Source organism: Epinephelus fuscoguttatus, linkage group LG3, assembly GCF_011397635.1.
Source record: "Epinephelus fuscoguttatus linkage group LG3, E.fuscoguttatus.final_Chr_v1".
Taxonomy (NCBI): Eukaryota; Metazoa; Chordata; class Actinopteri; order Perciformes; family Serranidae; genus Epinephelus; species Epinephelus fuscoguttatus.
Window position 1 is genome coordinate 19,537,451 of NC_064754.1, and position 220,026 is coordinate 19,757,476.

Genomic DNA, 220,026 nt, shown 5'->3' on the forward strand with positions numbered 1-220,026 from the left:
ATGGGTAAGTTAAAAAGTATTAATGCGTTGTCACCAAAACAACCACCATGTCCTGCACTGATGATGTAGCCTAGTTCTTGTTAGGGATCCATCAGGACTCATTAGTGTTTATACTACAAATGATATGTGGTCAAATGTGTCTCAGACCACCTTGGCAAGTGGTTTGAGTGATTGGATCACAATGCATCTTGGTGCTTGTTTATATAAGCCCGGTCTCTAAAGTTGTTGAAATCCGGCGCTTAGGCATGATACGCCGCTGGTTGCTATTATAGTTTAACAGTGCCTGGCAGCATCAGGGGGGATATGCGACAGAACAAGGACAAAAGTTAAGGCAGCCAAACTCTAACTGGGGCAGCGGGAGGGGTGGTGGATGGGTCCAACAAGCACCAACTTTCATCTGAGAGGGCAATTTTCGCATCCCACAAGATTCTAAAGCCAAACCCTGTTCTTTCTTCCTAAACCTAACCACATATTTTTGTTGTCTAAACCCAACCATGCGTGTTTGTTGTACTGACGTGATGCATTTATTTTGAAAGAGACTATATGCATAATGTAAATTTCCCGTGAAAATGGAAGTGTATTTTGAAAGAGGCCTGGGAATGCCTCGGGGTTCCCAGGCCTCTTTCAAAATACACGACCCGGACCCGGATAAGCAGAGGATGTATTGAATGTAACAGGCCGAACTTGACACGGCGTCCCAGAACGTCAACAACCCACGCACCCAGGGTACCTTGCATGTTGTATGTGGACGTGGAAAGTCCATGACCAAACGTCAATATGTGACGAGGTCGGAGTGAGAATGTGTTGTTTACACTTGTATTTAGCGCTGTTCACTTGTGATTAGATTGCCCAAGACGCATGTAAATACCAGGTCCAAACAGGCTCTCTGACCATATCTTACTGTAAATATGTCAATGTGCATCATTCTTGGAACTGTATCACTGCATATTTTTGAAAATTAACCTTATGTCTGAAAAGAAATGTACCATAGTAATGTTGGCCGAGTCTTGTTTGTCATCTTGTTAACACAAAGCTGCTGTTGTCAGGTCCCTCTCAGTCTGTACAAAGATTAGCCTGTCTGTGAGGAGGTTCCCCTTTCAAGGAGATCTTAATATTATAAGTAGACAGATTAAACCCAGAAACAAAAGCCTGGAAGTCCCATACACGTACATGGACCCTGCATTAGTGAAAAATAGTGTGGCTATTTGAATATATCAATAAATGAAAGTGTGACCTCCATTCTGACTCCAACCATGGATAGTTTGCTGATTAAGCATCTCTTCCCCCCCCCCCCCTGTAGGGCTGGTATCCTCGTGAGGGAATCCTAATTAGCCTAATTAGTCTTTGAACTCTCCACTGATGACTTTTCATATTGCCCTTATACTGTGATTGTCTAAAGCTCATTTTAAATCTTCTCATTGCAACTTTGCCACTGGGTAAACTCAATAAATTTCAAACATGTGTATGCAAAACACAATTCTTCTCAACACAGCTGTGACAAAAAGTAAAGCACTGCATTACATAAACACTGCTGTGCTAGCTGTGAGCAAATGTAACAATCAAAGCATTTTAGAAACAGTTCCGCTAGCTCAGTGTCGTTACTAGTGATTGTTTTGTCAGAAAAGATACTTAAATAGATCAGCCACTAAAGTTAGAAATCTCAAACTATCCCACACTGGCTGACTCAACACCAGATCAGTCAGATAACTATACATGCTGATAAGATTCTGATGTTTTTCTTTTATGTACTCAAACCTGCACCATCATACAATGATAATGTAACTCTGTCAATAATAGAATCAGATTACAATGGATTATGTCTCTCTGGCACTTTGAGGCCTGTTCAAGTTGACTTTCATATTGTAGTTGAATGCACACGAGAGCTGCCTGGAGGGAAGAAAATACAAAACACATATATAATTTGTGCTATGCTTTAGGAAATGGTCAGCAGGGATGTAGAAAAGAGTGCATATTTTTGGTATATTGACTAAAAGCTGTAAAAACACTGGTCTAATAATGGGTTGTTTGTATTCAGGTATCTAATATCAAATCGAGTAACTCCTACAAAATAGCTGTCATCTTCGTTTTGCAGTGAGTTGGCCACTCGGATGCTAAATACATTCACACCAGAAATAGACTGAAATCGACTGTGTTGGTGGAAATGCCCTTTAACCTCTCATTTCCTACTTAGATTTGTTGATTTCTACTGTGTGGCACTCCCTCTGCAGCATAAATGCAAGTTAATGAGGAGAGACAGAAGAATGAAGTAAAGATAATATTTAATACAGAATATGAGTGCACAGATTAGCAGATGATTTGTGCTGATTAAGATTTAGCAGAAGTCTTTGGCACTTGGACACCAGAGGGAGATATTTTGTGATTTAGGGAAATCTGAGCGGCAGCAAGATAAATCCCCCCATGGAGTCCAGACACTGGTGGTGGTGGATGCTGACTCAGAGGCTGCTGACTCTGAGGCTGCTGAGGCGAATGAGGCTGATGAATCTGTAAGGACTAGGTGGTGATGGAGAGGTGGAGGGCGCGTACGACTGCAGCAAGAAAGAACTACGGCAGGGAAAGAGCCGTATTTAAAATGAGGAGCAGTAAGATGATAGGCAACCAACCCTCACCTATGGTCATGAACTCTGACCGAAAGAATGAGATCGCAGATACAAGCAGTGGAAATGAGTCTCCTCCATGGGGTGGCTGGGCTCAGCCTTAGAGATAAGGTGAGGAGCTCGGACATCCGGAGGGAGCTCGGAGTAGAGCCGCTGCTCCTTCGCGTTGAAAGGGGTCAGCTGAGGTGGTTCGGGCATCTGACTAGGATGCCTCTTGGGCGCCTCCCGCTGGAGGTGTCCCCAGCGCAGATCCAGAACACGCTGTAGGGATTACATATCTCATCTGGCCTGGGAACACCTTGGGGTCCCCTAGGAGGAGCTGGAGAGCGTTGCCTGAGAGAGGGATGTCTGGGGTGTTTTGCTCGGCCTGCTGCCCCCGCGACCCGGCCCCGGATAAGCAGATGAAAATGGATGGACGGATGGAAGATGATAGGCTGACAGAGATTGTCAGATTGATTGTCAATCAGCTGATGACTCAGTTGACCCAGACAATGGGTGTTGAGTTAAGCAAGGATCCTCAAACGGCCTAATTTGAAGGACGCTACGTCATCAACCTCCACTAAAGGACTGTTCCAATGTCAAGGATCATTCAATTAGTGTATTTTTTCAGGGGAATGGCAGTGAGAACGGCCAGAGTAGACACATGAGAATATCCTGCAGGTCAAAGCATCACTCATTTGTTTTGAGGTGAACTTACTTCAGTGGATTACTGCACAGGCAGCAGGTCAGCTGTTTCAGAGCAGCGTAGCTCATCAGATCAGATCTACTATTCATATTACTGTAGCAGAGTGTGTGGTGACACACACATAAAATCTGAAACACTTTCAAATAACAAAGTGATTATGTGTGTGAATCTATGTTCATACTGTAAATGATAATTTAGAATTTTTTTCAGCTGTTGTCTTTACTTCATTACGCCACAAGTATGATCCATAAATAAATTCTCCCTAAAAGTTGCATGACTCTGAAAATACTGCTACATCTGGTAAACTAGTACAACAACACTGGAGAGTGCCAAAATCATCACAGTACCCTGAAACTCCCTCAGTCTGCTGAGGGTTAATAACTCACACCTGGGGACACTTGTTAGCCTGTTCCAATGTGTGTTCACTGAATGCTAGGGAGGACTCTTGCCTTGCCTCTGCAGGAAGGATCCTTGACTTTGAGAAACACCCAGTGACACCTCGAGATAGTGAGTGAGCATACGTGCAAGGAGTGAATGGCAGGGTGAGAAAGAAACTTATAGCCTGAGCAGTAAAGATGCAGCATTAGTAAAATCATTAGCAGTACAGTTAGAGATGTTTGTAGTGCTACTGGTGAGGATTTATGTGAATCTTACTATATAATGATGAAAACTCTGTGTGTGTGTGTGTGTGTGTGTGTGTGTGTGTGTGTGTGTGTGTGTGTGTGTGTGTGTGTGTGTGTGTGTGTCTGTTCCACGTTTTTCTCCTCACTGACTTGGTCAATCCATGTGAAATTTGGCACAGTGGTAGAGGGTCATGGGATGCGAATGAAGCAATATTACATCAATTGACCAAAGGGGGGCGCAATAGCAACCGATTGAAATTGCAAAATTTGAATGGGCATATCTCATGTCCTGTATGTCGTAGAGACATGAAACTTTGCACAGAGATGCCTCTCTTCATGAGGAACAAATTTGACTCAAGAACCCATAACTTCCAGTTATATAGATTTTCCGCCATTCTGACTTTTTTGAAAAACACTTCAAATCGATCTCTTCCTAGGAAGTTTGACCGATCTGCATGAAACTCGGTGAACGTAATCTAGGGACCAATATCTAAAGTTCCCTCTTGGCAAAAGTTGGAAAACTTACTAAAACTGAGCTTCTATAAGGCAATGAATATTGCAGAGGGCGTGGCTCATCACATAAAGGTGTATAACATCTCAAGGGTTTCACCGATCACCACGCAACTTTGTAGGCATATGACCACACATAATCTGAGGGGACCCCTCCATTATTGACCCCATCAAACAAAATGGGGGCGCTAGAGAGGGACTTTCTTATCTAGACCTAACCACCATATCGTTTTTTTTACTAAACTTGGTAGATATGTAGAACAGGATGCCTCAAGGTGACTGGAGAAATTTAACTCTAATTGGCAACTGGGTGGCGCTATAACAACAGAAAAATGCTTAAAAATGGCTAAAATGCGACCGATCGCTGTGGCTCCCCCTGTGGCCCAATGTTGTTGTTTTTTTTATCCTAATTTTTGGTATGACTAAGTCATGGTATGGTATGCTGTACTCAATGGGTATGTACTAGTTTAAATAATTTTCAAGTCCTGCTTGTTTGTATTATTTTCAGAATACTCCAACTTTCTTTTGTCTTATCAAGCTGGAGTTGTGGTGGAAACAGAGCGGGCAGAATTGCCAAGGCAGGTTATACTCATGTACTGTTCGTGTGTTGACATGAAATAATACACCAAAATTTGTACATATTCCATGTGAATGTATCCTCATACAATGATTCATATGATATCCTATGTATTAGCACCCCACAAATGATGTTGCATACTTAACATAAGTTATGTATTTAACGTAAAGCAATAGAGGTTAGGTTTAGGCAAGGAAAGTCACTGTGGTTAAGTTAAAGGAAAGAAACATGGTGACAACATACCTTAAAATGACTCACACAGTTCTGAACACCAGTTTCCATTGGGAAAGTCCAGTGTTTTGTAACCCATCCACTACCCCACCTGCCTCCTTACGGGAACCACTCAGGCCTGTTTCCTGCTCTCTGCCATCAGCACACTGGTCATGTGATGTCAGCCTTCCAAAACAAGTGGGTTATACATGAATTACTGGCTTATGGTTATTATACATGCTGTTCCCATGCACTGTTCATAATTTTTCATATGAAAAGTAATGCACTGAAATTCACACATATCCCTCATAATCATGAGCAAGCAATACACTTACCCCAGGGAGTGTTCCCAGGAGACCTGTGCTCAGAACTATGTGAGCTCTGAGTAAACTTTGAGTCATTTTAATTTATGTTGTCCCCGTGTTACTTGTCTTAAACATAACCACAGTAAGTTTACTTGCCTAAACCTGCCCTCTGTAATTAGTTACGTAACTTCATGTTAAGTACGTAAAGTCATTCGTAGGGTGCCAATTTGTTGTATATCACACAAATTGTTGTGTGGACATCTTCATAGAATATCATATGAACCATTGCAGGAGGATACATAGGCCAGTGTGACCTGGATTGCATTTAGCCAATCAATGTCTGCTTCAATGCAGCATAGGAATCTCAGTTCTTGTTTACACCTGATGTAGTAAAATTTTACGGTTGTTACCCACAGCTTGTGACCATGACCTGAAACAATTTGTGCAGCACAGCCCATGCCCAAACCTGTTAACCTCATGCCCTTTAAGCAGTGACTTTGTAAATGAACACCTCCATTTAAGGTAACAGCTTCCCCCTCTCTGGATGGAGCAGAGACAACAGTGTCAGCAATGGCAGGTGTTGATTTCCAGAACTGTCAGCATTTCCCATCCAATCTCATTCACCCAGAGCATATTTCAACTAAGTGGCTTCCACAGCGATCTCTGCCAGTGAGAACCCTGACTCCCATCCAGAGGGCATGTCTAGGAAGTTCCTAAAGTGAAATCACCTTCAAACTTTATCCACAATCTTGGCATTTCCCCTCTGTGACAATGATCCGTGATCATCTGCTCTGACGTGCCAATGCTTCTGCTGCTGAGTCAGCATTACCAGCCTAATCTGGAAGACCTCCTCTTATGCTTGACAAATAACTGATAGCTCCTCGATAACTTGACAAGCCCTGACAAAGATTTCCGTTAGATCGAAGCGCTACGTTAAATGAAATTTATCGGGGGCTTTTCGTACCGTGTGCAGATCATTTGTTTGACTGAGGTGCAAAAACTATTTTTTCAGACAATACTGATGGATTAATCTCTGAGATAGACAGATTAATCTGTTAATCATTCATTTGATTCATCAGTGCATTTGCAGATAAATACCTCAACATCTATAACAGCAGCTGTCTTATCAGACAACTCTTGTATAACTGCAGTAATACAGACAGAAGGTCAGCACATCGACACTCAACGGGCGAGAAAAAAAGATTTATTGTGGTTGAACGTCCTTCACATGTCTCTGGGATGTGACACTGAGCAATCCAATAATGTGATAATATTCAAATAGCAATACAGCAGTAATTCAGTTACGATTTTGAAAAGCTCCACTGTTCGGTTATCCAGCAAATTGAGGTTTAATGGTTACCTTTGCCAGTCCTTCTTTGCCCTGTTCTTATGCATAATGAAGGACGTCACTAATGTTTATCTCTGTGAACGTTCCCTCATATTTAACTTTATCATTTGTCTCACTCATTAATGTCATTAGTGCTGATAGATTTCGTGTTTCCATGGAACAAGCGTGACAGAATGTGGGAAGGTCTTTCACCTTCATTTAGCCAGACGCTGCACACTTTATTCTACTTGAACCACAAAGGTGTTTTGTATTTCCCTCTCTTATTGTGTGCTCTGCCACTTTCTGTGTGTATGTGTTTGTGAGAAGAGAGAGAGGAGGTGCCTGAGTTTGCAACCCTTCAAGAGACAATTGGGAAACAGCACAGAGGAAAACAGACACACACAAATACAGAGATGCAGGCAAATACACACATTTCAGTTAGCCACTGCCTCTGCCCTCTGGATTTCTTTCTACTATGGTGGTTTATCCTAATAAAGGGACTGTTTGCTTACCCTTTTTTTTGGCCTAAATACGTCGCCCCAAGGGAAAATGAAGAATGATTTTTTTTCAAGGCATTTCATCACAGGTCAGTGACAGGACTTTGGAGAATCATCGTTTGGAGACAGATCTAATATTGAAAGCGCAGACCTTATTTGAACAAAATTTGGTTCATTTTTTGTGTTTGCTGTCCGTGTGTAAGAAAGAGAGAAAGATGAAAGAAATGCTATGAAAAAAAAGAACTTAAGGTTATGGATATAACTCCAGGTCTCTGACTCGCATACGTGAGTCTCTCACCTGACCACCTTCCTTGTTATGAAAGTGATAAAGATGTGAGCTTGTTTTGAATAACAGCTGATGCTAGGCTACTAGGACGCTATAGGTGTTGTTGAGGCTTTTGTCCATCTCTTTGTGAATGTAAGTAAGTTGGCGTCTTTGTATTTGGCCAGGGTCTTTTCAGTAAATCTAAAGAATACAGGCTGTGTGCCTCCTGGCCCTCTCCCTGCTCCTCTTTTTATACCACTTACCTCCACATAGGGTAGCGTTTTCTTGAGCATTTATCTTTGCTTACTTTGCCATGCTTGTACTGTTGTCTGAGTAGTCTCATGCCCATGCCATACTGCCTGCATGAGCAGTGCGTGACAGCTACCTTACTGAACTGCTCACACAAGGACAGCAAATACTGTACTTCCACAAACAAAATCTGGTACTCCACTCATTTATGTAGTTGTGCAAGCCACTGCATTGTCAACAATACGGTCATGAGAAAATTTCATAATGAAAAGTCTTGTGTTAACAAATAATGGGATTCTGTTGACAGTCCGTGTGACTGTGATGATCACATCTTTAGCAGTGGAAAAGCTAGTTTATCTAAATCAAAAGAACTTGCACTACCTTAAGACATCATTAGTTGCGTCATCTTGTGGTTTTGCAAGTGCAGTAAATGTTCAAACACGTCGAGTATTCCATCACCACATGGATATTGCAACTTACTGGACAGTCCCACAAAACCGCATGTATAAAAGGAGGAATCAGGGAGGAAAATGTTTATCAAAAGAGCAGTTCATCAAAGGAACTTCTTGGTCTCATTAACAGGTAAGAGAGATGCTTTATGAGATGTCTTTTTGTTAGCAGCAACTGGCCTGTAATAGTTATGTGAGAAAGGACAAATTTAACATTAGCTGTAAGAATACCTTTACCAATGCTATTTTAATTGTGATACTAGTATTTTAAAAAGGTTCATCTAATGACAGTTAACCTAATCAGTGCTGAGAATGCTTATTATTGTTCTCCCCTTTCCAGGATTCTTCTGCTTTCCAGAGTGAAAATGGTGGATTATAAAGTGACTGTGTCCACTGTTAATATTGCCACTGCTACCACTTTTAACAACGTCTACATTAAACTGGTGGGCACAGATGGGGAGAGCGATCGCACGTGGCTCGTAAGCGTAAAAGGGGCTCTATCCTTCGTCAGAGGAGCAGTAAGTCTTAAATATCCTTTTCTAAATGTGTTACAGTGTTCTTGTTAATTTCACCTATAGCCCACAGATTATAGGCCTGTAAATGTCACTTCAGAAAAGATGATGTAAACCCTTGCCAACTTAGATTCATATGGGCAGCAACAGGTTATGTGCTGCTCTGCAACTCTTCAACATATGGCCACAAAGGTGACCACAGCAACAGGAGATTCCCATAATGAGCTTCATGTAATTGGTATTTTATGCAGTGGTATTATATTGTTATGTGAGCTTTACTTTGTCCACCCCTCTGCATTTAGAAATTGTATGCTAACTATTGGCATGTGACAGCTCAGTTCTTAGTTATCAGATACACGTTCTCCTATTCCTTCTCTCATCGCTCCAGGTGTCTACGTTTACCGTGTCCTGCCCTACCTCCATTGGCAAGCTGGTCCTGATAGAGCTAAGCCTACAGCATATCCCACTGTTTGGGGAAGACTCTTGGTTCCCTGCTAAGGTGGAAGTGAAATCCCCTGAGGGAGACACCTACAACTTCCCCATCTACCGATGGATCACTGACAGTGAGGTGCACCGCTTCAGAGAGGGAACAGGTTTGTGGAAATCTGCTCTCTGCATCCTGTACATTGTTCTCTGGTTACAGAAGATATTAAAGAAAGACAAATTCTGCAAGCTAGACAGTAAGAAGGCTGGAGTACATTTATAACAATATTCAGTATATTTATGAATTTTAAACCCTGTTGTGGTTCTTTTTTTTTTCAGCTCTGAAAGTCTCTGAAGACAACCATCATCTTGGCAAGTACAGTCGGGAGCAAGAGCTGAAGCAACGGGAGGAAAATTACCGGTGAGAGTTCAGGGCTTATGCACACTTTAAATTTTTAACATTTTACCTTGTTTATACTCTACTCTAGTATCTCGACTGTCCATAGTTTCTCACCACTCTGCTCCTCTATTGTTCCTAGCTGGCATGTGTATGCAGAGGGAATACCCCACTGCATGAAGGCAGAAGACCCTACTGATCTTCCTGCTGAAGTCCGCTTCTCCTTCACAAAGGCTTCAGAGTTTCGCTTCACTGCACTCACTGGGTAAAGTCCAAAAGTTCAGTCAGATGTGTATCTTTCTATCTGTCTGTCTGTCTGTCTGTCTGTCTGTCTATATGATTATGTACCTGCCATCAAAGTAAAGTTACTCTTTGCTTTTATTTTCTAGGCTGGCTGAGCTGCGTCTGAAAGGACTGGCTGAATCCACGGAGAACTGGCCTGATATTGACTCTATAAATCGAGTGTTCTGCTGCAAACAGACTGACATATTGGGTACTAACACAGAGTTTAATGAAATACTTGATACTGTATCCATAATAGTGCTTTCAACTGTATTCATTTAGATATTCAACTGTATTACCTAAAAATACCATTGAGTTTGTTTTATCCTAATATGAGCAATTAAGGTTCCACTACATACTGAAAAGTGTTGCTCCTTTACTGGCTTCATTAAATGGAAATAAGGAATATTTAAACATGTTTGTGTATCTATAGATATAAAGTTGTCTAATTTTGGGCTTTGCTCATGAGAAAAGTTAAATTGAATTCTGTTCTTTTTCCAGACTATGTCCAGGAACACTGGAAGGAGGATGCTTTTTTTGCCTACCAGTATCTAAACGGTGTCAACCCCATCTTGATCCGTCGTTGTTCAGCTCTGCCTGATAACTTTCCTGTCACTGACGACATGGTCTTCCCCAGTGGTCAGTTCAGCTTGGAAAATGAAATGAAGGTATCCGTCTTGACCTTAATTAATCTGAGCATTAGAATGCATCATATTTTTCCCATGACATGTTAAATTTGGAATTGCATGTTGCACTACATGTTCACTAAGATTTTTCACCCTCACCACAACAGGAAGGCAACATATTCCTGTGTGACTACAAGCGTTTGGATGGACTGAAAGCAAACATCATCAATGGGAAGCAGCAGTACTTGATGGCTCCCCTCGTCCTGCTCCACAAAACACCTGATGATAAGCTGATGCCAGTTGCTATCCAGGTGAGAAGTAATCCCTCTTCTGCGACAGACATGCATCACAATAGATGTCTTTTATACAGAGTGGATAAAAATACCTTTAGTAAAATTACACTAATGGAGTGTGTGAAGAATACGGATCACAGCAAAAGCAACATATTGCCATTCTTAAACATTACTGACCAGTACTTGTAGAACTGGTAATGGTTGATGGTTGAATGGATAGAATGAACGACACCTCCTTCCTTCTCCTGCAGCTGAAGCAGACTCCAGCAGAAGACAACCCCATCTTCCTTCCTACTGATTCTGAGTACGACTGGTTGACGGCCAAGATTTTTGTGAGAAGTGCAGATTTCAACGAACATCAACTCAATGTCCACCTGCTGCGCACTCATCTGTTCGCTGAAGTGTTTGCAGTGTCACTGCTGCGCAACATGCCCATGGTGCATCCATTGTACAAGGTAACTGAGGGGAGAATACTGAAGTTCGTATAGTTGTAGGTTTTTGGACTTGCTGATTTTGTATCTTCCAAAGTTGACAAATCATATCTTTCGTATCTATCTCTGTTAAATGGTATAGAAGCAGTAAGTTTACTGACTTGGTTAACATGTAATAGTGTTACTAACACAGTTCCCTTTGTCTTTCAGCTCCTTGTACCTCACACCCGCTACACTCTGCAGATCAACTTCTTAGCTCGAGCTCGTCTCATATCTGAGACTGGATCTTTCACACTGGTACAAAAAGACCAACGCACTCAGTAGACCATCAGCTAAACATGTTTCTTGTTTCAATATCATGCACAGTATTTGTCTCTAACTATACTCCTTACATATCTGACTGTCCTCTAGTTTGCATCCTCCGGTGGAGAGGGTTTGATGACACTCCTGCAGAGATCACAGTCCTCAGTGACCTACAGCTCCCTCTGCATGCCAGAGGACATCGCTGAGCGTGGGGTGGAGGACGTGCCGAACTTCTACTACAGGGATGATGGACTCAAGATTTGGGATATCATCCACAGGTACCGATACACAAAAATCAGAGCCCAGATCCTCCCCTTTCTATTTGCTGCTATTGTTCTCTTACGTAACTCATGTGGTTTTCTCATTACTGATTTCTTTTAACAGTCAGATTGCAACGTATCTGTTTCTAAACAGTTTACCTTGCATCATTTCTTTCAGTTAGTCCATCTTAATGCAATCTCCTCTGAACAGCTAATGTTAAAACACATGCTCCTTTGTAGGTGTCACTGTAGCCAGAGGAGCTGCTTTAAGTTTTGGGGCTCCTATTAATGGTTTATAAGGTTTGTGAGAAGCTCAGTGCATGAAGTGTACCTACAGAAGCTAAAACCAATGTGGTCTAACACACATCCCTGCAATAACTCAAATCTTCACAGAGAGTTTAATGTTCTCTTTTTGTTGAATTTTGCAGGCTGTAGTTTGACGTTCTGTTGAAATGTATTTTGTTAAACTGAGATGTGTTTCTAATATTAACAGTAGTCTACCCTCACTGTCTCAAATGCCGTGGATGGAATTAAAAACACTTCACAGTGATAACACAGCAGGATGACAGGGGCATGGTTTTACATGCTTAAACTACAAAATTTCTCCCAAATAACACTGAAGGACTGAAGCATTTTAGAAAAGCAGGACAACCTATTCTGAAGCCATTAATAGCAACGCTGCAGTCGCTTAAACTTACAATTGATTTATTGTTGACTTGCCCTTTAAATATCAAGTGACCTACGTGTTAGATTAAGAATGCCTTGAAGAGATGGCAGTACAGTAAACGGGTGAACCAAACCTTAGCTACTGCTTCTTGATTGAGTAAAGTGGCAGATGGCTATGAAATGTTATAAATAGACCTATTACTGCCTGAGCTACTTTAATGGAGAACTTCAGCGATATTAAAGGGGCATCCCTTTATTTAGGCGTTGAGCGATGTGGTTGAGTCCTGTAACTCTGAAAGGTAATATTCAATTGAATTACAAACCAATTTTATTTACATAGCCCAATATGACAAATCATAATTTGCCTCAGAGGGCAGACAGATGTGCTATAGATGATGTGTGTTCAGACTAACATAATAAAATTATAGTATAGACAAAGAAGTGTTAACTAAGGGTAAAACTTATTTAAGTACCCTAGTTAGGATGGGATCTAAGAGACAAGGAGATTATTTGGATGAAGAAATGTTACTGTGTATGAAGATAGATAGATACCGGGTAATGGCAAGAGGTGATGAATTTTGTCAAGAAACTTATTAAGTCATTACTGCTGAGGGCTATAGGAATACAAGGCTCAATAGTGACTTTATTTGATATCCAATCATGATTATCAAGATGCCACTTAATCCTACATACTGGAACTTTAATGTACAAAAATGAGTTGTGTTCACATTTTACTTATCCACATTTCTCATAGGTTTGTGCAGGGAATGCTCAGCTTCTACTATAAGAGTGATGCTGAGGTCCAGCAGGACTCTGAACTGCAGAAGTGGATTTCAGACATTTTTGAACATGGATTCCTTTCCCAGGCATGCACAGGTGGGCATTAAATAAAATCTTGGTCTTAATCGTGAGAAATGTGCACATTTATAATTTTGTAATCTAGATGTCTTTAATTAATGCAGTTTATTTCCTCTAATTCTCAGGAATTCCACAAAGCTTTAAAACCGTCGATGAGATGGTCAAGTTTGTCACCATGGTGATCTTCACTTCCTCAGCACAACACTCGGCTGTGAACACTGGACAGGTGAAGCCTTTAAAATGACCTGTATTACCATTTATGATGTTATTTTTATTGTGAGATGGGTTGATGAGGTTCTGCAATTTGTTTCTGAATTGGAGAGAGATGGATGACATAAATAACATCATAGTTTAGTATGACGTCAAAAATCCCGAAAAACAATGTAGTATATTATGTAATCAAAAATCGTGAAAAAAAGTCATAGTATACTATGTCATTAAAGATCGCGAAAAAACTTAATAGTATAGTATGTCGTCAAAAATCATGAAAAAAAAGTCATAGTATAGTGTGTGGACAAATATCATGTATGTTGTCAAATATCATGAAAAAACGACATAGTATTGTATGATGTCAAAAATTGCAAAAAAAAAAAAAAAAAGTCACAGTAAAGTATGTCGTCAAAACTCATGAAAAAAAGGAGTGTCGGTAGCGTAGTGGATAGTACTAGTGCCCCATGTACAGAGCCAATTGCCATGCAATGGTCGTGGTTTCAATTCGGGCTGCAGCCCTTTTGCGGCAAAAAGCCCATGAAAATAATCTTTAAAAAAAAGAAAATCATGAAAAAATTATGTAGTATAGTCTTTCGTCAAAAATCCCGAAAAAATGTCATAGTATAGCATGTCGTTAAAAAACATGAAAAAACGTTGTGGTATAGTATATTGTCAAAAATTGTGAAAAACGAAGGGAATGTTGTCAAAAAATCATGAAAAAAATATCACAGTTTAGTATGTTATCAAAAATCATGAAAAAAGTCATAGTATAGTATGTCGTCAAAAATCATGAAAAAACGTCATAGTATAGTATGTTGTCAAAAATCATGAAAAAAGTCATAGTAGTATGTCGTCAAAAATCATGAAAAAAACTTAATAGTATAGTATGTCGTCAAAAATCATGAAAAAAGTCATAGTATAGTATGTTGTCAAAAATCATGAAAAAAGTCATAGTATAGTATGTTGTCAAAAATCGCAAGAAAACCATCATAGTATGGTATTTCGTCACAAATCCCCAAAAAATGTCATAGTATAATATGTCGTCAAAAATCACCAAAAAAAGTCATAGTATAGTATGTCATCAAAAATCATATTTTAAAAAAGTGATAGTGTAGTATGTCGACATATTATACTATGACATTTGTTCATAGCCAACAGATTGACATGATTGTAGGGACGGAGCCATGTATATTATATATAAGACAGTTTGAACAATAATTGAATCATTATAATCATAGTGCTATGCTTCAAATTGTATTAATCAGTTATTGGTCAATCATTCATAAATTGCAGTATGACTATGGCGGCTGGATGCCCAACACTCCCATCTCCCTGCAACTTCCTCCACCAACCACAAAGGGCACGACAAGCGAGGCCACGATGCTGCAGACATTTCCTGCTGTCAACACAACCGTTCAGGGAATGGCCACCATGTGGCTACTCAGCCAGCAGTCCTCTGACTTCGTAAGTGCCCAAGACTTTATGAAAAATTAATAGACATAAATCATGTTTACGTTCAAGTTGTGTAAAGTAGGTTATGTCATGAGAGCAAATATATGCTCTCACTATCACAGCCTCCTTATTTTTTACAACTGTACATTTTAATGCCAATAGTTTATGTTTGACAGGCCTAAACCTTTTTTTTTAATGCATCATTGATGTCACCAGGTCGCTCTCGGCCAGTACCCAGAGGAGCATTTCAGCGAGGAGATTCCCTGCAAGTTGATAAAGGATTTTCAGGGAGAGCTTGAAGTGTTGAGTGCAGTCATCAAAGCCAGAAACAAGAGTCTGGAGGTGCCATACACATACATGGATCCAACTAAGGTAGAAAATAGTGTGGCCATTTGAATATCAGAAGCGTGACCTCCTCAGCTGTTGGCCGAATTCAGCTTCATATCAAAGGAATACTTCACCCACAAAACGACTATATTTATATCAGTTAGTCATGCGGTGTTACCTTGAATTCATTAAGAAAATGTTATTTTTCTCATGCCACATTTAAAAACAGCAAAGCTATATCACAACATCTGTTTGTAAACTCTCACACAACTCGTGCAGTATAATCCGAGTCTCATAGATCTAGTCATATACTCAGTGTTTCCCAAACACATGCATTGAACTTCATAAAGGCACCTCTTCTGGATTAAATGGCACAAGTTGTGTAAGAGTTTGTAAACAGATGTTTTGATTTAGTTTTGCCCTTGAACGTTCTCCCCAGTCAATCAATAAATCAGTTTGTTAGCTAATTTCCATTGATGCAAGCGAGACAAATGAAATTTCTTCATGACTTGAAGGTTACACTGCATGACTGCGTGATTTAAAAATGATCATTTTGTAGGTGAAACATTCTTTTAACAAAGATGTGAAAGGGGAAAATCTACATGTTCTGTTTTACCTGATACTATGGTGGAAGGAAACTACTGCATGTGATTGTTTCATGCTGATCTTTGACTTCTATACAGACTGACTGATTTGACTGAGGTGAAATTTAATCTTTGAAACCTGAATTAACAAATTAAATCTTCATCTTAATTTGTCAGTGATGTCCAATAATTTAGCTACAGCTTGATCTGTGTGTGAGCCTGTTTGTGCCAGTTAGAATAGTACTACATATTTTTGTGAGAAACAATGACAAATGTTTTCTAAGTAATAACGAATAATAACTTGTTGTTATTTATTTATTGTTGTTATTTTCTTGACATGTTGCTGATGACAAAACTGTCTGTTAAACATTGTGCATATGAATATAAAATGAACGAGGCTGATTTCCCATCGCAGCAAGGTCTTACTGAAACAAGGTGCAAAATGCATTCGAGTTTACAAATTTAACTACTTCCTGATTTTTTATTTATATTCTACACATTCATCGTATTATATTAGCTCATTATGTTGTTGTGTTTGTGATTTTTTTTCATTTCATATCTCTCTGTGTGACCAAATTCCTTCACCAAAATAAAATATTGTTAAGTCTACACAGTGATGAGTGCCTGTAAGATCATTATTATTCTCACACCTACAAGATCTTCCACTGTTAGTATTATTCACTGGAGGGGGCATCCAAAAACAAAACTTTATGTATAAAATAAACCAGCCCAACAGTAGTAAAATGATTGCTGCTTGCTTCTGTGTTGGAGAGGTGGTGGGGCCCTTTGCATATCTGTGCCTATAGGGGCCCATTGTCTCATAATGTGCCCATGCATGTCAGCTGAACTTGCATAGAACAGAAAGGGGGCTAAATAACACTACAAAGTTTTTGCAAGGGAAATAGTGGCATGTTGATTTTCAAATAGGTCCCTTGAACTCTTACCTCAAGACATCTGAAGGAAAATGGGTTGTATTGGTACCCATGAGTCTCCCTTAATCTCGAGAAGGCTCGCTCCCAGTGAATGTTTTGTTCCTTAAAATCAATGTACTCCTTCAAAGTGAAGCTGTATATTTGTCTTTTTAAGGAAAAGGACAACCAGCCTAGTTGAAGAACAATGAATCGCTGTTTGCACATATTAAAACAGGACTGATGTGGAATTCAAAATGTTAACTGTACCAGTATTAGTCCAAGCACGTCAGATAAATAGTATTAAAATAAGAAACCAAAGTATATCAGTATGCCACTCCTTACCTCTCCACATTGACATTGTTTTCAATTAGTCTATATACTTGAGCAGGGTAATTGAATTTCTGAAATTCAGTTATTGCTTTTGGCTTTGATGTGCCACTCAAAGATTTTCAGTGGCCCCATCCGGTCACCCCTATGGAAATATTCTGGGGGCACCACTGCTGCTCTGACCTGCCAAATCTCCTCTGTTGAGTCAGCATTATCAGCCTAATCTGGAAGACTTCTTCTTCAGCGTGACAGATAACTGATTGCTCCCTGATAACCTGACAATGCCTGTCAAAACCTCCATTACAGTTAGAGGAAATCTACTGGGAGCTGTTGGTACAGTGTGCAGATCTTTTGTCTGACTTCAGCATTGTAAGGTGCAAACATTGGTTTTTTATTGCAAACCATAATGACTGATTAATCTCTGAGATAGACAGATGAATCTGTTAATCATTCACTTGATTCATCAGAGTATTTGCAGATAAATACCTCAACATCTATAAAAGCAGCTGTTTTATCAGACTGCTCTTGAATAACTGCAGTAATACAGACAGAAGGTCAGCAAATCTGCACTCAACAGGCGAGAAAAAAAGATTTATTGTGGTTGAACGTCCTTCACATGTCTCTGGGATGTGACACTGAGCACTTCTAATAATGAGATGATATTCAAATAGCAATACAGCAGTAATTCAGTTACAATTTTGAAAAGCTCCACTGTTCGGTTATCCAACAAATTGAGGTTTAATGGTTACCTTTGCCAGTCCTTCTTTGCCCTGTTCTTATGCATAATGAAGGACGTCACTAATGTTTATCTCTGCAAACATTCCCTCATATTTAACTTTATCATTTGTCTCACTCATTAATGTCATTAGTGCTGATAGATTTCGTGTTTCCATGGAACAAGCGTGACAGAATGTGGGAAGGTCTTTCACCTTCATTTAGCCAGACGCTGCACACTTTATTCTACTTGAACCACAAAGGTGTTTTGTATTTCCCTCTCTTATTGTGTGCTCTGCCACTTTCTGTGTGTATGTGTTTGTGAGGAGAGAGAGAGGAGGTGCCTGAGTTTGCAACCCTTCAAGAGACAATTGGGAAACGGCACAGAGGAAAACAGACACACACAAATACAGAGATGCAGGCAAATACACACATTTTAGTTAGCCACTGCCTCTGCCCTCTGGATTTCTTTCTACTATGGTGATTTATCTTAATAAAGGGACTGTTTGCTTACCCTTTTTTGGCCCCAAATATTTCGCCCCGAGGGAAAATGAAGAATGAATTTTTTAAAGGCATTTCATCACAGGTCAGTGACAGGACTTTGGAGAATCATCTGTTTGGAGACAGATCTAATATCAAAAGCGCAGACCTTATTTGAACAAATGTTGATTCATTTTCTGTGTTTGCTGTCCATGTACGTGTGTGTGTGTGTGTGTGTGTGTGTGTGTGTGTGTGTGTGTGTGTGTCAAAGAGAGGGAGAGAGATGTTATCCATGGTAACCGTCTCTTCAGAGGTCATCACACTCTACCCTACTGGCCAGTAGCATGAATTCACAGCACAAATTTCATGAAGCTGAGCTCACGAAAACCATATGCAAATTTAATATACTGTTGTTGGGATTCACAGGACCACAGATGATTTATCATTTGGTAAAATCTAAACTGGAGATTTAAAGGCTTTTTCCTCTGCATGCTCTTTGTTCTCCAAACAAAGAGAGCTATGTGACACCCATCTCCACAGGAGGTCTCACCTCACACCTCAGTGAGACTCAAGTCCCAAAACTTGATTGGACAGGACCTTTACAGTGACATGTGACTCTGATGTCACAGGCATCTGTAGATCTGTGCTCCCTTTCAACAGTTCTCTCTCTTGCTCTACAGCTGTGTAGCAGTGCACACCTCGTTCTGGCTGGGCCTGGACCAGCACAGAGGCCTAGACCCTTGCGCCATAGCCCAAACCACTAAAGGGAGGGCAACTGATCACAGACTCTCTTGCAAACACAAGGTTTACAACTAGCTTTCCAGCAAAAAGGAACTAAGTGAGTTAGCACCCAGCGTCTAACTCTGCTAAACCCTGAACGACCAGCTTCCTTGGAGTTTCACCCTTTGGAACAAAGGACCCAACAAAGACTGCACCTGGAACGATCTTCCCAACCTTCTTCTGCTGGCTAACAGCAGTACACCACCAAGTGACTCTTTCTCCCATCCACTCAAGGATCGGTAATGCTAATTTTTGAATAAATATAATTCTTTGGAATCATGCCTGCTGTCTGTTTAATGTTGCACAAGAGTGAATGAATAGTCAACCTCTGCTGCGTCAAGAACTCCGAAATCCTTCAGGCATTACCGTTAATTTTGGTTGTTGTCATTAATTTAATTATTAATCAAACTCCAAATTAATAGTTTAGCGTATTTTATGAGACTGATATCTTTAACTGGCTATCATTTTTCCCTTTACGGGAATGGTGCCCCACGAGGTGATTTAATGTTAATTAAGTCACATTATTTAACATAATTAATAATTATTAATAATTTTTAATTATTTCTGATAGCCAATTAAATCCCAACATAATTGGTCCCACTGTGTGAAGCCCGAATTTATGTTCCCAACATTTTGGTGCCTCCGTGAGAAGCCTAATGTGCTGACCCCAACACTGCTGCGAGCACATCCAGTGATTTAAACATTTCCACTTGTGTGACAACACATATGAGTGTGAAAGATATGTAACATGGTTGCTTGCAGTTCAGCATACTTTGCACACTCACTTATAATGGTGGTCGAATTATTGACTGGAATTGTGCTTGAGGCTTCCTTTTATTCAGTTTTATCGGATACCTGGCAGCCTTCAAACAGGTATGCTTCATGGCCGTCGTATAAATGAGGAGAATGTATCTTTGAATTTCTGTGAGTAATATTAAATATTCAATCAAAGCGTGCGTCCTTCTGCTTTGTGCCGGTCTGCAAAGTGATTTGAGCTCCGTCATCGGTTGTGCCTGTCATCTGCAAAGAACATCTTCTGTCTTTCTTTTATTTATTAAAAAATTTGTTATTCACTTTGAGAACCATTGTGCTCTTCGTGACATTTTTCAAATTCAGCTTCTCTCAAATGATTGCCAAATTAATTCAGCTGACCTGATCCTTTAATCTTTTAATTTACATAAAATTTAACAAGGTCTTCTTTTGCATATGTATACACTGTCTTGATTAAAGTTTTTTTTTAGGATTTGTCATAATAAATTCGTCTTGATAAAAGAAGCCTTGAATCTCAATGTTGACTGAAATAAATAAAGTGAAGCGGCCTGTAAAAGGTAAAGAAACTCACAGCAGTAATTGGATTTTGTTATGAAACTGGTACTGTATAAATCAAGCACAGTCATTCTATAATACTTTGATCATTTTACTCAGTCCCAGAGTGAAGAAAGTACTCTGAAGCATCATACTCAAGGGAACCTTTGGAGTTTTCACTTTACACAAACAGTTGTTTGATCCTCACCACTGAGTGCAACCTTAGGGTTTAACAAAAAATCATGACTGCATTAACATTATAAAACGTGCATTGTTACTGGAACTTAAAATGTCTGTCCTCTTCTTCTTCTCCTCTTTAGTTAAATGAATGCAATGGCAGATGTTCCTAGGTGACATGGGCCACCTCTAGTCCCGGCCTGTGCAGTTCACCTTAATGTGTTCATCAGTTAGTGTTTATCTCAGTCAGAACAAGCTAGACCATTGATGGGTATAGTGAAGTGGAGTGTATGTGGAGAGCATTCGAGTAAGAGAAAATGAAACTTATAAAGCTCTAAATGGTCAGGCTCTGTCATATCTTAGAGAGTTCATAGTGCCATATTATCCCACCAGAACACTGCGCTCTGAGAATGCAGGGTTACTCATGGTCACTAAAGTCTCCAAGTAGTAGATCAGGAGCCAGAGCCTTCAGCTATCAGGATCCTCTCCTGTGGAATCATCTTCCTGTTGTGGTCCGGGAGGCAGACACCGTCTCCACATTTAAGACTAGACTTAAGACTTTCCTCTTTGATAAAGCTTATAGTTAGGGCTGGCTCAGGCTTGGCTTGTACCAGCCCATAGTTAGGCTGACTTAGGCCTAGCCTGCTGGGGGACCTCCTATAAAACACCGGGCACCTTCTCTCCTTCTCTCTCTCTCTCTCTCTCTCTCTCTCTCATGTCCTGTTACTGCATGTCACTAACTCGGCCATACTGCATGTCACTAACTGGGCTTCTTCTCCGGAGCCTTTGTGCTCCACTGTCTCTCAGGTTAACTTGGTGCCTGGATAGTGTGATGTGTGTGGTTGTGCTGCTGCCGTGGTCCTGCCAGATGCCTCCTGCTGCTGCTGTTATCATTAGTCATACTTCTACTGTTATTATACATATATGATTATTGTCACATATATATACTATCAGATATTAATATATATTTTCAACATACTGTACCACAATAGCTAGAATTATAGTCATAATATTATTACTTTCATTAGTGTTGTTGTAAGCTATTATCATTACCGTCTGTCCTGCATCTCTCTCTGTCTCTCTCTCTCTCTCTCTCTCTCTCTCTCTCTGTCTCATTGTGTCATACAGATTACTGTTAATTTATTATGTTGATCTGTTCTGTACGACATCTATTGCCCGTTTTTTCCCCCTGTTAAAGGGTTTTTTTGGGGGAGTTTTTCCTTATCTGTTGCGAGGGTCCTAAGGACAGAGGGATGTCGTATGCTGTAAAGTCCTGTGAGGGAAATTGTGATATTGGGCTTTATAAATAAAACTGAAAAAAAAATGAAAAGGCAGAAGTCACCAAGGGCACTGAATAAAAAGAGAAAAGAAGAAATTTGCAAGTGTTTATTTGTGTGGCTTTCTCATTATCTCTTAACTCTTGTTGTTTGCAGAAAACTTCTTTTTTGGGAGTGGGAGAGGACCTAGAGAAGCTTGCCTTGGGTGCTGAACCTGCTAGGTCCAGCAATGAAGGAATGCCATCATTTATACCATTGTCGCTGTTGATATCCCTGTGCAGTATAATACACTGCAGGGTCCCAATGACCGACCTGCCAATTCTGGTGTTCTCTGGTGAATGCCAATTGAGCTGCATGGTGCTGTGAGCACAGGTCCCACTAGAGGACGTCGAGCCCTCATGCCACCCTCATGGAGTCTGTTTTTGACAGTCAGAAACATGCACACCAGTTGCCTGCTGGAGGTCATTTTGTAGGGCTCTGGAAGTGCTCCTCCTGTTCCTGCTAGGTTGATGCCCTTCTACGGCCCTGTCCAGCTCTCCTTGTATAACAGCCGGTCTCCTGGTATCTCCTCCATGCTCTTGAGACTGTGCTGGGAGACACAGCAAACCTTCTTGCGACTGCACATATGGATGTGCCATCCTGGAGGAGCTGGACTACCTGTGTAACCTGATTGGGCTGCAGGTACCACCTCATGCTACCAGCAGTGACAAGGACACTAGCAGAATGCAAAACTAGAGAAGAATCAGTCAGGAAGGATAAGGAGAGAGCAATTACCTGTGACCACTGCATGTAAAACCATTCCCTTTTGGGGGGTTGTCTTGCTTTTGCCTCTCCATTGCACCTGTTGTCACTCTCGCTTGCACCCAAGTAGGTGAAACTGATTCACAATCACTTGTGTTTCCTAAATGGACACATTGAAATCCCTATAGTTTAACTGACTTGGTGCTCCCTTTTTTTTTGAGCAGTATATGTCCTCACAATATGGGAACGTGCTCATCAAAACATCAAAACCTGGACCTCAACAATGCAACTGGTAGTTAAAAGCTCAAAAGGAAACCTTTAAACAACAAATTTTACTTCTCCTTCACACACTGTGTTGCTGACAGTGACTGGGATAAGAAAAGAAATCATGCTTTGTTTCATAACATATCAGTCAAATGTATTTTATTTACATACTGGTCTGGATAAATCTGAATTCGGTGAATGCACCCATGCATACAGAAAACCTTAAAATTCCAGCCGATGCCCTTCATTATCACAGCATACGATACGCAACTATGTGCTTTGCAAGTTACAGACAGAGCATTATACCATAACACATGGACATACACATCGTGTGCACGTTAAACACAGCCTTGCACTACACAAGGGTTCCAGCTGTATACATGTCCTTTAATCAAAAACTGAAATACCAACGATTTTGAAATCCAATTAATATCCATGTATGAATTTACATAACGTATAAACCACACAACATATGGGACTGAACTTTTAGAGTATGTACACACGACTACATTTACAATAATACATTTTGTGAAAGCCTAAAAAGTTGTCGGTATCGTCTTTTATAACAAACTGCACTTATAATAAGAAAGCACGTACTGTATAATAGAAAGTAAGTGTTGATTTGCAAGTGTCAGAAATCATACACTGATTCTGTTTGACACATTTCAAGTATCTGAAAAACAATGACCACAGAGAGTATGAACAACTTTAGGAGGCTTCAATAAAAGATCAGGGTAGGGAAGAGGCTAAATTTTTAAACCTCTCCTACCGAACAGATCTGAAATACTGTGACAACAAAAGAAAGCTGCGTCGTTTCAGTCCACACTGTGCTATAGAGCAGTTGCAATACAAAAAACTCAGATTAGACCAACAAAAGCAGAGCTAAACTGACTCTGTGGTTGATTTTATACTTTGGGTTTATATCACATTTGGAGTTCTGGATTAGAAATGATGACAAATACAATTTGTCTTTTACATACATTTTTTTTTTATACCTCTAACCCTCAAAGAAATGTATACCATGTCTGATGTTTTGCTGATTGAAACAGTCATAAAATGCACCCCTGGCCATGTGTTTTAACATCAAGCAAATAAAAAGCAATGGCTTGTGGTTAAAAGATCAAAGCAAGGCAAAAGCATACTCTCTCCAGGAAGAAATGAAGTGAACGTGGGCCTCTTAGCGTTGTGGCTGGAAGGGTGCCAGGGCTGTGTTAGGGTGAAGGACATTTCCATGGTAAGTAGATACATGCAGGTTTCATAGTAACAAGGTGATGGAGTGAGAGGGAGGCTGAGAAGACGCGGGGTGTGCTGCTGGGATCCGCCCATGACATTTCGATTCAGTCTTTTTATTCATGGACAGATGAAGGGGAGAGAGAGAGAGAGAGAGAGAAACCCACTGTTCTGGAGACGCACAAATTTTCGGATATCGTTCACAGAATGGCTGGGAGGGGTGGCGGTGCAGGGGGATGGGGATGAGGAAGGGAAGGGGGGGGGGGGGGGGGGGGGATAAGCGAGAGCCCGGGCAGAGTGAGGGGATGTCACAACAGAGTCAGTTCTCTTTGAGATGATTTTCCCTCTTGTTTTCTTTCTGCCTCTCTCTGTTCTGTCAGTCAGAGTCTCCTCAGATTGTGCTCCTCCGTGCAGGAGCCTTTCCTCAGGGTGATGTCGTCCACAGCCATCTCGCCGCTCCGGCCTCGCCCACGCTCCCCCTTCAGGATCACCTGGTGAACAGCAGCAACATGCACATTGAGGTACTACCTACGCTTTATGATGAAAGACTGCTGCTCTGATTTATTTTTCATAAACAGAAACAAGCATTTGACATACTGTCAAAAATGTCTGTAGAAATAATCATTTAAAATTCTCACTGTATGAGCAAAAACTCTTTGAAATGTTTACTGTGATACTTACACTTTCCAGGCCTGTGCCCCATAATGTGATTTGGGTGTGCCTCCAGCCATTTCCGCCTGTCCGGCCCCACACTGCTGGACTGTACTGCTTTCCTTTCTTCACAAACACTTGCAGCATGCCCACGTGGTGACCTGCCAGCTTGTGCCGGAATGACAGGCACAGATTGCCGTCGTTCCAGGGAGGGGTGAGTGGAAGGACCAGCCGTGCCCCTCGCCCTGTCCTCTTGTTGCCTACCTCAGGAATGGTGAGGTATCGTCCACCTGGGGAGGCAAGGAACGGATGTTAAGGTGGATGAATAAACCAAATATATTTTTGTAATCAAAATCAGCAACCCTAAATTGTGCTAGTTAGCTTGTCAGGGAGGAGGTTTAATAACACACTACTGTAGCGAGGGAAGAACTGGCATGACCACTTTCACATGGATCTTTTGACCTCTCACCTCAAAATGTTATGACAGTAGGCTCTATGGATATCCACGAATCACCCCTTTACAGGCATGCCCATTTTATGCTGGTCCCATGCAGCTTTTCTGCATGCAGCAGAAATGTTATTTTTTCCCATTGTATGTTAATATTTCTGCATAATGGGGTCCCTAAACAGTCTTGGAATCGCATAAATTGGGTATGACTGGAAAACTAACACTCTTGTGAATTCAATGAGCCCAATTTTATTCATGTGTGATCATGTTATTCCCCAAAGTAGCCATTTCATTGAAGCGAAACTGTATTTTTTAAAACATCACACATTAAAATGACCTATTGTGACCTCTAGGATAATCACAGCCTCATTAAACTTTACAACCAAAAACTAGAGACCTCGGGCATTCAGAGGATGTATGGCTTTTGTAAGAATATTGACAATAAGAGGGTTTCTTAGCATGGATTTTTCTATGCTGACTTAATGTGTTGTTTTGGGGGGATTTTTGACTTTTTTCTCATTTCTCAAGTGGACAAAATTGCTAAAATTTAGCACCAAATCTGTGTTGTGTGGCAGTAGCTCAGTCCACAGGGACTTGGGCCAGTTCAAGTCCCTGTATGGACCAAGTATGGAGCATGGACAGGTCACTGAAGAGGCGCCAGTTCACCACCTGGGCACTGCTAAGGTGCCTTTGAGCAAATCACCTGCAACTGCACAGGGTACCTGTCTATGGGCAGCCCCCTCACTCTGACATCTTTCCATTTAATGCATGTATAGGTCCTGTTTGTGCATGTGTGTGTATTTCGGGCCTGGGTGTATATGACAACAGAGTGAAAACATTGAATTTCCCCTCAGGGATTAATAAAGTATATCTTTTTCTTTTTCTTCTAGCAGATGGTATCAACTCAGATATTGCTGCAACAACTTATGAGACATAATTGAGCATGGGAATATCCATCATATACCCCCTTAAACCCTCTAAACTTTCAAAGTCTATACAGGCACCTAACCAAACCAAAATGTTTATTACATAGTTGTGACTAGAAAAACTTGACACACAGTGCTGAGGTGCATCTCAAATTAATTTTCAGGTCCCCAGCTTTCAGATGATGTATACCACTTCTATTGGGCGTTTACTGTTGACCTGCTGTCTCCCCCTAAATGTCCCCTGTACCTCCTAAAAAAGACAAAAATCACACTGTGGTGGGCCTCTGTGAATGTTAAACACTGGGCTGTAGCCTGCTGTGAGAGTGCTGCACCTTTGCTGCTTGCAGCACACTTATATTTTTTCTCTAAATTTAGTGTGATTTATCACTTATGCTCACCAGTGTGTCCTCAATGTGCATGATGTCTGCATATTAATAGGCTTCATGGACTACAAACCTTTGTAAAATGAACTGAAACTGAACCAAACAAACTAAACTAAACTGATTTGAAACTAAAACCGTCAAGAAAAGAAATGCCACCATCTCTAATAATTAAAGGGGATTGGTTTATCCAAACAAACAAACAAAACTAAACTGATTTGAAACTAAAACAGTCAAGAAAAGAAATGCCACCATCTCTAATAATTAAAGGGGATTGGTTTATCCAAACAAACAAACAAAACTATCTGCATGGCTCAATGCTGTTGGGTAAGTGAGGAAAATATGTTGTTTTTATTTATTTATTTGTTAAGTTTTTCTCCTTGTAAGATTTTTGCTGCCACCCCTGTAGAAGGTGCTGGACGGAGTTTAATTTGTGGTGCTTGCAACACTGAAAAATAACATTTGAAAAAATAAACAGAAACTTGGCTCTTACCATGAACAATATCCAATTTATTTACTGTTAGATAACTGACAGAGCTCAGCTTGAATTGTTTTTCATTGGATCTTTTTAACAGTCCCCACACACACTGTTGACAACAAGGTCTGTGGATTGTCCTGAGTCAGTGAAACATAATTTCTGGAAAGACAAGCTGCTGTTGAGTTTTCCGCACTGCAAACTCGCAAATGCTGTTCTTTTTTAATGCTTTAAGCAATTAAATCCGTCCATTCAACTTATTGTTTTTGGCGCCAACACAACTAGAAACGGAACCTAAAGAAGCAGCATGGCCTATTGCTACGTGTTAGTCAGAAAATGTGTCCTTGTTATTGGAGGACATTGACTTTTCAACAGAGCGTTAACATGTGGGCAGGTCTGCCTGTCCTTGCACACATAAAAAATATTTCAACCTTGACAGTCAAGTGTGCAAAATGTAGGAGAGAAACTATGAAAAAAAATAGTGAACTGAAAAACACTTGGCCCACTTATGTTTCATCACCTCAAAGTACAGCCAGCTGCCGGTGGCAAATTATTATTTTTTTTAATCAATTCATGCATTAGTTAGTCATAACAGAGCTATATAGTTTTAAAAATTTAAAGGTGAGAGTGCTTCTGGGTGATAGCTGATTAATGCTGATGTATTTTGCTTATCTAGCAGATCTGTGCAGGGCTGCTGTTAACCACAGGGGGTGTGATACGTATCTGTAGGCCACAGACGCTTTCTGCATAAGTTATGAGCCACCTCCAAATCTGTGCCAATCCTTTAACAGCCATGAGTCTTTGCCAGTGGCTGTCTATCACAAAAACTTTAAGTGATGAAGAGTAAAATTTGCAAGCTTCACAGCATACTGAAGATATGGTAAAAGCCATATATAGGTGGACACACTCACATATATCTGTAAATAAGATAATGAAATGCTCTGATTGAATCTATTCACCACATGCTTCTGAAAATTGAAATGTTAAATGTGTTTCCTCTCACTCAGGGCTTAGATTATGATTTACTGTACATGATTTTCCAGGGAACTTAAAGGTCTGGGCAAAAATCCTTATTTTCTCTAATGAGTGAGCACAAACTTGGCTGAACTAAGGCCTCACTCTGAGTGTCTGGAAACACACTAGTAACTGCAAGACTAAGCCAGTTGGCAGAGGAAGCCAGATGTAGTTAGTGTCGCTTATACAGTGCCAGTATGCTGCGCTGTTTAGTCTTCACACACTCTGCTCTGAGTCTTTTCAACGTAATTCTTCACGTTTTCTCCTCGTCTGAACCCCAAGAAAAACAGTGTCGTGTTCCCATTTAATGTGAGCCACAGGTATCGCTGACGGGTCGCGTAATCCACTTCTCATTTGCATCGCTTTGTAGAGCAAAGCACTAATCCGCAGAAAAGACAAACTACTTCCCTCAAGTAATTTTCATCTTGACCTGTAATTGAGTAGAACAAAATTGAGCTGCTCAGATTGTCTGCCTCTCTGTGTGTTTGCATACGTGTGCGTGTCAGTGAAAGAACGCAGCTATTCTCATTTCCATTTACTGACTATAAAATAAACAATATTCCTTGCGTGTGTGTGTGTGTGTGTGTGAGTGATAATAGCCCTTCAATTACCTGATGGATCAGGCGTCGTCTCCCAGTGCAGGTCTCCGTCTTTGTCCCTGATCCAACCACAAAGACCGTCATCAAAGGAGCAGCTCAGATAGCCCGACTCTGAAGAGAATAAAATACACTTTTCAGAGAAGTGGAGGACGCACACACATGCAAAGAGGCTTCGTTCTGCTCCCTGTGATGCTTCGCAGGAGCCCTGCTGTGTGACTCAACGTGCCTGGGAACAAGAGGACTGTTGAAGCTCCTTCTGATAAGCATGATTGTACAGTATAAATGTAAACATTTGCTGTATTGTTGTAATCATTGAGGACAAATCAAGTGAAAAAGGAGCTGCATAAATCACAAGTAGAAATGCATTCTCTTTAAAATACCCTGAATATTTGTAGATGAGTTGCTGGAACGATTACCAGCCATGACAATTTTGCAGTATCGTTTTCTCCTTGTGAGTCTGTGTGTGTGTGTGAGAGAGAGGGGAAGTCATGGCAAAGTGTGGTCCTGGAGACACCTTTTGTAGTGGGTTTTGCCAGGTGTTTATATGTCTGCCCGCCTGTGTGTGTACAGATTTTGCCAATGCACTGCATCACAACTCAGCAAGATGCAGCCACAGAACTTCACAGGTGTGTAGCTGAGAATGAAATAAAGGCTGAGTATGAAGATGGGTGGGGGGGGGGTAGGAAGTAAGAAAGGAGCTATTAGACCTTCCACTTTACCCCTGGCTCACACTCATTTCAAGTCGCTGTATCGCGCCCGGAGTGATCCCATCTCAAGATGGTCTCTAGTATATAAGTGTGTGTGATTAAGAGTGACTGCACTTCTACACATATAGCCTATCATATGCACGCAAAACCCTACACCATAATAAAAGTACATTACAGTTACAACAGAGAGTCATAGTATTCAGTGACTGATGAGTTCTTCCCCAGCGATGATGCCTAGACAATAACATTAAGGGAATGCAGGCAAAACAGTTGCAGCAGCATCCATGCATTGCTGTGCAAATTGGTTCGGAGATAAGAATAACATCCATCATTTTGTCCCTGAAATAGGGATTCCACAAAACACTTCGCAGTTCATTTCCTGAGCCAATGAAAACGCCTTCTCACTTGACGCCGCATAGCAAATGATGCACCGTGAACCAAAATAAACACGCAACTAAACCATTAGGCAATTTAATCTGCATACCATTGACATCAATAAATCACATCAAGCAAATATGATGGATAAAATGCTGTCGCTTCACAAAAGCTCTTTTCTTATAGTTGCCATAGGAACTTTACACTGAGTGCTATGGAGCTCATGAGCGGAGCACTGATGTACTTCAAGTGATCAATTAATCATTCAAGCAATCAAGCAAGCATAATGTGAAAAGTGGAAAAGTCTGGCGGTGCATTCTGGGCTGTGAGCCATTACTTAAACAGATACGGCCAGATGTCATGTGTCACCTCCTGGTGAAAAGCCTATCAAAACACATCTGGTCACTGTAGTATCTTCGCCTCGGTACCAACCACTGCAGGAATTGATTGTCAGTTTCATTTTGCCCACAGCAAATGTGGCTCGTCCGTCATCATTTGAGGTTTGCAGTCTGCTACGAGCGGGGCTGTTGCTGATTGTCTCTGTCAAACGTGTTGTGTTTACCTGGGTCGTCCTTGGCTTCGTCTGCCGTGTTGCCGAGCTCAATGTCAAAGTCGATGCCAAGGACAGTGTTATGGCCGTGGTTCCGAGGGACTGAGAAGAGAGGTGAGAGACACAGGTTTAGATAAAGGATTAACAGGTATTATATTTGTCCACTGGCATCCCTGCTTGTGGCTATTGTGTGGCTTTCTTTCATTACTCTACAAGGACTCTGCAAGGATGAATCAATGTCATGGTTTAGTGCCTGCATATCCAGAGCTAAGCCCATTTAAAAACACAGCACCAGACCAGAATACCTGAGAAAACCGGCAGAAACACTACAAGTCAAATGTGAATCATAACAAGCAAAAGGCCGATGGTTCATCTGATGCAACATGCGGGCAAACGTTGCTGCCGCACACATACAGTACACAACACAGCCAGTCTGAAAATAGACTCTTCCCTTCTCCAATGGGGTCACACTGCCCAAAATACTATAAGCCAAGCTGTCTTATTACTGTAAAGGTCGACTGACAAGTGAAGCACAGAAAGTTCTTTCTCATACTTTTACAGTGGCGAGCCTCCTGTAGCGAAATGTGCTCTGGCTCTTTTACTCGTTTAGAATAAAAACTGTCTTTACTGGGTTTACAATGCCTTTCATGAAGAGGTTCCAAAACACCATCATCTTAGTATGTTTTGCTCCAGATGAGACAAGCGAGGGGAATCTATTAAGACAAACTATCAATAAAAGTATTCCCAGCATCCCAGGCGGATTCTGGCTCCTATGCAATGAATGCACTGTAACCTGCACTTGAACCGTCGGCTCCCAGACTCGGCCCCCTCCAGTCAGCCTGAGAACTGAAAGGGCTAATCCCAACACTGGGTCACAACCACCTGGCAGACTGCGATGTAGTCTGACAGTCGAAGGAATCTGACAGCGGGAAGGTCACACTCACACCAGGCTCTCCAGCAATCCCAGGCATTCAGGACTGTGTATGTGTGTGTGTGTGTGTGTGTGTGTGTGTATTTGTGTGTCTCTGTGCTTTTAAGGAATGAGGGTCTCCTCCCGCCCCTTGATTTCCTGTGCCCGGTTGTAGAGCAGATATATAAAGAGTAAATACGACCATATGCCAATTAAGGGAGCAGTAATCTGAACGGTGACGCTGATGCTACAAGTATAAAATAGCTGCTCTGTGATGTCATTTTCTATGTTAAAGGGTCAGTTTAATCAAAGTACAAAACATGTAAAGTAAAGGTATGTCACACTGACTGTATATAAAAATAAAAATACATATCCAAATGGCAAAAACAAGGAGATTCTAATACCACGAGGAATGTGCTGCTCAGATAATTAAAAATGTAGACACTCTCAGCTATGTGTCTTTCCAGAAACAACATCCTGTTCACTTTGTCTGATCCACAGACCCTCACTGTTAACACTTTTCATTTTACTTCAGTCGAAAGTAGTTCAAATGAAAAATTCTCACAGCAAGGTCAGTGGATTATCCAGACTATCTGGGACACTGTTTCTGCAAAGACAAATGTCTCAATGTTTTCCCAATGAATTCCTTTAATTCCATTAACCTCCACTGTGTTAGGGGAGCGATCTCAGATGTCTCAGAACCTCAGTGCATAATACTGTAACTCTGTGCACGGGCAGACACCACCACAGCTAGGTTTGCAATTTGAGGGAAGTGACCCTGTAAACAACTTAGGGTGCATTTGTTCAACAACTATGTTGAAGCAGCTCATTGGCTGCCCCGGTTATTTTACCTCTTGACCTTTTGCGGTTCATTTCATCCAAGTATTTGGGAGGCGAATAAAAGCTGGTCAAGGGGGATTTGCTATGTTCTGCCAAAGTGTTGAGCAATAACTGATTCTTGACTCTTTTTTTAGGTTTGGAGACAAACACAGCATACTTCATGATTAATTTTTTTTCAAATACAATATGACTAAACTTCCCCTTTGTTGACATATTATTAAATCATTACATTATATATATATATATATATATATTTTTATCTTTCTGGGTCAAGTAATTCCAACACAAACCAAAAAAAACATTTATGTAATTAAATCAAATGAGACGGAAAAGAATAGACCATTGGAATTTATGTAAAAATAGGCTCGTTCGGGATGAACCGTGCCTCGCCTGGAAAATGGACGAGAGCAGGCGGCTGCAGCAGGAGGCGGTGAAAGAAAGCTGCAGTGATGTCGGACAGTTTCCAGCAGCCTTCAGTCCGTACAGGAAGTCAAAGACACACTCACATCCTGTCAGATATGATGTTGATTTATTAAATGTTATCAGACTCATATATCAGTTTGTTCTCAGTCTCCAACTGTTTTAATTATGGCAAATTGATGTTATAGTGATGTTAAATACTTCAATAATTAAAACAGCCCCGATGTTAATATACAGTAGACTCTGTATAGTTTATGATGAATGTATGTAGTCTCTGACGATTAAACTTCACCATCAGTAACACAACATGTTTTCTGTTCACATCATAAACCTTCAAATCAGACAAATAACATCTAAAGTTTGTCAAAACGTCATATTGTTGAGTCGACATCTAAACCAATCAGCTGTTAGAACAAATGAGAGCCAAAGCGTTTCCCATCACGCCTTGGGTCTTGCAGTCGGTGGAGAGCAACTGCAGCGCTTGGCTCTAAAAACTGCAGCCAGCTCGCTCTCGCAAATATTATCACTATCTACTTTTGTATGACAACAGAGCAAGTTGGGATGGAGTTGGACACAAAACTAAGCAGCATGCATTGTGCAGCGATCGCTGGTGATTAAATCTGCGCAGGCCTGGCTCATCTTGAACTAACCTTAGAGCTCATGGAATTTACCTTATTTATTTTACATAATCTTTATTTAAGTAAGTTCAAATTTTAAATACACGTGCCATTTTAAATACACATCATTTATTAACAGTAATTACAAAATAAGTTAAACTCTATGAGCTATAGTTACATTCATTTTCAGTGTCTTTTCTAGAAGTGTAAATGGACTGCACTTGTATAGCGCTTTTCCAGTCTTCCGACCACTCAAAGCGCTTTTACAATATGAGTCACATTTAGCCATTCACACACTGGTGACCAAGGCTACCATACACAATGCCACCTGCTACTCAGTAACCACTCACTCGCACTCACACACAGATGGAACAACCATGGGGAGCAGTTTGGGGGTCAGTATCTTGCCCAAGGATACTTTGACGTGCAGACTGGAGGCGCTGGGGAACAAACCGCTGATATTCCAATTAGTGGATGACCTGCTTTACCCCTCAGCCACAGCCCCCCCAGTGACTGGGCACAGTTGGGTGGACATTCTAAATGTAATTGAAAAATGTAAACTTGACATCACACCAAATAATTTCTATTAGCTACAGAGGTTTGAGGGCTTTGTCAACCTACAGAGGATCATGTACTCATTAAAAAAAAAAGATACATTTAGATATCAGGAAAAATGTTTAATCAATTTCTTGCTGAAAGTTGGATAAGAAGACTGATACCTCTCACATGTCTATAAGTACAGCTACTAACTATAAATCAGACTGCCAGAACCTTTAAAGCTCATTAATTAGCACTCTGTCTTCAATCAGTGCACAAATGAGTATACAAATGAAAACTGTTATCTGGCTTGAAGCAGTGACTTCCTGGAGTTTTGTCAGCTGCTCACATGGCTGCAGATTCACACTTGAAACACACACACACACACACACACACACACACACACACACGAGTTATCCTCTCATCTAATTCTTGCCAGGAAATTAAATTTGTGTATTTCCCCAAAATATTGAACTGTATCTGAACTGCAAATACAAAAAGGTTGGAGGCACAAGGTTTCACTGGACACACTCCGACTTCAGTAAACACCTGCACTCGAGGCACAGCTGAGCTGTTCTTCACGCCACGAGGCTCTCATTCAAATGATTCCCATTTCCGTCTAATTATTTGAATAATCACTCAGCGGTGTCTCTCCTCCCTCCCACTCTCATCTTATTCAAACCATCTTCGGCAGCTCTGATTTCTCGAACTGCTCTGCCGTGGTGCAAACTATTAGATTGATGTCTCCCTCAAGCAGTGCAGACAGGTGTTAATGTAATCTTCTCTCCTCTTTCCTTTTTCTAATTATGTGATGCCATCTGGCAAGGTGAGTCGGAACCGCAGTATCTCACCTCTTATCCTGTACTTTTCTGATGCATCTCACCAGATATTTCTACACCAAAGGAGCTGAATGTTAGGTTTTGGTTAACTCTGACTTTTGTTGCGCCCACTAGTGAGCGTGACACCACAAATGAGTAGGGGGACACTTCTACTGATGTTCAATTACACTTTTAACGTAATTTATTCTGTTACTGCGTCTGGACTAAAGATTCTAATAAGTCTCACCTTCTGGTGTGTCTTGATATGGCTGTATATCATCATAATGTGCAAATATACTGAAACTACACATTTGAGTTCCTGGTTAGAATGTTCGTTGTATGCAGTGAGCGCTCAGAGGATACAGTTAGAGGGATAAAGCTGGCATTATTCTATATTTGTGTTATTGCAAATAAATCCTTTTGATACTCTCAAATGTTCCATCTGTGACATTCAGTGCTTTAAAGGTAACTTATTCTTGCTGAAGAAGTTAATCTTTAAATGTGTCTTCTTTAAAAGGCCGAGTCATTTTCCAAAATATCTGGGCAGTGTACTTTTCCACAAATTACTCTAAATTGAGTAAATACTGCATTTCCTGGGAACTGTTCCACGCTGTAGATGAATATGCATTTGGTGCTCCTTTCATGGGATTTGTTGACAAACAGAAAACTGTGATTTTGGCCCTGAATTGAATGCTTCAATTTCAAGGAGTGACGTGCCACAGGGATTATCTCATTAACAAGCAATACACCATTATGAAAAGGTGCGTGCATTTCACAGTGTGAGTAGAGAGCAGCAGATGATTGCAGTGATTATTACCTTCTTTGTCAAGGCAAAAAGAGAAAATCTGGACCGCCTCTCATTACTACGGTATTTTTGTGATTCAATTCCATGATTTAGGTTTGATTGAGAATGTCAGACTAAAACAAAGACTGATGATGCATCCTGAATGTAATTGGTGTCATAGACACATGCTTGGCAGGGAGCGTGGTGTGACATGTGGATAAACAACAGCCTGGCTGTGAACCAGATTGAGTTTGTTAACTGAAGCCAAAAATATAATTACCTTGAGAGGGAAATAGACTTACTTTAACACTTAGCAGCCTACTGGAATTACTGAAACTTATTCATCATACTGTAAAAATGGGCATTATTTCTTCATGACAGCGGCATGGTAGTGAAGAGGTTAGCACTGTTGCCTCACAGTAAGAGGGTTCTTGGTTCGAACCTGGGACGGGGGGTTGGGACCGCAGGGTGGGGTAGAGTCTGAATGTTCTCCGGGTACTCCAGCTTCCTCCCACAGTCCAAAGACATGCAGGTTAATTGGTGACTCTAAATTGTCCGTAGGTGTGAATGTGAGTGTGAATGGTTGTCTGTCTCTATGTGTCAGCCCTGTGATAGTCTGGTGACCTGTCCAGGGTGTACCCACCTTTCACCCAATGTCAGCTGGGATAGGCTCCAGCACCCTGCGACCCCCAAAAGTGATTATGGAAAATGAATGAATTTGTTCACGAATCTACATAACATACTGTGACATGAGGGTGGATATACTTGATCATATGAGAAAGTAAAGTGTTACAGGGAGACAACTACCTGAAAACATTAATCTGATGTTGAAAGAACTTTGATTTCAACCATTTCCACCGGTTTACATTAAAAACAATCTCTCAGATTTCTTTTTAAATGTTAAGCATTACTTCTTTCATGTCGTTAGCTGGCAGATAAACTTTGTACACATGGGAGCTGACTGCCAACTGTTCCACACCATGTGTGCACATATTCATGTGTTTGAATACAAAATGAATATGATAATACTCATCATCTGTCGGGTAAACATCACTTCTGATTCCCCAGATGGTGACATGTGTCATAATAAACACAATGTTTCTGGATTCAGATGAAGAAATATGCAAATATGCTCCAATTTAGTGAGCGGAAACCTGTCAGGAAGCTGATGAAGATGAATCCGTAGACAAATAAGTGGCTTTTAGTGTCAAAGTCTGTGACCCAGAAGAACACAGAATGTTCACCTCACTATCAAACATAAATATACAGAGATTATAACCTGATAAAGCAACAGGTTCTAATGTTTTCTATTAAAGCTGCTCTGAAAGGCTAAATATCTTAAATGAATATGTGTATATGTGTGAAAGGTGTTGCTTGTGGAGATGAACCCGACGAGAATTATCAGTCAGCATAGCAGCTCATCATTTTGCTTCTACAGCACACTCCTTTCCTGTTAAGGTTCACTCTCATCATTCTTATCAGTGTCATCTCCAGACACAACAGCTGTTTTCAGTGAAAAACCTCCTCACATCCACTGTACACTACCTGTTCAGTGCAAAACAGCATTTAAGAGAGCCAGATATTTCCCTCTGGAGTTGGGAGAGACCATAAACTGTTTATAAAGATGGATGAGATGACAGCTCCCTAAAAATGAAGCCAAAACATCTCGATCGCCCCCTGGTGGCTGGCTGCAGTATAGGTCTCAAACCCCACCCACTACATGTTAGTTTATGGTACACTGGCCAAACTAAAAGATCAAACTACACGTCAAATACATTTTTCTCAATAATAGGTGTATGTTCCAGTGTTCATTTTTCTGATATGTTTGCTTTTAATGGTTATTTGATGCTGTAATTGGTGTACTGCTTGCAGTTGGTGTATGGTGTATGGGTGGGAACTCCATACCACAGAGATCGCCACTGCGCAGACACTGGCTCTAAATGACGTCACCAATGCAAGATGGCACCGGCTGTATCAGGGATGTTTTGGCTTCATTTTTGTATCATGCCAGGAAGTGGAGGCACATTATCCACCTTTACATACAGTCTGTGGTAGAGACCAATAGCAGAGCTAAAAGGAGAGTAAATATGGGATCTTATTTTTGTCAGGTGGGCAGAAACACAACTCCACATAAATTAAAATTATGCTGCGTATCTCCTGGACATGTAAATAGACAAGGGCTTGCTAACAGGTTTTATATAACACCTTCATGTACTGCCCCCAAGTGGCCAACAAGTGGCTAACACTGTTAATATTTGTAAAGAGGCCTACAATTACCTTCGCCAAGGAAGTTATGGTTTTAGTTCAGCTGTTTGGTGGTTTGTTTGTCTGTTTGTCGGCAGAATTACAGGCCCAATTTTCATAAACTTGTTGGAAGGCTGTAGTCTGGACCAAAAAGGAACCGACTACATTTTGGAGTGGATCTGGGTTGCGGGACGAAAGCACAAATTAATTTTCACTGTCACTGTTCACTGATTGCCCTTCTTGTTTCGTGTGTGATCAGTTAAAGAGAGACCCAAAACGTTGATTTCCCATCTATTACTCTAAACCCTTCAGTTACGTTGTTGAATAACCCTTAGATTTAGATAGTGTAATAAATGTCATCTACAAACACTCAAACAGAATAACATATAGAGCTAGTTCTTACTGTGGACATCCCCTCTCTGTTTGGTGACCTCCTTCTGGATGGTGTTGTCTACTGGTGTGACTGGTGCGCCTGGTGCTGGCGTGGGGCGTCTGGTTGGAGCCGCTGGCTTTGGTGGGATGTAGGGCTTGCGCGTGGGTGCTGGTGGTTTCCTGGTTGGGATAAAGGGCCTCCTGGTGGGAACTGCCGGCTTGCGTGGAGGTGGGGTGACCCTCTTCGGAGGTGCTTTGGTCGTTGTCGTGGTTGTCATAGTCGCGGCTGTCGATTTGGGGATAATGGGGAAGATCCTCCTTTGAGTCACTGGTGGGTGGATGGTGGTGGTGGTCCTCCTCTGATCAATGTCAGGGATGCGGTTGTGATGATTTGGAGGCAGTTTGCCTGGTCTCGGGGGGTCAATAGCAACCTTAGGAATGGCTGAAATAATAAGAGAATGCAGATGGAGTACTGAAATATGAGCACTTAAGAGTTAATGAGGTGTAGAATTGCAGATTAACTGCAATGATTAGTCTGACTTTTGCAGAGGCGGGCTTTCTTTCATCTACAGAGACATCTCCTGATATCCTTTAACTAAATGTTAGCATCCTAAAACAAATTGGGTGTCTCAAATCTCACTGAAGCAAAGGCTCACCAAACAAAGGCCCATAAAATCATTTATTCATTAATTTGGGGCTTTTTAAAAGACAATCCTGGACATGTTTTTCTCAATGGGACTGGTAAAAGAGAGACGCAGGGAAAGCTGCGTGCAACATGACAGGATGCCTTCACAAACTAACCCACAAAGACACCCCACGTCCACTGAATTTCTGCTTTTGTGAAATCAATATTGCTCTCTGACAGTGGCTTTTTATCCATTCATGCGCTCGACCTGATTAGTAATTCTTTGTGTGTTCATAGCCAGGGGCCTCGCAGCATCAGGCTAAAGCTGCTCTGTGTGTGCGGAATGAACCCTGCACTCAAACAGGCTGCTGTGCCCCAGAGATCACCCTCGCTTTGCTGATGTCATCAAAGTTACACCTCCTTTTCCTTTGTTCCTCAGCACATTCTTCACGTCAGGAGCAGAGACTGAGACTGGGGGTGGTGGTGTGATGTGGCGGTGGTGGAGGGGCTTCATAAGGGTTTCATGAGTGAAGAATGAGAGTGGACAAAGGCACGATGTTTGAACTCAGTTATTGCCTTCTCAGGTTGCGGGCGACTTTGATATGTGATACACAAATAGGATATTGCAACTCGACTCCCAGAGCACTTGTGGCTCACACCCCCTTGGGCAGGCGACAGGGTGAAATATTTGCAGCTCACTACACCAGGAGGCATCCTCTCTACTCTATAGACTGGTACAGCAGTTGTGTCTGTTAGATGATTAAATAACTGTGGAGAATAAATGACTTCTTGTCCACTGAGCGGCTGTAAAAAACTGCAGATGCACAGACTAATGAACTCTGTGTCGGCAAGCAAAATGAAACAAACTACCAGGAAAAGAAATATATCACATTTGATGATGACTCCTCTTTTTGGCTGACTAAAATGGCCAGATGTCAAGAGAGGAGTCAAGGCTCACTCTGGGCACATGTGATAAGGGAGTAGGGTGATTCAAGTAATGACTGACAGCCAATACAAAGGAAGGAATTTCAGTCCCGACTCTGTGCTTGTGAAGCTATTCCTCCCTCCTTCTTGCTTTCTTGGCTTTTTAAAAAGCACGGGCAGAGAAAACAAAAATGTGAGGCCCCGCTCCTCTTTGCAAAAGTGAGCATCGGGGCCAAGGGGTTTTGGTTCTCAGCTCTTACGTTTGCAGTCGTGGCCCATCCCCCTGTAGCCGTCTTTGCATTTGCACTTGTACGAGCCTGGCGTGTTGTAGCAAGTGGCGAAGCTGCTGCAGTGGCTCTGACCTAAAGAGCACTCATCCACATCTGAAAGATAATGGAAACATAACAGCATTCAGCTACTGGGTGCAAGTGTGAAAAACCTTCAGACGCAACAGAGGAATATCAAAGGATAATTGCTTCGCATCCACTTCAAGGAGGGCTCAAAGTTTATGTCACATGTACTTTTAGTGAAAGCATTTAAGTGAATAACAGTGATCCCTCTGTGAATGCCAGAGCAAAATGAGAGTTATTCATCAGAGATCCTCTCTGACACAGAGCTGGAGGGTCTTTGAAGCATTTTGGAGGAACTGCTATAAAAAATTGTTCTAAAAAACAAAATTAATAAGTAAAGATTGGAGATGGTGCATCAAATGCTGCTGAGATTCAGTGTAACCCTATGGATGTGTGTAGAATATATGATATGGTTTAGTATGGTGTTAACGTTTATTTGATAGGGACAAATACAATATGGATATAGTTTTGCAAGACAGTTATGCAAAGCAATGTATCTCAGTGATCATTTGTAATGCCTGTCCTTAAAAGGCCCTTTAAAATAACACATATAAATGACATGAGCACAGACAACAAAGGAAAACATGTTGTACATTTTGTTGACCTTATAGAAACACCAGTGCAACTTGCCTATTATATTATTCTAATTCTTTATTTAGTATTTTCTTCATCTATCACTTTCACTACAGAGCATTGCAAATGTAAATGAATGGAATCAGGGATCCTACTTTGTGAGATGGACTAAACTGACTTCAATATGTATCTGCTTTGATTTTAGATCAATTTTCAAGTTCCTAAGCAGTGGTATATTTTACATGTGATGCTATACTGTATTATATTACATTGCAGGTCTCAATACAGTAAAATCAACTTCTTAAAAAGTAGTTAGCACCAGTGGTGGAAAAAGAGTAAACATGGCAGTGTCTCATTGTAGGACGTTAAGTTAAATTCACTTATCAAAATGTTACTTTATCACTGTGACGGAATAAAACAAAGTACATTTACTCAAGTATAATTTTGAGATACTCGAACTTAACTTGAGTATTTCCACTTTTTGCTAGTCTGTACTTCTGCTTTACTACATCTAAGATGAAAATATTGTACTTTTTCTACATTTATTTGGTAGCTTTAATACTTTACAGATTCTGATTAATAATACAAAATAAAATTAACAAATAAATGATAATGTGTTATGTATGAAGATAAGACTTGACTGCTACCTGGTAAAGGTGGGGCAAAAATGTATACAGCATAGTATCGCCATATTTTGCATGGCAAAACTGTATCGATACAAGAAAGCCAAGTATTGATTCTTTCTCTATATAAATTATCAATATTACAACTAAATAATAAACTTTGGTAGAGAACTAAAATACTAGAATAATAAAATCAATTGCCTTTTGTGTCCTTTCGATACATTTTGCTGCAATAAAAAGGACTGACATTAGATGAGCAGACTGAAACCTTATTAGATATCATATCATGAGGCCTCTGGTGATTCCCACTCCCACTACCAAGCAGTGCATATAGTGACGAATAAGCCCATCTCCAACATGAAAGTAATGTATACATTAATGCATCAGTGATGTATTATATATCATACTGAAATGGAGCACTCTGCATAATGAGTAGTTTTCCTGTTTTGCACTGTAAGTACATTTTGATGTGCATATTTGTACCTGTACTTAAGCAAGGTGCTGAATGCAGGGCTTTTACCTGTAACAGAGTATTTCTATGATGTGATATTAGGACTTTACTGGATTATTATTACTGATGTTGTAGCAGTTCAAGGTAAAGCTAATTTGAATGTCAATGCTGAGTGGATAAATCTATAATAATGCGTCATGTTTTATAAACTGATCATGTGTTTTGTGCGTAATATCTTAATCTGCAAAGCAACTGCTAACTACAGCTATCAGATGAATGCAGAGGAGTAGAAAGTAAAATATTAGCCCCTGAAACAACACAGTGAAATGGCAGTATAAAGCAGCATAAAATAAGTAAAATAAAATAAGTCTGTCATAATTGCATAGAAGAACAGTAACTGAGTGCTGTTATCTTCTGAAATTGCAGGAGAAAGTATTAAAGCAGGCACAAATTGCACCAGACTATTATTCAAAGTGCATTTTTTTTAATGTGTTAATATGTGTGTGTGCCATCTTTTCTTTTCCTCAGTGTCTGGTGTAAAAGCAAACCTGCATCACTAAAAATAACCTGGTTATGAGTCAAAACAAGTGCATCCATGACCTTTGTAGGTTTTATCTGTAAAAGCCTCATTGAGGAGACCTTGTGACAGTACCTATGCATTGGTATTTCCCGTTGATGTATTGCAGGTCAAAGCCTTCGTGGCACTTGCAGATGTAGCTACCAAAGGTGTTTATGCATTTCCTGAACCTGGGACACACCGCGATCCCTGCTGCACACTCATCCACATCTGCAAGAGGAGAAATAATCAAAGATGCAGGTTCTTACACAGGAGAAAATATCCACATTAAAACGTAATGTATTCATCACTTTTTACTAAAAACTTCTTTTAGAGTTGGTCACATACAGTATGTAATGCATTCAAAATAACACAACACAATGAAAAACTTCAAGGTTAAAGAAAAAGGCAATTGAATCCAAAACTAAACAAACATCTCTGTTCGTACCAGAAGACTTTTTCACCTCCCCTGGTTAGTATTCATTTATGAACAAAGCACATTAGGGATTCTGTTCAGCGAGCAGAATACAATGCACAGTACCTTGTTTCATTATTTAAAGACCTATTCTAAGTGTCTCTGTTGATCACCTTTGCAGGCATGTGGGCATTAATATTTAGACGCAGGAGAGGCTCAACGCATTTGCCTTAAAATCATTAATTTATTTGCTGCATAATGCAGCTGAGGCGCCGCGGCACTACAGGGACTGTTGTTTAAAAGGACATTCAAAACACAGAGACACCTGGACCAGCTGGGAACACAAGCGAGTGAAGTAAGTGTGCAGAGCTCTCTTATCCCCTAACAACTACTGTTGAGGTTCTCATCAGCAAGTGCTTAATCCCAAACTGCTCCAGTGGAGCTGCCTAATGGCCAACAGTTGAATTATTTAGCTACTGACAGAGGAGTTGTGAATGATCATGTTTTACATAACACACACATTTGCACGCATAAATACAGTCACTGTCAAAATGAATATTAATATTGCTCATAAATGCCTGTTTTAATGAACATTACATCTGGATGTGAAGATGGCTCCGACTGGATTTTTCAAAGCAGCAAATCTTTACGCATCAGATTAAAACCCTTATTCATAGTTACATTATACATCAGCCGATATTAAGCCCCGCAATTGTGTTTTACTTGACAACTTGTCTGATACACTAAGCGATTTGTATGAGAGGCAGCATTGAAATATGAAGCTGTCTCATACCAAACTTCTGCAACAATGCAAAACATCAATACGCTTTGTCATTAATTTTCTGTCACACTGCAAAACAAGTCAATACTTCATCCGAGTGGATCATCAGACATCCTTCTTAAGGGGATTTCTGGCGTGATCCATTTTGAGTACACAAATAGCAAGTGTTCATTAAAAAAAGAAAAAAGGGCAATACGAAATTTGAAACATTTCACATCAAATCATGAATCCAATTAACCAAAATATATTTTGTCAACCATCTGGGACGTATCTGTCAAACTGCTACAAGTTCAATTTTGGACTTAAGCTCAAGATAAAGGGTGAAAATTCTTCACTTTCACTGCTACTTGCAAAGAATAGAAGCTCTTCATCAAATCCTTTATGACGTAGCTTCCGTAAGTCATTTATCAGGGGTGCAACACAACAACACAAATAAAGCTGGCACTGATTTTGTTTTCAGTCTCTTTTCATGTATCTTCGCTGTCTGCACTTGTCAGCGTGGTAGATGTGGTGATTTCTGCTTGTTATATCGTCCACCAGCTGCAGAATTTCTTTCCTGCAGTTTGGTTTTCTTTGTGTTTCACATTGTGCTAATTTCCTTTTATTTCCTCCTACATAATTCATCCACATTTATATATCAAAAATAGTAGATAGGAGTTGATTTCACATGTCAATTAGTAGTGGAGCTGTTTCATACAAATTAAAAACATTGCAAATTATTTATGAACCACAGGGCTGAGTTAATCTTTGACTCTGGCTGCCTGTTCTTAGAGATTGCAGCAAAACAGGAAATGCAGACTTGAATTCACGGTCCTCCATTCACTGTGCTTCAATAGAAGTGAATGGGAGATGGAGCGAAGGATGGCAGTGTAATGTGACTGTACCTTTACACTTTTTTTTTTTTAAAAAAAGGGTAAGTTCCTTGATAAAGAGTCTCGTTCTCCACGCTCTGCTCAGGATGCTTTTACTACTGAACTAGATTTCTGGAGCATTCATAAGCAAATGCTTGATAAACATGGGCCCAGACCACTTTTAAAGCTATAGCAAAAATGTGTTGACACATTTCACATGAGTAAAAACTGCTTTTTATCTGACTCTACCATCTAAAGCTCTGGTTACTGGAAGGAATCACCTCCATAAATATGATTAGAAACTCTCCATAAAACTCTCCATAAAGCATCGGCTTCTCAAGGGATTCGGAAACATTCCCTGAACTGTTGTAACACCTGTTGCAGGCAACCTTTTCTTCCCCTCCTCCATCATTCTTCATGATTGATGAGCATCCTGTTTTAGAACTCCGCCCCCTATTAGCCAGCCCCGACTTAAGTGGGACTGTAAGGAGGCGTAACAGGAACAGTCTCGTCTGGGGCAGCCTAAACCTGACACAGGTTAACTGCCTCAACTGCCCCCTTCCTCTGTTAGCTACCTATCTGAGGAGCTGCTCCATATAATAGAGGAAAGAGGGGAGGATAGGAGGAGGGGAGAGGGGTGTGCTCCCCCTGATCACATTTCTGCTGTAACAGCTGGAGGAAGTTAGCAGAATAAAGTCACCATTTGGTTGGTGAGGCCTGTTAAATTGTTGGGGTCTGTGATCAAAGATAAAAAAAAAGGCGAATTGGTTAATTTAGTTGTATGAATGTGGGCTTCGCTCACTAATAGGTTTTGTTCGAGTTCCAAAATTATATTTTCACAGCCAAGTTTTCTTTCTTGCTCTGCCAAAACTGTTGCATTTGATTCTCGCTCAGCTAATTTAAAAGCTGAGAAGAACATAAAAAAAAATTGAAAATGATAAATAAATAAATAATAATTGTTTGTGATGCTTTACATGAGCGGCTCATGGAAGGGAGTGGTGGCCACAAGGCTCAGTTTTCAGGCCTGTGGAGATATATAAAGACCAGGACGTACCCACACAGGTTCTTCCATCCGGAGCCAGCTGTAGCCCCGGCGATGGACACTGACATCGGACCTCTCCTTTCAGCACCTCGCAGCCGTACTGGCAGTTGGCCATGCCACAAGTGCGAGCGTCTGATGGACACAAGGGAAACACAACACATATTAACACATGATGGCGCCACAAGGGAGAGAAGGAGGGGGGTGGTGGGAGTAGGGGGGGTTGTTTGTAATGCTCACACTCACTTTCTTTCCTTCTCACATCCACACTCACACTTTATCCTCCAGCTAGTGTGTGAGTGCCAGGCCGCTGCCTGCCTTTTCAGATATTAGCCGAGTTGACCCTGAGGTGCAGACAACAGAGCAGCTCACACTCTGCCATTATTAGATTCCTGTGCTGCGCAGTCACTCTAGGCTCACACCTTAGCCCACGCAATCCTCCCTCACCCACTTTCATCCCTTCCTACACCTAAAGAATCGTAATCCATCTCCATCCTATCGAAGTGTGTGCAGTGTGCAACGCCTCTGTTGTCGAGCCGTGCCGGGAAGATCAAGACCCTCCAAAATAATAACATAATGGAACAGATTTTGTTCGGCTTCTCTCAATAACTTCATATCCTAAAAAGGAAATTAAAAGTGAGGCTCATGCTGCCGTTGCCACTTCGGCTGCCGCAGGCACCCTGGAACACAGTTTGATGACTGAGGCAGGCCGGGCTGATTAAATGCTACAGCAATCTATTGATCAAAGCAGTAGCAGGGGAGAAAAGAAGAGCGGTAAGGTGTTTAACACTATCATGCTATCATCACACAACAACACCTGGAATAGTTTGAGATTGCCCCAAGTGGTGAGCAATTCAGACTTTAAAAGGGGGGAAAATGAATTTTCTCCTGATAAAAAAGAACTAATTAAAATGAGGCACTGAGAGTCACGCCATGCTCGAGTGGAAACGTGAGGAGAAAATAGTTATCAGGTGGGAAACAGAGTTTACAGAGAGACATGTACAGGCATTAACTCCCATTCTGCAGAATACCTCAGGGCAACCAATGAGAAGTGCACATTCACTCAAGGGTCTTAAGATTGTGTTTCTTTCATACTTTTCATTTTAGGCCTCTTAGGGTTCTTCAGAGGGGTCCTTCAGACTGCGGAGCTGCTAGAATGAAGCGGATCAACGTGGGGCTTTAATCAAAACAGTCTATCAAAGGACTGCGAGGCTGCTGTCAGAGGTACTCACACAAGTGGGAAAACGTATTTTATAATAGAGAGCATATGTCATCAGCGTTGCTTCGCACTGGCATTCAGATGAATACATTTGTAGTTAAGTGAAGAAAGGCTTCACAGTAGCACACCCAGGCTACAAAAAGAGCGACTGAGAAAAAACATGAGGCAGAAAATAGATCAGGGATGAGAATATCTACATGTCAGACAACAAAACAAACAGACACATGTGTGTTTGTGTGTGTGTGTGAGCGACAGACTCACTTCCACAGGTCCCATCAGGCATCAGCATGTAGCCGTTGAGGCAGTAGCACTTGTAACTCCCATATGTGTTCATGCACCTGTGTTTACAAGGCCTCGGCTTGAGCCCGCACTCATTCAGGTCTGCAGACAGAGAGAGACAGCATAAGTGGACTGGAGGACAGAGAAAGACAGACCCTCCGTCACAGAGGTGAAATCAGTCAGAGGGCAAAGGTGAAGAGGTCAACGATGTCAAACCTCACCCATCCATTTAGGTGTGTGTCTGTGGGTGTGTTTATGTGTGTGTGTTTTGTAAGGGGTGGGGGTGTCTTCGAGGAAGTGCCGTGTTCTGACAAGCCTGTAACTTCCCTCTTTGATGATTTAACAGGAAGCCAGTGTCAGCTGTCAACCTGCCCATTACCTGCAAGTGATAAAAGATGCTATTATACCCCTCTGACTCACCACGACTTCATGTGGTTGTGGCTGCAAAATCCAACACTCTTTGATACCTACATATAATTCCGCTGTTTTTATGCAGACATAAAAGTAGCGAAATCTCACCCACAACAGCCCGTGAAAATCGTATTAGAAAATGATGCTGTCTGACTTCGGAGCAGGGAGGGCTCTTGGGAGAAAGGAATATGCCCTGAGCTCAACACCTGTCAAACGCTTATGCAAATTCAAGTCATTATACCCTTCTCACTGCACAACATTTATACATTTCAGTCGCAGGGCCCTGGTGTTATGTATGTTGCCTCACAGGAATGACTTGCTGACACTCCTAAATAAAACAGAGCTACAGCATTAATGTTATTAGTTACACCTGTGTACTCTCTGCTACGACAAGTCAAAGTGTCCTCCGCGTGAAGGGTTTATGGTGGCGAAATTAAATAAATATTTTTCTGTTTACTTACTCTTATTGTATATTTCTCTGAAATCTTATTTCAAGGACTGTAACTAAAGTAAAGTGACGTTCCCAACATAAAAAATGTAGCAAACCAACCAACCAAGAGCGAGACAGCTCTGTAGTACTTTGACGTGCCATAGCAGGAAACGCACAGGTGTAACAAATAACATTAATCATGTCCTCATTCCATTTTGATATTTCAGTCACAGGTCCTTGGTGTTGTGTATGTCACCTCCCTGGGATAACTCACTGACACTTCTAATTGGAACAGAGACACCATTAATGTTCTTAGTTACACCTGTGTACTTCCTGCAACGACAAGTCAACATGTCCTTCATTCAAAATGCTTATAGCGGCTGAGTTAAGGATGTAAACAGGTTTATTTTTTACTATAAACCGCACTGAACACATTTTAAAGAATGTAAAGTGATGTTCAAAACATCCCATGAGAGCGTGATGATGTTACATGGCAGGTATTTTGACATGCCACAGTATCAAACACATAGATAACCAATAGCATTAATGATGTGTGCATTCCATTTAGATGTGTCAGGTACAGAGCCTTGATACTGTGTATGCTGGCTCCTTGACGTACCTGAATTAAACAGCCACATCATTGCTGTTACTAATAACACCTGTGTGAAAGTGCTGTGCTTTGATTTAGGTCCTGTCTACACCGTAGACTGTATCAAACCTGAACGACATGACCCCACAAAAGTGAAGCCAAAACATCCCGATCGCCCCCCTGGTGGCTGGCTGCAGTATAGGTCATACACTGACGGGACATGGGCCAAACTCAACAACCAAAGTACACGCCAAATAAATTTGTCCAAAAGATGGTTTCTCTCATTTTAGAAGGCTCTTATCACACTGCTGTACGTTCAAGTCGTATTTTACAGACGTGTAAATGGGCAGGAACTTGATACTGTTGAGATCACTACTGTGCAGACTCCAGCACCAAATGGCGCTACCAGCGTAAGATGGCAGTGTCCAGCATATTTTGGCTTCATTGTTGTACAGTGGAGATGCATCATTCACATGTAGTCTATGGTTTGAAAATGGATATTATCCTCTACATTTGGCCTCTTATCCACACCCGAACAGAGTTTTTGGTCTAAAATGAAAAAGCCTTTTAAGATTCAATTCTTATATTCTTTGTATCCTTGCGGACATGTAAAATGGAGCATTTTGGAAATGATGACTCTTGAACTTGCACATACCTATTGTTCTCTCAGAAGCAACAACAATAGTGGATTTCCCGTTTCATTACTTTCTGTTAGCTCTGCTCAGTCTAATGACTGCTTCAGACTGAAAGTTAGAACTGCTGCGCCACTTCACCGATGAAGGGAGGCGTGTGCTGTGCCTAGCATTATTGGTCCTCCTCAGCGCCTGCAGTTTGAAGTCCACCAGAAACAATGGTCTTGTCAAACCAGCAGATGGTGGGACAACTGTGATGAGGAGTGGAAGGTTCGCATTTTTCTAATAAGATTACTTATATCTTTGAGTTCCTTCAGCTTTATATCAAAGGGGAATCAACAGTGATGAGATCTCCAGTAGGTGTTTTTAAAAAGGTAACGACCTTTTTAAAAAGACTGTGGAGGACAGTTTACGCCGGCGGAAGTTTTGGATTTCTTTTTTGGAGGGGGAAATATCCATTTTTGTGCAGTCAGGGCCTTCTTGCTGTCGATTCTTTGATAACAAAGCATTCAAACCAACCAAAAATAATCATTTAGCTCACTGCCTTTTGTCACAGCAGAGAGTTTTTTGCACACAGGTGTAATTAAAACATTAATTAATGAATGTCTGTATTCCACTTCGGCATACTGGGACATCTAAATGAAATGGAGCCATCATGGAGCATTGCGGTAGTTCAAGTAGGGACAGGAGTGGTTTTATAGTCACAGTTATCAAGTTCACGACCATCTCACCCATTTTAGTTCTCGTACAGTCTGGCTGGTGCTTATTTTTTCTGCCCTCTCCAATAAATGGTTAAACCTTGACCTGATCGTCCTGTCTGAAATGTTATTGTGCTCCTCCCACAAGCATAAGTCAGAATGTCTTTTGTGAAAAAGGCCAATAAGCATTCCAGATACACATCGTTTTTAATAGAATATTGATCATGCTGCCATTAGCCGTGGTGGAAAGTAACTAATTACTCTCATTATTGTAATTGGGAATCTTTGCAGAGTATTTGTTCTGTTTGAGTACACTCAATAATTCATTTAAGTGGATTCTTGATTCTGTCTGCACTCATACATTGAGAAAGAGAGGGATTATAGAGTCGCCTGGAGTTACCCTGCTCCGACACAGAGAGGAAGATTTTTCATTTCACTTTTCTTTAAACCTCTTTTTCCTCCTAAAGCAATGTTCAAGATTAAGTTTTCTCATGAAGAAAATAGTGTTGCTACTCTTGCAGAGCATCACTTTACTGAGGAGGGTAGGTTTAAAAATGTTTTCTTACTTCCTCATATTTTAAGTAATATTTGGAGAAAGCAACAGAACTTGTCTGGATATTATTGAAATCTTCCTTACTGCAGTTTTAGGTAATTGTCATGGAATCTTAATTACTGGATCCAAGGGTAAAACATGACTTTTACAGCCTGTAAGGATTAACACATATTAAGCCAAATTTTATTACAGTGATTCATCAGGAAACATTTGATGTTCTGATCTCAGACAAAAGTTAGTTATAATTCCTTTAATGTGAGAGTTGGCATATCATAGAGCTTAATTTTACTGGATGTCTGAAATAACCTTTCAAATTAAATCGAGGCTCAAGTAATGAATGACTTCTGGCTTTGGTCCAGTGCTTTCCCCTGAGTAATTTCTAATGAGTGTGTAGGTGGGGTTTAAAACGTACGAATATTGACAGAGACAATGGGGATTGATGGAAGTGAATATTTCACATATTTCTTCCTTAAATCACCAAAACATTTCTTCTCGCCTCTCAGCTAAATATAGGGTCCGTTGGGAGTACCAGGCCAAAAAGGGGAAAATCCAACTACACAGGAATATATCACACTGGAATGACAACACAGGCTCCAACAAATAGAAATAACTTAAACTATGAATATCACCCGCTGTTTCAGGGATACAGTTGAACCATTACAAATAGATTTTGCCTCACTGTACAGCACATGAGGGGTCGTTTTCATCTTGGCCGGCCGCACTGTAAATGGCGCCGTGTTTAGCTCTGCGGACATATGCAGGGCGCATTCTTTAAGTGCCGCATACCTCCTACATTTAACAGATACCACAGATTAATTTGGATGAATGACGGAGCAGATGCCTAGTTTGTATATCCGCAGACCCCACCTTCTATTAATGGTTGGCTGAAGCCTTGTTGGTTGATTCAGAGGGCGCGGCTGGAATTTGGACCGACTGTCTGCTTGTTGAATCCTATTGTACTGAGTGCCACCAGGCTTTAAGTCTTGTTCCATGACTGTAAATTCCTCTGGATATATAGAGGTCAATTTGGGAATGCAGTTGTTGGATGACAACCACTATAGTAAAAAAAAAAATAGAGAGATACTTTGACTGAATAAAAGAGAAAGGATAACAAGGAGCCAATTTTAGGAGTGTCACACAGACTTGTGTTACAAGCAAACTAAATTGATTTATGGACTAGCGTGTGAGGCACCCAGTGGCTCACCTGTCAGAGCAGGTGCCCCATGTAGAAAGGCCTATGTCCCCAGCAGCTGCGGGTTGTTTTCCAACCTGCGACCCTTTGCTGCATGTCATCCCCTCTCTTTTCCCCTTTAACTCTGAAGCTGTCCCAGCAAATAGAGGCAAAAAGCCAAAAAAATGTAAGAAGAAAAAGAGGAGGGCCAGTGTGTAAGATCTGGGGGGATTTAGTGGCATCTAGTGGTGAGGATTTCAGATTGCAACCAGCTGAAACTTCTCCTGGTTAGAATTCCATCAGTGTTCAGGAGGTTTTGTACTGGGAACAGAATTATCTCCAGTGGTCTCTTCTTCTCCAAAACACATTGAACAGTTGATTTAAACTGGCATAAACACTGAATAAAACACTTTTACGCTACAAATTCATGTTTCTGCAATGCCATTCGGCTCTTTGATAAGATCCACACCTTCAGGAGATTTATACCGGGAGCTGAATTATTGGCAGAGGTCTCTTCCTTTACAAAACAGACAGACCCACTGATTTAAACCAGTAAAAACACTATATAAAAGCAGTTTCATGTTAAAAGAATTTGTGTTTTTCCGACAGTCATTGCGGAGTGGCTGTGAACTATGGGGGCCAAGGTGAAAATGCCAACGGCCCTATCTAGAGCCAGAATAGAAATGTATACATTAGGAAAACTTACTTACATACCTACATTTCTGCCAGTTTATTCCCCTAAATCCTACATACTGGACCTTTAAAGGTAATGTTTTAAATGATCCAAATATAAAAATGATAGGATGAATATGTAGGGCCAAATTGTCCTGTAACACTATTCAAATGAAAACCAAATTTCATATCTGTTTGTTTTTTTGTTTGCATGTGTGCATATGAAAAGAAGTTTCTCTGCAGGTGCAATGTCATACCAAACTGAATACTGACATTGCACTACACGCACATAATAGGCCCGACACAAAATTGCACTGCCACTGTGTGTGCGCTACTGCTGGTGCGGACCACATGAATACAGAGGCCATTGTGTTTTTGAAGCCATTTTAAAAGCCTTTCTTTCTTGACAAATATTAATTCTTCTTAATTCTTTATCAAAACAAACTAAGTCAAAATGATTTGTCTTGTCCTTGTCAGACAGACGGCTTGGCTCTGATCATTTTCACAGTCAGTGAAACGCACACACACACACACACACACACACACACACTTCACTTTTTTAATTAGCGGTGTCAGCCCTGTTTTCCTCCCTGGTTTTCACAGTAAACAACTGGCATTCTCATTACGGCGATTACAGAAAACCATAGCAACACTCTCCATTGTCAGCGTGGCAGAGAAACAGGTCTCCACTTGCCCGTTGCACTGAAAAACAGCTTAAAAATGTAAATGAGGGATTATTGAAATGGTCACATTCTCAGACAGAGGCAGCTCTGTGAACATCAGCACATGCCAGACACAAGACACAGCCAGGGCTTCCTCCGCGTAGAAAGAAACAGACAAGACGGTGAGAGGACACAGAGGACAAGACTGAGAGAGAGGACACAGAGAGATGGAAAAACTTAGAGATAACAGACAGACATGACCACCAACTGACAGTTCGACACGGCCCCAGGACTGCAGAAACCTGTGCGATAGCAGAGGTGGAGAGCCCCTCTGGGCCGTTCACTGTACGCTAAATGAACTGCTGAGACACATCTGAAGTGATGCAAAGTGGAGTGATTTATTGGGTCAGCTCCACTGAGGTATGCTATGCTACATTCCCGACACGCCTCTATCACTGACAGAGAGATTAGCAGAAGGCTTTTTCTTGGGGATATGCTTGACTCTAAAGAAGATAAGACCGGTTGGAACTCGAGGCCTTTTTCTAGCATCGGTGGAGGAGTCATGAGTGCTGTGTCCATGTCGATGACGGTTTTAAAAAGGAAGGAGGAGCTCTTTGTTTCAGGTGCTCAAAAAAACTAGACAGGGAAATAAGAGAGAACAAGGGGGCAGAAAATGGTGATGGCTCTTTGGTACTGAGAAACAGTTTTTTAAAGTAGAGAGTGAAAGAAAGTGAGGCAGAAGTGGAGTGGTGGCATGCTTGGCATTCATGCTGGCATTTCTGCTGAAAATCTACTCTTGGGTGGTGTCTCTTCTGCCGGCGGAAGACAGAAAGCCGTAAGAAAATAGTTGAGAGTGACATTCACTCCTCCGCAGTCCGCACAGTGCAGCACCATGCATGTTGCTAAGATTGGGAAGAAGAGGAGAAGCTGCCGGGGGGGCAAGGGCAGGTCGATCGAAGAATCTCACCCTCCATCACTACTCTCGCTGGCTGATGGTCCACGGGAAGAAAGATAGGAGGGTGACTGAACCACACAGGTGGAGTTAAATAGTCCAGCTCCTCTTCTTTAGACAAAATAAAATGGGTTAGAGGGGATGGGGGGGAGTGGATGAAAGGAGGTTTGATTGAAGATAAAGTAGTACAGGGTGGAGAGAGTAAGGAGGAGAGAAGGAGAGAGAGACAGAGAGAGATGTAGTGAGAACGAAAAGCACCAACCCATGGATTAGAACACCTCTGACCACACCACATTCCTGGAAAGTAAAGAGGAACATTATGCAGCAAAGAGGATTACACTTGTGGGAATTGGACATGAGCTGAGTATCAGAAAAAAAAAAAAAATTCTGGGGCACATGGGAGAAACAGTGGAAGTGTTTTTGCGTCCCTTCTCCTCCTGCCCTCCTCTCTCTTCTGCATTCCTATTTTGTCGGGAGGGTGAAATAGGATCTGAGAGAATTACAGTATCTCACGGATTCAGAGGATCCCTTCTCAATTTGTATCTGGAGGTTCAAAGGTAGACAGGAGTTGCCGTTAAAAAGGGCAAATCACTGCTTGACTACAAACACTTCATCCTCGAGAACTTCAGCCCCCTCCCCTCTCCGTCTAGCCATCCACCCATCCAGCAGCCTTTCCTCCGGCAGTCAGCTAACAACACCTTTTGTTAAGTGACAGGAAGATGATACAGCTACCTCTGACTGTTTCGCACACTTTAAATTGTTGAAGCGTTTCCCCATTGAGGGATGCTGTAACTTAAGCTGAGAGGTTATGCAAGTCTGCTGCATTCCTGCCAACTCTACACAGGGCAGAAACACTTGTCGCACGCCTTCTCTGCAAATAGGTACCATGGATGGGTATCGGTGAAAGATATTTAAGTAGTAAAGAACAATATTCATTGAACGATTCATTGAGAGAATCATGTAACCAGTGCAGCACGGTCTAATAAGTTTTCAGGCAGGTAAACACTCCAGGCAGAAAGCAAATGAGGAACACATTGGCTTAAATGTCTTTTGAAACAGAGACATCCTCGAAAACAATACAAGAAATCAGAGGTTTATTAAGTAAAGCTGGGCATACAGCCTCATTTTATAGCTGGATTGGTTTCAGCTTTGTTGGACGCTGTTTGCCGTGCAGTGTACAAGGGGAAGTGTGGGCAGACGATGGCCTGATAACTGCTCCTGACTGTCTGTCAAACTTTTGGATGAATTTCTGGCACGTCAGAAATTGTGGTTGTCTGTTGTCAGGCTCTCGCACAGTTGAAGCAGAGCCATGAATCAGTTCCCATAAGATCAGTGTCTCACTCAGTCACTGTGTGCAGTATATGCTCAGCTAGTTCGTTGGTGACGCTAACTGCTAACAGCTTAAGCTAGGTCACTAGGACGCTATGGGTTTTGCTGAGGTACTTGTCCACCTCCTTGTGAGTTGGCCACTTTGATTTTGCCCAGGGTCTTCTTTGTGAATCTAAAGACATTCAAAATAAAGGCTGTGTTCCTCCTCTTTCTATGCCACTCACTTCTACGAAGGTTGGTGACCATTTTTCTCTGCAATTTAACTTTGCTAACCTGGCCTTGTGCGCCTCTCTTACCTACTTGTACCATCATATGAGCAGTCTCATGCTAGGGCGTGATCAAAACTTGGACTGAGCTATTTTTGCAGAAATAGATTTTAAAGTTCTTTTTGGGACTTTACATTATTGAGAACCATACCACTGCTAGCGAGCAATCTTCCACCTGCCAAAACGAATTCAAATGAATCGTTATTGACCATCATCAATAGCAAGCATAGTCCGGCAAACAATACAAGAGCCCTCATTATGCTGGAAGGCATTTTGAATATTGCTCAAATCACATTTACATGCATGCTGGATAATAATTACCTAAATTCTTCCAAATTTGGCCCCACCTCGCCACTGCAAGCCACTGCAAGCTAATATTGCAGGAACATTGCAGCTGTTGTAAGCTGATACTTAAGTGAACTAACTATGCTTTTCAACAGAAATTCCACATTGCTCTTTGCCCTCACCAGCAAAAGTGAGACACAACCCTGGATTCACTCTGGTTTTTGAGGGGACTCCCTAAAAACACAGGGTTTTGCCTGGAGGTGGTGCCATATGTCCTGCATCACACAGACTGTTGTGTTCCTGATGGGTGTTCTTGTCAGCTCATCACATCGTCTCATCACTTGACAGATGCGCTAGCAAAACCATAACCGATAAAGTTGTTTATTAGCCTGATCTTTTCCTTAACGGCAAATTTAAATGCACAGAAGACTTAAGCCTAACTGTAACTTTAAACAGAGATTCTTTCTTTAGTTTTTGGTGATCAGCAATTAACAAAGATACACTTAAGAATTTTGCTACTTGTACTGCCGGCATGGCTGCAGCTGTGTTAATGTAAGACTTCCCTGCAGTTTTTTAAATGAGCTTCACTTCATATTGATATTTAGGGCCAGTCCCAATACCCCCCCTTAGCCCTACCCCTACAAAACAGTTCCGTATGCGTGAATGTAACAGACACGGTGACGTAGTGGTGTCCCAATTCCTAGGGAAAGATTTCAACCCCTACCCCTCGTTGCTTCATTTCGAGGGCAGGGGCTAGGGGTAGTGGACAAGGGGGGTATTGGGATTGGGCCTTAGACTTTAGATACTTTAGCTTTCATCTATTTTGCCTGATTTTACAAGCTTTAGAAATAAAATTGGGCCACACTCTGCCACTCAGTCCAACTTCTCATTGTCATCTAACCAAAATAAATCTGTATTTTTGTTTGACATTCTTACAAAGATGCACGCAGGTGATCACATAAAATATGAACATGCACTCAGAGCACAGGCTGAGACAGCACGGTCACAGAACTGACTGAAGTGTGCACTGCTGCATCCTGCAAAACCAAAAACCCCATGTATTTGGGCAGTGTTGTTTTGGAACGAGCTTAGTCCTCTTGGTGTTTCGCCTTGCTACATTTGTGTACATGTCAGTGTTGGGTCTGCAATTTTTGTAGCTTCCCCTTGGATGCATGCTGCTACTACCTGATTGCTACCCTTTTATAACATGCCAACCTCTCCTGTGCTCTGTTATTGGCTGGGGGCTACATGCTGATAACATAACAAAATAAGAAAATACAGACAGAGGGCAGGGTCTCTGCAGAAAAATACATCAACACACGCTTGCAGTGGTCATATCTGATGATTAAAGGGGATTACATTTGCATGAATCTAAAAAAAATCCCACATACTGTACCTTTAAACTTGAACAATATCACATGAAATTTGAAGAGAGCAGCTTTACCAGAACATGAGGCTATAGTATCGCACCACCAATATCCCCCTGAGACAAACTGCATGATTATCTAAAGGGATCTGAGACTGAAACCCATGGGACTCAATGCGTGTTAGTGAAACGCCAGAAAGTGAATCATGTGGCATAAATAATAAAATAGTAAAAAAAAAAAACTGTGCTGTGCACCCATTGTTGGATGAATTCAGCTACAGTATACAGCCACAGTGAGAAAATAACATAGATAACAGCCAAAACCTCGAGCGTGGTTGTGTCGACTCGTTCATTTAGTGGGGCATGATTTCTGCTCTCTGATAACACAAAATAACCTCAAAGAGTCTGAAGGAGGTCGGTGACATTATTGATCTGATCTCAACAATCACTTAGCCATGTGTTGAGATTTTAATGCTGCTTTACTTTCTTGTCTGTATCCATGCGGCACCTTCCTGCCATTCTCCATTCCTTTTCATCAGCTCAGTGATAGAGGGCAGTCCTGCAAGACAGCACCCGGTATGAGGAGATAGTGCCGCACTGTTTTCTTCACTGTAACATATTGCTTTTTCATATGCATTTTCTCAGTTGTGGTGGTAACTGACTTGCTTAATCATCTTTACAATGAAAATGTGACCTTCTTTTTTGCATCATTACAATCACCACTCAGTGGGAGGTTAACTCAGATCAGATCTATTATTAATATTTATATATATATATATATAAATGACTTCCATTTCTTTCTGTTCTCACTTTGTCTCCCACCATCTGATTGCCTTTTCACCAGCCATCAAAGGGATACTTTGCAGATTTTCAACCAGCTTTGTATTAAAACACTGTGGGTAGTATGTGTGAATCTACTGTGGTACGCTTCCCTCCATCTTACCAGCGCCCATATCTCCCTGCTCATCTCTCAGCTCAAATCCGCCAGATGACGCGACTTTTGCTGGCTCTACGGCTGTTGCTCAAACTACAGAATGTACCTCCTCGTTTTTGAATGCCTGCAACCACAGACACAAAGAGTATGTATGCAGATTTAGAAGGAGAGACCCCCCTCCCTCTCTGTCTCTCTTCAAAACTCAGAACAAATTGAATCAAATGGTAAAACTAGGCAGTGCTGATGAATTACAAACCAAGGTTCTGTTACTGTATTGCCTACTTTAAGCCTAATATGTCAGAAATATATTTTAGTGGACTGTTTGGCTGTAGTATGAGAATTTGTGAACAAGAAGTGGGCACCGAACTGTTTCCTCTATTGTAAAAATGGAGATAAAAAACTGAGGTTTAAAAACAGTAAAAGTAGGCAGTGCTGATCAAATACAAACCAAGACTCCATTTCTGCGCTGCCTATTTCTCATCTAAAATGTTTTCAGAATCATATTTTATCTTACTGTTCAACTGTAATTCTAGACTGTGGGTGCGTTTCGAATCACATACTTTTTCTTTTTACTTTTAGTAGGTACTGCAGCTGCCCTTAAAAAGTACATACTGTTGCATGCTGTATGCACACAACAAGGACACACTACTTTCTCATTACATTACGCCCTGAACTTTGACCTTCTTACTCACATATCCATTACCATGGAGATAAAAGAAAAACACAGCTTACCGAGTTTAACAGAGACGGAGATCAACCTGGAGAGCTCTGCTGTTGTTACTTTGCAATGTATGTAGTTTCACATCTCCAGTTTGCTGTCATTGTCATTTTTATAGTTATGTCCCATTGTTGCTAGTGAAATTTATGATTATTTTGACCACTTAAACTTAATCAATATTCCTATTATTAATATTCGACTGGTCATCAGTTACTTGAATGCACTGTCATCCATCATTGCAACTTCTTCCAGCTGTCAATCAGCTGTCATCTGATTGCGGCGCAGTCGACGTGAAGTGTGGTCCGCTGCGCAGAGGATTATGGGTCAGAACAGCCAGAGAAGCATGCTGACTTGCATACTGCATAATCAGACTGGATGTTGTAGAACATCCTGGTATTTTTGGCATGCTGCATTTGACATACTGGGCTCTAGTTTCGCAGACCGGGCGAGGCGGGGGCGCAGCGCACCTGCGCTTCGCCAACTGGGTGTGGCCAGGCGGATTTTGCAAGTTTGACGCAGCTACTCCTCTTTCCCACCTCCGTCCCTCCTACCTGCGCAAGTCGGAAAGAGGGAGGAGAGAAGGCGTGGAGTGGGTTTTACACACATCACACCAATCAAATGAGCCCCTCTCCTCGCCCTTAAATGCACCGCGCGAAGGTGTAATGAGAGTTTACTCAATTCACCATGGCAGAAGAGAGCAGCAGCGTCAGTGTCCAAATATACGGAACTGCGAGCAGACCTCCACGGGCTGATGATGCAAAGGTAGCCTGGGAGGAGGTCACCACAATTGTAAATCAATGTTGCGTTTCTCTTGTGTGCGCTCTCTCTTTCTCTCTCGCAGTCTCACTCTGTTTCTTTTCTTTTGACTTTTCAAAGATGACAGATGCTGAATATATACTCCCTATCTGATGCTGTGGCTGTTTGTGGTTGGCTGAGAGGGATGTGAACTCATTGGTTTGCAGCTGTGTTAATCAAATCAGGTTGGGTCCCCTTTGATCTGACATCAGATGTGACGGGACGGTCGATATAGAGATACATTTATGTGCTGATTGCAGATAGTTGCAATGAATAGTGGTTTTGTGGCTATTCATTTTATGGTTAATGTGCCTGACATTGTGGAAACCTGCCTGTGAGGTTTTGGTGACGTGTACGCACTGTCCGCCGGTCAGCCAAACTTCGGCTTACACTGGCTGTGCTCCGCACTGCGCTGACAGTAGACCTGGTTTCAGCTGGCGAGCTTTTAGCGCACCTTCGGCGAAGCTTTTTGGCACGAAACTGTCACTGTGCCAAGCTGGATCTGTCGACACCTCCCCCTGCTGTGCCGCCACACCCATCTCAGCGCACCTAGGTCTGCCAAACTACCAAACTGAGCGCACCTCGGGTTGCGCTGCTCGACACTAGCTCTGCGCGGGGTTTGCCACCCTGCACCACCTGCGCTGCGCCGGGAAACTAGAGCCCACTATGTATACTATATAGTGTGGTAGTATAGGTATTGGGACGCAGAGTGTTCTTTGACAGCCAGCCGCCATATTGTTTCCTGTGGGGAAAAAACTGATGCCCACCAGCAGCACCGTTAATTTGTCCAGTACAGAACAGTATATTCTGGCACCAATTTCAAAAGTATTTGTGTCTTTCCACTGCATAGACAGGACAGTTTATAAAAAGACCATCTCTCCAGCAGTGAAGTACTACATTAAGTGTAAATGATCTTTCTGTATGCTTTTGTGCAGCTATGGTTAAAGACTCTCTCTGCCTCCCTAGACTCGTATGTTCAGTGTCATTCCTTTTCCCCAAGCAAGGACAAAATTTACAATAAACAAAGTTAATGATTAATTTGACTTATAGATTTTCCCCCCAAATATTCTATAGATATCTCAAAATTTTATTATCGTGAAATCTTTTGGACATGATAATCATGTAGTGGAAATCTGATATTGTACAAGGTCATTTAAGGTCAGCATTACCTCATACTTTTTTAATGACCTTGTTATACTATAAAACTCAGATAAAACAAACAAAATTTGGAGGAATTAGATAATAATTGTGGGAAAACAGACAGTATGATGTAATACATGCAATACTTGGAACACTTGCAGCTGCTTGACCGTTAACAGCAGACAGCCAGGAAGACAAACAGTGACAGAGAGGGACTGTTTTCTAAACCAACAACCCCAAAGTATCTGTCTACATGTAGACTGAATTAAATCATAAAACTTTCACAGACAGCAAAGTGCCGTCGCCAAGATAAAGCAGTGAAAGGTCCAGATATTAGCTAATATTCTAAAAAAAGACATGGGGACAAATTGCATACTTTCTTCAACCACGGCTCAAGAGACCATCATACTTGAAGTGGTATTAATTATATAGTTGGCAGACAGAAAAAGGGGGGAAAAGAAGAAAGCAGCATCTGGAGGCGCCGCAGCTGTATCGCTTCTGATGTCTGCGATGTGTCATTCCTCCAGCAAAATCTTTTTATAGTGTCTTAACAGCAGGTCAACTACACCTAATTAAATCCACCTGCACGGAATAATCATCTATTAAAATGATTGGATCAGCAGGGGGAGCGTGCTGCCAAATTGTTAAACAGATTATCCCTATAATGAGTTTATTTGTGCAGCGAGAGCGTATTCATCTATCCTCACCATGCTGTATGACAGATTCAATTCTCATCAGCACCAAAGGTGAAGCACTTTCTAAAAATGATGGGGATTCTCATAGTAGTGCTATTATTCTTGACAGTTGAGTGCCCGTTAATTTAATAAACATAATCAGGATCACTCAAATGATCCCATTCAGGAGGTTTTTCTGTATGGGGAAAGCAATGAAAGTGAAATAAACACTATGGTGAGATGATTTGGCAGGTGAAAAGAGTTGGCAGTAAAAACAGACATGTAGTCCTTGAAGTATAAATCTCCCCATAACAGTACCAGCTCATAAACGTTTGACAGAGGAAAATATGGCTTTGATTTCTGAGAGAGATGAAATCAATACGGTATCTGCCGTGCTTTGTGTTTGGTGTAAACACCTGTGTTTCCTCTGTGGTTTGTTTTTACCCCATGCTAGCGGTGTTCCCGTGGTGTTTAACACTCCTTTATAATCAGATCGCCTCCAGGGTCACACATCTGTCCACGCCTTCCTCTCAGAGCAAAGGAATGCGTGTCCATTTGCGAGTGCATGCAAAATATCTCGTCGCACGTGTAGGTTTATTTACACTGAGTGTGCATTACAATGTTTTACTGCACATTTCAATTACGAAGCATCTTTTTTGGGGACATTATCATGCCCTTAAAATGGAAGCAGAGTGAACTAAACTTGAATGATTTGCCCATTTATATACAGCCTGGACAAGGTGGGATCGATGCCCTGTTTCTCTGCCTTGCTGTTCTTTATAAAAAGGTACAAACACAGAGTAGACAGGCATTGTTGCACCGCCACTGAGCTTTCAGCGGAGGTAGTCACAGTGCTGAACCGACGTCTGTGTAAAAGGGACAGCCGGCATGGCGGGATGACATGCACACACACTACGCAGACGCTGTTGTGTCACATGTCACACCTTTTTGCATTATTTAGTACGCTTATGTAATGATGGATCGTCTTTACAGCAGCATTGCAGGATCGCTGTTTAAAAAGGGCTTTTTTGTTGAAAGCTGAGAGGGGACTGAATTACCAACATCATCTCAGTTCACATTATTATTAAGAAGAAACAATCATGACCTAATATTTATCAAAGACACACAGCAAGTTTTCATCATGACTTTTCCCTCAAACTATAAAAAAGCTGTACCTTTCAAACGATGCATGCTGCTAATGTGCTGATCACATTTCTTTAGTAACTTAATTTAGTGAACTCTCAGCAGCACATTCACTCAACTCATTCATCATTTAAAGCGGAGGCTCTTAAAGTTTTGTTGACTGAGTGCCAATTTACACAGCCCGCATATGATTAAGGGCCACACAGAAACAGTGCACACACAAAACAAAAATCTTTTCCATCTCTCTTACATATTGAACTGCCTAGCTCTTTCCCAAATATTGTTAAATTTGACTAACAGCACCAGCATTAATGAGAACGCAAGTCCTTCGATACTCATGAGGTGCCACAAGCTGCCATGCAACCAGTAGCTTCCTACAAGTTGTCATTCCCAACCTGACAGATGCTTATTAGGGAGTACAGTTTGACACAGCAGCTGAGAGGTGTATTAAATGTAAGTAACTGAAAGTGAAAGTATTGAAATGGGCAGATTATTAAAATCTAATGCATGTGTCACCTCAAATTTAGCAGCTGCACAAATACTTTCTGCAGCACACCATTGGCCGGCTGGCTGCACTTTGAGAAACTTTTTATTTAAAGTGAAAACACTCAGGTTCATGGAGGCAGAGCACATTTAAGTCCCGCCCCCACCGGAGGGGAAAACAATTAATCGCTCGCCTTTGACTTTGTATTGTGTGAAACTGCCTTCTGGTCATTTACATCTGCAAGCAAACAACACAAAAATGCCCTAAAGCTGCTTTGTGGTGGGATGTGCTACCAGCAGAAAGAATCCATGACTAAAATTTTAATAGCTGCTGAACTTAAAAACTGGGCTTTTAAGCAGTGAGACGTGAGGCATGAACAAGAAGATCCTGGTACTCAGTATGTATGCAGCAAGCATTCTGCTAAGTTGGGCCAGATAAACTGCAGAGCAGTGGTTCTTAAATGGTGGGATGGTGCCAGTCCAAGTGTGCCACGGGATTTTGCGATAACCACACATTATTATGGCAATATTTCACTGGGCCCACACAAAAAGTTATGAATGAATTTTTAATTGACTGCATCAGTATGTTGTGTGCACCCATTTCCTCATAAAGAGGCAAACTCTGGCTCAAAAATGTAACTTAATTGAATTTCAAAAAACGTTCACAGGGAACCTATTTGTGCTGTTCGCATGTGGGAATCATAAGTGTGTGACACATCAAAAGCCCTGACTGGCAGCCAGTGTGAGGGATGATAACATTTAAAGGGAGAAAGCCATGAGAGGAAAAATGGATCGCTTTATTGTGCGGAGCAAATTACAACAAAGCACCAGCGAAGACGACCTACCACTGAAAGAAAGGAGTTAAAAAATGTCAGTAGACAGTATCATGAAAGCTACCTGTCTTATTTTTTTGTCTTATGTTGTGATAAGAGTGATCAAACATGCTATAGAAGCTGTCTGGTATAAATACAGGTGTGCCTTGAGATTTTGGCTTGCCCTTTGGTGTGTCTAGTGCATAGTTTGAAAAGCACTGCTGTAGGTAACTAAGCTATGTAATGCCTGGTTTTGATCTTTCGTGGCTTAAATGATATTATCTGGTGATTTAATCAAACAGATGTAAATATCAAAGTATGTCACTTCTGGCCATTAAGTGGGATCATTTCCTCCGAGATAAGCATTGTAAGAAGAAGGGACAGTGAGACAGACCAGCAACACTGAGTTTGTCAATATACCTTTTCCTTTCTGGTGTATATAAAGCCTAGTTTACATTACAGGATTTTCACAGAAGTCGCAGAGGATCTTGAGAGCCACCTTGGGTTGGAGGTGAGTCGACAGATAGTCTGCCACGAGTCCTCATGTGTGAATAAGCCTATGAGCAAGTCGCTCCCTCGTCTGTGACTGGGACTGGATATTTGGCAAGTCTCACACGACTGACAAAGAGCATCAGCCAATGAGAGGCGGGATACGTCCCATGTCAGCACGCAGGAGGACGAAAGAAATGTGAGGAGGACAAGCTGCAGGGTTGCTAGGTCCGCTTATTAGCCGCAACTTTGGGCTTGTTTCTAAAGTGGAGTTGCTTATTTGGACTTGGTCTCTAAACGTCACCTTTCTCTGTATATATCCTATAGTCTAATAAGTTATTGATAGTCGCTTCTTTTGGGCTGGTTGCTTCTTTTGGGCTGGTTGCTTGTTTCTCTCCCAAGATCTGATTCAACACTGGGAAGAATATCCATGCCTTTACCATATGTCGTCTCCAAGTTTGGTGATGTCACCGCGTTATCTGGGGCTCTGTCAGCGAGGGCTCGGTGGAGAAATCTTGTGGTGTACACACACAGGTCATAACGCAGTTGGCGAGACTCCCGTTGATAGCAACACATGTCGCCAAGTATGAACACTCAAAAGATTACGGTAGTCTCCGTGACGCAAAATCAGGGTGAAAATCGTGTGATGTGAACTAGGCTTAAGGTGCTCAAATAATCCTGTGACTTGTTGAAATCTAATGTTTTTCACTAGCTACAGGTATTTTGTTAGTGTTTTAGCCCTTGGTTAAACATTGTGGCGCTGACAGTTTTCCCCCCCAGGAGCGTGGTTTTCAGAGTGTGACACGTTGTGCTCTGTCTCTATGAGTTCTAAAGTGGTCTAAAAATGAAAATGAGAATTTTAAGTTGAATTAACGTAACATAAGTGAATCATATAAATGTAGATCATTCATAAATATAAAAGATTAGTTGGTTCAACTTCATTTCTGTCTGATGTTTTACAGTGCATCAGGTTGACTACTTGACCTCTGGCAGTGTTGAGGACAGGTAAGCAGCTCTGTGCGACTTGCTTCACTCCTTCAGTTTGCTCCTCAAGATAAATGCGGTGCTCGAGAGAGGCAGGATATTAGAATGCCTAGAAACATTGGCCACCTGGCACGTCGATAGTAAACCTCAAATCAATGTTTGATGGAGGCTGCATTTAAATGAGAAAATCTAATCTATGGTTTGAGAATAATTAAATTGGTTTCCATAGCATGTGCCAGCTCAAAACAGAACCCAAGGTTATCTGCACCTAAATAGGCTGAAAGGGCAAGTCTGCCACTCAAAGCCGAGTAAAATGGAAAGCTCTGTAAAACGCGGAGAGCTTATTGGACAAATGGGGCTTCGGTGGACACTTGAAAGTACAGTTTCATCTTGAAAGGTCTTGGAATCACATTTGTCAGATAAGTCTGTCTGAATGGTTGGCAGCAAAGTCTATTGTAGTTGGATATGGGACGCTGATCCTTTTTCCTCTCCCCTTTGTTGCAGATTAAGACAAAGTACAGCCGTCTGGCCGGGCAGACAGGAGCCACCTATAGCCTCAAAATGCAGGATGAGTCATTTGGAACATTCCGGAAAGGATTTCAACACCTCCACCTCCACCTCCTCCTCCTCCGCCTCCTCCTCCTCCTCCTCCTCCCACCACCTCAGCCCCTTGCTTTTAATTACACACTATCCTATTCCTGTCTTAGGGCGTGAATTCCACAAGTATTTTCAAGCTGCTTGGATGCACGTCAGCTGACTAACAAAGTGGGACGCTTTAACGCTTTTCAACATGTCTAATCTGTCAGTGATGAAAATGCACAAAAACTCCACACACACGCACACATACACACACTTTCAATAGCATCGGTTCCACTCAGCCGAGCCAAAGTTATCTCAGGTCAGTAATTGAGATGTTATCTTCACAGGGGAGGATGCACCCCCCCCCGGGCATCATTCAACATGGCCTCACCACTCATTTCCATTTGAGCTGAATCAGCTCTCTCTCTCTCTCTGCACCTCCTCCCTTGTGATTAAAGCATCTCTGCTGTCGGCTGGTGGCAAACCAGCTTCCACCCCGTGAAAAAGTGGCAACTCTAATATGCTGGAGTTGTGTGCTGAAGATCTGGCCACAATAAACAATGATTACTCTGCCATTGCTCAGGGCAGGGGTTCTCCTTCACTTCGGATTCATGTGGAAAATTTGCACGTCAGCAGGCCTGTGTGTCGCTGGAGGTGAGGGGGCATATATTTGACTCTCGCTCTTCAACTTCTGTGCCCCAACAACAAATTAAAAAAAAGTTACATGCAGCTGCAAACTTACTCCTGTGTTGTGTTGTGTCTACAAGTTCCAGGCGAGAGCTTACCTTGATTGCAGGTCTTGCCGGTGAAACCAGGGTGGCACTTGCATTTATTGGGTCCCACGCAGTCTCCGTGCTTACAGCCAGGCTGGCACACAGCTGTTCAGGGGGGATTCAAAGAGGAAGAGACAGATCAGTGCAGCGCCCTGGCAGACTACTTGTTCCAGATCAGGATGACAAAGCACTTAATCCTACTGCTCCTTGACTTGGCTCTAAATTATCTGTTTACTCCACATTTACAGCAATAAGACAGCATGAAGCCTCATTTATGTGTGTGTGAAATGTGTTTGTTTCTTTCTCCACGTGTGACAGTGTTATTATCATTGACGAATGGTAATAGAGCAGCCATTTCCAGCTAACCACATCATTTTGGAGCTGGAAAAGTTTTATTGTCCTCACAGATACTAAATCTTTTCACACTGTGAGAGATAAATGAGAAGTTTGACCTTTTAACACTGCGCAAAGTTTTGATTTTCTCCTGCTTATAAAATACAGAGCAGTTATTTACGCTGGCAAACAGCCAACGAGGATTACCTAGGCGAATAATATTTCCCCCTTAGACTGAAGCTGAAACAATTAGAGCACCAAAATAGTAGATTATAATTAGTGCCTCAGTAAAGAGCTGCCCTGCAGATTGTACACAGTGTGTGGATGGTGATATTTTGAGCGTGTACAGAGACGTGGTAGTTGCGGGAGCTGCACAGCTCCACTGACTCTGTGTTCTGTCTCAGCGAGCTGTAGGCTTACCCTCCTTATCTGACTGTGCTTACTGCAGCTTGCTGCTAAGCATGTCTGATACACAGGGCCTCAGCCAAGTGTTACTAATTTTCATTAAAAGCTTCATTAATTCTGTCATAATACGGTGCAATCAGAGGACTTAATTATCACTGTGGTGGAAGAGGCAGTACATACATGTGTGTGTGTGTGTGTGTGTGTGTCTAAGTGTGTGTATGTCTAAGTGTGTGTGTTTGTGTGTGTAAAACCTCTGGAGTGGAGTGCTTATCACACCAGCCGGTTTGTTGTGGATCTGGAAAGGTGTAATGTGTAGTTTTATTTGTGACAATACAGCTTAAAGATTTATTATATAGTTGTGTCAGCGACGCCGCACATATTACACCCAAACATCCTTCTTGGTACATAACATCCACCAAAGAGATGTAGCTTTTGGTTTCTGAGCTATTTGTTTTTCATGTTTGTCTTATAACTATTAAGGCCCAGACACAAACTGACATCAAAGAACTAGTGGTGAAGAAGGCTGACTGTTGCGGTGCCTGTCGCCTGTGTCCCAGCCAAAAAGTTGCTCATAAACACAACGTAAAGACTACAACCAATCGTCGACTAGCACGTACATTCTGCATCTGTGTGAGAAGAAATAGCTCTCCATGCCAGCAGGCGGTGATAGTGTTTGTCATTCAGAGAGGGAAACCGGAAGTCGGACAGGATGGATTTGAGTCACTAATTAGTTACCACAGTGTTTTAGCAGCTGGAGGCGCCATTTTGAAACTGTTTTTAATGAGATTGAAGTTTTCTGCAATCTAGGCGCCTGGTGTTTTTGCTGCCAGCTCTAAACTTCTTGAGTTTAAAAAAATTAGTTCAACTCAGAGTGGAAAAGCACTCAACGTCATCTCTTTTTTCATCATCTTTTTCCCATTGTCCAATCGGAAGATTTGAGAGGCGGGCCTTCTATGGTGTCACGACAACAAGTTTACAGTTGGTTAAAAATGGAGGAGAAACGGCCATTATCGAGGGGAAGCTCCTGGACCAACTGGTGGTAAACCCCTTGATCCATCCTCTTTTTTGGAGTCTCATATACCCACACAGATCTCCATTTCCCTGTGCCTACCTCACGGTGTTTGTTTTTTTGTCAGTGGCGGCTTTCAATTTTTTGTCTGAAAAATTTCTGTGTGATTGGGGCCTAACAACACCAGCAGGTTTTGAGAGAACAAAAGATATTTACAACTACAAACTGTGTCTGCTAAAGAGCACAACTGGGTAGAAAAAATAATTCTGTCATAATGCTTTCCTCACTTCTGTTTCTCTTCTTGTGAGCTGAGCTCATCTGCCAATCAGATTCATTTCACACACGGATAGGCTCCACTGTCTCTGACATGGACTCAATATGCTGAACTGGCTGAAAAAGAGGGCCAGTAAGAGCTAACAGTACGGGACTTCTACCCTTTCTTGAGTGACAGATGCTCACCGATGGCCTATCACTGACCAATGGCCAACCAACTACTTCACAGATTTCCAGAAAGTCCATTTTGACCAATGAATATGTGCTTCTTGAGGTCTATCAGAGGCTAAAACACTGCTCACTTGTTATAATGCCACGAGACAGTTGCTGGAAATCAATCTTTTGTCTTTAACTTAGGTTAACCTTTGTTGCTATATGACCCTTCGTTTATTTGCCAGAGCCTCCAGCATCAGGACACCCACTCTGCCAATGCAGTCTTCTCATTGAAATAAAAAGGGGGGTCAATGTCAGTTTGAACAGGACCTTAGCTTGTGGTGTGTGTGTATAGCATAACCATAAAGCATTTTATCATTCTGCTTGTGCATCTAAATTGTGAGGCGGAGCCAGATTTTCTGTTTCTCGTTTCATCTTTTAGTAGAAGGAACATTTATTTGGGTCGAAAGAGATTTTTCCTGCGTTTTTATTTTTTTGCAGAACACTTGGAATCATTCCTACATTTCAATATGCTGCATGGTCTATTTTGCACAAACTGCCATGAACTCTTGACCACAATGTGCACTTGCAACTACATTTATATTATATACAGTATGCAAGTATCAAATGCAAATGTATCAAAAGCATTGGGTATGTTTGCATTGAGCTGTGCAGCTTTGTGGAGATATTCACTCTAAAAGTATTTCCTTCCTTTAATGATCTTTATAAATGGTAGAAATAAGGCGACCAACCTACCGAAGAAACAGGGGTTGAATAATATACTGTATGTGAAATGCGCACTTTCAGAGTTAAGTTACAATCTGAGAAGTATCCATTCATGCACATTCAGCTTGCAAGGCAGCAAGGACATCTTAAACTCCTCAGGTTTCAGTCTGTAACATTGTTCAAACTGAAGTCAAAAGGCACGGAGAAATGTGATGAATCCTTTAACTGGAGTCGATAACATCTCCAGACTCATTCCACTTTATTTGGCTATGTAATCAAATAGAAAGAAGCTATTGTCAGCCCACTTGGGGAGGCCTGCGATATGAGCCGTGTGTTAACACACCAAGCAGTCAAAGTTCACAATTACAAATTAAAAATGGCCCAATTTGTTGGAGGAAAAAGGAAAAGAGTTGTACTTTTTTTGGACTTCCTTAGACCTTGGTCTGGTCAGCGGAAGCAATGAAAGAAGCTTGTGATGTTGTTAGTTAGAGAGAAGCCAAGTGGAGGGCTTTTTGTTATTCGCCTGCATGGGGGAGGATTTGATTAGCAGGATCAGAGGCGGCCATCAACAGGCTTTGCCTCTGAGGGTATTTTTAAGCCTCTGGCCTGGCAGAGAGATCAGGGAAACGGCCAGCGTTCATTAACCACAGCAGAGGACGCGGAGGGCTAAAAATGGTCGTACCAGCTGGAAGGCCAAACATAGCATGTATGACCCTCGTTCCATGAACACCATCAAAACATGCCGAGTGATGACACACTTTCACTCTGGTTTACATCAGCCATTCCTCAGGACAGCACGCTGCTGCCACTGATGCAGATTCTTTTGATTTATTGGCTGCTGATGGATGCCTGATGGTAAACACAAAGGGAGGTATTATTTTTTTAATTGACAGTGATATTGCGTATGAATATTTATACCAGCTTGACGCATTGCTTCATCAAAGCGAGATGGGAAAATCATTACTAAATCAATTACAAGTTGCATCATCTTGCAATCAACCAAGTAATTACCTACGGCTGCTTGTAATGGTTATTTCATTATAGGGTTGATTTGCTGATTGTTTTGTTTTGTTATCAATCAATAAGAGTTCTCACAGACCAAGGTGACATCTCAAAATCGCTTCGTTGTCAGACCAAGTTCTAAACTCACAAGTATTCCGTTAACAATGATGTAAAATACAGATAAGCAGAAGTTCCAGTGTGTAGGCTTTAGGGGGATATACTGGTAGAAATGGAATATAATAAATATGTTTTCTTTAGTGTGTAATCACTTGAAAATAAGAATCGTGTTTTCATTATCGTAGAATGAACTGTTTATATTTACATAGGGAGCAGGTCCTCATCCACAGAGTTCACCGTCTTCTTACAGTAGCCCAGAATGGACAAACCAAACACTAGCCCTAGATGGGGCCACTCACATTTTCACGTTTGGCCACCATAGTTAGCAGCCTCTCTGAGACTAGCAGTGGGTGCGGTTACATGATGGCTTCTCATTCAGAATTAAATAAATCTGATCATTCGGAATTAAAGTCTTTCCAGGTAGTTTACGTGGGAAATATTCATTCCGAATGAGGGTTTACACGGGAGATCGTTTTAATCGCCTTTATTTGGGTCCGCACAAGGTTTGGGGCAGAGAAGGTTTCTGACTGTATAGGGGGCAGGGCAGATGTTACATGTTTACTGGAAGAAAACACTGTAGTCCTCGCTCCGGATAACAAGACGCTTGACGACGCCGTTCTTAGTGCCTTTTTCGGACTTGTTTTGCTTATATTCTTGAAGCAGCAGTACGACAACAACCTTGTTCTGCTCATGCTTCATCTGTCGTGGAGGAGAAGGGAGGTAGAAGGTCGAAGAAGGGAGAAAGAAGACCGTGCTTTGGCAAATGGAAACAAGTGATTGCAACGAGTCCGACTGCTCTATCTCAGCCCTTTGCTATGCGTGCTATATACGTCAGTGCGCCAGACGGGCAAGGAAACGAGCATGCGCAGAAAGACTGGAATGAACTTAAAGAGGAATGAGTGTATACAAGTGCGAGAAATTCTTTCATTCTGAATTAGAAACGGAATATTCCAGCCCCTTACATCGGAATGAATTTTCAATTGCACTGGCCATTTTCATTCCGAATGAGGTGTTTAGAAGATCACTTTTAATACGAATGAACTTTCATTCCGAATGAAAAGGGAATTAAACTGTCCATGTAAACGCACTCAATGTTGGAGAAAACGTTTTAACATGAAACTGCTTTAACCTGGTTTGAACCAGTTTAAATCACCTGATTCATTTGTTTTGGAGATGAAGAGACTTCTGTGGATAATCCAGCTTCGGTTGAAAACTTTCTGAACATCTGGATCTTAAGTTATCAGAGAAAAAGGGCGAGCACACATTAGCATGTGCTGGGCTAGCGGTCTGTCTCGAGCAAACCGAACAGCATCGGAGAAACACTGATTTGGAACATGAAACTGCTTTATTCATTATTTTTACTGGTTTTAATCACCTGAGGCCTGAACTGCGAAGAAGGATTTGGAGTTAGTGAAGGGTTAACTCTGGGTTTTCAGTATGACAGAGCTGGTTCTCTTTTTACTAGAATAAATCATGCTATACAGCTAACCTGGTCCAGAGCAGGTTAACTTCAGAGTATCAGATCACAACCTGACCTCTAGCCAATCCAATCACTGAAGAAAAAAGTATCCATGGACAAAAGGCTGGAGTCTCAGTTAAAAAAGAGTAGCCTAAACACATGATTTTAAGAGGATTTTACTTTATGTAAAGTTTATTTTAGTCGGCAGTGATAGTGTTGCTATGTTACACTCTGATTCCATCACTGCAGCTCAAAATAACATGAGACACCTGTGTAGTGAGAGCTGGGAATACTCACACACTGTTAATTGGCTCCTGTTATTATAAATGTCACATTCCGGTCAGATAGACCTCATCAGTTATTAACTAGGCTACTTTTCCACCTATTAGTATAGTAGCAGAAACAGTCTGGTGTTACTTTAAAGTGTTCATCACACAACTTAATAGCATAAAATACTCTATATTAATGTCACTTATAGTCTACATGCAATTTAAGACACAGCCGACAGTGACTTTTACAACAGTACTTTCAATTTTTCTGCATTTCCGTTGAAAGATTACAGAGTATCGTTTACATCTCACGCCACTGACATTTTACTGTCTCGTTGTCGCAGCTGCTTTCAGTACCATTTTGTCTCATATGTTATTAAACAGCCTACTTCATTCATGGTTCTCATGATGTCGCTCGCAATTAACACCCCAGCCTCTTTCACATGACCTGGTGATGACCAGCTTTGTGGTATCCGTTATCCAGATGGGCAGTGTTAGGGTTAGTCAAGCCAGATAACAAAAAGATACCCTGGGTAAGTTGACCTGGTTTCGTAGTACAGTTTATTTGTTTTGGAGAGGAGGAGACCTCTGTGGATAATTTGGCTCCTGGTAAAAAAGATTCCTGAATAATAAACACTGAAGGAATTCTAACCTGGAGAAGTGTCACCTGGTTGTAATCTGCAGTCTTCTTTAAAGATGATGCAACCAGAAGAAAATATCAAATACACATATAATCCTATCAGAACTGCTGATTGCCTAATCAATTAATCAGTTCATCATTTAGTACTAGTGTCGAGATGCGTACTGTACAGAGGACAGATCATGTGGGGTCTGAATTTGCTCCAGCTCGTTTGTATGCAGTGGAAATGTCATTGATCGACCGGGTAATGTCATGGTGAATATTTCATTTACCTAAGTGATGAAGTATGATGGCATTGGCATTCTCCACCTGACTGATTTCTGTGTAGTTATGTATGCAGAGCGTCTCCAACCACAGTAAAAGCCTCGGTTTTTACTCTGCGCCATACGCATGGATATATTACTGATATATTAATTAAAAAAAACATTATAGATTTCAGCTTTAAGGGCTTCATTAGTATTCTAAGAGGTCGACCAGAGGGGCGGTTGAATCTTAATGAAACACTAAAGAACCTGAGCATAATTCATGTTAAGACACGGCTCCAGGTGAAATCAGGTCTGCAGAGTGTAAGCTGTTTGCACATATCTGAGGCTGGAGGGGAGAAGATGGCCGCTGCCAACGGGTGTGAGGTGTTAGTGGTGTTGGGTGGGGGTGGGTCTGGCTCTATAAATAAGTGAGTGAGCCCAGGATTCAGAGGATGTGCCCCCAGCAATACATGTCTAGCAAGATTATTTGGAGAAACATGTGGAGCTAACCTTGGGGCTGGCATCTTATCCCGGCTACTCTGTGAGTTAAGGCGAAGAGAGCTGCAAAACAAATAGCCAAACAAACAAAGGTTGCGGGCATTGTTTAGTGTATGAGAGCAAAGAAAATAAAAAATAAACATGATGTTAGAGGGCAGAGTCTGGTCATTTTGACAAGCAAACGGTCCTGGAAAAAAAAAATAAGAAACACACACAAACACACTCACACACAGTCTGGAGTTCTGGAGTCACACATATTCCCAGTTGCCTCTGGGTTGTTGCCACATTTTGAATGCATTTACATTTGAGTTTTTAAAATTAAAATGATGTCCGAATAAAACCGGGGATGTTCTCTTATTTCTGAAAATGTGAACTACATATTCTTTATCACTCTCATCTAAATTGAAGTGAGTGAACCGGTTTTCTCTGTGAAACAGTGAGATTATAATTCTCTCTTAAAATTATGCCACAGCGCTGAGAGATGAAAACACCGCCGGTATCATTCAATGAGATCACAGTCCTGGTTTCTTCAATATTATGAAAATAAATGCCACAGCTACCTGGCTGTGAACAGACATTATATTTTTAAATCAGCTCCGTTTCAAAGTGCCTTTAAAGCTGGAACTGTGTCAAGTAATTCGAAACATGTGCCTTTTATTTCCGCATATATTCCCTCTAATTTTTACGAGCAAACCCTCCCATTTTGTTTTCACCTTATTACCTCAGGCAGATGAAAAGGCACACTTTTAGACGAGCCTTTACAGCCCACTGATCATGAAAGAAAGCGGTGCAGACAAGGAAACCGCACAGACAATCATGATAAAGTGAATAACTTAAACTGAGATATCACTTTTCCGCTTTCATCGCTCACTTGTTAGCTCGAATTACCAATTCAAAAGTCCTGCCTTAATCCTGTCCACACCATTTGTCGAAACAAAGACCGCACTCAATCAAACTAAATCCCAGTCTCAGTGGATTTGTAAAATCCACCAGGATCGCTGAGGAAATTATAATGTGTGATCTACTTAATATGGAGGTGATATTCAACCCAGTTCTGTTACAGTGCGGAGAAAATAAATCTTTCTGCCAGAGCTGTTTTCAAGTCTTTTGGAAGACTCAAATTAATTGAAAACAAGTCAAGCCCTTTGAGACATCAAAGCTGTGCAGCCATACAAGGTCTGCTAGTTACAGTCTTATTGATGTTTAACTGTTCCAGCACTTCACTTGTTCAAAACCTGATTTGAATGTAAGTCAAGTCTCACAACAGTCAAGTTTTGAATCCTCATCTCTATGAGCACAGTATCAGTCTGAACATGATCTAAGCCTACCTCCAGACTAAAGTGTTCATATTAGACGATTCTGCAAAACCCAAGATTACATTCAATGACATAAAAATGATCATTTGTATATCAATTACTGCCTATGTGTTACCTTAAATTTGTGGAGAAAACATTGCTTTTCTCGCATGCCTTTGCAGTGAACGAAGAATCCAAAAATTGAGAAAATTCTTCATGAATCACCATAGTGATCCAAGTGTCCTGAAGCCCCGACATAAAAAGTTGTTTGGAAAAACGTCATTTGAACTGTTTTTAGCCTCATTGTAGCCTGCAGCTCTAACTGCCTATGCCTATGCCTACTATGTGTTTTTGGACGTTTGAATCTGGGGCACCATAAGCCTCCGTTAGGTGGAGTTGTGTTGCTACCTCTTCTCCCCTTGGATCTCCGCAAGTGTTGTGAGGACTCTAAAACTTAACCTGAGCCTCCCTCGGAATATTGGTGAGTAGATAATGGCTGAATTTTCATTTTTGGGTGCACTATCCCTTTGATTCAAATTTGTAGTTTAGGTCGATTTGTTTTAATGAAAATTGAGTTTCTCTTTAACATCCGCCACCGACGCTCCCCGCTGGGCTCCCGTAGTTCAGAGTGGGCTCACCCCTCCCCCCCGGCATGCTTGATACACCTACAACATGGCAGCAAGCGGAAAAGAACTCATTCCCAAGAAAGGGAATGTGTCTTCAGTTATTTGGAATTGGTTCGGTTTTGTGGCGTCAGACACAGAACAAACAGCACCCCGCTGCAAAGTGTGTTTGAAGGCAGTACTACTAATTTACTGCAGCACCTCAAACAGAGGCATGCTGCTAAGTGGGAGAGGTGTCGCTCCCTACGAAATGAACAAGACTGCAGCAGCCCCAGCACCGCCGCCAAAAAACAACTACCGTCTTGAAAACATTTACAAACTGTATCCGTATAAATAAGAAAGCAATCACGGATGCAGTCGCGATGTATATCGCAAGAGATATGGTGCCATATATAACGCAGAAAATCCGGGGTTTATTCACATGCTGAAAGTTTTGGACCCCAGGTACGTGCTACCTGTTAAAACTTGTCATCTGCAAATCGGTTTTAAGTAGGGGGGGAAAAATTTATTTAAATCAGGAATTGGATTTGTTGTGAAAAAATCTGAGATTTTTTTTTAGGCCATATCGCCCTGCCCTAATCAAAACATCAGTTTACAGACTTTTACACAGCTTGTTTTGTATAACCCAGGTCTCAGTTATCCAGTCATATGCTCAGTACTTCCCAAACACATACATTATAGCTAAAACCATTTAAAACACAGTCTCTCACATGGACAAGTAGCGGGCCTGGGCAAGCGCTTGCATTTTAACTAAGCTTAATGGAATGCACAAGCAGGTAACAAACGCACATTCTTGCCCAGGCGCGCTACTTGTATGCAGAAGTTTTAAATGTGTGTGCATGTGTTGAGGAAACACTGCCCATACAGCTGGTTAAACAAGACCTGGATTATACTGCATGAGTTGAGTGAGTGTAAATGGATGTTTAGATGTAGTTTTGCTGTTGTTAATTAATCAAGAATGGTTGCTGTTTTTGGATTCTTCACTCAGCATGGAGGCATGGAAGAAAATGCTTTAACGAATTCAATGTAACATGGGGTGAATAACTGATACAAAAATGACTTTGTGGCTTAAGTATTCCTTTAAAATATGCAGTCAAATGCAGTCTTGGGTTTTGCAGAATAAAGCTCAGCACAAGTTCAATCAGGAAGACTTTCTTTGTGCTATATCCATTCACAATTCACCCTCTATCCCACTTCCACCAATCAGCTGACTATGGGTGTAGCAATTCAAACTTCGATCCACTTCAGCCATTCGTGTTGCTGCTGCCAAACTTTACATCTGTTCTTCTCTCTGCTCCTGTCAACTGTCATTTTAGGTGGAATCGTCACGCCATAATCCGACCCATTCACCTCTAGTCACCTTATCCAGAGCCCAGGACAAGCTCATTAAAAACCCATTCCTCTTCACATCCAGATCCTCATCTCCCTCTTCATCTCATCTCATCTCATCACCACCACCAGCGTCTAGACTCCACAGGGAGGGGATCCCTAATCGACTATGTCTTTACCACCCTCCTGAAAATGGTCGCCAAAGACTTGCTCATTTCACGTGCTCATGTTAATTAATATTCTTTTCTCTCAGAACAAGTCTCTCCTGATTGAAATGGTCTAACATCAGCATTACTGCCTGGAGAAAGTATTCCTTAATTCATTTGAATACTGGGCTGTATAATCGTTGTTTCTTTAGTCAGTTCCCTCCTGATTTCCACAGTAAAAGCCCAGACAATTTTGCTTTTCAGAACATCTAATATGGATGAAATTAGCTCCAAATCAAAGTCAGTCTCTTTTACAGCCTCTCAGGTCTTGTATCACCTGATATCAAATGTAGTAAATGATCGACGCTCCTGTCACGACTGCCTGAGTGGACCATTTGGATGCAAATACTAGCGGGATCAACTTGATTAGGCAGTTTTCCATCTTCATCAAGAGCGGAAGAGATGAAGGGTATTTTTTTAGTGTGATTACAGTTAACTGTATTACACTGGAAATGCAAATGTTCAAATGCTCCCAGTGGCAGTAAAACGTTCATGATGGCAGCTGGATGGAATAAGTAGCTTCAAGTGTGGCTCTGCCTGCCGGATGGCCTGTCAGAACATTATAAGTGGAGCTTCAGTCTACTATAAATCTAAAGCTCCTCTCTCTCTTTCTCCATCTGCCTGGTTTTCTCACTTGTCTCCCTCTCCTGACATCTCTCCCCCTACTCCAGCAGCAATCATCTCTAACTCCTTACCGCTAAACCATTTCCCTTACACCTCAGGATTTTTTTTTTTTTTACTTTCTCCAACTTTAAGTCCTCTCTCTCCTCTCTCACACTCTCTCTGTTCTGGGAGCTTTAAAAAAAAAAAAAAAAGGGGAATCAAGGTTGATCCATTAAGTTTCTCATTCTTTGAGAGAAGTCTCACAAACCGATTGCTGAGCTAGGTGGCTGAAAAAGCCGCAATCCAACAGCTCCAATCTAATCTCTTCCATCGTCACGAAAAAACTTACCAAGACCTGAAATCTGTACTGACTGCATCCTCTCACACACATGCAGACAAAGGTGCACACACCCATGATTACACTTCCTTTCTTTCCCAAACCTTCAGCCTCGCTCCTCTAAGGTTTAAATCAGCACCTTATTGACTTGATGGAATACTGATTGTGGACTAAAGTAAATGGATTTGAGTTGTGCACCCAGGCAGGAACATTTGGAAGCATTAAGGCAAGCACTCACCGAGTGATTGAACTCACCGAACAGATTTGGCTTTGTTAAAAAAAAAAAAAAAAGTGATGAAGTGAAAGTACTTTAATAGCTTGATGTGGTGGTTAGGCTCAAAATTAGCTCATATTTCTGGGCTCAACGTGGAACAGGTGGGACCCCAGAGCAACAAAGGAAACATGTTCACACGCTGCTGTTTGGCTGCTCAAGCAATTGACGCAACATGACTTTTTTTTTTTAATGTGACTGTGCTTGATTTATCACCAAAATAAATGTCATCTATGATGTATCATCGCCCATCATTTCTAGAGGCAAACACATGAATGTTTTGTCTCGTGGAACGGTAACTACGCTGCAGCATGTGCTGTGGCAATTTTCGTTATTGTTTGGGTTTTAAGCGAGCACAATGCGAGCACATGAATCATGTCTCTCCCCCTAATCTAAGCTTCTGTCATAATAAAGTCATCTTCTTTTTTCTCATCTTCATCCAAAACCCACATCTATTCCACCTGGATTTTTTTAAGCATGGGGAGCTGTAAAGGCAGAGAGCCCAGTACAGATGCACTGGGAGGTACTGGGCATTGAGACTGCTGACTCCTGCCAGAATTACTGCTGAGTCTGGCCCCGTGTTCAAATAAACACTATCAAATGATACAATTGAGCTGTTTGAGTAAAACAGTGCTGCTTTTGCCTAAATCATTCCAGCACAGATTGTGTAGTTCAAGTGTCAGCGCCTTGGGAAAAGGTAGGAGGTTTTTGAACAAACTATTGTAAAGAAAATAAAAAAAATAAATAAGAAACCCCGTTAATTTCCAACCATGAAATCAAGCCCCCTCCAGCTACAAGTCTAGGTCTGTCCCATAAATCATTAGCATAACTTGTTTTTCTGACTCCAAGCGTTTATGTAAGAATAAAATTATCATATTTTGTTTCTAATAGAGATGAAGCGAGAGGTGGATAAAAAGCAGATTCGTCTTGCAAAGACCTAAGGTTAATCTGGCTGAGCTAAAAGGAATACAAAACACTGAGGCCGTGAACTCAAGTAATACTGTTTGTGTTCTCTAGAACAAAATAAGAAATCTTGCAGCGCACTTCAACATCAAGTGAAAAGATGGCACTCTGCCACTTTTACATGAAATCGGAGTAAAATATAGCAGCGTATAAAGAAATCATTTCGCCGCACCAGCACAGACCTTGGGCCCCAACAAGCAGTGTGTGACATGTTTCCCACAAAAATCACATACACAACACAATAAATAAACAAAAGGTCAGCTCTAGCTTGATGAGCTTCACTGCATAAGAACATACTTAAAATACGGTCATTTCAGCAATGAAAAACACAAAATGAGTGGATTAAAAAACATTATGTAAACAAGCTTTAAATGTGCTGCCAAAACCATCATGCAGAGTCATGAACCTCCTTTGGCCTTCTTCACAGCAGGAACTCAACAACCTATAGCATGACACTTTCAATAACCTCAAGTTTTAAGAATTTGTAAAGCCTTGGCTCTGCTTTGTGTTTCACCGTGTCTATTAAATCTTGGCATATTAGATATGCTTTGCTGAAAAAAGGCAACATTGGATATACTGATGAAAAAGGGAAGAGACGTGCACTTGTTGGACAGACAGCGATAGAGAAATGCTGACATTGATTTTCTTTCACTTTTATGTAAATTTTAGATGGGAAATTTTAAGTTAACAAAGACAAAGACTTTCAAAAGAGGATGGAAAACATCAGAAGCTGATTTTGAGTAAATTAAAGGATCTACTTCTGAGCGCTACAGGTCTGTGGGGGAAAAATGGGCGTCTCTAGTGACAACGACAAAATGCGTCAATCACAATGCAAACATCGCCAGGTTACTCCGACAAGTGGTCGTAGGAGTGAAATGCTGCTGAGTTTGTTGTTGACTCACTGTTGTTATTGTTTGTTGACGAATTGGCTTGACTAATTATAACTAACTTGCACCCCCTGACAGTATCTGGAACTTGGATTTAGTATCTCCCCCTGAGTACAGCTAAATTTTTGTTTTGGGAATGCGGAGAGCTGTGGAAATGAAACCAGAACCTGTGACAGTGGGGACACGTTAAAGCAGTACTTTTACAGGAAATATACTTAAAGCTGGGGTAGGCGGTTTAGTTTTGGCATCCTTGGGCAAAAATCCCAAAATAAACTTTGATTCAGAGGTCTGGGAGAATATTTCTTCTTCTGAAACTCTGCTTGGCTCTGTTTTCAGGCTTTAGAAAATCTAGCCCATGACCGGAGCTTTTAGCAAATCACGTGTCATTTTCAGAGAGAGCAGCTGTCAATCATGTCACTGCTGGTGAACTGCGGTCAAACTGTTAAACTAGGCAGCGCTGATCAAATATCAGTCAAGAGTTTGATACTGCATTACCTTTGTCTTGCCTAAGTGTTCTCAGAAATGTGTTTCAGTGTACTGTTTAGCTGTAAAATGAGAGTTTGTGACCTGGCCACCATGTTAAATACAGTCAAGCCGAAACATAGGACCGCCCACCTGCCAGAGCAAACTTTCTCATTTCACAGCTAAACAGTACACTCACATATGAGCATTCAGCAATGCATTAGCAGAATGTTGAATTAGATCTGGTTAGCATTGCCTAGTTTACCAGTTTGACAGCAGTTCATGACCACTGAGTGGCATGACTGACAGCTGCGTTAGAGGCTCCTTCGCTCTGATTAGTTGTTTTTGTGATTATGTAAATGCCATTAGGAGCACTATGAGGAGGCAGAGGGGGCTGATTTTTTCACATTATCTGCCTCATGTACTTCTGTCAGGATATAGTGACAGTAATTAAAAAATAACTTTTATGTCACATTTGCTAAATACATTTACCCACCAGAGATGCACCTATTTATCAGCTGAACATCAGTATCGGCCAATATTCTCCTTGTTGACTGCCATCAGCTGGCAGCATGTTTTTCTGTTGTGTCACATCAGGCTAAAAAGCAGGGCTTGAAACAGCCAAAAACTTTAATTAATGAGCAGGTACAAGAGGAGTGCAATGACTGTTTGGCAAATAGGTTCTGTGATCTCAATGCTGTGTGAGGAGACAGTGAGTAGCAGCCGGCTGGGACTAACAGCTCACAGAGATTGCACTGAGGTACATTATGATGCGTTTAAGATCTCTTCAGTAAAAATAAGTATTGGGCAATGGTAAAGTATAATGTACTAGTGTTGCACAGTATACTGGTACCAATGGTAGACCGTGGTACTAAAACAGCACGGTACATATGATACCATAATGTTGGAGTACCATAGTACCACAGTGCCTCACGGTACCACTACTGTGGGATAAGTTCAAAGTCCAATCGCAAGAGGGTGAGTGTCCATGCGCCGTCCAATAACGGCGTGCGCTGGCCACCTGGCACTCAATATGCTGCTGCGTGGTTTGTTTTCCAGTGACATTTCAGGTGTTAGCTGAGCTACTGAGTATCTTTAAGCAGTGGAAGTTACTATTCATTTCTTTTTACTTGTAGGTTAGATTTGTTTATATATGCTACAGTGATTTCCTTTCCACAGAGCTCTACGGTGTGAGCATTTTACTCGCATTTAATCTAAAAACATTTTTGTGCGAGCAAAAGAAATCATTCAGGAGCACACTGTGCGAGTACAGATTTCAACCAGCAGCAGAAACGAAAGGCGAATCCTGCCGGTTGTGGGTTGAACGGGGGTCACAGACAGGAATACGGCGGCGCACTATGGCCACGCAAGATAACGGTTTACCGGTGACGGAGAAGCCCGGCTCCAGGTCCAATAATTTCCTCTTTCGTTGGTGTCATGGCTGCCCATAAGTACCTGAACAGCCGAGCCGTGGCGGCACACAGGTATGTGACGTGTCAGAGGAGAAACGAGCCGTTCACATTTCTCTCTTTGTGGCAGGTAACGGTCCACAAACCTCACCGCACATAAGGGACTGTTAGAGAGGAATTACAATACATAATATAAAGAGTAAAAGCTTTTGAAGTAGTTACTTTTTTCATGTGAAAGGTTATATTAAAAGTCGTTTCCTAAATCTGAATGATTAAATGTTTGCTCATATATGGGTAGGATAATGAAAGACTTAATTACTTTAAAATATTTTTTTATATTTTTTTAATAGTATAGATTTCTTTGTTTCCCTAGCACAAAACGGGGAATAAATGACAACAAAAACAAAGTAAACAACAATGTAAAAACATCGGCATCAGCCCAGAATTTCAAAATCGGTGCCTCCCTATTACTAACTATAACTTTTATCACTTTTTTGCCAAGAATTACAGTAGGTGAGAAGATTGATACCCCTCAACGTGTAAATATGAACCTACCACTAGCAGCCAATTAGCTTAGGCTAGCAATAAAGACTAGGAAAGGCTGACTCAGTGCCAAGGTAAAAAAACAACAAAAACAAACACCTACCAACACCTCTGTCTTCTCGTTTCCAGTCTTTATGCTAAGCTAATCAACTGCTAGCTGTTGCTTCATATTCAACAGCCAGATGGGAAGGTAACCAATAAATATACTTCTGAAAATGTTTCACAATTCCTTAAAGTTGCGTGATGTTCCTGCTGTGAAAAAGGACTATTTATGTCTTAACCCCTTCTTGATTAAACCTCCAAGGCAGCAGCTACACCAGCACAGGCACCAAGCCATGCAGAGGATTTGACATTTGTAAGGCAACTGGCCAGATCTGAAACCTATGTTAGTATATTCACACCTCCCTGGGTAGCATTACCGGAGAGCAGAGGGTCTTTGCACAATGTAAATATGTAGGAAATGTGACGTGTTAATATTTCATAGAGCTCATGTGATACAGGCATGTGGTCATGACAGCACACATCCTCTGAATCCTCCAAGCGGCGTTGCTGAGTATAAAGATGAGTTGAGGTCTGTTCACCTGACAACACCATGGGTTGTGTTCACACGGCTCGTTCTGGCAGCGTTAGCCTGCTTGTTTTTGCACAGTAGTAATCTATAATCAATCTCCCATCTACCCTTGAATGTGTCCACCTGCAGCTAGAGTCTCTCTCTCATTATGGCCACCCGCAGTGTGAATACAAATGCCAGCCCTTCCTCCGGTCCAACCAGCCATTACCACCAATCTTTACTCAAAGATTGTCCCAGGTGCGATGCTCCATTAGCTGTTTGTGTTTCTGTTGTGACAATGTGCATGTGTGTGTGTGTGTTTCCCGAGCCTGTGGTGACTGTGGTAGTGCTGCACCATCTCCTATGTCTAATAGCATCTTTGACCCCAGCTTGAAACCTTGCAACCTTGTTAGCCCTGTTTGCCCCCAGCAGCAGCAGCAGGCACAGTGGCACTCACGCTGGCAGTGACCCCAGGAACGGCGTGTCCATCCCCAGCAGCAGTCCACTCTGGCCCCGTATCGACACAGGCCGTTGGATGAGGCCATCTGCCGCGGCCACCTGTGAGGGGATGACATAATTAGTTCACAGCCAATTAAAATGTCTGAATGAAAAGCAGGGGTCTTTTCAATGTTGTTTGGAGGGAAGCTTCAAAGCGTTCACATGATTCATTTCATTTTCCTGCTGTAGAGAGAAAAGGCTGGTGTCAAGTTTTTCTTTTGCATGAATAAAAGACACTTCCATTCTTTTGACCTGTTTAAGGATTTCTCTGGGGAGTTTTCATTGTCTGAAATGAGAGTCTAAGGATAGAAGGTGTCGTGTGTTGTACAGATTGTAAAGCCCTTTGAGGCAAATTTGTGATTTGGGGTAAAATATAAATAAACTTTACGAAACAAACCTGAACTGACCAATTTGGGTCGATGTTTTTAAGTATATAAAAGTTCTGCATTAGCAATGAAGGGCCCAAACTGTCACATGTGCTTTGCTTAAAGGAACCGTGTGTAGGATTTAGTGGCATCCAGCGGTGAGGATTGCAAATTGCAAGCGTGAAACAAAGTTGAACTCCTAGTTGGGATTTCTTTAGTGTTCAATGTTCAGGAGGTTTTTACTGGGAGCCAAATTATCTGCAGAGGTCTCTTCCTCTCCAAAACAAATGGACCAGGGCTCTCATTTGTAAAATAGTGCGCAGGAACCATACTAAAACTGCACGTACAGACAAAAGCCAAAAATTGCGTGTGCCAACATTTTTTTTTAACAATTTCTACAATTAGGCTTCCACCTCACCCTCTGCGTCACCAATTTCCCATCTCCATATGTTCATAATCATGGGCCATCAAGTCTGCTTTTATAGATCTCAACTTTTGCATGGGAAGTGGCGTACGCCTCTTTTAGGCCTCATTTTGTGCGTACGCAATGTTTATAACTGTGACCCCAGGTGATAGATACAGGTTAAAAAAATTGAATAAAGCAGTTTCACATTACAAATCAGTGTTTCTCCAACACTGCTTTCCCTATACCTCCTAATGTATGCATACCTTTTTCCTTTGATAACTTAATGTATGCTCATCTTCTTCTCTGATAACTTAAGATCCAGAAGGTTCATGAGGTTTTCACCAGGAGGCAACTTAGCCACAGAGGTCTCCTCCTCCTCAGACCCAGTAATTTTAATGGGTAAAAACACTGAATAAAGCAGTTTCACATTGAGAAAAAAAACAGCATTTTTCCAATAGTCTTGCCATGGAGGGGCTGAAAACTACGATGGCTGATGGCAAAGGCGAACCTAGAACCAGAGTTTGGTTTGTCTGTTCTGGGCTGCTGTAGAAACATGGCAGTGCAATGTGGGGAACTCCATGGATGAGGACTCACTCCCGATATGTAGATTTAAATGTCTCATTCTAGGAAAACACAACCATTCTTCTCATCAGGTGATTATACACTTAAGAAAACATACTTCTTACATTAAATTTAATTTCTGCCTATATATATCTCCCTAAATTCTACAACCTAAAACTTAAAATAAACTTAAAATTGTGTTCCAGGATGACGTCTTTCGGCCCTACATTTCTTTTTTTTAATCTGACAATAAGTCCAAAACGCAAAGATATTCAGTTTCCTGTTATATAAAAGAAAGAACAGCAGTAAAAAGTCACATTTCAGAAGCTGGGGCCAAGAAACATTTGACATTTTTCCTTGAAAATCGAATCAAATATTACTACATTTTCTCAAAGGCTGAGTTTTCACTGCCTCCCTATAGCAGATTATCTTTGCGTCACGGAAATAAAACTGATAGCACATCAGATCGTGTTGGTTTGCACAATGTCAAGCTGGAGACCCGTGCTGAAAGCCTGCCAGACCTGATTTAAATTTTGCCTTCAGTGTGCATCAGTGCTCTCACCATTCACATCCGAGAAGACGACATTACTGTTGTACTGATTATAAGGGAAACAGATTAGAAGCTACGTGCGCTGCCTGGTGCCCTTGAATATACTGTATGTTTCCTATCGCCATCTATTACATGAACACATGTCGACAGTATGTGTCACTGTGCCGTGTGCTGAGAGACTCCACAAGACAATTTTCATGACAGTGGAAGATAACATCATCCCTGCTACAGCGAGAACATGCAGGTATTAGTGTTTATAGAGATATAGGTTATTTCCAAAGCACTGCAATTCCTCTAAGAGAAATTACAGCCGGATGTTTTTGTTACACCATGTTCTATTCTGCTCAGAGCGAGAAATAGCTTCTTGGCAGACTGTGCATGTGGATTACCTTTTTATCTGTACCAAGGCTCACCACATATTTATGGAGAGAATAGGGTGAAGGAGTGAGTCCATTTAAGGATACTGATGAAAATCCAAGCTGCATACTTTGAGAGGCTGGCTCTTAGATGTTAAAATCTAGTGAATAATAAATAAATAAGAAGCAAGGATATAACAAGCTGGGTGAGTTTTTATACTCTACAATAAGAAAACTATATATCTCCTGAAAAAAATCAAGACTGCTCTGTCATTATCAACATTACGATGATCTGAGCTGACTATGCAGGTAAGTAGTTGTACAAAGGAAACACTGTAATCTGGTTGCAAAACAAAGGAGGAATTTTATTTGATATACTTCCTTCTAACAAAAGACACTTTCTTCCGTGCCTCGGTGAGAGAGTGAGGTTGTTGCTCGGTATTCAAGGCACATCCTTTGCCACTATCCCTGCCTGTTAGTGTCTCTATGCCAAGATGAGGAAATGCTAATGCTTGCCCCCGCTGCCAATCACCTCGCTGGAAAAAAACCCAATGGATGCTAAGTGAGAGTGGCAGATCCAGGGAAAATGTTTGTCTGCTGCCTGGAAAGCAGGGAAGCAGTCAGGCAGGGAAAAGCTCCAAGCACACAGTAAGAGAAGGGAAGAGAGGAGAGGAGAGGAAACAAAGGAAAGAAAAAGGAAAAGAAACAAAAGGAAATGTAAGCAAATAAAAGAGACTGAAATAAAACAAAAGAAGAGGAGAGCAGGGGAAATGAAAAAGGAAATTAAAGACAATGAAAGGAAGCAAATAAAAGAAAACAAAAAAAGGAAATTAAAGACAAGGAAAAGGAAGGAGCAGAAAAGAGAGGGAAGGAAAAAGAAAAGGAAACAAAAGAGAAGCGAAAGAAAGGGACAGGTCTGGACAGCAGCCAGGTTTATATGCCACTATCTCTGCAAATGACATGCACCCACCCACACACCCCCACACACAGAAATATGGCACCTGCTGTCCCTCCATACTGTAAACTTGTTAATAAAACAAGGCGATTCGCTGCCTGTGGCAAAAATTCCCCTCTGAATTTGCAGGATGGTGACACTTTTAAAAACCACCCGACAACTTCCCTTGACATTTCAGTGATATTTAAAACTGGTGATTCCACCCCGATGTTCTTGTACACCTTCTTCTTCTTGAATTTATTCATCAGTGTGCATATGGTAATTATCATCTTAGAATATGGGGGCATGATGTGGGAAGAGTTTATGCTGCTACGGGTGCACCTGCTCCTGCATAACCCAGTGATCTCATATCCCACTGCAGTTATATGACATTACAAAGTCATCATTGCACCTGATGACTCCCAGTGGAAACCTGCTTTTGTCAGGTACATCATTACATTTAACAGTTTACAGAGGAGTGTGTGGGTTAAAAAGATATTTTGAATTCCAGAGCTCCATCGAAATGTCGAAAAAAAAAAATTCCATGTTTTGTTTTTTTGTACACACTAGGGGGCCGTAAACCTGCACAAATAAGACAAAGAGAAACTGTGTAATTCTCAGATTACCTGCAAAAGGTAAAATGCATCCCCAACTGTACTGTCAGGAAAATAGCTCCTCAGAGCTCCTGTTATTTTTGCAGGTAATTAAACTGGGTAATATTCATACATTTGGTGCAGAAATGGCCACTTTCTATGGAAAACTGTTCTATTCACAAAGATCAGTGCTAACAGCCACATGCAGTTACAGTGACATTATTAGCGTCTTCAGACAGTTGCTGGTAACTGAAGTTCACTGATTAGCAGATTCATATGCAGACTTTCCAGTGATCACTGAATGCTTCTGCACCTTGTTGCTCAGGACCGCAGACTGTATAATTAACAGGAATAACATTACAGCTACCTCAAAAGCTCAAAACATTTCGATTGCCCCTTGGTGGCTGGCTGCAGTACTGTCATAAACCCCGCCCCCTCCATGTTAACAAATGGGAAATGGGCCAAACTAAAAAAATCAAGGCACATGTCAAATTTTTTCCCAAAGATGATCTCTGCCATTTTAGGTAGTTCCTATCACACTGAGATATATTCAAGTTTGGTTTAAATTAGTCATTTGATGCTGCTAAAAAGGGGGGGTTGACATTGGACTGACAGCATTGTGTGTGTTGTGAGCAGTGTGCTCACAATCAACAGTGCTGTTTGCAATTGGTCGGACAGGTGTAAGGATGGGATCTCAATACCACGGAGATCAATACTGCGCAGACTCTGCCATATCCTGGATATTTTGGCTTCATTTTTGTACGGTTCGAGGAAGTGTAGACATATCGTCCATCTTTATGTACAGTCAGTGTGTGGAACCTGCAGCTCACAGTCTGAAAACGACAGGTTTCTTTTTGTCTCAGCCGTTATTCTGCTTATGGTGCTCTTAGCGCAACACTAGCCCTTTTAAGATAGGAATTGTGCAAATTTGCAGGAAAGCCCAATCAGTCTTTTTTCACCATTGGCAGTATAAAAACAAAATCGGGGAGTGCAGCGAATTGCCGCCTACCTACTTTTGTTTATACAGAATGCGCCTTTTTTGGGGCAATGGGGGGCGTGAGCAAGTAACAAAACATGTAGCACAGCCTGTGACGTAAACAGTACTCGGACAGAAGCCGCGGCTGGTCAGTCTTTCGGCGATTCTCTCGTAAGTAGGCCTGTTCTTCACCGTTCCTGTCATGTGACGGTTTGTGTGCGAGGACAAGGAGGGCGCACAATTCCTTGGCTCCCCAGTTACTCATCTTTATAGTGTCTGTCAGGTTTGTGTTTCCCTCTTGCTACTAGCTGCTCGCTAATTCCTGCTATCAGCTGTTACCAGTTTATCCACCGCCAGTGGCTCACACGTGCAGCATCATCAACAGCTCCTCCCGGTGCGTAAGGCCGCCTCAGTCTGTTTAAACTAAAAGGGTTCCGCCGATATGTCTACCCTACAAGGTGGAAAATTGGGCACCTCGGATCAACTCGCCAATCCGGCTCTGTGTGTCTAAACGCTCACAGCTTGTCGGCAAAACGGCCCAACATTCGCCGAAAATCTGGCAGTGTAGGAGGGGCTACTGATAGTTTGCCACATGGATAATTTCAGTCACACGCAAAAAAGGGCACATTGCACTACGCTGCAAAACTGGACGTGTTTGAGCTGTAGACTCATTGGTGCAATATCATTTGAGAATCAGACCTTGAAACAGGTTAGATATCAGTTGCAAATTTCACGGTGCTATCAGTGGCTGTGATCCAGTCTCTGTGAATTCTCCCATCTTTGTGCTGTAATGGCCTCGACTGAAATCTCTTTTTGAATACCAGAAACTCTGCCATAGCACCAATCTAGTTTCTTGATCTCTCAGTCAAATTGATTCTTTGATTTGAATTTGAATTGATTCAACAAATCAGCAAATTGTGTGACTCTGGCTTGTTATTCTGCCAGCTCTTCCAGCCACTTTGGAAGTCTTTATGTTTCCACGAGCTGCTTTGAAAATCACATCTGACGGCGTTGATTGCCAGATGTTGTTTAGAAAACTGATACAGTCTAACAGCTAATTAGCTTCAACTTCATATCACCGGCCAACTTAGTCATCTTGTGTGACTTTGGTACTTGAAAGATATGTGATGGAAATGTCCTCAATTGGTATTCCCGTTATTTTGTCCGTCACTTAAGAGCCAAAAACTAACTGGCTCCTACTGTTCAAAATGTGAATATTCACTGGATCTCTTGGTCCTCTGTGTGTTTCAATTCTATTTGATAGGATAAAACCCGTTGCGATGTGCCATTTCATTTTCAAGGAGGTCCCGATTTATTTATTTATTTTTTCTCATAATGGTAAATTTAATATATTGGGATTTTTGACTGTTGGTCTGACAAAACAAGCAATTTGTAAATGTCAGTCTGTCTCTTTTTCTATTTTCTGACTTTTTGAAGACCAAAACCACAACTTGAGAAAATAACAGGCAGATTAAACAATACTGAAAATAACCATCAGCTGCAGCCCTATCGTTTGTAAATCAATGTCCAAAAGAGACTGAGGTTGACGAAATGCAACAGACAGATGAGGTAGCCATAACAATCAGACTTAACTGAGAAAAAGTGAGTGGGTTATTTTGACAACTGAATTTTTACTTCTTCCAGTAGCAGGAAGTGATAATGTGGTGGAGCTGGTATTTTGTTTGCCCCGAGGAGTTTAACAAAAATAAAGTTTTGTAATACGTTTTTTTTGACATGTCAGGATCATAAGGGCATGGCATTTGACTCTGAGCTCAGACTTTAAACAAGGAAGCAGAGTTTGAAATCCTACAGGGCTCCCAGTGGATGGTGGGCGAGAGGCGTCTGGCAGGTCTGCTAGGAGCTGTGGGAGCGTTAAGGAGACAGTAAGCGCATGAGATGCAACAGGTCCTGGATTATTGAATCAAATATTTTCCTCTCATGCTTTCTCCTACACACACACACACAAACACACACACACACACATATATATATATAAATACACATGCGCATAGTGAATCAGGAATCCAGTTTCATGTTCTCACTGCGTCTCACAGTCCTCTCTTCAAGCTGAATTTAGCCGGAGGCAGTTGTGCACCGTAACGCGCTCTGAACTTGAAACTGGGGGTTTAATACAATTCGCCAGCATACCAATTCATCACACCAACACCGCAGCCAGTGTGAATGCATATTTTTGATTTCTTACAACATCTGTGGCTTAAAAATTATGACAAACCTCAATCAACAATGGGAGTGCGGTGACGCTGCACAAAAAAAGAAGAGCTTTTTTTTCCCTAATACATCTTGTCCCCAGTGATATTCTACAGAACAGAAAGCTGGCATATCAAATGGACTTGAGCATAATACCTGTATTTATTACCCTGGGGCTCTGAATAATGATCCTAAATTACACTAAGCCTTGAAGGAACTCAAGCAGATAATTATTACCCTTCACGCATGCCGTGTGACACCTCTTCTCAAGCACTCACTATCAGACAAGGTTCATCCAGGAGAACCTGAGAGGATGATATTCACTATGGGGATGCCATCCTTCTTCCATTGTTTTACTAATGGATACAGAGCTGGCCGATCTCCCCTGCCTGACAGTGAGAAGTAGTCAGTCCATCGCTCAGAGGAGCAGTGTGGAGTGTAGCGTGATAATTGGGACCGTGAAGGTATATAATTTAATCTATCTATCCATCATCCGTCCATGAATCCATACTAAAGCATGCAAACCGTAACGGATTTCTCTCACAAACACCCATAGATGTTGATTGCTGCATTTGTAGCGCCTCGGTGTGAAAGACTTGCTCGGACCTGCTGGGCTCAGCTGAAGGCATGAGCTTGTGGAGTCATAAGGTGTCTGGCGTCTTAATGAAGCACCTCGGCTGCACGGGCTGCCAGATCCGCAAGCAGACTGCCAAGTCTATCACATTAGCACACAGCACTGTGTGGGATTTAAACTGAGTAATCAGCTGGCCTATTAAGAAAATGCTTTTCTACACAACGCAGACATAGTGGAAGGTATTCACTGAGTGGCCAGAAAAATAAAAACACCTAGTATGATGTAAGGCGATGCAAAACAATGTCCCTGCAATAAACACTACAAAAAATGTCCGTGTTGATACTTGTGATGTCGGAATATGTGTGTCGGCTCAATTCTGTGGCAATTTCAAGGCTGCACACTTCAACAGAGCACCATACTGAAAGACGTCCACCTCACTCACATCTATAGAGAGGGAAAATGTTGAAAACACCTTACAACACAATGCAATACCTTTACTTTTCTTTTTCACACTATGTTACATTGCTTTGCAGGTCTTTTCGTCTTCAGTGACTTACGATAAGTGCATGCAACCTCCGTGGGAACACGAGGTAGATGCTGTTAACAATTCTAAGTGCACTCTTTCTAAACAAACTGCTAAGAGCCTGTTGAGTGTTGCAGTACAAGTGCTTATTGGATGTTTTCTTGTAAATGGAATGAAACATTTCTAAGTACGTCTAGATGTATCCTGAGAATCAGCAGGAGACGGGCGGTGTCTCTTCTGTCCTGACTTCAGCGGTGTTTTCATTTCACAGCCTCACAAATTACAACATAATCAACTCTGGTTCAGCGTTAGCAATAATTGCTGCTATACAAATCTAGTATTTATCACAGGACTGCTGAATTGCATTGCAATGCACAAGTATCTGGTAACAGAGTGTATTGTGAAGCAGACTCTGGCAACGAGCCACCTGACCTTCCTGCAACTGTTGCTTTCCCCCCTCTGGAGCAACATAATGTCTGTGTCAGTATACTTAAACGACAACATACTTTACATTACATGACTGAGTGGCAGTAGGAGGCATCATTGTACAAGTAGCACTACAATACATTGTAAAGTTTCCACTTACTCCCGAGCTGTCCTGTTTGCTCAGTAAAAATGACAACAAAATAGCAGTGAGAGAAGTTATGTTCAGTCGTAACCTGAAGTGCTGTTTGTATACTGACTTTTCCATTGGGGCCTGGATATGTGTCTTGTTTACTGAAGTACAGCACTTGAATGCATGTTTCTCGCTGGGCTGTCAGTCAGAGGAGTCTGACTTCACTGATTGTTCTCTCTAAGAAAACACAAGGCAAGGTTACACTTTAAATCTCCTCTGTGACTCCTCGTAAAGATGTCCCTTCTTCATTATTACCTTGACATAAGCTTGATGATGAACGCTGAGGAAACTATAAAATGCATTATTTTTTACTTCACACTGTTGGGCTGCCCATAAAATGTGACTTGAACAGTGTTTTCGCACTCATTCTCAACCCCTGAAAGCCCAAATGTGGGTCTGGTATTACAACGCCAACATAACCTGGCAACAGTCCACGGCTTTGGATTATTACTGAGGAGGTCTGGTATGTGCTGCTTGGCTGCGTTGCACTTAACAATTTAGTGACATCACCAGGGAAGAATATCCTCTACTGTATGTGCTGCCTTACATTCAGGCCTCTATGTTACATGACAGGAAGTCGGCCATCGTTGAATCCTTGGGTGGAATAAAGAGTGGCAACAACACACAGTGTTTTTTAGCAACAGATTTGCAGGTAAGCACATTATGTGCAGCTATGGGAGAACAAAATGATCTTGCCAATGATGCCCGTGAAGGACCCTTCAGGACTAGATGGATAAGCCTGTTAGGAATGCTCTCTAAAAGGCAATAAGTGAGAGGGACCAGGTAATAAATGGCTTTTTTGCTTGTGCTCTGTCTCGGGGGATATTCTCTCAATGAATTAATATTGAGGCAGAGACTCGGGCCCAGGAAAGTTTATACCCATAAAAATTGGCAAATTATGGCCATGGTGACAAGGCACTCCATCAGCAGGGATGTTAATAATGTACAATATGCTGCTGCTGCGAGGTTAAAGTAAATGATCATTACACAAAGGCAAGCGTGAAATAAAAGTTAAAGCCCTACACATCTCATCAGACCACGGCCTGTCACACACACATTAGCCATGCAGATTAAGAAAATACAAAGTCCTGAACAACAAAAACATTGTATGCACTTGCAAATGCTTTATTTAAACGTTCTATACTATTCTGCTCTCTCCTCTGTTCTCTCTCACACACTGTTACTTCTTGCTGAAACCTTTGATATCCAAATCGCTTCCTTTTGAAATACTTTTGAACACAGCAGCAGAAAACTGAATTGAAAGAGCCAAGGAGGGGGAAAAAGGCTATATACCTCCAGATGTCAAAGTCTATCAACAAGCAGGTGGAATGGCAGTCAGTCTGAAAGGGGCTCTTTGAAATGCGTGCACGGTATTTCAATAACAATTACCTCCAATAATCTTCAAAAAGTTTTTTTCCATTCATTTGAAAAAGTGAAACATGAGAGAGGATCCTGCTTTGGGGCTGAGCCTGTCTGACAGAGATACATGAGGAAAAATAAAGTACAATACTTGGCTGCATTCTCTGTTGGAGATGTAGGGAATTTGGCAGTAAGGGCTCTGTTTGTGTAACTCTCACTGTTTGGATGGTCTTCAGTCCAATTTTATTCTGAGCTCGAGAAATCCACCTCAATATGGCACACAATAAGAGATGAAATATAGTGTCGATTTAACACACCTCTTTAAACTGTGAAAGCAAAAAAGGGAACAGAGCATTTTGCCAATTACCATGTCTGGTGTCATTACTTTGCACAAACAATCTGGAAAGATGCTTTTCATCTACTTGCTTCAAAGGATTTTTTTACACCTAAATTACAACTTGGTTTGATGCATGGTTGTAAAAGAGAGACAGATAGAGACAGAAAAAAAAGCATCAATCATGCTCATTAACTCAGATGCACCTATAGGCAGATCGATATCTCGGACACATGCATTCTTTGGGGTCTGGCACGTCTCCACTCCTCTGTCTTCACATACTTCATCTGATTCGTGTTTGAACATGAAGCACCGGGCAATGTGCTGTCACATCACTTTATAATCTGCCTGATATCTGCACAAGACAAGAACCGCTTGGTGTGTTTCTTTTGCACGTGAACCCTGCCTACTACAGCAGGATGTGTGTGCTCCGAGGCGCAGGCTTGGATGCACTTGGATTATTACTGTTTTCATCAGAATAAAAGTTAGGATGATTCGCCAGCACCACACATCAGTACTCACAGGGCGCACATAATTTCACGGGAGCAACATGTTTTCACTCACATCTAAAATGAGCCTCGCAGTTTGGACATCTTAAAAATAATGCCCGCGATTCCAACAAGCGCTACCAAAGGCGCAGTTTTTGCAGAAACAGCCTGTAAATGGACTGAACTGTGATGCACGCTTTTAGTGAAAACCAGTTATTGCACAAAAACATCGGCTCTAGCAGACAATGTGAACCATGTGCCCTTACCTGCCATCAAAGTCTGCACTTGCTCCAAAGCAGCAGCTGCACAACAACATCAACTTTATCCATAAATCCATGATTTGCGGAGAGTTACGCGCTCCTCCACGCCGCTTGTTATTCTCCGTAATCCAAAATCACCGGGTGGGAAACCGCGGAGGAAACAATTAACACGAAGAAACAGCAGAGTTTCTGTGACGCACACTGAAGGCGCACAGGTAGGAAATGTCTGCTGACGTCCTTCAGACTGTTCATGTGCGATATTCAGGAGGTGCGGGAGTGGAAACCAGTCCGCTGCCTGAAAGTAGAGTGACCCCGATGTGTGTGTATGTGTGTGTGTGCGTGTGTGGATGTGTATATGTGTGTGTGCGGAGCGGGACGCACTCTGCCGGGAAGAGAGCGCACAGCTCCCTCTCTCCTCCTCTTCTCACAAGTTCAGTCAGCGGGCTCTCCGACCAACAACAGCACCCGCTGCAGTCAGACCTCGTCTCTCCCGTCTTTTAAATAACCAGCGGTCAGAACACCGCGGATGTCCACCCGGCCGCACGCGTGGGACTTTACATGTAACATAATGACCCGCACAGCCCAGAGGAAGAGGCTCCAGATGCAGCTCCGTGCCGCGCATGCTTTGGAAATGCCTTAATTAATTGCGTAGCCTGCTGAGACACGCAGGTGCATCGCCCACCCAGGTAGATGTTGCTCACGCAGTAAAGACAATACGGTTGGAAATTACTGGGGCTGAATTTGGAGAGGACGAAAAGATAAGCAGCACAAAATACTAAATGAGTGGTTTGACACTGTTTCCAGAGTGCTTGGTGAATAGAAAGGCTTTTACTGCACCTGTAATTATGGTAAATAAAAACACAAGTAATATGGGGCTTGATTGAAATATTTTTTTTCTGGCATGAACAATCCCAGCTTCAGATTGTGAGTCTGCTTTGTGTCAGATATGTTGTCTATTTAAGAAGGTGCAAACTGCTGTCTCTCCTGAATGCAATTTCTTCATCACCCTTTGTACAACATCTTGAACACTGGATGTACACCATACATGAAATTGCTTGGTCTTTATAATGCTCATTCTCCGACAAGAGGTTAGGTCTGATTCTATCAGAGTAATTATCTCCTGCCTGACTCAAAGGCAGCACTTCATATTCAAAGACTGGTGAATTGCACTTCCTGTCTGGGGGGCAGAATAATAAAGGTCTGCCTCATTTTCAGACTTCAGAATCAGAGAAGTCAGTCAATAAAATAATTCTCAATAGCAAGAGTGTGGGGTAGGGGTGAGGAGGGGGGGAAAGGGAAATGACAGGGTAACTAAACGCCATCATTTTCCGTAATGGAGCAGGAGATGGATGAGATGAAGGTTTGATATGATTACTGCTGGTTGTTCACAGTCAGCGTCGTCTTTTGATACATGGCACTGTTGCCTTGTTACGCCCTGTCAGCGATCTGATAATAAATCCATGCAGCAGCACAGAGGTTTAACATCTCTAGAAGCAAGTGATCGGAGAAATGCCAGTTGCGTATAATTACACTATTAATCACGTTTTTATGACTGGACTGTAAGAATGTGATTCCATGATGATTTATTACATTTAAGGAATAGTTATGGGTTGTGCAGATCTGCCAAGATATGCCACATTATCAGTAATATTGGTATGTTGTGGAGAACTAAGATTGATCTTATGAAACTTTGAAGGACAGTACACCCAAAACACAAAAGCACATATTGACTTACTAATCTCAAGTGGTATCTAGCTATGAAAAGACTGTGTAAAGAAACTCTATCTTTTTTTTCCCCCTTTTTTTTTTTAATTTGAGAACAAAAGTTCAATCATTATAAAATTAGCTGAACTTGTCCTCTCAAAATTAGTCCACTTTACATTTCAAGGCAGCCCAGTCACCAACTCTTCAAAGTTAACAGTTTCTTTCTTCAGTTTTTCCTTGTGAAGTTTGGAGATGCTCGCCTCTAAGACAAAGTTATTTTAGTTTGGAGCAGCTCCATTTAACCTCAAATAATCATTTCAATTATTATTGCAAACAAATTCTCTTAGATTGTATATGTTGAAGTGTTTGTTGGCAAATTTCAGATTTTTTGCATGATTAGCTCACCTGCTTTGTACCGAGACTCCTTATTAAAATTTAATTTAAATTAAGTGATTGGAAGGAGCATCAATTAACCACTGAATATACAGTATTTTACTAATTATTACCGTCATATTTTATGGTTCATTCCAGGAAATGTCTGAAGACATTATAAAGAAACTGACCATTCACTAAGCCCCGGCCCTTTGCGATGGTCCGACAAGCTGTCGGAGCAAGCATGGAGCCCACACTGTAACTAACTGCACTCCCTGAAGAGAAATTATCACAATTGGAGACAGAGGTGTCTATAGTCTGTGTTTGAAGGATATATCCAGGATGTCAAACTGACTCAGCAGCAACAACAGGTTAAAAAGACAAAGATAGTTAGAAGCTAAAGCCGAACTATAGGCTACAGATCACAGTGTAAAAGTGTTCATCTGCGCACAATGCGATGACACACATATCAGCAAAGTTTCCCTGCTTCCCTTCACTGGTTCCTGTACAGCAGGGTCGGCCTTTGTTTCCACTGTTATAATCATGTGAAAGCAAAAGCAGCATGTGTATACATTCAGTAGGCTATATCTTCAGCAGCTAGCTAGCTAACCCTACACTTTTCAGGGTCTGATTTTGGTTTTGGAACAGGGAAGAAATGTATATATTTTTCCAACCTCTCCAGGTAACGAGTGTCATTAATACACAACGTGCCCCAGGCACAACATTTAGCTCCAAATCCACAAAACCAGCCTGAAAATGAAGGAAATCTGAAGGAAAATCTGGAGCACAGCTGTGTTGTTGGACCCTGGTCTGAGCCGACCTGATGCTACGTTATGATTGGTCAGTCTGTGTGTCTTTATGTCTTGATTACCCTGGATTAACCACAACAGATGCTGTCAACTGTCAGGGATGAATTAAAAAATATATATTATTATTTTTTTGTGATTTGGGTGAATACATGGAGGAAATGAGTCATTACATTACATTCTGAGCAGACAATGCTACAGCAGACTCAAGTAGGAAATAATTACCAAAAAAAAAAAAAAAAAAGAATATAAGTATGGGGATTCTAAACTGGGGTATACAAGGTGACAGCAGATGTGATGAGAAGCATTGGGGAATAGTTTACAACATTATTAGGGTGCAAACAATAGCAGCAGCTGCAGCAGCTCCAGGCAACCAAAGAAGAAACGTGTGAATAATAATTTGTTGTTATTCCAGACTTCTATAATTATGCTCAACGTTGTTTATTAGAAAAAATACACAAGTGAAATGAATCATTGTTGGTAATGCAAGTTAAAATGGTAAATACACAGTAAAAACATGATATTTGAGATAATTGAAAGGGCAGCGGAGGCCCCTTGTATCTATTCCATCTGGGCTTGTACTCTACATCACTGCCTGTTATAGTAACCAAACACATAAACAAGGTCACTGTTTGTCAAAAGGGAAACATCATGCCAACAGGGAGAGAGACCCCAAATATGGAGCAGCGAACTGTTGCAGACAAACAACCACATACGTTGCCAGTGTAATGAAGTGGAAAACCAAGACCAGCTGAATTTTAATTACAAGTAATAACTGAAGTTAATAAAACAAAGAGAGAGCCATTATTTGCTGGTGGAGGTTTGCTGCAGCAACAAATTGTTCCGTTTCAGAGCTGCTTTTGAAAATAGGCATGAATGGTGAGGAGAGTCCACTGAGTTTTACATCAGTGTTAATGATTATTTTAATGCCAAATACCAGCATTTACATAAAGATTACTCTCACATTAAAGGTCCAGGGTGTAGGGTTTAGAGGGATATTGGGAGACATTTAATATGTATGTTTTCTGTATATAATAACCTGAAAATAATCCTTGTATTTCTGTTACCTACAGTAGCCCAGAATGGACAAACCAACACTGGCTCTAGATAGGGCCATTGGCATTATCGTGTCAGCCATCGTAGTTAGCAGCCCCTCCACAACGAGCCACACAAAATTAGAAAAACAATCATTTATAATGCGAAACTGCTTTATTCAGAGTCTTACCAATTTAGATCATCTGGTGTGTTTGATTTGGAGAGCAAGAGACCTCTGTGGATAATTCAGCTCCTGGTGAAACCCTCCAGGACAATGAACACTGAAGGAGTCCTAGCTGGGAAAAGTTTCAGCTGGTTGCAATGTGTAATTATCATCACTAGATGCCACTAAATCCCATACACCGTTCCTTTAAAGGTCAAGTGTGTAGGATTTAAGGGAAAATACTGGCAGACTTTAATATAATAAGTATTTTTTTAGTGTATAATCACCTGAAAATAAGAATCATTGTGTTTTTATTACCTTAGAATGAGTCGTTTATACCGACATAGGTAGCTGGTTTTTGTCTTCAGAGATATCCTTGTTTGTACAGTAGCCCAGAACGGACAATCCAAACACTGGCTCAAGATAGGGCCATTTACATTTTTGTTAGCCACCTTAATTATCAGCTCCTCTGCAACGAGAGCGCTAGAAAAACATCGATTTTTTAAATGTGAAATTGCTTTATTCAGCGTTTTTACCATTTTAAATCACCGGGTCTGTTTGTTTCGGAGAGGCAGAGACTTCTACGGATAATTCTGCTACAGGAAAAAACCTCCTGAAAGTCTGGATCTTCAGTTATCAGAGAAAATACAAGAGCACACAGTGGCAGGTGCTTGGCTAGTGGCCCGTATGTGACTAGCCAAACAGCATCGGAGAAACACTGATTCGTCACATAAACTTGCTTTTTTAAGGATGTTTACCAATTATATACCCTTGGTCCGATAGTTTTGGAGAGGGACAGCACACTGGTAAAAACCTTCCAAACAATGGACACTGAGGAGATCCTAACCGAGAGTTCACGCTTGGCACATGGGAGAAGTTTCAGCTGGCTGCAATCTGCAGTCCTCACCGCTAGGGGCGGCAGTAGCTCAGTCCATAGGGACTTGGGTTGGGAACCGGAGGGTTGTCTTCACTTATCTTGCCAGCAAGTTTTTCATCCTCCACAGTCGACTTCATGTTGAAAGCCTACGACTCCAGGCCGTTCTTAGCAGACACCTTGTCACGCTGGACATCGTCTTCAGCCTTGTACTTCTCAGCTTCCTGGACCATGTGTTCAATGTCCTCCTGGCTGAGACGACCCTTGTCATTGGTGATGGTGATCTTGTTCTCCTTGCCAGTGCTCTTGTCTACAGCAGAGACATTCATGATACCATTGGCATCAATATCAAATGTCACCTCGAGTCCCCATCCGGACCAAATATGGAGCGTGGACTGGTGGCTGGAGAGGTGCCAGTTCACCTCCTGGGCACTGCCGAGGTGCCCCTGAGCAAGGCACCAAACCTCCCAACCGCTCGGGGCGCCTAACTCTGACATCTCTCCACTTTGTGCATGTATAGGTCCTGTTTGTGCATGTGTGTGTCTTTCGGACCTGTGTGTAATTGACAAGCAAGAGTGAAAACACTTAATTTCCCCTCGGGGATTAATAAAGTATATAAATTAGATGCCACTACATCCTGCACACTGCTCCTTTACATATGCAATTACATTTGATTTAATTAATCACAGGTTCCTTTTGTTGAAAAAAAAAAAAAAACTTTTAATAAATCATTTGTTTCAGGTTCAGCTCACATCTTGTTAACTTTTGTAATGAGGCCAATCAGTTATATACACATTTAAAAAAAAAGCATTCAGCTCAGTGTATCATTACCATTAGTAAAGAAATGCTGTGCACTTATACAGAATTGAGCTCAGGCATCTTGCCTATTTTGTCTATACAAATAATCTTGTTTAGCCACCTTCCAGCTTCAAGTGTTTGGGTTCAATCGACCCACTTCACACCTTTGTATTCCATCTCCTATACGAGCTTTAAGTAGCGCCACCTACTCTCTCTCTCTCTCGTGTCCTTTGTGCCTATAGGAATTTCTGTAATGTGCACTTGTGCAGAGCCACAAACATGAACAGGGAGTCAGACATCTCCTTTTGAAATAATTCCAGTCCTTGGAAGGAGCTGTGTCTGGCCATTCACCTCGGGATAGATTGACTCTGCTGACTGAATTCAGATGAGCTCCACGCTGGAAAAGCCTCCGCCTCTCTCTCTCGCCTATCCTTTCGGAATGAACGGGAAAACTGGCTCTCTGGCTACCTCCCCTGATTTCTCAAGCAGCGGTGATGCTCTGTCAAAAGTGACAACACAGGATTTTTCAGGGAGACAGATGACCGGTTTCACCTGGAAGAATGAAAGCTTAGGGGGCTACAGTGTGTCTAAAGTCTACAGGATTGGAAATACGGAGCGCATTGTGTGACTCTCGGCTACTAGGCTCTGAATAGTGCGCATCTAATCAAGCACACTGACCTTTTCCCCAGCATCATAAAATATTCATTGCTGCTGAACGTATTACGACATGCATACCATATTCACATTCATTCTTTATGAGGAATAATCAGTTTCTCTGTAGAACCATGACAAATGCTATATTTCACCTGATATGATATGAGTTTCAATCCAATTCCCCTCTTTCTATATCCCCATCTCTCTCTCCGCCAGTCCCTCACAAACACACACACATGCACAGGAGAGGTAGATGATGGTAATTCCACATCTGATCTTTAAGTGCAGATGACTTTTTAGCGCCAAATTTCCCTTTCTTCTCCTAATATCTGGCAACAGAGGGAGCTGACTGCAGAGTTCTATCACAGAAGGCCATATACAGACTATTTGCAAAAACAGCATGTGGAAGTATGCTGTTCTTAATTCGCAATGTGGGTGTGTAATTCCTGCTGCTTCTGTTTACGCTGACAGCTTGATCACACAGTTTAGGCAAAGACACAAACGCAACGTAGCAGTTGGTGAGAGACTTCGAGCTTTTACTACAACTAGGCGTCCAATAATTGAACGCATTTAACAAGGGAGAGGAGCAGCTCTCGCGGAGCCCTCTTCCACATGTTGATTTCATTAAAAATCACGGCACTATTGCTTTTACCTTTGGTCTGAAGATTTGAGAAGATGACTTTTGCTAGTCCAGAAATAATGAGAGTAAGAATGTCTTATTTTTCAAGGCCATATAAAAAAGAAGAAGAAAACATAGAAGGAGGGTAAAAAATAGTTGTATTCTCAGCACCATGACGACACAGCCAGGAGCCACACAGGCCTGGTGCTTTATCAAACCCTGACTACAGTGAAGATGCTCTGCTGTACACCAGCACTTGAAGTCCTAATTATGTGCCAGCGCTTCCACTTGGTTAGCTCAGACTTCCAGTCCACTTGTGTGCAGAAGCTTTCCCACCAGCATGTTGTTCTTTGGTGAACAGCTTTCAGGCTCCATAGTCATCACCCGCACCGAATACCCATGAGTCTCTGCTGCCCATGAGCGGTCCAAGTCTACCAGGCCCATACACTGTTTACCTGCAGTGATAGAAAGAGAAAGAATATTGCATTTTAATCTCCAAAAACAAAACAAAAATGCTGGTTTTACTTAAGAAAGAGACATTTGTGTGGGCAGAATAACAGGAATCCTTTTACTTTATAATGTGAGGCAATCCATTTTGAGGGTAAATCACAGCCTTAAAAGTTTCCATAACTTACAAGAACATTATAAGTAAAGCCTGACCGGTGTTGGGTATTTAAAGGTACACTTTGCAGAAATTGTCTGTTGCTAACAAAGCCAACCCTAGCTTTGTCCTCTTGGTGTTTCGCTTTGCTAAAGTCCTGTTTCTTTTACTCTGTGTTCACAGTTTTCGTAGACAGCTTGGTTGCTACCTGTTTATAAAGTCCTGACCTCATCTGTGCGCTGTGCCCGTGAAGGTTGTAATGAAAATAAGGAAATACAGGCAGAGGGCAGAGGCTCTGCAGATAAATACACTGCCACACACCTCTTGTGGGTCATAGGTGTTGATTAAAAGACATTACTTTTGTGTGAGACTATACATTGTCTTCTACAAAAATCCTGCATAGTATACATTTAATGATGCAATGATGATATTTTAGACTAATAAAAAACAGATTTTGATATTCGGACATTAAATATTTCTTTTTAGCATTATTAACTGATATGGAGCCTATCCCAGCTGACATTGGGCGAGAGGCAAGGTACATTCTGGACAGATTGCAGGCTATCACAGGGCTGACAGATAGAGACAGACAACGTTTACGCTCACATTTACACCTAAGGCCAAAAAGTCACCAATTAGCCGTCTTTGGACTGTGGGAGGAAGCCAGAGTACCCAGAGAAAACCCACACTGACATGGGGAGAACATGCTCTTGCTGCGAGGCGACAGTGCTAACCATTGCACCATCGTGCCACCCAATAAATATGCCATTAGAACAAAAAATCATTTCAGTGAATTTCATGCTGCTCCCTTTTACACATAGGGGGCATTGAACACAATAAACTTTTGGTCAGGGGGGTTGACAGAAGGGAAGCTTTTTGGATCCATCCACTGTTGGGTTAAAATAGGTGTGTATATATTTAAATGTGTTTTTTTTTCCTGGGTATCTTATCTCATGTCACTGTGTTTTTTTAATGAACATGTTATTTTTCATTATTGTCTATTTGTTTCACCTGTCATGCCATTATATGAGTCATGTGATGGCCTCTTTTTCAGAGTGCCTGGATTGCCCTCCTGTTGATTATTAAATTAATGTTTTAAAAAAATGTATATATATCGGACAGAGATACATGCTTCGCAAGGATTTCTCTAATTAAGTTATTATTGTATTTGGCAGGATTGTTTATAATTGAAGCTGAGCAGTAAACTGTGGTAAAATTGAAGAATTGTATAAAATAAACTAAAAATAAAAATATCTCAAAAATGTTGTATTGTCACATAAATAAAAATGCAACCTATGAAACCCTAATGTGTTCCTGGCATATCTTTCAACAGTCAGGCAGCAAATTAAAAAGTAAAAATCTGAATAATTGAGTGGACATGCTGCCACACACATGTACTGCATGATTTATTTTGGCCATGTGTCAAAGTGCAGAGCAGGCATGGCTAACTTTGATTTTGGAACAAAACGACAGAGGAAAAGATCAAAGTGACTCTGTCTTTTGAGGAGACATGATGTGTCGTCTCTCCCAGGATGACAATATCCCCATCCACAGGGCATGGGAGGGTTCACCGAACATTTTGATGACAATGAAACTGATGTAAATCATACGATATGTCCTTCTCAGTCACTAGATAGGGGAGATTTTGGACCAAGTCAGACAGCGCTCTGCACCACCATCATCAAAACACCAAATGAGGGAATATGTTTTGGAAGAATGATGTTACAAAACCCAACTGTGTATTGCTAGGTGGTGCAGTGGTAAGTACTGTCACCTCACATCAAGAGGGTTCCTGGTTCAAACCCAGGGTGGGGGAGCCCTTCTGTGTGGAGTTTGCATGTTCTGTCCTTGTTAGCTTGGGTTTTCTCCAGGTACTCCAGCTTCCTCCCACAGTCCAAAGACATGCAGGTTAATTGGAGACTCTAAATTGGCCATAGGTGTGAATGTGAGCATGAATGGTTGTCTATCTCAATAGGCCCGTTTCCACCGCAGGAACTTAGGGGTAATTTTACAGGGCCAGGGCCGTTGGTGCGTGTCTCCACCGCAGGAACCACCCCCGAAGGACAGAGTTCCGGAACTTTTACAGGGGCTAAACAAGTCCCTGCCTCGGAGTAGGTACTCAGAACGGCCCCGGAAAACTCCTGGGTGGGGCTTGGAGTTTACTTGGTGCTGATTGGATATACTCAAGGCGGGATCTGACGTCAACAGAAAGTGACAAAATAGCTGGCAATTTTAAAACTCAGCAGACGCGCAACGATTATGTCACATCCAGAGCCCGGTAACTTTGCAGGAACCTTCCTCCTACTCCGGCCTCTCAGTGGAGACACGGCGGTTGAGAGAGGACATTCCCGTAAAGTTCCTGCCCCCCAAATAGTACCAGGAACTTCTTCAGTGGAAACGGGCCTTATGTGTCAGCCCTGTGACTGGTGACCTGTCCAGGGTGTACCTGCCACTCGCCCAATGTCAGCTGGGATAGGCTCCAGTACCCCTGTGACCTCTACCAGGATAAGCAGTTATGGAAAGTCAATGAATAAATGTGTATGTCAAATCCAATATCAGCAGATCAATACATCAGTCAGGCTACAATCAAACAGCATTCCTTATAGTGCTGCTGTCTTGGTTTGCATATTGTAGGCACTCTTGTTAGTGTCTTTTGTCCATTTCCTGTTATGTTCCCAGCATTCACTTGAGGCTACACCCTACAGAAGCCAATTATACATCAACAACTTTATGCTGATTATCACGCTTTTCTCATAGGATTTCCCTTGAAAACAGACTTCAAATGTATTATGCAGTTTAGCAGGTGGCAGACACACTAAATGTGAGCTTTGGTCTCCCATGCTGCCTCGATGGTCACAGTCACACTGGCAGGCTCTGGAGAGACAGGATCAAACATGGTTAGTGGGAGAGGTTGAGCCCTGTTAACTGATACAGAGCAGAAACGCAGTGACAGGTGGTGTCAGGTACATATGAAAGGGCTTCAGACTGACGAGGCATTGGGGAGCCTCCTCAGATTCAGAGGGGAGCTTTGATAAGCTGGAGAACTATCAGGGTGAAGAGAGTTCTCAACATAATGAAACACTGTACAGTGAAGCTTCAGCACAGGCCTGAAGGTTTCAGTCTGACAAAACACTTCCATCTGAATCCGACAGCGCAGATCTGGCAGCTGTTCACTGCAGCTGTTTTGTCACACTGAAGAAATCCCCGCATTAACATTTTTCACACTCCTCAGAAGTCTAGACCTTTTGGAAAAGTGGAGCAGTGGAGTTAGGTCACAGTGTAGAAGATTTCCGAATAAAAACACTGTCATGTCCTAGGACAGCTGTTAAGGTGTGACAAAAATTAAATCACATATGCCATGCTGGTGTCCGTCACAGTGGACTACATGAGTCAAACTGGACACTACAAGTGAGATTATGAGCTGGCATGGTCGGGGGTTACTCTGGCAGAATATAGACTTTTTTGTGATGTGAATTTTAACAATGAAATTTAGCATAAAAATATACATAAAATGACATAGTAGCCAAAGAATATATATATCCAAATAGTACCCGTGTCTACTGTCAGACATAGGGCTGGGTATTTTCTTTAAAATTACAATATCAGTAAGAGTACTGGTACCCCTAAAGGTCCGGTGTGGAGGATTTAAGGGGGTATACTGTCCGATATAGTGTATAATAACCATAACCATGTTTTCATTTGGTTAATAAATCAGATATAAGAGTTCCCAGAGACCAAGGTGACATCTTAAAAAAGCTTATTTGTAAGACCATGTTCAAAACCCAAAAGCAGTCAAGTTAACAATTATGTAAAACACAGAAAAGCAGAAAATTCAAACGTTTAAAGGTCCTGAACTGAATAATAAATCAATGAAAGCACCATTATTTCTTGGTCGAGGTTTTCTGCGAGTAACAAATTGTTCAGTTTGGAGCTGCTTTGAAAAACCAGCACGAAGGGTGAGGAGAGTCCACTGAGTTTCAAAGAACAGATTCTGCATCAGTGTTAATCCATGATTATTTTAATGCTGATTATCAGCATTTACATGAAGATTACTCACTGATTAAAGGTCCAGTGTGTAGGATTTAGGGGGATATACCGGCAGAAAAGGGATATAATATAATAAGTATATTTTCTTTGGTGTATAATTGCCTGAAAATATGAATTTTTGTGTTTTCATTACCTTAGAACGAGCTGTTTATGTCTGTATATGGAGCAGGTCCTCCCACTGAGTCCACCATGTACAGCAGCCAAGAATGGACAAATGAAACACTGGCTCTAGACAGGGCCATTCATGTTTTCATGTCAACCAAAATAGTTCTCCTACATGCTCGACACAGTGGAAGTTTCAGTTCTGCAACCTCTCCTCTAGATGCCACCAGGTCCTACACACTGTAGCTTTAGAGTGATACAGAAACCAACAAAGTAATTTATTTGATTTTTTTTTTTCAATTTCATTAGATACTCATCAGGCAAATGGAAGAATTTTATTGCATAAAATACCACCAGACACAAAGGCATGTAGTAAAGCCGTAGTTTGCTTTACTTTGGTGGCATCTCGGCATACTGAACTAATAGCTCCATCAAATATACTGCTCTGGTCTTCATACCACCACAGGCTGTATGGGTTGTAGCTGCTGCGTTAGTGGGCCAATCACATGTGGCATTAAATCAAAGAACGCATACGGTGATTGCAGGCAAGACCATACACATAGTCTGTTTTTCTGGATCGGAGTATACATAGGATTGAAACTAAGTTTTGTTTGACGGGAGAAGTTAAGATAATATTTAGTCTTGGGTTATTTTGGTCAATACCTTGAAGCATTGGTTCCTAACTAGTGGGTCACTGGTCCACTCTGAATGGACTCAGGCTCAAGTGACTCATGAAAGTGTCAAGTTTGTAAAAGAAAACACACTTTAATTTAGTACAGTGAAGAACACTGAATTTCCATCACAGCACTTTAATTTTAAGTGTCGTTTCCTGCTGTAGAGTGAGTGACAAGCAAACTAGCTCACTGACATGGCCAAAAGCAAGTATGACACTGAATATATTTAAGTGCGTGGACCTTGAACTAATGACTAAAGCGAAATCTGGACCCTGTGGCTGGACCAGTTGGGAACCACTGCCTTAAAGGTAACTAGGACCAATACCCAGCCCTAGACATATGAAAGCTAAATCAATTCACATTTAATTGTCACAATTGTCATTTTTTTGTGTCTAGCTCCTGAATGCAACTAACAGATAGAAAAAAAAAATCAAAACAATACAATACAATACCATTGAATTAAATACCACAGAAAACCATAGAACTAAATGAATGTTCAGGTAAAAGGAGAAGATCACAAACAGTACCTATGAGTCGCCTCTCAGGAGGGAGCTGGACAGCAGTTTGGTCTGCGAAGCGACAGAGGATCATGTGTTCCTGAAACAAGGGTGAACAATGAGTACAGGATCTGTTTACTGCAGGTGTAATTAATGCAACCACTAAATCTCTGGATGACATCTGTCAAGTCTCAAAACCTCATGTTAAAGCCCTACAACTGCAATCACAACTAAATCACTAATCAGATCAAGCAGAGATTTAAAGAGTTGCACAAGATTGGTTTTTATAATGAGCCATTTAGTGAAACTATTATGCATGCACATGCACACAAGCATGCATGGGTTTGTTCTATCTGTTCATCCACTTTTTTTCTACATCTGCTTATGCACACTTAGAGCTGTGAAGAGGCAGCATGAGAGGTAAGAAAACCCCATCAGCAGATCCTTAGTCTACTACGTGGCAAAATATTCTGTACAGGAACTCAGACCAAACAGTATTTGATATCTTTTAGCCACACTAGCGGCATAGCTCAAGGGATGGCCAGGATGGTCGGTTCACCACTTTGATTCACACTGAAGTATCTACTACTGGATGCACTGCCACAATTTTTGTGAAGACATTCACATTCCATAAAGAATGAGTCCCACTGAATCTGGTGATCCCTTGACTTTTCCTCTAGTGCCATCAGCAGGTTGACGTTTTTGGTTTTATGCAAAATATATCTTGACAAAAATATAAAAAATATATCTGGATGAAATACCAGGAACCTTGTTTCAAACTGGAGACCAAATTTAATACCTTGGTGAACGCCTAGTTCAGTCAGGAACACTTTTGTCAAAGAAAACTTTATTTCCATTCGCAGTATTATATTTGGCACAGTATTATATTTGGCGGTATGACTCTGTTCTGGGGCCTAGGCAGAAAGCCTCTTCCACGCGCCTACGTGAAAAGCATAAGGCAGAGAGAGCACACCTCTCCACCCTTCCACACGCCTGCGTGGAAAGCCATAAGGCAGAGAGAACACACCTGTCTGCCCTTCCACACGCCTGCATGGAAAGCCATAAGGCAGAGAGAGAGTGCACCTGTCTGCCCTTCCACACCCCTGCGTGGAAGGCCATAAGGCAAAGAGAACACACCTGTCTGCCCTTCCACGTTCCAGTTTTTTTTTTCTTTTGGTTGAAGAAACGGTTTATTATAAATGAAACTTGAAGCCTGTTTTTTAAGGGAAGTATGAGTAAAAAAATCTCCATTTTGAAAAAAAATAAATAAATAAAACAAAGGTGAGATTCTTCATATGGCTGCATTTTTTTCAATACCATAGCTGAGCAAAAGTTCACAGTATGATAACCATCAATGTTCATACAACAATAAACCTTGAAACCACTGCAACCCTACAACTGAGCCAAAGAACCTCTGTGTTTGTCACTGACAAATCACGGAGGCTTCCAGCTGGGTTTGAGCCCTTGAATGTGGTGTATTAAGTCATAACATGTTTTTTCCCCCAACTATAACCGTTTTTTAAGCCTAAAACTAACCACACCCTCACAACAGCATTATTGAGAGATGTAAAGTTTTAATGTATCCACTAAACATAACATACAAATGTAAGGCATCTGCAGTATGCAGAACTGTACAATGCAAACATTTTTTCTGGCGTTTAAGTTGACTCCAACGATGAATCTGGCAAATATTACCTACTATAACATCAGCATGTTAGCAATGTCACTGTGATAGCATGCTGATAATAGCATACAGCATGGCTGTAGACTCTCAGCCTTGCTTCACTAAATTGTCTCTTTACAGTGTCACTGGACTGAGTAACAGGGATTGACCAGTTCTCTGTATTGTGTACATCATTTGTGGACCAGTTAACAGTATGTCAGACCAGTTATAAAGGGGAAACAAAAATTACAAAGGACTTAATTTGCATGGTAAGTTTTGCGTCAACCACAGTGTAAGATTGTAAGATTCTTTCAATAAAATCAGCCCTGTACAAAAAGGGCCAGATTAAGTCTGATTATTTATTTCCAACTAAAGGACAGGTTTTTCTGCCCCGTTTTCACCTCGCCATGGTTCATGAAACAAGTGAATGGGGAGAGCGGTTAGTCAGCTCTAACTTGCCTCTACTTTAATTGATTCGATTCCTCACTCCACGAGGTCGACGCTGAATGCAAGGCCATGGAGCAGGTGCTTAAAGTTAACGCTGAGCACCAATATCTCACACCATTAGCCCTTTATTCCAGCGATACACCATTCGTCAACGTGCTGTCATTCTGTTTAACTACTCGAGTTCAGGAAGGACAACTATGGTTCTGCTATAAAACAATGTAATGCTGCTTTTATGTCTGCAAGCGTCGGCTGGGGGTTTGGGAGCAGAGACACAGAAAACAGTGGGGTTCTATGCCCTGAGTCCAAATGAATGGCAAATACCAAACGTGGTTGTTGAAAGCAAAGCCATAGGGGGAGGCAGGCAAGATCCAGAGCTCAGGTTTAAAGTGGCAGATAATGTGTCTGCTGGTTTAAATAGAATATAGATTTCTACTGCTGTGTGGCTACATGTGTAGCTTCACATTTCCAGACAGATAGTTACGCAGCTGTGATTTCTTTTTGCTTACTTGGCTTCTGAACAAACAGTAGAAAAATCACCACTATCACAGAGCAGTGCAATCGCCCACTGTCTCATAAATAATATATAATCTTCTGTGCCTCTCAAGGCACGTCTGTAAAAATCTGTTTCCTCTGGTGCACAAAAGAAAAGAAGTTCGAGGTGGTCCGTTGTTGTGACAAGTCAACTCTTGAGGTTTCCATGGCTAAGACCTGCAGCAACTTTTGCACAGATTCTCCCCAGGGGCACTGACAGGTCCCATACATCATCATGGGCTGGGCCCTCCCAGAGTACAGTGCTGTGTCTGTGCTGAGCGATAAGGGACTGAGAGACGGGAGGGTGTGAGCCTCCCTATTGTAACTGCCTGGGGAATCTTTCGTTTCTAAGACAGTGACGAGAGCGCAGACATCTGATTAAATTTTTTTTTTTTTTTTTTTTTTTACTGTGCCATAAAATAAATAAATAAGTAACAAAACAGGAAAACAATATAGACACAAGCGCTTACTCATGCCCAGTAAAATAAAGTCATGACAATCAGCTTTCAGTGTTTTAAATTTTTCGTACATGTAACCTGATAACAAAAGTAGACGGTTGCACGCACTCTTTTTAAAGTCTTAAAGTCCTACTTAGTAGGCTACTACTTAGTCAAGGCCCAATCCCATTTTTACCCCTTAAATCTTCCACTTGGTATTGAGTGCCCTCGTGTGCGAGATAACCCTTGATGAGGGAAGTGAGAAATACTAGGGTAGAGATCTTCCCCTAAGAAATGAGACACCACTTCATGCAAATTGGCGTGGCTGACATGAAGGCATATGTCGCGTAGTAGTGACGGAAGATACCGGCAGTCAGCTTGTGTTGTGACATGTGCTATGTGCTACGCCATCTTCTAGCTCTGATTGATTTTGTTTGGTTAAGTCGATTCGTTTACGTATTTTGAGGCTGTGTCCAACCGAGTTGCTGATGAGTTTACGCTAGTCCAACCATCTGTTGTTTGTATAGCTTACATTCCGATCGTACACTAACAAGTTGTTTTCCAAAACTTGCCGAATTGCTGACTTCGCAAGGTGTTCTAGGAAATTTCATCTTCCATTTCGTTGCAAGTGTGGGTCGGGGCTCCCTTGGAATCTAGGGCGGGTTTTAAGTGTTGGAAACTTCCACTACCTCAATTCTGTTTGTGCAAGTGGGTATTTCTAGGGGAGGTGTGGGTATTGGGACAGGCCCTTAGTCTCAAAGTCTTAAAGCCTCAAACTTGTGATGTCATCAAGTATAAAATCCGGGGCTGCTCCACAGATAATGAATCAGAGACTGATTTTGTGGACCCACAGAATGTTTGTTTGCTTTTTTTTTATACTCAAATTAGCTTTAATATATAGTAGCGTTCTCAGTCCTGACACAGAAAATGTACCCATACACTCAGAATATTCCCCTGGGTGCTTTTAGTGTCATCGAGAACATCTTTCACCATTCACTGTCTATAGAGGAGCTCCAAACATTACACCTTGTGACATCACAAATTTGAGTTTTAGCACTCAAAATTTTGGATTTATGAGAGAGTTGTTCATGCTTACTAATATTTTTGGACTGTCTTAGACGAAAGGACTAACAAAAATGAATTTTGAAAATGGGCGTAGTTTCCCTTTAATAGAGCATCATCACTTAACAAATCACTAGTTTGAATCTCGCCAGTCACTCGTGGATTTACAATTGCTGGTGCAACCATGTCTCTGCTTCTCGTTTTTTTTCCTCATTAGTCTGAACATCTATCTGTTTCTCTCCTGGCTTCTGTGTTTGCCAGGTGGCGACAAGTGTGTCATTTCATCTCTCAATGGGTCACTGCACTCTTATCCATTTATATGATACTGTAACTTCCAAACCTAACGCCTCTGATTTCATTACACCTCTGTTGGTGCAGTGGCATCTTAATTAAGAAGCAATTAGCAAAGAGAAAAACTTGTCTCATTTTGTTGCAACAGCATATGTTAGACTCTAATGAACACGGTGTTTTAGAATAAGTCACGACCCACAAAGGCGTCTTTTCCATGTGCATATACAGTAGGTGGCCTGAATCTGAAACACAGTCCTTGTAAAACCAGAGTTGCTGTAACTCAATACTCCGTGCTTGATATTTTACAGCGTGCAAATGAGTAGTAAATGTAATAGAGGGATTTAATCACATCTAAGAGCATACCTTATAAGTCAGCGTCTCTTGGAACCTTTTGCTGTAAAAACAGAGCACAAAAAAACAGAAGATGATCAGATGTTAAAGTGCAGAGATTCAATTGTGGGAGTAAAATGTGTTTATTGCACTGTGTCATTTGTTAACTTGCCCAGCTCGAGGATGGAGATTTTATTTTTTAGAGGAAATCACTATACAAACAAACTAGGAATATACAGCTATATTTAAGGCTCAAACAACATTAATAGTCGCTAAAAGAAACCACTTTCTCTCTGGGAAGGAATGACTTCTAAAAACACGGCTTTTGCTATGACATGGGACAGTTTGTTTGAGATGGTTAAACATAGTGTGATCATCACTGAAGCTAATTAAAAGTCAACATGAGGACGGTCAGGGGTTGGGGGCCACTCAGATCACATGGAGAGGCTTAGGTTGAACTCGGACTGTTAGGGCCTTAATGAGAAGGGCAGTTTAGTTTCACAGCTCATAAAAACCTGTGAACTGCCTGGAATGTCTACACCTGCAGAATATCCACATGAGTACCTGGAACATGACCTGAGGGGAAAACACTAAAAGAAGCAAGATGAAGATTGACACAGTCAGGTGCGTAGGCCCCTCACATAAACTGCACGACTGCCCTCCAGAAACACAGCTTCTTGTTGTCCATTTTGGCTGCAAAGTCTTTTTTTTTTTTGGTCATTCTTTAATATTTTATGAGGTGTCAGGAGGGGTGAAGTGTCAAGTTAGCAAAAGCGAGGAGAGGAAAAACTAAGTATGTGAAAACTCTTCAATATTTATACTGTACACTGAGGGCCCTCCCCAAGGCTCATGTGTCCCTTAAAATTCAGATATATGAACACATGAAATGTAGTAACACTGCAGAGTTTAACTACTACTCTACATCGGTGTACTCTTATGTTAAAGTCCTGGCAACCATAGCAACATGACCGCTTCATGCTATATTACTAGTTGTGGTGTAATGAACCCAAACATTATAACTGACAGCAACACTGCAAGGGAAAAGCAGTTGTACTCATGGCATACGTCAATTCTGAGTGGTAACTATGTCAATTCTTTGTATGTTGCTCCCGCTCTGCAGGCTTATGGCACTAATACACATAATGCCATTCATTTTCCGCTCTAATACACTCAGTCTCGCTGACATATAGCTTTTTTCTTGACAAATACCACTGCTAGTAATGACTACTTTATTATACCAATGCACTGTGCATGCCTTACATGTACTGTAGCTTATCATTTCTATTTCACTGGCAGATACTGCTGTCCAGAGGCATACAACCTTTGACTAGTGCTATGTTGTCTGCCTGATATCAGAGAGAACTGTCAACTCATGTTGCTCCGTTTCCAGTCCAGCACTGCATCCATGCTGACTGATTCTTTTGAAGGAGGGGGATACGATTTTCTCAGACCAATCACTAGGGACCCACGTATCCGTCTGAAGTCCACATTGATCATAACCATGCCAATGTACTGGATTTGCCAAGGTTTTAAGAGTGGAGCAAAACAAAGTAAAAACTATGGTGTTGGTAGGGCTGCCCCCCAGTAGTCGACCAAATGTTAGTCGACCAGAAAGGTCATTAGTTGGCAAGATTTCAGTGGTCGCTTAGTCAAAGAAAAAAAACAAAACAAATGTGAAACTCTATTAGGAGGTGAGCTTTGTCAAAATAAATCAAAACCTATATTCTAACCTAGCCGACAGATATCTTTCCCTTCTTCCTAAAGATTCAGTCAGATAAATATGGAAAAGTTGATCATGTTAGTGCAGGGCTACCCAGAGCTTTGCTTAGCAGCCTCGAATACAACCTGCCGCCATGGTCTTGAAAGCTGGCACAAAAAAGGCAAAAGAGTTGCACCCTGCGCCCGACCTCACATTTTCCAGGTGGTTAAAGATGCGACATGTGTACGGCCCCTAATCTCCAGGGCTGGTACCTGTGGTTATTCCACAGGCTAGTTAAAAACATGTCGGGCAGGAAATCCAAAGTGTGGGATCATTTTGAGAAGGTGAAGGACAAACCCAAGGTGATATGTAAACTCATCTTCATTGGTCGACTACAAACCTGACGTATCATCTGAAACATGGAAGTAGCTACATGCCCATTAGCCACTTAGCACAATCATTACTGCTTTGCTGACAGCATCATTAACAGGCGGCTCGCTCAGTGTGTGACGTGCACTTGTAGATAAAATATAGGCCTATATTAATGAAGGTTCATTAGTATGGTTTTGTATTTCTCTGTAATGTAGCACAGTGTTAACAATGTTACTGATACTATTCTTTCTCACACCTTGAACCCAAACCACTGTGTTGCCCCGCCCAAAATATATCATTTAATAATTTAATTAATATCGTAAACATGCAGGCGAATAGTCGACTAATGGCCCTAAATGACGACTACTGGTCAACAAGGACAATTCAAAGTTGGAGGCAGCCCTAGGTTGGGCATATTTACAAGACATCAGCCTTGATGGTAGCGTTTATCTTTACTATAGTGCTTGCCACTGTTGTAACTACTCGTCGCATTGCTTGACAACTGCTTGACAAGGGCATCAGTTTGGCAAATCGCTAGTCCCACTGCAGTGCTCGTTGGTGTGGGGGTTTTTTTCAACTACAAAAAAACACTAGTGCATGTCACATTGCCAGGCCAATCGGTCAGCTTGGTGGAGTGGGCTGATTCAAAGGTCTGGACCCAGGCCAGAAAGTAGACTCTAACAAAATGCTAAATTTGAATGGTTGGATGGACAGAGGAGGGAAAAATATGCAAAGACCTGTGACTCTGCACTGAAACCTGACGTGATGTCCCCATTTATAATTTAAAGTGACCATAAAGAGAACAGTGGGCAGCGATTATCCCAGACAAGAACAGACTTGGCCCGGCCTGGTCCGATCAGTCTTGATGCCAAAATCATAACTATAATCTGCCCAACAATCACAATTGCTAGTAATCACCGTCTCTCAGTTGCTACAACAGCGATTCTACACAACAGTGTTGTGTTTTAAAGCCTTCAGTGTGCCAAGTGATTCTAACAGGATACTACCTTGTAATGATTCTAAAGCCGTAACGGTGCCATTAGTCAACAGAGCGCTGCTATAGCAACAGGATCAACACCATTTAAATATAGGCTGTCACTTCTACTTCTCCGCTGTTGTTTGTTTCTCCCGTCTCTGTTTAAAGAGCATCACCACAACTGAACATTAAGTTAATTCTCTGCAGCACTATGTAAGATAAAGTAATATCAACACAGGAGTAGCATTTCATGTCTGGACCTCCGACTGAATTTCCCTGTCTCTATGAAATATCAAAGACAGCATCTACACACAGAGCTGTATTCTCTGTTGCTGATAGAACATGGGCTAAGATTGAAAAGGTGAGGGGCGGACCTTGCTGTGAAGGCGATGTGACACTGCTGCCTTGTACCGTCGGTGGTGATGATAAGGCACGGGAGGTGAACAAAAAGCAGTGACAAGAGACAGAGATTGTGTGTATGTGTGAGATAGCGAGTGTGAGAGCGAGTGTGAAAATGATAAAGAGCGAGAGCCCCAAAAGAGAAGCTGGGGGGAGAAAAAAAAAAATCACTAAGTGAGAATGGGAGAGGAGAGAGGAGAAGCACCAGTGCTAGCAGATGTCTAACAAGAAAACAAGGGTTGGAAAACCTGAGGGGTGACACTGGACTGAGGCGCTGGGTGCAGGTACCAACCTCTTGGGAAAGGTGAACTTGATTGCATTCTGAATGAAGCCGTAGCAGCAAGGACTGATGACAAAGGCGGCTCCTGCCTGAATACAGTGCTCCATCACCATGTCTGTTGCGACTCCACATGCATGGAGAGCAACCTGCAGTAGACAGACAAAGAAAACAAACACAAAAAACAGTAAATTCTAAGCTTTCTTGAAAACCTTCTTTGTCCAACAGCAAGAGGAAAAGTGAGAGCACTTCAGAGCATACACTCAATCCCATTGATTACTTCATAATGGCTGCTGCTATTAAATACATCTATGCTCTCAGAGGTGCAGACCCAGGGAGCTAGAGCAAACAAAATGTATTATTGCTTTAGGAGCAGAGGCACGAATGCTTCAGGATCCCCATTGAGTGGGTAAACTGTGCGTGGTGATGAACACCTAGCTATGCATTAGTAATGGTGTGGTTATATATTGGATGGCGGAAAGGGACTAAAAGACCCAATATTATAGCCCGTCTGCATTACCGCCTGCAAAAAATACATTATAGCTCCTCAAAGGCAAGTACAGCGGTAAAACAGACGATTTCCTCTGACGCATACATTAGCTATATCCCCTGTTAATGGCTGACATTAAATGCATCACCAACAGCCTGATGAGACAATAACTAGTCGCCGTCACTGAAATTAACCCTGTCAAACTTAAGCCACCATCTCAAACTTCTTTTCTTGCCTTCCAAGAAGTTGTCACTTGGCGTCTGGGAGTCTGAATCGGCTGCACGTTGCCTTGACAGCAGTGCCACAGAGCAGAAGTTCAGACTCGGTCAGGGGAAGGCTGAGCCAAGATTGGCAGCGGCTACAAAAGATTAGAGAAGATACAGGCACTTAAAGATGGCCAAACCCACTCATAAAGTCACCGAAATGTCTGGGCGGGGGTTCGTTTCTCAGAGGCACTTGAGCTCTCCCTGGAAGTGGAACAGCTGCAGCAAAACCCGTCAGCTCACAAGTACACAAGAAACAAAAGGTGTATATTGACAACCTAGAAACTTTTTCATGCACAATTTCACTGCCTGTGCAATGAAATAAGTCTTCTCATCTGTGTCCAGAGCTCACTAAGTTTGGTCTCTGGGTTCAAACAAACGCAAGAAATATGTGCTCTAGATAAAGGATCAGCACTCGGTGAATAACCTCCTAAGCCCTATGATAAGCTATTATGGCAAGGCTTAACTATACACACCAATGAGCAGAGATAACTAACACGTCTTTGGGGTCATCAGGTGGGAACTTCCTTTCACCAGTGTTTCATCTAGTTGGTCCCACGACACCTCCAGGAGGCTACACAGTGATCTCTGGCATGCCAGAGACACTCCTAATGCCAGCTCTGACTGCTCCCCGCACCGACCCAACAACCTCCTTGACCTTACTTACACATGGCTTTCTCAGCCCAAACAGCACTTCAACAAACCCAGGCTCCGTTTATGCGAGCTCCAGGTAGTGACCGTGCCGAAACTACCTTTCCTAGCACATTCACCATACCTTATCTCACATGCTACATATCATAACTCCAATATAAGCTAAAGTTAATGGAGATAGATGGATATTTATCATCAAAAAATCATTTATTCCACTTTAGAAAGATGTTCACTGATTTACACACAAAGTTCCACAAGAGACTCTGCACATGAAAGAATACGCAGAAACTGAAAAGTGGGGAATTAACATCAATTACCAACATGGCCTTGCATCTATTTGACACCTAATTTTCGGTACTGAATTTATTCAAGGCATTAGGGAAAAGCCCAGCTTATATTCTGTCTTGTCTCAGACTGCTGATTAGGAGGAGGAGCCCCTATCAGAGATTGCATGATGTTACATCCCCCACATCTAAGGCAAAAAATAATTAACAAAGTAACACCATCACTCTTACCCAGCTACTTAATGTTGTACATTAGTCATGCTGCAGTAAATCCTAATTACATTTTATAACCTTTAGCCTTAATTTAACACAAACACAAGCCGTTCAACCAAAGGAAATGCACACAACTAAAATAAAACACATTCTGACATGTTTTGATAATTAATTATGCATTTCCAATTCCTGATTTGGAAAGCATCATTGCTTTATAAATAGCTACGATTTTCTTTTGTCCTTGTTTGTCTGAACAATATTGATGAAGCAACACCCCGACCCAATATGTTACGTGAGATACTAATTAAAAAGGGATAATGGAGAGGGAAAATATATGCAAGGCTGATTTAAAACCATCCAACAGACATACAGTATTTCATACATGCCCTGCTAAGCACATTCCTGCACAAACATTTCACTGGAAGAAGAAATCATAAATCAATGTGCAACAACTAGAAGAACCAAGGGCCATTTATAAAACTGTATTCTTTGTTAATCTTTCTTTTGGGGGAAAGGAGAAGCTTTTTCTTTCTGTACCATCCTCTCAATAATCACATCACAGAAATAATGAGGCTTCATTATTCACCCTTATTCCAGTAATTAGAGTACATCCCTCTCCTGTCCTGTTTGGCCCAATTTGGCAAGAGTGGTATACTGCTGCGGAAGGGTGTGACGCAACACTTTTTTAAAAGCTTTGGTGTCTGTTCAGTTCATTAAGATATCACACTTAATAATACTGTAGAAATTCAAGTGAAAGAGGAAAAGGTCTGGTTCCTCATCAGTAGGAATTTCATATCAGCAGAGCCTCAACAGTAGTTGGGGGATGAAGCCTCAATGAAGGAAAATAACAAGTGTATAATAATGGAGAGCACACCAGACAATGGAAATTGGAGAGTTTTTAACAACTAATATTACAGCTTTTTGTTATTGGAAGAGTTGTGGTAAGCCCTATGTGCATAAACATGTTAAAAGCCATCCAGGGACGACAAAGAGAGCTTGCTATGGACTATACATTGACAGTATGTCAGTGGTTCTCAAATAGTGTGTGTGATTTTGTGATAACCACACATTCTTACTGCAATATTCAACTGGACTTGTACAAAAAGTTATGAATGAATTTTTAATTGACTGCATCAGTATGTTGTGTGCACCCATCTCCTAATAAAGAGGCAAACTCTAGCTAAAAAAATGTAATTTAATTTAATTTAAAGAACCTATTTGTCGCCGTTTGTACGTGGGAATCATAAGTGTGTGACACATCAAAAGCCCTGATTGGCAGCCAGTGTGAGGGATGGGAACATTTAAAAGTCACATCTAAGTGTAATGAGTTTGCAGTATTCTTTTGCGACAAGGTTCAGACCATTAAAAATGCCATCAATTCCACAACACCAATAACAACCCTGCAGCCACCTAGACACTTAGAACTGACTCATTTTGCACCTGTAACTGACAAAACTGTCCAAGAGATCATCACCAGTCTGAGTTCGTCTACATGCTGCCTCAATGTGTTACCCACTAGATTTCTAAAATCTGTGCTGAGCAGTTTGTTACCACCACTCGCTCACATAGTTAATATGTCACTACAATCTGGAACATTCCCAAAGGCCTTGAAAACTGCGGTCATAAAGCCTCTCCTAAAGAAGAGCAGTCTCTGCCACAGTACTGTACAACTACCGGCCCATTTCAAATCTGCCGTTTTTAGGCAAAGTCCTTGAGAAAGTTGTTTACCAACAGCTTACTGACTTTCTCCTAAAGAACAACTCCTTTGATGTTTTCCAGTCAGGTTTTAGACCCCATCACAGCACTGAGACCGCTCTTATTAAGGTGACAAATGACATCCGCCTGAACACTGACGCAGGCAAAGTCTCAGTTTTAGTCCTGCTAGATCTGAGTGCTGCTTTTGACACTGTCGATCATGAGATCCTTTCACAGAGACTAGAGGACTGGGTGGGCATCTCTGGCACTGCCCTAAATTGGTTGAAGTCCTATCTAGAAGACAGGAAGTACTTTGTTGAAATTGGTAACTGTGTCTCAGACCACATGGCCTTGACCTGTGGGGTGCCCCAAGGGTCAATCCTGGGACCCCTTCTGTTCAATCTCTACATGCTGCCTTTAGGCCAGTTAATACAAAGTAATAATGTGTCCTACCACAATTATGCAGACGACACTCAGATCTATGTCTCACTGACAGCAGGTGAATATGGACCAGTGGATTCACTCTGTCACTGCATCCAACAGGTCAGTGTGTGGATGCAAAACAACTTTCTCCAGCTAAATTCAGACAAGACTGAAGTCATCGTATTTGGTCCACAGAAACAAAGAGAAAGTGTCAGCAGTCACCTCCAGTCTCTCTCTCTAAAACCTACAAATCAGGTTAGAAATCTCGGGGTAATCATGGACTCAGACTTGAATTTTAACAGCCACATCAAATCAATAACATCAGCAGCTTTTTACCATCTAAAAAACATTGCCAAAATCAAAGGTATAGTGTCTAAGCCTGACTTGGAGAGACTTATCCATGCATTTGTCTCTAGTAGGTTAGACTACTGTAACGGCCTGCTCACTGGCCTCTCCAAATGGGCCATAAGACAGCTGCAGTACATCCAGAATGCTGCTGCTCGGGTCCTGACCAAAACCAGGAAGTACGAGCACATTAGTCCTGTGCTCAGGTCTCTACACTGGCTTCCTGTGGCTCAGAGAATAGACTTTAAAGCAGCTCTGCTTGTGTACAAGTCTCTCCACGGCCTAGCACCAAAGTACATCTCTGACATGTTAGTGCCATATGAACCATCTCGGACTTTGAGGACCTCAGGGACTGGCCTCCTGCTGGTGCCCAGAGTCAGGACTAAACATGGGGAATCAGGATTCCAGTTTTATGCAGCTAAAATCTGGAACAGTCTTTCTGAAGATGTGAGACAGGCCTCTACTCTGACAATGTTCAAATCTAGGCTCAAAACAGCTCTATTTCACTGTGCATATGACTGAAAGGATCTTATCTTATCTGCACTCTTCTCTTTTAAAGTTCATTTTATAATGATTATTTATGTTTTTATTTTGTATTGTGATTTTAATGCATTTTCTTGTTCTGTAAAGCACTTTGAATTACTTTGTGTACGAATTGTGCTCTACAAATAAACTTGCCTTGCCTTGCCTTAAAAGGAGAAAGCCATGAGAGGAAAAATTGATCACTTAATTATAGGGAGCAAATTACAACAAAGCACCAGTGAAGACAACCTACCACTGAAAGAAAAGAGAAAAAAAAACAGTAGACAGTATCACAAAAGCTACTGGTTTTATTTTTTCTTGTTGTTATTGTCTTATATTGTGATAAGCAGAGATATAAATACAGGTGTGCCTTGAGAATTTGGCTTGAAATAGTTTGAAAAACGGGGCATCGATGGCTTGGTGGATAGAGCAGGTGCCCCATGTACAAGGCTGTTGCCACAGTGGGGAGTTCGACTCTGGCTTGTTTCCCTTTGCTGCATGTCACTCTCTCTCTCCCTCTCCCCCTTTCACGCTGAACTGTCCTATCAATTAAAGGGATAGTGCACCCAAAAATGAAAATTCAGCCATTATCTACTCACCCATATGCAGTGGGAGGCTCAGGTCAAGTTTTAGAGTCCTAACATCACTTGCGGAGATCCCAGTGGAGAGGGTGTAGCAGCACAACTCCACCTAATGGAGGCTTACGGTGCCCCAGACTCAAACATCCAAAAACACATAATTGAAACCACAAAATATCTCCGTAAAAACAGAGTTCAAATGACGTTTTTCCAAACAACTTTTTATGTCAGAGCTTCAGGACACTTGGATCACTATGGACGAGCAGTATGGAGATATTTTGTGGTTTTAATTATGTGTTTTTGGACGTTTGAATCTGGGGCGCTGTAAGCCTCCATTAGGTGGAGTTGTGTTGCTACCCACTCTCCCCTGGGATCTCTGCAGGTGTCATGAGGACTCTAAAACTTCACCTGAGCCTCCCTTGGCATATGGGGATAATGGCTGAATTTTCATTTTTGGGTGCAAAAATGCCCCAAAAAAATATCTTGGAAAAAAAAAAGTGTGAAAACCACTGCTGTATGTCGTGACTGTACGTCATCATTTATTTGCTAAGTCTGTTTCCATTGCACTTGGTCCCATTTACCTTTAATCAATACAGCAACTTTTCCATCTCCCCCAAGCATAAAAACTTAATTTCGATAGTTCAAGATTAATTTTTTTCCACTCAGGTTTTTTTATTCATGCACAAATTGAAAGTGCACATAAAAAGAGGTGACTGGACACACACCTAATGTTTAGAGTCTCTGGTATGCGTGCCTTGTGTTGTTTTCCTCTAAGAGGTGGATGCAATGTTGCATTTGACTGGCGATGGCAGACTCAATCTTTAAGTCTTAAAATAAGAACCAAGAAAACTTCGAACCCTTAAATAGCACCAGCTGATAAAGCCTTATTGAAATTGATCACATGCATAGGGCTTAAAGTAATAACGGCCAGTACATTTTCCTTCACACAAGCATAAAAGACATCTACTGGAAGAATCAATTGCAAACAATCAGACCCTTGAGCAAAACCAATAATGGACCTGGATGCAGTAAAATCCAAATCAACTTCAAGCTCCACAACTTCTCCTGCCTTTAAGGTGTGTTGGCTCAATGGTATCTGACAGGGAGAAGGAATAAAAATAAATACACTGTGTGCAGAGGTTAGTTCTGATGCTGGTCTAACACCTGGGATGTGCAACTGCAGACAGGAGGAGCCGAGACTGACTAAGAATAGGGACACCTCAACTTAATTAGCCTGATTAAATGAGCGTGCCTAAAAATGGGACCATGCATTATACATAACAGAATTAAAATCAGTGTGATGGCTGGCTCCTTCAGGTGGAAATATCTGTATCATGCAGGAGAACTCTCAGCCAAAGCAACAGCTGAGGCTGCGTAGATGTTGAGATAGGAATCTCAAGCAGTGCAGAGACGGACCAACTTGAGCACCTGTTTCATACATAAATCTTAACATCCATTCAAAAGCCGTATCTGTGTGTGTGTGTGTGTGTGTGTGTGTGTGTGCGTGTAAACTCTCTGACTAGGCTACGAAAAACACCCACATATTGTCGAGAAGAATAATCTGTGCTGTTTGTTTCTTGCCAAGTGGAACAGGTCTCAGTGGAGTGACGATGCTGGAACAATAGCTCCTAATTACAGCAGGTATATATATATATATATATATATATATATATTTATTTTTATTTTTTTTTTCTATTTGTCCCAGAGAGAGTTTAAGCAAGGCTACTAGAACAGCTGGCTTTTCTCAAACTGGGCTGTGACACAGAGCGGGAAGATGGATCTCCCTGACATGTTTGGGGGAAGACACTGACCTGAGACACATAAATAACAACAACGATCAAGAGCGATGACGATGAAGATTCCACGGCAGAGCAAAATGTCGCCTGTGTGAAAACAGAAACTCAGTCTTCATAAGGTGAGAGGACCATTTTAAAAAAAAAAAAAAAAAAATCCCAAAGACCTGTTTTTATGTGACACAGCCAGATTCAAGCAGCCAATAAACTACCACAGTTAAGGACCTATTTGCTCTAAATTGATAGTAATTATCATTTCAAGAAGTCAAGAGCTCTGCAGATGAAGGTGGGTGTTTTAAAAAGGGCTAGCAAGGGTTTGGAGCTGGAGAGTGCTGCCCGATGCTGAATTTTAGATTGTTTCAGCCCCATTAAGTGTAGAGATTGAAGACAGTAAAATATTTATTCTGTTGTCACAGGTAGCTGTGCAGAACTAAACACATTTACTAAGCCGGATCTTTAAACTTAACAAACACAAATGGGCAGTGCTGCAGTCTTGGCAAATATGTTGGTGTAAAAAATGTGTGTGATGAATTGAGTAAAAGGGTGACACGGCCAAGTTAACTACATAAAACATGAAATGGCTGGCAACCATTTTTTACCTTCCAAAGAATGCACTTTCCTTTCCAAAGATGACTCCTAAGCCTTTAATAAGAGCGTAAGTTTTAACATCTTGGCCAAATGTTTGTTGAAAGCGAACCCAAAGGACAGCAGGTTTTTCAAAGCAGACAACAACAAACAGAGATGGGCCTCACTGAATGGATCCTCTCACCCTGACATTACCTTTGTCCTTCATTTTCTGGGTAAAACTGCCTTTTGGCTTTCCAATAAGCAGAGAGGGGGACAGTGACATACACTGCTTGACTGAAGTGCAGAGCACTAAAAGGGTTCTGATTAAAAGCTCCACTTCAGGAAATGAAAAGCCATCTTAGCTGCACTGACAAAAATAATTGCACGCTGGCATTTTCAGTTTCTTGAAAAAGATGAGGGAATGACACGTCTCTCCATGTGATGTGTGGCTGAGCTTCCCCCCAAAAATAAATAACTAATATAAGGCAAAAAAAACAATGTTCAGACACCTCGCCGTAAAGTTGCGATCGTGGCAGACTAGGAAGAAGCACGTTGTTTATGCAGTGTTAATCAAAGGCGTTTATTTCTCTGTTTCAATACATCATTAGAAATAAGAAACACCATGTTACTGGCTCAATTATCACTATGAACATTTAATAGAAAAGGTAATATCTCACATAATGAATGCTGAATGATGGCAACTGTTTGGCAACAGCAATGCTTTCAAACATCATGCCAACTTCATACATAAAAAGTATTAAAGGGCCACTGTATAAAATGGGTTGAAAACTGTTGAAAACAGTGACATCAGTGGTCAAATTCTAGATTGCAGGGCTCACTCGCTCACCCCTCCCGTCGGGTAAATGACGGTGGCCTCGTAGGGACAAAAAGCCTTGCGCAGACACGAGTTTTTCAGTAGTAGGTCTATCTAGCGACGAGGTGAATGTTTATTTAGTAATCTAAGCCATGTTACGATACTGTAATGAATCCCTCAAGCGCAGGAGACCAGAGGAGCGTTTGGGAAAAAGGCCCGTTTATTTGAGCACTCCAAAAACTCTTCTAGCGTAACACACACACTCCATACACACATACTCGTTTACCATACCAAGTGGGGACCCCCTCCCCTCTCTGCTCCACCAATCTCCAGACCCAGAGCCATACCTGTTTGAGCCGGAGCATACAGATGAGGAACTTGGATGCTGAGCGGGCGAGAAGAGAGGCTGAATCCTCCGCTCCCATTTGGCTGCACAGAATGGGATTCGGTGCTACCATCGCTGGGGAGATATATCATCAGGAGGAAAAGCGCCGCAGAGAGTGCATCACAAGGAGTGAAGTTGCGTCTTCTTTTCCTCGCAGATGATGGTTCAGGTTTCTAACTAAAAAAACTTTTCATTACTCTCTATCGACGAACTACTAACATTCTCTGCTGTTTCCTCCTCCTTCTTCCTTCCTTCCGCTGTCTTCGTTGGTTTATTTATACACGCGAAATGCGGTCTCTGGCTGGCTGGCTGGATTGTCCGTTCGGTCTGCCTTACATACATGGCGGTGCAAGATGGCGACCTCTCTAAAGCAAGGCCCTTGTTATATATATATATATATAAGCATAATTATAAGGCAACGAAAACCAAATGAATTTTATTTTATAGCGATTATACACTTATATAAACATATAAATGGGTAGAATATTCAGATTCAGATTTGACAATAAACCATTCCAAATATTACACACTGGCCCTTTAAAGCAATATGGAGCTGGATGATTACTCTGCTGATACGTCTGTTACAGAATTTTAATAAACTAAAACACACTAGTCCATACCTTGGTAGCTTTGTCACCTTCTACCTATGCCAAGCCTCAATGCCTATGTGCAGTTTCACATAGATTGACCACGTCAGTGAGTAGAAAAACATGGACAGACAGAATGACTGACAGACAGTTTCCGTGATTATGTACAGCATACCATACCATGACTTAGTCATACCAAAAATTAGAAAAAAAACAACACAGGGGGAGCCACAGCGATCGGTTGCATTTTAGCCATTTTTAAGCATTTTTCTGTTGTTACAGCGCCACCCAGTTGCCAATTAGAGTCAAATTTCTCCAGTCACCTTGAGGCATCCTGTTCTACATATCTACCAAGTTTAGTAAAAATCAATATGGCGGTTAGGCCTAGATAAGAAATTAGCTCTCTAGCGCCCCCATTTTGTTTGATCGGATCAATAATGGAGGGATCCCCTCAGATTATGTGTGGTCATATGCCTACAAAGTTGCGTGGTAATGGGTGAAACCCTTGAGATGTTATACACCTTTATGTGATGAGCCACGCCCTCCGCAATATTCATTGCCTTATAGAAGCTCAGTTTTAGTAAGTTTTCCAACTTTTGCCAAGAGGGAACTTTAGATATTGGTCCCTAGATTATGTTCACCGAGTTTCACGCAGATCGGTCAAACTTCCTAGGAAGAGATCGATTTTAAGTGTTTTTCAAAAAATTCAAAATGGCGGAAAATTTATATAACCCAAAGTTATGGGTTCTTGAGGCAAATTTGTTCCTCATGAGGAGAGGCATCTCTGTGCAAATTTTCATGTCTCTACAACATAGATAGATATGCCCATTCAAAGTTTGCAATTTCAATTGGCTGCTATTGCGCCCCCCCTTTGGCCAATTGATGTAATATTGCTTCATTCCCATCCCATGACGCTCTACCACTGTGCCAAATTTCACATGGATTGACCAAGTCAGTGAGGAGAAAAACATGGAACAGACACACAGACAGAGTTTTCGTCATTATATAGTAAGATCAGTGTCATAAAATTGCTGATGTAAACACACCATCGTTGACGTCCACTATGACAGTGGGGCCACAGTAGTTTGATTCTTTATGTTTCAGTGGATGAAAAAGATTTTGCCTCGGAAACTTCAGAGTTCTCACACTAAATGTCACTGCTAATTACATTGTCCTTGTGTCAAAACAATTGTTTCACTTGTCTTTTAGAGAGCTACTGTGTAACTGTGAAAAGCAATTTCATTTCCTCAAAAAAAAAAAAATCAAATGTGGAAATTGAAAATTGGATTTTGATTACAGCTTAACAACGCAAATTACATAGAAACAAAGGAAATTAGATCAGTGCTACAGTGTCTGCTTTTTTATACTAACGAGTGCCTGCTCTAAAGGTGCCTATTGGCAACAGACAGATTGCTTAGCGTCCGCAAGGCACAGCGGGATGGGCGAGCCCCCGTCCACAGAGCTGCCACTATCGATAGTCCACTATTGAGTTTCACTAAAAATAGATTCAAACAAAAGGAGCAATGGGGGGAGGCAGGACAGGGGTGTGTCTAGACTATTGAGCTATTTTTTTACTGCCAGAATATTTAATATGAATTCTGAATCCATACAGTCACTACATTTTGTGTGGCAAACATCACTATCCCTGCCCCTTCACTATCATGCAGGCACCTGAAACACACACACACACACACACACACACACACACACACACACACACTCAGTATAACCAACTTGGCAACTTTACATTAGACTTTTCAGACCCCTTCACCGACTTACTGCTCAGGGTAAACTCAGTCAGCAGCTTCTCTGGCAGCAGCAGAGTCTCTCCCTCTGTCTCCTCTCTTGCCATGTGTATGCAGGCAGCAGTGACTTACTGTGGTTACCTTGCAGCTTTCTTGAGAGCTGTTCATTCAAACATCTTCACACTCAATATTGTGCTTCCTTAGGTCTACCACAATCACACATAGCTGATACCTGAAGTTTGCTAAGATTTATTTTTTAATTATTATTTTTAATTTAATTCTGTATTTGTCAATCCACATAAACCCTGGCATCTTACAGCTGAAATACAGCTTCCGCAATCCCTCTTTTAACACAACACACACATGCAATTAACAGGGATAGTGCAGGGTTGGCCATGTTATGGCACCCCTGACACACTCTGGGGGTTTGGTGCCTTGCTCCAGGGCACCTCTCCAGCTGCTAGTCCATATTCTACAGTTGGTCCGTACACCACATGGACTGCCTCTGCAACATGTTCAGCATCTCTGATCTCTCTTTCTTCATCTGCTCCTGAATGTACTGTAGCGAGCGCAGAGCGGTAATAGGGGTCCCCTCTTAATATACTGCACAGTGTGCGCATAATACATTACTAATAAATATGTCCCTTAGATCTCAAGATCTCGAATGTCACACTGCACTTCCTTTGGTCTTCAGCAATACACACACCCACACACACACATTCATATATATCTATGTATGTAGATACAGACAGACAGAGTCTCCTTACATAGACTGCAAAGGCATAAGCACATAGTTCAGTACAGATAATACTGGGATTGTTCATTAATTTTATTTCCAGCTGTGGAGACAAACATATTGCAAAGGCACAATCTCGGAGATAGTGTTATTTGCTATGCTCACCCCAATGTGAAATGGCCCGGTGAAGTAGTCCAAATTGGCCTGAATGAAGCCAATGTTTTTCAGCCCGAGCTCAGCGCTCCGACTCTGGGCCCTGACCAAGGACTCCTCTTTGTTCTCTATGAGGATGACCTTGAACAGAAGCAGAATAAAGTCACACAGCTGCATGTGATTGCTGTTTTTGAGATGACATGGAATGAGCAGTACTACGGTTTGTAAGTGCGAGGAAACAAAATCAATAAAAGCTCTTAAAATTAACAATAAACTCAGACTTTAATCAAAACAGAGGGCCTAAAAACATTATGTGACCAGTTTTCAAAAAAAAAAAAAAAAATCACACAGGACAGCAATTTAGGGGTGCATTTAATGGTTAATAATAATCACTTCATCATAATCTGTTGATACATTGGTGTTCTTTGTTTTCTTTAATGTCAAAAATAATGATAATTGCCTGTTAAGAATGACCAGAGTCTAAAGTCAAGTCTTCAAAATGTTCATTTAATCTAAGCACAAAAAAAAAAAAAATTTGATTAGACACACACATCTGCACAAATACACACATTACCTGGCAATCTGGAAGTGCGTGAGCCAGAGCAATCCCCACATGGCCCTGAGAGACAGCACAAAGAAAGAGAGAAAGAAAAAAAAAGAATGCATAATAGGAAAGCAGCACGCATCAAAGGGGGCATCAATGGAGTTATGATTAGTGCTGCCCTTTCCAACCAAGTACTGACCCTTTAACCATGCAGCGCTACCACACTGAGCATGCATTTTCATGAGTGTAATTACCAGTCTGTCTGTGTGCGCCGGCCAACAACAAAAGTCATTTGAAGAGGCAAGAAAAAACACGAGGGAATATGAGGACTAGATCTTTTCAGCTGGCTGCTAATGGAGCAGCCGTCTCACGCAGCCATCAGGTGCAATGATAAATATACATGCATGGCCTGGACTGATGGATGAACACACGCACCGTTCCGCTGCAGAAGTCCACGACGGTGTGTCCTGGCCTGGCTAGCTCTGTAACCATAGCAACCAAGTTATTCAGCTGTTGCCTCTTCCTGACTGCACGGATATTTGACATTTTCCCTGTAAGAGAGCACAAGTGGAGAGCAACAGGTTTTTCCAGGCAATTAATCTGAAAACTCAATTAAAAGGGGGAAAACAAAAACTCTGCCAGAGGAAAGAGCTATCAAACATAAATGGAATTCCGTCTTGATTATGAAAAATCTATTTTGTAGCTTGGTTGGTTCCAATCAATGAGCAACAATGAGACATCAGAATGCTTGTTGAAGATCGCACTACACATTTTTCATTACTCTAATGTCTTCTTTTCTTTTGCCGTCAGTGAAAAAACCGTCCCCTCCCCACTACTGCTCAAATTTTTGATTTACAACCAGTCATTTCAGGTAATGGATATAGCACACAGATGAAAAGGCCTCCACTCTCTCATCAGCATGTTTCCAGCCAATTGCCAACTAGGGAGAGCAAACAATCTTTCAACATAATCAAAAGCAAGCCTCAGAGCCAAAAAGTGTCCTTCTTGTTTGTGGCAAAACTTCCTGCTGCTGTGCGAGCAGTATGTACCCCATTAACTCAAAGCACATTTCAGGCTCCTGCATCTTCATCACCCGTCTGCTAGCACGCCACATCGCCAGTGAGCCGTTGACGCACCGTGCCGACGCCATCTCCGGCCCATCAATCTAGAGTGATGAGTGTTTCATTTACCCCACAGTCGCACCCTTATATCCACACAGCCAAGATATCAGAAAAAATATTATTCTTACAAGTTCCTGCTCACGCTGCTTTGTATATGACAACTGGGGAGGGGCGGGAGCGAGAGAGACTTTTCATTCCGCCGACAAGAATAGGAAATTTCACAGTGTCATTATTCAGGCTCTCATGCTGGCTGTTATTGAGCTGATCCCAGCTGTAGGGAGAGCACAATGAAGAAAGTGAGGGATGAATTTAAATACAGGAAAACAGCAGGAAGGTAATTGACAAGACTCTCTCCGTTTGGATGAGTAATTCACACGGGTGCAGACACTTCTATGTATCCATGACTCCAGTGGGGCTTCAGTATGGAGGCCTTTTGATGCATCTGAACACATTCAGATTTTAATTGCAAATTGCTTTACAGAGTGGGCAGAAACAGAAGGGGGAATCGAAGTCGTGCGGCTTAGTGCGGAAAATGGAATAACCAAACAAAGTAGAAGTAGTACAGATCATCCATTTAGGACACAAACCTCTGATGTGATATAGAACAATCTGCATTGACTGATTCTTTTTTTCAGGCTGCTTGGTGACAGTGGAAACAAGCTGTAAACACAACACTTTATATGATTATCTGATAAAGCTGATGCGACAAACAAATTGGCTATTTACACATTTAACACATGTGGAACAATATTAAAACATGGCCTATAATGATGCTTCTAAAACTTCCACAATGGTGCAGTGCCAGCCAAATGTTCGAACTGTTGGTGTGCCTTCTGCCCTGCCTCAATATGAAATCTTATATATTGATATATGTGCAAGCTGTCTGTCTCAGAAAATGGTATCATTGAGGCCTTGGCCGACCCTGAGCTGAGCTCAGTCAGGTTTTCATTGAGACTGGCTCTCCAGCTTGTTTGTGGGTGCAGTTTATTAAATTTTGTCTTTTAATATGAATATGCAGAATGTAGTGTGGGGTTTCTATTGTCTTTTCATATATATTGTATTTATTATATTGTATTTTTATACGCAGATGATTGGCTGCTCTGTGTCCTTAATAAAGTCATTATTATCATTACTATTTTTAGCATTCATTTGAGTCATTTTTCTTAGTTCACTCTACTTTAGCTCTGTTTTAGCCTCCACCAACTCCTGAGACAAATATCTGTTCTTTATTTGCTATTTACTCTGCACAATTTTCTTTAAAAAATGTACTGACTCATACATGAGTAATCCTTCTCAATCACCACTTATGACCCACTAGAAGTACATAGCTGTGTATTTTTCTGCAGAGACTCAGCCCTCTGCCTGTATTTTCTTCTTTTTCTTCTTATTTATTGTGTCCAGGACATATGTAGGCGTGTAGCCCCCAGCCTATAACAGCATGCAGGTGAAGTCGGGACTGTTTTGACCAGGCTTTCAGCGCTAGCAACAGAGGCTGTGCTAGCTCGGACCTCTGGGTTTGCTGCTAAATTTTTTGCGTTGAGGTGATATTTCAGGCTTTAAGTTCTCCAATGGTACGAAAATTCCTCACTGCAGAAATCGCAGAGAACGGTGCTCCTATCAACAGTTCCATCTGGGCGTATTCAAAATGTAAATGTTCCATTCACAGGGCCAAGCAACATCATTTTGTCTGCCTCCATCCTGTGACAAAGCCACTGTGGCCTTCAGTGACGCAACGAGTCAAACGGTGATTAATTGACCAAAATTAATGGGTTATTTTGACAGCCCTAGTTTACACACACTAACCAAAACTTCCTGCACCTTTACCTTTAACAGTAGAGCATTTTTGCTGAAGACATCTGCCTTCTGTGGCTGAAAACAACCTGTGAGAGCGGTGAGAGTCAACCAAATCAGTAACGTTGTGGGCCTGATAATTAAAGCAATGGGCTACAAGACTCTATCAAGATTCACAGATCTTAACGGAACCTACAGAGTCCATTGATAATTATATGTGGACTCATCACTACCTCTTCATGTGATTCATTATTAATATAAAAATATTGATTATAATAGTGTTGCACGGTATACCGGTACTACCGGTACGAGACAACACAAACTTGGTGAAACATTTGAGCAACCAAACCGTGACGTCCGTACCGAGGTACTTACCGAACCATGATTTTTTTGGTACCGTTACACCCCTACTATTTATTGTTCTAAAGGTTTGTATCCAAAAGGACTTTCCTTAGGAAAAAGTACCGAAAAGTATCGAAATTCATATTGGTATCGGTACCGAAACAAAGATTTTGGTATCGTGACAACACTAGATAATAGGTTGATGGTTTTGCCCAGAAACAAATCTAGGAAAAGCCTTTAACTTACAGGGTTTTGTCAAACTGTTTCTGTAAACTTTGATTTGTTGTTGGTTTTGCTGTAAGAGTGCAAATCCTGTTTTAAGCTTCAAAGGCAAGCAGTACTCCGAGGCCACACAATAGGTCTAAGGTGTTTACAGAAGGTTGCATAAGAATACCAGGCACTGCCTCAAAGTTGTTAATATTTGCTGAGCGCTGAGAAACAAGGGACTGAGGTCAGTTACACAAGTCAGAACAAAACAAAACTGAAGTGCAAAAGGTGTATACAGTGTTCTTTGTTTTAAAAAAATGTATTAATTGATTTTATAGCATGTGCGTGAGTGTGTGATTGACTCTGAGCATTTCTACTCAGACAAGACTTTGTTTTGATGAAAGGTCACCACACAGCTTAAGGTCAAACCCATCAGCTACGTAGGACTGAGTGGGTGGCAGCAGAAGAGCTAACTATATTTTCTGATGTAGTTTCAGGGAAAAGAGTAATACTGAGAGGTCTGAAAAGTTCACGCTCTGGGTTGTCGTAATTGCGGCGAATTCACTCAATTTGAGACGAACATCATAAAGTAATGCATCAAGCAGTGTAGAGGGCAAAAAGCCGCATAATGTATAAAGGAAAACTAGGTTCACCGCCTCGTGGTTGTATGTAAGTTGCAGTTTACATCCATGTCTTTCCAGACTGTAAGAATGTAAGAAAATGTATAAGGTGTATTTTCTGTGAAATGTCATCGATATATTGATAAGTTAGATTTCAGTGAATAATTTCCAGGGACAAACATGCAGTCTTTAGTTAGAGACTAGTTTTACAGTACAGTACAGTACGGTACAGAGGACTGATAGTGAGCGTCGTCACACGGTGCTGCGACAATCACCTGAAGCTCAATATCAGCAAAACCAGTAAGCTTGTGGCGGACAACAAGAGGAAGAGGACAGAACACAAGATTGTAGTCATGACAGTAGACAATGCCTCAAATATTAATGCTGCTGCAAAGAAGCTCAACCCAGCAGCACAGAATAGCTATATAATCAGCACAGTTTCAAGGCGGACCCCCAAGATAAGTGACACCAATTCAGTATCCGAGCAAATGTCTCTCCTTCTGTTCCTGAGTTCTGGCTTTGAATAAGGCCAGGAAAGTGTTTCTGCAGAACATCATGATGTCACAGTGGATGTTTGTGCCAGGGGTAATGAAATTCCTGAGACACTGCATTCAGGAGAAAGGTACAGACGTGAGGTCACAGTGACCTTTGACCACCAAGATATTATCAGTTATCCCTGAGTCCAAGTGGACGTTTCTACCAACTTGGGAGACAATTACTAAGGTGTTCCTGAATAATCACAGTCAAGACGATGGGATGGACAGACAACCCAAAAACATGATGCCAAATGCCATAACAGGAGTAGAAACGCATTGCAGAGAATACTGAACAGTTCCTTATAGGCTTTATGACACAAATAAAATGGAGCTCATTTTATCATGTCTAAAAATGTTCTTGAATTTCCAACAGTTAACCAATAAAACAAAGTGGATTTTCCAGCAATATAACTCACCTTTAATTTTATAGCAGGGAACGGAGACATAAACAGTCTCATTTATTCTGTTTATTTTCCTTTTATTCGAAGGAATGCTTTGGAATTGGTAAGAAAGGGTAGGGGGGATCAATATCTTAATTAAAGATACAAATGGTTATAGCTTTAACTTTTATAGGTTTAACTGATGATAGCAATCCCCCTAGAGATTTTCTACCTCTCCAATTTCAACCTGCAACCTCATTCCAGGTTTTATGTAGCTCTCTCTTTCTGCATTAACGCAGCTCAAAGTGTGAATGAACTGATTGGCTGTTAAATATTTAACATTTAACTAGCATGTTGATCTTCACTGGCTTTCATTTGTGCAATCGCTGAAAATATTGCTCAGTATCAGTATAAGTACCAGTGAAAGGTATGAGTATTTTTTGATAAATATTGAATCCGGGAAATTCTGGGCTATGTCACATTTTTTTCAAGCACTAAGAGATGAGTCATCTGGATGCTGGTACCTGAGAACTTGCCTTATTCAACTCTCAATTTCTTCTGCTGTATGAGATACATTTCGTTCCAGACTAGATATATCCCTTGACCCTGCCCCTTGCCGAACAGGCGGTGGACCCCGGTAATGAGCCCACAAGGTAATTCTCCTACATGGCTTCTTGGCTACAGGGGTCACTCAGACACATCTCTTAAACATGTACCTCCCCCCGAGTCTCCATCAGACTTCATCATCATTTGTCTCTCGGGAGGGTTTCTGCACTCAATTACAATCCACTTGCCAGACATAATGCTGATAATGGATAAACGTGTGAAACCCTAGATGTTGTACAATGATGAGGCTTCTGAATGTTAAGTATTTTTTGGTTATTTCTAAAATTTCCACACATATGGTTATGGCATGGTTCAGGTTAGACAACAAAAAGTCTTTGGTTATGGCAAATTAAGTAAAAGTTAGGTCACTAAAACTTACAATGAAGATGTTAGAAGAAATGCTAATATGCTGACATTTAATAGGGCTATTACTCACCATGCTCACCATCTTAGTTCAGCTTGTTAGCATGTTAAAGTAGAAACACTTAACACCAATGTTTCAAGTATTATAACTGTTGTTGGCACTGTCAGAAAGACAACAGGATCGCTTTCTGTTTTCCTCAGAGCCCAGCAACTACCACAGTTTGTACAAGTACTTTGGCTGTTCTAGCATCTGCCTTTTTTTCAGCTACTGGGGATAGTAACTGCAAAGAATTTACAGTGATACTCTTTGGTAACTGGGGATAGAGACTGATAGCTACTGGGGAAAACAAAAGTGCTGTCCTCTTCCCGTTTTAATTGAGCAATGATTCTTGCGCTTCCTCTGTGTCATAAAATCAAGTTTTCATTTTTGCTGGAGACTGTTCCCAGTGGCAGACAGAATTGCATACTGAAAGCAAGGCTTATAGGGAACCAATCTAGATGCAGATAGTGTCATTATTCAATGGGTAATACATTGTGCAGTTTACATGAACCTCATAATTTTGAGTCAAAGCAAAAAATCAAAAACTATTTTGTACTTTAACATTTGTTAATTAGCACTAAACACAAAGTACAGTTAATGTTGTAGTCAAGACCAGCTAAATCGAGATCAAGTGTGTGTTTGGGATACAGGTCATAGGAAATTGCAGATTAAATAGTCGACTGTACCCATTAAGAAGAGCAATGTATTCAGACAGAGTTTTTGTGAACTTGACAGTACGATTGCAGCCACAGTGATCAGTCGCATTTTAGAGTTTAGTTGCCAATTAGAGTTAAATTTCTCCAGTCACCTTGAGGCGTCCTGTTCTACATATCTACCAAGTTTAGTAAAAATCAATATGGCGGTTAGGCCTAGATAAGAAATTAGCTCTCTAGCGCCCCCATTTTGTTTGATGGGGTCAATAATGGAGGGGTCCCCTCAGATTATGTGTGGTCATATGCCTACAAAGTTGCGTGGTGATCAGTGAAACCCTTGAGACGTTATACACCTTTATGTGATGAGCCACACCCTCTGCAATATTCATTGCCTTATAGAAGCTCAGTTTTAGTAAGTTTTCCAGCTTTTGCCAAGAGGGAACTTTAGATATTGGTCCCTAGATTATGTTCACCGAGTTTCACGCAGATCGGTCAAACTTCCTAGGAAGACATCGATTTGAAGTGTTTTTCAAAAAATCACTCGAAACTAGCTCTGCGCGGGGTTCGCCACCCTGCGCCGGACTGGGAAACTAGAGCCCCAAGACTTATCTCGACTACTACAACACTGAGTACAGCTGAAGGTGATGGGAACGTCATTACTTTTGCAGGTATTTGGTCAAAACCAAATTATCAAATGCTGAAATTTTGACCTCATAAAGATACTAAATGAAAGGTCAGGAGATCATAGTTCTTACAAATCATCCCAAAAGGTGAAATGAATGTCTGTACCAATGTTTTATGGCAATTCATTTAACAGCTGTTGAGATATGTGACTCAAATCCACAAATGTGAACCTCATGGTGGCGCTACAGAAAAAAATCAGGGGATCATTAAGGTCTCGAGGACTTACCCTCTAGAAACTATAAATGTTTTTACAAATGTCTGTGCCAGTACATCTAGTGGTTTACTAGGAATTTACCTAAAAGCCAAAAATGTCACCCTGCTGGGGCACTGCAGCAACATCCATCAGTCGCTTGTAGGGGACTGTGTGTATGTGAGGCTTTTCTGCAGCTCTCTGCAAGTATCCCCCGGCCTCCTTAAGTATGAAATAAATTCAATGCAGCTGTAATGTCTCTCCATCACTGTTATCAACGTCCTATTATTTTCCAGAGCAGGGAGAGTATTTACCAATGCAGGACATGAGGCCAGGCATTCTGATTGAAGGATGGTCTCCCTTTCCAATAAGCAAAATCACTACGTGATGCCAAAGATGCCAGCTTAAGAATAAGCTATGAAGTGACATCTACTATTAGCCTCAATGACAACAAATACGACCACAGAATCTGAATGAGGCTCAGGAGACGAAAATGTAACGGAACAGTTCTGACAAGGAAACCTCAGAAGTTTGATCCCAGCCCAAACTCACAAGACAAAAACAATCACAGACCATGTAATCCACAGAGAGCTGAAAAGGAGAGAGGGCTATCTGCACGGTGATTTTCTCATGCATCCCAACGAGATCTACTGTCTTCAAGCCACTTAAAACAGACGCAGCAATCACAAGTGTGACAGAAACTGCCTGCAACTGTCATCTAGCCGAGCCCAAATGAACCACGAGCAGGAAGAGTTGTTGACAGGTGGACGTTAGCTCAACTCTCCTCCACTGTCATTACCCACATCACACCATACGTGTAAGACTGAGGATGAGCTCCAATGGTTTAGCAATTAGTCTGGCATTGTACTTTTTTTTAGTATTAAGCCAAGTATACATATAAAAGTGCTAATAAAAACATGCACAAATGACCATAGAAAGGAGTGACCGTCGAGACATCAAGTCAAGCTATACGCCTGAGATGAGTTACAGGAAATGGAAGATTATAAAAAGCTGGATCCAAAGACTCTTTCAAAACTGAAACTTGGCATCATGGATTATAATCCTCTGTTTGTATTAGACAAACAATTACAGTGGAACACACTGGCAAAGAAAATACAGTGTTTGGCCAACCTTACTGAATAGCACAATCTTAGTTTATAAGCAAAGCAAAACCAATAAATCCACCAACGTGTAAAGATTATTTTACTTGTGTCCAATCCAAACATCAATGCAAATTTCAACATTTTCCCAGAACAGTTTTTTTGTTTTGTTTTGTTTGAAGATACTCATTTCTGACCAAAATCCTGGGAACAAGGGAAAACAAGGGACAAAGGAAACTGCACTGAGAACAAGTGGGATTATCTCATCCAACTGTTCCCAGTTTTTAGGCGTCAGAAGCCTAAAGTTAAACTAATATTTTTTTGCACTGTACATAAGGACATGCACTTAGGCACAGACTGTTGGTTTTTGTCTGCATATCAATTTTCATGCAATATAATTACAATATTCTGTGGATTTTTCGTTTTGCCTGCAGCAGCAAGACATTTATTTCCATATTGGCCAGCCACAATTCAAGCGTTCCTTTGCAGTTTAAAATGTAATTATTTCCTTGTTCCAGCTTATGTTTCCTTGACCTCCTCTGCTGACATGTTATATTGGTTGGAATCTGACGGGGCGCGGGTGTTTTTTCCTGAAAGACTTTTGTGTTTAACCTCCTTCCACAGGCTGATGTGAGCTGAAAGCAAAATATTCTGATGTTGGCGGTGTTTATGAACGGGGGCACGGACACCATCCCACCCCGGATAACTGCTGGCACAAAGCCAGCGATGACAGAACCAGCAAGAGTCTTGGTATCCGAGAGACAAGGTTTCTGTTTTTCCAGCAGGTTGACTCTGCTTTGACATCTCCCAAAGCTCAGTGAGGAGAAAACATGCTGTGGCTGCGTCATCAGGGGAGACTGAGGATCCATTAGCCTGTGTGTCCTCTACTGCTAAAAGGTGCCTACCTCTGCTGCTGCTGGCAGCGAGCCCTGAGATCTCCCTTTTTTCCCCTGATGCTGCAGAACTGCCCTGAGCCTTATCAAGCAGGTCCATCACACAGATTAGAATGTAAACACATTGCAGTGGCACAGAACGCCTCTGTTTGGGCTCTGCAGGATCTGACAGCTAACATCTCTCAGAGGATATGCTGGTTTGAAGAGCAAACATATGGAGGGCTGCTCTAAGATTCAACTTCAGATCACCTTATGACTTCAATATTTTTGATTTGAATCATTTCGATTTCATGTTTGTTTTGAGAAATGATTGCTAACACTACTAACTGGCACACTTGCCTGAAAATTACATTTGAAAGAGTGGGGGCAGAATTATATTTGAGGACAACTTAGTGTATGTGTTCACAGTACAGTACATTAGTATAGTACATTGCAAGCAGTAACAGTACATGTCCTCTTTACACAGAGAAAGTAGCAGCTCTTGTGTTACAGTGTGAGCATGAGGGGTGTGCTACATCATCTCGTTTACAATAATACCCGTATACATTTTTAATATCATGTCAATAATTCATATCGTGATAAGTTGATATTTCGACTTGTTAACATATTGACGTCATACTGTTACCCTCGGCAACAGCAAGCATGGCTGAAAGCAAATTATTACATGTTTTATGAACAGCCCCGGACTTCTCGGTCTCTTAGCGAGTTACTGCTCAGAGGGAACTCAGCCAGCGGCTCCTCTGGCAGCAGCACAGCGTCTCTCCCTCTCCTCTCTCACCATGCGCAGACGGATGTCGGTGTTGTCAAGTGATTCAATCAATCATTTAGGATTTTGCTATAAGAGAAGGAAATCATCTGTTGATTTATGATTTAACTGCTGTTGTTTACAAACTAAAGAAATGAGAGATCATTTTTGTTACGATGTTACTGAATATTTGAAGGCAAACTGTTGACATGTAAAACTATATCACTTATTCTATTTTCTATTCTATTTTCTTAAATTAATAATGCTTTTTTTTTTTTTACTACTTAGTCATATTTCAACAATATCATTATCACAAAAATACCCTTAAATATCCTGATTATATTTTAGGGCCACCCCTAGTAAGCATATTACTTTTAAAAGGTTCGGTATGTAACTCTCAGAAAATTTTTGTTTTTAGTGTTAACTGGACTGCAGCAAGCATCCTCTGTAGCTGCAAGCGAGCTTCTGCACTGGCCACAACAGCAACAATTAAGAGACAAACTGTGATTAATTGACATCCTGTGGAGAGAATACTGACAAATCAATTACAGTCATATTTAGAATAACATGACTACAAGCTGTAATTTAACTACACGGCATGAATCTGGGGTTGGTTGCTTTGCAGCTTACAAGGTCATTTGCTAACCAGCCCCAAGAGTCTGAATGAATTAGCTGATGTTATCCACTCTAAGTAATTTCCTACATTTGCTTGCTTGCAATTTGTCTATGTTAGAAAGCAAGCAAATGTTAGCTAATATCAGTCAGCTAAAACCACAATATTACAAATTATTTCATCTGTTAGTGTTGTCTCTTTTTCAGCAGTTGGGGTGTCACTAAATTATGACATGGGGCACTGAATATGATGAATTTATTCATCATCAAACCATTGTTGATTCAGGGAAACCTGACTGAGCATTAAGCTCTTCTACAGCAATGCAAAGTTTGCATTCAGTGGGCTAGAAATTTATTTAAAAATGTATTTCTTTTTAGACAACAGATGAGACAAGAAGTAGCAATTAGCGCATCTCATTGTCCTTTCCCTTAAGTCCCGGCTGCTCAGAGATTACTTCTCCCTGACGAACTCGGACGGCAGTTCCAGAGACGGACCTTCAGTCAGCGGCTGTAACAGCTTGAATTAAGCCAGCACAAACTTTAACAATGAAGGTCCATCTTCGGGCTGCACCTTTGGAAACACATCATTTGTGGACTTTTGTGGGTGCTGGTCGTTTGGTGACATCAGCTAAAGTTAGCTACTGCTGCACACTGTAGCGCTGTTGCTGGGTCTTTGCGCTGTAGTCTTTCCATGAGCTAAAGAGAAATGCAACATGCTGTTGGGAGAAGTTTGTCTTGAGAGCTTTCTGCCAGAAAGGATTTTTTTGGTTAGGTTCATTACATCCTTTGGATTTTCCCAGAAAATGTGGCCAGAGTCCTTTATGTAGACGTAAGTCCACAGGCTGTTACAGGCAACCAAGAAAGTCGGGTAAGGTCTCAGTTTTTAAGTTACATTACAACCCATTCACCGAGTGGTAATAAAAAAACTATTAGTCCATGTAAAAAGTTCCATATGGTAACCTTTAAAGTGTGTTGTAATATAATGTTGGAGACAAGACAGTTGCCACATCTCCATCTAACAGTGCACACCAGTGTGACGCAGCCCCCAAAAGTGTCCAGCGACCTACAGCAGTTATCTGTTGGCTCATGTTTCGTGTTTTGCTGTCAAGCAGGAAATGAATTCCTGAAAGGGGGAAAGCGTCTCCAGACGTGCTCACCACAGAAATGTCGCAGACAGAGTCATCTGTCGACCACCAAGAAATATGGTGTCACAGGGTGTCATGTTAGAAGACAGCGAGCCTGAAATGACAACCTTAAAACAAGTTATGTTGCAGAGAAACTCTTTACACAGGGTCAAAAATGGGCCGCTTCCAAAATTGAGTGAGTTAATGATCAAAAAGCACAACAAAGGACTGAATGGTGCCATTTTTATTTTATTCATTTTAAATATGGTTTGTCGATTAACTTTAATGTAATTCAGAGTTTCTCATTTTCAAATTGTCTTTATCCAGAACAGGTGTTAAAAAATAGTCATTTTATAATCATCATCTCATTTCAGGATGATGTGTAATGCTGCTTTCCCTTTTCCATAAAATATTTATAAATAGAAAACTGTCTGGGCAGGTGTTCATGTAGAATAATAAATTATTATATTTCATAAGATGCCATCTAGTCCCTTGTTTTTTTACAATACACATATGGGTAGTTAATAACATAAATAAGACTTTATCCTTTGATGTGGAGATGTTTATGCCCTTCCAGGAGAAGGCAACTCTAATGATTTTTTAATGAGCAGGGTTTTTTTTGGTAAATCTTACAGCCAATTTAATGAAAACAAAAGCAAAAGCGCAGGTCAATAAATCAAAAAGAATCTTTGAAATGGGTCACGAGTGAGAAGGGAGATGTGTACATGCACTGCATCTTAAGTATGGCAGAATTCTTGAAAGAGTAAAACTTTGCATTCAGTTTCATTCACGTCAGAGTGAAAGGAATGATGCAGCGTGTGCACATGTTGGGTCGTGCACTATCAGGCCGTATCCAAGCACTCCGGATGTGTTTGCTCGTATACGAACAAGGGCATGCTATATGTTGAAGTGCTCGGCGAGGTGAAATAGAAACAGGAAGGTGTGGTGGATCATTATCTTCTCAGCCTGACTTCTGCAGCTCTTCTTCTTCTGCAGCTCTTTGGATCATATCACGTCTGAATGCCTGGATCCTGCTCAAGTAGTCATGAATGTACCAGTGTGTCAGGATCAGGTGGGCTGTCTCAGTCCTTCCGAGGAACAATAACAGTGTTTTCTCTTCTTGGCAGCTGCTCAGAGCGATGCGGTGTGTCATAAAAACAAGTGCAAGGGTGGTGTGGGAGCTCTTAGCATGACTGGAGAGGTTAAAAGTAAAGTAAACCCAAAAAAATTAACCAGTTACAGCAGCACAGTGCTTTTATAACTTCTGAACAAAATATCTTAGTCACACATTGACTAAGGTATGTGAGTGTGCTGTGCACCAATGAAAGGCTTTCTAATGCAGCCATAACTCCTTTGAAAGTGCCTGGTTTGAGAGAGCATGCTATATTTCCTTTATGTGATGGGAAGAGTGCAACTGCTGTTCCCTTAAGTGCTGTGAACGGCACACACGGGTTCTGCAGGAGTAAAGTGACCAACCCAAATAAAGAGTGACAGAGTGCTTCTTACCACCTAATACACAAACTGCCTGGAGCACAGTAACAAAGGTAATGGATGACCAAGCTTACCAAGGACAGCTACAGGCTTAACAACAAGACTCATATTATGGCACTGGCTTAAATGAAGAGCGAAAAATACCTCACCTCTAAAATGCCTGACTTCCCATTTCAAAATTTTTATACGTTTCCTTTAATTTTAAAACAAAAATGTGTCTATGATAGTTTCAGAAATATAGCCTGTATCTACTTCATTGAAGCTTTATGAAGGTTATGTTCGACAAACTCCTTAAACCTAATGGGTCACAGTTTAAATGGCTGCACCACTACAACAAATTAAAATATCATAGATGTTTTGCACTTTTGAAACATTTCTCACATAGCTAATTAAAACTCCAATTACACACAGCTAATTACACTTACTACAGCCAGTGCACGCAAGACTGACCCTATTAAGTGGAACATATTTGAAGCTAATAACAATAAGATGTGACTAACGGTCATATTTACATGTTCCACAGATCATGGTCTAAAGTGGATGGCGCAAGTGCATTTGGGCCGTGTCAAACTGTATTTAGTCCCTTGATTTATCATAGATGTGTTTCAGGCGTAACATAAATTCAACCAATAAGACTGTCATCTCCCCCTCCCTTTAAAAGCCAGGTGTGCCTGCACCTGGCGCTCTGCTGTTTACATGGCGGATTCAGCACATTGGAGAAGCCAGTGCTTTTCTGCTGAGAGTGATGCAGTAAAAGCAGTAATGTCACTGCAACAAGGATCTTTAAGCAGCAAAACAAAAAACTGATGTTATAAACATGGCAGACGAAACAGAGCTAAATTTTTAGCTTCTAGAATAATCAATGAAGATATTAGGGCTGCCCCCTAAAAGTCGACCAGAAAGGTCATTAGTCAGCAAGATTTAACTGGACGCTTAGTTGCTAGGGTTGGGAATCTCTCTGTGATAGACAATTCGATACGTATCTAGATACACGGGTTACGATACGATTCAAAAACAATATATTTTTAATACAGAACGATTCCATACGATTAGATACAGTGTAGGACCGATACAGTTCAATACGATTTGATTCGATACGATTCTATGGTTAACATTTGTTGATGTAGACATTTATCATACATTATAAAATAAAGAAGCCAGTTCTATAAAAGTGACATTCTTACGGTATTTTCAAATTTGTAAAAGACCACATCCCCAAGCATTGTTGCTGTATGGCACTGGCAAAAATAAAATAAAAAGTCAAACAACAACAAAATCAAATTTTTGACAGTCAAGTATTTATTTTTAGACATGGACCAAAAAAAGTCTTGCTGAATGAACATCATTTTCTTGGATGGGATCAATATAAAAATGAGAAGAAGTTTTAAACTTTAAGTGAAGTGAACTTTAAGTAAAATTTAAGGGTTTTAAACCTACTTGTTATGTTGTTTTTATGGTATTGTCTGTGTTTTTTTTTTTTTTTAATTTTTAAAGATTTTTTCTGGGCATTTTTAGCCTTTATTGGACAGGACAGACAAGCGTGAAAGGGGGAGAGAGAGAGAGAGAGAGAGAGAGGGAGTGACATGCAGCAAAGGGCCACAGGCTGGAGTCGAACCCAGGCCGCTGCGGCAACAGCCTTGTACATGGGGCGCCTGCTCTACCACTAAGCCACCAGCGCCCCATTGTCTGTGTTTTTGTATGTATCTTATATGGACTTGAGTCTGGAATAAAGTTTATCATAACGCTGTACAATATAAACATAAAGCAGAATAAAATAATAACATCCAGTGTAGGGGCAGAATCTGACATCTCCTGTTATTAGTTGATATTATGGACTGTGATGACTAGCAGCTTATCACTGACAGCATGTCAGACTATTTCTCTGTGTTTGCTACACTCTGTGTTTGTCATTTATAAAAAGATAAATCACTTTTCTATAATATGTCACTGATATTTCAATGGAATAAATTACTTATTGACTTATTCATACTTCAAAAACAGCATCAATAAGTGATTTACATAAGGGGGGTCAAAATAAAATAAATAAATAAATAAAATCAAAATCAACCAGTCACTCTCCTCCCCTGACAAGTAAAGAACAGTCCCTTAAGTGCGGTGAGGTTTGTGGGCCGTGAACGGCTCGTTTCTCCTCTGACACGTCACATACCTGTGTGCTGCTACGGCTCAGCTGTTCAGGTATTTCTGGGCAGTCATGACACCGACGAAGACTTCTTTGGACTGGGCTTCTCGGTCGCCGGTAAGCCATTATCTTGCGCTGCGGAGCACTATGGCCACCGTATTTGACAGGAATATGAATTTCTGTCTGTGTCTGTGACCCCCGTTCAACCCACAACCGACAGGATTCGCCTTTAGTTTCTGCTGCGGCTTGGCTGCTCCCTGGTTTATCCAACCAGCATTGGCTTCTGTTCCTCACGTCCACCGGTCAAGCTGGCGCTGATGTTTACATCCATTATCGTTGTCAGTAATGCCTGCTACGGAGCATGCCGCCGGCTCTCGCGTTGTTTTAGAGATGCAAACTGTTAAAGCCAGTCAACCGACTGCTAGTCTCGCGATACCCGAATCCATGACTCTACAATCGATTCATCTAAGGATTCATGGCTGATTTGTATCAATTGAGGAGACTGCTACCGACGCAGCCATATCTCTCGCTTGTCAAACCGGATATCCGGTCGTATCGGTTAATCATTCCCAACCCTATTAGTTGCAGAAAAAAACTAACAAACAAACAAAAGTGAAACTCTATTGGGAGCTGCGCCTTGTCAAAACAAATCAAAACCTATATAACTGGACCATGTGGGAATTTAATTTGGAAGGGCAGACACAGGAAGAGGCCACACTCAGCAGTCAGACAGGAGTAACGTTACAAACCAATCACAGCCAACAGATATCTTTCCCTTCTTGTGTAAATATTCAGTCTGATAAATATGGAAAAGTTGATCATGTTAGTGCAGGGCTACCCAGAGCTTTACATCTGCCCCACAGACGATAGGTCTGCACATTTATAAACAGCACCTGGAAGAAGATCAACTCTGCACTCAGGATTTCTGATTGAAAAGGCTATACAGCGCTTGTTAAGGCTGCTGAGCAACCTCAGACCCAACCTGCCGCCGCGCTCTTGAATGCTGACATGGCATGGATCCTGCAGTTATTCCACAGGCTACTTAATAACATGTCGGGCAGGAAATCCAAAGTGTGGGATCATTTTGAGAAGGTGAAGGACGAACCCAAGGTGATATGTAAACTCATCTGCATTGGTCGACTACAAACATGACGTATCATCTGAAACATGGAAGTAGCTACATGCCCATTAGCCACAATCATTACTGCTTTGCCGACAGTGTCATTAACAGGCGGCTTGCTCAGTGTGTGACGTGCACTTGTAGATAAAATATAGGCCTATATTAATGAAGGTTCATTAGTACGGTTTTGTATTTCTCTTTAATGTAGCACAGTTTTAACAGTGTTACTGATACTATTCTTTCTCACACCTTCAACTCAAACCAACCCTAACCCGTAAACATGCTGGTGACTTGTTGACTAATGGCCCTAAATGACAACTATTGGTTGACTAAGACTATTTTTAGTAACAGGCAGCCCTAGAAGTTACAATGCTCCTCTAGCGTAAATGCGCACACCGTCTGTTAACTGGGAGTCAGACAGCAGTTCTGAAACCCTGCTCTGCTCTCACATTTTAGAGAATGTGATTAATATTTTCCTCATTAATGACGTATTATTTCACCCACAGGCAACTTATCCATGGGTCCCTGTTTGTGTCCCAAGCAGAGTGCATGCGCGTCATTAACCCAACTCTTTAGGCGCATCTTACTACTGGAATAATGCACCTTTTTAATAGCAGGAAAATACTGCCATTGACCTCAGCCCGGGTTTTCATTGGCCAGTGGTGCAATCGCTCTCTGTTCCCCCAAACAGCAATCGGCCAACAATGTGCCTGACCACACCTCATTTGAAGACCTACAGATTTTTAGTCATTTCACTGTAGTTTGTTGGTGTGTACAGTTCCTACACACACAGATGAGAAAGTATAGCAGGTCAAAAAACAGACAAAGGCAGCACAAAATAGCCTTTGTTTTTAAATGTGAGGCAACAAATACAGTATTTAATCAAATGAGGTTATCTCTTCAGTGCTGCATTTACATTGCATGACTTAAGCATTTAACTTCTGTAGAGGGACCCTTAATGATTTACCACAGTTTCATTACAGGCAGCTTCAGCTGACAAGATTCTGGCATGTTTTCATGACTGGCCACAATATGTAGCTGGAAGGGCTTTAGCTCTACCTTGGCACTGACTACTGCAGACACCTTGCAAAGTCTTCGCCATAATTTGAAATTGCTTGTTGGCTCTTAGAGCATACGCACTGGTGCAGAAAAGCTCATATTTGACAACATGGTCTTCATTATGGAAAACTACAGAGCAAAGCATAAGGAAATGAACTTTGGCACACCTTAAGCAGAGTGTTGATGGTAATTAATAACAGGGGAGAAATCTAAATTCACAGTCCTTCTCCAGCAGTGTAAATATTCTAGGGAACAATCCTGAAGGCTGCAGCACCATGCAACATAGCTGCAAATGTGCTGGGAGGTATTCAGAGAGGCTTGAGGCTCCACAGTCAAACACAGAGCAGTAACTAAACATAATCTTGTGGAGTCGGCTTGAGGTAGAAAAAAAAAACAAAACATTCACAATACTGAAAGCTCCGATTGTTGACAAGTTGTCAAGAAAAAAAAAAGTTTGCTTTCACAGCAGCAGCCGCTGAAATTTTTCAATGTGTTTGCGTAAGACTGTGATGACAAGAGAAGCGAAAGGTAATGAAGACAAACACAAGAGGAAAAAACTTCTCACTGTGCATCCTTCAACAACTCTGGAATGTCTGTCAAAACATGAGCAGACGTAGCTCTAGGCGAGAGGTCTGCATAATTATGGAACTCCCATGGTCTTTCTCACAGGTCAGAGCACATACCTAATTTGTCTGCACTGTTTTGTTTCAAAATGGGCAAACAACCAAACTGAGACATCAGTTTTGTTCCTCCAAATACATCCAATTACTGCCTATTCTGTTACACATGAGCATCATATCAATGCATGATTAACACTTTTATATAAACTATCACAAAGCAGTCCTGCCTCTTAGAAATTATGTTTATATACTACTAATTTGAAACAGCAAATACATTGGTGAAACTAATGCAGAGTAATTATGCTTTCTATTGACACAATGAGGAAATGTTGCTAATTAGTGTACCTGGCAAGTAAAAATGTTGATACTGAACAAATTAGCAAAATGTTTAACAATGTTTTATCCGTTTTCTGCCAAAATAGGCAATCTTGAAATACACTACCCACTCGTAGCGCCTAGAGAATTTTTTTTTTAATAATCTTAATCATTTAATAGCCAAAATCATGATCATTCTCCAACCTTAAAGAGATACTTTGCAGGACAAAAACAATGTTTAAACTCATATAGAAGTAATCCCTCTCAAGCATCATTTATGATCGGCTAAATGTATGGCAGTGTTTTTATCATTATTTTTTTTAATTATTATTTTGTTTTATTTGATAGGGATGATGCAGTTTAACTCTTTGAAATCTGGAGGGACATCATTTTTCTTGTGCTGCTTTTAGACACCTTTTGCAAGCATTAAAACCTTTGAACCTCGAGCACATTGGTGCGATTTCTTTCGAAAACATGGGGAAAAAAGGCAATGAGCAACTTGTTAAGAAATGGTAAACAAATTGCGAAAATTTAATAGATTCATAAAATTATTTAAAAGAAAAAAACTAGGGAAAAAGGAAAAAGCTGTGGAAAAACTATATTTTGAAGTATTAATATTACATTTTAAAATTATGTTTTTTTTTTTATTTTTTTAAATAATTTTTAAGCATTTTTCAAGGTTATTTCTTTCTTTGCTTTTTAATTTTCTTTCTTGCATTTTTGAAAGAAATCAAGCCAATTTACATTTACTCAGTTTCAAAGGGTTAACATAGTTCCAATAGTTGGGCTTTTACATGTAAGATGCGATTATAAATGTTCTTAAAAATAAACCACAATACACCACAAACATGAGAGCCACAATATAAAACATTTACCACAATCCATACACTACAAGATACACACACCACAGCACATATACCACAATACATCAATAGACGTACCACATACCACAATACATAAACTAAAGTACCCACACCACAATACACCAACAAACTTACACTAATAACCCTTAGAAGTTTGAGTGCAGTTAGCACAGAGTGGGTACAGCTCTGGTTTGCTTTTAGCCAGCATTTGACCTTTTTTGTGAGGGATGTTAAATCTGTAATCAGTTTGATTTTAGTTGGTAATGTTCTGCAGAGATTCTGCCCTCTGCCTATGTTTTCTTATTTTTTCTTATTTTCTGTTTTTGGGACATTTATGGAGGTGTACCCCCACAGCGCTCAGGTGAGGTCGAGCTATCTTTAACCAAAGTGCTTTTGTTGCCTAACCTCACCACACACACAAGTCTGGACCTGAACCTTGGATTCTGGTGTCACAGTCTTGTACTTTAACTGCCATCCACCCAGACCACCTCCCTGGGAATCCAGCGCACTACATAAATGTAGTGTTTCATTAACTCATAGAAACATCTCTGAACATAATCCAGGTAGCGATAACATTGTCCACAACGTAATTACAAAAACAATGTAGCAATATACAAATGTAATTCCTAGTAAACAGGGTTGCAAGATGAAAATCCAAATTTATGCTGGCACAGCTAAAATGGTTTGTCAATTAATTGATTAGTCAATTGAAAATAAAGTTTACAAGGTAACAGTGCCTTGAATTCAAAGATCTGCTTGTTATTTTAAATTCTGTATCAGTGTGACTTTAATCCATTGAATTTCTTGACTGTTTGACAAAAGTCAGTTTTGGCTTTGAATAGGCACAAATTGATAAATTATTCAGTCATTACCACGATCATTACTTGCAGCCCAAAATGCTACCAAATCTAAGCTGATAACACATATTTCTGGATCCCATGGTTTCCTATAATTTCCTTGAAAGGAACTGATTATAAAAGTCATAAGATTCCTGTAATGACTGATAACTTTGGTGGAGGAATAGTGTTCAGTTAGTACACTTGGCCAATACGCTATGTGTTGTAACATGTCAAAGTGTCTAAATGGAGCCCCTCAGCCTTTTCACTTTGCTTCGGTTCACTGAATTTTTTAAAAACAACTGAAAACAAACACAACAGAGAAGCTCTGCAACACTCACATTCATCACTGCAACAAAATGCTTTTCCTAATCAAAGAGTATTTGTTCTGAATAATACTGACATTTCTGGAATCATAGAAAATGTTAAAAGGGTGGCCAAAGACAGCTTGACAACAAATCTCTGATATTTCCTTTTTATTTCAACATCTATCAAAATAATATGGCATGTTTTGTCCAAGACAATGACACTATGAAATTTTTATGGCGGCCCATGACTTGTAGACAGAGCCATCTCTCTCCTCTCGGCTACCATTCACTGTGTAGGCTAAATGTTGACTTGCAGTCTGTCTCTGGAGTGCTGTTCACTGCACTGTTTGAAGTGGACGTAGCAAAACAACATCTACACTCCTCTGCTTTAAAACTTGGGGAGTTTGGAATCGATCGGTCCTGTCAGTGAAGTTGTATTTGCCACGGGCAGAGGAAAAAAAAAAACTGTTGTGGTTGTTCGGAGAGGATTCAAATGACTGAGCTGCACATTCACAGCTCAGCTCAGGTAAGGAACTAATGACCTGAGGCTATCCACAAGCTGACACACTGGTAAACCATGTCCACAAGGAAAACATTAGATTTTTCCCAGCTTATGGGCTTGAGGTGGATGTTGCACTTTAATATATCAGAATGTGATTTAACAAAAGACTTATTCTACATAGCAACAAACAGCAACAAGATTGGCAGAAAAATACCTTTGATTTAAAAAAAGAAGATATAATTTATTAATCCCAGAGGGGAAAACACACATGCACAAATACATACATCTCCATATATTAAATGGAGGGATGTCAGGGCGAGATGGGGGTGCCCTGAATGGGCGCCTTGAGCAGTTGGTGGACTGGTGCCTTGGTGGTGCCCTGGAGGCAAACCAGCACCTCTCCAGCTACTAGTCCATGCTCCATACTTGGTCCTGACAGGGGCTTGGGCCAGTAACCCTCCAGTTCCCAACCAAAGTCCCTGTGGACTGAGCTACTGCCCTGCATTTCACCACAAGGCTTGCATTACTTCCTTCACTTTGCCCTGGATCTTAAAATGCACCACTGCAACCAGGAGAAAATCATATGCCATCTACCTCGCAGCTGAACACCTGGGGAAAAGATGGAGGTGCTCATTCCCATCCTGAGCTAAGGACCCTTGACAGAAGAACCATCAAATATTTGTCCATTTGTTATATGTCAACACTAGATACAGTGATGTATTATCAAAGCTACTGCAAGTACTCCCCAGTTTCAATTTCCTGTAATAAAAACTCACCATACACTGTAGCTCCTACAAAGCTGCCTTCACTGCACCTTGAAGTGCCAGATATAAAGTGAAACAGACATGCACATGGATCTGTTTATACTACATTAGGTGCCTGCTTACATGGGCATGTTCACATGGTTGTTTATGCTTATAGTCCAAGCACACAGTCAGCACAGTCCTACATAGTCAGCTGCATGAGGACGGTCTGTGCGTCCAGACTCTCTTGTCAACACATGGACACGGAAAGTATAGTTGTTCCTTTAGACGGAAAATGTAACTTGAGACACATGGAGGTGAGGCACAGCATGCTAACACCAGCCCCTGAGAGTGATATTCTATGTGTCCATCAGCAACGGCACAAATGTAGCAGAGTTAAAACGTTTAGTCAATTAATCGATACTGGGACAATATTGTAGCGCTGTCTATTAGTGCCTTTACCAAATATTTACACAGTGAGATTTTCTGATTGGTAATCATCAGTAATGTGGATATAATGACTAAGTGGGTGAAGATAAAAAAGAAATAACAGTCTGGTAAATTCAGAAAATGACATCACTTTACTGTAATGCAGCCCTAAAAAACAGGAAAAGACAACACTTGATATTATGATACCAAAATCTAAGACAATATCTAGTCTCATATCACGATATGAATCAATCAATATATTGCTCAGCCCCATTGAAACATCTAATGGGAAAAAGTCATCAATACTTGTTAATTTATAGATTGTTAGTCATAATAATTAGCCATTCGTTGCATCCCTGAACATTGGTGTAGTTTTTCTGCCAGGTTTGGCAAAAGATCTTTCGAATGGTGCGCATTTGGACATGCTATCTTGCAGTGGGGCAGCAGTCGCTTAGTCCATAGGGACTTTGCTTGGGAATCCAGGGGTCGCCAGTTCAAGTCCCCATATGGACCAAGAATGGATCGTGGACTGCTAGCTGGAGAGGTGCCAGTTCGCCTCCTAGGGACTGCCAAGATGCCCCTGTGCAAGGCACAAATTGCCCAGGAGGCCAGTCCAAGGCAGCCTCTTCGCTCTGATGTCTCTCCATTTAATGCATGTATAGGTCCTGTTTGTGCGTGTGTGTATTTGGGGTCTGTGTGTATATGACAACAGAGTGGAAAAAATTGAATCTCCTCTTGGGGATTAATAAAGTATATCTTATTCTTATTCAAACCTCCAAGTATAATCATTTTTGGAATGAACAAATCGTGTCACACTTACTGTATACATCAAAACAAAAACCCTCTACACCAACGTTTAAATTTAAAAAAACTGAAATGGTAAATTATTGACAGTGGTTGACTCCGGGTGGTTGCATGACCATACTGCATGTACAAGACTTTTATGCACAGCAGACTAGGACATCGTCAATGTTTTATTTCCAACAAATGCAGTACTGTAACTAGAAGGAGAAAAATGTTCTGTTCTGGTGTAACTATGGTAGGATTTGTCTATCAAAAATACTTTTAATAACAGTATGAATGAAATATATTGATATTTTCTGAAAATAAAATCCACAAAAGACTTCTCCCTGTTCTGTCTCCTCAAAACCTTCCCTCACTATTGCTCTCTCAAACTAAGTAGTCTGTTTTTATTCAGCGCACTCTCTTCCCCTTCATCCCTTGCTCTCTGTACTCTGCCAGAGCTGTCAAAGTCAGGGAGTAAGTGGCACAACGCTGGCATCTGTGGAGGGCCGTGTCAACGTCTTTTGGCCTGCCACCTTTGTAAAATCTCCGAGCCAGTATGGCTTTTAGCCCTAGTCTTGCAGTGCTAACTCAAGGATAAATAAAGGCTGGCTGGACTCCAGCCAGCTGGTGGCCCTCACTGCTCCTCATGGTTTTCTTACAGAAACATAGGGTTGCCAAAGCCAGCCCCCTCTACTGAGAGAAATAAAGGGATTCTCCTCTCTCCAATAAATATTTTATTTCAGTGACAGAAAGTATACGGTTTAGTCTTAATGTGTATTTACTTCTTTATTATATCTGCAGATATCTTTGCACTGCACAGATATTCTTATTTAGGAAAGTGGGACAAGAATCAAGGGATTGCAGATTGGCCACAAACACTACATGTGCCCTTTGGATAATCAGAGCTGGATTTAGATGAATCAGTATTCTGTCTTACTGAGCCACCTGCATAATAAAAAGAAAAGATAAAAAAAAACCTTTTATGCAAGCTATTGTTACTTTCTAATTCTTTCGGGTCCCCCAAACCCTGGCCAAATCTCACTGTCACCACTTCTCACAAAATATAAACTAAAACTCAATTAATGTGATGTGAAATTCTGACAAAAGGATTGTGCCAGTACCTCCGGGGACATGAGTGACTGTCCACATTCCAGCAGCCACAATTGTTTATCCAAAAGCCATTATAGTTACTAGAATGTGACAGGATTGAGCTATGGAGCCTCTGCAACTTAGATGATTTATATTTACTGTTAAATGTTCTGCAGATGCAGAAACAGACAAAAACACGCACACAAATGACAACCCACCCCTACAGCAGTGTAAGCCAACACCATGCAGGCGTAAAAAAACATGAGGGAAAACTCCTCTAACGACAAGACGTTCAACACAGACAACTGAGACCCACATGCCAAAATCCATACACAACCTTCTTCAGAGCCAAATTAGATGTGGGCACTGGGGGAGGTCCCTGCCACAATAGGAGCACATCTCACAGCACACACTGAAACCAAATATGACACATCATCTATTACAGTGTTCGCCAGATACAGAACATAATAATAAGCCATTCTTTGAGCCTATGCTGCCAAAATGAGGAATTCCAGTAAGAGCACTTTGTTCACGGATGGGAAGAACAAACACAGGCGTGTAGTGGTGGGAATGGCAAAATGCTTTAATTGTGTTGTCAGGAGATTTAAATAAATAAATATGCCCTTCATGTCAAAGCAATGCTTATAGCCTGAGGTAGGGACGGGAAAAGTGAAAAGGTTAAAAATGTAATGAGAATGCAGGACAGGCAGGCAGGCAGAGAAAAACAGTACAGAAAAACTGAGAGGGAAAGAGACAAAATAACGAGAGAGGTAAACTAGTGCAGAGAAAAGAAAAAGATGACGGAAACCACACAGACGAGGAGATAAAAATAAAACAAACTGAATGGAAAAAAAATGAAAGAACAAACTTAAAACACCCGACTTGCTCTTTCCCTCAGACCTGCTCTGTGAAGTATCTCCTGCAATTAACAACAGTCTGTGAACACGTATTTCAGAACATGCCAAGCCACAAAATGTGCAAATGAAACTAACAGATGTACTCAGTATCTTTCCAAATGAGGTATTGTGTTACTGTTTTAAACTTCCAGACGCTAATTTGGGTTAACGAATTGGATCAAGACTGTGGTGGAACATATTATTCATCAAATCAGGATGTAACTTTCATTCATTTGGCGCTACACCCTCTGCTTTACACGTATAACAAGTGCAGCTCTGTTTAGCTCCATTGGCATCTTCCTATTGACTTCCTTTGCACTGGCGCCGACTCTAAATATCACTTCACGTTGTATAATGCCACTGAATGGCAGCCTTTGCTATGTTAATGAAGCATGAACTTTTGTAGGATGTGACTGGGGGGGGGTCAGGGGGACGTTGCCGCCTCGGTTGAAAACGCTTTGCTAAAGTGCCCTCTTGAGTGGCGAAACGTGAGACGATGTGCTCTATCAGCTGCCCTCTTGAATGATGAAAACGAACGGATGTGCCCTTTTGGCTGCCCTCTTGACTAACAAAAACGAGAGGATGGCCCCTTTTGGCTGCCCTCTTGATCAACAAAAACGAGAGGATGGCCCTTTTTGGCTTCCCTCTTGAGTGATTGAAACAAGATGATGTGCCCTCTTGGATGAAAACGAGCGGATGTGCCCTATTGGATGAAAACGAGCGGATGTGCCCTATTGGATGAAAATGAGCAGATGTGCCCTATTGGATGAAAACGAGCGGATGTGCCCTATTGGATGAAAATGAGCAGATGTGCCCTTTTGGCTGCCCTCTTGTCCCCATGTCATGTAGTAGGTGCCCTTTTTTCCTTTTCGCCCCTGCCCTACAAACATCCTGAGTCTGTCACTGGTCCCAACCAAGTTGACACGTCTACTACTTCTATTTTGTCTTATTTTTCATTTTAGCTTTATGTACAGTATGTATGTATAGGCTAAGTTCAGACTGCAGGTAACTCAGGTTTGTTTCTCAATTTAGATCTTGAAGACAGACTGTCCGCAGTTATTTGAAAGTGATCAGATCGAATTTGTGTCCAGAAGTCGCCAATCTTGCATGGGTAAAGACTAGCTTCACTGGCGACACGAACACAGAAGCTTGAGAAATGAAGGCCCATCATTTCGCCTCTCAAACAATTGCACTGTCAAGGGCGACTGTAATGAGCTGCCTGCAAAGTGCCCGCAAAGAACTTGTTTTAGTGTCTGTCTATGTACTCTTGTTCTCCATGTTGTCCTCCACAGTGCTCTGCCAGTAGCAGCATTGTGGATTCTGCTTAGCATTTCTGTCACTCTGCATTTGACATTGTTGTCTTGTGTTGCGATGCAAGTGATGCAGTGGACACTTTGAAATCCAATTTCAGCCACTGGAGCCTCTGGCCTGAGACACATCTTTAGGAATCCGATAGGAATTGCATCTCAAACCACCTCCAAAAGAAGGTTGGATCTGATTTGCAAAAATTGCATTTCATGTTTTTTTTTTGTTTATTTTTTACTGTCCAGGCTTTCTAAAATCAATCTGAATACAATCTGTATATGCCAGTAACAGAAAATAGAAAATAGATTTGAACCGGCAGTCGGAACAAGGCCTACAAGGGTATGATGCTTATATTTCGAACAGAAATCTAAGAACAACTATATATAAGGCTATATTTTTTGTTGCACAATTTACATACGAGGAAAAACAATGAATACTGATATCAGATTATAATAAATGCATTAATGTGTACATCACAATCTAGCAGCTGGTCAAGGGGGTGCTGATTACTTTGTGGTCCAGTTTGTTTGTTTGTTTGGCCGTCATCAAGATGGCTGAAAGTTGGTGGGAAGGTCAAGCATGGACCAAGGTAGAACCCATTAAATTTTGGAGTGGATCTAAATCGCGGGGCGGACACACAATTATTTTTTACTTTCACTGACACTACGAGGTAGGGCATTTGGCCTTGACAGAATAAATGTCAGATATCTTAAAATCCAGCAGTTAGTAGAATTCAACAATGACAAAACATCAGCAGTTGTAACGGGCTGTCCAAAATATCAGTTTTGGGGTTCAGAAGTTAATTAATTGAAGCTACAATAGGGGGGCTGTGCTAATGAGAGATAAGGATATACGTCTGATTTTTTGAAACATCAGTTTTCGTTCTTCTTTTTTAAATAACTTTTTTGTCTTAGCCAATAATAATGTATTTATTTCTTTACTGTATTTTGTATCATTGATCTAAATTAAAAAAATGTAGTGGAGTAAAAAGTACAACACCTGCCTCTCTCTTTGTAGATGAGCAGAAGCTTAAAGTACCAGAAAATGGAAATACTAAAGTATGTCAACTTCAGTAAGTGTTTGTATCTCCTGAAGGAACCGAAAAAACGCATTTGTCATCCAGTCCATCAAAAAACGAAACACTGTGTTAAATCTCTATAAAGGCAAAAGTCGAAAAGCACCAACAGCAAAATAATAAGAGAAAAGCTATTACAGTCAATCTGCTGTAGCCTTCAAATGTCATTTCGACATTATTAACATACAAGATTTTAATAGACAAAGCGTGTTAAACTGTGCTCCAAAGCAAAGGCCTGCGGAGGAAAGATTTGGTTTTTACATTCTGCTCAGGGCTGAAAACACTAATCAGTAATTAATTATGAGTCTAGTGAAATGGCGTAAGAAACACTATGTAATCCAAAACCCACTGAAAGCTGGCGAGGGTTAGGCAAATTGTCTCCCCGCTCCATACCCACATCGCAATGCCTCACCAGAGATTATTGAACAAAACAAAACTAAGGAGACAAATGAATATTCATGATATGACATTTGCAGGGAGCTCATCATGGAGGCAGCCAGTGGCTCTGCATTTAAATGGGCACAACTCAAACATCACTGCAAATAGTGAAACTCTGCGGTGCTCCTCCGGGGAGTTTAGATGTGTTTGAACTTGAATTGTAGAAATAAAGTGCCAATTATCCCTCTAATTGGGAGTAACAAAGCTGGTTGCCTGTTGTGCTTGGTCCCATGTTTACTGCGTATCTTTAAATCTCCAATTTAAAAGCTCTAATGAGTTCAATTAATTGAGAATGAGAGGAGTGATTTGGGAGTCACAGCCTGCTATTCGGAGCTGTAAGCCCAAGGGAATGAGGTGTTAACCAAACGCCAGCACGCAGTACAAACAGATCTCCCCTGCTAATGTTCAATAACAACATTTTCATCAAATCACATCTATGTGTTTGTATTAACATATGCTCTCCAAAAAACCTCTATGATCTCTAGTTTTAATAACAGGCAATTTACCTTTAATTATACACACACTGACAGCTCTACGTGCAAAACTCATAAACACACAGCCCACCTTAAAGGCAAACAGACAATCTGAGCGCTTTTACACATGCAGCTTTTAGCCACGCTAACTGTGTCGCTCTACAGTCGGGGTGGCAATGTCAGTCTATCAGTCCACCCCTTTGTTCCAGACAAACAGTTCAACAAGTATTATAGGAATTGTCATTAAATGTCGCACAAACAGTCATTGCCTCTATTAGCTGAAGCTTACAGATCTTGGATGAACCCCTGACTTTTCATTGAGCACCAGCAAGTCAAAGTCTTTACTTATTAGGGCTGGGTATCGGCACTTGATACCTTTGAGGTATCAACCAAAAGAACCCAGTGCAAAGTAGTATCGAAACTTCTCCAGTGAAACGATACCTGCGCTCTATCCATCCTACGCAGATCTAAAAAAATATTTGTATGATTTTGCTTGCAGCCAATCACCTCAAGCATTCCTCAATTTAGTTTGACATTCGATTGGCCCATTACTGAAGGAGCTACCTCCCATACAGTTTGTGGTGTGGTGAAGTTGAGTGCAGTGTATTTGACAGAGTTGACAGTTTGGCGTACCAAGGTGCCACCAAAATGTTTGAAAGTATGGCTATACTAAACTAAAATAATTTGGCTTTGAGTGATGGTGGCATTTTATGCAACTGAATGCTTCCTTTTACATGATGGGTATCGAATGAAGTTTGAAAAAAAGGTATCAAATGAAACACACCATTGGTATCAGATTCACGTTAAGGGTACAGGTACTGGAATCATAATTTTAAAGGATGCCCAGCCCTCTTACTTATCCACTCAAATATCTGAACATATATTGAATTGATTGACCCAACATTCATGGTTCCTCAACAATTATACCCGATGTCTTTGAAGATCGTCTGACTTTTTGTCTAGCACTACCATGAGCCTGATATTTGTGGTTTTGAGAAAAATGTCTTGACAACTATGAAAGTGAAATTTGGACCAGATGTTCAAGGTTCCCTCAGAGTAAACTGTAATATCATTGGGGGTCCCTTTACTTCTCATCTAGCGCCACCATGAAGTAAGAAAGCATGACGAAAAATGTATTCGTCCACTATTTAGTTTATGGTCAGATCCCTGTAAAACAAATGGCATTACCATCAGCATTAACTATACTTTGCTTTGTGTGCTAATTAGTACCTGTCAGCACACTAGCATGCTACACTAAGATGAATATAGTAAACATTATACTGCTAAACATCAGCATGTTTGTATTGCCATTGTGAGCCTGCTGAAATTAGCATTTAGGTGAAAGCACCACTGCACCTATGTTCATCCCCATGGAGCTGCTCGCATGGCTGCGGAGTCTTTTATTTAAATTTTGTACCTGTGATGGATTATAGCGACCTGTTAAATATGCATCTGCTCAGTGTCTTTTTATGGTTCACACAGCTTACCATGCTTCCCTCAGGTTCATTACCAATTGTAAAGCTCTGACTCACCACTGTGAGTTATACTCTTGGGTAGGAGGGCCTGCTCTGGCCACCCGGAGGCTCTGTCATTGGTGCACTTTTCAGTTCTAGGATTGCTCCCATGTTGCCTATGTGTATTTATCAATCTTAATCAAGTGTCAGACAATACCTTTGCATTCTCAAGACTTCTTTGTGTTCCAAAGGCCCAAATCCTGAATAAAGGAATGACAGGTAGATTCCTTAACACATCAATGTTTTTAATTTACCTGGTTATTTAACAGACTTTTTTAAACTTCTTTACTTCCTTAATATTTGGTCTCTTTTTGTGTTATTTGTGTGGTCTGTCTGGAACTATATGTTTTATTTATGCTGCTGCCTGCTTTGGCAAGGTCTCCCTTGAAAGCGAGATTCTTAATCTCAATGGGACTCCCCTAGTTTGATAAAGGTTAAATCAATAAATGAATAAAGAAATATTGCAGAAGTATAGAAATGTGCTGTCCTGTCTCAATGACCTGTCTGCAAAAAAAGGGTTTAAGGTTTGTCTGGTACATTCGCTCTCCAAGAACAGTTGCAATTCCTACTAATCTTCCTTTGCAACTCTAAGATTCCCAGATCAAACATTCTACGAGACACTCGGAGGTGGAATAATTTATTCATTACAAGCATTTGGAGTTCGGAGAGTTGAATATTTGAAAGGTGACGAGATCAGCAAGTTCCGTTTAGAATTGGAAAACTGGCTCTCATCAACTCAGGCTTACATCAACATAGACTGATAAAAGCAGAATATGTGTACACAAGTTTTTGAGGCAGAATCAAGCCACTAATCTTCCATCTAGATTACCCTTGACATTTGTCTGACAGAAGCCTAAGGATGGCAAGCACCTTTTGACAAGTTTCTGACAGGCAGGCAGACTTTTTTTTTTCTTTTTAAATGATCTTGCCTCGACTTTGCCCTTGTCACTTGTTTTGAACTCACAACCCCGCAAAAAACACTAACACATTCGCGAGAAAACACAGAGGGAGAAGGGGAGAGAATCAGTCGACATTATCTCTCGACTAAGCTGATGTGGTAATATGCAGGCCAGCAGTTAAACCGATCTGTGACTAAGCCTGCTGTGTTTTTCTCAGCAGAGCTCCATTCAGCCTGACAGCTGGATGGGAAAAAACAGCCATGTACACAGACTCAAATTCAGTCAGATGACTGAAGTGTTGTGCACAAGCTCCACAGGTAGGACAGGGAAATGTATTTGTGTTAAGACTGAGTTAAATCAAAATATTTCAATCAACTACATTTCTATTTTTTCTGTGATTTATTATATAATGACAATGTTGAAGATGTCAAGTCGGTGAAAAAATGTATTTGCTGTTGAAATTCACAGATTTCATGCCAGTAAGAGTAAAAGGACAGACTCATTTTAACTGATGACTATAGTCGATTGTAGTTGTAGAGAAGTTAACCTTGGATTCAAAGAGATAAAATCTAATCTAATCCTTCATTCACTATTGAAAATTCATGACCAAAGGCAAGGCCTGGAAAACAGATAGACTGGTGAATTTGTTAGCAAACAGTTACCCATCAGACACACATCATCAGAATTCATTTTAAGTCGTGTTCTTGGCCACCTGGCAAATAATTTAAATATTCGCTCTCCTTTCAGCACTGAATTCGTCTCCATCAGCTCCTGAGGGAAATATCTGGCTCTTAAGCTGCTAAATGCTAAAAAGCTCCACAGAGCTGAGTGGAACTGCAAATCACATTATCATTTGATCCATTGTTAATGCAAAAAAATTGATTAGAGCTGGTTTAAATCTGACTAGGCCAGTGGTTTTCAATTTGGGGATTATGGTGAACAGACTGTCATATGATGTGAAGTTTACAGGAGTGGTTGAATCCAGAAAAAACAAATTTAATACATCACAGAACCTGGTTATACCTGGTCTTTATGTGTGTTTTGGTGATCTGAACACAGTGGACAGCCGAGACACATCGGCACTCACGCCTGTGTCTATCATGCATCTCCAGCTGACCGCTTGAGTTCAGATTTGTTGCTGCATACATCACTTACACAGAGGGTCGAAGGGTCTCGCGCAAATGTATGACATCTACACATTCTCTAGCTGCTCACCAGTATGCTGGCTAGTCACATTAGCAGTTGTATCCGTACAGCTGGAAGTAGCAATGTCAGAGTACTTCAGCTTGGCTCCTTTCATAGGGCAAAATGGTGGTTGGTGACACAACACTTTGCCCAGTTCGTTTTAAAATGGGCAGGTTATAGAGTGTTAGCCCACTGTCACCAAAACAACCACAGCATGCTGTACTGATGATACTGTCCTTGTCACAGCCACATCAGGACACATTAATGTCTACACTACAAAATATATGTGGTCTAATGCAGTGGTTACCAACTGGTCCAGCCACAGGGTCCAGATTTCTCCTCAGTCATTGGTTCAACGTCCACACAGTTTAATATATTCAGTGTCACACTTGCATGAACATTTCGTCAAGCTAGTTAGCTGTCTCTGTCAAGAAGCTGTCAATTAGTCGGTAACTCTACAGCAGGAAATGGCAAATGAAAATAAAGGTTTTGTGCCAGGAATTCACTGGACTTCAAAATAAAGTGTGTTTTTTACAAACTTGACACATTTGAGAGTCACTTGTAGTCCCTTTACAAAGGACCCGTGACCCAGTTTTGGACCAATCAACAGTTGGGGACCACTGGTCTGAGTGATTGGATCACAATGCATCTTGGGGGTCATGTACGCTTGTTTAACGCTGTCCACTTGTGATCAGATAACTCAAGACGCACGGTAATACCAGGTGTAAACAGGCCCATAGAGATGTAGACCAGTAGGCCAACGATTCTCTTGTCGAAACAGCCTTAAACTACTCCGAATATAAATTGTAAAGAGAATTCTTTTCTACAAATACCTTACACTGATTATAATCAAAAATAAATATTATTCATACTTAATGTCAGGCAGTAATGAAATGTGAAGGATGTCATGTCATAATCCTCTAAAAGAAACAATTCTGCATAAGTGGAAAAATGAAATCTTTGCAATGTTCCTTTATCCAAAGTTAACAATAATGCACTTGAGTAAAGTGCAGCTGAGAGAAACCATTTCCTTAGGGCCCCCTTTCACTATCCACTCAAAGGTAATTAAGAAAACGTAAAGGGAAATACATAAATCTGGACTTGAATCAAATCCAGCTAATTAGTTCAATAACAGTGAGATGATATGCCTGAGGGGAAATCACACTCGTCGCCAGACTGATTTAACAGTGGATGAAATCAACACAGCAACACTGTATCAGAGCGCGCTGGACATCTTTGAATCAAAGTCAGAGAATAAAGTTTTACAAACACAGAGGGAAGGAAAAACACACATATCCACCTACATAACATATTTGAAAGTTGCTTTTGGATTGATATTTCAACTTTGATGCATCTTACAGGCAGGTCCTATTCCCAAAGCAGTATGGTAAGCATCTGAGGGGTATCTGGAGGCTAAACATGACAGATGTTTAACTACTCATTAAACCTGTGGACAGTGTAGAAAACAAGCAAAGCACTGTAAAGCGTGGGCCAAGACTGCTGGTGTGGCCATTGGGATTTACATTACAAAGAAGATGATGATGATGCAGGAAAAGATGTATGAGGCAGAGTAGACAGTTTCAGCTCAGATGAACCAAACAGTTTCAAGAACCACCTTTTAATTTTGCCTCAGGATGCTCTGAAACCACTTAACACTGCTTGGCCATTATATTGCTGAAAAGCCATTTAAGTGCAGATCAATCCATACAAGTAGCACTTTTTAGCATCTTTCAACAACTTCTTGAAAGGTGATAATATGTGCTGTGTTTTGTCGTGTTTGTTTCTGCTGCCCACGAATGGCCAAACAAATCAGCTACTGCAGGTTTAAGAGAGCCAGTCAGGAGAGGAAGGAAAAAATGTTTTTGATCATACACCATACACTGGGCTCCAAGCAGGAAGCCATATACAAACAAATTCCTCTTAGTGATGTTTGTATCCACAATGTGTTCTTCTTTTGTTAAGACCCATTAATTTCTGGGATTCAACAGTGTTTTCTTACTTTTGCTCCTCTCTTAGGTAAGAGAAGATTTTATGAATGGTTAAGAGCACATATTGAGTCCGCATATTGTTCATGCTGAATGGATCGTAACATCATATAATCAAATTTATATTATTATTTGTTGTAGACTGATTATAATGGTTGGATTACTTAGTGGCCTAAAGAAAGACTATAGAAACCCTTGGGCAATGCCTTTCTTTCCTTCCACTTTCATGTCAAACCATTTTCCTTTAATATCAGCTATTGTGTGTCCCTCTGCTGACATGGCATTTACAGCATCACAGATGTTATGCTGTTGCTGGGGTTTTGATTTTCCTGTGAGGCCTGTACTGACGCTCATGAAAATTAATAAGATTAGGTAAGATAAGATATACTTTATGCTCCCCGGAGGGAAATTTTGCATGAGCAGTAGTGCTACACTCAGCTGCAATCAACTTGAAGCAATGTGTAGTCAACGTGACAGGACACTGGTACTTCACAGACATGATAAATTACATGCAACAAATATAAAAACTGAAGATATATAAAGCATTGCTTGTCTTGAGAAATGTATAAATACATAGGCATTGTAGATATGAGAAGGATTTCATAAAAAATATAAACCCAGAATCCATTAAACATGGTGTAATAGTGCCTACTTGCTTACCTATTCATGAGTAAGGATTAACCTGTTTTCTTGTTGAGTAGCGTTAAAGAAGTTGGTACGATGGCAAGCTTGGAGCGGTTGCTTTTACATTTACTGGCTCTGTAACATCTACCTGAGGGTAACAGTTTGACTTCAGAATACAGACTGTGAGACGGGTCCTTAAGAATTCTGTGTGCATGTCTAAGAATTTTCCTAGTCCACCAATAGTCGTCATTTAGGGCCATCAGTCGACTAGTCACCCACGTGTTTATGATACTAAATTAATTATTAGTTTACATATTTTGGGCGGGGCAACACAATGGTTTGAGTTTGAGGTGTGAGAAAGAATAGTATCAGTAATGTTGTTAACACTGTGCTACATTACAGAGAAATACAAAACCATACTAATGAACCTTCATTAATATAGGCCTATATTTTATCTACAAGTGCACGTCACACACTGAGCAAGCCGCCTGTTAATGACACTGTCGGCAAAGCAGTAATGATTGTGCTAAGTGGCTAATGGGCATGTAGCTACTTCCATGTTTCAGATGATACATCATGTTTGTAGTCGACCAATGAAGATGAGTTTATATATCACCTTGGGTTCGTCCTTCACCTTCTCAAAATGATCCCACACTTTGGATTTCCTGCCCGACATGTTATTAACTAGCCTGTGGAATAACCACAGGTACCAGCCTTGTAAATTAGGAGCCATACACATGCTGTGTCTTTAACTGCCTGGAAAACACGAGGTTGGGCTCTTGGCACTACTCTTGTGCCATTTTTGTGCCAGCCTATTTACCTAAAATCCTGAGTGCAGAGCTGATCTTCTTCCAGAGGCTGTTTATAAGTGTGTAGGCCTGTCGTACATGGGACAGATGTTCAGCTCTGGGTAGCCCTGCACTAAAATGATCAACTTTTCTGTATTTATCAGACTGAATATTTACACAAGAAGGGAAAGATATCTGTCGGCTGTGATTGGTTTGTAATGTGACTGCTGAGCGTGGCCACTTCCTATGTATTTCAAATTAAATTCCCACATGGTCCAGTCATATAGGTTTTGATTTATTATGGCAAAGTGCAGCTCCTAACATAGTTTCATGTTTGTTTTATTTTAATTTTTTTCTGCGACTAAGCGACCGATTAAATCTTGCCGACTAATGACCTTTCTGGTCGACTAACATTTGGTCGACCATGAGGGGGCAGCCCTATTTAAAATACAAGCTAAATTCAGAGAATGTTGCCGCATGAGGCTCAGTGTATAAAATACAAGAACAGAGAAACAAAGACAGATTTTTAAATCCTTTTTAAAAGCCTTTTAGGATGGAAATTCATGGAGATTTTGAGAAATAGGCTTATTTACTTTCATGCCAAGAGTTAGATGAGAAGATCGATACCAATCTCATATCCATCTGTTAAATATGAAGCTACAACCATCTGGAAACAGCTAAACAACTAAAGGAAACAAAATCTACCACCATTAATATGTTTTACCTCATATGTTTAATGTGTGTAAAAAAACTAAATGTAAAAACATCACAGAGGGTTATGTGCCGCACTATTTCTTGGCCAGGTGCAGTAACGTTCTTGACTCTCTACTAGCTGCCTGGCTTACCTTGGAATGTTGTGTTAGGACATGCATCATGACTAAGACACCAACTGTGGTAAGACATCTACCAATAATCACAAGGTATTGTCCATTGTTCAACTTTTCCGTCCACATCTACCAAACCACAAAAAAAGAAAAAAACAAAAAAAAATCACGCCAGTCAAGTGTGGAGTTTGTGAAATCTCAATCACATCTCTGCTGTAGTCGAAGCAAAGGGAGACAAGAGACAAATGGAGCCAATTTTCACTCCGGCAGTTCAACTTCTGTCATACTCTTGTAACCTAAGACAAAGACATGGGAACTCATCTCATCTCCGTGTACCAAAACAACCCCGGAGGACCTAATAGCAGCATGTCTCAAGCATGACAACTATGCAGTTTCCCCAGCAGCCCTCCCCTTTTTATGGCCGATTGTCTCGTTCACCCCTCTTCCCCTGCCTTGTTTTCTCCTGATAACCCTTGTCTCTCTTCAGGCTGTCTCACCCCTATATCTCAATCTCCCGCTGTCACACACTCCATCATTCTAACCCGCTTTATTCGCTGCCTCCCCTCCTCCCTCTAATAAGTGAAGCACTGCAGACAAGACTTCGGCTGCTCTGTACTATGGCTCCTGTTTACGTGTCTGCAGACAGCCCTCACCACAATTAGCAAAGCAGCCCTTTACACAAGGAGGGCAAAAATGTAAACAGCTCCCATACATAGTGGCCCCTTTGTTCATACATTGTGCATACCTGAGTGTCAGCATGCAGGACTTGTTATCATTGAATGCCAATTAGTTGAATAAACACAAGGGCGCAATATATAAATTAAGGCATGGTTTTTAGAGGTGCATGAATGTAAGATTATCTCACAACTGTACTGTAGAGGTAGATATGAACTATATATCTGAAATACAGTGAAGTCATAAAGTTTTATGACAGCGAAAGAGTCTATCAGCTAGGTTTGGGCAGTATCACAGTACTACAGTATACCAGGGTATTTAGAAATCCAGAAGGTACGATTTTTAATACCGTTGAAAATACAGACACTCCTCTTGATATTAAACTGATAGGGAGATGCTGTATTGTGGTGACATATTGTAATGCACAGCATGTGCCACCAGACGTCAGTCACTACTGGTGGAACAGGCAGCTGAGCTGAGAAAGATAGTGACTGTGAGTGGTGGGGTTAAGGTAACAGGACTAATGAAAAGCCAATCAGCAACCGCAGAGAGAAACAGCGGGAAAAAATCACATGTAGCAGCTTATTTTCACATCTAACTCGGTGAATTGAGGGTTTATTTCAACCGAATCAGAGCTGGTAATTGTTGGAACAGTGAAAAGACTACGCGAGATGGTTTAAATGAGATTTATTTTGTTCCTGTCGAGTTTAAATTAAGTATGTTTTATGATGAGTTAACACGGCAAATAGGCTAGTGTTGTTTCAGTGAAAGAGACAAACTTGACTTCTGAAGGTGTGGGGTTGTATTTTTCAGTTTAATAAGGACAATATGTTTATTTATGATATTTTGTGATTTCATTTTGTTTATTTTTTGACAACTGGACCATTTATTTATGAGGAGAAACACACCTGCATGTTTACATATGTAGGCAATGGCCTATTGTTGGGCTGACACTGGCTGGTTGGAAAATTTTAAAATATTACCCAGCCCTACATTGTCGGCAAGGCAATCTCACACATGCTACAATGAATTCTATCACCAGCAGCTCGTCTTTCTCTTTTTTGACGTTAGTTTTTTTTGTGTTGTTTTCTACACAAATACCATTATATACTATATATTCTGCTGAAATGTCAGGAAGGTAAGAAGGAATGAAAAAATAGATACCGCCCAACCCTAATACCAGCTCTATACTTCCATAATGGATTTCAAATAAAACAAGGAAGGTTAAAGTGCTGATTTTCTGCTTTAAGGGTTTTAAAAAGTGTTCACATCCATACTGGCTGTGCAAATTGTAACCTCTTTTACCCTTTGGGCGTATGGATAAAAAGGACTAAAATTTGTACACAGTTCAGTGAACCTGGATGTAAACGGTCAAATTAAAGCTCAAAGTCGGCACCTTTACCTTCTTGTCATTGCTTCATTTTACATTCAATGTTCTGGAATACACCGCTGAAACAGAACTACCCAAATACTGTATATGCACTGGTAAGCTTATACATGTAAATAAGACAGCTTTCAAAGACTTGTGGGTGTTATATTAATTTTGCAGGTATGGAAATATTAATGCATACGTAAGGGGGACATTTTTCCTGTAGTGCATGTGGGCATGTGTACAACCATTTTGTGTATAAGCAAGGTAGATAGATGGGAAAGCCCACGCACTGGGGCCCAGTACAAATCGTCTGCCTTTCGTCTCTGGTTCTCTTTAATTACACAGCACTGAAACGCAGGGGCTACCTACCTACAAACCTAACACTGCAGAAGGAGATATCAACAGTGCAGTTTATCATGCAGAGTGCCGACAAAAGTGGGGCGGCTAAAATGTGGTCTCTCTCTCTTTCTCAGAATAGATTCGCTGCCCACATCACCAAGAGCTCTTCTGTTTAGCTGTCAGTGGGGTTTTTGGGATAGAGGCAGATTATTAAGTTGTACAGTGGGAACACATGAAAAGGCTGCAAATGCTTGTAAAATTACAGCTTGTACATTAAAGTCGAAAAATAGTGAGATAATGTTTTTCATTGTGTTGACTCTAATCCAGCACTTTGTACTTGAAATGAAACTGTGACTATCAGGTTTAAGTGCTGGCTTTAAGCTATAATACACTACCACTAATACTTTTGTGTTAGAGGCTGTTCTCATCCTCACTGGGTGTGTTTCAGGACAATGCAGAAGGCTCAACACTCCAAAATGTGCAGACATGGTAACAAAAGGAGTTTTAAAGACTGTCAGTGTTCAAATAATGCTGACTTCACTGTATATTTACTTAGCCCTGATTAATAAAGTAATCAAGTCCTAAACCAATTAGAGCTTTTAAATTGAGGTCATACTGAATTGATATGTGTGGAATATTTGCACCACCAGAAAATGGCAAACATAACAAAAAATGGTTAGTCATGAATGTTGTTTACTGAGTCAATTAAAAAAAGACATGGTGATATTAATTAATAGGGATGTTTTCATGACTGATTAATCCTACTGATTAATCGTATCTAAAATTGCCAATAAAATGCCCAAAACACTGTAAGAAATACCCATTAAAGGGGCTGTATACAAGATTCAGAGCATTAATACAGCAGCACACCACTATTTGCTATGTAAAGATATAGTGAAGAAATGGCATCCTGACTAGAAAATAAAAACACACTGCCTCTATGTGTGTTGTAATCTGATCTTCTCTGTAGTTTGTTGTGGTAGACAGTCTTGTCGCCAGTGTATGTTAGTGCATGTCAGTACCTGTATGTGTATCCCGCTGGCTAAGAAATCAGTGCTGCTGTGCATTGTGCTCATAAGGAATACTGCTGATAACCCACTGAGGCAGGACGGCGCTGTCGTAAGCGTGTAAGTGGAATTTATCCTTGTGCGTCAGCTCTATGCAGAGCATCAGGGTTTCTGTGAAATGCTGTTAAATTGGCTTAATAGAGACAATTTCAAACACAAGTACACAAATCAGCTTAACTGTAACTCGCAGCATTCACAGACAAACACTTGTCTTTTGCTAGACACATCTTCCTCACAAATACAACATGCTAATGTTTTTAGCACAAGCCTATGGCATTTTACATTGTATAAATTAGCCTAGCAGCTAGCTGACTTTTCCTCTAGGAAAGGCAACCTTACAAAATTTGTATCCATTACAACTCACAAGGTTCACCGCCAAAACAGCTGTCTTATACTGAACACATTTTCCAAACAAATATAGCATGCTAACGATATTAGCACAAGCCTATGGAATTTTACATTGTATAAATTAGCCTAGCAAATAGCAGAGATTTCCTCTGCTCATATAAAGCCAGGATAAATCACACACAAGACTTAAAATGCTATTTTAGTGGAGGCTTTATTGTCTTCACGGTGTATTGTTTTTTTAATCTAGGAAATTAAATAAAATAAAAGCTTTGTTTCCACTGAGGGAAATGGTTTCAGCTTACAAAAATAGACAGGTCTGCGTCACCACGATGCATAGTTACTTTTCTGTGGAAATGCATGTCAAGCTATAGTGTAGGGTACTGCGTCGATTCGATGCAGAAGTATAAATCCCGCATAAGCGTAACGCCAACCTTCAGGTTGACCCCCACTGTGAGCTCTGTCAGCACTGTTTACTTTGGTATCACCGTTAGGCTCAGAAACCTTGATGGCGAGAGCCGTGTTCAGTCAGCCTCAATCTGACTCTTAATCCCAGATATGCTCTGAATGCTGCATATACCTCCTTTCCCACAGACCAAGGTGATCTAGATACATTTTTTGACCAACAGTCCACAACCCAAATGTATTCAGTTTAGTATCATATATGATAAAGAAAATCCTTCATTTATTCATTCATTTGCACAACTGCTTATCTTTCTCAGGGTCGCCGCGGGGCTGGAGCCTCTAAGAGCTAACCTTGGGCGAGAGGCAGTTACACCTAGGACAGGTTGCCAGACTATCACAGGGCTGACACATAGAGTCAGACAACCATTTACATTTACATTCACACCTATTTTAGAGTCACTTGCATGTCACTGGACTGTGGGAGGAGGCTGGAGAATTGGAGGAAACCCACGCTGACATGGGGAGAACATGTAGACACGACAAACCCGGCACCCTCTTGCTGTGATGCAACGATTCTAACCACTGCACCACTGCAGCATCATTGCAGTTCTTTTAATCAAAGAAAAAATAAGTAAAACATGGACCACAAGCTGGTATAGTCAGTGAAAACTGAAGCAAAGCAACAGTAACATAGCATGCAGTCACTGAGGCATGAATCCATTTAGTTTTGATTCTCTCTGCTTAACCATTCCCTGTATTTGTTCTGCGAAGCACTCTGTAACCACGGGCCTAAAAAGTTCTATAGAAGTAAAATTTAAGTTCACTTACAATACAATTTGTTGTTTACATTCATTAACAGTATACTACAGGGGGTAATGAAGTGTAAGCTAGCTGGGCCTGCACAAAGTCGAGAGCCAAAAGAGGGAGGAAGCTGAACTTATGGTACCATATACATCTTGATAATAAAAACACCTCTCCAGCTTTAATTTCCCGTGTTCTCCGATAAGTGGAGGAATAAGTGACGAGAATGAACTTCTGCTTATGACAATTTTCCACGTAAGTGCAAATGACCAGGAGCAAGAAACAAATGCAAAACACAATGATGAAGAGAAAAGGAAACATCTAAATATTCATATTAGCTTTATATGTGTCTTCTCCTCCTCCATTTGCCTATAAACAGTAACACTGATATATCGCCGCTAGTCCACCGTGTGCATTCATAACATTTAGCATCGCCACCGACACAGACATCTCACTAATAAGAAGAAAAACAATGCAGGCGAGAGAAAGGGAGACAAAGAAACACTGAGATTTCTTCTCTCTGCTTCACCAGTGCCACCTGGGGCAGCAATCAACAGCCCTTCCACTGCCTATTAGATACTGCTCTCAGTCCAATCAGCAACCACTAAGGCGTATGCACAAGTTCCACGCTGCACATTAGTTGTTTGTGCCTTCAGTGTGTGCATGTTTTTCTGCGCTTCTGCTGTGCTGAGTCTTTCACACTTTCACCCCACAACATAAGGAGGATAACACATCGAGATAAGCACTTTAAAATTCATTAGGGGGGCCTCGTGGGGGAAAACATCCAGCTGAGGCTCCACAGAAAGCTCTGTGATGTGTCAGTGGCTAATACTTTTTTAAGGGGCAGTAAGGTGCCAATGAAAATCACCAGGCCACAGTACTACAGGAAGGTTTATGCAAATATTTACGCACATTCCTCGCTCTTATTTCACGGTATCAGTAATGTTTGTTTCACCAAGTAATAAGGTGGAAGACTGAGGGAGTAGGTGTGATGTAGAGGCATACCGATTAAGAGATGGAGGAGGTAAAAACGATAAGAGGAGGAGGTTATGGTTAGGAACAAGAACAAGAAAACTAAAAACAAAAAGGAAAAGAATCGAGCCAAAAGAGCAGAATACAGAGTTTGAGGGCAGAAGGGCAGGAGAATGTAGAAAGCAAAGAGGAGAGCCACAAGGCAGAGATTTGACTTTACCTTCAGCGGGGTTGATAGCTTCTGGTAAGCTGTCCCATGGGAGGGTCCAGGCAGGGCAAGGATGAGGAGCGAACACTGCCTTGATGCCATTTTCCTAGGGGAGGAACACACACACACACACAAATGCACATGTTACCATGGAAACCCTCACCACAGCCTTGAGGTTCTGTGGTCCAAATGGTTGTAATGAAGCAGTTTAAAGAGTACTATTCTTGAACAAACCCTTTGTTACCTTGCTTACACTGATCTGAAGCTATACTTGAGGAAAGGCCACTGTTAGTGCACTTACTACTCTCTTAAGAGACTACACCACTACAGCACATACTCGAGCACATCTAACACACTTCAGAAAAATACTGGTGAAACACTGAAAATTGAGACGTACAAGGTAAGAGTGTGCTTACAACTAAAGCTCTTTTGTTTTTCATTGACGAAAAGAGGGTTACATTGATAAGAATGTGCTACAGCTCAGTCCATAAAGGTGGGAAATCGGGAGAGTCTTTATCGTTGCAAACAAATTAATACAAAAAAACTCTTTGGGGAAAATATTTTGTAACAGCTTCATGTTTGCCTTCTCATCAGTGGCCTCTCTAATTAAATCTGATAATAGGGCCACTAACAGATAGGAAATCACAGTGTGATTACGGTGTAAAAGGGATGTGTGGCGTAGATAAAATGTCATTCATATAGTGGTAAAGTGGTATCTCACAATAGGTTGCTGTTGTGGTTGAAATTACACTAATGTGATGCCTTATGTTTTTCTTTGTGGTATTTTTTTCGCCAAATATTGTGTATTTAGTTATCACTACAATAACTTCATGTGGCGATGCATCTCATGATAACTTTATCAGAATGTGTGGACCCGAGTCACACTTCAGGCTAGGGCTGCCCAATTAATCGAATTTTAATCTAGATTACGATTTGGGCTTTCAACGATTATGAAAACAAAATAATCGACACAAAATGATTACGCGCTTCTTGTCAGTTTACTCTCGTTGTCTGTCGTTGTTGTGTTGCAAATCAAACGCACCCGGAAGCCGTGCATGCGCAATACTACCCCCTACCCTCCTTTCCTATGTTCACTCCACAAGCCAGTCAAGTAGGTGAAATTGAAAAATGCGAGGGGCAGATGATGGCCAAAGATTTCAAAAACAGCGTGCTGAAAATGGCAGAGGGAGAGCGAGAGAGGTTGGTCTGTGTTGTGTGTGTGTGTGTGTGTGTGTGTGTGTTCACATCTGGGCTGAACTCCGCCATGCGCGATACAGAGAGCAGAGGAGAATTGTAAATGCGCGACCATGTGGAAACAGAAATGACATGCCGACGTGTAAATAAGTCATCACGTGCGTCGCATAATCGTTTGCATAATCGTGATTTCAATTTTGACCAAAATAATCGTGATTATGATTTTTTCCATAATCCAACAGCCCTACTTCCAGCTCAAAGTCAAAAACGACTTGAAACTTGACTTGGGGACTTTAACAGCAATGACTTGGACTTGAGCTTTGTGACTTTCAAATACTTGGTATCTTAGAAAAAACTAGAAAGTACAATCTCAAGTCCAAAAAAGTTGGAATGTTGTGTACAATGTAAATGAAACCAGAATGCAATGATCTGCAAATCAATTTGTCCAAAGACAAGAAATTTCATGTTCAAAGTCTCAAACTTTTTATATAGATACACACTCATTCTGAATTTGATGCCCGCAGTAAGTTCCAAAAAAGTTGGGACAGGGCATGTTTACCACTGTGTTACATCACCTTTTCTTTTTAACAAGACATAGTAAGTGTTTGGGAACTGAAGACACTGATTGTTGAAGATTTGTGAGTGAAATCCTTTCCCATTCTTGCTTGATATACAATTTCAGTTGCTCAACAGTCCAGGGTCTCCATTGCTGCGTTTTGTGCTCCATGATGTGTCACACATTTTCAACGGGAGACAAGTCTATATGGCAGGCAGGCCAATTAAGTACACGCACTCTTTTACTACAAAGCCATGCTGTTGTAACACGAGCAGAAAGTGTCTTAACATGGTCTTGCTAAATGAGCAAGGACATTGCTAAAAAAAGATGTTGTCTAGATGGCAGCACATGTTGCTCCAAAACCTTTCTGTACGTTTCGGCATTCATGGTGCCTTCACAGATGTGCAAATTACCCATGACACCATGGGCCCTGCAGTTTTATATGTGGACTCGTCAGAGCACACTTTTCCAATTTGTGTCAGTCCATCTCAGGCCCATAGCTTCTAAATTTTGTTGATACATGGCTTTCACTTTGCAAGATAGAGTCATGACTTGCATTCATAGACAGCGACAAACTGTGTTTACCAATAATGGTTTTTCAGAGCATCCCTGAGTCCATGTAGTAAACCTAAAAAATAAGTCAGTTTTTAATGCATTGCCATCTGAGGGATTAAAGGTCACGGGCATTCAATATTGGTTTTCAGCTTTGCCCCTTACATGCAGAGATTTCTGTGGATTCTCTGAATCTTTTGGTGATATTCTGGACTGTAGATGGTGAAATCCCTAGATTCATTGCAATTGTGCATTGAGAAATGGTTGGTGTCAAACTGTTGGACTATTTGCCCTTACTTGTGAACAGCTGAGCAATTCAAAGATGCCCTCTTATACCTGATACCAATTAAACTGTTTACTTGTGAAATGTTCCAAATATCTGTTTTTTGAGCATTCCTCAACTTCCCCAGTCAACTGCTGCCTTCATCCCAACTTTTCTGTAATGTGTTACAGGGGTCAAATTTAGAAGAAGTGTCTAAAGTTTACTAGTTTTAACATTAAATATCTTGTCTTTGGACTGTATTCAATTGAATATAGGTCAAAAAGGATTTGTAGATTACTGCAATCTGTTTTTATTTACGTTTTACACAGTGTCCCGACTTTTTTTGGCATTGGGGTTAGATGTTATTTAAAAAGTGTGCCATGAAGTCATTCATCTCCTAAATCATCCATCCATCCATCCATCCATTTTCGTAACCGCTTATCCTCTTGAGGGTTGCGGGGGGCTGGAGCCTATCCCAGCTGACATTGGGCGAGAGGCGGGGTAAAGCATTCATGATTTTTGTAAATTTAATATATAATTACTCTTATGTTAAAGTGGCATTACATTTGGTGAGGCGCACGTTGTGACTTGTTCAGGACTCCAAACTCAAAGTTTAGGACTTGGGACTTACTTGTCTTGACTTGGGACTTGAGTACCAAAATTTAGACTTACTTATAACTTGCAAAACAGTGACTTGGTCCCACTTCTGATCTATATAACAGAGGCTTGTACTAATAGGTTGCAATGGTGTTGCACAATTACTGTCAGAATACCTCCTATCATAGCATATTACCCGGGTAAGCCGGGTATATAGTTAAAAAATAACTTTAAGATGTGCGCTAAAAGACCACAAAAATATTAACACTTGAATGATGCAATGCAACACAACACAACTGCCCTGCACTAAATACTGTTTGACTGAAAATATCTCACTCACGCTGCCACTACTACTTCGGCTGTTTGTGGATTGACTTTGGCACACTGGAGCTGAACTGTGTGGTGTTGTGTAACATTACATTACATCAACATTTATTTATTTATTTACGACTTAATCTACTCTAATTGAGGAGCAAAAACATTAAAAACACCATATAATGATGCATTCCACTACAAGAACACAACAAATTACAGCCTCAAAATGACCCCAGAGTTAAATAAGCACCTTTCTGACACCATGTCAACAGCAATTAAAATTCATTGTAAGTTTCATGCCGTTGCATATTCTGTTTCAGAGAACTGCTCTAGTGAATTGCATTACAATGGACCTGGAGGTTTAAAGTGAACATAGAGTTTTTATTTTAACTTATCACTATAAAAATTAATGTTTTAAGCATCGCTTTCACTATGTAATTCTGTCTGCCACTATGTGACTTCCAAGGAAAATGAAGGCTCAAATTATGGCACAAATGAAGTGTGTCAACAATTACGCAACCAAAACAAGGAGAAGATAGCGCTTTGGTTTTCCCCAGTAGCTATTGGTAGCTATCCTCCCCCCTCAGGTATCACTAAAGAATTTCTGATTCTATTCCCAGTAACTAAAGAGTATTAGTGTAAGTTCTTTGAACCTACTACCCCCAATACTGGAAATGACAGACGGTGGAACAACCAAAGTAGCTGTGGAAAATGTGGTATTTGTTCAGGCTCTACGGAAAACAGACAGTGATCCGGATGTCTTCATGACAGCTGCACCAACAATAACACTACTTGAAAATCCGGGGGACCGAGAAGTTGTCTGTTTTGGCTATAACAATAGTTTCCAACTGGTCCAGCCATGGGGTCCAGGTTTCTCCTTAGTGATCAGTTCAAGGTCCACGCAGTTTAATATGTCGCATCATGCTTGCGTGTGGCCATGCTGTCGAGCTAGTTTGCTGTCTCTGTCAAGTAGCTGTCTGTAAGTCACTCAATCTACGGCAGGAAACAGCACTCCAAAATAAAAGCTCTGGGCTTTTTACATACCTGAAACATTCATGAGTCACTTGCGGCCCATTCAGAATTGACCAGCAGCCCACTTTTGGACTGCGACCCACCAGTTGGGGACCACTGCACTCAAAGTTTTTCATCACTGGGTGAAGGCATGGTAGGTATTTCAGAAAGTGGACCATTAAGTTGGACTTTAATCTAAACAAGTGATTCAATTTTAAGCTATTCCACCGACCCACAGTGGTCCACAATGATTGTTAATGCTGTAACTGAACATCTAGGCCTAATTCCATTGAATTACTGGATGAAGAAGAAGAAGAAGAAGATATACTTTATTAATCCCTGAGGGGAAATTCAACTATTTTCACTCTGTTGTCATATACACACAGGCCGGAAATACACACACATGCACAAACAGGACCTATACGTGCATTAAATTCTGGCCCCAAGGTAAGCCATTAAAAAATATTAGCACATTTAAAGCACACAAGCTGACTGTGCACATGAAAAAGATAAAGAAGATACCTTCCCTAATGGCAACCTCAGTCACATTCTGACAAGACAAGCAGCAACACTGCGGTTCAAAAGATCAAGCATTGACATGTGTGTCGGTTAGGCCACATTTTCACAGTGCATCAGTCATATTCTGAAGTTGCATTAAGGCGGACACTTCAAGCTGGTAGAGATGAGTCTTAAACGGCAAACAAAGGCCAAACCCTTTCTGCACAACTGAGGACTAAAAGGAGTGAGTAACCTGCCACATAGCTGGTTAGTTTCTGCACATAAGTTTCCACAGGGACAGACACAGACTTTCAGTAATCCCACTTTCTGGGACACTGGCTTTCCTGTGAGCCCCATTCTGCCAACAGACAATCCAAGATTTCCCTAAATTCAGATTCAAGTGATCCTGTTAACTCACTAATCCTCCTTCTTTGGATCAACCCCCATATTTTACTGCTTTTGTAGATTCAATTGTCTAATGCTAGCGACTGCATTTAAAGACCTGTCAATCAATTTGTCAGTGACAGCAGATGGGCTTTAGTGTTTGGTGCTGAATTTCAGTAGTGGAGCTACCCTTTTGTTTACATTTGGATCACAGGTTGAGCCTCCACAGCTCATTGCACAGGCAGTTCGACTGGCATGCATCAGTGTGTGTTAACTGAAGTGAGAAAGAGGGGCAGTTTATGAGCCATTTATATTGTGGATAGAGAAGCCAGGATGAGCCTGGTGCCTCTGGTTAGCAGCAGTGAAGGATCGCGTGTCACTGTGTCAGACGGCAGGCCTCTCTGTCTCCATGTACTTGCCTTGGGACGCACACAGTCATATATGAGGACATATGTGTGCACACATACACACATATGAGAACATAATGCACACACAAACACACACACAGGCACCTTGGCCAAGACAACACAACAGCTGCAGTGCAGACATGATGGTGGCGACACGCAGCCATCCTTGTAATCCCTCTAGGCAAAGAAAGAATGGTGGCCATTGTGGAGGTCTGTGTGTATGTGTGTATATGTGTGTGTGTGTGTGTGTACATTCCTCTCAGTTTTAATGTCTGATTTCAACCTGCCATGAAAACTGTCATTTATTCACATCTGGGCCGAACTAAATTTCATCCGGCAGCATGGCATGTTTAAAGCGCATCTCATCCTGACCACCCAGCTCACTCAGTCTCGTCCAGACTCTCCAGATACAGCTTCCCTCTCTTGCCATCGCTTAAAATCACATTGTTATAGACATTTAGCCAGCAGGAAATCACAGAAATATTTTTTTTGCTGAGGGAGCAGAGCAACAAGGCCAAGAGAACAGTCTAAAGGCTTAGCAGCGAGAGGTTAGTCAGGGCTGAGGAGACAGTCTCCTTTTAAGTCTCCTTTTAAACAGCTGGGCCTGCTTATCTCCTTCTGGAAAAGGTAGTAGCTAAAGTGTTGCAGGGGCAATATTTGGCGTGCCATGGCGCTAAGAATGCTATAAATTTGTGTGACTGTGTGTGTGTTTCTTGCCAATGCTTCCTGAGGGAACTGCATTTTAAGTCCATGGACACATTATGCTGCTATTGTACGCTGTCTTGTCTCTTTACACTAAGATTTTAAGCCATTACTATAAACTACTTAGTCTGGCTATAAAACTTTGTTTTGTTTTGGACTGGATTCATTGTTTTTATTGCGTCTGAAATGAGGATAAGCTGAATGTGCATTGTCTGCACTACTGCAAGTGGCAACCGCATCCACTGATAATACTGAATGGGGCATTTTATAATGCACCAAGGGCGGTACTGTTCATATAAACAGATTCCGTTCTTCTTTTAAGACAGGTGACTTTGTGTGTTGGTTTGTCTTGACTGATAAAAAACAGTCATACAAACTTATGTGAGAGGAAAACCATGCACACAGGACAGCATCCTAAAACAGCCCACTTAATATGTTAATTCAGTGACTGAAAGCACTTAACGTTTAAGCACTGGCAGAAAGAGGAAAATTCAACAATTAAGAAAGTCTGCCAGAAGCCAAAACATTAACTTAGAGCTACACTCTTGAAGGCACAATCAGCAGAAAATGGGTGCATGAAATTACAGGGATAATAGTTAACAACCAGTTGGAGTCTTCAAACCCTCTATCTGTACTGCGAAGGGGCACTGGGAGACAGCGCCTCACATTTACAGAAATGTGAAAGCAAATCGTTTGCGCACCACAGAGAGGTAGGTAAAACATAATGAGAAATAAGTAAAGAAATGTAATAATTTACTTGAAGTTTAGTCATTGTGGGTCGGGGGCCGCCGACAAAGGGAAGCTGTGTGGTCATCTCCTGGCCTTCTTCTTGCTCCAATAGGCTGGCTGCGTTGTCCTCTGCTGATGGCTCTGGGTGGCTGTATGTGGGAACCTGGGGGATGGAGAAAGCCATCCCACAGGCCTCAGCTGCCCGGAGGACCCCAGGTACCTCCTGAACGCGGCTGTACCAACGCAGCAGGTGGGGGAGCTGATGTAGAGTGCTCGCAGCGTGGGCTTGGAGTGAACACTATCAAAGACAATAAAAGGAATGAAAGAAAAAAGAGGAGACAAAACAAGGAGATATTGATTAAGTGACTCATCTGACATGTCATCTCCAGTGGAGCGAGATGTCAGGTTCCACCAGAATTCACTCATCATGCTGGCAGACGGATAGACGCGAGGGGGCCGGCAGGAAAAACATCAAAACACCGTTGGCAGGTGGGCAGGGTAGAGACACAAACACAGACATGATCAGAGGCGCAGTGTCACTGTGTGTGACTATGTGTGGAAGACAGAAGAAAGAGAGAGGGGGACACAGACGCACTGAGGGAGAAGGGGCGCTCTGCAGTCGGACAAGTGGGTGGAGTGGAAGGGATCAGTCGTGGCCACATGTGTCGAGGACAGTGACGGCCGTTAAGAGGAGACACGCTAGGCTGAGTGTGAAACTGGAAACCACTGGAGCACAGCTGACTACTAAAAGCCTCATTGTGAAAACTTCAGTTCATTCCCACAGTCGAGGAATAGTTGGAGGCGGCTGAAGGGTGAAATGGAGGTTGAGACCCACTTCACTGCCTGACAGTGCAGCATTCCTGATCAATAACAATATACCATTGAACTAAATCGCTGTGGTACCCTCTGGTCTCCGCCACAGTTACTTTAATCGTTGCCGCCAACTAAACTTGTAAAATATGCAATCATTCTATATAATGAATATTCAAAAAATGTTCACGAGTCTTGCAGATTTTTTTTAAGTTAAGAGTTTTAAGGTCAGCATAACAACCCACCAATTCTTGATCTGTTGCCGAGAGAAAAACGTTCCCAAGGGAAAGTCATTGAAATGCATTTCAACCTGCTGCATTTGAATAGAAACCCTCCCATACACTGTTATCACTCTTTGCCAGGTGGCTCTGGACCACCTTTGAGAGCACAACCTGTGCCAAGTCTGATGCAGCGAGTCTTCTTTACTCAAGTTTCTGCCTGGGTAGATCTGAAAGGAGCTGGGTGTACTGTCTGCTCACCCTTACCACAGAGTCAAAACCATAAGTCATGCATATGACCAGTCATCAAAATAAATACATTAAAAAATAGGACTGTAGCGAATGTTCTCTTTTTATATTCAAAGCTTCTATTAAGGTTTTTGATTGTAGCTTTGAATGTGCCATCATGTTTTCTGACCTAAAATAAATTAATTAATAAATCCTGTTGTGAGAGCCGATCCACAATGCCTAACCCTGCAAAAAAAAAAATGCATTAATCAACTACCCAGACGCAACCCAACCCTCAACCTGCCATCTTTATGCACTATAATGGCACAATTGTCAGGACTGAGACACAGGCCAAGACAAGGACTGTGCACATGGCGTCACTCTCCAAAGTGTTAGCGTGTTTTAGAGAGAGAAAGGGAATGAGAAAGTGGAAGGTGGACTATTGCACCTAATGTGTCTGTGAATTTTAGAGCTGCAACAAATAATCACTTAGTTGTTAACTATTAAATTAATTAATCTGATAATCAATCAGATCAGTTTGGATAATTTTTTTAAAGCTCCAGTAGGCAACATTGTTTTGGTATAATTGAGTAAAAATTTTATAATATCCTCTAAGCATAATGTAAATCAAGTGGTCTGAGACAAACAATAGTTTTCTGCACCTCACCATGGCTCTGTGTTCATCCTCTAAAGAATCAGTATCGTGCCAATGTGCATCAACCCATCAAAGGTCAGCTCAGCTGCGCGGTGAGGGAGAGTGAGGCTCAGGAGTATGTGCGGGCCGCGAGGGAGGGATGGGCAGGGCTGCTGCACGGTGAGGGAGAGCCAAGGCTCCCAGAGAGGGAGAAATAGAACCAAGTAGGATAAAATACTCGTGTGCTCATCTGGTAGGAGGGGCTCAGGGCGGAGACGAACGAAACCTAACTCAGATGAGACTCAAAAATCAACCGTTTTCAGGCTTTCTACCTACTGCAGCTTTAAAGAAAAAAAAAATCAAAATACTCTATTCCAGCTTCTTAAATGTGAATATTTCCTGGCATTTTTACTTCTCTACAACAGTGAACTTAATATCATTGGGCTGAGGACAAACCAAGACATTTGAGGACGTCATCTTTCTGACCTGCCCGCCCAAATCTGTGATATTTTCTAGTACGCGTACCTGAACCTGCCCAGTCTAATTCTACAAAAAGTATAAAACTAATAATATTGATGCAGCTTAATCTTTATCTGTAACTGTGCAGAAATACCGGATTTCAACAGAATGAATAGACATGCAAAATGTAGTTGACACCGAGTGTAAAAGACAAACTGAATAAGCTAGAGATATATAAACAGAAGAAATCACTGTAACATTTCCACAGGCCTCCATGCTCCTTTCTACTGTTTACTAATCTGTTTTTTGGCCCATCTGTGATGTCATCAAACGTAACACACTGGTCAAAAAATAAAATAAAAAAATACAAAAGAAGGACATACTTGCATACTTGTCTACTAACAACAGGAAAGCAGTCTGTCACCTATTTAAAATGAGTTTTCCTGCATTTAAAAAATACCCAGATTCATGAGCTAATTTTGGTGGAAAATGGTACTATGAAGGCAGCAAACTTAAGTTAGGGGGGGTTTGTAGACTGAATGGCACCATCTGTATGAGGTGACATTAGACATAAGTCATGTGTGCTACTGTTTACGTTGAGAGACAAAGCCGTGCATGGCTACACTTGACTTGTCACGGCACAATAATGGGTATTTCGCTTACAGTAAACTATGTAAAGTTCACAGTGTGTCAGAGCATTGACAGTATACGGCTTGTACAGGAAATATAGCCATTGATTACAGCATTAAAAATGAGCACATGATGTGATAAGAATCGGATCCCTAGCCACAAGGGCTCATCACTGACAACACTCAAGTATAAATCATAAACTCCAAGGCCCTTACCAAGTATTGATGAATGCACGGCAGCAGCACCACATCAGTCAGTGTAAAGTACAGTCCTTCAGCAAACACATGCTCCAGCGGAGGCAGGTCCGTCGTCTTCACTTTCCTGATCTCAGAGTTCTCTCTGGTGGTTGAAGTTGGTACTGAATCTACAGACAGCTTTGCCAGAGCCGCCCTGAGCTCCAGTCCATCACTGACCTGAGGTGACTGTCCGGACTCAGAGTCTGGTTTCCCTTGGGTCTCGGGGGACTCATTCTTTTCACTCTGTCTCTGCTCTTGCAGCTTCTTTCTCCGTATCTTGTCATCATTGTGGACTCTGACAGGCTCCGCTAGCCTTCGCTCCAGGGTGAGGATGGAGAGAGGCAGCTGCTCATATTGATTTGTGGGATTTTTGAGGTGTTCTTCAACAGCAGAGGGGATGCCAATTTCACACAGTCTGGTCCACCTGCTCACCTGAGGGTGAAAAAAAAGGATTTTTTAAGGTCAAAGACAGCACTGACCTTAACAGCACTCTTTATTTTTGTGAGATGTTATATTGATGTCTGTCTAAGTATAATGCTGCTGACACTGTGACCAAACCACAATCGACACGCTGTAAAACTCCATCAACCCAAGTGAAAAGTTTGCGAAAGAAGAGTTTATCCATCGATAGCTTGACATTTCATCAGCCAAGGAACTAGCACCTCTGATTACTTTAAACCACAATCAGCTGAAGACGCAACAGTGATGCTTTATTTTACTGAGTCTGTATTTTCCTAACAAACCCGTAGGAATTTTCTGGTGAAGAAGTATGTAAATTGGTACCTAATTCTGGGGAAAAGTCAGACAACCCCCCCCACAAAAATATTCATTCATTTTTCATTAATTATTGGAAAGTTCATCCTCCATATACTCTATGTTGAATTATACGCCTGCCTGTTAACAAATTTTGATTTTTTGATGATATTTTTATACTTTATTTTTTCAAGCCCATTTTCATAGATAAAGCTTATTTGCTTTTTAGTTTACAAATCATTACAATGCCAATTTTTGATCAGAGTTAAAGGGAAAATAAAGTAAAATAAATAAAAGATATAAACAACCAATACATTCACAGTATAAAAATGATGTTTAGTTATTATAGGATAGGCTCCAGCACCCTCGCAACCCCGAAAAGGGTAAGCATCTACGGGAATTGAATGAAAGGAAATAAATTAGAAGTATGAGATGAGAAGTAGAAGATAATAACTAATAAGTTCTAGTAGCTCATACTGTACACAGTTTCATTAATTAAATACAGTGACAGTATAGTTACAGTCTTTCATCTTCTATAAGCCACCTTTTCTCAAACACATCTTTCTAAAATTTGAAATGCAGCATTTTTCAGTTACAGGGTTGTCGTTTAGTAAATCAGATATTGACGGCTCAGCACTATTGTACCTCGTTATATAGGCATTTGCCAGAAATGTTTTGCACTGGTCAGGGAGCACTTGGCTGAAAAAAATCTTTCAAAAGGGGTTATATAATTTAAAAATCCAATAACTTTGAGAATCACTGCTATGTACTATGTAATAAATGAAAATTAATTATTTTGAAGTGTATAAATGTCTTAATTTCTCAATGATTAGAAACAAATTAGTCTTTTTTAGAAACACTGTTTAATTTACAGTTGTGTATCAGTTCCTCTCTGGGAAATGATGGAACCCATAAATTTAGTGTTCGTGAAATCTGGTCGACTGACACTGACATAATAGCATTATGTCACTATGTACACTAAGTATGTATAGTACTCTGTCACATCACAGACACAGTGTTTCAATGAAATTGAGATGTGGAAAAGAAAAATGTTTAAATTAATTGTAGATCTTTGGTTGTACAATCTGGACTGACACTTGGGTTATACCTCCTGCAACTTTTATAAATGCCACAAGCCTAAAAGTGTGCTTAGAGTTTCAACCCTTTAACTACTCTTTCTGTTCTTCATACACCTTGCTTACGGGTGAGTTGTAGTTAAAAGCCATCACTGTGTCTGATGCTGTGCTCCAGTGGACTGAGTTCTTGCCACTAACCTCAGCACAGGCCTTCAGACAGGTCTTCTTGAATCCCAGCAGTGCCAGCACATCATTCCTGGAGGGATCAGCCTCCAAGGTCTTGTTGATGATATGTCTCAGGACCACTGCCAGCCCTGCTCTGCACAGCCTCCCAGTCTCATCCAACACAGCAGGGAGACGGCAGCCCCTCACCAACTGAGGCAGATCCTCCAACTGAATGTCAGACACATCCAAACCCTCTGGCAGCTGACTCTTCAGTGACTGGGAGCTGCCAGGTTTGGTGAAGACCAGGAAAACTTTGAAAGACTTGCACTCGCAGTAGGAGAGGAGGAACAGGGCGATGGAGGTGTGCAGAGGGAGACGCTGCTCCTCATTTTGGGAGCAAACTTCAAGATAGAGGGAGGGATGCTGTTGCTGCACCTCCGTGTGCTTCATTGTGAATAACACTGTAGGGTAAAGGTAAAAACAGATGAAGAGTAACACGTAGTTAGCTTTGGTGATGTGTTCAGGTGTGTTTTTAATGTGGCAGCAAGATAGTGTTAACTGAAATAACATTTGGGATTCAGCGCATAAAATGATATGAATAAATACTTACAAAAGCTTTAGTAATGCGGACATAAACACCGGCGACTTCAATAAACCCACGTTGTTGTGGTACACGCTTCCTGTCACAGTAAGTTACCGCTTCTTCTTTCCTTGTGCTAAAGCTATGATGCTAAAGCTAGGTTAGCTCCACAGCGCCACCCGCTGTCAACTTACGAGTCAGAAGTAATGGGAATATATATTAAATCGCTACATAAATTTTAAATAGTTAAAATATATTCCACACATCTCATTATTTATTAAACTTAGAGCTTTAATGTGTGTAGGATATTAAATAAAACTAATTTCCTCACACAGGGTTCCGCGCGTGTAGATTCCGGACACATTAAACGGTTGCACTGGGAAACCGTCCGCCCCGGCAGCTCGAGAAGGAAGTGTTGCCCAACCGTTAATTGCTCAACAAACCGAGAATACCGGGTAAAGTGGCAGGTTTTTACCAGAAGCAGCGTGTGAGGTAATGTAATTCAACTTAAACATATAACCTGTGAATTTTGTTTAATAACTGACAGTTAACGGGGGAGGTAACTTTAGCTTCTGTGTGGGGCTAGTAACGTCTCAGTGCTCTGAGTGTGTGCTCCGGACTAATAACGTTACAGAGCAACCAAGGTAACTCCATGTTAAGATGTGTGTTTCTTTTGTTCAGGACAGAGAGGACATTTAAGATTCAACCCAGAGGCGTTAGAGGTTACTTCCGACAAAGCAGCACAGCACGCAACGTTAGGTGTAAATTAAGTATACTGTGAACAATTGAACAACAGTCCTGGTCGACGTGCAGTCTCTTTTCAGCTCTTCAGAGGCTGTTCTTTGGCTCATTTCTCTCCATTTCTACTCTATTGTTCTCTGACTTTATTTTGTATTAGTGCATCTTCATATGTGTTCAATATTAATGATTATGGTCATTGTCCAAATGTCTGAAATACTAAAAAAAAAGGATGATATGATAGGTATGGGTGTGACTAGGCTGCCCTTAAGAAAAACAGAGGCATTAACCACAAATATTTCAATCCTTTCAAGTATTTTTAATGTGTTATGTTTGGGATTTTGTGTGTGTGTGTACACGTGTGTTTTGTTTAGTTTAAAATACAGTGTCAAAAGGCCGATTTAATATAGCAGAATGATTGTCAAGTCTGTATATTAAGTAGCTGAGTTTTATCTAGGAGGCTGTAGATCAGTCACCTCCAGAGTCCGGCCGATTTTGGCCCTCAGTCCAATTTCAAAAGGCCCTTGGCTTGTCTTTCAAAATATACTTTGTAATTAACACAATACTGGATAATCAAGCAAGATTGCTTTACACTTTTTGTTCATTCACCTTACAATGGCAGGGCAATCATACAGTTTGTAGACATGCATCAAGAAAGAACTATACAGGGGGAACTAATGTATTTTCAGACAGAGTACAAATACCTAACACCAGATATTTCCATCTAGGTAGCAGACATAATTACAGCAAGACAGCATAAGGTCAAGAGTGAGGGCCATCGCCTTCAGGAGTGGCTGAAAGTTGAATACTTTTTCACTTAAAGACAAAACAGTTGCATTTTTTTTAATGATTCATATGATCTGAGGAGCAGCTGGCCTCCACTGATGCGTCTAATCTGGTCCCTATTTAAAAAAAAAAAAAAAGTTTGGACACTCCTGCTGTAGATGCAAGAAACCTTATGTTGACACTGTGGTGCAGTGTTGTATTGACTCTAGCAAAGATCTGTAGAGATTTAAGCCCTTGGAGGGACATTTTGTTCTTCAAATCAATGAAGTGTTTTACTGTACTCTGTCGGTATTTAATCCCAGAGCTCTCAGTCCAAGCTTACACCACAGTGTCTTAAGTGGCAGCTACAGCCTTTGTTTTGTCTTTTTATATTTCAAGATTCTGTCATTTCCGTATCCTGACTTGTCCTAGGATGACCTTAGCAGTGGCATTTGATAAGGTTATAACTGAAGCCTTAAAAGCTGACATTATTCTGTGATTCTCAGTTTAAGCCATGGCTGGACCTGTCAGTCTGGAGCTTGATCCCATCTTCCTGAAGGGGCTGAGTTACCTGCACTCCAAGAGTAAAGATTCAGCCGAGAAACTCAAAGCATTACTAGATGAGTCCCTGTCAAGAGGCAGTGACTACCGTTCCATACAAAAAGTAAGGATTTTATCATGTTTTTCACATCTTGAGCCTTTATTTACGTTGTACCTTATTTTTATTCATTTCTCTTTAACTTTCATGGGTATGTAATTTACACAGCTGAATGCCAAGTAATCTGTGATATCACTGTGTATCCTCAGGATATGGATGTGTCAAAGGGATCTGTGTCAAAATTAAGCTTGAGCAAACAGGACTCCAAGTCCTCCTCAAGTTCATCCTCCTCCAGCAGCAGCAGTAGCAGTAGCAAATCTGGCTCAGAAAAGAGTAAGAAGGAGGCAGAGAAGAGACCCGTTGAAAAGGTATGAATACATAAATAAGGCCAGAGTGTCTTGAAGCTATCTTGACCGTTGCTTTGCTTTTTTGTCAACTATGTTCCAGTCTCGTTTTGCTGCGTGTGATGACATGTTCCTTTGAATTAGTACAGCATATATTGCAACTGTTAAGTCGTGATCAAATGTAACTACATGTTTACATCTGTTATTTTAGTGTGAAGGTCAAAGTGGCTAATAGGAAAATGTTTTTTATCTGTTCATTATCAAATTTCCTTAAGACCTTTAGCACCGTATTGCAAAGCTGCACGCTCAGGCAAGAAGTGCAAGAAAAACAATTGCATTATGCCACATGGGACAGTATACTAATGAATAGGCTAGCTACAGTTTGACAGTGTTGTAACGTATGGCACTGATGTCAACATGCATTGTCCTAACGTTCCTCTTTCTGTCTTACTGACAAACAGGTCAGGGTGGACTTGAGTGAGGTGGACCCTCCGAAAAAGGCACGTTTAGAGAAGCAGGAGAATCGCTCTTCACCGATAACTGTTCAAACAAGCAAAGATCTTCTGCCAAATATAAACGACTATGATGAGACCAATGCAGATGACTTTGCCATGGAAATGGGCCTGGCTTGTGTGGTTTGCAGGTATACCTTCAATTTTAGCAAATAAACTAAATGTAGTTTTGCTCTAATACATGAGTTTCAGGATGTTAGCATGCATTCCAGTCTCATTATTCATTTCCATTCATGTTGATTTTGCTTGTGTGTTTTAATTGCCTAAGACAAATGACAGTGACCATGGGAAACCAGCTGGTTGAGTGCCAGGAGTGCCATAATCTGTACCACCAGGACTGTCACAAGCCCCAAGTGACAGACAAAGAAGTAAATGATCCACGGCTTGTGTGGTACTGTGCCCGCTGCACCCGGCAAATGAAACGTATGGTGAGGAAAATAAATTATATTCCAGTATCCACCATGTACGTAGTCACTGATTGTATGACAAATCAGTGCATAGTCATATTTGTATTCTTTCTGTCTAAAGCACTATGTGTGTTTGTCCACTAGGCCCAGAAACCCCCACAGAAGCCTTCCCCATCCTCATCATCAGCACCTGTTGTAAAAGACACACTGGTGAAAAAGACAGAGCTTAAAACCAAGCCTGACACAGCCAGCACCTTCCAAGCCTTCAAAAGAACAGAAGTGAAGGTATGTGTGGCTATGGTATGGCTGTATGCTGCCTTCTTTGATGCACAATAATAGGTGCTCCTGTGTCAACCTGAAGTCAAGCAGAAACTAGGATTCAGTATTCCTAAGTTATTACTGGTAGCAAGTGAGAGAAGAGCAATAGCTGTCAGTTTGCTTTAAAACACAGTCTGTATAAATCCCTGCAGAGGAAAATGAGCAGCAAGTGTACATTAATTTTTAAGGATCAGACCGCTGACATCTGCTGAGATAGTGTTGCAGTACAGTATCATTTCTCCAGAGGGATTGGGTTTCAAACTTTTTAGAGCACTTTTACTTACTGGAGTTCACCCCGGGGTTATTTTGACAGCAGACATGTTGCCTTGTAGTCAGGGATTTGATTATGTTAATTCAAGTTGGAGTGGGCGTATTGCTCAAGTAAGCAAGTTGAGGCATTGTCGAGCTTGCAGGTAACTCCGCTGATTGACATGTCTTGATAAATATGTATTCACTCTTGTAAGCGGTGATCTGAAGATAAGTTTAAAAGATCAGGTTGTTGTTTTTAAATTTTATTTTATTTTTTTTTTCTGTCAACAGATCCCACAGTGCATTGACAATGCATTAGTTAATCTCTGAATACTGTCTAAGTTATTATGATATACCGGAGTTTCAATACCGTCAAAAACACATATGCTCCTTTTTCTATTAAACTGATACAGAGATGCTGTATTGAGGCGATGTATTGCAGTGCACAATATGTGCCACTAGAGGTCAGTCTCTACTTGTGGAACAGGCAGCTGTGCTATATAAAATGGCAACTGCAAGTGGTAACGATAATGTTGCAGGACTACAGAAAAGACTAGTTCCTCTGCTGCTGTTTGGGAGTATTGCCACATTTAACTTTATCTTGAGATGACTTCTTTTAATTACAAAAGAAGGTTATTAGCCACATGATTTTCATCTTTTCATCTCTGTTCAGCCCACCACGGGTGTGCCATATCATCTTGTTCACGATATTACTGGTATAATTTTTAATATCATATGAAAAGTTCATATTGTAATACTTGCAATATTTCGTCTTCATGCAGGAGTAAATAGTGTATTCCCTGGGGGCTCTTTTCATTTGGCATTCTAATTAGTACCACAGAACACACACAATATCCACAGACAAAAACTATAGACTTTATCAAGTAAGCTGATCTATTGAACACTGAAATTAATTTCTTGGTTTTTGACTCCAGAATTTTTGGCATCTTCTCAGGGTTTCAATTTTGAACCTTTTAAAGGTTCTTATTATATAACAAGACATTGCTGAATTTGTGTTACACTGTGATAATTGAGGTAACTGTTTATAATTCCAGGCATCCACGACATCAGCCAACCCCACCATCAGCAGCTCCTCCACCTCAGGCAGCGGTCTTACAGGCTGGGCTGCATTCGGCGCCAAAACAAACCCATCTCTTTCTGCCAGCTCCAAACTAGGTTCCTCTGGCCCAAGTGGGAGCCACAAGACCTTGACAATTCCATCTGGCCAGAAACCTGTCGGACTGTCTGGGCTAGCAGGAGCCAAGTCGGGACTTGGGAGTGCAAAGATACCTGGAAGTGGCAACGGAAACGGCTCCAGCCAGACGCCTCTAAAACCTCCTCCACCCCTGACTCTGGGTAAGCAGCCGCTGAATCGCTCAGGGAGCGGTGAAAGCCAAGGGAAAGGTGCTGCTTCAACAGGGGCCGGCTCCCCGAGCGGCTCCCAGGCAGGTGGAGGAGGGAACGGAGGCAGTAACGGAGGCGGTAACGGGAACAATGGGAACGGGGCGAAGGCTGCGCCAGGGGACAAAGCACCAACATCCCAAGAGTCCCAGCTAAACGCCATGAAACGGTTACAGCTGGTGAAGAAGAAAGCGGCGCAGAAGAAACTGAAGAAATGAGTAGAGGTAGAGAGAAACAAAGAGGAGGAGGAGGAGGAGGTGTGAAAGAGTAGACAATAAACGCTTGTGGAATTAGTGTGCCAGAGCAGTTTGTTTGTGTAAAAAGAGCATCTGTATATGAGTAACACCATCCAGTCAAATACTTGAATCTTACTTTGTGTAAATGCTGCTGGACTGTGTGCCTCATTCTGTCCTAACAAGTCTAACCGTTGAAAAAGTGACTGTCGCTTTTTATTCAGAAACGTCATTAAAACCCTTCTTAAAAACTGACAGTAGCAACGACTGTGTAGCATGTGGTCTCCTTAAATGTGAATCATTATATTCCAAGGGACATATTGCGAGTGCATTGTGTTTATTGCTCACATTATTGTTAAATATAAATGCTGACATCATAGATTTCTTCATTTTACATTTGCATAAAATATATATACTTCATGTATAAATCATTTCACATATAACATTTACTTCATCTGTAAATTACTTCACATATAAAATTAACTTCATTAATAAATCACTTCATTATCAATATAAACTCGACAACACTGAAGTATAAAAAGTGCTCAGCACAGTGCTCTGTATTTTCCTACCATTACTGAAATTCATCACAGATTATTGGTGAGCTTTCTCGTTATGATCTTCTGAAGGCAAAGATGCGACATCAACACTTTCGGTATGAGACCTGTAATTACATGTAGTGGTACCAATTTTGCCTATGACGAAGCAGAAATGTGCCATGTTTTACAGTCAGGAATATTTCAACTATGTAAGTGTAAGTGAGTTTGTTTCAAATGCCACAGGTTGGTTTTGGGGTCTTCTGGATATCCTGTGCATAAATACAGGGCCTCTATTTATGCGTAGGACATCTTGCCAAGGTAGTTGGCAGGCACGTATCCCCTTTGTCCGTTAGCCTCAGCTAACCACCACTCCTTGTTGCCTCCAAGGTCACAGAACTTAATGATGCGGACATGTTGGTACTCCTGCAAGGTCAGCTCCTGGTCACAGCGCGCTTGAAATGCATAGACAGCATAGAACTGTGGAAAGAGGCACAAATCAGTTGTAGCCTGGTGTGAAAACAAGCTGAACAAAAGCACTTCACAGTCAAATCTCAATTTACACTGACATCATTAAATGATATTTAAGTGTGTCTCCCAGTAAATCCAGAAGGTGGCACTGTTTATTAGCTTTCCGCAGGGACCTCATGTTACCACCAGTCTTAATTTTAATTGGTTACAATCTACTGACCCTTGTCAACACTTCATAGTTTAAGACCAATAACTGTGTCATGTTATGATGAAGATCAGAGGCATATTGGGTAGTCATGGCAGATAAAGACATGACAACAAGGAGGATGAAGCCTTGTAGAGTTGAAGCCAGAGTGACAGCACCATCATCATTTAATGTTACTCACCCCATTTAATTTCCAATGCGAGCCAAACAGAGACACTGTAAAGCTATCAAGTGTGCAGCCACTGCTCTAGCAGAGCTTCTACTCACCCAGTCTATATAACTGCACACCTCCAGTTTTACTGGCCCTCTATAATAACAAGCCTCATATTTTACAGGCGGAGTCTCATATGTGAGGAGGCACTTACAGCCGGTTAAAGTTACATGGCTTACTGAGCCGTTATTTTATTGTAATTATGAGGTTTATGTTCTGTGAGGTTTGTTGTGTTTCAGGTTTGTACCGTATCTTTCTGAATTCCTGATACTGCATGGGGGTCACTGTTTCACATGTGTGCACATGGGTATGTTTTTTCTTTCTGCTTTCTGTTGATCATATAAAACCTTGCAAGGGACATTTTAAAGAGAGATTTCACCCCAAAATCAAAAATACATATTTTCCCTCTTTCTTTTAGTGCTGTTTATCAGTCTAGATTGTTTGGGTGTGAGCTGCTGAGTTTGGGAGATATCAGCTGTAGAGATGTTTGCCTTGTCTTCAATGTAATGGAACTAGGTGGCACTCAGCTTGTGGTGCTCAGTGTGCCAAGAAAAATACATTTGAAAAACTCAACAGCAATGTCTCTTTCAAGAAATCATGAGCAGTTTCCTGTAGTAACTGTTTTCCTTCTACTGAACTACACTCACAATTGTATTGGTGCATAGCAGGAAGACGGCATCTACTGCTAGCTCACCTAGCACTACAGAGCTAGCTAACGTTAGCTCACCAAGGAGGAAGCCATCAAATGTTTACATCTAGTGCTGTCACGGGCACAAGCATCTTATCCATGAGTAGATGCACACTTCCTTCTGTGCAGTGATATGGTTGACAGGTGTAGTTAGATAAAGAAAATAGTTCCTACATGAAACTGCTCACAACAAACTCTGTGGATTATCCTGATTAACTGGGTCATGATTTCTGGAACGAGACATTGCTGTTGAGTTTTTTTAAATGTATTTTCCTGGAGCGTTGAGCACCGCAAGCCAAGTGCCATCTAGTTCCATTATAATGGAGAGTAGGCAGACATATCCAAGGCCAATATCTCCTCCCCTCAGCATCGCACATTAAAACAATCTAGACTGATTAATAACACTACAGGTAAGAGGAACAATATGCATTTTTGATCTTGGGGTGAACTGTCCCATTAAGCTTTCTGACTTAGACTGTTCTCAGGCTGACCAAAATCAGCTGAATCTTTTTTGCACATCTCCCTTCTTCTAAGCATTGCAGTATCCTAAAATGGTATCCCTACGGTGCAAGACCAGTTTTGAAAAACACATGCAGGCTACCACACACACCTGCTGAGAGTCACTGTCCAGTGTGTCCTCTAGGTCCTCAGGGCTGTCTGGCTCCCCCTGTAGTCCAGAGAGGGACGAGCTGCTGTCAGTGGTGTTGAGGTTGAAGCTGCGCAGGCTGCTGCTGCCACTGCCTGACACAAATAGGCTAAGGTCGTCAAAGTCCTCGTCCACCATGGCAGGCGGCTGCTGCTGCTGCTGCTCTTTGGCCATCTGGCCTGCCCGCTGGGAGTCCCTCAGAGGGTTGTACTGTTTCAGGAATGTGGAGTAGACGTAGCCCTGTGTACCTAACAGTGACACAAAGAGACAGTTTGTCAGGATGCCTGACTTCTGACTTAATTTTAGAAGGTTGGTAGCTAAATTGTTATCTTAGATTTCTAATTGGGGTGGAATTAATTTTGTCTATAGTGTATGAAACACTGAAAGCTTACAGTAAAATTCATCACAGCATCTCTTTTCACAAACAGTGTCCCAGTTACTCTGCATCATCTACTGCAGTAGTTCCCAACTGGTTGGTTGCAGTCCAAAAGTGGGTTGCGAGTCTATTCTGAATGGACCACAAGCAGTGTAAATTTCGTTGAAGAAAACTATGACGGACGTTTTTCATCAATGACTTCTTTTCCATGACGAAAGCAAAACTATGATGTGTTAGAAATAGATCTTGGTAATAGAAAGTAAGACAAAATCTATGTTTCATTTTCGTTGATGAGACAAGATGTGACGAAAATGTTAGTGGTGGACTATCAGACATTGAAAGCTAAGAACTGTCGTGCTTGTAATTATCCTCAAATGCTGCATTGGCAATGGGCTGGAAAAGTCCAGTAAATAGTCTGTTCCAGGATGTTTCGCTAGCCAGCAAAGACACTCACACCAGAGCAGCATCAGTTGACTAAAACATTTTGAATTTTCGACTAAACTTTCACTGAAGTACAGTGAGTTCCAGCACAAAGCTTTTTCTTTGAAGAGCCTTTTCCTACTATAGAGTGCATGACTAAGGAGCCCGGTCTTACTCCAAAGCCGTTGAAATCCAACGCTTGGGCAGTGATTTGTGGTGTCATAAGCCAACAAAAAAGGTGTCCTTTAACGTCAGCATGATACGCAGCTGGTTGCCATTATATTTTAACGGCACCCAGCAGTGGCGGGACAAGGATGTAACTTAGGGCAGCAAAAGTCAGAGTGGGGCTGGAGGGGTGGTGTCTAACAAACACCGACTTTCACCCAAGAGGGTGGTGTTCGTGTCCCGTAAGATTCTACAGCCAAACCCTGTTCTTTTTTCCTAAACTTAACCGTGCATTTGTGGCCTAAACCTGGCCATGTGTGTTTGTTGTTAAAGGGAAAAAAAACGTCAATTTGCTGTGTTGTACTGACGTAGTGTATTTATTTTGAAAGAGACTGTATGTAAAGGTTAAATTTCCTGTGAAAACGGAATGGTATCTTGAAAGTAGAGAACCTTAAACGGTGTCCCAGAACGTCAACAACCAGTGCACCCAGGGTACCCTGCACGACGTATGTGGATATGCAAGGTACCCTGACTGACCTGGTCAATCAGTATGTGACGAGGTCGGACTAAGAATGTGTTGAACTAATGGACAGCTACGTGACAGAGACAGCAAACTAACTCAACGGCATGCCTGAACGCAAGTATGACGCTAAATATATTAAACCGTGGACCTTGAACTAATGACTAAGGAGAAATCTGGACCCCGTGTCTAGACCAGTTGGGGACCACCGATCTACAGGACACATTGTCAACCATTTATATACAAACTATTTCTCTGGTAGTATTTCTTCAGTAGACTTCGGACATTAGTGCCAATAAAAACTGTTCTCAGCGAGGTCTGTGGACCTTGACAGACAAATCTCAGATTTTTTTTACAGTATTATAGTAAGGTAATTACAGAACAAACTGTACTTAATAAGACCTTTTCATTTGTTAATCAAGAGACTGCTTCCTATAAATAAATGTGCATCATCGCTGGAGTATAAATGTGTATTATATGAGTCTACATGTCTCACATTAAGGCTGTAAGCAGAAGCTAGAGCATTTGCTTATACAATCTTAAATCCATGTGAGCGAACTGAATGTGTAAATGTGAGGCAAGCATATTCATACTGTTGATATCAACAGAAGGATGAATAACAACTTCCTGGGAATGCTTCTAATCCCAGAGGAAAAGACAAGTCTGTGAAGAATGTACTTCGCACCAAGAAACATGAACACACTCTTTTTTTTTCTAGAGCTCTTAAAAAAAGGAAACTTGTTATTGTTGAGTACAGAGAGCCGCGCGTGCGTCGTCTTTCCGTCCTTGTTTCCGAATACCCATAGGGAGACGCTTTGTACTCTAGGTAACACTGCTTACAACGCGCAGCGGTTTGTTCCAAACAAGACATCGGGATCTCAGGTGCCTCTGCGAGATGTAGAGGGGAGATGGAGACAAGCTATGGAGTTGGCCCTGTTGTGAGGCAACCATCTCCAGAGGCAGGCAAAGAGGAACCGGCAACCATGACATCACAGGAGCCCCTGGGACTCATTCTTGTGTGCTGACTTGTCAGTGTCAGAAAGTAAAGTTTGGTGTGTGTCTGCACAGCCGCTGTCGTCTAACAGATGCAGGTGCACTTACAGAGGAATGTGTATTAAAGCAGACCTATACCCACCATACCTGCAGATCATCTACTCTGATAATTTACTTTGTCTTACTAACAGCATGCACTGAGAGCTACCTTGCCCCGAGGGTCTTTGTCCTTACAAACACACACATACACACACTTGCCTCCAGTATGAACTAGCCAGCGGCTGCTGCTGCCTAATGGGTCTGTGTCCTCCAGCAGGGCTACCAGCTCTCCCTCCAGCAGGCTGAGGTCCTGCTCCTGGCAGCCGTTACACTTCCTCTTCAGTTGGTACAAACGGCTAGGTGAGTATTCTGCCAGCAGCCAGGCGCGCTGTTCCTCGGTTTGATGCTGCACCTCCGGCATCTGGAGGACAGCACAGCACAAAGGGTGTAATTATTTGAAGTGGGTCTGGTGTGTGGGCACATGTCAGCATGTTGTTGGTTATCAGTGTACGAAGGAGGGTGGAAGGTAATAAGCTCCTGGAAGTAGGAGTTTCAAATAGATCTACACTCCATGTCCGAGCACAAGCACACTCATATATGCACAGATGTGTATGCATATCTGTACACCTACACACATATAGGTTTATCAGTCTCAGGGGACTGATACCTGGGGGGGATTTGGGTTGCCAGGTGCCCCAGTTAATCACAGCCTGGAGCTGTCCTCTGTGTCTGCCTTTGATAAGACTTATAGCTGCTCATTTATGGCTTGGAATTGCTTCAGAAAAAAAATTAAAACTCAGGGGAATATGTGTGACTTTTATTTTACCCTGGAGTCAATGAGAAGTTGACAGAAGCTGCTTCCACAGCTGACCAGGGATCTAAACAGGGCAGATTGAAGGCTAGAATTTGCATTATAGTCTCAAGTCCTGATGGGAATAATCTTTTCTATATTGTTTTCACTTTCTTACCGTTGCTTTCTTGTCCCGTTGTCTCTCGAAGCTCACTTTCCGCTCCATTAACTTCTGTGCGTTATCCTTGACGAACGTCAGATTGTTCAGCTCATCCATGATGCTGTTCTGCACTTCAGCGATGTTTGACAATGGAGCCTGGAAAGACAATCACAACACATATTAGTTTCAATAGTAAAGGTGCAGTGTGTCAGATTTAGGGGGATAATATAATAAGTTTTTTTTTTATTGTATCACCTGAAAATAAGAATTTTGTTTTCTTTACCATAGAATTAGACATTTATATTTACATGGGGAGCAAATCCTCGTCTATGGAAGCAGTTATGTTGCACTGTGTGTTTCTACAATAGCCCAGAGCAGACAAACCAAAACACTGGCTCTTGAAAAGGTCATTCATGCCTTTGCGTTTTTGCATTTGTGTGTTTTCGTGTCAGCCACAGATGTTTTTAATGTAAAACTGCTTCATTCAGTGTTTTTACCGGTTCAAATTCCTGGATCTATTTGTTTTGGAGAGGAAGAGATTTCTGTGGATAATATAGCTCAAGGTTAAAACCTTCTGAACATCTGAAATTTAACATTAACATACAGTCTCTTTCAAAATAAACGCACTGCATCGATACCAGGGTAACACCACGAACTTTTTTTCCTTCAACAGCAAACACACATGGCAACAAAAACACGTGGTTAAGTTTCAGCAACAAAAGGAAGTGGTTAGGTTTGGGACACGAACACCTCTCTCCGTTGAAGGTTGGTGTTTGTTTGACCCATCCACAACCCCTCCAACCAGCCCCACTTGGACTTTCACCACCTTAACTTACATCCTTGTCCTGCTGCGTTTCCCCCTGACGCCGCTGCTATTAAACTATAATGGCAACCGGCTGCGTATCATGCTTAAAGGGCGTCTTTTTCCGTTGGTTTCTGACACTGCAAGTCACTGCCCATGCGCCAGATTTCGACAACTTCGGAGTATGACCGGGCTCGCAAGACAGTGTTGGAGAAACACTGAGTTGTAATGGAATCTGCTTTATTCAGTATTTTTACCAGTTTAAATCACCGGATCTGTTTGTTTTGGAGATAAGGAGACCTCTGTGGATAATTCGGCTCATGGTAAAAACCAATGAACATTGATGGAATTCTAACCTGAAGAAGTTTCAGCTGGTTGTAATCTGCTAGATGCCACTAAATCCCCCTAAACCTTACACAGCGTTCCTCTGAATAGACTACAAATAAATGAATGTGATTTGAGTGTGGGATCCTCACCGGTAGCTGCTGTATGGATGGAGCACGAATGAGTATTTTATCCATCAGTCCTGTGAGCAGGGCTGTTAGACACACCACACAGTTGGTCAGGATAGTATAGGCGGCCATGTTGAACCTCTGCAACTCCTCCACCAGCAAGGCATTGATGGCTTCATAGTCCCTCCTGGCAGGACCAGGCGGGTCTACTGACACCAGCGAAGGAGTGGAGGAAGTGGTGGATGAGGATGAGGATGAAAAAGAAGAGGAGCGCTCCAGGCGGCTGCAGTAATCCAGCAATTTGTCATAACGCTTCTGGATGAGCTTCTGTGGGGCTGTGAACATGCCCTGCAGGGAGGAGAGAGGGGCGAGGACCAGGCGCTCCATGCTGTCTTTCTGGAGCAAGAAGTCAATGAGGCGGCAGAAGATGAATAGAGATATCCAGTGCTAGTCTACACATTTTCATTAAGTCCTCTGTGTTATGCATTCTGTACATGCAAACAGGTATTTTTACTGTGTTTTTATATGATTTTTCTTTTGTTTTTAGAATGCAGCAGCACCTTTAATTTACAAGTGGAGAAAAGCAAAGTACGCCTTAACGTTAACACTGAATACATAACAACAGAGCTGCTCCAGCTTGATTTGCATGCTGACAAATGAGGGGTAGTGATGTTATTCGGCTTACAGTAAGGCTTTAGCAGACTTCATCTATCCTAGTTTGCAAAATGTAATGGGTAGTACTTTACATGAAGTAAAGAGAAATGCTTCTTTGGTGAAAATGTTCTGTTTCCTGAGAGCATCTACCCGTTACAGCTGTCATGTTTTCATTATGGCAGACACAATGGATCCCTTTTCACACAAAATAAGTCTGTCACTTTTCTTCACAAGAGTACACATGCCTTTGTGTACACTTATTTTGTAAAGCTTATTACAGACTTTGGTTTGAGGCAGTGCTAAACTGCTGCAGTGAAGTGAGCTGCTGCACAAAGAGTCTTATTCAAAGGTGTAGTTATCTTGAAATTGGCCACAGTGCAATCCACAGAGAGGAGAAGGGCAGGAAAGGGAAGGCTGCAGAGTTACGGAGGGACCTAGCAGGAAGGTTAGAGGCAGAGAAGAAGAGGATTAATATAACGGAGAGAAGACAGGTAGCTGTGGGCAAAGTGACAGATGACTCGTAGTGGGAGGGTGAATGGGAGGTCATGTAGGAACAGGACAGCAAAGCAAGGACAGACGCGGATACAGAAGATTCAAGGAGGAGAGGAATACGCTGGATAGTAAAGTAAATGATGCCTTGAATGAAACTCATACATTATACAAAAGCTGCACTTACAAAGTGCTTATAGGGGTCATTTCCATTATTGTGCGATGAGCCGTTTGTGTCATTTTTGTTTGGATCCTTGATCATGTCCTCCATGTCTTGGACATTCTGAACAGCTACAGACACCATTTCCTGCAGAACAGACACCAAAAGGAATAGTCTCAGAGAGTTGACAGAATATTTAAAACCATTAAACACACGCACACACTTTTTGTAGTAGGGCACGCTAATATGTTCCTACCTGAGTGTGCTGCAGATACCATTGAACATTCTTGACCAGCTGCCTTACAGCTTTCTCCAGACTCCTGAACAGCTTCTCCTCTTTATCGAATACTTCATCTCTCACCTACAGACGCAAGAGTTTAAATATGTTGCCTGAATAGTAGCCTTTGTATTTACAGATGCATAAAAGCAGCAATTTGGAGATCAAACATGTATCTTTAGGCCAGAAAACTTTATTCTATGAATTATTTAAAGGTCCAGTGTGTAGGAGTTAGGGGAACATGTTGGCAGAAATGAAATCTAATATAATAAGTATGTTTTCTTTGGTTTATAATCACCTGAAAATACAAATTGTTGTGTTTTTGTTAGCTTAGAAAGAGCTGTTTATATCTACGTAGGGAGTTGGTCCTCATTTACAGAGACTGCCATGTTGCACCACCATGTTTCTACAGTAGCCCAGAAGAGACAAAACTAAACACTGGCTCCAGGGAGGGACACTTGGGTTTTGTGTCAGCCACTGTAGTTAGCAGCCCCTCCGTGACAAGAGGGTCGGAAAAACACTGCTTCATTCAGTGATTTTTACCAGTTTTAATCACTGATCTGTTTGTTTTGAGTACAAAGATACCTCTGTGGATAATTTGGCTCATGGTAACTACCACTTGAACGTCTGGATTAGAAATAAGGTGAGCACACACTAAGCTATCAGAGAAAAAAGATGAGTACACATTAGCAGATGCTGGGTTAGCAGCCCATCTGTGACATGCCAAACAGAGTCAGAAAAACTCTGATTTGTGACATGAAACTGCTTTATTCAGTGTTTTTACCAGTTTTAAGCACCTGGTCCGTTTGTTTTGGAGAGGAAGAGGCCTCTGCCGATAATTCAGCCTCCAGTACAAAACTGCTGAACAATGAACACTGGTTTTAAATTGCAACCAGAAGTTTCACCTGGTTGCAATCTGCAGCCCTCACTGCTAGATAAATCCCCCTAAATCTTACACACTGCTCCTTTAAACTGTCAGTTCAACAAGACTCATCACTTTTATTCCATGTCTTTCACTGTATTTTACCTGTGGTTCAACTCCAGTGAGGATCTTGAGATAGCCAGCAAACCTGTCGCCTTTCTTCCTGATAGAGTGGATGTTGAACTTGTTCAGTTTGCCCCTCAGTGTGCCTTCATCTTCTGATCGCTTATACTTCATAACTGAGAATGAACAGGAAGACAGAACAAAAATTGAAACAAGAGACGATCATTTACAACGAACCAGCCATCACTGATAAAATATGCTTGCATGTGTCAGTGTAAGTTAAATCTCACCTATATCCTTGCGTCTCTTGAACTCATTGATGTTAACATTGATGATCTTGGCAGCAGTGAACGCCTCCTGCAGTGGCCGATAGTCAGGGTGGTCTTCAGGTGTGGCGTGCCACAGCTCTCCGAGCAGCAGCGGGTACTTCATGATCCTCTGGACTGGCTTGATGAGCAGTGAACCCATGTTCAGCAGGGTGGGTTTCCCTCTGTGCAAATAAATATAACTGTCAGTAAACAATGATTAACATAAATTGTTACAACCTACAGAGCAGAGATTCAGAAATTAAGACAATAATCAAGATCTATATATGATAGTGTATTCATTATGGAAATCAGTTTATTTCAAATGCCAACATAAATGTTTCATTACTTACTCTTGGTCGTAGATTTTCCTGTAATTACAAAGAAAAAGAAACAGTCACCACCACGATTATTCACTTTAATTAATAATGTTTAGAATATCAGTGAAGTTATAAATAATGTTTAAAAATGTTTGGAGGAATTGACTGGACTCACTTTAGAGCTAATACACATGTGGTGAAATGTTGCTGTATTTCTTCCTCTTTCTCGTAGGATTTGAGCGACATGTTGGCATCATCATGATGGTAACAGTAAATCTTGTAAACATCTTCTAAAGCTGCCTTTGCCTGGATGAATATGTCTCCTTCAAATAAAATGGGATCTCGTTAGATCTTTTGCCAAATATGAACCGGTGCAGTAAAAGTCAACACTTAAATCAGACAAGAGTGAAAACGGCATTACCTATAACAACTGCCTCTGGATCAGGGTCAGCCCTGGCCTCATGCAGTCTGTGAAGGAGCGCTGCAGATACCTCACACACTGTCTCCATGTTGGTGAACAACCTGTCGACATCCACAACCTAACAGAGGGTGAGGAAATCAAATGTTGAATACAAATGAAACAATCAAAATCAGCTTAAACTGTAGTGCATTGTCTCTCAAAATACCAGCAGACCAGAATCTTTACTGTGTAAACAAGCTAAAATGTATATCAATTCCCCCTTAGAGTCACCCCTTGTCTTAACATTACAGAGTTGATTCCTTATAATTTAAGTTTTATTGATTCTCCCCTTCATTAAGAATCCTGAAAAACATCTACCTGCAAATTTCGTAGAGGCTGAACGACCTCTCTGATGCACAGCTCCAGGTCTGTGAGGAAGTCCTTTTCAGTCTGCACCAGCTCCTGAATGACTTTCGCCCTGCGGTTCATCTTCCTCAAACGGATCTCCTCCGGGTCCACCGTCGGAGAGTGGATTGTGGACAGGTCTGGTGGTGTCATTTTCTCTGTGGAAAGATGACATTATAAGATTAGTATAAAATGAGCAGTCTCATATGACAGCTTCTGGTCGAATGAGTCATACCGGTCATACAAGGATATGGAAAACTACTGATGTGAGTGCACAGGGGATGTTTGTACTCCCCCTCCCCACCGCCCCAATAAAAACCAACATGTTCTCACTCTGACCTCGGCACATATCGACGTTTGGTCATGGACTTTCTACGTGCAGATAAGACATGAAAGGTTACCTGGGTGCGTTGGTTTATTCTGGGAGGCTGTGTCAATTTCTGCCTGTTAGGGCCGTTTCATAATGCAAGCTAGGGTACTTGAAATTAACCACTTTTTGTTATTCACAGAGGAGGCGGGTATGAAATATGGCAGGGGCGGAGGAAAAACTTTGCGAACTCGTACGGGCACACCCCCATTTATATGATTGTTCTAGTGCCCTGCATTCTAGCAGTACTAGCTAGCCGGAATGTACCGGTGACTCTACTACCCCCTATTGCACAAGTGATGTATTGCATTTCAAGTGTTGCCTGCGTTGCTTGCATTCAGTGCGTTGACTATGAAAGGATAAATGCACATCGGTAAAACACTGTGAATTGACGTTTTTTGCCCTCAACAACTAACGCACGTGGTCGGATTCAGGCAACAAAAACATGTGGTTGGATTTAGGAAAAAAGAATAGGGTTTGGCTTTATAATATTACGGGAAGCGAATACCTGTCTCCCGAGTGGAAGTTGTTGTTTGTTGGACCCATCAACCTTCATTGCCTTAAGTTTCATTTATGTCCCGCTGCATTTCCCCTTGACGCCGCCAAGTGGTTAAAGGATGGCTTTTTCGTCAGTGTCTGTACGTTGCAAGTCATTGCCCAAGCGCAGGATTTCCACGACTTTGGAGTGAGACCAGTTTGAAACATGGAAGTAGCAGAGGACATTTGTTTTGACAAAGTGCTAAAATGCAGCTCATAGATGCAACAGTGCCTTTCAGTAAGTAAAAGCATAGACTGCGGAGGTCTATGCCCAGGTAACTTTTAGACTCTGATATGATATTTTTATGAATAAAAGATTTTTTTCTCAAAACGTGTACTTTAAAAGCACCAAGCGATGTCGGTTACTGTCACCCACTCCCACTGACTGCTGCATCATCTGCTGGTTTGGCAATGCTACTGAGGCACAGACAAATATCATCAGATAAACTGTTACACCGTCAGTAAACTAATACTTTACCATATATGGAATGCATCTATGGAGACAGAATGATTAAGAAGGTAAATAACATCATGAGGCACCCCCTTGCCTCCTCATTTAATCTGTTGCCATCTGGGCGATGGTGTTGCCCCCCTCTGTTCACTAAAAATAGAGCCAAGTTTTCATTTGTTCCACAAGCCATTATGTTTTTATATAGGTAATGGACTAGCAACGTATCTCATATGCACTGTGGCTGCTCCTTCCTGGTTCTAAAGGATGTCCAGCTGGTCTGGCCTTTCCCCCTCCTAGTATGTGTATGGATATTTGAATGAATCTTTCTGTTTTGTCTTTTTATGTCTATTGATGATTTCTTTATCTCTGTAAGTGACCTTCATGATATTGGCATGTGTATATGGTGACTTTGTGATGTTCTGATGAAATGGCTGTGATTATGCTGCAAACCAATTTTCTCATAGGGACAAATAAAAGTATCTGTCTGCTGCGATGCACATTTACCTCAGCAATCATAGAGGATAATCTGAGCGTTTGTGTTTCAATACGTGTGTTCATTGTGCATACAGATGTGTGTGTGGTCTAAGACTAAAACAGTCTTCTGTAGTGTCATTAAATACATTAGTAATATAAGCCTTTTGTCAGTTTCAATGCATATGTCTCCCACCCTCTTTGCATGCCTTGAAATTATGCCCCACCCCCCCACCCACTTATTCAGATTTATTCCATGGTCCATGCTTTAAAGTGGTAGTTGCAAAATGAAGCAACTATGTGTGGTTGAAGCAGGAAGTATGTTGATATTTCCACTGAAAAATGATGCAGAAAAGGCAAAAAACGGTGCAGAAAATTCACCAGAATGCAGGAAAAATTAAGTGTTTGATGCTGAAAATTTCATGGAGGACCCACAGACCCTCCAACTTCATATGTGTGCTCACCAAATGTTGAAAAAATAAAACTATGACCTTGTGTGAGTGCACTCACATTTTGCTGTTAATCTGCCATTTCACCCCAAAATGTTCAGTATGTGTTTGCCAACATTCCCAGCCATCTGTGTGCATTTTCTAGAAATGCTGGTAAACACCGTGCCCCTGTGGGCTGTGCATGCTTGGAAAAAAACCTACATCTCTTTCTAACGCATCCTGCTTGACGCCTGAGCAGCCATCAGTATTTCACGGTGATATAATTATTTTGACTCGAGCGCCAAAAGGCCTCACTTAACATGCCAGTCAGGCTCACTTCTCTTTTTTTATTGCTCTGCTGCCTAATCAGTCTGTGGCTGCTCTGTGCTTTGCATGGCAGGCAGGAGTGTCTGTTCAGGGAAGAGGGATGCTTCCTTGCTGCCTAATCAACGACACACACCGCTTCCTTCTCTGGAGGGGGAGAGAGAGAGAGAGAGAGAGAGAGAGAGGAGGAGGAGGAGGAGGCAGAGGGCTGCGGGGCTTGTGTCAGGTTACAGAACTAATCGTGCCGCTGATGTAATGCTCCGTCGTGCTCAGGCATTCCATCTGCTCAGACTGGGAGTGTGTGGGGGGAGTGGTACACAGTGATGAACGCACACCTACCTATGCAAGGACACATACACACACTGACACTGATTCATACAGGGAGGGATACATACCCAGTGTCATGCATGCACATACAAAATGCCTCCTCAGTGTCACACATATACACACAGACAGTAAACTTGCATATCACTGGACTGTAGGAGGTTCAACTTTGTATTTAATTACAGCCAAGGCACCATATTCATATAGAAAAGAATAATGTACAGATTAACTAACCAGGTAATGATTAGCACAGTCACACCCTTTGTATATGTTCTCAATACTGTAATCCTGAGTTTTGACCACATTTTTTTGCACACAATAAAAAAAGTAGGCAAAATCGAAATTGCACTGTCAGCAAAACAAGTAGGGCAGGAATAGGGGCATTCTTCTTTATTTCCTAAATATCCTTACTGTTTCATTTTCAGAAAACAACCCTTTTGTTTCCTTGTTCAGGCAACAGGAATGACCAGTCACAAATGCTGTGAATGAAACTACATGTCGTCATGACTGAAAGGTATCATAACTAGCATCTGAAGCTGAGTAGAATGGGTCATCATGTGTCTCTGTCCAGTCGACAGTACTTTCTCTTGGATGCAAACACTGTACAGATTGTTCACACCTGACTGACTCTGGCAGAGATCTGATCACAGACCACTTGCAACACTGCATACAGTTACACCTTACATTTTCCTTTTTTCCCTGAGATACAGGAATAAAACGAACACCGGCAGAGGTGAATCATCACCTCTCTGGAGATCTCAACACAAACTGAGGGTTATTATTTTCTGCGGGTACTCCAGCTTCCTCCCACAGTCCAAAGACATGCAGGTTAATTGGTGACTCTAAATTGCCCGTAGGTGTGAATGTGACTGTGAATGGTTGTCTGTCTCTATGTGTCAGCCCTGTGATAGTCTGGTGACCTGTCCAGGGTGTACCCTGCCTCTCTCCCAATGTCAGCTGGGATAGGCTACAGCACCCCTGCGACCCCCAAGAGGATAAGCGGTTAGAAAATGGATGGATGGGGGCGCCAGTGGCTTAGTGGTAGAGCAGGCGCCCCATGACACTTGTCTGTCCTATCAATTAAAGGCTAAAAAATATCTTAAGCCCCAAAAATATCTTTAAAAAAAAGAAGAAAATGGATGGATGGATGTTCTTCCCATTGTATCTTGATAAAGATTATGTTGTAATACCTGTTTTAAATGTGGTCACCTGCGGTAAAGTTGGTGTATCAGTTAAAGCTGCTATAACCTCATCCCCATTTTTCATCTCCTCTGAATGACTGCATACAACGCAACAGGTAAAACTAACAATAGTACTTATAGTAAAAGCATGTAAGGGAAGCTCTGTGTGACTAAACCATACTGTGCCGTCATAAACCTTATCCTTTGGTAGTTATTAATAAACAAAAGCGTAGATTTCCAGGAGGGATTCAATATTTGGAGCATGTGCATTTAATTTAAAAAGATTTAAATAGCAATGGAGTTTTATTTTGACAAAAAATGAAGGACATTTACATTTACACTATAAATGAATGCAGGAAAAGCACAAACTGGTGCACAAAAAATCACCAGAATTAAGGGAAATTAAGTGTTTGAAGTCCAAAGTTTTCTGTTGGAGGATCCCTGTTTTGAATTTTCCCCCTGATATTGAATTAAAAACTACACCCTTGGCCTGATAACACTTGAGAAACATTCAAGGTCATCTGTTGTATGCATCTAATGAAGCTTTGGAATAATAAGTGTTCAAGATATTTCCACCTCTTATTGTGGAATAACATTTTACATCATTATAGTAGCATCAGAGAAAGTGTTTTACTGGAGGAAATGTTATGTAACAGAAGTATCTCATTCATGTTTCAACACTATCATGAAGTGTCACGTGTCTATGCGTGAAAAAACACCCCAGAACCAGTGAAAACCTCCACCCGTGAGAAAAGGCCCCATAATGATAGATCAAGTGTGAATTCCTGGTGGCTCGCTCGCACAGAGGTGCAAAAAAAAATAAATAAATAAAGATTCTCTTGAAAGCATTTTGAATTGTGTTTCTAAGTTGTGAGAGCTGGCCTTGACAGATCCCCCCACATTGACACATTCACAGTGTTACAAAAAAAAATGCATTACACCAGCAGCAGACCTCAAACTGTGCTGACTTCTCCTTTTACCGCATTATGTTTGGTGAGGTATGGTTGCCGGCACAGGAGTTCCCATGAAAGTGGATACAGAGCTTTTCACTGTTCAGCCCATTGAAAGGGATCTAACAGACAGCCCCAGAACAGAATACAAGGCATGGTGTATCACGTATCGCTAGGCAAGAAAAACCTCATGTCGTAAAATAGGAGAATACCGAGAATATGTTTTGGATAAAGCTAACAATTAAAAAAATACCTGAAACTGTCTACACTAAAAAGATTTATTCTAACTTAAAAGGAAGTTAAGTATGTTGCCAATCATTTAAAGAAGCCATATAATGAAGCCATAAGGTGACACACACTCACAGTCCAGTCCACAAACAATATAAAACCACCTCAAAGTAACCTGCGCCATGAATGTTTTCCGGGTAAATACATATTTAGTTTATTACTGTCCTTTCATGTCAATTTTCTGCTGGTAAATCATTGCCGGAACCATTATATCTAGTTTCTGTGAATAATTAGACACACTGATGTCATGTTGCCATGGCTCTGCGGCTTGACCAACCTGTCTGACAAGCAGATGAGAACTGGCTGTCGAGCAGCAGCAGCTCACATGTTTCCTCTTTCAGTGAAGTCATCAGTCTGTCAATATTTGCAATGGTAATACCACTGTAAATATGTAATGCCTCTCGTCAGGTGTGAGGCTAAAGTCAAACAGGGGAGGGCGATTGGTTTACTGAAAACACCCCGGTGTGTTTTTGACAACCCTGCCTGCCATTATGCAGGTGGGCCAAGAAAACAGAAAGTGCAAAGGAGTAGAGAGTGTCTCTATTTCAGGTAAACAGAGCAGATGCTGATAAGGCAAGTGTGTGTGTGTGTGTGTGTGTGTGTGTGTGTGTGTGTGTGTGTGTATGAGAGAAAGCTATCTTATCAGTTCAACACTAAGTGAGAAGTGTGTTATACTTTGCTGATTCAAACAAAGTGCCACTTGTCATTTTGGCATGTGACGTGATGCGTTCATAGAAAAAGGAAACGCAGGAACAAGTGGCACAGGAAAGTCTACATGCTTTGGCTAATCTTTAATGGTGACCCAATACTGACACGGTGATGTCAGTCATTTTGCCTGAAGTGCAGCATTCCCAGCCACTGACTGCACTCTAAGGACAGGTGAAGCCAGTTTATCCAAATCGTGGACATCATGTGTGTTGTGTCAGCAGTTGTCATGAGGAACCATAGGCTACAGCTGGGGCCTGACAATATGGATTTTTTTTTTTATCTCAGCTCTTTCTCCTCTCCAGCTTGTTCTTACTTTCCAGGTCAAACAATGCATGTTACATTCAAACCAAACTGTAACACCAATCGTCTGACATCTCTTGAAACTCTTTTGGTAAACTTGATGATGAAAAATAATCCGTACGCCCCTCTTCGCACGTCATGGGTGTCTAGGTCTTGTTTACAAGCTGGTCTGGAACACTTCTAAAGCCACTCCTCTGTGCCTGAGTTTGGAGCGCAGTTTGCATATGTGGCTTCATCCCTGTGGGAGTATCTCCTGCTCAACACATAGTAACACAACAGGTGCCCGGTAGGCAGAGCAGTGCGTTCTCTATGTGTGTGTGTTGAATTGTTGCCCTCAAGCCATAGAGTCTGCTCTTATAACTTATATGTATTTAAAGTTCTCTTATACAATGTGTCATCAACAGGATTGCAATGTAAAGAGTTGAGAGACTTGTCTGACGTGTGTATAGATTGTTGCCATAGTTTTGACCCCTGGGGAGGTCATTAGCTGGTGTACCTTTAAGTTTGGCGCTGTACTCCGTCTTGTCAGACTGGCTCCTTCTCACCAGCGTCCCCAGGTTGATGTCACCTTTGGCTGTGTCCTCAGCCACGATGGTGTCCGTCTTCCTCCTCTCCAGGTAACGCAGGAACACAGGCCGGTTCCTCCTCTTTATCACTTTGTCTTTTTCCTTCTCCTTCTCACCCCCGCTGGCCTCGTTGGGATCCATGGCGAGGCCGTCAGCTCCCTCTCAGAGCAGTCAAGGAGAAAAGAAGGGGAAGAGAGAGGGACAGGAAGAGGGAGAGAGAAGCAGAGAGAGAGAGAGAGCCTGGGAAGTACAACAGGTGTAGTGTTCAGTGTGCACTGACTGTCAGCTCTGCACAGGTAATCTAGCTCCTCCCTGTGTCTACCTGTCATGAGAGCTATGTGGCCACACCTCTGTGCTGCTGTGCTATGCTTCTTCCCTTAGAGTGGTCCAGGGAGAAGGTTTGATGCCGGAGTAGTGACCACCAGCTAAAATCCTCTGTTCATTTTTACTATAATAAATGTCCTCAATATAACACACATGTGAGACCTCACGGAGACGCTGCAAATGGGACAACTGTTGACAAGGAAGTATTTATGGAAATGGCCAGGGTGTTGTAAATCACACTTGCCAATACAGAGAGCTTTACATTTACACAATGAATAAATTAATTCCGAATCAAATAGGTTTAACATTTTGTGTCTACAGTGTACTCTTTAACTGTGGGGAAAAAGCAAACCTTTCAACAAGTCAAGCTGTGAGCAGCTGAGCTTATGTCAAATACAGTAAATGGATTCAACAAGTCTTAAATGAGTTAAAGAAAATCATGCACAGGAAATATTTGCCACATTGTACCACTGTAATGTGTCTGATTTAGGGGGATATAGGCCTATTGGCAGGAGCGGAGTATAATATAATAAGTATGTTTTCCTTAGTGTAAAATCACCTGGAAATAAGAATTGTCGTGCTTTTGTTACCTTAGAATGAGCCATTTCAAGCGAGTCCTTTTTCATGCAGTTCGCCATGTTGTTTCTACAGTAGCCCAGAATGGACAAACCATAGATATATAGACATGTATAGGGCCATTCACATTTTGTGTTATCACATCAGTGATGGTGGAAATTTTGAGCGGCAAACACTTGATTTCCTGCATTCTAGTGAGTCCTTATGGACCAATTTCTGCCTTTTGTGCATCAATTTATGGCTTAAACGTCTTTGATTTTGTCAAAATAAAAGTCATGCTACTTTCATGTTTTTTATTGGAGGGGTGGGGGGTCGTGTTCCCTGCATCCCCCCTGAAATCTACACCTACACTTGTATGTGCTGACTAATGGCTGTCTGGTTAGTGTTTTTTAGTTGTTATAATAATAATACATTGGATTTGTAAACTGTTTATAGGATACTCAAAGACGCTTTACAGAGAGCAACAACAGCAATCAATCAAAAAAAAAAAACATTTATAGGGAGGTAGGGAGGGAAGTAGTTCAGAGAGGGCGACGTACACTGAATTTAAAGGCTATGGGCAGTTTTGAAAAGGTGTGTTTTGAGGTTTTTCTTGAAGGTGGAGGGTGAAAGACTGGGAGTTAAGATTGCAAAACACCGATAATCAAATTTTTTTTCCCTTTACAAAAAAATATTTTTTCAAGTAACAATCTAGAAATTGACACCCATAAAATATCAGACCTGGTCAGACAGGTAATTCATCAACACACATGCTGCCACTATGATTTCAGGTCATAGTAACCAGATACGTTCCTCCTCAGAACAATGAATGGATGCATTTCCTCCCCATTGAACCACAGTGAGCACTCCCATTGTGTTTCTTCAGATCACTGTGCAGTGTGCCCATAGCACACCTGTTTAACCTCCATTAGTCTAGATGCACACATATGGCTCTCAGCTACATGTCAGCTGGCCATCAACATATGCCTGTATATATTTAGTATCTCAAGCTGCATCATCATACGTTTGTATTTAAGAAAAACTCAAGAATTTAACTACTTAATGTTATTTTACTCTCTGATGAACCAACACAGTTCAAACATAACAGACACCAGGGTTAGCAGTGTTATGTAACCAAGTAGGCTCAGTAAACCATGCTTAACCATCACAAACTCTATGCAAACATGCAAGTGAGTAAACTGTGTTATCTTCTGCGCGCTGTCAGCATGGCGACATTAATTGTTTTGCCCTAAGGAGCTCATGTGACTTTGTCTCACTCAGGGTGTGGCTTTTCTTGACCTTCCCAGAGAGAGAAGTGTACACTTTCTCACACCTAGGTAAATAATGTCAGGCAGTCAAATAAAGTCATGAAACGCACACTCTCCACAAAATAAAATTCTGCTTCTAATTAGGACTATGATGCCTTTATTTCTATTGCAGATTAATCTGATAAAACTTTCTCAATTTATCATTTAATCTTTAAAATGTCAGAAAAATATCCATCAAAATTTCCAAGAGCAGCAAACTGTCACATCGGAGAAGCTTTAGTCAGCGATCTAACCGATGTATTTTCTTGTGTGAAAACAAACAGATGCTAAAGTTTGTTTGGTGGGACAAAATAACAAAGACAGCTTATTTTGTCATCAGCAGCTGCCAGGAGAAGTAGCTGCAGGAGCCAGCCAGGTGAATGAAAAGGGAAAAGGGAAAATAAAAACACACTCATGCCTGAAACTGTCTTTCACAGCCGCAGACTTTTACTGCGTGCCACTTGGGCACCATCACTGGAAGAGTCATGGCTGAGTGCTTTGGTTATGGGCGAGGAAATTAAAGGAAGGGACGCTCTTCTCATTTGGCTCTGCATTCAGATTTTATAAATCAGTACAGCAATTATAAATGATGAAATACAGACATTTTTATTCCTCTGTGAACCTCCCATAATCACACTTCCCTTTGTCATGTCAAGGCATCGCACTTTAGCTTTGACCTCTAGTGTCCACCATACAGGTTTATAGCATGGAATATTTTTTGTCAGCTACAGCGAGATAAGTCGGACTGTCCTGTTTGCCGAAACACACAATGAATAGGATTCTGTTCTCGGCAGAATCAAAGCTCTTTGGCAACAGTATCAAAGGCAAGCATCCACTCTTAAGATTTTAATAAAGCAACTATTTATGGCTGGAGATATGTATGTGACTTGTTTGAACAGAGACCAACCTATTCAGCAGTAAAAGGAACACATCAAGGTCGCCTGGGTGGGTGTTTGTTTAAGACACAATGGACACATGCGGACTTTGATCTCATGATGTATTGTGGAGATTACCACCTTCTAATCCATTAACTTCAAGTCATAAAAACAAAAGCAGGGGGACATTAAAGCAAGAGCGACGGGGACCTTTACGGTTGCTCTCGAAGTTGCCCAATCTGATCTTCAGTGGGTTGTACCAATAAAACCATTGCATGACAACCTACATAACAACTTTAACTTTTTCCGTTAACACAACAGACAATGAACAGCCTGAGTTGTCCTATAAAAAATAAGTGCAATTTCAGTTTTTCCACATTCAGTCGGTCTACTGCGACATGTGCATTTTCCCTACATTTCCCTTCCTGTGCAGTAATGATGGCAGCACCACACCAAACTGAAGTGGATGGTGAAGAGGAAGCAGTTGTCTCTTGCCTTACAAACAATTTACAAATCAAAGATTTTTGGCAATGCCTCAGTCATAGGGTTCCACCAATATTGTTTTAAGACTGAAGTCTGATACAGATTTGTTTGTACTGAAGCTGCTGATTGACAATATTTGGCACAATGTCCAATATCTTTAAATATGACCACAATAGGCACTCATCGTTTTTTCAGAGAACTATATTCTGGTCGGGGTGGAGGAGCCTCTGAAGCAGCACTTTACATGAAGAACACTACTCACTGTTTAACTTGCTCTAGCAATCTGGCACCTCTTAGCCCTCACAGGTGCATCAATATTAGGTGCAAAGTCATCCAGTGGGCCAGTTCTGGCCAACAGGCTGCATGTTTGACCAACATTTTGCACTGTCTCTTCTTCTACCGGTAGTAACCAGTACCATTATAATTGTAAAAAAAAATTAAAGCTGTGTGATGGAAACAGCGTCATTTAAGAAAAAAGAAAAGACAGGGAAGAAAAAGAAAGACATGCAAAAGAGTCATCTGGGATCAGTGGTGTAAGGTATGACAGGCCCCGTGTCTTGTGACAGGCTTGAGTGCACACTAGTTACTCGTTATAAGGCGCGCACACACACACACCACTGGCAAGTGTTTGTAAAAATGCCAAATCTAACTCAGCTTTGCCACTTTTTCCTCCTGTTCATTCCTCTCTTGTCTTTTCTCAGCACCACTTGGACTTGCAGATGTGCTCAGCTTGTCAGTCTTGACAGATTTTGCAGCTAAACTAGCTACAGTATTGTATGTCTTGTCACATGATCAAATAGAGACCCTAAACCAGGCAACATCAACATACATGTTACCCAACAATCATGTGAGTTTTTATATCGACACAGGCATCGTTCCCAGGTGGCAGGGTTAGGGTCATTTGCAAGCCCCCCTCACCCACCCACCCTACGGGTCCCAGACAGTGCAACAGCACTGCCTGCACTGTCTATATTTACGCCCCTGTCCGGGATTAATGTCTCTCTCCATGTCTGCCATCTATGTATGTGGCAGATAAATCTATGTTTTCATTTGTAGAACAAAGACATTAGTTACCTAAGAAATTAACAATGTGATTTTACTTGCAAGTGTGTGTGTGTGTGTGTGTGTGTATTGGTTGTTTTGGGGTAAACATTAGCTAGGTGGCAGTGGAGTGAAGCTACTTCACATGGACCACATGCATGCTGTAGAAGAATTGTCAAGTTCACGTCAAAAAAAAGAGGTGCTTTCCGGTTACATTATCAAAATAAAGTGTCATAGTAACAAACCCGTGTGGTCTGTCAAACTCAAAAAAATTATGGGTAAACATATAGGTTAAAACATATGCCTCAAATATCATAAAAACAACATCATGAATAAAATATGCCAGAATTCAGTGGATAGTGAAATTTACATTGCACGTTATTAATCATCCAAAAATGACTCTCTCCATTTTGGATACATCCAACCTTTCTCCAATGTTCAAAGCACCCATTGACCTGCCCCTTTCCTCTTCGCATCACCATCAGATCTCTGTTTAGAATAACTCCAAAATCTAACAGGATGGTTGCCAGCATTCAGTTTATGGTTGTCAGTTAACCCCTTTTCTTTGTCTTAATGACAATTACTCATTAGTTCAAACGATATTTTTAGCCATAGTTGTCCTCTTTGGGCCTTTTTTGTAATTTGCAAGAGGGCACGAATCACAAAAAGGAGACCCATATCTTTAATGTAGCATTTTCATTATCATTAGGATGACATACCTGATCACACTGCTTAACACATGTATTTTCTGTGCTTCGTTTGTTGTTTGTGCAATGCTTTTTGTGTTATGATGTAGTCAAAATAGGCTACTGTACGCTCTTATTAATTTTAGTTACATTCTCCTATTTATGACTGTTTTATGTGATCGTTCCTGCATTTTTAATTTAATTTATAATAATAATAATAATAATAATAATATTAAATCTAATTTAATTTTGGTCAACATTTGCGACTTGTAAATGTTGTTTTGTAAATAAATCTGACTTGACTGGCAGTCTCAGGCTGGACTGTGAATGCTTTTATTTTGAAAAACCCCTGACAGGAAGTCCCAGTCTTCCTCTCTCCGTTGCACTTGACATTTCTGAATGTGGCGACGGTGGAAAACGGGAAGCAGAAACTGAGGAGAGAGGAAGAAGAAGAAGTGTGTATAATGAGACCTCTGCTGCTGCGCTCCTCGCTCGGCTGCCTCGCGACACATTTCGGCTCATCGGCTTCTCGAAACAAACTCGTGACACAAGCAACATCCGCTCCTCATCTGTTGTATCTCAGAAAAACCATGCACTATCAGACGGAGGAGAGAGGACGCCCCCATTCACCTGACTACCGGATTTATTTTAGTAAGTCCATGACAGCCACCGTGGAGGGAACCATGCGTGTCTCCTGTGTGTCATAGTAGTGTCACGGTGTGACAGCAGGGTCCGGTGTGGGACAGGTAACCACAGGTCGACCTCCAGGTCAAGGTAAACGTTTGACCTTTACATTGCAGGCGTGAGGTTTCCTAACACGTGGCTGTCATACCACTTTAGCTGTAGTGGGAAACCCCCCAGCAGCGTTAACCCCAGTTTCCTGTAAGATGAAATAGATCATGAGCAGAGAGCAAGACAGATGTTTCCATGTATGTTATTCACGTGGTTTACTTCCTGTTTTCGGCGGTCACGTGGGCTAAGAGCGTTTTCTCAGTAGAAGCAGTAAAATTCAGTATGTCAAATTAATTAAAACTCATTGAATAGTACTGCAGATTTTCAGACATTTTATTCACTATTATTTAGTGTCACTCAATTCATAGTGATAATGTTGCACAATATTAAACCAATGTCAGATTATCTTGTTCCAGTGTGGGTAATGTGACTGTGTTTTGGTCATGACAGCAGGTGTTTTCATACACATGTTAATATAAATAAGAGAAAACAGTAGTTGTATTGTAACTGATGATGTCGCATTTACTAGTAACCAATTTATTTTAGAGCTGCAATGATAAATCAGTTAGTAGTCAACTATTAATCGATTAATCTGTTTCATTCATTCATTCTTATCCTGTTAGGGGTTGCAGGGGGGCTGGAGCCTATCCCAGCTGACATTGGGTGAGAGGCAGGGTACACCGTGGACAGGTGGACTATCACAGGGCTGACACATAGAGACAGACAACCATTCACACCTACAGACAATTTAGAGTCACCAATTAACCTGCATGTCTTTGGAGTGTGGGAGGAAGCTGGAGGACCTGGAGAAAACCCACGCTGACACAGGGGGAATGTGCAAACTCTGCACAGAAGGGCTCCCCCACCCTGGGGTTCAAACCCCCCACATGGTTTGAACCAGGAACCCTGTTGCCGACAATGCTAACCACTGCACCACAGTGCCACCATAATCTGACAAAATTTTCTGATTCCATCTTTTTACATGTAAATCTGATCTGGTTTCTTTGCTCCTCTGTGACAATAAACCCAATATCTATGTTATGAGGAAAAACAACTAATCGATTAATCAAAGAAATAATCAACAGATTAACTGACAATGGTGAAACTGTTAAATGCAGCTCTAGGTTATTTGTAATCTAACGAGCCCCTAAATTGAGGATACAAACTGTAACTGTAAAATTATTCGTAAATCACCTTGAATTGAATCTTAACTCAAGATCCAATTACCAGTTTTTCCACCTTTTTAAACCACTTTTGCTCATTTGTCATGGAGAAAGCTCGATATCTATGTCAGTCTGAGCTATCACAGTGTCAACTGAGCAGACTCCGTCCATCAAGGAAGAACATAAGATGCGATTGAAAGCCCTGGAAGAAGCTTGTCATTAGACCTTGAGGCAAGATCATTTTTGTCAAACTATTATTTCCAGGGTCTCTTACAGTACAAAAAATGTTGTACAACAGCAGTTGTGAAAGGACAGGTTTGGAGTCATTTTTAGTTGAAAGCCAAAAAAGCAAATGCTGTGTTTGCTTTCATATGCACTTAATCCAAACCAAACTTACAAGTTGTCTTGAAATGAAATACTAGTTCTCCCTGCTGTGTAGATTTGCAGCCATATCACACTGTGTAGTATAATGATTGTATGTAAAATGAACAGTCTTGTGGGATTTCATTGTTACTTGCATTTACATGAATCGATTTATTTTTCTTTCTTTTCCTTAGAAACCTCTGACGGAAAATACATTTCACCATTCCATGACATCCCACTTATAGCGGACACAGAACAGGTAACACTCTGATAACAGACGTCTTAAGTTTGTGTTTGATAAATACTGCAGAAAGTTCATGACTCTGTTTAGCTGTATAAACACGACATTCAAACGTCTGATTTTTTTTTTTCTTTCAACAGGAAAACGATGTGCCTGCTAAAAAGTCCAAGAAGAGTGAGGTAATGTCAAATGCAGATATTTTATGTCAGTTTTACCTGAAAACATTTGACCCAGTATACACTGCATACAGCTTTCTTCTGTGCTTACAGGTTCTCTATAACATGGTAGTGGAGGTGCCTCGATGGTCAAATGCTAAAATGGAGGTAAGAAGGTTGTAGATACATTACCTCACTTTTTTATGTAGAATTGGTTTGATTAACAATTACAGCTGCTACTGCTCTATAAAAGTCTGAGATTGAAATATTTACGTTATAACAGGTGTGTCAACTTTCATTCAGTGATCTTTCATTATAAGCTTTCCAGGAATTTAGCGTAGCAATAGCCTAGAGCTGAGGTTTTGAGTGTTGGAGACACTAGAGAAATCAATTTAAGTGTGCTTTAACACTGGCAACAGTGCAAACTTACACATTAGTACATTAGTGGGTGGATTATGAGACAATGGGCCCCTAGGCACAGACATGCAGAGGCCCGATGACCTCTCCTACACAGGAGCAAGACACAGACTTTGTGGTGATTTTGCCTGTTTTTTGTTCTGCGTTTGTTTGAGGGCATTTTTGTATATTCATAGGCCTATTTTTTTTTTGTTGTCTTGTGTATGTAAATTTGAGTGGTATTTTGCAGTTGAAGTCCTGGCGGGCCCCTGTCCTTGGTAGGTCCTTTCAGTAATCCATTCATGAATACTTTCATACATCTTCATAAATGCCCCAATTTCCAGATTGCAACAAAGGAACCGCTGAACCCGATCAAACAAGATGTAAAGAAAGGAAAGCTCCGATATGTTGCCAACGTTTTTCCCCATAAAGGTTATATTTGGAATTATGGGGCACTTCCACAGGTGAGTGCAGTATGATTTTTTTCATTTTTTTTTTTAAATTTGTTTGTTCCAGTGAGTGTATTTTTATTTATTTAGTCGGGTAGTCTGTTAAAATGTTGATATGTTTTTGAACTGTTCCTTGGAAAAGACATGGGAGGACCCAGACCACACGGACACAGAGACAAAGTGTTGCGGTGACAATGATCCCATTGATGTTTGTGAGATCGGCACCAAGGTAAGACTGCTTAAGATGTATGTATAAATTATACCATTAAAGGATGTTCTTTTTGCTCACTTCATACACAAAAATTACTTAATCGTATGATTTATTTGAAGGTTTATTTGTAATTCACTGGTCTGTTCTTCAGGTGTGTGTTCCAGGTCAGGTGATCCAAGTGAAAGTGCTCGGCATCTTGGCCATGATCGACGAGGGAGAAATGGACTGGAAGGTCATCGCTATCAATGCTGAGGACCCCGATGCCAAACACATGAATAGTGGGTGTTTTCCACAGATCACAACAGTCACCATCTAAAAATAACCTTACACTGATCTGTTCTCTACCCTGAAGACATTTAACTCAGAAATCCTGGCATGCTCCGACTGAAGTTCAAACACCAGCCTAGCACGTACCATGTGGAGTTTTTATTGTCAACATGGCTTTGTTGACATTCAACGCTTCCCCTTCAAATCATTGTGTGTATCCTTAAACCTAACAACACATTTCTTACCCCACACATCCTTTGCAAACCCATTGTTTACAATACAGCTGCAACCTTCACCTAATACTGTTCTAATGGGGTGTCGCTACCTTTTATGAGCCATTACCCACTGACTACCTCTTTGTTTATTTGTAATCTCTTAATATTTTGTAAACAGTTGCTCATATTCAACATAGTCTAATTTCTGCATTAAGATATATTCCTAATACGAAGTGTAAATCGAGTACAGAGCCTTATCTGATTTATATTCAAGCCAAATAAGGTGTCTGTCCTTATTCTTAATGCGTTCTCCAGGCATAGAGGACGTCCGGAAGAGCCGGCCCGGTCATTTAGAGGCCACTGTCGACTGGTTTAGGAAGTACAAGGTGCCCGATGGAAAGCCTGAGAACCAATTTGGATTCAATGGACAATTTAAAGACAAGGTACTTAGACCTTTGTAAACGCAACAACACTGCAGACTACTAGAAGTTCAGTTGCTAAGACCGAATGTGTTCCCGCAAGGAATCCTAATGTTTTTCTCTGATGCCCTTTTTACAGGATTTTGCAGTTGAGATCATAAAGTCCACCCATGAGCACTGGAGGGCACTAGTGCAGAAGCAGGAGAATAGTGGAGGGATTGAATGGTAACACCCCTGCAGTGTGTATGTGTGTGTGTGTATGTGTGTGTGTGTTTCACATATGAGAGGCTATGTAAGTGCAGTGAACACTACTGACTTCTCTTTTTTGATCAGCAAAAATATCTCCTGCTGTGAGAGCCCTTTCAAATGCAGTGCAGATGAGGCCAAAGATGTGGTGGAATCGGTGAGAACTTCCATATGCTGTTGTTTCACAGTGATCATAGCATGTACGACTATATTAGGCTTTAGGTTTGGTAATTGTCATGTACGTTTTAACCCTTAGGCTCCTGCATTTGGCAGCGCACATCCCGTGTCTCCAGAGGGTGAGTAAATAACTGACTTGTGATAATTTTAATTATTTCAGGTGTTACGATTCAGCACTTACATTTTTATGTGATTGTAATCTTCTCTTGCACAGTGGACAAGTGGCATTTTGTCTGAAGCCCTAGAGACAACATGGAAATCAACAAAACATCCTAGCGTCTAATGAAGCAGCTGCATCTTGTGTATTCAGCTGGATTTTTTTTGGTAAGGACTCATTCTCGGCTGTATAAAGTGCCATCCAGGTTTATCATCCATTCATTTGTTGGGAAAAATAAACATGCTGATACCCAGGAGATTGAAAATACCAGCTGGGGAAGATCTGCACTTTTGTACGAGATGTGTTTTTAAGTGTCATGTCTGACACCAGATTGATTTATAATCATTCAGAGGTTAATCAGAAACATTATTTGTGTCTTTTCTATTAAACTGTAATTTTTGTTGTATGTGTACTGGAGTCTTTTTGTGTCTAGTATTCCGGTCCAGTCTGGCATAAGACTGAGAGTCATGCTAATATGCTCTAATTTGCCTTTCTTAATTTAACTTTTATGAAAATAACTATTTGTCATATTTTCTGAAACTGTCGCTGTATCCACACCATAGTGCATGAGACAGATTATCTGGGGGGAAAATCACATTCTCAAACAATCAAAGCAGAGGAGTCTCTAAAGCAGCTGTCAATCATGTCAGTCACTGCCCATGAACTGCGGTCAAACTGTTAAGCTAGGCAGCGCTGATCAAATGTGAATCAAGATTCTGTGACTGCATTACCCATTTCTCACCGCAGATGTTTTCAGACACATATTTTAGTGTACTGTTTGGCTGTAAATGTTTGCCCTGTGCAGCTCCATTTGTTTCAGCGTGGCAGCCGGGTCACAAATATTCTCATTTTACAGCTAAACAGTACACTGAAATATGTTTCTGAAAACATATGAGGTGAGAAACAGGCAATGCAATACAGAACTTAATTCATATTTGATTGGCACTGCTGAGTTTGACAGTTTGAAGTAGGGCTGGGGGACAGTTGCTGGTTTTCAGTTGCAAGTCAAAGCCATATTTGAGATGTCACAAGCACTTTCATTAAAACAGACTGATCAAAATAAAATGCAAAGATGGGGATTTTTTTCCCGTTTGAAAATATAGAGCTGCACAACATGTAAATTAAAAATGATATAAAATAAATAGCAAGGCTGTACAGTAATGTTTTGCACACAGCACTGGAGCTACGGACGTTCAAAGGTTTGCAGCACAGGAGTATAAAAATATCAAGTAGGTCAAAAACCATCGTAGATTGGAACGATAAAAAATCTTTGTGTTTGGTGTTAAAAAGTCATTTTCCATCTGTTGGCCTTTCAAATGAATCTAGTGCTGGAAAATTATCAAGGTGAATTTTAAAGGCCGCTGTTCAGCGGACAGAGTGAAAGGCTCTGTGAAACAACAGAAGTGCGAGGTGGAATAGCTCAGGCTGTTAAAGAGCTGCTTGAGAATTCTGAGGTCAGAGGTTTGATCCTTATCCAGGGCAGGTGAATTTTAGTCCAGCAGCCAAATAAAAAGTTAAATGGGCCCAGAGACACATGCTTATGTCTAGGCAGGCTACTGACCTTAGTGCAGGAGACTGGGGTTCACTGGGGTTCACATCCACATCCAGCAAGGGGGAGCCAGGACACCAGGACGCCAGGCCAAAGTGAGGATGTCATCATCATCCCCACGTTTTATACGT

The 220,026-nt window shown here is 41.3% G+C and overlaps 6 protein-coding genes across 11 annotated transcripts; 3 read left to right on the plus strand and 3 right to left on the minus strand.

Annotated features, from left to right (window-relative positions):
- The first annotated feature begins 7,285 nt into the window (after window positions 1–7,285).
- Window positions 7,286–16,545, plus strand: LOC125885404 (polyunsaturated fatty acid lipoxygenase ALOX15B-like). Of its 2 annotated transcripts, none has more exons than XM_049570907.1 (15): window positions 7,286–7,438; window positions 8,653–8,830; window positions 9,213–9,417; window positions 9,587–9,668; window positions 9,787–9,909; window positions 10,034–10,137; window positions 10,428–10,594; window positions 10,720–10,863; window positions 11,097–11,300; window positions 11,487–11,573; window positions 11,688–11,857; window positions 13,260–13,381; window positions 13,489–13,589; window positions 14,867–15,037; window positions 15,242–16,545. In XM_049570907.1, exons 2-15 carry the CDS (start codon window positions 8,678–8,680, stop codon window positions 15,419–15,421), a joined length of 2,013 nt encoding a protein of 670 aa, XP_049426864.1. In that variant the 5' UTR covers window positions 7,286–7,438; window positions 8,653–8,677; the 3' UTR covers window positions 15,422–16,545. The 2 variants fall into 2 exon arrangements, with proteins under 2 accessions (XP_049426864.1, XP_049426863.1); XM_049570906.1 differs by lacking the exon at window positions 7,286–7,438 and adding an exon at window positions 8,279–8,445.
- Window positions 16,546–23,056: 6,511 nt separating this feature from the next.
- On the minus strand, window positions 23,057–94,839 carry npnta (nephronectin a). Of its 4 annotated transcripts, XM_049571098.1 has the most exons (14): window positions 94,250–94,839; window positions 83,100–83,200; window positions 73,177–73,227; window positions 66,048–66,140; window positions 53,281–53,376; window positions 46,478–46,597; window positions 45,013–45,132; window positions 42,008–42,142; window positions 39,619–39,741; window positions 37,841–38,251; window positions 30,280–30,369; window positions 28,648–28,746; window positions 24,824–25,083; window positions 23,057–24,633 (listed from the first exon to the last, which is right to left on the minus strand). In XM_049571098.1, exons 1-14 carry the CDS (start codon window positions 94,318–94,320, stop codon window positions 24,523–24,525), a joined length of 1,881 nt encoding a protein of 626 aa, XP_049427055.1. In that variant the 5' UTR covers window positions 94,321–94,839; the 3' UTR covers window positions 23,057–24,522. The 4 variants fall into 4 exon arrangements, with proteins under 4 accessions (XP_049427055.1, XP_049427056.1, XP_049427057.1 ...); XM_049571099.1 differs by lacking the exon at window positions 73,177–73,227 and having other exon boundaries at window positions 94,250–94,836; XM_049571100.1 differs by lacking the exon at window positions 53,281–53,376 and having other exon boundaries at window positions 94,250–94,836.
- A 2,711-nt stretch (window positions 94,840–97,550) lies between these two features.
- gstcd (glutathione S-transferase, C-terminal domain containing) lies at window positions 97,551–184,104 on the minus strand. The gene is made up of 12 exons (XM_049571613.1): window positions 183,986–184,104; window positions 183,409–183,836; window positions 181,361–181,813; window positions 178,195–178,464; window positions 170,972–171,065; window positions 128,897–129,012; window positions 128,492–128,536; window positions 127,930–128,058; window positions 115,689–115,822; window positions 111,984–112,014; window positions 107,220–107,289; window positions 97,551–101,723 (listed from the first exon to the last, which is right to left on the minus strand). The coding sequence occupies exons 2-12, from the start codon at window positions 183,823–183,825 to the stop codon at window positions 101,566–101,568; spliced, it is 1,917 nt and encodes a 638-aa protein (XP_049427570.1). The 5' UTR covers window positions 183,826–183,836; window positions 183,986–184,104; the 3' UTR covers window positions 97,551–101,565.
- A 224-nt stretch (window positions 184,105–184,328) lies between these two features.
- On the plus strand, window positions 184,329–189,735 carry ints12 (integrator complex subunit 12). The gene is made up of 7 exons (XM_049571918.1): window positions 184,329–184,447; window positions 185,965–186,122; window positions 186,266–186,424; window positions 186,862–187,043; window positions 187,181–187,340; window positions 187,464–187,604; window positions 188,942–189,735. Exons 2-7 carry the CDS (start codon window positions 185,973–185,975, stop codon window positions 189,503–189,505), a joined length of 1,356 nt encoding a protein of 451 aa, XP_049427875.1. The 5' UTR covers window positions 184,329–184,447; window positions 185,965–185,972; the 3' UTR covers window positions 189,506–189,735.
- A 105-nt stretch (window positions 189,736–189,840) lies between these two features.
- On the minus strand, window positions 189,841–208,157 carry arhgef38 (Rho guanine nucleotide exchange factor (GEF) 38). Of its 2 annotated transcripts, XM_049571916.1 has the most exons (14): window positions 207,815–208,157; window positions 200,963–201,147; window positions 200,606–200,723; window positions 200,360–200,507; window positions 200,218–200,235; window positions 199,850–200,049; window positions 199,602–199,735; window positions 198,554–198,658; window positions 198,325–198,444; window positions 197,019–197,390; window positions 195,759–195,896; window positions 195,010–195,211; window positions 192,242–192,525; window positions 189,841–190,536 (listed from the first exon to the last, which is right to left on the minus strand). In XM_049571916.1, the coding sequence occupies exons 1-14, from the start codon at window positions 208,023–208,025 to the stop codon at window positions 190,354–190,356; spliced, it is 2,418 nt and encodes an 805-aa protein (XP_049427873.1). In that variant the 5' UTR covers window positions 208,026–208,157; the 3' UTR covers window positions 189,841–190,353. The 2 variants fall into 2 exon arrangements, with proteins under 2 accessions (XP_049427873.1, XP_049427874.1); XM_049571917.1 differs by lacking the exons at window positions 189,841–190,536; window positions 192,242–192,525; window positions 195,010–195,211; ... (5 more) ...; window positions 199,850–200,049; window positions 200,218–200,235 and having other exon boundaries at window positions 200,356–200,507.
- Window positions 208,158–213,541: 5,384 nt separating this feature from the next.
- Window positions 213,542–218,758, plus strand: ppa2 (inorganic pyrophosphatase 2). The gene is made up of 12 exons (XM_049572247.1): window positions 213,542–213,806; window positions 215,608–215,672; window positions 215,795–215,833; window positions 215,924–215,977; window positions 216,550–216,669; window positions 216,797–216,883; window positions 217,017–217,143; window positions 217,663–217,790; window positions 217,906–217,991; window positions 218,100–218,169; window positions 218,269–218,308; window positions 218,404–218,758. Exons 1-12 carry the CDS (start codon window positions 213,620–213,622, stop codon window positions 218,424–218,426), a joined length of 1,026 nt encoding a protein of 341 aa, XP_049428204.1. The 5' UTR covers window positions 213,542–213,619; the 3' UTR covers window positions 218,427–218,758.
- Window positions 218,759–220,026: the final 1,268 nt, after the last annotated feature.

Coding starts and splice junctions, on each gene's coding strand:
- npnta (XM_049571098.1), bottom strand. CDS start 94,320: ATGGATTTATGGATAAAGTTGATGTTGTTGTGCAGCTGCTGCTTTGGA. Junction 45,133..46,477: donor GCCTGATGGGACCTGTGGAA/GTGAGTCTGTCG, acceptor TGTGTCCATCAG/ACGCTCGCACTTGTGGCATG. Junction 42,143..45,012: donor GGATGGAAGAACCTGTGTGG/GTACGTCCTGGT, acceptor CTCCTCTTGCAG/ATGTGGATGAGTGTGCAGCA.
- ints12 (XM_049571918.1), top strand. CDS start 185,973: ATGGCTGGACCTGTCAGTCTGGAGCTTGATCCCATCTTCCTGAAGGGG. Junction 186,425..186,861: donor AGAAGAGACCCGTTGAAAAG/GTATGAATACAT, acceptor ACTGACAAACAG/GTCAGGGTGGACTTGAGTGA. Junction 187,341..187,463: donor CCCGGCAAATGAAACGTATG/GTGAGGAAAATA, acceptor TTTGTCCACTAG/GCCCAGAAACCCCCACAGAA.
- ppa2 (XM_049572247.1), top strand. CDS start 213,620: ATGAGACCTCTGCTGCTGCGCTCCTCGCTCGGCTGCCTCGCGACACAT. Junction 215,834..215,923: donor AAAAGTCCAAGAAGAGTGAG/GTAATGTCAAAT, acceptor CTGTGCTTACAG/GTTCTCTATAACATGGTAGT. Junction 217,144..217,662: donor CGATGCCAAACACATGAATA/GTGGGTGTTTTC, acceptor TGCGTTCTCCAG/GCATAGAGGACGTCCGGAAG.
- gstcd (XM_049571613.1), bottom strand. CDS start 183,825: ATGAAGCACACGGAGGTGCAGCAACAGCATCCCTCCCTCTATCTTGAA. Junction 128,537..128,896: donor TGGACTTCTGCAGCGGAACG/GTGCGTGTGTTC, acceptor GCTGTCTCTCAG/GGCCATGTGGGGATTGCTCT. Junction 128,059..128,491: donor ACGCACTTCCAGATTGCCAG/GTAATGTGTGTA, acceptor CTTCTGTTCAAG/GTCATCCTCATAGAGAACAA.
- arhgef38 (XM_049571916.1), bottom strand. CDS start 208,025: ATGGATCCCAACGAGGCCAGCGGGGGTGAGAAGGAGAAGGAAAAAGAC. Junction 201,148..207,814: donor GTACAGCGCCAAACTTAAAG/GTACACCAGCTA, acceptor ATCTTTCCACAG/AGAAAATGACACCACCAGAC. Junction 198,659..199,601: donor TCACTGGAGTTGAACCACAG/GTAAAATACAGT, acceptor TTGCGTCTGTAG/GTGAGAGATGAAGTATTCGA.
- LOC125885404 (XM_049570906.1), top strand. CDS start 8,294: ATGTTCAAACACGTCGAGTATTCCATCACCACATGGATATTGCAACTT. Junction 9,910..10,033: donor CGCTTCACTGCACTCACTGG/GTAAAGTCCAAA, acceptor TTTATTTTCTAG/GCTGGCTGAGCTGCGTCTGA. Junction 11,574..11,687: donor AGACTGGATCTTTCACACTG/GTACAAAAAGAC, acceptor ACTGTCCTCTAG/TTTGCATCCTCCGGTGGAGA.